We start from the raw sequence: 228,239 nt of genomic DNA, 5'->3' as shown, positions 1-228,239 counted from the left end.
TGAAATAAATGTTTGCATGAATCTTGTACTTCACACATGATCAGTGATAACTAGTGAATCACATTTCTATAGCACTTTCATCCCAAAAGACCGCTTTGAAAACAGTGGGCTCAACCCTCCTCTCGCACCCGTGTAAACCAGTGAAAACAGCTGGGTTAAAGTTGGTGTAAAACTGTGTGAACCAGACTCTGTGTTTACATAAAAATGACTTCTACAATACAGACATCTCTGGGGTGGAGCATGCACCTGTTTAACAGCACATAGCAATGCTGTAGAATAAGAAATAAAGGCAGCCCTACCCAGCTGCAACTGTAGGGGGAATGTTAGCAGGGCAGAATGCAATTACTCAAAATGGGACTTGGTCAGGAAACTAGTGCTAACATCACAACCCTTCAGAAGAGTACCAAGAGACCTTTTATTGGTCAGTAATACACTCAGGCATTGGTCCAGTACTGACTTGAATGAAGATGACCTCTTCTGGAATCACCAACACCATTTCCTTCAACAAATGAGTCTTCCGTAGAGCTCTCCCATTCAACTACAGACCAAATCTAACCCCGCTTAGCTTGTGAGATCTGACAAGGTCATCACCCCCTCCCAGGCTGTGTATACAAAGGACAGAAATGTAAGGTGCAGCATAATACAAGGCAATATTCATTCATGACTTTGTGGAGGGGTTTTCCTTTTGTGAAGGAGAGTGTCATTCTACCAACATGGGGCAGGGAAATCACTGCCACCACAAGCACTCTTCTGGCTGAAGAAAATTGTTAATAACAATGCAGAAAAGGCAGAAGTATTTGAAGAGTATTTCTGTCCTATTGGGAAAGAAGCAGGATGACATCTGTCTCAAATCACATGAGGATGATGAACTACTTTCCAATCCATTAGTAATTAGGGATAAACATTTAAATCTTCAAGCCTAGATAACTGGCGTTAAGAAATTCTATGGCCTGCATTATACAGCAGGTCAGCCTAGACGGTCCCTTCTGGTGTTAAAAAAATAAATAAATCTGTGGGTCAACTCAAAATCTGGAGATATCAGCCAGTCCCCCCCACCCCCAGCCCCTGGAAGATATCTGGCTAAACTCTCTGGAGTAAGGGAAGGGGCTTGTCCTCAGCCTTGGTGCTAATGCAACCTGTGCTTATTTTCCCTCCATTTGATTAACTATTTTGGTTGTGATGTGGACACAGCATTTTTCCTGCTAAGGAGGAGGGGCACTGTCTGCATCTCACATCAATTCACAGTCACTACCTCTATGGGTATGTGTCCACAATGCAATTAAACCCCCTCAGCTGGCCTGTGTCAGCTGACTCGGGCTTGCAGGGCTCAGGCTACGGGGCTATTTAACTGTGGTGAAGACATTTGGGTTCAAGCTGGAGCCTGGGCTCTGAGACCCTCTGGGCTCCAGCCCGAGCCCAAACGTCTGCACCACAATTAAACAGCTCCGTAGCCCGAGCCCTGCGAGCCCGAGACAGCTGACACGGGCCAGCCGATGGCGTTTAGTTGCAGTATAAACATAGCTTATGAGGTGAGGCCCCAGGGGAAGGGAGGGGTCAGAAGGCCCGTAACTAGACAAACTAAAGCGGGGAGTCAATATAGATTTGAATGGGAGGTCTGGAATCACCTGTCAAATCGTGGCATTTTAGTCAAAGACGAGCCAAAGCAAAAGGAGAAAGAAGCCTACCGGCTATTTATTTGAAATTCTACAATAATTTGCAAGTGGCCAATCAAATATCTACAAATATACACAAAACCCCTCATTTAGTTCTCATAAGACACAAAACACAGAACAAATTGTGATTGAAAAACCCAGCATCAGCACTGCTTTGATACGTTTTGGGGTTTAGTTTTTAAAAAGCAGGTTAGCTCCTTCTCCATACACACTATAAGGATGATAAGCTTCCATGCCCACTACTATCCGGCATTCACAAGATTGATAGCTGTGGCTGTACCAATAGTCCTGAGTGCCTGAACAATCTCCCAAGGGCCTGAAGTTCAGGCCAAAGGCCTGTAGTTTGGCAGGTGCATGGGAGAGAGAGTGATTAATCAGATTGGAATCAGGGCTGCAGACCCACAGGACACAGGGTGAAAGGCAGTGATTTCACAGGGGCCTGGAACAAATTGGCAGCATCACAGCACATGGTAGGCAAGAGAGACAGAGACATCATTTCCTAGACACTACTGTGCTAATAAGTGATAGTCACATAAACACCACCCCTATACTGGAAACCTACTGATGGCTATACTTACCTACATGCCTCCAGCTTCCATCCAGGACACACCACACAATCCATTGTCTACGGCCAAGCTCTAAGATACAACCGCATTTGCTCCAGTCCCTCAGACAGAGACAAACACCTACAAGATCTCTATCAAGCATTCTTAAAACTACAATACCCACCTGCTGAAGTGAAAAAACAGATTGACAGAGCCAGAAGAGTACCCAGATGTCACCCTACTACAGGACAGGCCCAACAAAGAAAATAATAGAACGCCACTAGCCGTCACCTTCAGCCCCCAACTAAAACCTCTCCAACGCATCATCAAAGATCTACAGCCTATCCTGAAGGACCATCCCTCACTCTCACAGATCTTGGGAGACAGACCAGTCCTCGCTTACAGACAGCCCCCCAACCTGAAACAAATACTCACCAGCAACCACACACCATACAACATAAAAACTAACCTAGGAACCTATCCTTGCAACAAAGCTCGATGCCAACTCTGTCCGCATATCTATTCAAGTGACACCATCATAGAACCTAATCACATCAGCCACGCCATCAGGGGCTCATTCACCTGCACATCTACCAACGTGATATATGCCATCATGTGCCAGCAATGCCCCTCTGCCATGTACATTGGCCAAACCGGACAGTCTCTATACAAAAGAATAAATGGACACAAATCTGACATCAGGAATTATAACATTCAAAAACCAGTGGGAGAACACTTCAACCTCTCTAACCACTCAGTGACAGACTTGAAGGTGGCAATTTTGCAACAAAAAAACTTCAGCAACAGACTCCAAAGAGAGACTGCTGAACTTGAATTAATATGTAAATTAGATACAATTAACTTAGGTTTGAAACTGGGAATGGTTGGGTCATGACACTAATTGAATCTATTTCCCCATGTTAAGTTCTCCTCACACCTTCTATGGGTCATCTCGATTATCACATCAAAGGTTTTTTTTCTTCTGCTGCTGATAGCTCATCTCAATTGACTGGCCTCTTACAGTTGGTATGGCTACTCCCACCTTTTCATGCTCTCTTTATGTATAAATATCTTCTTGCTGTGTGTTCCATTTTATGCATCCGATGAAGTGGGCTGTAGCCCTCGAAAGCTTATGCTCAAATAAATTTGTTATTCTCTAAGGTGCCACAAGTACTCCTGTTCTTTTTGAGGATACAGACTAATACGGCTGCTACTCTGAAAAGAGACATCATAGAGGCCTGAGCTAGGTGAACACCCTGATGAGGCACAGGGGGTAAGGCTGTAGTCTCACACAGGCTGCTCCCCTGCTTCAGGACCCACAGGATACTGGGGGGAGATTGTGACTTTAGAGAGTTGCCAGCAATCACATTTTTGTTGTGAGACTCATGTTGGGTATTTTGACTTGAAGCCTCTTGTGATGTAGGGATGAACAGGAGCAACCTCACAAAGTTTTGCCCTTTCCCAAAATGGGCACCATTTCCCATACCCCATTAGTGGGCCTGATGCCAGGCTGCTCTTAATTAAGATGGCTACCATTTCCCTACAGCCTGTGCAGGTGGCAGTCAGGTTGACCCTAGAAAAGAGGGCCACCACCTCCTAGTGTCTCCAATGAGACTTAAAGTCAGGCTACATTTTAGCAAAGGTGTGTGCTGTCAGGAGGCAGGGAGGGGCCATGCAAAGAGGAGGTGATTACGGGGCACAGGGAAGGACACTGGCAGGTGGGGTGGGGGTGGAGTAAGTGAATATAGGAGGACAGGACAATCTAGAGAGCTAAGAAGGGAGAGTGGTAGCAGCAGAGGGACTGAGGGGAAAGTAAAGGAGACTGTGGAAGAAGCTAGGGTGACCAGACAGCAAGTGTGAAAAATTGGGATGGGGGTGGGGGGTAATAGGAGCCTATATAAGAAAAAGACCTAAAAATTGGGACTGTCCCTATAAAATCGGGACATCTGATCACCCTAGAAGAAGCAGAGGGCAGGAAGGAACCTGAGATAAAATGGCAAGGGAGGAAAGATGGGGGGGTCACTGGGGGGGATGGATGCAGTGTTGCCATTTTATTGCAAGTCTCATGCTGTTTGGAGTTTTTCCAAAAGCCCCAGCTACTGAGGTCATGTGAATACACCACAGTCTCAGCTTTCATTAAAAAAAAAGGAAGTGTCTAGCCCTCACAAGTGTAGAGAAAACTCAGAAGTGTGAATACAAACAGCACAAAACATAGAAGACAAATAAAAAGAGTCCCACCTTTATTATTTTTAGAAATCTCATTGTCTAAGCCAATCTCACTTGGGGCGAGGGGATTGATTCATTATTTTTGACTGTTTTGGGGCAGGCAATACTGGGATTAGGAAAGTGTGACCAGAGAAAGGTAAGTGATGAGTTCTGAGAACAGAAGTAGGAACGAATGACGTCTCTCCCACCCCGAGATAGAGAGGAGAGAAAGCGAAGTCTCCTTCTTGGAAGGGAAGGGGGTGGGTGGCCAACTTTTCAGGATTGGCCTGGAGTCTCCAGGAATTAAAGATTAATATTTAATTAAATATTATGTCATGCGATGGAACTTCCAGGAATATCTCCAAACAAAATTGGCAACCGTAGTGTGTGTGTGTGTGTGTGTGTGTGTGATGAATTTTAGATTGAATTTTCAACTTGAAATGATCTCATATATGGACTGTGACCAGGCAGCATTGCCAACCCGAAGTGCTCAGACAGATGAAATTGGTTTAAAAATCATGAGATTAAAATAATAAAAATGTTGGTTCTTTTGGTTTCCACATTTTCAAACACCACAATCTTTGAGGCCTGGAAATTTACCTTTTTTTTAAAAAAAAGTGAAAGCTGAGATTCTCTTGTAATCACATAACTCCAGGAGCTGGGATTTTAAGCAAAGCACCGCATATTGGAAGATTCACAATAAAATCTGTGAATTAGCAACACTGGAATAATCAGAAGACAAATACAAAAAATTAATCATTTTTTTTCCCATCTCATACCCATTATTTTTTGAGGGGGAAGGAGGCATCTCATGATGTTTGAGGTAGGTAGTACTGCAGAGTCCTGAGGCAGAGGAGCAGCCCCACAAGATAAAGAGGGTCAAACATACTTGCCTACAATGGAAAATGAAAAGCCTGACAATTTTCCTAAACGCTGATCCCTGAGCTCCCTCCTGCACTCCTTTTTGGATGCTTGCCTACAGGGGAGTTATTCCAGAATAGCTATTCCTGATTAACACCATGTGTGAATGCTCTTAATCCAGAAGGAGTGCCTAACTCCAAATTAGCTTAATCCATTTTGGAGTCACACTTTACCTTATTCCAGATTAATTTTCATGTGTAGACAAACTTTAAAAGGCACAGCACAGAACTCTCAGGCTTCCCAATCCTGGGATGCTCTGAGGACTGGAGAGGCTGGGGGCCTCCTGGAAAGCTGCCCGTCACCTCCTGAATGCTATGCAAAACTGCATGCTACAGTCCTGCCCCTCCCTCTACCAACCCCACACCAACATGACCCCCACACCAGGAGTTGTGAGTGTGCTAGGAAGACGTGTGTAGCTGTCTTCTGCAGTTCCTGCCCTGGGGAAATCCTGCCCTGACTGGAACCAGGAATGTTAGCGTTCCTTTATTCACTCCAGTTCCCTTACTGGGCTAAAGGAGGAGAGAGGTTCTCACCCCTGATTTCTCTCTCCTATTAATGTCTAATAATTGTAATTTTTTTAAATCAGAAAAATAATCTGTCTCTGACTGCATTATGAAAACTGTGGTGCTCCAGGATTCAAGAGCTGTTGTCTTGGCCAGCTCTTCATTCCTCCTCTAATTTATTTGATGCCATGTTCATAAGAGCTTACGAATAAGAACATAAGAAAAGCCATACTGCGTCAGACCAATGGTCCATCTAGCCCAGTCTCCTGTCTTCCGAAAGTGGCCAATGCCAGGTGCTTCAGAAGGAATGAACAAAACAGGCCAATGATCAAGTGATCCATCCCCTGTCGCCCATTCCCAGCTTCCGGTGGTCAGAGACTAGACACCCAGAGAAGGGGTTGCATCCCTGACCATCTTGGCTAATAGCCATTGATGGTTCTATCCTCCATGAACTTATCTAATTATTTTTTGAACCCAGTTATAGTTTTGGCCTTCATAACATCCTCTGGCAACAAGTTCTACAGGTTGACTGCATTGTGTGAAAAAGTTCTTCCTTTGGTTTGTTTTAAACCTGCCATCTATTAACTTCATTGGTTGATCCCTGATTCTCATGTTATGTGAAGGAGTAAATAACACTTTCTCCACACCATTCATGATTTTATAGATCTCTATCTTATTCCCCCTTCAGTCATCTCTTTTCCAAGCTGAAAAGTCCCAGTCTTTTAAATCTCGTCTCGTATAGAAGCTGTTCCATACCCCTAATAATTTTAGTTGACCTTCTCTGTACCTTTTCCATTTCTAATACATCTTTTTTAAGATAGGGCGACCAGAACTATATGCAGTATTTAGGGTGTCAGTGTACCATGGATTTATATAAGGGCATTATGATATTTTCTGTCTTATTATCTACCCCATTTCTAATGGTTCCCAATATTCTGTTTGCTTTTTTGACTCCGGCTGCACATTGAGTGGGTGTTTTCAGAGAACTATCCACAATGACTACAAGATCAGAGGGGTGAAATATTGGAACGGCCTTCCGAGGGAAACGGTGGGGGCGAAGGACCTGTCTGGTTTTAAGATTAAGCTAGATAAGTTTATGGAGAGAATGGTTTAATGGAAAAACATGATTTTAGTCAAAGGAATACTGTGCCATGGCAGGTAAATAGTATAATGGCTAACAAGGGTCAGGCTGGAGACTCTTGCCTACATGCTCGGGGTTTTACTGATCGCCATATTTGGGGTTGGGAAGGAATTTTCCTCCAGGGTAGATTGGCAGAGGCCCTGGAGGTTTTTTGCCTTCCTCCGCAGCATGGGGCAGGGATCGCTAGCAGGAGGATTCTCTGCCAATTGAAGTCTCTAAGCCACAGGATTTGGGGACTTCAACAGCAGAGTCAAGGGAAAGGGTAGGGACGGCTCTGTGGCCTGCATCATGCAGGGGGTCAGACCAGATGATCATAATGGTCCCTTCTGACCTTAAAGTCTATGAGTCTATCTCTTTCTTGAGTAGTAACAGTTAATTTAGACTCCATCATTTTGTATGTATAATTTGGATTATGCTTTCCAATATGCATTACTTTGCATTATGAACATTGAATTGCAGCTTTCAGTTTGTTGCCCAGTCGCCCAGTTTAGTGAGATCCCTTTGTAACTCTTCACAGTCTGCTTTGGATTTAACCATCTTGAGTAATTTTGTATCATCTGCAAATTTTGCCACCTCACCATTTACCCTTTTTCCAGATCATTTATAAATACATTGAACAGCACTGGTCCCAGTACAGATCTCTGGGGGACACTGCTATTTACCTCTCTCCATTCTGAAAACCGACCATTTATTCCTACCTTTTGTTTCCTATCTTTTAACCAGTTACTGATCCAGCAGAGAGCCTTCCCTCTTATCCCATGACTGCTTATTTAAGAGCCTTTGGTGAGGGAAATTGTCAAAGTCTTTCTGAAAGTCCAAGTACACTACAACCCCTGGATCATCTTTGTCGACCCCCTCAAAGATTATAATAGATTGGTGAGGCATGATTTCCCTTTGCAAAAGCCATGTTGACTCTTCCCCAACAAATCATGTTCATCTATGTGTCTGACAATTCTGTTCTTTACTATTGTTTCAACCAGTTTGCCTTGTACTGAAGTTAGACTTACCGTCCTGCAAATGCCAGGATCACCTCTGGAGATTCTATTTAAAAATTGGCATCACATTAGCTATCCTCCACATTAGCTATTGGTATAGAAGCTGATTTAAGTGATAGGTTACATATCACATTAGTAGTTCAGCAATTTCTTAAGTTCCTTCAGAACTCTTGGATGAATATCAGAGAAGGGCATGCCTAGTAGTTAATGTGGGGCAGGGTCCCGCACCAACCAGGGTTCAGAGCCAGGGTCCAGAAGGTCAAGAGCCAAGGGTTATATACCAGGAATCACAGGTATCGGCTTCCAAGTTTCCCCAGGGGCACTCAACCCCCACTCCACCCCAGGTCCTGCCCCATCTCCACCCCTTCACCCAAACCCGCCTCTTCCCGTCCCTGCTCCGCCTCAGACCTGCCCCCACTCCGCCCCTTCCCCTAAACCCTGTAAGATGGAGCACTCACAGAATTGGTGTCTGTGTCAGGAATCATGCTGTGTCAGGAAACCAGGAGGTCAGGACCAGGAGACAAGAGCAGGTAGTACAGGGAGAGGCACCCAAAGCAGGGTGGAGACCAGTTGTACCAGCAAGTTCCTGTTCCTCCTTCTGGCTTAAGTAGGGAGAGTAGGCCAATCAGGAGGCCCAGCATTCTACCAATTGGGACTCAGAGTGGAGCCTCCTAGATGAGCTGGGCTTCAAGGAAAGCCAGGTCTAGCTAATCCCAGCAAGCTAATAAATGGAGGGTTGGAGAGTGATGACCTCCCTGTAGACCTGGGTTCAGGACTTGGGTCATGACACTATAGTTATAAATGCCACAGAAAAGTCCATAAGGAAATTAATAATTCATCTGCAGAGCAATGTTTGAGTGGCGGCAGTAAATAAGGCCTAGGGCCACACCTTGAACAATGCAGAGAAACCAAAATATTGAATAGTTGCTCATTAAGTAAGTACTGTCCATCCTGTGCTGAGATGAGGCAGAGGTCCAATGGAAAAAATAGCATGTAATCATGTAACTAAAGACGCTATCATAAGGCATACACATAAGTGGCTCAACTCAAGGATGCATAGGCAAACTTAATTCTGGCATTTCCTATGTTTTAATTGCTTGACTTTTCAACATGAATAATGTTTTTACTGTAGGTTTTTGTATGTAACATCCCAGGTTTTTAAAAATAGTGAAATGGAAAATCAGAAATGTCATCATGTGGAATCATATTGATACCCACACGGTTTATCAGAAAAACTGGAAGCAGTAAGTCCACAGCACAGATCTTTGCCACTTGAGTTAGCGGTGTCACTGAATGCAGTAGTAGATTGCCATCCCCTATGTAGACCAGCCACCAGAGGTGGATGAGACACACACTTTGCTGTGGGTTACACAGATATTTGCTGGCAGCAGAGGAATGTTGAGATTCAGGAATCCTAGGTTCCATTCTAGGTTCTTGAGAGTAGTATGCTCCAATGAGCACAGACTCTTATGCCCCTGCTTCCCCTAGACCTGACCCCTTCTGCCCTGACCCCACTAGTCTGTTCCTGTCCCAGCCCTGATTCTTCCTCTCCCCTTGATCCACCTCCCATTTTCCTCCTGTTCCCAGCTCGTCATCCTAGTCCCAGTCTTCTCCTTGGAGATCCACTCTTTCCTGACCTTAGCTGCCAGTCCCAGTCTCCTTCTCTGGGCTTCTCATCTCAGTCTCCCCTCATTCTCTTTGCCCCAGTCTCCTTGCCCAACTAGTTCCTGTATCCCACCCCCTGCCCCACAGTGTCCCTCACCCCTTTTCCCCAGTTTCTTATCCAGCCAATCCCAATATCCACCCAAGGCTTCTTGTCCATTCTGTTTCCTCCACTGCACACCTTCCCCAGGGTCTAGCTCCTGCCCTTCTGCATTCCAGACTGGATGCTTCTCCACCACACTGCCTGGGTGCCAGCAGTGAGGGAGCATTGGGACCATAGGAGAGAGAGTTTTTGGGCTCTGAGTTCCTGCGCCTGGTGACACAGCCACCCCCAGCTGCTGTGAGAAGCGATTGCAGGGGAAGTCCTGCTCAGTCTGGCAGCCCTGGGCTGCAGCACGCTCAGTTGCTCTTTGGGGATAGTGCACACACAGTCTGGTTGACACAAGGAGCTTTTAACATGAACAAAACAATGTATTTACCCTTCATCTTGTTCTCTGATATGGCTGAACCATTTTTGCTGAAACTTAAAAAAACCCAACAGTCTGAGGTAGACTCTCAGCATGGAAAATTTCAGTACAAACAGTTAAAGTTTGGTAAAGTTACTAACTACCGAAAATAGGGTCTTATAATGGGAAGTGTCAAGAAACCTTAGCTACTGGCATCGCTACCAGCTCCGCCTGTACTACTTTTCTTAAGACTTGCCTTTCTCTTCCACAGCAGCAGAGCTGTTCCAGTGATGCTCAGTATGGTGAGGATAGTGGTAAGAGCGATGAGAAATTTCCATGTGCCCGGGGAGGGCTCTCTGTACCCTGTGTCTGTGAGGAAGAAGGCAAATGATTCATGGCATGAGTGGAGGTGAGAACCCACTGTTCATTTTTACCCCCAATTTTTCCATTCAATAGCTGTCAGAGGGCTAAAACTCACAAGCAGCTCTGAAGAACATATCTTTTAATATATGTTTTCTTTTAAATCACATCCTGGGTGAAAGTGAAAGGTCCCAAAACGAAGACTGATAGTGAAGGACAGAATCAGGTACAGGTAGGCCCTTGCAAGCTTTCCCAGCGCCTCCAACTTTGCCACTGTACCTCACGCCTGACACTTCACCTTCTGCTGCTCCAGTCCTGAACCCGTCCCCACCCCCTCCACGCACACCCCCCACTCCCACACACAGTTCAGCACAAGACTCTGTGGGAGAAGTAGACTGGGGAAGACACGGGTGGTACAGTGGAGCGCAGGAAACAGGGACATGTGACAGACATGGATAAGCAGAGGGTGGCAAAGCCATGAAAGGGCCTTGAAAGTGAGGGCTAAAAGAATGAGTTTGATATGGTGTAAGACAGGGAGCCAGTGAAGAGCTCCAAAGAGGAGGTCATGTGATCAGAACAGCAGGCAAAGAAGATATTTGCAGTTGCATTTTGTACGGATTAGAGTAAGGTGGCACTCCTAGTCGATATAGCTATGTTGGCAACACTTTGTAGTGTAAACCAGGCCTTCGCCTCTCTGTGCCTCCATTTCCCCATCTGTAAGATGGGGATAATGCTATTTACCTCCTTTGTAAAACACTTTGACATCTGTAGATGAAAAGTGCTACCCAAGTGCTAGGTATTACTAGTTTCTACCTTGTTTTGATGTAAAGAAAAAAAGGGCAAAAAAAAAAAATCACCCCTTTATGGGGAAACTCCAGCCAGATTTTGCCTTTCAAACCTCTTCTTCTGATCTCTCATTGGCTAGGTGAGGCGCAGTCGGAGCTTACCTCTAACAAGGATGAATACCCCATTTCCTTTTTCTGTTGTGCTTTTCCACCTGGCCTCGCAGTAGTAGGTGCCAGTAGCAGGGGGGTTTTCTGATGGCCCAATTGTATATGGGTAATCCTTCTCTGTTGTCTGGTTCATCTGTCCAGTGGGGATTGCTTCAGATACGGAACAATTTTTGATGGTGACTCTCTTGCCTTCTGAGTTCACCCAGTAATAATAGATTGTGAAGGTGGTGTATTCCTTCATGTAGGGGTAGCTGACCAGACACTTCATAGATACATTTTCATTGGCAAAAGAGACCTGGATCAGGGGGGTTTGTTTTACTGAGACCTTCTGTCCTGCAACCTGCCGTCCTAGACAATAGGAGATAATCATTAGCATTACACACACTCGCTCTCTCACTCACACACACACACACAATTAGATGCATTATCATGGGGGTTGCATCCAGCTTTGCCGCATCCAGGATTGGCTATTGTCAGAGACAGGATGATACTGGACTACATGGACCACTGGTATGTTTTGGCAAGGCAATTCCTGTGTGGTCTATAGAGTCCATTAGATAAATATTGTGTGGTTTTAGATACACTTGCAATCCCAGGCTTCCCCTTTTTCTTTGTGAGTTCTTTTCTAAAACTCTAGCATGCTGAAAGGCGGAAGAAGGGAGGAAGTGGACTTATTACTCAGTATCAGAGGGGTAGCCGTGTTAGTCTGAATCTGTAAAAAGCAACAGAGGGTCCTGTGGCACCTTAGAGACTAACAGAAGTATTGGGAGCATAAGCTTTCGTGGGTAAGAACCTCACTTCTTCAGATTCACTTGCATCCGAAGAAGTGAGGTTCTTACCCATGAAAGCTTATGCTCCCAATACTTCTGTTAGTCTCTAAGGTGCCACAGGACCCTCTGTTGCTGATTACTCAGTGTGTGAGAATATGTTATGGCTAACAAAAATGGAAATTAACTCTGGTTTGATGTTTTGTATAACACCTCTAAAATCCCATGCCTCTGTGTCAGTGTGCAAAGGTGTGTGTCAGTGTAACTGTGTATTTGGGTACGTGGGGTGTGAGAGTGAGGAAGGAAATTGCACACACTGTGTATGCCAGTATTGAGACCGTGAAAAATATTAAGAGGATGCAGCTTCAGCACTCAAAACTTTTGCAACTCTAAACAGCAAAGCAAAGGGCGAGTCAGCACATAAGATACAGGAACTATTGGCAGAAATGTGAAGACCTGAAGTAGCCATGCATGATAATATCTCTTTAAGAGAGAGGGGAAATCATTCCCCTGATTGTTGTCAGACAATTGGAAAGATATGTGCATCTGCAATTTACCATGTGGTGATATATAGGAAGTTACAACAGAGGCTGCAGAAGCAAAGAGGAGATGCTGCCTCTAGGTTTGTTCCCTTTTTTGTTTAGCATAAAGAACAAAAAAGCTCAAGGGGAACACCATATATTGTGAAAATGCCAATAGAAAGCCCATTTCACAGGGTATATGCCCCCGTCCCTTTGACATCACAAGTCAAGTTCTAAACACTAGACAACCTTTGATCTGTTTGTGTTAGCACCTGCAATTCCCATCTCAAAGCATTTGACATAATAATGAATAGAGAACAATAGGAGCGGAGGAATGGCAAAAGCATTTTAAAAGTTATCAAAAAATCATCAGAGCTGCTCCAGCCAACTGCTTTTTCTTTCCATTTGCCAGTGGAGCTAATTTTCTGTCACTGAGTGGTCTCTCCCCATTCTCGAGTCTAGGGCATGATCATTCATCATCCTCATCTTCAGTTCACCCTGTATAACAATGCCAAGGTTTACATGAACCTGGCTTTCACACAAAGTGCCACTGTCGCAATGCAGGGCCGATACCAATACCTACCCTCCTGTCAATCCCTGGAGCCATTAGCTTGAGAAGAACTTGCCACAGAGAACCTGAACCATTTAATGTAGGTTACACGGCACTACTTCCATATTCCCCCTCCCTTCTGGATTTTCGTTATGAGTTCTTAAAAGACAGAATGTTTAAAAGACAGAAATAGCAGGAATGTGCAAGTTCCTAGAGGGGGCTCTCTGGAAATTAACAAAAGACACCAGCTGAAAAAATGCCGTGATGTGACCAAATGGAAGCATAAACAAAAGGAACAGAAAGGACTTTTTACCTCCATGCTGAAGGAGCCAGAGAAGAAGGAAGATGGCATTTAGACTGGAGGCCATGATAGGGTCAAAGGCTGTAAGCAAACAACCAGATCTGACACGCCAACAGACGAGAGATGTTTTTGGTCAGGTATCTCCACAACTGAGACGTCGTTTCTCCCTTTCCTTTTGCAAGGGAAGAGGCGGGGAGGCAGCAGGGTGGGAAACACAATGCAACAAGCAGGCTATTCCTGGTAGACACGGCTGCCTTCTGCTTTTCGGCTGGACTCCTCCCTGCCTCTGTGGTTGTTGTAAACTGCTAGGCTGGTGTTACATCAGTCAATTGATGGCCACACTATATATAGCCCTTGGCTCGCTAGGGTTGTGTGTTGGCTGGAGCAGGTGATGGGGAAGCAGAGTGTGCTTTGCATGCTGGATGGGGCACTGGCAATACATAGGAAGGCAGATGTGGCTGTAGATGTACTATGTATTGTCTTTACAGGTAATTTTATTGATTTTGAGGGGTTGCGCTAGTGAGATTTGCTCTTAAGCACCCTTTATTTTACCAACATACTGTGCCCATCCCTGCACAGGTACAAAAAAGAAGGAGTCTCCCTCCCCCCTTGGGCACCTATACAGGGAGCAGGCCCAGTAGCAATCACTACACTCCCCCGAGTACAAAGATTTCTCCAGGGTAGCACTTAGAGCCCTTGACAGATGGGGAGGGGGAGAAAGCAATGACCTAACATACTCTTCAAGGCTGGTGCAGCAGCTGCACTCCTCCAGGGGAGATTTGGTTCAGATTAGCCAGAATGAAGGCCCCTTTCCCCTCACCCCATGAGCTGAAAGGAGCTGCATTGGGCTGGTCTCAGCTGGAAATCACTCTTTAGAGGTCTTACAGCTGAGCAGCAAGGACAATCAAGAGTGGTAACAAGGCTCTTGGGACCCATCTGGTATTTCTCATATGCAGGCATGGATTGGGCAGCACCAGCCCTGTGCAGATGTGGGGTCAGAGTGACACTTGACAGCGTCTGTCCAGCCGGAAGCAAGTCCTGAGATTGTTGGGTTGGGTGGGAGTGTGATACCTCCTCATGGAAAGACTTTGCTGTCCCAGCTGATAAGCAGTGGCTTTCTGTTATCTTTATTCTCATGGTACCCCGCATACCTTTGCATATTCCAGCATTGATGTGTTTCTGGAGGATAGTGTTTGCTGCTTCTGTCTATGATGTGTTTTAACTTTGATCAGCATTTACGGATTTCAGGAATTCAGAGTGATGAGTAAATTAAGTAGAGTGGGTTTGTAGGGTGGCTAGGACAACATCCTTTCACACACACACACACACACACACACACACACACACACACACACACACACACACACACACACACACACACACACCGTCTACAAACAAGTTCTTTGCCACCCTAAATGTGCAGTCCTACAAATATCACTATATGGAATTTTGAAATAAATATATTTATATCTACCATTTCAAAAGAGCTTGCACATGAGAATTATCTGGGGGATTTAGAGGCACTCCAGGCCAGAAATAAATTCCTTGCTGCAATTTGCTATGGTACAGCTTTCTGAAAACAAATGGCTTTGAAATGACTACCAGCAGCTAATAACTGCAAGGTAACACTCTATTCCTTCGAGCACCAGAGGAGCCTGAACCTTTGAATGTTATACTCAAGTTCAATTTGCATCTGGAATTTGGACTGGGCTGTAGCCCTGGAGATTTAAATGTGGGGGGAAGTAGGGGATTCTTGTGCTTTTGTATCAGGACAGTGGTGGGTGTGAGGTTATTCAGTCTGGTTCCCCCTAAAACTCCTGTGGAGCCCACTTAGGAAGGCTCTGCTAACAGAAGATTGTACCCAGACAGCACAATCCAAAACTTGTAAGTGCTGGGTAATGTTGTTACCATCAATGATACGTGAAGCTCTGTAGGTAAGATGCTCTTCAGAGCGTGAGCTGGCCAGCTGTAGTGTGATTAGGAAGCAACCACTCTTCCCCCCAGCCCCTATGGTACAGCATTACTCAGATTGGCCAGCTACATTATGGGTTTGTTTTTCCTCTGAAGCATCAGGTATCGGCCACTTCCTGAGACACAACCCAGGACTGGCCTAAGGGTCCGGACTGATGTGGTGTTGTTTCTGTGCATAGCTCTAATGCAGGGGTAGGCAACCTATGGCACATGTGCCAAAGGCGGCATGCGAGCTGATTTTCAGTGGCACTCACACTGCCCGGGTCCTGGCCACCGGTCCGGGGGCTCTGCATTTTAATTTAATTTTAAATGAAGTTTCTTAAACATTTTAAAAACCTTATTTACTTTACATACAACAATAGTTTAGTTATATATTAGAGACTTATAGAAAGGGACTTTCGTAAAATGTTAAAATGTATTACTGACACGCAAAACCTTAAATTAGAGTGAATAAATGAAGACTTGGCACACCACTTCTGAAAGGTTGCCGACTCCTGCTCTAATGGATCCAGTATTGTTGGAATGACAGGGGCCTGCTGTCCCCACAGTAAAAAAGCATTAGCAGAAAAGCATGTTGTATTGCAGATCAGGGACAACACCTTCTCTGTGCAAGAACTGAGCCCCTTAGAACTGCCTGTTCCTAGCTGAATCTGATGTACATGCACTAGCAAGTACATACACACCTTTCCAGGTGAAGTCTTTTATTCAAGTGATCAGTCAAACACTAGCAAAAGCAGCTCTGCAGAGACCACAACAAAGTCTCTTTATTGCAGTCGCATTTAACACCACAATGAACAGAAGCAACTATTGGTGTAGCGAGGAGAGAGAACAGCTCAACAAGCTTGATTGCAGATTCTGGCTGATAACATTTCAGAGGGCTTTCCAAAACAGCCACAGCCAAGCTTTACTGTAATTTCACAGACCAGCTAGATTCCCCGTCCCTCTAAACCCGGGCTTGAGACCATGCCTGCATCTCAACGCGTTCAGATTATTGTAGACCTTTTCTACACTAGACTTTATTGCTTAAAGCTTTCCTATGGTGGCAGCCATGGTGGACGTGCCAGTATAGACATGGTCCAGGCTACTGCTGGCATTTTTACCACCACGTTATCTAGATCGGCTCTGGGCAGGGTGAGATGACACAGTAAAAACACCAGTGTCCTGTCTACACTAGCACTACCACCAGCAACAATGGCTGCCTACGAAAGGGAGGATGCAGTTCTGTAATCTCCTTAGCTAGCAAAATGAGTCTCTCAGAAATTTCCCAGGCTGGTTCCTTCCGTCTTGATCCACTGAAAAGGCTCCTGGTGCGTGAATCATCATCATGTAGCCTCAGGGGTTCCTTTTCACCACCCTTGCTACAATCCCTCACTCTCACATCATTCCCCCGAGGTTCCCCCAGGACTCTTCCTGGTGTAGCCTGTGTGTGCCAAATGGAGAACTGAACGGTATTTCTCTCACTTCACAGGCGGACATCTTCCAGGGATGGTTCTGTCGGCATTAGCCCCAGAATCCACAAGGATAATGGGAAACATAGAAGGTTGGTGAGCTTTGTTATACTGATGCAGGAGGAAGGTACCTTGACACTACCTCTGTAGCTGCCCTAGAATGATCTACAGGAAACAATTATACAGAGCAGTAATGTGAGGCTGAATATTGTCCATGTGTTTAATGTTTTTGTTCTTGCCCTTCTGTTTGCTTGCCCCAATTAGCTACTCTTCTCTTTAAAAAAATGAAGTTTGACATCTCATTCCCTGTGATCTGGAACATCACCAGTTGGCACAGAGTGTGATCAAACCTTATGCTTCGGGGCGTTAACTGCTCTGCAGGGAGATCAGGAAGGAAAGGTTTCCCCTCCTGTGTTGGAAAGCATTGCATAAATTAGCCAGCTGTATTATGGATTTTTCCTCCCCCTTCCTCTGAAGCATTAGGTAGCGCCTTTGCTGGATGCTGGACTAGATGAACAGTGATCAGTTCTAGGAAGACAATTTAGGAATTTCCATGTAAAAATTACATTGTCCACAATGTAGTCAAATGCGGGGCGCTCGATCAGCTTACGGTCAGTTGTGACCATAAGGAAGTGATGGAAACCTCATGGCATGGGATGTTTAAAACAGAACTGGATAAAACACTGCTCTTATTATCATCATCATTTACCCTAAGGCCCCAAATCAGACAGGGACCCTGTTGTTTAGAGCCCTGTATAAACACACACACACAATCCCTGCCCCAAAGAGGTGACAGTATTATTTGGAACAAGATGCACTGAATAACAAACAGTAAGAGGGAAAGGCGGAAATGAACTAGAGAGAATATTCTTGCATGGCAGAGGCCAGACGAGGCTTTTTGCATCTCTCTGAGTGGTGCACATTGAACCACCAGGTGGTGCCCAATTACAGAACGTGTACTTTTTCCCTTGTGTATCTGTTAGTTTTGGGGGTGGAGGTAGCTGTATAAATCTACTGCCTTCCCCCTTCCTATCTTAGTCACCTCTGCAAAAACATGGTTCATTTAGTCAGTGGTCGCTTTTCTCTAAGCCTCAATATGGTTACATGAACAAAATATGAAATTACACTCTGTAGCATTATAGAAGGTGAGGCCTAGCCAGGGCACTGCAGGGTAGGGTGACCAGATGTCCCAATTTTATGGGGACAGTCCCGGTATTTGGGGCTTTTTTTATATGGTCTCCTATTACCCTCCATTCCAATTTTTCACTCTTGCTATCTGGTCACCCTACTGTAGGGGATGACATTACACACACACACTCTATCCTTAGTTTGTTTATCAAACAGCAAAGATTCCTCACCCAACCCACCTTCAGACCTAGGGGAAAAAACTACAGTTGCCCTTCTCTTTCCTCATGTTATAATGAATCTTGGGGGAATTATTCTTTGTGAGGATAATTCTGCCTCCCGTTTTCTTGTTTTGCAAATGTCGGGGCTAAGGGAGGGGTGGATGAGATGAGATCACACACACACACACACACACACACACATCCCTTTCCAAGGCTATTCAGCCATCTTTCTCTGAAAAGACAAACAGCAGCGTTACAGTCAAACACTTTGTGGTATTGTTCTTACAGCCCAGCCCCTGGCTCCTGGAAACAAGTGATTACATGAGAAGCTCAGTTTTCATTTACAAAAAAAGGATGTTTTTAGCTCTCACGGCTGCAGGAAGAAGATTATAAATGTGATCCAAGCACTTGCACATTAAAGGCTCAGAAACCAGAAGACAAGTAAGAATGCACAGTGCCTTAAAAATCATGAGAGAGTTTTTAGTTTGGTTTGTTTTTTAATTCATGATTTTTTTTTTTTTTTAACATTTTGGGTTGGAAATATTGTAAATAGCAAGAGCAAGACGGAAAGGCTTATGAAGACCGCACTAAAACCAGAGAAACTCCATTGAACCTGCATGCAGCACATGCATTGTAGAGAAAGAGGAGCAGAAATGCCACTTACTATCTGGTATTTACTGCGCTGAGTGCCTTCTCTGTGTAGGTTCTCTGGTGTTTTATGAGACCTCCCTCTGCAAACGAAATAGCACTTCCTATTGGTTTTTAAATTTTGCCTCTTTGGTTCTTTTAATATTATAAACAATTTATATCCTATGTAGTAAATAGAATAGAATTTTTTTCACCTCAGGACAGATTAACATTAAGCTTTTACTTTCACACACGAAAGCATTTTCTATTAATACAATAAAAAGCTTTGTACCTTGCACAGTATCTGGATTTCATGCAAGGTAAAACGCCAAACTCACACAGGTCAAGTGGAGAAAAAAGCTTTTATAAAGTATAGGCTATTCTGATTTCTCTCTCCCTTCCCCTCCTCCCCCAGCTCCCATCATCTTGCTTTGGCAGAATTATACAACCCAGGATGTAAGACGTGACATCTGTATTTTGTATTCTGCAGTCAAAGTTCTATTTGAATTGAATAGTTCTTCCACTTACCAGCACCAGAGCTATAACCCCAGAGAAAAAGAGCACAACTAGAATACACTTAAGGCAAAAAATAATGCTAATGAACTGTAATCAACAATTTAAAGAACAAAAATTTGTACTTCTCAAGCTGTAGATATTACTGCAATGGTTCACACATCAGACAAAACGGGAAATAGAAGAGGAAAAACACTTTTTTCACTCATTCTAGGTCAGGTCTATGCTAGAATTTTTTGCCAGTATAGCAGTATTGGTTAGGGATATGATTTTTATGACATTTTTAAACTGACAAAGCTTTTTAGTGTAGACGAGGCCCTAGCACAAATTCCCCTGGTTGCTATCAAGGCATGGCAGGCAAGGGAAAATAGAAGATCTGCTTTACTGATATGTTTACTTGAAGAAGGAATTGATAGTAAATGCTGATTAAATATTCCTTATTACTCCCAAAGCCCAACCCCATATTTTGGAATTAAGGAAGGATACCAGAGTTACCCAATAGCACTGTGCAAACAACCTATTTCCTTAACTGATAAACTGAGGCCTAGTCTTCACTGGATAGTTACCTGGATTGTATTTAACTCAATTTAGTGATTTAGTATTCTCACATTAATGGCTGAGAGGCCAGTGGGGTGATACTGGGCAGGAAGAGAGGACACACCACAGTGAACTGGATTTTTAAAGGTAACGGGATGTCTAGATATACAGATAAACGCCTAGTGGGATTTTCAAAAGCACCTGGACACCAAATTCCCATTGAAGCCCACGGGGCACCTATCTACATCTTTAGGTTACTATTACCTTGAGAATCTGGCTCTGAGTGAATGGCTGTATGGTCTCCTGGTGGAAGAAGTGTATGTGGCTGAGCAGTGCTGGGTGCGGGGAGGGTGGAGAGATTGATCCTGCAGAGGGCAGACAGAGTTGTATGTATAAACACAAGTTGTCAAAAGGATGCAAGGGAGACAGAGATCCCAATTCTACATTAATGTCTAGCTCTGTGGACACGCTGTATCTCATCTACACAAGAAAGTTGAACTGATTTAACAAATCGCGTTTTCAACCAATTTAGTTAAACTGCTGCAAAGCCCTATGTAAACACACTTATTTTGGCTTAGCTTACACAGATTCCTAATTGATTTAAACTAAATGGAACTAAGATTCCACCCCCCTCTAGACTTTTGCTTAACTAAATCAATATAAAACAACACCTTAAATTAAAATGGTGCAAATTTCTCATCTAGAAGATCCCTAAATCACTTATCTCTGGGTAATCTCATCCGCAAAACACGAATTCAACTACCTGCAGACAACTCACTGATGTAGCTTTCTACTCCACACCTGTCTCCTTCTGTCCAAACTAAAATCTAAGGGTATGTCTACACTACGAAATTAGGTTGAATTTATAGAAGCCAGTTTTATAGATATCAATTTTATACAGTCGATTGTGTGTGTCCCCACATAAAATGCTCTAAGTGCATTAAGTCGACGGACCGCGTCCACAGTACCGAGGCTAGCGTCGACTTCTGGAGCGTTGCACTGTGGGTAGCTATCCCACAGTTCCCGCAGTCTCAGCTGCCCATTGGAATTCTGGGTTGAGATCCCAATGCCTGATGATGCAAAACAGTGTCGTGGGGGGTTCTGGGTACATGTCATCAGGCCCCTCCCCCGCTGTCAGAGCAATGGCAGACAATCGAGTCACGCCTTTTTACCTGGGTTACCTGTGCAGACAACATACCACGGCAAGCATGGAGCCCACTCAGCTCAGCTCACAGTCACCATATGTCATCTGGGTGCCAGCAGATGTGGTACTGCATTGCTACACAGCAGCAGCTAACTGCCTTTTGGCAGTGGATGGTGTATTACGATTGGTATCTGTTGTCATCGTACTCCTCAGTGAGTTCAATCAGAGGCACCCAGGAAAGTTCTTCAGCAGATTCCTCTAAGAAATACTGCACCAAACTTTCCACTCTGGGCATCTGATTCTTGATGATGATGGCTATCAATCGTAGTACATCATTTTCTGCCAAGCACCCAGAAGATGCCGATGGCTATCAGTCATGCTGCACAGTCTGCCGCCAGCTTAAGATGTAAAAAATAGATGGACCAGATTTGTTCTGTATTCATTTGCTTCCCCCTCCCTCCATGAAATCAACGGCCTTCTAAACCCAGGGGTTTGAGTTCAATCTTGGGGGGGGCCATTCTGTGTGACAGTTGTTTGTGTTTCTCCCTGATGCACAGCCACCTTTGTTGATTTTAATTCCCTGTACCTGTACGCCATGTCGTCAGTCACCCCTCCCTCCCTCCCTCCATCAGTTTCGCGCCTTTTTTCAGACGAGACGCCATAGCACTGGGATCATGGAGCCCGCTCAGATCACCATGGCAATTATGAGCACCACGCGCATTATCCTGGAGTATATGCAGAGCCAGGACATGCCAAAGCAAAACCAGGACCAGCCGAGGAGGCGATTGCAGCGCGGCGACGAGAGTGATGAGGAAATTGACATGGACATAGACCTCTCTCAAAGTACAGGCCCCAGCAATGTGCAAATCATGGTGTTATTAGGGCAGGTTCATGGCATGGAATGCTGATTCTGGGCCTGGGAAACAAGCACAGACTGGTGGGACCGCATCATGTTGCAGGTGTGGGACGATTCCCAGTGGCTGCGAAACTTTCGCATGCGTAAGGGCACTTTCATGGAACTTTGTGACTTGCTTTCCCCTGCCCTGAAGCGCCAGAATACCAGGATGAGAGCAGGCCTCACAGTTGAGAAATGAGTGGCGATAGCCCTATGGAAGCTTGCAATGCCAGACAGCTACCGGTCAGTCGGGAATCAATTTGGAGTGGGCAAATCTACTGTGGGGGCTGCTGTGATCCAAGTTGCCAGGGCAATCAAAGACCTGCTGATATCAAGGGTAGTGACTCTGGGAAACGTGCAGGTCATAGTGGATGGCTTTGCTGCAATGAGATTCCCAAACTGTGGTGGGGCGATAGACGGAACCCATATCCCTATCTTGGCACTGGAGCACCAAGTCACCGAGTACATAAACCGCAAGGGGTACTTTTCAATGCTGCTGCAAGCCCACAAGGGATGTTTCACCAACATCAACGGGGGATGGCCGGGAAAGGTACATGATGCTCGCGTCTTCAGGCACTCTGGTCTGTTTCGAAAGCTGGAGGAAGGGACTTTCTTCCCAGACCAGAAAATAACCGTTGGGGATGTTGAAATGCCTATCGTTATCCTTGGGGACCCAGCCTACCCCTTAATACCATGGCTCATGAAGCCGTACACAGGCAGCCTGGACAGTAGTCAGAACCTGTTCAACTATAGGCTGAGCAAGTGCCGAATGGTGGTGGAATGTGCATTTGGATGTTTAAAAGCGCGCTAGCGCAGCATACTGACTCGGATAGACTTCAGCGGAACCAATATCCCCATTGTTATTGCTGCTTGCTGTGCGCTCCACAATATCTGTGAGAATAAGGGGGAGACATTTATGGCGGGGTGGGAGGTTGAGGCAAATCGCCTGGCTGCTGATTACGCGCAGCCAGACCCCAGGGCAGTTAGAAGAGTACAGCAGGGCACGATACGCATCAGAGAAGCTTTGAAAACCAGTTTTGTGACTGGCCAGGCTACAGTGTGAAACTTCTGTTTGTTTCTCCTTGATGAACCCTCCGCCTCCGCTCCCCAGTTCACTCTACTTCCCTGTAAACCAACCACCCCACCCTCCCCTCCCCCTTCGAGCACCGCTTGCAGAGGCAATAAAGTCATTGTTACTTCTCATTCATGCATTCTGTATTAATTCCTCACACAACTAGGGGGATAATTGCCAAGGTAGCCCAGGATGGGTGGGGGAGGAGGGAAAGAAAAGGACACACTGCAGTTTAAAACTTTAAAACTTTAACACTTATTGAAGGCCAGCCTTCCGATGCTCGGGCAATCATCTGGGGTGGAGTGACTGGGTGGCCGGAGGCTCCCCCACCGTGTTCTTGGGCATCTGGGTAATGGAACTTGGGGAGGAGGGCTGTTGGTTACACAGGGGCTGTAGCGGCAGTGTCTGCTCCTGCTGCCTTTCCTGCAGCTCAACCATACCCTGGAGCATATCAGTTTGATGCTCCAGCAGCCGGAGCATCGACTCTTGCCTTCTGTCTGCAAGCTGACGCCACCTATCATCTTCAGCCCGCCACTTGCTCTCTTCAGCCCGCGATTCATCCCGCCACCTCTCCTCTCGTTCATATTGTGCTTTTTTGCACTCTGACATTGACTGCCTCCACGCATTCTGCTGTGCTCTTTCAGCGTGGGAGGACATCTGGAGCTCCATGAACATATCATCCCAAGTCCGCCGTTTTCTCCTTCTAATCTTCGCTAGCCTCTGCGAAGGAGAAACATTTGCAGCTGGTGGAGGAGAAGGGAGAGGTGGTTAAAAAAGACCCATTTTAGAGAACAATGGGTACACTCTTTCACGTTAAATTTTGCTGTTCACATTACACAGCACATGTGCTTTCGTTACAAGGTTGCATTTTTCCTCTTATATTGAGGGCCTGCCGGTTTGGTGTGAGAGATCACTCACGCAGTGCCAGGCAACAGAATTCGGCTTGCAGGCAGCCATGGTAAGCCATAGTCTTGGCTTTTTTAACCTTCATAACATGTAGGAATGGTTTCAAACAGCAGCGCCCTCATTTCCCATATCTAGCACCCATTGGGTTGGCCATTTAAAATGGGTTTACAATGTAAAAGGAGGGGCTGGGGTTTCTGGGTTAACATGCAGCACAAACCCAACTACCCCTCCTCCCCCCCACACCAAATTCTCTGGGATGATCACTTCACCCTTCCCCCCCACCACGTGACTAACAGCGGGGAACATTTCTGTTCAGCCGAGCAGGAACGGGCACCTCTGAATGTCCCCTTAACAAAATCACCCCATTTCAACCAGGTGACCGTGAATGATATCACTCTCCTGAGGATAACAAAGAGAGATAAGGAATGGATGTTGTCTGCATGCCAGCAAACACCGGGACCATACGCTGCCATGCTTTGTTATGCAATGATTCCAGACTACGTGCTACTGGCTTGGTGTGGTAAAGTGTCCTATCATGGCGGACGGAATAAGGCAGCCCTCCCCAGAAACTTTTGCAAAGGCTTTGGGAGTACATGAAGGAGAGCTTTCTGGAGATGTCCCTGGAGGATTTCCGCTCCATCCCCATACACGTTAACAGACTTTTCCAGTAGCTGTACTGGCCGCAATTGCCAGGGCAAATTAATCATTAATCATTAAACACGCTTGCTTTTAAGCATGTGTAATATTTACAAAGATACACTCACCAGGGGTCCCTTGTGTGCCCTCAGGGTCTGGGAGCGCGCCTTGGATGAGTTCGGGGGTTACTGGTTCCAGGTCCAGGGTGATAAGCATATCCTGGCTGTTGGGTTTCTCTGCTTCCTTGCTGTGAGCTATCTTCATTGTCTTCATTATCATCTTCCTCATACCCCGAACCCGCTTCCCTGTTGCGTGTCTCTCCATTGACAGAGTCAAAGCACATGGTTGGGGTAGTGGTGGCTGCACCCCCTAGCATTGCATGCAGCTCCGCGTAGAAGTGGCATGTTTCCGGCTCTGCTCCGGACCTTCCGTTTGCCTCTCTGGCTTTGTGGTAGGCTTGCCTTAGCTCCTTAATTTTCACGTGGCACTGTTGTGCGTCCCTGTTATGGCCTCTGTCCTTCATGGCCTTTGAGACCTTTTCTAATATTTTGCCATTTCGTTTACTGCTACGGAGTTCAGCTAGCACTGATTCATCTCCCTATATGGCGAGCAGATCCCGTACCTCCCGTTCGGTCCATGCTGGAGCTCTTTTGCGATCCTGGGACTCCATCACGGTTACCTGTGCTGATGAGCTCTGCGTGGTCACCTGTGCTCTCCACGCTGGGCAAACAGGAAATGAAATTCAAACGTTCGCGGGGCTTTTCCTGTCTACCTGGTCAGTGCATCTGAGTTGAGAGTGCTGTCCAGAGCGGTCACAATGAAGCACTGTGGGATAGCTCCTGGAGGCCAATAACATCGAATTCCGTCCACACTACTCTAAATCTGACCCGCAAAGGCCGATTTTAGCGCTAATCCCCTCGTCGGAGGTGGAGTAAAGAAACCGGTTTAAAGGGCCCTTTAAGTCGAAAAAAAGGGCTTCGTCATGTGGACGTGTCCAGGCTTAATTCAATTTAACGCTGCTAAAGTTGACCTAAACTCATAGTGTAGACCAGGCCTAAGCCTGTCTCTCTGCCGTCTCCTCATGGATGTCTAGCCATCAGCTCAACCTCAACATGGCTAAAAAAAAGTCCCATAAGCACCTCCCGCCCCAGCCACTACCTCCTTGCTCAGTCACTGTGGACAATACCATCATCCTGCCTGTCAGTAGGGTTGCAACCCTCCAGAATTGTCCAGGAGTCTCCAGGAATTAAAGATTAATCTTTAATTGAAGGTTATGTCATCTGATGAAAGCTCCAGGAATACCTCCAACCAAAATTGGCAACTCTACCTTTCACTCAGGCCCATAACTTGGGCATCATTGACTCAGAGCTCTCTCTGGGCCCTCACAGCTGGGCTATGTGTCTAAATCAGTATTTCTCAAATGTGGCCACATGCAGTCACCAGGGGCTTTTCTTGCAGCCATGACAGCCTCCTGGGCTGTGATTAGAAGGGGTGGAGAGGGCAAAGTAGTGCCTCCTCCTCCTCCCTGGTGCTCCTGGATGCACTGCCTTGGTGTTGGTTGCTGGGGCCACCCTCTGGAGTCACCTGGGGCAAAACGCTGTAGGAGCAGGCAGCCGGTGAGTTCCCCATCTTCCCGGGGTGGTAGGGCTCAGGCTTTGGTCTTCAGCTCATGGGTGTCAGGGCAGCAGGCTTTGGCTGCAGGGCTTAGGCCTCCAGCCCTGAGCACTGGCTGCCTGGCGGCAGGCCCCAGAATCCAGCCCATTGGCTTCAGGCTTCATCCTCTGGCTCCGTCCTCCAGCTGTGGGACTTTGGGCTCTGAGTGCCCATTTCAGGAAGCAGGAGACAAGGGCTGGGAATGGAAGCCAGGTTTTCCAGAAGGCAGTGCCAAGCACTAACCACTAGGCAAGCAGATCAGGCTAGCAAAGGGGATTTTGGCTTTTAGTATCTTCTGGTGTCTAGGAGTAAAAAAGTATCAGAATACAGTGAACAAATATGTCTGAGCTTATCCAATCAAATGAGTCTCTTGAATTTTAAATGGCTGCTATTGTTAGATATAAAATCCAATAGTATTTGAAATAGCAAATACGTGTTGTAGTGAGTGAGACAGAGCGCTTTTTCACACAGAGAAATAGCCTCACCAAGAACGGGTGCATGGAAGGATTGTTGTTCCTTACCAGGATTCAAACCCCTGCCACAATATTTTTATGCATACCAGACTCAATAAAACTTTGGTAAGACTTCACTTTCATTAACCCGTTCTCCCGCAGCCTCACAGCCCCCTATTCAGATCCTCCTCCCATCTCATCTCATCCTTCTACAGCCCCACGAGAACCCTCCTGTCAGCTCATAGCTCTCTGAGGACATCCCTCCTCACCTCCGTCAGTACGTCCTTCATTATCTCTGCCCAGCTGTGGTTTATAAATTGTTTAAATCTTTTCTAGGTACAGATAACGATCACAATTACCCAGAATACAAAAACACAGTCAGCTCAAAGTGTGGTTAGGCTCTGCCCTACTTTCATTGACTTAAGATGAAAATGCTCTGTTTGAGGGGTGGGGGAGGGGGGAGAGACAGAGAAGAAACCCACTTCGAGAAATACAGCTGCATTTGTTCAAACCACATTGCCCTTTCCTGCTGTCCTGCTTTGGACCTGATGTGAATAGAACAAAATGCTTTTCAGATGTGAAACCTGAGACAGAGGCTCAGATTCAGCATAGCACTTAAGCACATACTTAAGTGCTTTTCTGAACAAGGATAGACTTAAGTACTTTTCTGCATCAGGGTCAGAGAGAGTCCCAGATCCTAGAAGGTATTTAAGCACCTAACTTCCAAGGCCAGAATGATTATAAAACATAGCAGGTGCTGCAGATAAGGACTGAGATGCATTGGCAGAGTACCTCCCACAGTGCTTAATATATTAACCCATGTACCCAGTGATGTCTTTCATCATATTAAGTTAGTCAGTGATCATGTCCAGAGAAATGGGATAGGAAAGAGCCCTGGACTTTCCTTGCTGTGACAAAACCCCTCTATGGGAAGCCTGCCTTTAGTTATAGAGGTAGAACGTAGCCGTGTTTGTCCTAAAAACATCGAAGTAATTGTACATCTACACTGCAATGGCTGCATCCTTATAGCATGACACAGCAACAATTTGCAGTGATCAAAAAATCATTATAACTGAAATAAATGTGGGAGACCCTTTTACTTCCCTGCATGGAATAGGCTCACACAGATTAGAACGGATCTGCATGTTTCAGCAGCAAGGATGCTACCCAGATATATATGACCCTAGACTTGAATGTGCAGTTGCTAAACTCCTCAATATTGTATTTTTTTCCAGGACTTTCACCTCTGGAAACTGTAAGGGACAGCTGAGATTTCACATCTCTGGGTCTATGACCTTGCCTAAGATAGGAAATCTTTGCTGAATTCTCTCACCTTTTCAACCCCACCAGTGGTAGCAATGTGGGGGGAATACTAGCATACACAAGATAACAGCCACTTGCACTTAAAGCACAGTGTTGTGTGGCTCTCCTGTGAGCAGGGTTAGACAACCCAGTAGTAAAACAGCAGCAGCATTGTATTTACACTAGTGCTCCCACTGGTAGAGTTGGTAGCAACAATAGTAAATTTCAGGGGAAAAGGTCTATTGTAGTGAAGACCAAGGAGAGACTAAGAGACTACAGTGTGAAATATGATGCACTCATGGATTATATTTATTAACACCATTGACCTAGCTCATACAGCCTAGGAAGTGTGAATGACAGAATACCCAGAAAACACATTAGAAAATTCTGGTAAGAAGTTTTTCATGCTACTGGGAAAATGTTACAGAGAAAGAGAAGAAACAGTAATAATAATGCACTGCAGTTATACTTAGTGCATCTATAGCACCTCGCCTCAGGATTTTAAAGCACATTACTGCTATTATTAGCTTTGGCCCTAATGGATAACATATGAATTATTTGTCTGTGTGGCTTATTTTTAAATAAGGTAACTATATCAACATATAAGTCAGAGACTGCATTAATTTTTGGCATATTCCTGCAAGGTTCAGTGGTGGTGGGAAAACATCTGGGCTTCCTTACTTCCCCATCTCCAGTTCATCCCTTCCTCATGCATGATCCCAAGCCTGCAGAGAGCTCCTCACAAGGTGTGGGGACAAGAGGGATGGTGCCCCCCCACGCCTCCCAGCACACAGATCTATTATTTATTTTTGCTTGGGAGTCCAAGAATCCGGACACTTACAATATGACTGGATTTATGTACAGATCTAAGCAGAGATGGGACATATCCCTAGGACTAAGCTGTAGTATGGTTCACAGTCTGCTGTCAAAACAGCTACCACCTTTCTAGGTGGATACAGTCTTTGATCTAAATGTAGAAGTAAAAAGTGAACCATCTTGTCCATTTAGAAATAATTTTGTGCATCATCAAATTTGTTGGGAAGCCTTCTGCCTTGAGGATCTGCAGCTGAAGGAACTTTAAAGAGATTGACTTGTACAGACAGGTTCATATGCTGCACTTACTGTAAAGAAGTAACCAGCATAGCTGCATAGAAAGTAAAAGCAGAAAATGAAGTTAATTCAAGAACACCTTAGCCCTATCCCCAACTGGTAGATAAGCTCTAGCAGACGAATTCAGCACTAATCATTTCAGAGGTATAAAACAGGACTCAAAGAAAAAGATGAGGGATCTGGTGTGGGTGGATTTACACAATATATGATGACAGAGAGAAGGAATGCATAAAGCTCTTTGGGATCCTTCTGGACGAAACAGGAACATTTTAGTTATATTTCTCATCTGAGAGTGTTAGGTTGGCTTGTTCCTGCTATGGGTCCCAATTCAGCAAAATACTGAAATACATGGGGAGTTTTATTAAAGTCAATGGCGTCACTGATTTGAGTGGAACCCCTTGTATGCTTATGTACCTTACTGAATCAGGGCCATAATGAGATGGATTCAATTCTAACTTATTCTCGTGAATTTTAAGAGACAAATGCAAACACTAAGTGTTTTTTTTATGAAAGGATTTTTATTAATTTTAAAAATATACAAAATATAGTTTATACAAACTGAACTGTTTTCAGCCCAGAGTTCATAACATCACATTCATTAGCTTACATCATAGGAAAGTGTCCTTTCAGATTTAATCCATACAAGAGATAGAGAGAGTGGTCTTATCTTTTAAGTGAATTGGTGCAGGAATCTTCTCTATGCCCAACCAGGTATAGCTCAACCAGTAGCTGTTCTAGCCCCTCCCCCATCCCGCACACTGTACCCCTGCACCACCATGCCTCAGCATTGCTGTTAAGGGCCACCTCTAGGGAAGCTAAGTTTCAGTGGCTCATTCAATTGTTGGCCTTTCCACTGGACTATCAGGAGTGGGGTCGTTAACTGCCATCTGTGATTGTGAGTTGCCTGATGTGTACATAGGCTGGGGGAAAAATTCTGTTCACTTGGACACAGGCAGATAAAATTTCAAAAGCTGGTTGCCTGGTTAGAAAATGGGGTTGTCCAGTTTCCAAGGTGTGGACTTGTTCTCTTGAGTAAGTTATGCTGAAATACTGGTCCTGCTGTGATTGGCTAAAGGCTTTTCTCTGTATTGCACTTGTTCTGTTTTGGAATATTATGCCCAGGTTTCCCACTTCTATTCTCTAGTTTTTAGAGCCTACATTTTCCTTGGGAAAGACACATCCCAATGGACTTTGGAGCCTAAGTCACTTGGGCATTTCTGAAAATGTTACCATGTCCATGTTTTGCTCCTGGTCCTCTCCCACCCTTAAAGCCAGAAGAGAATAGCCTGAGGGGATTGGAAAGCATCTACATGAGACCTATTCATGTATAAATCCATCAATTCCACAAGTGCAATTTGTTATTCATAACAGTGCGAGTGTGGTCTTGTTTTGATTAAATGTATGATGGAAAACCCACTTTCTACCACCACTGTCTTATTGTGAAGTGGGCCTGATCCAAAGATAATTGAAATCAGTGATAGTCCTTCCATTGATTTCAATGAGATCTGGATCAAGCCAAAATCTAAAGTATTGCCACCAAGAACAATATCCTGAAAGGCAGGCGGTTAAAAGCTTTGTTAAAACATGCATGTGCTGTCATTTATTCTGGATCTGATGCATTAGTGCATTTTGAGAGCAAACCACTAACAAGGCATTCTCCTTCTCCTCCACACTTTTGTAAAGCCGTCCAGCTTTACTGTGGCTGACATTAATTAGGCCCATTCTTCTCCCCTCTGACTGGCACAGATCAAAGCTACTGCTCCTGAAGTTACTCAGCCTGCCACCAGCCTCCCTTGTTGTCCTGGTCTAACATATAGGAAACTTGACTCTGTCCCAGGCAATATGATTTTTCCCCAGCCTATGTCCATGCTTGTCTACTAGGAACTAGACCGAAACCCCCACATCTCAGTTCAGAAAACCAGATGGTAACAACTATTGGTCACTACGGACCTGGAGCTGGAATCAAATCAGTGACAGAGGTAAAGGGCTAGGAGTCACATCTGCAATTCTTTTGTGCCATCCAGTTCCTTCCCGTCTGAACAAATTCAAGGGAGGTCACATATGGAACTAAACTATTTAGCTTGAATCAAAATCAGACTTTTCTGACAATAGTGCTACTAGGTGTAGTGGCCCAAAAGCTCAGACAACTCTCCAGAAAGGAATCGTGAGTCAGAATGGCTCTCTTATCTCCCTTTTTTGTCTTTCTTTAGGACACGTATTCTCTCCTTTCCACATCCTCCCTAATCTGTCCCCTCTTCCTGTAAGGCAATTACATGATACAACCAGAAGATTCCATCAGTCTACATATACAAATATAAGTTTCAGAGTAACAGCCGTGTTAGTCTGTATCCGCAAAAAGAAGAACAGGAGTACTTGTGGCACCTTAGAGACTAACAAATTTATTAGAGCATAAGCTTTCGTGGACTATGCATCCGAAGAAGTGGGCTGTAGTCCACGAAAGCTTATGCTCTAATAAATTTGTTAGTCTCTAAGGTGCCACAAGTACTCCTGTTCTTCTATATACAAATATATAACACTAATGGGGTTATACATCCAAGGAATTGGTATATCTGGTGTAAACTAAACTAAACTGAAGAAGTCAGTACAGTTTAGTACCTGAGTTTATCCTGGTAAATTATCAATTCTAGCAAATTACAAGGCAATACTGATGCAAACATACAGTTTTGGTAACATCATCAGAGGTCAAATCTGAGACATTATTGCATGTATAGGGAAAATTATATTTGGAATTCTGATAAAGTAGGGGGGCCATTCAGGAAACCAAACATTCATCATGCCCTAATGCTATGCAATATATGAGATGTGGGGGTTTGTGCACACTCCATGTTTCTAGGTGGAGTTTGATCTGGTGAGGCAGGTTCATAATGAACACAGACCCTTTTCTCAGAGGTAGTGATAACATAAAAGCCATTGGCTGGGGGCTCCCTGCTGCACATGTGCACACTGAGAAGCAACTAACAAATTTCAGCCAAGGACTCTGGGAAAAATACAACATGACTGGTTAAGACACAAGAGCATTATGAAGAGAGCTGGTGAGAGTCAGGTTAGTAATCCCATTAGTTAGGAACTTTCAGTTTCTTATGCTGCACTTGTTGCTTGTTGGGATTAAAACTCGAGCACTTTAAGGCTTGATATACAGAACCTCTTATGAGTCCAATCAACTTTTGACTTTTACCATTAGCAAGAATACATTAAAAATCCATATGTGCGCTTGTATAATTTCCTCAGCAAACCGAGGTGTGCCAGTCAGAGACCTGAACCAACCTCGTTTTCCTATTCCCTGAACAGGGTTTTGAGGGCAGTAGATAACGAGAATACTATAAAGAAATTACAGACCTGCAGACATCCAGAGAGGCACTAGGGTACATGTCAGGAGATGTTTTCTCCTTCTTGAGGTGGGGATGGACAAATCTACATTCAAGGTGTCTTACAGAAATATCTCCCACTGAGTGTCAGCAGCAAAATCCTTCTTAACAGAACATATTTTACAGAGAGAGAGAGAGACACATTTAAACACTCCCACAAGCAAACAATTATGGTTTTACTTACTTAGTCCATATTTTTCCAGAAGTTTTAAAAAGTTTTTCCATAGTCCTGGGCAGGTGGGGGGAGGGAAAGGACCATCTCCAAAACCCTTTACATCCAAATTGCCACAATACTTTTCCATACCATAATTCTCCCAAAATTGGTTTCTTTGTCCCACCCTGTTTTCTGAGAGACCTTTGTCTTTGTATTAATTGGGACAAACATGCATATCATCCTTGTTTTAGAAATTAATAAAACAATACTTAGCACTTATATATTAGTTGTCAATCATAGAGTTCAAACCAATTTCCTATGGGGTGCGCACTAATTAAGCTATTTATAATAGAGGGTGTTAAGCATGTGCTGTGTGGTTTACGTATAAAGCACGAACATTAAAACTAACTAAAAGATCCCCCTATTAGGAGCTAGAGTATTTTATTTATCCTTTAATGTAATTTTCAAATAGAGTAATCGTGACCATTAACAATGGAATGATTCAAGAGCTGTTAGCTACACAACCCAAGGTGCTTATTTTTAGGCCAAATAATTAGATAAGAACAGTTCACAGCTGGGTCAAAGCAATGGAATGAGATGACTCTTCCCTCTGTGTTACACAACCATGGTAAAACAGAGCCATTCCTGAGGACAGCTGTGAACTTTGAAGAAATAAGTCAGTTCCTTTTGCTAGTGCATGGAGTAAATAGAGGAAGGTAGCGAGCATACTTCAGGTGTTGCATTTGCAGTGGGGCAAAGGAGGGGGAGTGAAAGGCCACGTAGGTAGAGAGGACTATGTCCCACCTGTCTTCCAGAGATGGGATGAGTAAGGGAATGCACAGCACAGGGCAGAGCAGGCAGGTGGCATTCATGGTTGAGGAAGGAGCTCAGAGGCAGTGGTTCTGCAGCAATGCACAGAAATAAAGAGTGTCTGAGGCTTCGCCTACAGGCTGGGGACACTGATGAAGTTCAAAATAGCATAAGTATCAGAGGAGTAGCAGTGTTAGTCTGGATCTGTAAAAAGCAGCAGAGAGTCCTGTGGCACCTTGCTGTCACTGACTGCCTCCTGTTGACCCACCTGCCTCTCCATCTACTTTGCCGTCAGTCCCACCTAGGCGGTATGACGGAGAACTTTGGTTGTGCTGTTGAGGAGCTTGTCATGCCAATTTCATTGAATAAGTTTCTTTAAAAAAAATCCTTGTAGGGCCTGAGTCAAGGCCTATTTCTTCTTTTCACTTCGAAGTGGGCAGCAGCCCAGGACTCTCGCCATTTAGAGCTAGTGCCAGAAAAAAAAAATGGCGAGCTATTAATCAGAGGAACACCTTGCCTCTCTGCTGCCTGAGACACTAAAAAGAAAAGAGATGTGCCTCAAAAGGTACCAAGAACATACAGTCTACTTGTCTGCACAGACTTGGTTATTTAACTTTGTATCTGTGCTAATGAGGCAATTTAAGTTGGTTTCTCTTTTAAAAGGAAACTGTTCCGATACAAGTTATGGACCAAATTTTCAAACATTTGCTCTGAAGTTACACACTCACAGTGCCATCTGTGCACAGAAGCATCTGTTTTCATAGGTACATTTTTAGGGACACTGCTTAAATGCTGATGTCACTCAGATGAACCCAATCTTTATAGGACCTTGTTTTCATAATTCTGTCTAATCCCCATGTCCATTCCCACCCTCACCAGCTGTGACATCTATAATGTGTATTCTTTGCATCAGGGCCTTGTATAACTAGCTGTTCTTTGAGGCACCTAGCATACTATTCAATGCCATACAAATACAATATTTAAAATCTAGACCTTATATATTGAGACAGTGTCCTCCTTGTGGTACCTATATTTTTAGATTAATACACTAAAAAAAAAAAAAAAGAAGTGAAATTTACTGTTCCTAACTAATCCTTTTTTTGTTTTTCACTTCACTCAGCATGGCCAGTGAACCTTTGATTTTCATGTACTGGCCCAAAGCTAGTTTGTTTGGTTTTCCAGCACTGCAGGAGAATTATTACTTTTTTTGCAAGCTCCTTTCAAAGACATTTTGAAAACATTTTTATTAGTAGTAACTTTTATAATGCACTTCTCCGTCCCTTTTAGACAAAAACCTAACTTTTTAGAGTGTTCCTTTAGTGATGATCTGCAGGGGGCAGCAGCATACTGCCAGATGACCATATATGCTGGTGCTTTAGACACATCCGCTGATACAATCAATAGCAGAATGGACTCTCCAAACCAAGACTTGGTTGGCTGAAATATAATATTATCCCACTACAGTAAAGCCCAGCTGCCCATAAAAAATGAAGCTATGCAGTCCAGCTTCCAATACAAGCAATGCAGAAGCTGGTGGAACTGTATTATTACACATGCCTGCAACTGTTTCCTACAGTGCAAATATTAGACAGTCATTTCTTGTATTTCTGAAGTGGCATGTTATGTATTTCCATGGTGCAGGGAAGTGAAGGCTGCTGGTTGTGAAATCTTTCTCTCTCTCAACACACACACACACACACACACACACACACACGCATTGCTTTGGTATCAGAGATCAGTGTACAATTCCTGATAACAGCTTGTCAAACTCTTAGAAATTCAACTGGACCTTTCCACGAGGAGAGATTTTTCAGCAAGAAATAGCTTAGGCACTTTGGAATACAGGGAGAACAGGGGTGTGCTGGCAGGACAGGCAATGCCCATGTTTCTGAAGCTTATGCATCACAACTGGAATAAAAAGTGCTGGATTGGGACAGTTCTACTCTGCCACAGGGAGAAGCTACACACCTTTACCTCAGGAGGATATGCTCCCGTAGTCAGCAGGTTTAAGCTATTCCCCACCCCTACCCCAAGGAAAAGTACAATCCAACGGCAGTGGCACATTCAGTTAGCGTGTCACACTCGCTCAGTTTTGTCTGCCACATGTATGCAGCTGTCTCCCTCTCTGTATAGGCAGTGGATTCCAGGTGATATTATGCCTTGTTCCTTTCCACACTGAAAAGTAACTGCCCCTCCCATGTATCTCTTCCAATCTCTAACCTTCCTCCCTTGTCCCATTGTAAGCTCCCAGGCTTTGATGCAAAGTTCCTACAACTTGGGCACAACCCTGCGGTTCCTGCAGAGGGGTTCAGAGAACACCAGGGGGGTTCCCCCCATTTCATCACAGTGGATGGGGTTGGCCTGGGTTCCTGCTACCACCATCTCCAGCAGCCTAACTACACAGTCCGAGAACCAGTCCTTCAGCCAGAAGTAGCCCTCCCGGAAGGAGATCCGGAGGCTGACTGGGCCTGCTGGCATCCGAACACTCACACTGAAGAGGCAGTTCCCCTGAGAGCTGTCCCGCACCAGATAGGTCCCCACCGGCTCCTGCTGTAGCTTGGCGTGTGCTTCACTCACAGATAAGGGACCCCAGTAGAAGCCACTGGCCTGCAGGATATTGAGCGATCGCTCCACTACCTCCCACTCACAGCTGCGGAAGGCCCGGTAATGAGTGGGTAAACTGGATGGAGCAGGAGTGTGGGGAGTTCTCCGATGCTGCCTTTGTGGAGGAGAAAGGTTCTTGTGTGCGTTCAGTAGATCATCCGGCCTCCCTCTGATCATCTCTCAAAGGGCCCATGGATCCCAGAAAGATGTGATCTTTAATACACTTTCTTCTTTGCATCCAGCCTGGGGAAGAGAATGAAAGTGAGGCAGGCAGATAGGAGTTTTAGTGTCTTTCTAATTGGATAAACGAAGTTTCACACAAAGAAAGCTGGGAAGCAAGAACACTACCGGGAGGAAAATGTACACAGAATTTATACAGCTGCACAAATCAGTGATAAAAAAATTGTTTAGTAACTCATATTCTCTCCACCCTGGCTCTCACCTCAGCCAATGCAGGATTATTCCTTATAACAGTCTGCTTACTCTAGTCTTAAATGACTCCAGCAAAGGAGCTTTCACCACATCCTTCAGCAGACTACCTTAATCTAATAAAGCACAGTGCTGGGAATTTCCCAACACATTCCCACAAGTTAGAGAATAATCATAGGCCTGAAGATGGGATCTTTTCTTGGCAGGAAATCATCTTGTTCATTATCATTCAATGGCTGATCAAAGGATTTCTCATATCTGCCTCCACTCTCTTCTTCAAGGACAAATATGGGTATGAAGAAACAGGAGCTGGGAAGGACTGATTCCCACCAATATCCACAAGCCCCTGTAATCAGTGATTCAATTATAGAATTGCTCTCCTCAATGCGACAGAAGAAGGTGAAGCTCTCTGCCCCAGTCCCCAACAATATCTCCCATATCTGATGATCTGTTTAACACTGAGCATGTGGGTCAGAATCACCATGAGTTAGATTTTAATCCTATTTATACAGCTAGGTACTGCTGAAGACCAAGTAGTGATCCTCTCCCTAACCTCAGCCCCTTACCTCGGAGAGTCTCCTGTATCATAGCCTCCTGGATGTTTCTCCCCTGTGCTCCATGAATCCTGTTGAATAATTCCAGACTATATGCTTCTTCCCTAACAAGTTATATCCTGACAATCTATTGCTAATTGTCTGCTTGTTACGCCTTCTGCCTCTGTTCACATGCTGGAATAAGAATACTCCTCTTTCTCACTGTCATGGTCTTTTTCTCTGTTTCTGTGTTCCTACCAGGTTCCCTATATTTAGCAGTGTTGATTCCTGCACCCGGACCCGCTGCTGCAGACATCAATCCAAAGTTATTATAATTATATATTTTTTAATATTATATATACACTGTGTGTGTATATGTGAGTGTGTATATATATACACACACATACACATATATAAACATAAAAACCACAGCCCGAGCCAGAGACTTCTTCTGTATGAGAAGTCTGAGCTGTTACATACCACTTCCCCAGGCGTACGAGTCAGTAACTCACCGCCAAAACCTTGCCCTCAATCCTCTGACGTGCTCCATTAACCCAGTCACTCTCTCTTTTTCTGACAGAAAATGAGGGGGAGAAGGCAAGCATGCGAGCAGACTGAACTGCCCCCAAGCAGGCTATAGACTGGGGAAGAGACATGCTTCAGTTTCCTCTCACTTCACCTACTTATCTCAGGCATACCACAGTACTACAGCAACACAAACCAATGTTCACGTTCCTTCAGTCAAAAGACAGGGATTTTCCATTCCCTCAGACTGGTCAGGCAAGCCAAACCCCAACAGAACCCCCGTGAAGCCTGCTACAGCAGTCACTGTTCTAAAGCTCAGCTAATCACATCACTCAATTTGCTGATTATTTTGAAGCCTCCTTTAATTTATTTAGTTGGGTACTTGTACCAGATTGACTGCTCTGTAGCCTGAAGTCCTCCAGTGGGGGGGAAAGGTATAACACAGGCAGCAGGAGCCATTCTTTCACATGGCCCTGCTAACAGGTCTTACCCCTTACCTAAGAGTGGGCTTTGGAGGAGGGTACAGGAGTTCAGTCTCCATCATCTATTGTCCTTCTGCTGAATCTACCAACAAAGGACTAAGGCCAGTTGTCATGGTGGTTTTAGGGATGTGGACACTGGCCCACTAAGGCCCCATCTTTGCTAGCCTTTTCCCCACTAATGTTTCTCACTGTGGTTAACAATGACACAGCAGCACCACCAGTGGTACTTAACAAAGGGAACTTTTCTAGACATAGAACTGTGACTATACCATCTGATCTCTCATTGGGAAACTTTTACAGTGGCAGAAAGCTTCACTTTCTAGTCATGAAAGCTTGTGAGATACAGAACCTTTAACCCATCACTGGTATAGGACTGAATATTCTCTATCCTGTACCTCAGCTCTGTCATTTTGGGAAGGAAATTCCACTTTCATTGGTGGGGGAGAGGGAGGATAAGGAGAAGTCAGCCACTGGCAGGTTGATTTTTATTTATTTATTTATTAAATAAAGCCAGCTGCTGGAAGCTGCTCCGGAGATTTGGAATGTCAGAGTAAATCCCAGGGGAGATTGATCAGTGGGCAGAAAGCAAATAATACAGTCGAAATTGGATTATAAATGCAATTTATCACAGAACTCACCACCACAGATGAGACAAAGTAAATACACACACACAGTTAAATGGATATACCCAGTCTGTAAAGTGCTTTGAGATCGAAGGTACTATAGAAATGTATTACTACCACAATTTGCTTCGCAGGATGTAGCTACAGCACTGAGTTGAGGAGGCAGGGCCAAAACCTCACTTCTTTCAATTGTGCCCAAATCAAGACCTCCAAATAGCAGTTTAGCCAAGTCAGCTCAGCTATGACATGTGACCTCAAGGGTATAGGTTGTAAAGCAAAGAAAATTGCAGCTTCAGGCATATAGATCTGATTTTTCTGCATTTTTGCATCCAAACTCCCCAAAAGGCTTACCTCTTTTAATTTGCCATCCATCGGGATAAGCTTTTGGACATAAGGCCCAGGAATATCCATTTCCAAGAGTTCCAGCACAGTACTTCCTAACTTTTGCAAAGCCTCAAGCAAGAATAGCTTCTCACCTTGAAAAGTAAGAGAGACGTCAGTCAAACTGGTGAGCAAGTCCATCAGTGAAATACAGTGGGCCCCAAGTTTGCCCACCTTGATCTATATCAGCCCAGACTCATGCTCCGCAGTACATTTCAGATGGTGTGTGACGGAATGTACCCGTGTCCACACCTTACACACGATTGTAATAATCTTTGTACAAAGTATACTTTGTGAGATATCATTTAAAAATTCAATTTTCTGATAAATAACATCATGGCAAAATGCACATAGCAGTGTTATATGTGAAGTTATAAACATAAGCTGAGATCATTACTTAGGCCTGGTCTACACTGGTCTACGTGAATAACGTCGCTGAAGTTGACGTACTTAGATCGACTTACTGTGGTGTCTTCATCGCGGTGAGTCGACTGCTGCCGCTTCCCCATCGACTCTGCCTGCGCCTCTCGCCGAGCTGGAGTACGGGAGTCGACGGCAGAGCGCTCAGGGGTCGATTTATCCCGTCTAGACTAGACGTGATAAATTGATCCCTGCTGGATCAATCACTGCCCGCTGATCCGGCAGGTAGTGTAGACATACCCTAAGACTATGACTAAACTAGCACTTTTGTCAGTATAACTTATGTCACTCAGGGGTGTGAAAAAAACAACACCCCTCTCAGCAACATAAATTACACCTACAGAAGCTCCAGTGCGGCCATCGCTATGCGGCAGGAGACGCTCTCTTGACAACATAGCTACTGCCGCTTGTTGGGGGTGGTTTAATTATGTCAACGGGAGAGTTCTCTCCCACTGGCATAGAGCGGCTAGATAGGAGAGCTTACAGCAGTGCAGCTGCCTCGGTACCGCTGTGCTGCTGTAAGGTCTCTGGTGTAGACATAGCCTAAAAGTATGTTTTCCAGAGAAGACTTGGGAATGGCCAAACCAGTTCCTCAGAGGCAAAGGGCAAGCTGATGCCTCAGCCAGGTGTGAACAAGGCTGACAGACCATTACCCGTGAAGTGGCCATTCTTTGGGCTTGGCTACACTTGCGAGTTACAATGCAATAACGAAGCCCCGGGCGCCCTAGCTTACTACCTGTTCACATTAGCAAGGCACATAGAGCGCTCTGACTCCGCGGCTACAGCGCTGCTGGTATTCTACCTCAGCGAGTGAAATAATGTTTGCTGCACCCCTGCTGGAGCGCTGCGGCGCCAGTGTGGACGAGGTGTTGCATTACTGTTCTCTGATCAGCCTCCGGAAACGTCCCATAATTCCCTTAAGTCAAGTGGCCACTCTTGCCATTGTTTTGTAATCACTGCAGGAATGCGGATATGCCCTTTGAAAGCTCCGTTCCGAGACAAAGCAACCATTACTGTGGAATGCTGTGTGAGAGAGAGAGAGGCGGAGGGGAGAGGGGGGTCTGTTGCTGTCTGAACTTACAAGACAGCATGCTGACATGCTCTCAGCCCCCCCCAAACCCACTCTCTTTCCCCCCACATACCCACAACACACTCCCTGTCACACTCCACCCCACCCCACATTTGAAAAGCACATTGCAGCCACTTGCATGCTGGGATAGCTACCACAATGCACTGCTCTCTGTGGCTGTTGCAAGAGCTGCTAATGTGGCCACGCCAGTGCGCTAGCAGCTGTCAGTGTGGACAGATTGTAGCGCTTTCCCTACTGCACTCTACGAAGGCTGGTTTAACTCAAAACGCTCTACATCTGCAAGTGTAGCCATGCCCTTTGGCAGGAAAAAAGGGTGCAGGGGCAAAAATATCTACGTCTTGGCAAAGAAACAATATGAAGTTCCCTTCCACACAGACTGCCTGTCACCTTGCTCCCAGCTGGAAATGCTTTGAATTTAACATAATTTGTTAAGTTAGGCACCGGTTGCATTTTATCTTAATTTTTCTTGCAACCATTTCTGACTTTTATGCCCTATTGCTTGTACTCACTTAAAATCTCTTCGTAGCTAATTAACTTGTTTTACTGTTTTATCTAATCCAGTGTGTTTGAATTGAAGTGTCTGGGAAACTCCATTTGGGGTAGCAAGCTATGTGTATATTATTCCTATTAAAGGAATAACTGACTTTATATAATTTGTATTGTCCAGAAGGCTAGACAGTACAGGACATACATTTCCAGGAGGATGTCTAGGACCTGTGGGGGTGGGGTCACCTTGCATAACCAAGGTTGGCAAGAGCCCAGCTGTGGCTGGCTGCCTGCTGCACACACAGACACAGCTGGGAGTGACTTGTCTGCTTGAGAGTGTTTGTGAGCAGTCCAAACTGGAGGCAACAGCAGCAAAGCACTGTAAAGGGCACCCCAGGTTAGAAGGCAGGGGTGACACAACTACTCATTAGTCTGGATTGTACCCTGGGTATGTCACTTGGCGACAGTCAATGATAGTTTTATTATCACTGTCTTCAATGCTCTGGCCTGACTAGCAACCCCGCGTACATGGTGGATACCTCCAAAATAGCTCTCGGTCACCCCAGAGGCATCAGGAAGAGCTTTGAAATTGTCATTGTCTTTTGGAATTTAAATAGTGAAAACTGAAAGTGTCTTCAAAACTAATTTTAAAAATTGCTCAGGATCTCAAAGATTATGCTTCCCACAACAACAAGCTCAAGGCGGTGGTTGATACAGTGTCTAACATGAGAAGCATCTTGTCTACATTTGTTCTGTATGTCATTTGAACAGCCCATATTCACTATTGAACCATCTGAATGCAGCCCCAATCAATTTTTATTTGAGCTCTTCTGCCTTGATTCCAACAACCTCTAGAGTGGTCTTTTATTCCTTCTGCTGGCCCAGTTACCAAGGCTGCTATGTCAGCAAAGAGAGCACACGTCCCAAAAGTACAATGTACAATGACTTGTTCAGCTACAGACCTGTTAGTGGATTCATCAATAGGCAGAAAAATAAACCTAGCTTTCTATACATATTTCGGGGGCACTTCCCTAAGACCTTGTCTACACTACAGAGTTTCATTATTTCTATTTAACTGGACTGCTTTGCAATGTTTATAGTCCACGCCATGAAGTGCACCCATAGACGGAAGGTGTATTTAGCTGATTTGTAGTTCTGCCACATGTCCGCACTAGTGCTACACAATCGGTGTAGCTGCAATGATTTCTGGGTATCTATTCCGGAGTTCCCAGAGCAGCTCCAGGCTGAACTCTGGGCAATTCTGAAAGGCCTAAATATATTTGTGGGAGGAGGGGTCACACTCCCACAACCCACTGGGGAAATTCTCTGCTTCCCATGAGGTATCCCATAAGTCCCCTGGAGCACAGCAACCTATTACAAAGTATTTCATGCAATCTGGAGTCCAGTCAGAATGCTGAGCTTGCACTTTTGTATCAGCAGCAAAGGTTATAATTGGATCCCATAAAAGTGTATCATGAGTCATGTAAGATGGCGGCAGTGAGAGGGTGAGGAGTGTTCCAATAGAGAGCCCAAGAGTGAAGCTGTGTATACTTTAATGGTTACCACATACTCTATCCACATTAATGCTAACCTTATTTAAGCTGTTACCACAATACTGTAGTATCTCCTTTGTCCACACCAGCACTAACACACTTGAGACTCAATCAAGGTTGGTTCTGGGGGGAACAAACAAACCTAGGCTGAATAGCACACAGAGAGGTTTGCATATAAATGAAGGTGTTACTGTTATGCCAGCAATGCCCCTCTGCCATATACATTGGCCAAACCGGACAGTCTCTACGAAAAAGAATAAATGGACACAAATCAGACATCAAGAATTATAACATTCAAAAACCAGTTGGAGAACACTTCAATCTCCCTGGCCACTCGATTACAGACCTAAAAGTTGCAATATTACAACAAAAATACTTCAAAAACAGACTCCAACTAGAGACTGCTGAATTGGAATTAATTTGCAAATTGGACACCATTAAATTAGGCTTGAACAAAGACTGGGAGTGGATGGGCCATTACACAAAGTAAAACTATTTCCCCATGCTTATTCCCCTCCCCTCCCCCCGTCCCCCTACAGTTCCTCATATCTCCTTGTCAATTACTGGAAATGGGCCATTTTCATTACCACTACAGTTTTTTTTTCTCTCCTGCTGATAAAAGCTCACCTTAACTGATCACTCTCCTTATAGTGTGTATAGTAACACCCATTGTTTCATGTTCTCTGTGTATATATATATCTTCCTACTGTATTTTCCACTACATGCATCCGAAGAAGTGGGCAGTAGCCCACGAAAGCTTATCCTCAAATAAATTTGTTAGTCTCTAAGGTGCCACAAGTACTCCTGTTCTTTTTGTGATACAGACTAACACGGCTGCTACTCTGAAAGGGTTAACTAGAGTGACCAGATGTCCCGATTGCATAGGTACATAGGTACAGTCCCGATTTTTGGGTCTTTTTCTTATATAGGTTCCTATTACCCTCCACCCCGGTCCCAATTTTTCACACTTGCTGTCTGGTCACTCTAGTATTAACTGCCATCCATTTCTTTAAGACAGTTGCAAATTCTTAGGCCTGTCCTTTCTTTATTGTTCACTCTGTGGATATAAACATAGGTTGATTCAAGAATGAGGCGATTTATTTATTGTTTGTTGATTAAGGCCATTATGATTGGCAAGTTACAGGGTATTTGGAAAAACTCAAAACTGAAATTGCATCTACTGACTGTACAAACCAGTGTTCAGCAAGGAAGCAAATGTATAGCTCTCCTTATATTGCAATCTAGTAACAGAAGCCACATGTAGAGAGAGCGACATTTCCTGCTTCCATGCATTGTATATCAGCAGCAGAACAATCATGTACCGGGAAGGAATCAATTCTACAGGCCTTGCAAAAGGATTGCTCTTATCAGAAAGCTTTTCGTTAAGCTGCTTGGCTCTAGCAGCAACAGCCAGGTTCGTTACAGCCCTGCAACTGCAAAATATCAGAGAGGCCATCGCTCGCCTAAAAGCCAAAACATGTTTTGCAAGAGCTGTAAGTAACCAGTTGCAGTTTAGTACAAACCTGCTCTGGTTTGGTTGTCTAATTTAATTATCACTTGCCTTTCTGGCAAAAATAATTTCCTTTGGACTACTGAACTCTGGCCTACAGCTTGGAATTATTTTTCTCCCTCTTAAAAAATTAAACAGTTTTGCAGCAGCCATATTGGCTGATGCTAAGTTTAGGAGACTTTAACAGCTGCTATTTAGCCTACTCGAGCCTGACTAAAAAACTGAATTGTTGCTTGCCTTTCTGGCTAACATGCCTGCCTTTGCTGGTCGTTGGCCAGCTGTAGTATTGTCAAAATCATGATTTTATCTTGTGATGCAAGAAGCTCCAACCTTCACACAAATCTCAGCCCTGCCTGGAGGAAAACCCCTCTGACTGGCTGTCTGTCCCACCTCCGGGGGAAGAGCAACTGGTAGAGATGCTGCAGGAAGAAAATAGCTCTTCCCCCTCCTCTTGGGAGCACGGGGACGTTTTTGGGTGGGGGGGGGGGCGAAGCAGCTGACACCATTCTCACTGGAGAGAAGGGAGGAGAAGGAGGAAGCAGAAACAACCCAGAAGCTCAGGGTGACTTGGCTCCCCCTCTCTCCATTGAAAAATGTGTCAGCTTCTTCCTCTTCCCATCTCCCTCTGCAACATCAGGCCTGGGAAGGGGGGGGGGGGGAGAATAAGCCCTGGATCTGCCTCTGCCCTTCCCTTCCCCCCCCCCCCCCCCGGGATTCCATTGTAGCCTCTCCCACCCCCCAGGCCTGGTAGAGGGGGTGAAGAGCCACTGGAGATGCAGGAGAAGCAGAGGTGCACTGAGGGGTAAGGGGCAGATGTGGGACGGGGTGGTTTGTCATTAATTGATGAGCTGGAGGATGGATAGATGCAGGGTGGGAGGGCACAGAATTAATTAACATTTTGGGGAGAAGTTGGCTGCCTCCTGATACAGAGTTTACAGTAGACCTCTCATAGGACGGCCCAAAAACACTTTATAAATCTGGAAGAGTTGCCAATTGTGTGTGTCTGTCTGTCATATTTACAGCCACCACAGACCAGATGAGAACACTAACAGACAACACACTCAGACTGAGTCTGAGACATGTTCAGCAGTGCATTTTTCCTTGGTCTCATCCCATCCCCAGTGCAGTACTTTTATGAATAACATCATTTACGTCCATTCACCTGCCTTCTGACTGCCACACTCTCCTCAGCCCCTTCTCCTTCCCTTTTCCCTGATGCAGCTCAATCCTCTTTGCTCCAACCCCACACAGGCACCGTCCCCATCTCACTGGGGCTCAGTTGCTGCTGTGCCAGGTTGAGACCACAGAAATAACTTCTGGAGAAGTAACAGGCTGTCAGTGGTTTCAGCGTGGTGAGACAACTGGCCCATTGATCAGAAAAAGGATATTGAGGGAATGGTGCTGAAGGTAACCAGTCATAACGGATAGTTTCAACTACCCAGGTACAAAACTGGTCAAGTGTTACAATGGGAAAGGTTTAGAGAAATTTTCTTGACACTGAAATGGTTGCTTCTTGGAACAGTTAGTCCTACAAGCACACAGGAAGAGAGGATATCCTTAACGTACTCCTAAGTAACCCACAGGAGTTGATTGAAGAGGAAACAATAGTTAGGCCCCTAAGTAACAGTGATCACAATATAATTAAGGTCAATATCCTCAAAGGAGGAATCGTATAAAAAAATTGCATTGACACACTAAGCATTAGAAAGGGGGATTCCTGCCCACCTGCCCTCTCCATGAAACGGAAGCTAGAAAAAAAGCCCTGAAAGTGAAAGTCACCACTGAGGTTACTTAAGCAACCCTAATACAGTCACAAAAGTATGCAATCCCCTAAACAAATAAGGAAGCAAGAAGGGAACCAAAATGGCTAACAGGCAAGGTTCAAGAGGCCATTCAAGCCAAACAGGTATTATTTGCATTGTGGTAGCACCTAAGAGCCCCAGTCACTGATCAGGACCCCACAATGTGAGGCAATGTACTAAACATGCAACAAAAAGATGGCTCCTACCCGAATGTGCTCACAATGTAAGTAATCTTTAAGAAGATGGCATCTAACCCTAGTGAAGCAAATAAACTACAGAAGCCAATATGTGCATTGAGGTTAGGGTGGCTATGATGAGGTTGGGTCAGCAAATAGTAAAGATGTATATAAAAACAAGAGTGTTTTCCATAGATCAGAAGCAGGAAACTTGTGAGAAAATAATCAGGACTAGTAGACTACTATGGTAGTAAGTAAAAGGCACAATTAAGGAGAATAAGGACATTGCTGAAAAGCTAAATGCATCAGTCTTCACTATCAAGGATGTAAAAGAGATACCTCCTCCAGATCTATTATTTTCCAGTTATTAAGATTAGGCACTATCAGACATTAAGGTATCAAGAGAGGAGATGCTGAGACAAACGGATAAAAAAAACAAGTCATGAGGACCAGATGGTCTACGGCAGTTAGCCTCATGCCACAAGGTTCCATATTGTTTAATATATTTATTAATTATCTGGAAAAGCAGGTGAACAGTGAGGTGGCAAACAGTGCAGATGACAAAATTACTTAGGTTAGTTAAAACCATAGACGAGAAGAACTTCAGAAGGATCAAGCAAAGCTAGGTAAATTGGCGACACAAGATCAGATTAAATTCAGTGTTGATAAATACAAGGTAATGCATGTTTGTAGGAAAACTTTGAACTACTCATACAACTTATAAGATTCTAAATTAATTGTACTAACTCAGGAAAGATCTGGACAACACTGTAGACATGGGATGGGCAAACTTTTGGGCCTGAGGGCCACATCTGGGTATGGAAATTGTTTGGCAGGCCATGAATGCTCACAAAATTGGGGGTTGGGGTGCGGGAGGGGATGAAGGCTCCAGCTGGGGGTGTGGGCTCTGGGGCCAGAAATGAGGAGTTCAGGGTGTGGGAGGAGGCTGCGGGCTGGGGTAGGGAGTTGGGATGGAGGGGTGGGAGGGTGAGGGCTCCGGCTGGGGATGTGGGCTCTGGGATGGGACAGGGGATGAGGGGTTGGGGGTGCAGGAAAGTGCTCTTGGCTGGGACCGAGGGGTTCGGAGGGCAGGAGGGGGATTAGGGCTGGGGCAGGGGGTTGGGGCGCTGGAGGGGGTCAGAGGTGCAGGCTCTGACAGGCGGCTCTGTGCACTGCCCTGTCTGCAGGTGCCACCCCTGCAGCTCCCATTGGTTGTGGTTCCCGGCCAATGGGAGCTGCGGGGGTGGCACTTGGGGTGGAGGCAGTGTGCAGAGCCCCCTGGCTACCCCTACGCTTAGGAGCCAGAGGGGGGATATGTCGCTGCTTCCGGGAGCCCCAGCACAGGCGGAGCAGAGCAAGCCCCCCGCCCCGCTCCTCAGTGGGAGCCTGAGGGCTGGATTAAAACGTCTGAAGGGCTGGATGTGGCTCCTGGGCCGTAGTTTGCCCATCCCTGCTGTAGACAGCTCAATGAAAAAAGCGTCTGCTTGATGTGCAGAGGCAATCAGAAAAGCAAACAAAAATGCTAGGATGCATAATAAATGGAATGGAAAATAAAAATGAGGACGTAATGACATTAAGAAAGTCAATAATATGCTCTCACCTCTCACCTGGAATACTATGTTCAGTTCTGGTAAAAAATGGATACAGAGGGGTGGAGGGGGTTTCAGAGACCAGGGATGAAGGGGCACAGAAAAACTTCCATAAGAAGAGGGACAGAAAAGACTAGCACTGTTTAGAAGAGATAGGTGAGAAGAGGCATGAAGGAAATATCAAGACAATGAAGGTATAAAATCAATCAGACAGTTCTTTGTATACGCTCTCATAAAACAACAAGAAGAGGACAGTCAATGAAGTTGAAAGGTAAACTTAAAATTGACAGAAGAACTACTCTCCCCATGCATACTTTATTTTTGGTGCAGTCCCCAACATTCTCATTTTGTCATTGCCTGTCCTGCACAAACTCTATTCAATACCCATCAGTCTGTGAAGACTTCATAAAGCACACCTCACTATACCAATCCATAAGGCCAATATGAGGGTAACAAATATTTTATTGGTCAGTTTATGCCCTGGTTTAATAGTATTTAGCTGTATGTAAGTTCAGAAGTTTTAAAATCAAGTGATTTTAAAGTAGAGCGGACTAGAGACTCCACAGTGAGTCATTTTTAAGTGTCACTTTTAAGCAACCATCACGTAAACATTCAACTTCCCATAAGAATTCCAATGTGCTCTGATAATGATCACAAACATACGTTTCCTGTGCAAAGTTAAGAAAGTGAATACAGGACTTATAAAGGATCCGTTATGTCAATCTCAATTACGGAGCTGCTACTGAATAGCTCTATATCAATAACTTAGACTACTTTTCTTCATACTATCGCAAAAGAAAAGTTATGTACCATTCTACAGTGAATCAATTGTTACAAACAAAAAGACAATCATACCTCTCCAACATTTTGAGAGGCAGCACTTACTTTGGTCCTGTTGTACATTACATTCCACACAAATCTTGTGTCTCATCACTTACTTTCAAAAGTTGCTTACAACAAAAATAATCATGGCGCAGATGTTATTGATGTCATTTACATTAAAAGGATAAATCCCACAGTACTTTCAGTTTCTTGCATTTATATATTTGTGTCCTCCTCACTTTGGTTCTGGGTCACACATTGTCTCCTGTATGTGGGCCTTGGAAGGCTGAGAAATATGCACAAAATTACTAGATAAGTGACTTAGTCCAAAGCTGGAGCTAGAACACTGTTCCTTTAGTGCCAAAAACACAGACTTCTACCATTTGAGAATAAGGGAAAAATCTCTGTTACACTGATGAATAGGAGAAGCATTACTGCTCTCTCCAAAAGTGTAAGAGCACACATACACACTATGGCCCAGTCCTGCAACTGCATCCTCAAGGGCAGATCCATGCACCCGTGTTGAACCCCACTGACTTCAGTGAGACTCCATGCACGTGGAAGCATCCCCCTATGCAGTTCAAACTGCAAGAACAATTACAATTAAATATAATCTGAGTACGTTTGCTTAATTATAATCTATTTTCTTCAACTATAGGTGGGACATAAGTTTTCAATATAATTTAATTATGGGGAAAGTATGACAGAGTAGTAACAAGCTGTTTTTGAGTTAGAGGATCACAAAGTGTTGGACAAGTCAAAATTTGAGATCAGGTTTGCAGAAAAGCCTTCAGAGTAAACCTGGTAATTTTTGATCTAACCCAATTTTGCTAACAAAAATTCTAGGGGAGCTAATACAAAGCTAACGGAACCTGGTTGCAACCTTAACCATGGAAAGTTGATCCTCTATATAGTACATTACATATGTTTTTGAGTATGAGAGAGCATAAGAGAACTGTTCGGGGGAGGGCAGGAAGGGGGAACACAGAAAATGAGCGTTACCAAAATACCTTGAGAGTAGTTCTTGGAAATGTGCAGTCTGCAAATTTGTATCAGACTTCATTTCCTGTGAAGTGCACACTGACTTTTTCATCTCTCCACCAAAGGAAAGGAAAATGAACACGCTTTAAAGGGGCTGCTGTGCACTCTCCAAAGACAACACAGCAAATTTTGCCATTAAATAACACACCCAAAAATTGACATCTTTTGCTCATTTAAGCTAGTTTACAAGAACTGAACTATTATGATTCTGATACAGAACAACTGGATATAACCTAAGATTCAAAGTAGTATTGATTATACCTTCTTAAACCTTTCCCTTCTGGAGACTTGGGTTCAAATACTGAGTTTGGTCATGGATGTCACTTATTTTTGGACACTTATTCATAATACAAAATAAACAGGGACCAGTTGTGCCAGACATCTTTGCTTTAAGAAAGGCCCAAAACTGAATTAATAGATGGGTCTGATCAGAAATAAGGCAGAATCATACAAATGTAGGGCTGGAAGGGAGCTCGAGAGATAATCTAGTCCAGCCCCCACACCAAGGCTGGGGCAAGTAAACCGTCCTAGACCATCCTTGACAGCTGTTTGTCTAATCTGTGCTTAAATACCTCCAATTACAGGGATTCCACATCCTCCCTTGTTCCAGTTCTAACAATAAGGATAGTTAAGCAAGTTTTTCCTAACATCTAACCTAAATTTCTTTTGTTGCAAATGAAGCAGATTACTTCTTATCCTACCTTTCATGGACATGAAGAACAATTGACCACCATCCTCGACAACACTCTGCAACCACATTAAGGGCTGTTATCAGGTCCCCCTGGGGTCTTCTTTCTCAAGACCAAACATACTGGCTTTTTTTTAATCTTTGCTCATAGGTCAGATTTTCTAAACCTTTTATCATTTTTGTTGCTCTCCTCTGGACTCTTTCCAGTTTGTCCACATCTTTCTTAAAGGATCATGACCAAAACTGGACACACACTCCACCTGTGACCTCATCGGTGCTGAATAGAGCAGAACAAATGCCACCCGTATCTTACATCTGACACTCCTGTTAATACACCCCAGAATCATATTAGCCATTTTTGCACCTGCATCACATTGTGGATCATGTTTAATTTGTGATCCACTATAACCCCTAGTCCTTTGCAGCAGTACTACCACCTAGCCAGTTATTCCCCATTTTGTAGTTGTGTATTTTATTTTTTCTGTCTAAGTGTGCTACCTTCAACTTTTTCCACTTGTTAATTTCAGACCAATTCTCTAATTCAGCGGTTCTCAAACTATGGGTCGGGACCCCACAGTGGGTCAGGTCCCTGTTTTAATGGGGTCACCAAGGCTGGCTTAGACTTGCTGGGGCCTGGGGCTGAAGCCTGAACTCCACCGTGTGGGGCCAAAGCTGAAGCCCAAGGGCTTCAGCCCTGGGCAGCAAGGCTCAGGTTACAGGCCTCCAGCCCGGGGCTGAAGCCCTTGGGATTTGGATTTGGCCCCCACTGCCTGCAGCGGTGGGGCTTGGGTGGGTCAGGCTTCGGTCTTCCTTCCTGGAGTCGTGTAGTAATTTTTGTTGTCAGAAGGGACTTGCGGTGCAATTAAGTTTGATAACTCCTGCTCTATTTTGTCACGGTCATTTTGAATTCTAATCTGTCCTCCAAAGTGCTTGGTGTCATCTGCAAATTTTATAAGCATACTTTCCATTCCATTATCCAAGTCATTAATGAAAACATTGAAAAGTACCAGACCCAAGACTGACTCCCGTGGGACCACACTAGATATGCCCTCCCAGTTCAACAGTGAACCACTGATAACTACTATTTGAGTATGGTCTTTCAACCATTTGTGTACCCACTTTATAGTACTTTCATCTAGACCACATTCTCATGAGCAAACTAGGGCAATATCATGTGGGACTGTGTCAAAAGCCTTACTAAAATCAAGATACATCATGTCTACTGCTTCCTCACTATCCACTAGGCCAGTAATCCCATCAAAGGAGGAAATGAGGTTGGTTTGGCATGATTTGTTCTTGACTATTGGCTATTATTTATCACCCTATTATCTTCTAAGGCTCAGATTTTTTAAGACATTTAGGCATTGCAACACCTATCTGATTTAGGATCCTCAATATCATTTTAAAAGGGACGTAGGCACTTAAATCCCATTGACAGTTGAAATCCTTTTTGAAAATTAGATTTAGGCTCCTAAATCAGTTAGGTGTTGCAATGCTGAATACAACAATGCCTAAATACCTTTAAAAATCTGGGCCTAGGTGCTTACAAGTTGATTGGTTAATAATTTGTTCCATTATATTTCCAGGTATCAAAGTTAGGCTGACTGGTCTATAATTCCTTAGGTCCTCTTAGTTCCCTTTTTTAAAGATCGGTACTATGTTTGCCCTTCTCCCTTCTCTGGGACCTCCCCTGTCCTCCCTGAATTCTCAAAAATAATTGCTAATGGTTCCGAGATTGCTTCAGCGAGGTCCTTAAGTACCCTAGCATGAATTTCATCAGGCCCTGCTGACTTGAATACATCTAACTTATCTAAATATTCTTTAACCTGTTCTTTTCCTATTCTGGCTTGTGTTCCTTCCCCCTTGTTAATATTAATTGTGCTAAGCATCTGGTCACAATTAACCTTTTTAGTGAAAACGGAAGCAAAATAGGAATTAAATACCTCAGACTTCTTGATGTCATGAGTTATTAGCTCTTCTTCCCTGCTAACTAGTGGACTTAGGACAGGTCTACACTACAAACTTGCATCGACGTAGCTGCTGTAGCACTCCTGGTGAAGACACTTTAAGCCGACAGGAGAGAGCTCTCCCATTGGATTAATAAATCCACTTCTGTGAAAGGCGGTAGCTTCTTTCACTGAGACACGCTGTCTACATGGGAGGGTTAAGGTCAGTATACCTATCGCTCAGGGGTGTGGATTTTTCACATCCCTGAGCAACATAGTTATATTGAAGTGTGTAGTGTAGACTTGGCCTTAACCTTTCCTTTGTCTTTCTTTCACTCCTAATGTATTTGTAGAACCTCCTCTGAATGTCCTTTATGTCCCTTGCGGTTTGTTCCTTAGGTCTGGTCTACACTACGGGGTTAGGTCGACATAAGTTGCCTTGCATCAACCTAGCTGTGGAAATGTCTTCACATAAATTTGGCTCCCACAGACATAATCACCTCTCTGCACTGATTTAGTAACACCATCTTCCCAAGTGGCGTAGAGTCATGGTAGATGTAATTATGTCGATGCTGTGTCAGTGTAGACACTGTGCTGCTTACATCAACTGTTACTGGCTTTCAGGAGCTATCCCACAATGCCCCACACTGACAATACAATCAACACACGCGCTCCTGGTGAGGACACACACCGCTGACAGAAGGAGCCAAGCGTGCACATACACGAGCGATTTAATAACTGTGGTAGGTGTATGCTGATGTAAGTTAAATCGACATAATTTTGTAGTGTAGACATGGCCTTAGTCTTTCCGATTTTGTCTCAACATGCTTGTGCTATTCTTTTGAACTCATCCGTAGCAATCGGTCTGTGTTTCTATTTTTTGTAGGATACATTTTTGATTTCCAGGCAATTAAAGAGTTCCTGATGGAGCCATATTGGCTTCTTACTATTCTTCCTGTCTTTCCTTTGCATTGAGATAATTTGCTGTAGTGCCTTTAATATTGCCTCCTTGAGACACTGCCAATTCTCCTTTACTCCTTAGTAGTACAGTAGTAGCAATAGTAGGGATGCTGCATGTCAGCAGTGATGTACATGGGCAGATTGGTAGTAGGAACCAATATTCTAGCTTTAACTTATGCCTTTAGTCACATGCATTCATGTATCAAATGAATATATAATTTCAGCATGGTCTTGTAAGTAAATATTCATTTATAAAAATACTTCTTATACAGCAGAAGTGTCTAACATCTGATATTTGTGGCCCGCATGACATATTCAGATTCCACACAATCTAAGCTTTCATTTAAAAAAATACATTTCCAGCCCTCATGGTTTACAAACACTAACCAAGTGTAACTGAAGCAAAGCTGTCTGTTAAGTCTGCAGAGCTCCGGAAATAATGGTTGACAAAATGTGACCTCCTTAATTAATCCAACTGAGGTAATGATCTTGAAGTCTAATGATTACATTTAATATTAGCAATATCTATTTTATTGCTAACCAAGATGAGATGGGAATGGGTGAGAAAAAAGAATGGGTGAGAGAGGGAGTGTGTGGTAGTGGGGGGAACTGGGAGTTACTGGTGGGAAAGAAATGCAGATAGAAGAAAGGTGGAGACACACAGAGAAAGAAAAATGGAAAAGGAGAGAAACATAAGGCAGAAATAGTGGCATAAAGGTGGGAATATTTTCTGTAATATTGCAGCCACATTCAGTATCAATGAGATAACTAACATTTCAGTTACAAGCTATATTCTACCTTAGATCTTTGTGCAAAAATCCCATTGACACCTGCAAGAAATTCCCAGTGGATTAAGGATGGTCCATACTCCTACATGTAGGCTCCAATCCATAATTTAGAAATAGAATTTGGCTCTCTCCAAAAATGAGTTTGACAACTCTGTTACAGAAGCATAGATATGTACATTTGGAGGTTTGCATGAGATCAACTTTTTTTTTGGTGGGGACAGAGGCGCGGTTGTTCTTTCATGTCTGCTTTTCAAGACACAAAGGTTCAATAGTTGTGACATAGGCTTCTGTGCCTTGGGAGAAGGCTGCAGTTTATGCATTGCTTTTAGTACAGCCTAAAATTACTCTTGAGGGAATTCTGCACCACTGCATGTGTGCAGAATTCATGTCCCCTGCAGATTTCTTTGCTTCCCAGCAGAAAAATGACTTTCTGACAGGGAAGCTGCAAGAGCAGTCACACACTACTCCTTAGCAGCGCAGGTACATCACTTCAGGCACCTGGAGCAGCCGGTGGAGAGGTAAATCACCACGAGGCTGGGGACAACCCAGCCAATGGCTCCTACCCTAAGCTGGGATCAACTGCTAGTCCCGGCTGGGCTGGAGGCAGGAGAGGATAGGACTTCCTCTTCCCCTTCAAGGAATAGCTGGGGCTGTGTCAGACTCACCCCCAGAAACCTCCCCTAGGAAGTTCAGCACCCTCCCGTGCTTCCTGCCCCCATCGCTCCTCAGCTGTGGGGCAAGGGGTCACTGTATGAGGAGCTGCTCCCCCATTCATCCAACCCCCGTGCATCTGGACCTCCCATACATAGGCTAGGTCTACACTACCCGCCTGAATCGGCGGGTAGAAATCAATCTCTCGGGGATCGAATTATTGCGTCTCATCGGGACGCGACAATCGATCCCCGAACCGACGCTCTTACTCCACCAGCGGAGGTGGGAGTAAGCGCTGTCGACAGGGAGCCGCGGAGGTCGATTTTGCCACCGTCCTCACAGCGGGGTAAGTCGGCTCCGATAGGTCGAATTCAGCTACGCTATTCGCGTAGCTGAATTTGCGTATCTTAAATCGACCCCCCCCGTAGTGAAGACCTGCCCTCAGACACTCCCGCTAAGCCTCACCCCGTACACCCAGAAACCCCCTAACCCTCCATACCCAAATCCCACCCCACTGAACCTCAACTCCTGCATCTAGAGCCCCCCTGCACTCAGCCCCCTGCCTCTGGACCCCCACCCCTGCACCCAGACCACCCCCCACTGAGCTCCCTGCACTCAAACCCCCACCCTGATGCCCCAGCCTCTGCACCACCCTGAATCCCCACATCCAGACCCCCACACCACTGACTCCCAACTAGCTGCATCCAGACTCCCACCCCATCAAGCCCCACTCCTCCAGCACCCAGACCCCCCCACTGACTCCCCCATGCCCAGACCCCTCTGCTGAGCCCCTGCCACCTTCACCTGGAAGCCTCTGCAGAGTCCCATTGCCCCTGCACCTGGAACCCCCCCCCTCCAATGAGCCTCTGTGCATCCAGATCCCCCCACACCTACACCCCCCACCAAGCTGCCTGCACCCAGATTTTCCCACACAGAATCCTCTCACCCCCACACCTGGATCCCCCCACCCTGAGCTCCTCCACACTTGGATCCTGCCTGGTTGAGCCTGCCTGCCCCACATCTGGTGCACCTGGCGCAGAGGGGCAGGTCCAGGCCTTGTGTCAGGGTCGGGTGCAGCCTCACTCAGGTGTCCCAGGGCTGCGGGGGAGGGGGGGGAAGGGGGGCTCAGAGTGATCTCCCACCTTCGTGCAGCCAGTGGCCTATGCTCCCCACTGCCATGCTGGATCCTCTACATTTATTTATTCACATATAAAACTTGCAGAATTTTAAAATATTGTGCGCAGAATTTTTAGGCACAGACTTTTTAATTTTTTGGTGCAGAATGCCCTCAGGAGTATTACATGAAAGATTGCATATATATTCAAATCAACAATATTTAAGGTCAGTTATGGATGAGCCAGGTTATATAATCATATCGCTAGCACAGTGACGAGCAACATAAAAATGAATCAGTGCCTATTGATCTGGAGAAGGCCAAAACAATACTTAAAAATTATTCCTGAAGCCAAATATCCAATTGATGAAGACAATTAACAAAAACAGAAACACTTATAAATACAGGTTTCAGAGTAACAGCCGTGTTAGTCTTTATCCGCAAAAAGAAGAACAGGAGTACTTGTGGCACCTTAGAGACTAACAAATTTATTAGAGCATAAGCTTTCGTGGACTACAGCCCACTTCTTCGGATGCATATAGAATGGTAGTCCACGAAAGCTTATGCTCTAATAAATTTGTTAGTCTCTAAGGTGCCACAAGTACTCCTGTTCTTCTTTTTACTTATAAATACAGTTTGGCTTAATCCACAATGGCTATCCCAGGGGTTGGCAACATTTGGCACGTGGCTCGCCAGGGTAAGCACCCTGGCGGGCCGGGCCAGTTTATTTACCTGCTGACGCGGCAGGTTCGGCTGATCGCGGCCCCCACTGGCCGCGGTTCGCCGTCTCAGGCCAATGGGGGTGGCGGGAAGCCGCAGCCAGCACATCCCTCACCTGCGCTGCTTCTCGACGCCCCCATTGGCCCAGGACGGCGAACAGGGGCCGTGATCGGCCGAACCTGCCGCGTCAGCAGGTAAATAAACTGGCCCGGCCCGCCAGGGTACTTACCCTGGCGAGCTGCATGCCAAACGTTGCTGACCCCTGGGCTAGCCAAATCTTATTAGAACTTAGTTCAACCCAGACCAAGTTTATACTTTAATGTTTGCCCCACAAAACATTTAACACACATGCTTAACTTTAAACATACATACAGTCCCTTTGACCTCAAAAAGATTAAACATGCTTAAAGCATGCGTGCTAAGTGTTTGCAGGATCCAGGCTACAACCAGAATTGTTTTGGTAATGTAGACAGGACTGTGTCCTCTCTTCTGACAGACTGGCATTAAAGGGGAAGTGTCAGAAAACTGTAGTTATATTTGATCTCATCACATCTCAGGAGCTAAACAGGGTTGGACATGGTCAATATGTGATTAGGTTTTCCTTTAAATTCCCCAGAGTGCTGCAAGGAGTGAAATTGGCAATGCAATAAATTATGCTGTTCCCTTTAAATTAGTAATGAACTAATAATCCCAGAATGGTAGTGGGCTGAATTGGCAACCATAAAAATTCAAAAATCACAAGTCAAACACTCTCCAAAAATCACGAGACTGGCTTTTAAATCATGAGTTTTTATTTATAAAAAATAATAAATGTTGGATTCTTTTCATTTGTCTTCAGAGTGCATCCAGGTCCTGTTTTCAAGCTTTTCTTTGAACCAGGGCTTTTTTATTTATGTATTTATTTTTAGATAAAAGCTGAGATTCTCAAGTCTGAGTTCTTGGAAACATTTGATTAAGTAAAAAATAAATATAGTGAAATTCACAATAAAAGTGCAAGGAGGGTGACAATAGAGTAAGGAATCCGGTATTGCTTATAAGTGCCACTTTTCATATAAACTATAGAAACAAGGTATTGGTTATGACACCTTTTTGCAACATCATCAGCCCTGGTGTTCTAAGCAAATTCCAATTTAAAATTACAATCTGCCTTTATATAGGAAGAATTTCCAGTTGGCAAATTATTCAAGTCCTACAACATTGTGTACTGTTATATTACACTTGCTATTCCAGAGGTGAATGCATCTCCATGCCAACAAAAATGATCCTGATATTTAAAATTTGTAAAGTTGGTAAAATATTTTATATTCTTTGGATGAAAGCCAATTCTCAATATTTTATTTCTGAGTCTTCTGATATTTGATATTTTTCTTATAGCCACAGCTCCTGCATTTGAATGATTTTCTCAGTTTTCTTTTTTCTTAATTAAATTTCTAGCCCTTGTGGTTCTGGAGGAAGCTTGAAAATGTGACCTGATTATTAATTATTATTATTATTAAATGTGCCCATTATTGTTTGAAAAATCTCATTATTTTTAGAGGTCTGACTCATGATTTCTTGACTGCGTGGTGTTGGCAATGCTGTTATACCAATTATTCTGGTTCTCTACCAACCCACACCAAAAAACACGCATTAATTGAAGCATTTTCTAATTTTCAAATCTAGTTCCAATCAACAAATTCACACCAATTTTAAATATCTTTAGTTTAGAATAAAATCAAACTGCTGCTTTACTGAGAAACAAAAAATAAACCAAACCAAAATCAGTAGCCACCTATAGTAGCAGTAACCGTAGCAGCACCTACCACCTGTGTTCTAGCCATGTAGCAACAAACAAGAGGACTCTCCAAGTGAGCTAACAAAACTGACAGCTAGAATTTGGGACAGAGCAAGTGGTGACATAAGATAATAAAACAGCTTTTAAGAGGCTGCCTTTATCTTCCCCTTTCTTTTCTTTTCTTTTTTTTTTTAAAGAAAATTCAGTGCTGGTTAAAGATGACGGATTGGATTCTTATGTCTCCACCAGCGCTGGTACCTTCAGACCAAAGCTGCAGCATCAGGATGGTTGAGTGGCTGCAGCTGGCATTGCCAGTGCCTGTGCTAACTTGCTCTCCAGGGCTGCCCATCTAACAACTAGCGCTAAATTGTTTCAGCAGAGAAGCTGGGGGGAAGCCCATTGTGTGGCATCCATCTTTTGCCAGGTTGGCGACCTCAGTGACTCAAGCCCGTTTAAATCAAGAAGGGATAACAGCAGAGAGCACATCTTTCCCGGGGAAGAAGAGGGGAAACCCTTCCACTTTCCAGGTTGCCGCAGTCCAGATGGACTCAAAGGAGCGAACCTCTGAGGACTAGCCCCGATGCTGATCCGGCCGCGGAGGCTAGGACCTGCCAGCGATCTACGCTCTTTGTGATTAGCTACTTCGGACGCCGTCCGCTGCAGCGTGGGGCTCTGCTCCTAGATGGATTTGCAGGCTGGAGAAGGAGTTTTGTTTGCTGGGGGATCAAGGCAGAAGGCGGCTGCTAACTGACTTTAACTTTAGGACAATCGGTGCAACTTTCCAGGCGGAGAAGCAGCACTGGACCCTGGAGTTCAGCCCAGAGTTTGTCTCTCCACCCCAAGGAGCCGGGTTTCCTCCACAATCTCCCGCTAACTCAATGAAGCGCCCACCTCCCAAAACTCCTCTCTCCTCCCCCTCTCGAAGAGAACCCCCCTTCGAGCCACTTGAAAGTAACAAAGGAGGCTTTGCGTTACTTACTGGAGGCGGGGGCCAGCCCGTGCACTTGGGCCAGGGATGCACGCCAAGTCCTCCTGCTAGCTCGCCCGGGCCGGGAGGAGGGATGGGGGCTAGGGCACTTCGGGTTTGCAAACAAGGGAAGAAGATGCTCTCTCCAGGACAAGAGGCGGAGGGGGTCCGGCCCTCTCTCCCGCCCCCGTTTCCTAAGTAGGTCCCAAATAGTTGCTCAGGTGCAAAAGTGCGGCTGGAAACCCCCCCAAGGAGCACCTCAGAGCCGAGCTCTTCTAGCAAAGTTGCTCTGAGCGCAGAGGGGAGAGAGGCAGGAACGCGGGGCTGAGTCACGGGAAGGCGGCGGCGGCAGCTGCTTGGCGCGTCCCGCCTGCTGCGGGGGGGGGGGGGGCGCAGAGCGAGACTCCCAACAGCTGCAGCAGCCTCCTAGGGCTGCCCGGCGCGCGCCAGCCTCCCCCGCACGCGCGCCTGCCTCGGGTACCGGCAGCTGGGTCGCGCGCCTGCAGCGCCTGGCGCGCAGCCCTTCGCTTTCGTTGGTTCCAAGGAGGCCGCGCGCACTAAGGGACCGCCGGCAAGTGCCAGCCCCGCTCACAAACGAAAAAGCCCCCCTGCGCTGGGGAGAGGGGATCCCCTTTCGGCTCTGCTGCCCGCCCGCGCCAAGCAGCACAGCCGCAGCGGGGGAAAGGCAGGAGCGAGGGGGAGGCTGCGGGGTGACTGACCCCTGCCCTTCCTGCTCAGTGGGGTGAGCCGGGGCTCGCTGCAGAGGCCAAGCCCTGGACAGACGCTGGCCCCGCTGCTAGGATCGCAGACAGTTATCCCCCCTCCAGAGACTCCTAGGAGGGGGCCAAAATAGATGCCACCTGCCGTGGCCGGGAGCCCAGCACCCTCCAGCCATCCTCCTTTCACCGAGACCCAGCTATCCTACAGCATTTAACCGCGGGGCAATTAGTGGGTGCCTTGTGGTTGCAGATAGTGGGGGCTCAGGAGCACACAGAGGGAATGGTGACCCCTGACCACCTCATGCTTGGTAGCCCGGCATCCTGACCCCAGGCCTGCTCTACACCCAAACTTGGGCTGCCCTACACCACTGCTCAGGGCTGCGGAACATTTCACACCCTCAGCACCGTAGTTCCGTCGACCCAACCCCCGCAGCCAGGTCGATGGAAGAATTATTCCGTATGGCCTGTCGAGGGGGTGGATTTAGTACAGCGATGAAAAAACCGCATCTGTCGCTGTAGTAAGCATCTACACTGCAGCGCTACAGCTGTGCCACTGTATTGCTTTTAGTGTAGACATACCCCAACTCAACAAAGGACACTCTCTGCCCTCTATCTCAACAGTGTCCATGCAAAGGATCCTGTGCTGTGATACAGATGTATGATTTTGAATATAACACTGTGAGGTAGTGCCAATAAACTTTGCCCTCTATTTTGCATAGTTATTTCAGTTAAATATTGGTGGCCCCCTACACACAGAGCTGCTGTGATATCAGCTCTACTTGAGCATTGGCCTGCTAAACCCAGGGTTGTGAGTTCAATCCTTGTGTGGGCCATTTAGAGATATGGGACAAAAATCTGTCTGGGGATTGGTCCTGCTTTGAGCAGGGGGTTGGACTAGATGACCTCCTGAGGTCCCTTCCAACCCTGATATTCTATGATACTTGTTGCCTTTCCAGAAAGAAAATGAGGGCAAACTATACCAGGCACAATGGTGGGTTTGGGGAGAGGCTGTCCCTTCATTTCTCTTTCATCACCATCATGGCAAATCCCAGAGGGATGTGGCCTCCTTTTGTGTCCTGTGCCATCCCCCTCCCCCATTGGTCTCTAGCTATGTCCTTAAGGTGGTCTGGATGGCTATTCAAACACAACAAGGAGTCTGGTGGCACCTTAAAGACTAACAGATTTATTTGGGCATAAGCTTTCGTGAGTAAAAACCTCACTTCTTCGGATGCATAGAGTGAAAGTTACAGATGCAGGCATTTCAGTTTATGTCCATCACTGGCAAACTTATTGCACCCCTGAACATCTGGTGTCCACATGAGTCAGTCTCCTGCATGTTGGTGGCAAATGTAGGATTGGAACCTGGAACGTTTGAGTATTGTCTTAAAGAGCTAAAGCTGTTCTCATCAACTGATTGAAAAGCCTGAACATTGAGACCTTTGCTTTATCTGAAGTGCACTAGCCAGGAAGCAGTGAAAAGACAATTGAGGCCTGTACATTCTTGTTCTTGGGCTTCCCTAATGGATTGCTCCAGCAAGGGGTGGCCATTGTACTTTCACCCAGTGCCCCATGGGCATTGTAGGGTTGGTGGGTGATTAATGAGCAACTTATCAGTGCCCAATTCTGTATCGGCCATGGCCATCTTACCATGATCACAGTACATGGTAACACCAACACCTAGGCCAATGATCAATGATGCAGCTGCAGTTAATTTTTACTAGCAACTGGGTAGGAAAGGATAATGACACCTGGGCATGGACACTCAGGAAGTTTGATATCAGGCAGAAGAACAGGAACAGACAGCGATTGCTCGAATTTGCAGCTGCCAGTTTAATGGTGATTGCTGATTTGCTCTTCTGCCATCCAAAGATTCACAAGCAGACCTTGTACAGCTCCTGTGGTTTCACTCTTTCTTCTCTGGGTTTCTCCAAATTCAGCTCTTCCTTTGGCCAGTCACTGTGGTGTCCTATGGTTGCATTTCACTAACAATTTGCTCTTGGTCTGAAGTGAGGCCATTGGCAGAGCTGTGTGGAATCTAGACCATTATAAGAGTGGGTGCTGTAGGTAACCGTTACAGTGCACTGACAGAGCAAGCCCCCCCCCCAAAAGTTTGTTTTTTTCCCCCCGGAGAGAAACAAACACTAAAAAGAGTGGGGAAAAAACCCAGAGACAACCCACAAATATTTTATAACATTAAACATAAACAGCATACCATGTGATTCATTTCATAAATGTATATTCCTCAAAAATAAAAAGGCACGTTATTTCTGTCTCAGCAAGGTTGAAATAGTGTGCTGAACACCAGCCATTAGCAGTTTAAGATGACTGCACCTTAAGAAGTTCTCATCTTTTTCATGTGAATTTTATTTGTCTGCGCAAATAGGAGAGACTTGCTTGTCATAGTTTTCTCTGCATTCTTGGGTGGTATCTTCAGAAAGTTGGGCACAGTATTCTGTGCTTTCCAAATGCAAAATTGAAGAGTGGTCAAGAGGAGAGTTTTTCCTCTGTGGATAGTTGTAGCCATTACTTGGTGATTTCTCATATTATACTAGCCACCCTGCATTAACGTTAATGATGATTCTTCTAATTCTTCCTTTAAGTTTTCCTCTATTTCTTTACTTGCAACATCTAGCAGTGAATCTCACTTTCTTACCACTACTGCAGCTCACTCATTCTAGCGCTGAGCTCACCACCACATAAAAGCTGCAACTGGGACACCCTGCAGCAGCCTACCTCGTAAGCAATAAAGGCCCATCAGACATATCACATCTGTGTTCTGACTCCATTTGCTCCACACATTTCGAAAAACTGGCCATAATCTACAAGGACCATAATGTGTTGGGGTCTGAATACCTCAGAGATTACCTCGTTATATGCTCTCCAGTGGGATGCTACAGCTGGAGGGACCCAGAATAAGACTCTCAGGTGTAGGGGACAGAGCATTCTTAGCACTGGATCCACTGTTATGGAACCCTTTTCTTGTCATAGGAGAGTTGACTGAGACCAAGCCTGACTGTCCAAACTGAAATGTAAGATTCACTTTTAAAGTATTCCCCAAGTAATAATTTACTTAAAAGAAAAAGAAAAAGAGGGACACTAACCAAACAACACTCCCTGAAACCAGGAGACCATGTTCGAGATGTGTACTTTTTACAGAACTCTTTTCAGTGCTTAGGTACCAAGGTGAAAGGCACCTTGGAAATAAAATAGATAAGCAGACAGGCCCTTGTCTCCACCATGTGTGACCCCTTTTAACTCCAGCCCAACACTGCACCTCTGGAGAATGCACATGCATCCTGAGAGTAAGGTATTCTGGGATGTTCAGGGTAGCGATGAAAAGCTGCTGAGGCAAAAGGGTTAGTTCAACAAAAACTGGGCCTGCATCATCATTTATTTTCAATAATAAAATAGCTTCTCCAAGACACCAAACCAAGAACATACCATTCCATTGCATGCTGCAGGTTTGGGGAATTAATTCCCCCTATCCCTGAAACATTCTAAAATACAATACAAGAAAAATATATCCTCCCCAGGAGATTCCTTAGGTCTTAGGTCCAAAGGGTTTTATCTGAAATCAGACTGCTGATTGCAATAGCTCTAAATGCACTGTGTTTTTGGCTGAGCAAAGTGAAGTCCTACATTCAAGTTGCATAGAGATCTGGGCATGTGGGGGAAGGGTGGAATGGGGGTCACAGAGCCCCTGATGTGTGGTAAAGGGAGAAATGGGGTGGAAGTGGGGAATAGGGAGGCACACAGAGGTGAATAAAGGGAACCTGGGGGTCATGGGAGAAGAAATGGGGAAGCAATGGGGGAAATGGGAGGCACACAGAGCCCCGGACACGGAGAAGGGAAAATGTGGGACAATGGAATGGGTGCAGGGGGATGTGGGGAATACACAGAGCCTCTGGCATGTGGCAGAAGGGGACATGGAGGAATAGGGAGGCACAGAGAACCGCTGCCATGGGGGAGGGGAATGGGGAGTTGCAGGGAGTCACTGAAATAGACAGGGGTGGAAGAGTGGCACAGGCAGCTTGCAGGAGGTGGAATGGAGGGATACAAGGAGCCCCTGGTGAATGCAATGAGCTCGGCCTATCCAAACTAGGAAATGTGTGACTGCCCCCCACAAACCCCAGTGTTAAGAAGACAGCTTAGGTCCTTTTTCCAGTAAGATACCCGCCCCTACAGGGTCCCCTCTCTAATGCTGCCTTGCACAACCTCCTTTGAGGGATGCTCACAGTTCAAAGAATGAAGCATCAGGAAAACAAGAAGACAAATCTTTGTGGCTGCAAGCAAATTGAGGCTGAATTAGTTCTACTCTTGCAGGAAACGCTGGCACATTTCATTGGCCCCTTTCAGTGAAGCTGCAGTCTGGCCCCACCCCTCCCACTCCAGGAGTAGGTCACTTCTCAGTAACAAAAAGAGACATGCTTTCCAGGAAAGTGAACGCTGCTTGCATGCCGCCCACAGTGCAGTGACCCAGGGAGGGACGCAAGAAACATGTTGTGCACTTCCATTCTCACACTGCAAGCATTGGGCAAGAGGCTGAGTCTGTCTATGAATGTAAGACAGTGCTGAAAAGCATCATAGGGCATCCAGGATCACGTATAAGGGGGGTTAGGAAGAAGGAGAAACATTAAGGGGCTGTACAACAGGTAATGGGGGAGGCTGCTCTTCTAAAGGCTCCCACATGGCAAGCACTACCAATTCACCTCACTTCTGTCCTGCAATAACCCCTGCTAGTCCACTCTTCCTGCTAGTCCCAGCACACAGCTCTGCCAAGGCATCTCAACACTTTCCTAGAACACCCCCTGCTTTTCCAGTCTGGGCCCCATGCATGTATATGGGGCTCCTTTAATGGATCTCAGTCCTGATCTGCAGCACCCCCTTCCATATGGAATGGCAGACAGTGAGGACTTGTCTTCACTGAAGGGTGAGCTCGAAGTAGAACTCACGTGTTGCCCCTAACTGGACTCCCATCCACACACACATTGTCTAGCTCGAGTTAAATGCAGTAGCGTAGCTGTGGGGGTGCACATTTTCCAAAAGTGGCGCCTTAGTTAGGGGTTACCATGAGTGAGGGAAAGCGGGCGGGCCCTGGGGAAGAACAGAGGCATGCAGGGATGTCAGCCTAGGGGCAGCCGGCGCTCAACCTGGAGCGCAGATACTCCCCCAAACTGCCCTGCTGCCCAAAGGGCTCGGACCCGCTAAGAGCTGCGTTCCTGGCCAGCCATGAGGGGTCAGAACCCCTGAGCAGAGCCGGGCCCTGTAACCCCGATCCAGGCTGTAACCCCCTCTGTTCCCTGCACACACACGGGGCTGGAACTGGGGGGGGGGCTGCCGCACCCCAGGCTTGAAGGGGGGCACAGCATGGCCGCAGCGTGGCCGGAGGAGCCATGGGGGGGGCAGCACGGCCGGGGGGGCAGCACGGCATGGCTAGAGGAGCCATGGGGGGGGGGGGGGCGCGACGTGGCGCGACCGGAGGAGGAGCCAAGGGGGTGTGGCCAGAGGAGGAGCCAAAGGGGGGGCGCCTTTTTAATGTTTGCTCCCCCTGCTCTTAGAACCTGGCTACGCCACTGGTTAAATGGTGCTTTAAACTCAAACTAGCTGGCTTGCCAGGGGATATATTTTGAAGCTCAAGTGTTCCTGACACCCAAACTAGTGATGCAGTAATAGGACTCAGCCAATCTGTGCTGCTAATCCAATTGCTCTGTGCTGCCGGGTGTTATTTTGCACCATGGCCATTTTCAAGATAGGGTAACTTGAGTGTGGGTAACTCGAGCTGACTCTGCAGTGAAGACATAGCCTGAGAGAGCTACCAAAGTGGGTACTGGCTGGAGCTGTGTACATCTTGTGGACTGCAGTTCACATGAATTTCAATGAATAGATTTTCTCGTGTGAACTGGATTATCTAAGCCTCACACCCCTCATCAGACAGTCACCCAGGAATCAATGCCCCTTTTAGAGATATAGTTTTAAACAAGAGAGGATTAAAATCTGTGGGGAGGTTCTCAGTCCTATGTTATACAGGTCAGATAAATGATCTGGTCCCTTCTGGCCTGGGAATCTATGTGGTCTTCCATTTAAGGACTTTTACATGACATACAGACACAGTCACTCAGAGGAGTGCTACGCAAGTCTAATCAGGGCCTTTTATATAATGTGACATAATTCCTCATTTTTGAAATATACCCACATGATTTTTTTAAAATGAAAGTTTAGATTCTGGAGCACAGTTAAGTCTCTTTCCCTGTTAATTGCAAAAAAATGAAACTAAGATGATCTAGTGATATATGTCTGAGTTTGCAAACAGCCTGAAACACTAGCTCAGAAATGTTAACTGCTCCAGCTCCATAAACAAGCTGTTAATTTTAAAACCTAGTGATAACTATTTAAATGTCAATATTGTTAACTATTTCACTTCTGATCGTTTTAGCAGAAATGTCAGACTAATATGCTTAGTTGTTGTTACTGGAGGTAGTGACAGATATTTGGGGAGGGCACAGTGTGACACCCTGAGGTTTTTATTATTATTATTTATATTGGGGCCAGGCAGGCTCCCAGACAACCACAAAACAAAGGAGGCACAAAGCTGGCATAAAGACACCTTTGCCTCCACCTTCATTCCTGTGCTGAGTGGAGCTTGATTAGAATGCAAAATTGGGGCCTTATTTTTTTGGTTTAAGTTCCAGACTGAATTAGACCCAAAGTGCTTTACACAAAGAGAATCATGCAGCCCTAATAATTCTCCCAGAAGAATCACAGAAGAAAACCACCAAAAAATTCACAAGGTGCATTTTATATTTATTAATGTATCTTAACCCAAATTAATTAACAAAATATACTAAAGGAAAATAGTGTCACCAAAATGTTCTTACATGTCAAAGACTATATAAAACCAGGTAATTCCCACTCTTCCCTAACTGCTTCTGTTCTACAGCAAAATTTCTGAAAACAGTTTCTACATTTTGGTTTATGCTAAAATAGCTGGTTGATAGAGGGAAACAAAATATGTGGACAGGCACTCGAGTTTCTTAAGTGGCAGACAAAGGAATTGCATGCAGGCTTCAAAAAATATTCACAAGTTTTAAGTGGAATACAGTACAGATCAGTTTTCCATGCGAGTTGCATAGGCATTGTACACCATAAGTGTATAGCAATAAGCCTACCATCACACTCAATCTTCAACATGAAGTAAATAGATTGACTTCAGCACAAGCCAAATTTGCTTTTTTTATACTCAAACATACCGGGACTCGGGGGAGAGAGCAGGGAAAATTCTCGCACACAGATTAAAAGTGAGAGGTCAAAGGTTCCGAATAGTATCAAGCAAATCAGAACAAGGGCAGGTTATTACTAACCCACAAAGAGATCAATGATCAGTTTTTGAAATTGTACCAGGCTCTTTACAATAATGATTTACCACCTGACCCAGAAGAACTGAATAATTTTGTTAAAACTCTTAACCTCCCACAAATCTCAGAAGAACAGCAGGCCAGTCTGGCCTTTCCCTTGCAATCAGAGGGAATAATCAAGGCCATGGAGAAAATGAGTCCAGGCAAGACCCTGAGCCCTGATGGCCTATTGATAGACTTCAATCAAAGTCTCAAAGAAATTCTGGTCCCTAAGCTGTTCTACATTTACAAAGATGCCTTAAAGAAATGGATGTTACCTCCAATTATGAGGGAAGCCTTAAATTACTGTGCTACTTAAACTGGGTAATAGCTACAGACTGATCTCTTTAGTCAATACTGATATAAAAACATTTTCAAAAATATTGGCTCAGAGGCTTGAAAAGGTAACAAGTTATGCGGTTCACCCCAGTCAACAGGGCCGGTGCAAGGAAGTTTCGCGCCCTAGGCGAAACTTCCACCTTGCGCCCACCCAGCCCTGCGGCAGCTCCCCACCCCTGCTCCACCCTGAGGTGCCCCCCTCCCCTGCGGCAGCTCCCCCCCCGCCCTGAGGCGCCCCCTCTGTGGCAGCTCCCCCTCCCCTCCCGAGGCACCCCCTCCGCGGCAGCTCCCCACACCCAGGCCTGGGGATCTGTGCGGCAGCTCTGACCCAGGGGTTCCCCTGGGCTGCCAGCGGCGCGCTGACCCAGGGAACCCCTGGGCTGCCGGCGGCACGCTGACCCGGGGAACTCCTGGGCTGCCGGCGGCGCACGGACCCAGGGGTTCCCCTGGGCTGCCGGCGGCGTGCTGACCCAGGGGTTCCCCTGGGCTGCCGGCGGCGCGCTGACCAGGGAAACACCTGGGCTGCCAGCGGCAGCTCAGACTCCGACTCCCTCTCCCTCCCAGCGCAGCGGCCGCTGTTAAAAAAAAAAATGGGGGCACTGCTTTTTGGCGCCCCCAAATCTTGGCGCCCTAGGCAACCGCCTAGTTGGCCTAAATGGTACCACCGGCCCTGCCAGTCAAGTGTCATTTATTAAAAGAAAGGCATGGTTCAGATAACACGTCAGTTGTTTAATGTTATGGCATTCCACCAACATTCTAGAAATTTCCATGCAATAATTTCACTCAATGCAAAGAAAGCCTTATCTAACAATATCTGTTTCTTACCCTGGATAAATTTGGGTTGAGGAAATCCTTTATTTCATGGACTCAGGTGTTAACATCCAATCCCACCTCCCCTATCCTAACAAATAGTACAATATCTCCCATCTTTGATCTGTTTTGTAGAACTAGATAGGAATGCCCTCTCCCCATTCCTGTTCAATGTAGCATTAGAACCACTTGCACTACTAATTAGAGAACACAAAGATATTCAAGGGATCAAATCAGGGAGTCAGGAGACAAAAATCCTTCTACATGCAGATGACATCCTCCTATTTAATAAAAATCCAGATCAATCTATTCTGAATATCCTCCCAACAATGGATAACTTTGGTAAATTCTCTGGCTACAAGATAAATTGTGATACATCAGAAGCAATGAAGATCTCATTGGATCTAGTTGGAAATGGCTTTCCTATAGGGATATTTAGATGGTAACAGACAAATCTCAGATATCTTGGCATCTTGTTCCTTAAGGAAATTAAGAACTTAGTCAAGGTTAACTTAGCCCCATTAATCAGAAAATGATTTAAACAGATGGAAGGCACTACCCCTCTCCCTTCGGGGAAAAACAAAATGAATGCCCTTCCCATGATCTTTTGTATTCTAAATTCCCTTCCCATCCATATTCCTCCCTTTTATTTTACTGAAATTGACAATATGTTCAGGTCTTTATTGTGGGGTGCTGGTAACAAGCCCAGAACATCCTTACAAAAATTACAGCCCTCTGTCAATACAGGTGGGTTAAAAGTTCCCAACTTCAAACTTTACCACCAGGCTATAATTTTTAACCAAGCGGCACAGTGGCTTGTTCCCTCATGCTGGAGCCATGGATTGAATCCAGCTGGAAGCAGAATTGGTTGCTCCTTTACCCCTCTCCCAAACGCTGCACTCAGATTACTACAGATTCCCTAAAGAACAATTTCCAGTTATTGTGACAGCCAAAAATATTTGTGGTACAATGACTACTAAATTTAAAGACCACCCCCCTTCTACATATCAAAGCCTCTATCTAGGGATAACTTGAAATTCTGTATATCAGGCAACCCCATCATTTGGCCAGATAGGATTAGGAAAGGGATTTTGACCATCAGGGATTTTGACCATCAAATTTATGGCTTACATTGTCCAACTCCTGCTGGCACTTCCTGGGCTGGTCAGGGGGAAAAAAAATCACATTCTACCTCTTGCTCCCTCTTTGTCATCCTTACTCAATCTCCCAGCCCCATTACTTCCATTCCTAGTCTGCCCCAGACCCCCTACCTCCTGGTCCAGGGCTGGTGTCCTAGCCCATCTTGCACGAGGGCTGAGAAACCCACTCAGTCTCCCCAGAACTGTGGGCCAAGGCAGGCCCTTGTCCACCGCAACATGCAGTCGAGCTTTCCAACCCCACACCTCCGGCTCAACTTCTGCAGTCGGATAGATGCGGGTCTCAATATAAATACAGAGATATGTACTGGGAGGTGTCAGTGCAGACTATTCAACCTCCCCTGGTCTTCGTGAACCAGAGTACACCTGCAACCTGAGTCTATGAGTCCCTTAACTACCGTTCCTCTCACCCTAACTGCTACTACACAAAGCAGAGCCCTCTGATTCTTGGAGCAGATGCCCACTGCTTGGGCCCACTGTAGTAACAGTTGAGGTAGTAACATTCCATAATCGGGCAATTTTTGATTAATATGCCCAGACTGACCACACCTGGAGCAAACCACAGGGCCCCATGATCTGCTCCCACTAGTATTTCCAGTAGACCGCAGAGCTCCCTGGGTCCTTTGTAGGTGCTGTGCACCCCCCACCCCCATGTTTAGGACACTCGGGGTCTTTCCCCCTTCAGGACTTCCCTGGGTCACCCCTGGTGAACTCCCCTTGGTTTACCATACTGCCCTGGCCGCTCGTCTCCTTCGGCCTCAAAGAAGGCTTCAGCTCGCTCCATGGCTTCCTCCCCAAGGCCGGCTGGAAGTGCCCCACCCAGCTCTGCAACCCCGGTTAGAATCTTTAGGAACTGTTCCAGGACAATCTGATCCAGAACTTTCTCCATTGAACTGGTCTCTGGGCAGAGCCCCCACGTCGTGAGGTCCTGTGGTTTTTGGGCTACTACCCGCGGTCGTGCCCCTTGCAGGAATGGTTCTATCTGGATCCTGTGGCTATAAGCCCTCGGAGTCGGCCCTAAACGGTCTAAGATGGCTACCTTCACCACTGGGTAGGAGCCCGCCTGCTCGTCGCTCACTGCCTGGTAAGCTACCTATGCCTTGCCTGTCAGGAGCGGTGCTATGCCGGCCACCCAACCCCAAGTCGAATCCTCTCAGTCTGCTGCCTTTACCACCAGGAAAGCCCTGGGGTCATTCTCTGGTCTGAGCTTTGCCAGGCCCAGAGCCAACTGGCCCCCAGTCCCATCACCAACTGCATTACCAGGTGTGACATGGCCCAACTGCTTCTGTATCCACACCTGCTGTTTGGAGTGGACTTCTTGCCAGTGGGCCCCCTGCTGTTTCTGTTGATTCTCCTTCAACTGCATCAGCAGGGCCTGGGTCAGCTGCTGCTGCTGCCCTGCCACTAACAGAAAGATCACCTCCTCCATCTTTCCCCTTAGTCTAGGCGTGGGCTGGGATCCCACTTCTAGTACCATGGGTCACAGGCGGCCACCACTGCCCAACTCCAAGCATGCACTGCCAGGCCCAGTCTCACGGGGTTTATTATTCCTTTATAACAAAGGTTAGCAAACAAGCAGAATGCCATCTTAATTCAAAACCAAACACCATAGCCACATCCCTTCCACGAAGACCTGCCCCCCACTCACAACATTCCCCCTCCCTCAGTTGTTTGCTCTCCCACACCCTCACTCACTTTCACTGGGCTGGGGCAGGGGGTTGAGGTGCGGGAGGGGGTGAGGGCTCTGGCTGGGGGTGAGGACTCAGGGTAGGGCCATAAATGAGGGGTTGAGGGTGCGGGAGGGGGCTCTGGGCTGTGGCAAGGGGTTGGAGTGCAGGGGGTGAGGGCTCCATCTGGGGGTGCAGGCTGTGGGGAGGGGCTGGGGATGAGGGGTTTGGGCTGCAGGATGGGGCTTCAGGCTGGAGGGTGGGGCAGAGGGGTTCACGGTGTGAGAGGGGGTGTGAGCTGGGGCAGGAGGTTGGGGTGCAGCAGGGTGAGGGCTCCATCTGGGGGTGCAGGCTCTGAGGTGGGGCCAGGGATGAGGGGCAGGAGGAGGCTCTGGGTTAGGGGAGGTTCAGGGCTATGGAAGGGGGTTGGGGCATGGGCTTACCTCGGGCAGCTCCCAGTCAGCGGTGCGGCAGGGCTAAGGCAGGCCCCCTGCATGTCCTGGCTCTGTGCTGCGCCCTGGAAGTGGCCAGCAGGTCTGGCTCCTAGGGGGAGGCGTGGCAGGTGGCTCTGCACACTGCTCTTACCCATGGGCACTGCCCCCGCAGTTCCCATTGGCCGCAGTTCCCAGCCACTGGGAGTGCAGAGCCAGTGGTGGGGGCAGCATGCGGAGCCCCATGCCCCCTCCCCCGCTGCCTAGGAGCCGGACCTGCTGGCCACTTCTGGGGCGCAGTGCGGATCCAGGACAGGTAGGGACTAGCCTGCCTTAGTTCCACAGCACCACCGACCGGACTTTTTAGGGCACAGTTGGCGGTGCTGACCGGAGCTGCCAGGGTCCCTTTTTGACCAGGTGTTCCGGTTGAAAACCGGACACCTGGGGTATGTCTACACTATGAAGTTAGGTCGAATTTATAGAAGTCGATTTTTAGGAAGCGATTTTATACAGTCGACTGTGTGTGTCCCCACTAAGCGCATTAAGTTGGCGGAGTGCGTCCACAGTACCGTGGCTAGCATCGACTTTCGGAGCGTTACACTGTGGGTAGTTATCCCACAGTTTCTGCAGTCTCTGCTGCCCATTGGAATTCTGGATTGAGCTCCCAATGCCTGATGGGGCAAAAACATTGTCACAGGTGGTTTTGGGTACATGTCGTCAGTTGCCCCTCCGTCCATGAAAACAACCGCAGACAATCGTTTCGCGCCTTTTTTCCGTGCAGACGCCATACTGCTTTCAACAGACGGTGCAGTAGGACTGCTAACGGTCATCATCCAACCACCGCTTCCTCTGCAACTCTGCTCTCCTGGTGCCATGAATCCATCTCGCAAGTCCTCTCATTGTTCGGTATAAATATCTATTCTCGTGGCATCCGTCGTCATCCACCGCTTCCGCTGCAACTCTGCTCTCCTGCAGACGCCATGCCACGGCAAACATGGAGCCCACTCAGCTCACTGCTGCTGTTGTGAGCATTGTAAACACCTCGTGCATTATCCTACAGTATGTGCAAAACCCGAACCTGCAAAAGCAGATGAGGAGGCGACGCCAGCGCGGTGATGAGAGTGATGAGGACATGGACACAGACTTCTCTCAAAGCATGGGCCCCGGCAATTTGGACATCATGGTGGTAATGGGGCAGGTTCATGCCATGGAACGCCGATTCTGGGCCCAGGAAACAAGCACAGACTGGTGGGACCGCATAGTGTTGCAGGTCTGGGATGATTCCCAGTGGTTGTGAAACTTTTGCATGCGTAAGGGCACTTTCATGGAACTTTGTGACTTGCTTTCCCCTGCCCTGAAGCGCAAGAATACCAAGATGAGAGCAGCTGTCACAGTTGAGAAGCGAGTGGGGATAGCCCTGTGGAAGCTTGCAACGCCAGACAGCTACCGGTCAGTTGGGAATCAATTTGGAGTGGGCAAATCTACTGTGGGGGCTGCTGTGATCCAAGTAGCCAACGCAATCACTGAGCTGCTGCTATCAAGGGTAGTAGTGACTCTGGGAAATGTGCAGGTCATAGTGGATGGCTTTGCTGCAATGGGATTCCCTAACTGTGGTGGGGCGATAAACGGAACGCATATCTCTATCTTGGCACCGGACCACCTTGGCAGCCAGTACATAAACCGCAAGGGGTACTTTTCAATGGTGCTACAAGCACTGGTGGATCACACGGGACGTTTCACCGACATCAACGTGGGATGGCCGGGAAAGGTACATGACGCTCGCATCTTCAGGAACTTTGGTCTGTTTGAACAGCTGCAGGAAGGGACTTACTTCCCAGACCAGAAAATAACCGTTGGGGATGTTGAAATGCCTATAGTTATCCTTGGGGACCCAGCCTACTCCTTAATGCCATGGCTCATGAAGCCATACACAGGCAGCCTGGACAGTAGTAAGGAGCAACTATAGGCTGAGCAAGTGCGGAATGCTGGTAGAATGTGCATTTGGACATTTAAAAGCTGGCGCAGTTTACTGACTCGGTTAGACCTCGGTGAAACCAATATTCCAATTGTTATTGCCGCTTGCTGTGCGCTCCACAATATCTGTGAGAGTAAGGGGGAGACATTTATGGCGGGGTGGGAGGTCGAGGCAAATCGCCTGGTCGCTGATTACGCGCAGCCAGACACCAGGGTGGTTAGAAGACACACCAGGGCGCGCTGCGCATCAGAGAAGCTTTGAAAACCAGTTTCATGACTGGCCAGGCTATGGTGTGAAAGTTCTGTTTGTTTCTCCTTGATGAAAACCGCACCCTTGCTTCACTCTACTTCCCCGTAAGCCAACCGCCCTCCCCGCTTCGATCACCACCTGCAGAGGCAATAAAGTCATTATTGTTTCAAAATCATGCATTCTTTATTAATTCATCACACAAATAGGGGGATAACTGCCAAGGTAGCCCGGGAGGGGTGGTGGAGGAGGGAAGCACCAGGTGGGGTGGTGGATGAGGGGAGGAGGGAAGGACAAGGCCACACTGCACTTCAAAACTTATTGAATGCCATCCTTCCATTGCTTGGGCAGTCCTCTGGGGTGGAGTGGTTGGGTGCCCGGAGCGCCCCCGCCCCCCGTTCTTGGGCATCTGGGTGAGGAGGCTATGGAACTTGGGGAGGAGGGCAGGCGGTTACACAGGGGCAGCATCAATGGTCTGTGCTCCTGCTGCCTTTCCTGCAGCTCCACCAGATGCCGGAGCATATCAGTTTGATCCACCCAGTAGCCTCAGCATTGCATCCTGCCTCCTCTCATCACGCTGCCGCCACCTCTCATCTTGCTCCCTCCACCTCTCATCTTGCTCCCGCCACCTCTTATCTCGCTCGTCCCTCCTGCCCTCACATTCATTTTCTGCTTTCCTGGACTCTGCATTCTGCTGAGCTCTTTCAGTGTGGGAGACTGCATGAGCTCAGAGAACATTTCATTGCAAGTGTGGTTTTTTTTGCCTTCTCATCTGCGCTAGCCTCTGGGACGGAGATGATAAGGGGAACGTTGAAACATTTGCAGCTGTGGGAGGAAAAAAAGGAAGAGTAGTATTTTAAAAGACACATTTTAGAGAACAATGGGTAGACTCTCTCACGGTGAACCAAGCTGTTAACATTACATAGCACATGTGCTTTCGGTACAAGGTCGCATTTTGCCTCTTATATTGAGGGCCTGGCAGTTTGGTGTGGGAGATCATACACGCAGGGCCGGGCAACAGAATTCGGCTTGCAGGCAGCCATGGTAAGCCACAGTCTTTCAGCTTCTTCAACCTTCATAACATGTGGTAATGGTTTCAAACAGCAGCGCCTCCTTTCCCATACCAAGCACCCGTTGGGTTAGCCATTTAAAAGGAGGGGCTGTACTGGCTGCGAATGCATCCCAAGTCTTCAGGGCAAATTAATCATTAAACACTCTTGCTTTTAAACCATGTATTATATTTACAAAGGTACACTCACCAGAGGTACCTTCACTGGCTTCATGGTCCGTGAACCTGCCTTGGGAGGGTTAGAAGGGTATTGGCTCCAGGGTGATAAACAGTTCCTGGCTGTCGGGGAGAATGGTTTCTCCGCTTGTGTGCTGTGCACTATCCTCATCCTCCTCCACTTTCTTATCTTCCTCGTCCCCAATATCCTCATCCCTGTTGCATGAGACTCCCCCCTTGCAGGTGTCCACGGACAGGGGTGGGGTAGTGGTAGGGCATGTCTGGGGCTTTGCCTCTTTGTTTTTTTGGTAGGCTTGCCTGAACTCCTTAATTTTCACGCGACACTGCTGCGGGTCCCTGTTGTAGCCTCTGTCCATCATGCCCTTGGAGATTTTTTCAAATATTTTGGCATTTTGACTTTTGGAACGGAGTTCGGATAGCAAGGATTCGTCTCCCCAGACAGTGATCAGATCCAGTATCTCACATTCAGTCCATCCTGGAGCTCTTTTGCGATTCTGGGACTGCATGATCACCTGTGCTGATGAACTCGCCATGCTGGCCAAATAGGAAATGAAATTCAAAAGTTCCCAGGGCTTTTGCTGTGTACCTGGCTAGTGCATCTGAGTTGGAAGTGCTGTCTAGAGCGGTCACAGTGGAGCACTCTGAAATAGCTCCTGGAGGCCAATACCATTGAATTGCGTCCACATTACCCCAAATTTGACCCGGCGATGTCGATTTCAGCGCTAATCCCCTTGTCAGGGAAGGATTACAGAAATCGATTTTAAGAGTCCTTTAAATCGACAAAAATGGCTTCGTCGTGTGGATAGGTGCAGGGTTAAATTGATCTAACGCTGCTAAATTCGACCTAAACTCGTAGTGTAGACCAGGGCCTGGTAGGGTGACCAGATAGCAAATGTGGGAAATCGGGACGGGGGGCGGAGGCGGGGGTGGGGGGGGGGGGGGAGAATAGGAGCCCATATAAAAAAAAGCCCCAAATATCGGGACTGTCCCTATAAAATCGGGACATCTGGTCGCCCTAGGGCCTGGTCACCCTAAGGAAGCTTATGTCGACCTAACCGTGTAGCGTAGACCATGCCACAGTCTCCTGCTGTCAAAGTGCAGAAATTTCTGAGCGGTGAAGCTGCAGGTCTCATCTGTGTCCAGGAGGGGGTGCTGCAGGCTAGGCAGTCCTTTGGCTGTAATTGTGCTTATAGTCACCAGCGGTTGCCGCTCCTTGGAGATGGGGAGGGGAACTCTCCTGGAAAGAGTTTAAAATCAGAACACACCCATACACATACAGTGGTGCTGTAAGCACAGCACAGGAAGCAGAGATACTAAGCCCGTGTATTCACAAGAGGGATAATTACAGAGAAAAGGTGGATGAGGTAATATCCTTTACTGGACTAACTTCTGTTGGTGAGAGGGACAAGCTTCCAAGCTTACACAGAGCTCTTATTCATCAACAAAAGTTGGTCTAATAAAAGATATTACCTCACCCCCGTGTCTCTCTAATATCATGGAGCTGACACAGCTGCAACAACACTGAATAAAAGGGATCATATTACTTTTGCAAATGCAAGGGGGTCTTATTACTGGTGCCCGGGGTTAAATTCTTGTTTGGGTGATGATTGTCTCCCCTGAAGCTGACACTGGCTACAGCATTCTTCTTCATGTCCTATTTTACACTGTTGCCTAGTGCAGTGGTTTCCAAACTTGTTCTGACACTTGTGCAGGGAAAGCCCCTTGCGGGCCGGTTTGTTTACCTGCCGCGTCTGCAGGTTCGGCCGATCGCGGCTCGCAGTGGCCGTGGTTCGCTGCTCCAGGCTAATGGGAGCTGCTGGAAGCGGCAGCCAGCACATCCCTTGGCCCGCGCTGCTTCCAGCAGCTCCCGTTGGCCTGGAGCAGCGAACCACGGCCAGTGGGAGCCACGATCGGCCGAACCTGCGGATGCGGCAGGTAAACAAACCGGCTCAGCCCGCCAGGGGCTTTCCCTGCATAAGCGGTGGAACACGATTGGGAATCACTGGCCTAGTCTTTGCTGCATGCTGTTAAAGAGCAGCTGAATACACCAGAGCAGCAGTGGCTGCATTTCAGCAGTGGAAGAAACACTCCCTTTCTAGGCAGTGCACAGATAAGCAGGCTCCCTTCAGCACGGACAGTGCTACAGAAGTGTAAGGTACGGTTATCATCACTACTGCTGGATATCAGTTTTAAAAGGGCACCACCCCACCACCATCCTTAAGTTGTGTACAGGAATGAGGCTACAGAGGAGAGCTGGAGAAGGGGCAGTATTAGGTCCCTTTAAGCGTTGCAGCCACAGGGGGAGGACCTTCTCTGTAGTTCCGGCTGCAGCTACTAGGAAGTGGCTGTCCGAGTCCTCCCCTCCTGCTCTCTGCGTTGAGCCGACTCAGGGCTGAGTCTGTGCAGCTGCTTGTGGCTAGACGCAGCCGTGTGGACTCCTGGAGGTATGTGAACAGCCGCTGCACAGGTGCCCTCCTGCCTTTTGATCTCCTTTCCCCTTGGTGTGGTTCTTACCTAGCTTCCTCCTTTTAGAAATCTCCCCTTTGTACTGACCGAGTGAGGCTAGTGCTGGGGAGGGTGTCAGAGCGAAATCCTGGCTTGTAGTTTCTGGGATAAGTACGGGCTGGGTAGGTAGCAATGGTGTTTCCCACTGTGCCTCAGCCCAGGGGGACCACAGCTAAGGGGTCAGTTCATTCTCCTTGGTGCTCTCAGTCCTTGGTCTGTTTGCTGAGGCTGCAAAGGCAGGGGCCAGGTGGGCAGGATGCTGAGTTTTGGTATTTGGACTCATCCTGCTGGGAATCAGACCAGACCTACCAAAGAGCTTTTGTGAAGCAAGTTAGGATGACTTTGGCCTAATCTGCATTAGAAAAGGTTTGCCGCTACTATAGCTATGCCAGCAAACCCTCCTCCCACAGCCCTAGCTTAGTATTGATGAGAGTTCTTTTGCCAGGAGAGTGTATGGCACTAATGAAATCAGCTCTCCGGTAAAGTCACTTTCTGCCACTATCACTGATTCTGGCTTTTGGTGGAATAGAAATGTTGTGAAAAAAATCCCACCTCTAACTGACATTGCTAGCCAACCAGGGGCTGGAATTGGACCAACCCCTAGTGCAGAGAGGCTGTGTGTCCCTTGTCTCAAGCTGCCTGGCTTCTTGAAACTTAAGGGCCATGTCCACAGTGAGGATAAACTGGCATATTTGCTTTATACCAGCAAAAGTTCCGGCCTTAAGTGTCTTACTCTAGGGGCAGTTCTACACTAGGGACTTCTGTCAGCACAGCTGTTAGTCAGGGGTGTGAAGAGTTGTGATCTGACACAGCTGGGTTGGGCGAAATCCCTAGGGTAGGTGCAGCTATGCCAGCAAAGCTGTGCCTTTCCCAGTATAGCTCGTTTCGCTCATGGGGGTAATTTTATTATACCGGTAACGGCCTTGCCAGTATAGCTACTCCCACACTAGGAGCGCTTTGCTGGTACAGTGTGTCGGTAACCCTATACCAGTAAGCTTTCCTTCTCCTCGCAAGAATATTATAGAACATTTTTTTTGCTGGTAAGTGAGGCTGAACCACTCTCTGACTTCTCAGACTGAAGATATGTCTACACTATGGAGACTATGCCAATGTAACTACGTCGGCATAGCCTACTAGCGCAGACGCAGCCTACACTGACAGAAGGAGTTTTTCCATCACTGTAGGAACACCACCTCCCTGGATGACATTAGCTCCATTGACAGAGGCCATCCTCTGTCAGCGTAGCTGCGTCTGTCCTGGGGGTTTTGTCGGTATAGCTGTGTTGGTTGGGCTGCGGTTTTTCCATACCCCCTGACCAGTGTAGCTATGCCAATATAACTTTTTTGTGTGGGGCCTGAGCTAAGCCTAAAAGTCCTGGGCTTCTCACGCAAGAGCAACCTCTGCTCTGATATGCTCTTGAATGGGTGGAAAGAGCAGAAAGCCTCTGTCTTCCCAGCGCATGCATAGAGCCAGGATGAGGTGGCAGCAATGGGGGGAGCAACAATGATTGTGGGATCCTGAGAGCAGAGGTAATAGAACCTCTGAAATTAATGGAGATTACCATGCTGAGTCAGGTAATCTGGTCCCATATCCTATCTTTGACTGGCCAATACCAGCCTTGGCTCTGTCAATACCCCTCGATCCTTACAGGCGCTACTCCCTGTTATTCTATTTGTGGGATTTTTTCATGCAGCAGCTCTGACATCTCTCATGATCTGCAGCATCTCCTGCCATTCTGCAGAAGCAGCTGATAGAATTCAATTAGATGAGGCTTCATTGGCATGCCAAGCTATACAGGTATTGCCAAGCATCCTACATTGTGCCCAGGGGTGTGATAATTTTGCCATGTGGGGGGAGGGAGGATCTATGGTAGAGGAGCCGCTGGTGGATGATGAATAGGGAGCTGTTTCCTTGGAGATGCTAATAAACACTGTGTAAGAGGAGGAGTGTCTTCTGTGACAAGGTCCATGAGAGAGGTGGACCAGACTCTGGCAATCTGGCATCAGGTTACAGAGTGACTATAGTGCTGAAGGAGAAAGGTCAGGGTCTGCCTCCCCTTGCTTACTGTTTCTAGTAGACTGTGTTCCGCTTTTCTTCTAAGGCTCCAGGAGATAGAAAACGAGATGCCCTCGCTGCTGAAATGGTCTTCTCTGCCAGTGGCAGGTTGGTGTCTGTGTTGCTAACCAAGGGGAATCTGCTGCTGAGATACAGGTTTGAGTCCCACTCTGGATCTTTTGTGCCTGTGGCCAGCTGGGTTAGCAGGTGCTGCGGAGCCAGGAGAGGATTGAGAGAGGGGAATTCCTTCTGTTGCTTTATTGTGAAAGCCCTCCCCTTCCTGGCAGTTAAGGAGCATCACTGGCATGTTGCCCTGGAAGGTGCAGTCAGTCGTGCTAATGGTGCTAGCTACCAGAGAGGGCAGCTGCTAGTGACCTAGGGGTGGGGAAATCCCAAAGGAAAGGTCTCTGGGGGTCAGAACTTACCAGAAAGAAACCCCAAAACATCTCAACAAATAACCTCTGTGATTAAAGGGGGTAAGATCCTGGGTCCAGCTCATGACTCACTAGACAGCTGGTGAAACTGGGGGAGCTGGGATGTGGGAGGAAGAGGAGGGACATGATTGCAAGGCTGTACATGGGCAAGGACTAGTGAGAGGCCAGGAGGAGGTGGGTCAGGCCCAGGGTTGGGGGTGGCAAACAGTTACTACATAAGCACAGGCTGGAGTTTGCTAGGTGATTCACAGCTGGCACCTGTGTAGCCCTCTACCTGTTCTGAGCACTATGTGATGACTCTCACAGCACCCAAACTGAGCAATGAGGCTGCAGTGTTCGGGTGAGGTAATTTGCTGATGTATGTTGTATTTCAGGCATGGTCTCGGAGTTAAAGTTCCCAGTTCCTTGGGGCCACATTGCAGCCAAGGCCTGGGGATCCCCGCAAGGCCGTCCTGTGCTCTGCTTGCATGGCTGGCTGGACAATGCCAACACCTTCAACAGACTCATCCCATTGCTCCCTAAAGGTGGGGCAGATCTGTTATGGTAGAGCCTCTGGTTTGCTGCTGCGGGGAGGGAGGCTGCTCTGTGACTTACTGTCGCCCCTGCCTCTCTTTCAGATTACTATTACATGGCAATGGATTTTGGGGGCCACGGCCTGTCATCCCACCGGCCTGCGGGCTTTCCTTACCACTTCCTGGACTACGTGAGTGAGATCCGCAGGGTGACAGCAGGTGAGCAGGCTGGGAGGACTCGCAAGGCAGGGAACTTTGTGTTCCTGACTCCACAGCCAGACAGGACTCCTCTCACACCCCTGCCTTCCCCATGACCAGTTATCCTCTGCTTCCTCCTGGCCTCACTGTGATCCATCCTCTGGATAGCCCTCTAGGCCAGACTCCTCCTTGACTTTGGCTTTAGCCAGACTGAGCCCCTTCAAAGAGCCCTTCATCCAGAAAGTGCGCTAGGTGCAGAGGGGGGATAATGCTGCTTACCTGGGCTCCAGGCACCATGGGACCCCAGTCAGGAGCTGAGCCTTGACCACAGCAGGAGCCAGACCCCTCAGGAATCCAGGTGCAAGCACAAGAGGTCCCTTCTCCAAAGCTGCAGTTCCACCAGCACCCAGGAACAGCGTTCTGCACCCACAGCCTGGATGAAGAGCCCAGTTTTTGACACTTTTTCCAGAGCGAGAAACATGAAACCATGTGATAGAAATAAAACCCCGTAAAAGCAGCAGTTACTGACCTGCTGATGTGTCCAATGGATCTGTGTGCTGCCAGGCTCACTCCTTCTTACCAACCAGCCCCCAGACTTCAACGGTCTGCGCTCTGCTCCCCCACTCAGACCAGTGTTAGAAGAGTCTCTAAATTCTTCCTGTCGAACCTTTCTCTGTGACTCGCCAGTGGGTGCATGGAGTTAGTTTTTGTGTTTGACAACAGGGTCAGCCATAAACAAAAGCAGATGTGACCAGGACTCTGCAAATCCTCCACACCACCTGGTCTGATTTCCTGCCTGGTAGTGAAACTGGAAAAGCAGCTGTCCGCTGCTCAGTACCACCATCCATCTCCCCAGAGCCGAAGGAGAACACTCCCCTTTCTTTTGAAGTGCTGCAGTGCAAACCCTGTCTTGAAGATGCCAGGGCACATTTATAGGAGCAGGATGTACGGGGCTGCAACTTCCAGGCTGATTTCCACAAACCTAAAGGGCTGTTATGAAAATGTATCGTGATTTAGGAGCCTGGCATGCTGCATTATGCCACGCGTTTTCACTAAGAGTAATAACAGTCCTTCCCCAGGACCATGGCCCCGTCTGCCCTATGAATTCCCTATGAATGCCTGTCGTTCCCTATGAATGCTCCACAGCAGAGCATTCAGAGGCTCGTCTTTCCTACAGTGCAGAATGCAGCCAGGCTCCTTTGTCTGACTGATGGGCCCAAGGACTTGCCCTGAATGGGAACGGCTGTGACAGGTGAGATCTATGAGCCAGAGGGAACTGCCTGGTACCAGCTCACAGGCAGTAAGAAGCTGAGGCAGGAGGAGGTTGGTCCCTGTAAACCTGGCCTACTAATCCATCCTATTTCCTGACTAGGAAGCAAAACATCAGTGAAGGCTCTTTAGGTCCCTGTGTGTAGGGAAGGGATGAGTGGCAACACATCGCTGCTGTGTATTTAATCCAGTGTTTTATCTGTTGCTTTTTAGCCTTGAAGTGGAGTCGATTTACTCTAATGGGCCACAGTTTGGGTAAGTGACACTTGTCCCAGTGGCAGTTTGACGCCAGCAAACATTGGTGAATGATTAACTTGCATCATTTTCTTTTGGGAGAGAATAGACTGCAGTATGTTCTCTTAAACTGCCAAGCACCCCACCCACTTGATGCAATTATGTGGCCCACACCCCATTCGAATTACACACAATCATCTAAGCACTCCTTTAAAAAGAACTAAATGTCTCGGCCTCTTGAGTACAAGAAAAATAGTCCAAATGCAAAGTGGGTTTCAATCAACGCAGTGCTATCTTCCTGAGTTGGCAGAGAGCCTGAAACAATGGCTCTGTAAGATGTAACCTCCCAGAACCCTCTTACTGATCTCATCAGGACATTAACTTTAAATCCTAAGGATGACACTTTACATATCACAAACTCTTTAGATGTTCATTACTTTGTCAGATGGGATGGGAGAGGGGGTGGGTATGAAGTCCATGGGGGAATTGAGACATGCTGCAGGAAAGGAATGGCTCCCTGTCCTCCCTCCCTCTCGCTTTTGCTCTGGAGAAAGAAGGGGAGATAGGAAGGGAGGGAGAAAGGAGAACAGGAAAGGGAAGGAACACAGAGGAAAGCATGGAGGCCTAAAGGTGACAGTATTCTCCCCCTGAGTGAAACTGAATGTAACTAGCAGGACTTCCTGTTATCCTCACTGTTATTGCATACAGTCCATATTCTATCCTTGATTGCCATCGGTGGGAGAAATGTTGTGAATTGAGGGGATCAAGTACCCCTAAACTTATCCCTTGGGCCATGGACCATAATTAAAAATGTTCCTCTCCCTGGTGGGTTTGATGCCCCAGATCTGATCTATCCCATCTGTGACCACATCTCCCTGTTCCCAAAGCACTGTACCATTTTTGCTGGCAGCTCCCCACTAGCCTGGGCTTCCTGCTGAGGCAGACTGGGTGTGGTGTCTGAAGGGAGCTCCCCCACAGCCAGTATCCCTGCCCTATTTCCTACAGTGCCCCCTGCTGGGAGACGCACTGACCTGTGGGATTCAAACCTCAGGTGAGATTGTTGCCTCCTTGTCAAGTGAGCACTTCTAGGCCACCCCACCAATACTCCCCAGCATCCTCCTGGTAGCTGTCACTCTGGGGAAGGGTGTTGCCCTGTACTGTGTTCACTGTATATAAGCCAAGTGTCCTCCTCTCTCTCACAGGTGGGAGTGTCGCAGGAATGGTGAGTACAGCAGCCTTTATTCATGCGGTTGACCCAGATGGAAGGGGGATGGCCCCTATAGGTTGGGGGAATTAAGGGGCAGCCTGCATGGGACAGAAACAAATTTGTGTCTAAGATGAGAGGAAGCCCCTCCCGATACAGGACGCTTAAGAGAATTGTGTACGTTCTGGGCCAGCTAAGAACATGACCCTTCTCTGTTCCTCCCTCTCACAATATTTCTGTCTCTTTCCAGTTCTCCTGCATTTTCCCTGAGATGGTAGATAAGCTGATCCTGGTGGAATCTTATGGCTTCTTCCCAGCTCCTCAGGTTAGATTTTTCCCTTTGGCAGACACAGAAGAGAGAGGTGACAGGGTAAAGAAAAACCCCTTGGAAGGCTCATTCCTTGTACTGCCACTAGGGGAGCAGGTTTCTCAGTGGTCTTTCCTTCTGGAGGGCATGGGCTCATTTCCAATTGCAGCAGGTAAAGGAACAAGAAGTTGAGAGACGTAAGATAACTAGAACTCTTCCCGTCTCTTCCCCAGGCACAGTGCTGGTCAGAACAGATCTAAATGAGCAATAAATGTCTGGAGCCGCCTGGGGCTTCAGGAGTTCATAGTGAAGAAACAATGCCCTTGTTTATTATTCGTAATCATGTTCCTTAGGGTAGTAACTAAGGGCCAACCAGAAATGGGGCCCCATTGTGCTAGGCACTGGACAAACACAGTAGCAGACCATCCCAGGCCTGGATGACTCAGGGAACTGATGATGGGGCATGAAGACTTTCATTTCTAGTTCAGTGGTTCCAATCTTATCACAGATAAAGTATTGCCAACCCCAAATGTTCAAAAATCATGAGTCACCAAAAACCATGAGGTTGGCTTTAGAATCATGAGATGATGTAAAATAATAGATTTGGTGTTTTTTATTCGCCTTCTGCTTTCTGAGCTTTTTGGCTGCACGGGGGGGGGTCACATTTTGAAGCTTTCTCCACAGCCACAAGAGCTAGAAACTTATTTTTTCTTTAAGAACAAAGACTGAAATCTTCACATAGCCACTTGGCTCCAGGAGCTGGGGCTTTAAGGAAAGCAAGAATTATCACGAGACTCTTGATAAAACTGTGAGAGTTGGCAACACTTTTGAAACATAGCCTTTCTCTGGGTATGTCTATAGTACAGAGCCTATGTCAGCACAGCCACTTAGTGTAGGCGTAGCGTACGCCAACGGGAGTTTTTCTTTCCAAGTAGGAACACCAGTTCTCTGACAACATTAGCTATGTTGAGAGAAGCCCTCTTCCATCGACATAGTTGCATCCACACTGGGAGGTTTGTTGGCATAGCTATGCTAATCAGGGGTGTGGTCTTTTTCACACCCCGACTGACGTAGCTTTGCCAACATCATTTTTAAGCGAAGACCAAGCCTCTGCAAACACAATCACTTGCATGCTCAAATTTCACAGTCACTTGTGCCAGGGCAGAACTTGCTTGTTCCAAACCCATTTGGACACAACAGTGAAGTGCAGGTTAATCACAAATGGGTGATCTAAAGGTGTAAATTCTCCACTTGTCTATACATGCACAAAGTTGTACAGATGAGGACTATTCTGAGACCCTTTGACAATGTCACCTTAGGGCCATTCCTTTCATGTAAGTCACCAAAATAGTCATCAGAAAGGATTTGGTGGATCTCATTCCAGTTCCTAGTGGGACAGGCGTACACCCCACACCAATGACCATCACCACTAATTGGCTATCTTGTTGGCAGGGTCAGGACAAAGGCCCGGGATTAGGTAGGCAAAGGAAGCTGAACTCCCCTCTTCCCTCTAGAGATGGGCCATCCAAGTCAGAGGTGAGATATTAAAGAACTTGTAGTATTTTGTTTGTAAGAGTAGTGGTGTCCTTGGCAATACTTTGTCCTCCCTTGATTACCACCTCCACTACTGTGTGGTGCTGCCATTCACCCCACCCCAGCATCCATGGTTTTTGTTCAGATGAGCTGTACGTAGTTGGTAAAGTGCTTTGAGATCCTTGAGGGTGAAAGGTGCTATAGAAACATACAATCACTTCTGTTGCTCGCATCTCTGATTTCTAGGAAGGTGACGCATGGCTGAACTCTAAGAGGAAGGTGATTGAACGTCTCCTGAGTCTGGAGGAGAACAAGCACCAGCCCCCTAAAATACGCAGCCCCCAAGAAGCGCTGCAGAGGTGCGTGTACCCCCCATCTTTGGTCTCTGTGGGAGATGGTGCCACCTCTGCCCTCGCAGAGCTCTTGCAGTAGGTGGGTGTTCTCCTGGACAGAATTAGTGGGGGCAAGAACCATGAGGTGCAGCTAACCCCTTCGTCCTTTCCCCTCCCTTCAGAATCAGCAATTCATTTTCTTCCAGAATCTGAGCAGGGGCTTGTTCCCCATTGCCAGCCCCCTGCCTCCTGTGGGGCTGGAATATGTTGGCTAATGTACAAGAACTGAACTAGTTAAGTCTTCTCCCTCCCACCCCCTCTCTCTATCATCTTCTCTGTTGATGCCTTCCACCCCCCACTTCTCCAAAACCACATGCTGTGTCTTCCCCAGGCTATTACAAGCCAACAGCCACCTGACAGAGGAGAGTGGGAGGATCTTACTACAGCGAGGAGCGACTGAGGTGCCGGGAGGTGAGGTGCCTCAGCTGCTCGGGGAAGTGATGGCCAGCTGGCTACAGAGCCATGCTGACTATGGGCTTAAAGGCATGGGGAGTGCCACCTGCTCCCTGGCTTAGGCCCAAGGCCTGGGGCAGCCTGGGTGTGAAGAGCCCCTGAGATCTGAATGAGTGACTACATTTGGAGGGTGGAGCCAGGGCCGGTGCTACCATTAAGGCGAACTAGGCGGTTGCCTAGGGTGCCAAGATTTGGGGGTGCCAAAAAGCGGTGCTCCCAATTCCCCCACCCCGCGGCAGCTCCCCACTCCCCCGGTTCGGGGAACCGTGCGGCAGCTCCCCACCCCAGCTTACCTCTGCTCCGCCTCCTCCCCGAGCACGCCGCCCCTGCTCTAATTCTCCTCCCCTCCCAGGCTTGCAGCGCCAAACAGCTGATTGGCGCCGCAAGCCTGGGAGGCGGGAGAAGTGGAGCAGCAATAGCATGCTTGAGGAGGGGGCATAGCAGAGGTGAGCTGGGGTGGGGAGCTGCCACATGGCTCCCCGGGCCGAGGGGGTGGGGGAGCTGCCGCGGGGGGGGCGGGAGGGGAGCTGCTGCAGGGGGGTGGGGGGAGCTGCCGCAGTGCTGTGGGGGCACGCAAGGTGGAAGTTTCACCTAGGGCACGAAACTTCCTTGCACCGGCCCTGGGTGGAGCTTCCTGTACCCGACATCTGAGGTCCAAGCCCACCTTTCCCCTCAGGCCAAGGGGCTTAATTCATTTAACACTTGAGTAAAAAGAAGAAATCCCCAATCCATCATTCCTCCCCTTCCCCCAAGATGACCCTGGGGTAGCTAAAAAGCAGAGGGGGAGCTGGAACCCCAGTGTGAATTCCCACCCTGTAGGGTGTAAATAACTCTTTCTCCTTTCTTTCCAGGCCTGGTGTATAACAGAGACATGAGAGCCCTTACGGTGAGTACTGACGTTCTTCCCTGCCCCTTACTGTGACAGGGCCCTTTGCTGAGAGGGAAGAAACCTTCCTGTTTTAGGTCACATCACATCTGGGTTCCATTTCCCACCACCCTAAAGCCCAGGCCATAGGTGCTGGAACTAGGGGTGCGGTTTCCAGGGTTTACAGTTTGGTTCAATGGCTCTCAGCTCCCCCACTATACAAATTGCTCCAGCGCCCCTGCCCCAGGCTTGTTCAGAGCTTTCCCCCCCAGTCTTAAGTTATATAAATGGCAGAGCTTCCTCTGGGAGACTGTTTTACACTCTAATAGGTTGAATGTGCTATACAGCTTTGAAACCCCACTGCAGTTAATGGGATTTCATAAGCAGAGCAAGTTGGACCCTTTCAGATCATCCTGAACAAGTCCTCTCCCTCCCTATCCTAAGTCCTGGGAGAGTGGGAGGATGCTTAGGGGCAGCTTTTCAGCTTGTTTTCCCTTCTGTGGGGTTGCCTTGGAAGAAGAGTGGGGGCAGGAGTTGGGGTGATCAGATATCCTACACCTTGTCTGACTGTCCTACCTTTCAACAAGTCAGGTCTGCCCTACACTACAGACCTACATCGGAGTAACTACGTCACTCAGGGGTGTGAAAACTCCACATCCCTGAGCAACGCAGTTATGCTGAGCTAACCCCCCGCATAGACAGTGCTGCTTCTCCCGCTGACGTAGCTCCTGCCTCTCAGGAGATGGATTAACTAAACCGATGAGAGCTCTCTCCCGTCAGCGTAGAGTGTCTTCATCAAAGCGCTGACGCAGCATTTTAAGTGTAGACTTTCCCTCAGTCCTCATTTTGTCTGTCCTAAGGTAGGGACCCAAGCAAGAGATTCAGTCAGCCTTCTTTTAGGAAAGGCTTTCTAAAAACTTTCTCCACTAACAACTTTGTGTGAATGGGGTAACTTTAGTCACGCGATCTCTGAGTCGCTCTTGGGCCTAGGTAGCCTTGTGTGTCAGACACTCACTAGAAATGCTCAGAACTGAGACCGTTCTCATTCTTGAACGTATTACAGCACTTGGCTTTGATGTACTGGTGTTATTGCAATTTTGAAACCCTAGTTGGTAGAAAGAGGTGCCTTGTTTCATAGCTCCAGACACCTTGTTGCCCTAACAAGATCACAAGGGTTTTTCACTTATCACGGTGGGCCTGCAACTTGGATAGAGATAGCTGGGCTAGCTTTAATCCAGCTAGCGCAGCAGAAAAACAGCAGTGAGAGACGGCAGCATGGACCCCAGCATGGGCTAGGGTGCGAGTACATACCTAGGGTCCAGACAGGCTTGTACAGCCTGTGCCACTGTGTCGCCACATCTTCACTGCATTTTTAGCCATGCTAGCTAGATTAAAGCTAGTGTGCATGTCTGTATGTGCTCTGCAATCACCCCTGTGATTGCAGTGTAGACCTACATTGCAAAACCCTGCTGCACTGATAAGTCCTACCCAGGCCCCAGCATAGCCAATAGGATGTTGTGTCAAATACCAGATTCCAGGCCAAACAGTGAATGCATTGCCCCCCAATCCCTCCCCCCTGGAATTTCTGTGGATGTCTGTATCTCCATTTGTCTTTGCATCTGCAGCACAATCAAGACTCCCTGACTCTGGAGCAGTGTGTGAGCTTCTTGAACAAAATCCAGGCCAGTGTCCTAATGATCATGTGAGTGATGCACAAGCATAGCCAATACCTACCGTCCACCCCTTTCCATGTGCCCATGCCCAGGATGGGTGGTGCACTGGAGGGCAGGTGTGAATAAAAACCCTTTCCATGTGTGGAAGGTAGAGTTAAGGATTTAATACTGATAGGAATTAAATAAGCTTGGTGTATAACTGCTCCATGACACACAGCCAAACACAAACAAAGCTAGACCCCTGCTCAGCTTTTGACAGGGCGGTAGTGCCACTTCCATGAGCAAGTCCCATTCCCCTTCCACGGGTTCCTTCACCTAACCTATGGCAGGTGTGTGTTCACCTACCGAAAAGTGCACGGACACAGGTTCTCTCTTGCTTGCTGCTCCCTCATAACTAAGGCTACGTTTTAGTCACGGGTATTTTTAGTAAAAGTCATGGACAGGTCTCTGGGAGTAAACAAAAATTCACAGCCTGTGATCTGTCCATAACTTTTACTATATACCCCTAACTAAAACTTGGGCCTGGGGGCCTCTGGGAGGGAAGGGGGTCTGGAGGCTCCATGGGTGCTGGGGAAGGTGGCCTAGGACCCCCGCTGGTGCTGGGGTGGGGGGCGGGCGGGCAGCTGTACACAGCCCGGGTCCCCTGATAGTGGTGGGGGGTAGGTTGGCGGGGCTCACAGGCTCCCTACCCAGCTCCACGTGTCCCTGCATCTCCTAGGCAGCGGAGGGGCCAGGGGGCTCCGTGCGCTGCTCCCACCACAAGTGCCAGCTGCGCAGCTCCCATTGGTCGGGAACCGCAGCCAATGGGAGCTGTGGGGGCAGGGCCTGCAGGCAGGGGCAGCGCGCAGAGCCCCCTGGTCCCTCTGCTTAGGAGCTGCAGGGCCATGCCAGTGGGAGCCAGGGAGCCTCCGACCCTGAGGTAAGTGCCCCCCACACCTCCCAACCCCCTACCCCTACCCCCCTCCCACACACCCAAACTGCTGCTGCTGGCCCAGGGGCTGTGAGCACCAGCTATTGCAGAAGTCACGAAAAGTTACGGAATCCAGAAGAAGCTGAGTCAAGGAGCCCTTCACAACTGGCTAGCACTGCTGGATGCTCAGGGAGGAAGAGTCTCTAGGCTGGCAGAGAGAACCCCCAGTGCAGTATTCATGCTTCTTCTGATCATCTACCCCATGGGAAGCCTCCACTCCCCAGCCCATGCAAGGGGCTGCCACCATCCCTCCTGTTAAAGGTGGATTTTCTTATCCTTTGTCCCCAGGCTCAGGCTTTCTTCCCTTTCTGCAGGATTCTCCCCCCTTTCTTGGAGACTCCTGCTCACTGGGTCTTTCAAACCTTGTATCTGTGGACTTGTGTGCACAGGCTCTGAAGGGGTCACTAATGTGTGCCCTATGCTGTAACCTTTGTTACCCTGCTCAGAAATGAAAGAGAGGGAGAGAAATACTTGTAGTGGAGCTCTCATGGTGGAAAGACACATTGTATAACATTTCTCAATTCCTGTTGAGTGTGTTTCACTCCCACCTGCTGCTCGCTTGCTCCTCCTCTCAATCCAACCCAACCCAACTCCCAATTCACCCTGGCACCGCATGAGTGGGCTGGAATAACAGTGGGAGAAGCCTGATTCTAAAAGAGCAGGTGCGTATGTGAAATGATCAAAGATTCTAAAATGGTGAGTAGGAGAGCTGCTTTCTGGAGTCTGCCTTTAACAAGAAAAATAAGCACACAGCTCTTGTCCAGTCTGGATTGCATGCATCCTAGAGCATTATGGCAATGAACTATCAAATTTACTCTAGGTACTACCGTAATATAAATAATATTTTCAGAATAGTAGGGAAAAAGGTTTTTTCTCTCTTTTCTTATCCTTCTACAGGATCTCTTTCATAGGGGGAGGAGGCACTAAACACGGCAAGGCAGACACAAAGTCGGGGTCGTTTAAGTTAAATAACACTATTGGGCCCTACACTAATAGCAATAAGCCACTCCCAGATGTGTATGAGAGAAGGGTGGCAGTGCATTTCTCAGGTTTAGGTCACACACACAGACACCTAAGGCTAGTGCAATAACCTGCTAGGGTGCCCCCATGATGGCTTATTGCTGTGATCAGTGGTAATATCTCACAAGGGAGGCTTTTGGAGAGAAGCTGGTGTTAAATTAAACTCAGATATAGAACAGGTGGCAAACAGCACATTGAAGACCTAGCACTGCTCCCCATGAAGTGTATGCAGAGATATTCATGTCACTGGGAGCCCAACTGGGCCCTAAGTGTATAGATCATACTGTACCAACTAATAGGGAGGGAGGATGAGGCAACTCAAGGAGGAGACACTAAGGAGTTAGCTCAGAAGTGGATCTCATTGTAATAATACCTACCTCTTTTGTAAAGCACTCTTCATCAGTAGATCTTAAATGCTTTACGAAGGAACTTAGTATTATAATATCGAGAAACCTGTGAGGGTCTTTAAAACTCTGCCTTTAACTACTTCTCATTGTCTAATTCTCTCTCCACCAGTGATGCTAGCCTGGCTTACCCATTTCTCCACTCCTCCCAGAGTTGGAAAACCCATCCCCAAAACTAATCTAAAACCATTACCACTGCCTCCCCCAAAGCCCTTCTCAACTGCCCATTTTTGTCACAGCTCCTCCAAGAAGAGGCAGCGGGGCATAAATTGATGATCATTTAAATAAGGCAAAACAAGTAAATTATAAACATTATATTCCCCTGCTCACTTCTGTATGTTGCTCCTCTCCTTAAAGGACAAGATCTTCAGGGCTGATGTCATGTCCACTTAACCTGTCTCTAATCTTGATTGGGACCTTAGAGCACCTCTATAAAATATAAAATAAAACCCCACTATAAGTTGAGGGGAAAATGGAGGAGGAGAAACTAACTGCAGAGCTGGCTTAGCCTCCATCTGTAACAGAAATAGAACCCTGGGCACTTTTACTTTAGGAGAACATGTTCTTAAGTGTCTAGCTGTTTCTTCTGGATCCAGTCAGGGCCGGCTCCAGCTTTTTTGCCGCCCCAAGCGGCGAAGGAGAGGGGGAAAAAAAAAAAAGTAAAACCTGATTGAGCTGCTGCTGAACTGTCTCCGAAGAGGAAGAGTGAAGGACCCGCCGCCCCTTTCTATTGGCTGCCCCAGGCATCTACTTCCTTTGCTGGTGCCTGGAGCCAGCCCTGGAGCCAGTAGAAACAAAGATTTTCTGGTTTCAGAGTAGCAGGCGTGTTAGTCTGTATCCGCAAAAAGAAGAACAGGAGTACTTGTGGCACCTTAGAGACTAATAAACTTATTAGAGCATAAGCTTTTGTGGACTACAGCCCACTTCTTCGGATGCATATAGAATGGAACATATATTGAGGAGATATATATACACACATACAGAGAGCATAAACAGGTGGGAGTTGTCTTACCAACTCTGAGAGGCCAATTAATTAAGAGAAAAAAAACTTTTGAAGTGATAATCAAGATAGCCCAGTACAGACAGTTTGATAAGAAGTGTGAGCATACTTACAAGGGGAGATAGATTCAATGTTTGTAATGGCTCAGCCATTCCCAGTCCTTATTCAAACCGGAGTTGATTGTGTCTAGTTTGCATATCAATTCCAGCTCAGCAGTCTCTCGTTGGAGTCTGTTTTTGAAGTTTTTCTGTTGTAATATAGCCACCCGCAGGTCTGTCACTGAATGACCAGACAGGTTAAAGTGTTCTCCCACTGGTTTTTGAGTATTTTGATTCCTGATGTCAGATTTGTGTCCTCTCAGAGTTGGTAAGACAACTCCCACCTGTTTATGCTCTCTGTATGTGTGTATATATATCTCCTCAATATATGTTCCATTCTATATGCATCCGAAGAAGTGGGCTGTAGTCCACGAAAGCTTATGCTCTAATAAATTTGTTAGTCTCTAAGGTGCCACAAGTACTCCTGTTCTTCTTTTTAAAGATTTTCTGGAGACATCTTGAAAATGTGGGGAGGGAGAGGACTTGTAATCTCACATTGCACCACCGTGTGGAAGAAATGCAGTGTTACAGCCTCCCATAGAAGTTAAAATTGGGAAACTGCAAAATACACCTCTACCCCAATATAACGTGACCCGATATAACACAAATTTGAATATAACGTGGTAAAGCGGTGCTCCGGGGGGATGGGGCTGTGCATTCCGGTGGATCAAAGCAAGTTCGATATAACGCGGTTTCACCTATAACGCGGTAAGATTTTTTGTTATATCGGGGTAGAGCTGTACTTGTTTGTGGGGTTTGTTTTGTTCTCTCTGATTTGTCTGTTTTAGCATTTCCTGAGTGGCTGCTCTTGTAGCCCCTTGTGCCCTACTGCCCAGAGGAGGCTAATGCCAGGGATTGTTTAATGGCTAAAACCAAACATGTACATGCACAAAGGGGGAGGAGAGAAAGCCACCAGGGAGAGATGGAGGGGTTGGTTGGGTGAAAGCACCAATGAAGCTGGTTTTCAGACCGTAAGCAAAGCTGTCCTGGCCTGGGCTCTCCTAAGAACTTGACCTTCACAGAACTGAGCCCTGGGAAGGATAATTTCCTGAGCTTATGCACCATGATCAATCCACTCTTTCAGCAGGGGCTTTGATAGATAATGGACCCCTGAGTTTGGTCCTTCCTCCTCTCACTCAACTACGTGAGTCTAACCCTTGGTGTCCACAACACAGTCATATAGTCCAGTCCCAGCCTACACATATGTGACTGTGGAAAGCAAGATGAGCTAGTTCAATTTCTCTATCTGTGTCTGGTCTCACCTCTCAGGGAAGGAGAGCAGCTAAGATCTGTGGAGATGAGGCCCAAGTCGCACTGTGTGTTGCATGGAACTTTGTGATTGTTTTCTAGAGCACAGGATGGAATTTTTAATCCTGAAGCTGAAAACATGAGCCAGAACTTTGTGAAGCCCTTGCGGGAAGCATTCCAGTCCAACCTGAAGGTGAGAGCAAGCACCAGCCAGACATGCCCAGTCACTGCGGGTTTGTGCACAAAGGGAAATAGCATTCTGTGTGGAGTCAGACACTCTTATTCCAAAATAAGCATCCACCTGGGGAGTTCTACTGGACTAGCTTTAGTGCCTTAAGTTCACACCCTTCATCATTCTGGTTGTCTCCTTTATTTGGAGCATTAGACTGCTCCACTTAGCAACTGCTAGGCCAAGTCCTTCTCCACTTCCAGTTATCCCCACCCTCACCAGCAGCCTGATGCCTCAAATGAAGGAGATCCCCTGCCCCCTTCAGAGGGTGTGTCAGACAATCTGCCACTCTAGGCACTACATCAGTGCTCTGCCTACCCCGCGTTTACAATTCCTTAACAGAGGCAGAGCCAGGTTTGAACAATTTTTGATGAGGCCAATGGGGCAAAGCCCCCAGCAGGGGCATAAGGGGCAGAGCCTCCCCCATGCTGGGGACTTGTGGAGGGGTAGAGGGGGAAGCCCCCATGTAGGCACAAAAATTGAAAATAAGGCACAAGGAAAAGTCTGGTCCACACGTATTGGATAAAACTGTAGGGCTAAGTCTGGCTACAGCCCTGGCTTGGGTGGGTGGGGTATGGAAAATGGGGACAGGATCCCAGAGGGGGCAGGGGTATCTGGGGTTGGAGTAGGACACCAGGGATAGAGAGGAACAGGAGACTAGGACAGGAGGGGCAGGCTGGGGGTGCCATATACCTGCCACTGGGGGGCCCCTCATTCTCTGGCTCATCCAGGGGGAGACCACCAGGGACTAAGCTGAGCCCTCCAACTACATGGTCCCTGCCTCATGTGCTAATGTGCCCAGGGTGCCAGTGACGTGCATTAACAGTTTGTTAATGCGCTTTGATCTAGTCCTCTTTGAAACCAGACTAGATCAAAGCACTTTAAGGAACCATTAATGGATGCAGGATCCACACAGACAGCCCACACGGCAGCAGCTAGTGTGGGGCAGAGTACGCCCCAGGGTGCCATGAATCTGCTGCCCTCGTCAGCTGCCTTGTTTGCCTGTCCCTACTGCAGCCTCTGCCCCCATGCTCAGTACTGCTCATTTCAGAAGACGTCTGCTTGCCCATCTCAGTAGATCTTTTTACAACTTTGCAGGATGAGATGAGATTATGCTTATTTTAATTTGCATGTCTACAGCATCTGCTAATGAAGCAATCCCTCTCTTCAAGAAAAATAGTTAGCTCCAGCATTTAGCTTGATTTCTTCCTGTTGCAGTGAGTTCCACAGGCTAACTACAGACTGCATGGAGAAGTATTTCCTCCAGTTCACATCTCCCTGTGTTCTCTCCCTCTAGCACTACCAGTTTGCTGAGGTGACTGGGAATCATTTTGTCCACCTGAATGAGCCTGAAGTAGTGGCTGGGCTCATCAACATCTTCCTGAAAAGGGACCAGAGCTCCAAAGCCAGGCTGTAGCCTGGATTCCTGCATCAGGGCTTGGCTACCAGCTTTCCAGGGCAGACAGCAGCAGAGACAAAAGAGGACAAGGAGCTTAATAGCCTGGCATGTGAGACGAGACAGCACCGTTACCTGGCTGGGCCCTGAAGTTTTGCTCATTACATGATTTTCATCCCTCTCTTGAGCCCAGTGGCTTGGAATGGCAAAAGAACCTGTCTCAGCAAACAGGCACAGAGGACTCTCCGCAAGGAAGAGCTGAGCAAATTGTTTTGTGTTCAAATGGAGACGGGGAGGAGTCCCACCTCATACCTCCACTTCACGTGTTACAACAGCAGCTTCTGGATTTAAGGTCCACTTCCCTGTTAAACCTGGTGCAGTTTCATCAGCAGGAAGCAAACCCCCTTGCTTCGGTTTGGTGATGTGCTGCCTTGGAAAGGACTGGGAGGGGTAAGCTAGGCACTTCCCCACCAATACTGACAGCTTATAATAGATATGGTGTTTATATATACACATGAGAAGTGAGTTCTTTGATACTGTATGACACTCCACCTCTCTTCACTCTGTACCTGCCTCCTATAACAATTCTGCATCTCATTTTCTTGAGCATTTTAGGCAGGAGTGACATGAATTTATTCTAGCATCAGCTGCACTCACAGCCAGTGGGTGCATAGTGCAGGTTCTGCTCCTTAGCAGGTTACAGGAGACTCTGCTGAGGGGAGCGGGTAGGGAGAGAATACCAAGACTAATTGAGTTCCATGAATCAATGTTCATGCAGATCCAAGACACCAGAGCACTTCTTGTCTCGGGAACGACTGCAAAAGCAACATCCATTCCAGCCTGACAGGGCAGCTACTGCAGCTTGCCCTTTCCCAGAAGGCAGGTGTCAGGGGCATCCAAGGAGAGTACAGCATTTGAGCAAAAAGCCACAATTGGTATTAGGAGGGGAGTAGAGGGTGGCATTGCTTGAGGGAGACAGACAACCCTGTAGGAACACCCAGAGCTTCACAGTTAGACCATGAACAGCAGCCATCGTGACACATTTTCTAGTTTCTACTCAAAGCTGAGTGATCAGTTGGCTTGTAAAGGACACCAGAGGCAATCAAAAGAGGTCACACTCTTCCCATGCGCTAAACCAGCAACAGCCTAGCTGCCATCACTGTAATAAAGGGGGCCGCTTACTCCAAAAGAGAGCTGGACTCTTAAAACAGATCCACGCTTAGAGAGAAGGGAGGTGAGAGGCTTGTAGGGAGAATCATGGGCCTGCGGGGGCTCCCTCCCCCAGCCAAAGCTCTACAGACAGGCCCCCTCGAGCACCACCCCTGCAGTCAGAAACACAGGACACAGACACTGCCTTCCTGTGAATTTACTGAAACAGAGGATAAGCCAGAGTAGCTCAGTGCCCTAAAGGCAACAAGCAGGAGGCCCATGGTGGACTCTAGTGCGCCGCGTCCCTGACAGCAGGGAGGGAAGCATGAACGCCTGCCTTGTGAGCCTGCAAGCACCAGCACAGCTCTCTGAAAAACTGCCGCAGGGCAAGGCCTCAGGGGGACAGTAGCATTCTCCCCTCCTTCCACAGGGCCTCACTTCTTCTCTTGGGAGGAGGGGGGAGGCTCACCGCAGCAGGCACTATACTAGCTTGGCCTGGATTAGGGCAGAAGCTCTGCCCAGCACACACTGCATATAGTAATCCCACCCTGTTATCTACTCAAGCAGGCATGCAGAGAGCTGGTAGCTGAGGGCTGACAAGGGCAATAAGGCAGTACATAGGAAACAGGGGCAGTTTATTTACAATTCACGTACAGTGGACTTCTATTGCCTTTGATTCAGCAGCAGCCTTTCTGCGGTTGTCCAGGAATGGGGGTGGGTCTCGTCCCTTGCTGGGGGATCTGGTTTAAGACGGGTGTCCAGAGGAGACAGTGCAGTAAGATAAAAGGTGAGGCTGGTTACAGGAGGATCCCATCCCACTCAGCACAGGAGGAGCTGCAGCCTGTGAACAGCACGAGTCATGCTAATGGGAGTCTCTGTGCTGGGCTCGCTGCCACTAGAGACATGTTCAGCACACGAAGAGCTCCATCCGACCCTCCACTTGTAACCACTGGGGATTTCTCATTTAGGGCCCAGGTTACAGCAGAGGGAACAAATCGGTGTCACTATACAGACAGAGCCCGCTGAGGGGCCTCTAGGAAGTGAACTTCTCAACGCGCCCTCCTGCGGAAACATCCAAGGACGTGGCAGCGCCCAGAGTGGCTCAGTATGGCCGGAACTTGCGCTGGGCCCGCATCAGCACAATTCTCTGCTTGTCCTCCTCAAACTTCTTTCTCAGCTGGGCTATGTCTGAAAAGACAAAGAGGGGGGTTGGGTATGGCCACGTTACCAAGAGCAGCAGATTTACCTTGCTCGAGAGCTTTGTACCCTGGCGGCTCTCAAAAGCTCTTTACTGACTGGGAAGCAAGTTCAATCCCAGCACAAGCAGGCTCAACAGCCACTCAAGTTAAGTGGTGCAATTCCCACTGCATCAGTGCTGAATTTAGTGCTGCATACATAGGGACTCACATGTCTACCACTGCGCTGCAGTTCCATCTGGGGTGGAACATGACGCTGTTAACTTTTACACAGCTGCCTGTATGCAGCCAGTGAAAATTATATTCACTGGGAATTCAAGAGGAACTGAGAGAACACAGCCACCGAAACAGGAATTTGGAAAGGACACGGGGGCTAACAAGAGACTGATTTGATCCCATGCCAATGAGAACAAGACAGCAAGGATCTCATGATCCTGCACCATTCAGATAGCAACCCAAGCTCCCCACAGCACTCTGCTGGGTATTGCTTCTGCACTAACTCAGAAGGGGAAAATGCGACCATCTGAATCAACACCACTTCTCTAGGTTTTCCGCAAAGGTCTCCCATCCAAATACTGACCAGAACCAACCCCGTTTAGCTGCCAAGATCTGACAGGATCGCAGCCTGAAGTGGTGCAGCTGGCTGTCCTGCAGCTGTGCCTGGAATTCACAAGAGCAGTGGTGGCCACTCTCACCTGTCACAGTGTTGATGACAAATAACCTGGACTGGTGGGGTGTTCAGACTGTGATACTGGGGAACAAGGAGATAGTCACCCCCTGCCTACACAACTCACTTTCTCTCTTGGTCTCTCGATGCTGCCAGGCGTAGAAGTTGAGCAGCTCCTTGCGTGCTCTTTTTCGCTTCTCCCTCTCCAGCACCCGCAAACTGGCAGCCTCTGTCCGGGGGAGTCCTGGCCTTCGGCCTTTCCGTGTCACCTTCACCCAACCCTCCTCATCTGGAATACCCTCCTCCTCCTCCGCTTTGGCTTCTTCCTAGATGAGGAGGATGACGGAGAAAATGTAGCTTAATCCAAACCGGTCATGAGCCGACTGGTTCCATTCCACAACAGCTTCCTGAGGCTGTCACCCAGCAAACACCTCCCTCACACCCCAAGGGCACGGAGAATCCCAGCACCTGCTGCTCTGCCATGCGAGAAGGCCCAGGGCAGTGTTCTGAGGGAGCTGTAGAATTGTGATATAAAGTCGCTGAGGATGTGGGCATCCAAGAGCTGGTGTGTTTGTGGTAACTATACCACAGCTTGTGGGGAGGGTAATGGAACCTGGTCAGATCTAGTGCCTGTGCACTGCCTGCCAGCAACTGGGAGACGGCAACCCTGGGCCCAAACAGGAGGCCTTGCCCAGCCAGCCACCCCGATAAAGAGCGCGGACAAACTGACAGCATGTGAAATACTGGAAGACTCTGGCATTCCTGCTGCTGCGCAGAGCTGCTCTGTCCAACAGGAACAGGACAGTCAGCAGACAATCCCCAAGGACTTGCTAGGCGCAGAGAATCCCCTAAGAAAGCACATGCCTGGTTTATCTCATCAGCCCTTCCTACCTCTGCTATTTTCTTATCATAGGTTTGCATGAAGGTGTCCACTTCAGCCTTCAGCTCTGCCGGATCCACCACTGAAGCTGCATAACTGGCGATCCACTCTGAGACAAGAAGGGAAAAGGTCAGCGGCTGCCTCTGCAGTGAGCCTACCCCCAACAAGATACCTCAATGCAGCCCTGGACAGAACAACTCTAGGGACCAGAGAGGTGGTCAGTCTCCATGTCATCACTCCAGGCCCTGCCTGCTAAGATGGCCAGCAAGGGAACCAGTGAGTGACAGATGTGGCCACAGTGGTTCATGGGACCCAGGCACCTTTCTCAGCATGATCTGAGCTGATGCCTGCCAGCTCCTTTCACACAGGCCAATGAACATCTGTGTGATGAGAATAGCAGATAGCCACTCATGTCTAGGGAGAATCCAGTGTCAGAGCAGAGTGGCTCCATGCCCCACCACACAAGCCAGCCAGAGCCCTAAACATTTAGAGTTCAAATTTAACATCCTCTGCTGTGAGGACCTAGCATCTCCTTACAATGCATCACATCCTTCTAAACCTAAAGCAAGGATGTCAGCATCAGCAGGAGGAGATGCCAAACCACAGGAAATCCTGGCTCTGCCATGGACTGCGCTCCCAGCTGGATAGTTCACTGATGTCAGTAAAACACACCGTGATCTTTCAATGCCTGGTACCACAGGAATGGGGACTAGTCTCATTCTCAGTTATAAGCAAGTCAAGGCCAACTCCCCCAAACCAGAGAAGATACTGAAAGATTATGGATAAGGGCCACACAACCATTTGAGTGACCAAGGCACCATACAGCGGTGACAACTGCAACTCCCTTGTGGACCTCCCCACCCCTTCCAGAGCAGCTGGTTATGGAGCCTGTGATCAGGAACTAGGTCCTTCCACTAGTGTGAGAAGCTCCATGTGGGGTGAGCGAGGAATAAAAGGAATGCAGAACAAAAGGAGAGGGGACAGGGGAAATGCTGGACTCAACGTGGGGCACATGAGAATCACTGTTGAGGGGTGATTGACACACAACCTGGATGGCACTGTTATGGCGTGGGGGATAGCCAGGATGAGACACCTCTCTGATACACCCTCCCCCCAACAAGTCTGGAGAGCACAAGGTGACTTACTGCGGATACCGGTTTTCACAGGGTGACTCTCCGAAGAGATCACCAGGGGGCCCTGCAGCGATAGGGACTTGGCTGCCTGTACCCCAGCCGGATTCTTAAACACCACGTAAGCCACTCGGAATCCCTAGGGAAAAGGCAGCGCATTGGTATAGTCAGTGACCAATCAGCTCCCTCAGAACAAGCAGTACCACAGAACGAGCAGCTTTATTAGAGAACTACGGCTGCAGCCAGCACTGGGGTTGCCAGGAGAGAGTTAAAAAAATTGAAGAATCCCTCAGGAGGCCTCTTTGCCCACCAACACCTCAGGTTTCTTCCCGTCCTAGCTCCTACAGCAGGGGTAGGCAACCTTTCAGAAGTGGTGTGCCGAGTCTTCATTTATTCACTCTAATTTAAGATTTCGCGTGCCGGTCATACAGTCTAACGTTTTTAGAAGGTCTCTTTCTATAATTCTATAATATATAACTAAACTATTGTTGTATGTAAAGTAAACAAGGTTTTCAAAATGTTTAAGAAGCGTCAATTAAATTAAAATGCTGATCTTACGCCGCCAGCCTGCTCAGCTCGCTGCCAGCCTGGGGTTCTGTTCACCTAGGCCGGCAGTGGGTTAAGCAGGGCCTATGGCCGGGACCCCAGACCTCGGGGGTGGGGGGGGGGGGGGGAGAGTTCAGGGGTCAGGGCAGAGGGCTGGGGTTCAGAGCAGAAGGCTGGGGTGGAGTTCAGGGATCAGGGCAGAGGGCTGGGATGTGGGGGGGGTGTAGGGCAGAGGGCTGGGGGTGTGGGGGGTTCAGGGCAGAGGGGAGTGGGGGGGTTCAAGGGTCAGGGCAGAGGGCTGGGAGTAGGGGGGGTGCAGGGCAGAAGGCTGAATGTGTGGGGGGCGTTCAGGGCAGAGGCTGTGGGGGTGCAGGGCAGAAGGCTGGGTGTGTGTTGGGGTGGGTGGGGTTCAGGGCAGAGGGCTGGAAGTATGGGGGGTGCAGGGCAGAAGGCTGAGTGTGTGGGGGGGGTGCAGGGCAGAAGGCTGGAGGTATGGGGGGTGCAGGGCAGAAGGCTGAGTGTGTGGGGGGTGCAGGGCAGAAGGCTGTGGGGGTGCAGGGCAGAAGGCTGGGTGTGTGTTGGGGTGGGTGGGGTTCGGGGCAGAGGGCTGGAAGTATGGGGGGTGCAGGGCAGAAGGCTGAGTGTGGGGGGGTTCAGGGCAGAGGGCTGGGTGCGTGTTGGGGTGTGGGGGGTTCAGGGCAGAGGGGAGTGGGGGGGTTCAAGGGTCAGGGCAGAGGGCTGGGGGTAGGGGGGGTGCAGGGCAGAAGGCTGAGTGTGGGGGGGGGTTCAGGGCGGAAGGATGGGGCTGTGGGGGTGCAGGGCAGAAGGCTGGGTGTGTGTTGGGGTGGGGGGTTCAGGGCAGAGGGCTGGAAGGATGGGGGGTGCAGGGCAGAAGGCTGGGATGCTCGGTGAGCGGCTCATGGCAGGGGGCTGGAAGGGATATGCCCTGTTCCACCCCCTTCCCCCAGGCTCCGTCCCTACCTCTCTCTGCCTGCTCTACGGAGGTGTGTGCACACTGCCGCTCTTCCCCCTCCCCCTCACTAGGGCCATCAGCTGATTGGCGCAGGGACGGAGAGGAGAAGGGGCAGGAAAGCACCACGCCAGAGGAAGAAGAGGGGGAGGGGGGAAGCTTGGCTGCTGCAGAACCAAGCTTCTGCCTGCTGCCCCCGCAGGGGACAGCGATGGGCCAGGGGGTGGGGAGAGGACTGAGTGGGGGCAGGACCGCGGCAGGGAGCTGCGTGCCACTCAGAATCGGCTCACATGCCGTGTTTGGCACGCATGCCATAGGTTGCCGACCCCTGGTATATACAAAGAGAGAGCACCCCCAAAACGTTTATATAGATCAGGGGTCGGCAACCTTTCAGAAGTGCTGTGCCAAGTCTTCATTTATTCACTCTAATTTAAGGTTTGGCGTGCCGGTCATACATTTTAACGTTTTTAGAAGGTCTCTTTCTATAAGTCTATAATATATAACTAAACTATTGTTGTATGTTAAGTAAATAAGGTTTTCAAAATGTTTAAGAAGCTTCATTTAAAATTAAATTAAAATGCAGAGCCCCCCGGACCGGTGGCCAGGACCTGGGCAGTGTGAGTGCCACTGAAAATCAGCTCGCGTGCCACCTTCGGCACGTGTGCCATAGGTTGCCTATCCCTGTCCTACAGCATGCCCCCTTTCCCTCTGCTCTTCTCAGAGTCTCCCTGAGCTTTACCGTAACTGTCTTGAGATTGAAGAATTTGGACTTGGGTGCCTCTGGTTTCTCTCGTGGCCCCGGTTTTTCACACACATTCACAGACTGGACAGACGAGCAGCAGGAAAACAGCCTGGACAGACATGCCTTAATACAAGGGAGAGAGAGAAAAGTGACCAGGGCTCACCTGTGTGCCCTCCCCTTGGGAGACGGGGGCTACAGCCTGCTGTAGATACCCTGTTTCCCCCCTACTTCCAAAGATTCCACACTGCAGCCATCACCATCCTCCCAGCTGAGAATGGTTTATAACCCTCTCCCTGTACTCATCTGCAGCCGTCAATGCTGAATGACAAGGAAGCCCTCTGCCATTCCCCTCACATGCAGAGTTTGATGCCTCACAATGCTTCCTGCAACTGGTGGATCAAGGAGCAAGACATCCTCGCCTGGGTCCTCCATCTGGTAGCGCACCTACCACGAGGGAGCCAGATTTAGCCTCTCAGCCCACAGGGGAGTGTCCACACTCAAATTTTGTACCTGTTTTCAAATTGTGGTGCAATTACTCTGGGATAAATTATAGTGAGCAGAGGGCTCATGTGTTTTCATCGCTGTTAGGAGATTTTCAGAACACAGTGCCAAGAACGCCTGAGCTGTGTCTGCATCAGCTTGTACTTCTGTGTAGCTGCATCATGGCCTAAAAACATGCACAAACTTTTGAAGCACAAACACATTTTAGGAGTGAGACTGGAATGAAGATCAAACCCGGCTCCTATGAAGCCCCGCTAATCCTTTGGTCAGTGAGATGGTTTATCAGTTGTACCTTCAAAAGCAATGATATCCTACAATTCTGGGCTAACTGAACAAACTTACACCAGTTTCCTTGTGGGACTGGTGTAACAGAGTCCCTAGACTTCTGCCTTGTAGGACCAATAAGCTTCAGAAGCACTGCAGCTCCCTGGAGGTTAAGGAGGTTGTGTGGGCAAATCTGTGGCAACTCCCCAAGGTTATTGGATATGTCACAAGATGGGAGGAGCACCAGGCAAATTTACCTTTCTTACAGGCAAGAAGGAAGACATGGGCTTCAGTGATCCCCCCTGTAACTTGTAACAAGGACAAAGGGTGATTTTACAAAACTCGTTAGCTAGTCAAGGTGAACTTTTGGCTCCACACTATGGTTGTCTGACTAGCTAACGTGGGTTTAAAGGTATTAAACTGCATCTACACTAGATCCCAAGTGGTATTTCAAGTGGGGTTAGCTAACAAACAAGACACATTTTTCCTTATTCTAGACAAAACCTCAGAGGGAAGCACGGCCTTTGCTGAGTCATCGTCACCCTCTTCCTGCACCACTGTTTGGTCCGTGCAGCTCTCCCATACAAGTACTAACATACAGTAACTCCTCACTTAACGTTGTAGTTATGTTCCTGAAAAATGCTACTTTAAGCGAAACGATGTTAAGCGAGTCCAATTTCCGCATAAGAATTAATGTAAGGGGGGGAGGGGTTTAGATTCCAGGGAAATAAATATACACACACTCAGTCTATAGACACACACACACACACACACACACACACACACACAAAGTATTAAACAATTTAATACCGTACACAGCAATGATGATTGTGAAACTTGGTTAAGGTGAAGTCAGAGGGTGGGGTATTTCCCAGGGAATGCCCTACTGCTAAATTATGAACTAGCATTCGACTGAGCCCTCAAGGGTTAACACATTGCTGTTAATGTAGCCTCACACTCTACAAGGCAGCACAAACGGAGGGAGGAGACACAGTAAACACATGGCAGTGGCTGCAAACATTCCCTGCGGAAACTGAACCCACGCTATCCCACTGGAGCGCACCACTCTCTCCACTTTCCAAAGTGCTGGTGGGGGGGAAGTGGTGTGTGTGTGTGTGTGTGTGTGTGAGTGTGTGAGTGTGAGGCATGCATTGCCCCTTTAAATACGCTGACCCCACTCTAAGTACACTGCCTTTTTAAGTAAATTAGCAAGTTGAGACAGCAGCTGCTGTCAGCAAGCTTCCTCTGTCTCGAACCCTGTTGTGTGTCCCCCGGCTCTGTGGAGATGGGGTACAGGAACGGGGGGCAGGGGGACACCCTGACATTAACACCTCTCTTCCCCCCGCCCCGCACAGCAAGCAGGAGGCTCTCGGGAGCAGCTCCAAGGCAGAGGGCAGGAGCAGCACACAGCAGCGGGGGGGGAGGGGGAAGGAAAGCTCAAGTGCTCGGCAATCAATAGCCTGCTGGGCAGCTGCCGCACAGGGAACTTAGGGGAGCTGATAGGGGGCTGCCAGTCCACCCTGGTTCCAAGCCCCCACCAGCTAGTTCCAACGGGCTGCTCTTCCTGCAACCAGTGGACAAAGCAAGTGGCTGCTAAACATTATAAGGGAGCATTGCGCAACTTTAAATGAGCATGTTCCCTAACTGATCAGCGATGTAACAATGAAACAACTATAATCAGCGCGATGTTAAGTGAGGAGTTACTGTACTTGTTACAGCATCACTCTCTGCTCTTCTGGTTATGCTCCAGCCCCCAATAAAAAGACCACATTCACATATTTCTTTCAATACTTCTTTCAGCCCAACAAATAGGGTTGCCAATCCTCCAGGATTGTCCTGGAGTTTCCAGGAATTAAAGGTTATGTCATGTGATGACATCTCCAGGAATCTGTCCAACCAAAGTTGGCAACCCTACCAACAACTCACCTTTGTGCAATACGGGGGGATATTAAGGACAAAGAGAGTACGGTTTGGAGGGTGGGTAGTATCGGTGCCTTCTCGGACTTTGTGCTCCTTCACATACAGGTAGTGAGGTGACTGTTGCTTCTCAGAAAGCTTAACTGGAATGGCTAAAAGGGACAATTTTTAAAGAGACGTAGCAATTTAAAGCAACTGACTTCAGCAGAGCATCAAGTCCCAGAAAACATTTTAGGAGGCAACACCATCAGTTGCTGACTTCATTGCCTAATCAGGTTCTACCTGTCTCCCATAAATAAATCTCCGGATCTCCCCCAACACCCACTGGCCCTGACAACTCAGGAAAGTGTGTCAAGGTACAAAGTGCTTTACTCACAACCAGAGAGCCTAGAAATCCATTTGCCGTGGAAAAAGACGGAATTTGCATTTTTACAGAGACTCTTTACATTTTACATTTTGTGAAAAAATAAAAACATATATTAACTAAATTGTACTGAAAGTACCAGTATCACTTATTCCACAGGTTCTCAAACTGAGGGTGGGTGGGGTGCGTGTAAAAGGAATGTATTCTGGAGGGGAGGAGAGCATGAAAAGCTGCTGGCGGCAGCGCTGCCTTCAGAGCTGGGTGCTTGGCCAGCAGCCACCACTCTCTAGCCACCCAGCTCCGTAGACAGAGTGGAGAGCAGCAGCTGCTGGCCTGGCACCCAGCAAGCCTATTCATTTTATTATAACAACTGATGGTACCGATAGGCTTCAAGCTTGTTTAAAAATTGTAAATATATCAGTAAAACATTGTGTTCAACTGATACCTCCTGTACATAATGTGGCTAGGGAAAATTAAGTTCAGCATTTCATTTTAATCATAGGGAAAAAAACCACAGACTTTTATGTAAAAAGCGACAGGGTCCGGTGGCACCTTATAGACTAACAGAGGTATTGGAGCATAAGCTTGTGTGGCTCCAATACGTCTGTTATTCTATAAGGTGCCACGGGACTCTGTCGCTTTTTACAGATCCAGACTTACACAGCTACTCCTCTGATACTTGATGGACTTTAATGTTTTTTTATGCAAGATTTTTTTTTTGGGGGGGGGGGGTCATCACAGAAAACGGGGATCCCTGCTCATGGCACTGGAGCTTCTGGGCGTGCTGCGGCACAGGCCGGGGAGGCTGCCGCGGGATCGGTGCCCTGCCACACGGGAGATGCAGGCAGGCGCTCGGCTCGGGGCAGGACAGCAGCGTGCGGAGCAACCAGCGCCCGACCCAGACAGCGGCAACGGGAGCGTGTGGGGAGGGCCGGGCTTGATCAGCCCCTGTGGATACACTGGGGGCGGCGGGGAACCCCGGGATTTCGGGCTAGAGGTTCCCCCCTTTAAACCCGTGCCCCGTCCCCGCCCCAGCTGGTTACCTGTGTAGCCCGCCGGTGCCCCGGCCTCCGCCGTAGTCACATGCTTCCTCTTGGCGGCCGCCATCTTAATTTCCCGGTCGGTGACGTCAGCTCAGCAGCCGGGACGCCGAGGCGCGCAGGGGACGCCGGGAGCTGTTGTTCCTTCGCGGGCCGCGGTTTGCGGCGTCCCCTTCGCGCTGGGGGCGCTGGCGTCACGCAGTGATTGGGTAGGGGGCGGGGCTTCAGATGAACGGCGAGGTTCGGGGCGCAGCGAGTTAGTCCGTGTGCTCCCTCCCCCCGCAGGGTGCGCGCGCAGCCAGGGTGCTGGTAACACAGGCGCGGCTAGGGGCCCGGGGGCGTCAGGCGCTGCCCTGTCGCAGGGATGGCTTCTGCCTGCGCCGGACTGGGTGGAGTCAGAGCGTGCACAGGGGGGTTCGGGTAAATACAGGGCCCTCACCCCCACCCCCAATACTTCCTAGAGGCCTGGCTACAGCGCTTCTGACTGCGCCCTGGAGGTGGGTGCGCATGGGCTCCTGCCGCACATCGCCTCATCCACCCTGTTCCAGTGATTGCATTGGCATGGCCCTTTCTCTAGAGCAATTTCCATTCTGGGGCAATTTCTTCAGGGGATTTTGCTACTTCGGAGAACGCCGCTGAGACCCACAGCAATCCTGCCATAGCCAAGTATTAACACTGCTTTACAGACGGGGAAATTAAGGCAGAAGGATAAGCACTGTACCCAAAGTTGCTAGGAAAGCTGTGACAGTTTGGAAGACACTAAAGCTCTAGGTGTAGGCAGCACAGCATGTTCCTTCCCTTCTGTTTCTAAGATGTTAGTTTTATTTAAAAAACAAAATTCTCATTGGTGAAAGGAGGTAAATGTAAAGCCCTGGAGTCTAAAAGCACCTCTCTATCCCCAGAACAGGTGCAGCACAGCCACACGTAACAAATTCTTTCCAAATCACTCTTCCTCTGTCTTCCCCACTACTGTCCACATGCTTCAATTCCCACAGTGAAGTGCACTGCAACCCTAGGGGTGAGAGAAATTGTATCTGTTACCTATCATTGCTGACAGTTGTGATATGGGTGGGCCTCTGGAAACTAGACTTGAACAACCAGTTCATTTCACACAAACCACTGCTTTTAAGTCTCTGTCATCAGAAGATACAAAATCACTAAGGTGGCAGAATGCTTAAAGACAATAAAAAAGATGGAATCCTATGAAATGAGCAGCTGACTCTAATGCTCTGCCCCATTCTCGCACTCTCTTTAACATGAGCATGCCAGCTCCCGTGGAACAAATTGTTTTCTTTAAAAGACAGATTTTTTCAGCTGACCGAGTTAAAGCTCTTTCAACCATTTTAACTTCTGCTCGCTGCAGGTATGAGAGCTCTTCGGAGAGGTAGGGATGAGCTGTGATAGGAAGTCTAAAGCAGTTGGGTAGATTCTCTAAGTTAGCAAGATTAACAGAATAGGCTGATGCAGTAAGGATGGCAAGATTTGGTTTATTTAAATTATGAATAAAAATGGATATGGATAAATGATTGAAAACTTTGTAGACATCATGGGAAACGTGACCTTCATTAGCTTTAAAGTCTCAGGAACGACCAAGGTCAAGCTCCCCCACTGCTTCGCCTTTACAGGTAACACATAAATGCACTTTTTTTTGGTAACTTACTAATTATTTTAGAGTTCTACAAATAAGGTCTGTTAGTAGAACTCACCTTTGACCCAGGCTCTCCATTACAGTATATGTATAATCCGAACATTCTCAATGGTCAGCCTTGAGCTTCTGGGCTGTAGGGGAATAGAAGTGTGCCATGGCCTTCTAAATAAATCTCCATATCAGTTAAATTATCCCAGGTTTGACGTATGATCACAATGTTAATAATGTGACCATTCTTAATAAACCTCTTCCTTAAACAAATATCATTAATGCATGTCTACATTCACATCATCCTAACAGTAAAGGAACTTCCTATGCCAAAAATATGGAGATTAGTGACCCACCTAGTCCTGTATCCTTTCTCCAGCTGTGGCCAAGGCTTAGTGTATAAAACCAGAAAGCTCCTTGTTAACTGCATAATAAACTACTATGGAGAACATTTTTAGACAGAGACACCAGAATGCACCATGCCTTTCTGCCTTCGGAACTAACTGTGGATCAACAGGGAAACAGTCCCCTAAAAGGATTAGTGTTACTGCAGGTTTGTGTTCATGGAGCAGTACTAATAGTAGTGACAAACCCTTTTGGAGCCTTGAGGCTGCATTTTTATCAGGAAGATAAACCTTGAAAGCTTGTCACCATGTAGGTTCTGTTTACATGCTTGCTAAGTGGTCAGTGGCAGTTCTAGGGCTTGTTGCTCCACACAGTCCTGATGGTCTTAGCCAGGCTGAAGACCACCATGTTTCTTGTCAAATGGGAAAAGGAAGGTAAGCATCCACGTAAAGAGGCTTTGCAATGCAGACAACTCAAGTCTCCTGTCCTAAGGAGGCCATGATGGGCTGGGTAAATACACCACAGAACATATGGATGTTTAAAAATAAGGATGCAGCACAGGAATTCTTGTGATTCTTATCAAACACACACACTCCACCACTTGGAAGGTCAGCGGCCTTATAGACATTTCCTCTGTCCTGATAGAAATATTATTACTGGGAGAAAAGGGGACAGACAAAAGTTTTCCGAGGCAGGCAGGACAGTTGTGCTACTGTGTAAGGTTCCCAAGTTCTTGTTGCCTTATTTATATTGCAGTAGCACTAAAAGACCTTACTCAGGTTCAGGGCCCATTGGGCTCGGTGCTGTCCCTGCTCCAAAAAGACTACTGTGTAAATGAATACTGGAACAGATTTTCCCCTCCACTGTTACAACTGTTGTAGACCTCCATGAAGTTAGAATTGCCAAAAGGGTCAGACAGTGCATAGTTAGGATCTACTCTTTAATTAAATGTTTGTTGTGAGCTTAGTGCTCCTGAAAGATACCTAAAAGACCTGTAAACTGAAGGCCTCTCTCAGAACAGGTACGGAGGAGACAGCAGCAACGCAAGTTTCTCCACATCATCTCACCAATATATTTCAACCCTGAGGGTTGTTCAGTCTCAAAGCTCCATTCATTCTTTTGCCTTCAAGCTGCCAATAATGTGGACTGACAGTGTCCATTTTGTTAGTGTGACTACCTAGCTACTAAAAATTAGACCAAGACAACCAATCTCATTTCACATCATAGGACAGCAGCCAGCTATCACTATCAGCTGGTAATAATTCTGATGACATAGTGAGCTGGGCTGAACTTCAGCACCAAAGTTGTAAGGCTTTGTCATATTAGTACCAATTGCCTGAGTTGAGCCAGGATTGCACTCTCCTCCCACTGCCCCACCTTGTGCTTAACTATGTATGGCATTCACTGAACCAACATTACTGATTTGAGACTTCCCAACTTCTTTCTACCACTGAAGCAGTAGGCTTGATTCAAAGTTCAACTGACCTGGCCTCTGTCAATTTCCTCAGTGTCTTAAGAAGTTTAGAATCCAATCTCTGTATAACAAACATTTATTCTGAAACAGATAATACATAGTCTTCTCCCACCCCTAACACTCCCTTCTCCCACCCCCTTTTATTAAAACACAGATGTCTGACGGGTGATCTAAAAGAGGAACAATTGGTGTCTTAAACCCTTCCCCCACACACTTGCAGTTCACAAGAAGCATCCCCGATAACTGCAGTTATTTTCCAGATACGAGTACTCAGAAAAGCAAGTTCTGTTGAGTTCTCAGTTCTTTCCATGGCTACGAGTGATATGGCATGAGAGAGGAATGGTTTGTAGCCGCCGGACAGAACAAAGAGTTTGCACAAAACAAGAGTGCAAAAGAAACAGGGTCCACCAAGAAATGGAGTCTGAATCTACAATGGTACTGGACAGAGTTCACTAAAGAATGTCAGCAGTGCTGACTAGAATTGGTTAGTTTCATAGCTGGAAGGATCAAGTTCAAACTTCAGCCAGATTTTGGGGTGGTTTTCACTTCCCTCTTTTCTCATAATACAATTGAAACTAATAGAGTTAGAGCTACCTGGATTTCCCAGTTTTCACTGGGTTAATGCTATGCTAACAATGGGAGCACGGCAAGTGCCACCTAGTGGCCAATGGCTCATCACAAACAAACAGTCCCTCCTTGGAAGGTACATTCTTGTGGCTCTATCTGGGGCTTGCTTGGTTTCCATGCTCTCCTCTCTGCTGTATCCCTTACACTGGTTTCCCAACAGCTATCCCTCTGAGGTCATGAAGTGCCTCTACCATCCTTCCAGCCCATGTACATGAGCAGCTGTTCTGCATAGCAGCCAAGCATAGCTCACGTGGAGCCCTTTTACAATTGATACTACTTCAGAGCAGGTGGACAAGAGGATTATTTCCTACATATTAGTACATGACTTACTCCCCAACCCACTCCTCTCCATAAAATTGGACTGGAGATGCTAGAAGGACTTCCCAGTCCCCACCCCACCCACTAAAAAAGCTCATGTCCCTACATGGACAGCAGGGATTGGGAGAACATGATATGATTCAACCTAATTGGAAGGGAAACACTCGATTTCTAGTGTTTCTGGTCAAAGTCCCTGCTCTCACATGAAGTTAGTCCAGAAAGAGGAAGGAAAGGGCAGATCACCCTGGGGTACCCTAAGGAGCGGATATATTCACGTTACACAGAAGCCTGAGCTATTTTCTCCCCCGCAGTGTGTTACTGAATGTTGAACTTCATCAGGACAATAGCAGAGGCTTAACTGTGACAGCAGATTAGATGCGGTATGTCTGCACTTGTGCATATATCCTCCCCACAGCCCAAACTCTTCCATCAGCTGATAAACAGGGGAGCTGGATTCTTCTCAGTGCCTCCAAGTGTCACAGCTGCTGATCAGCAAAGCATCTAACAGCCAGGCAGAAGTTGTATCCTACCAGGTGCACGTGAGATAAAACTGTCAAAATGCTACTTGCTTCCGAGCATCACACCTGGCTCCACCCCAAATGCAGCAGTTTTAAAAATTAAATCTGGTATCAAGCGATAATAACAGAGGGGCTTCACCTTTTGGTCAGAGGTTGTTAGCCGGAGGACAAGAGGTTCTGTTTATCATTCCTCTTCCCTCAAAGTCTCTAGGTGCACTTTTAATAGCTGGCCACAAGGGGGCGTGGAGCAAAAGAGGGAGTTACATGGGTCTATGCTTGGTAATATATCTCACTGGCAGAAGGGGGAGGTTATTCTCTTGGAAAAATGTGGAAGAAAACTCCAACTATGAAAACAGAAAATACACACATGAGAGGGAACACTACTGTACAGGAAGGTAGCGATCATAGAAAACAAAAAACACAAGGTGGGCAAACACAGTAACACCTGCGCTCCCACGTGATTCTCCCCATTCCATGCCTTCAGCAAGTTTTCCAGTCCACTGCTCGCCTCCACTCTTCTCTTCTCAGAGTTTGATTTTGAATTCTGTGGGCTGCACAGAGACAGAGGCCGCCGAGGATTTGAAGAGCGCCTTCAAAATGGTGTCAGGGTCCACCTCAGCTGGCGGATTTGAGGAGGCAGCTGCACTCAACCGCCGTGGTTCTACTTCCTTCTTCACAGAGGGGGTGTCGCTTAATCGACTGCATGATGAAAAACAGACACAATAGTTAACCTCACATTACAATAAGTCTAGGGCAGCCTCAGAAGCTACTGTTCCCCCTCCAAGACATTGGTGCGTGGCTTAAGACATGCTTTCGGCCGTGGAAGGGTTCTGGTCCCAGCCTCTCATTCCTGAGCCAGCAGGGGCTAGGGATGCTATGGAAACAGACTACAGCACACTCAACTCAGGTGCATGTGAAGGGAACGCTGGCACTGATGGGCTGTGGAAGGAGTCCCATCTTGTTTTCCTTGAGTGGAAAGGCAGCGGCTGCAACCCAGCGCTAGGTGCAGCTGAAGGGGTGTAGGTGAGAAAGGGCTACCGAGGATTTTCTTGTGAGAAGATTTTACCATGGAAAAATTTTCCTCCTGCACCTCACCTCAAAAAGTCCTCCCCAAAACAGAACCTGCGAATTCTTTTGACTCTTCCACCCTGAACACTTACAGCAAGATTGGCTGATCTGATGTGATGACATTCCCGTTCATGTGAAGGTTGCACTTCATTGGCTGCCCTAAAAAAACCCAAAAACCAAAGTTCATATCCCCAGCAAGGCAAGACCCCAGAAGTATTACACTGACGTGCAGACAGAGGTGAGCGGACGCAGCCCCACACATTGGGGAATTGTGGGGAGCCATTAGAGACAGCAGCTTCACTCTTGAGTCATGGCAAAGTCAGAGCACTTGCAAGCAGCAGCGGAGCTAGCGTAAGAGCTTAATGCAATTACAACACTCTAGCACCGGCATAACAGCTGGCTGAGCAATTACAGAGTAGGCTTCAATGGTTTAGCAAAGATGCAGGAGAATCTCTGGTTCTGAGCTACTTGCACCTTAAGTGACTTTGCTCGCTAGGATAAAGTTACAAGAGCCATCAATCCTCAAGCTCAAGGGCAAAGAGCAAGTGAATAACCATCTAGAGTCAACAATGAATTTCCATCTACAATAATACATCAGTAAATTGTATTAGCTGAATCACTGTACTATTCGAAATCCGTACAGAGACTGATATTCATTTTTGCATATTTCAGAATTGCTTTGGATGTGCCTTGAGGCCTTTGCAAAAAACAGGGGTTCGTTATACTGCACAAGCAGGGACACTATGCCTTCCTGTGAAGTGTCCACCATTGGCTGGGGTCAGAGACAGGATACTGGATTAGATGCACCAATAGTTTTATCTGGTGGGGAGAATTTTGTGTTTTTAACTTCAGCGGAAGCCAGATGCAACCTTTGAGCTAGACCTCTCCCCTAGGGAAATAGATTTTGAAAACAACGCTGATGGACAGTGGAGATACTCAACTACCTACATAAAACCTGTAGCATTGAACCCCAGCCCCCTTTGTCCAGCTCTCAGTAGCATTCCCTGACACACACTCTCCTTGAGCAGCACAAGAAGACTCTGAATTACCGTCTGAAATCTGCACCGAGCTGGAAAGCTTTTGATTGATTCATGCACCCCACCTTCAACTCCAGCCTCAAACTTACCATCTAAGCATCTGTTGTTGTATTTCTTATATGCTGTGATGGCATCTTCCTTCTTCACAAAAACCACTTCAGCCACTCCAGGGTGCACGAGACGGGCCCGCTTTAGAGCGCCACACACACAGAACAGCTCCTGAGGACAGACAGCAGGTCATGGCTGTGGTTGCTGTCAGTGCCACATTAGAGTTACTGCTTTGATCTGATGGTCTTACCATGGTGGGCAAGGCTCAGAAAGAGGGCCCCCACATCCACAGTTGAGTAGTTCAAGACTCTGGGAGTGAAATAGCTAGCAATCTAGAGATACCTACTATGATATAAGTCAGTGGTGGGCAACCTGCGACCCATCAGGGTAATCTGATTGTGGGACGCGAGACATTTTGCTGATGTTGACCGTCCACAGGCACGGCCCCCTGAAGCTCCCAGTGGCTGCGGTTTGTCGTTCCTGGCCAATGGGAGCTGCAGGAAGCATTAGACCGCTGGGATGTGCTGGCTGCCGCTTCCCGCAACTCCCATTGGCCGGGGATGGCAAAAGCGACCACTGGGAGCTGCGGGGGGCTGTGTCTGCGGATGGTCAATGTCAGCAAAATGTCTCGGGGCCCGTAATCAGATTACTCTAATGGGCTGCAGGTTGCCCACCATTGGTATAAGTACTTGGTGTCTGATAGATTGATTACTAACACTACTGCAGGATGAAGCGTTCAAGGTTACTTTAGTCGTACCATAGGAAATAACTGAAAGAATTCATAGCATAGGAAATAACTGGAGTTAAACCCAATAACCCCCCTCTGTCTAACTGAAAGAGAAAGGAAGGTTTTTCCAAAGTGGGATTAAAAGGATTGCCACGTTTTTCATTTCTGAAAGGAACATGAATTAAAATTCTAATCGGCTGGGGGCCTATGTTTAGTGCTCAGGGGCTGGGAGCACAAGGGAGGCTTATTATGTGGAAGTGCTGTGGAGGTTTTGGGTGTGGAGGGTGGGCAGTAGAAGGGTGAGAACAATGCCATGTATCCCTTGATATCAACTCCTCCAGCCAACTAGAGATGGTCTCAATGCACCCTAAAAGGGATTTTTCTTCAGCATAAAGGTTAAGAAGTGGAAGGTAGGGAACTCTCAGAACTCTTCCAAAAACCAAAAACAAATGCCAACCCCTGCACCAACACAAAATGTGGTTAGTGCAATCAAATCTATGGAGAGGGACATGGGGGAAATTCTAGCCACAAAGAGCTCAGCAATAAATGGCACTCACAACAATGTCTTCCTCTGTGACTCTGAGGTGCAGATTGTTCACAGTCATCTTTGTACCTTCCAAAGGGCTGAACACCGGCTGCCAACACAAAGAAGAGCATATCATATGCAGAAGGACAGAGTAAAAGACATCAGAGAAGACATCATGGCAGAGAAAGCATGAATAAACTGAAGCAAACAGGGCCCTAGGGAAGGCAAATGGGAGAAGGGAGAGGGGAGAAAACGATGTTGAGAAACTAAGACGGTACTAAGCTCCCTCAAACCCAGCCCAACTGATCTTTGCAGATAAAGCCCATCTTTCCTGCTGATAGGTCTCTGAAGTAATTTTTCCATCTCAACCCCAAGTGTGACAATTAGTTTAGCCCTGCACATGTAAACAGTCAGTTAAATCCCACTGGTCCCTGAAGTCACCATTGGTGTCGAAGTAACCACCCATTTCTTATCTTTTATCCTAGTAACATGGATTTTGCCAGGACTTCTGGGGGACAGAAAATTCAACAAAAGCATCAAGATGGGAAGCCCACACGTTCCCTCTTCTTACTGTTTAGCAATAAATGAGGATTCATAGACAGATTCAGCTTTAAAATGCCTGGAAGTGGGTTCTAATCACCTAGATTGGCTTGACCCTCTAAGTAACAAATCCCATGTTGAGGGTGTGGGAGGGAGACATCGAGGCGAGCTCTCCCTCCAGCCCATCTAGACAGATTTTAGAGGTGTGGAGGGTCTCCAATAGAAGGCAGACCCCTTATCCTGTACTCACCTCAACAGGTGCTGGTTCTTTTGGTGGTTCCTCCTTGGTCACCAAGGTCCGGGACATGTTTGTCAGGGCCTTTGTCCGAATGGGAGAAAGAGGTGCTGGGGGGGCTGTATAGGTGTCATTCTGGACCACTTTGGTGAGGGGGACCGTCTTGGAAAGAGAGAACTTATTGCCACTCAGTCCAGCCTAAACAAAGGGTGAATAACAGCATCCTTGAAAGATGTAACCTTCTCAATCAGAAACCCCTTTTCAGGCAGCAATAGCCATGGAGAGTTACCAACACACACTGAGTTGCTGTCACACTCTCCCAGTCCGACGACTTTAGGTGCTACTGGAGACTCTCAGCAGCTCCATCCCTGGCTGGGGAAAATAAGCTAAAGCACTTAGGGATGCATTTAGAATAAAAGACAGTCGTCACCACTCCTTGCAGACAAGCACTGTTAAAAGGTACTTGTTTTCACATTGCATTAGTAAAGCTCAGTTAAGAAGGATTTTCATTTTACATCATTCATCCTGAAGATCCCAAAGCATTTTTCAAACTGCCTGCAGAGATCACTCATCCATTAAGATTCAACTATCTATGGGCTAGAATGCAGTGGCCATTCTTCTCCAGAAACACTAACCTAGTATCACAGGAAGAGATATGAAGAATAACATCTCCAGTTGCAAGCTGCTTGGGGAGTTTTAGGTCAGCAGAATATAATGATCATGCTTGGAATGTGGTCAGTGTATTGGAACTAACATCTCTACTCTTGCAAAAAAACATCCAGGAATTGTTAATGACCTCAAGTGGTCAGGAGCTCAGTTTTAAATCTTAGTCAGATGCTGGCAACTCCAGGAGTTAAGTGGCATTGATTCAGCACTGACTTAGATGGACCAAACCAGATTGTGTGCGCCAGGACAGCCACATCTATTTGCCTGCTTTTCCACCCTCCCCCAGATGGTTGGTGCCTGCTGATAGGCAGCCAGCTGCAATTTTGCAATGCAAGAGGATCTCTCTCTCTAGTTGTCCAGTCTGGGATCAGTGGGACCAGAAAGTTTCCACTACTCGCATGCTCAGGCAATGATGAGCCAGGTTCAAGGAACTATTCCCCACAAGGGGAAGACAGCCAAAAGCCAACATGCAGGAATCTCCTACCAGTGACGGTAAGCAGTCATTCTGGCTGCAAAAGGCTTGTAACACTGTATGGAGCCCAAAGGGGACTCCTTTGACCTGTAAGGTAAAGCTGGAAGCACAGGCATGAAGGGAAGGGAGGGGCTGAGGGCAAACACATTCCAAGGGGATCTTTTACATACTTTAAAAGAACATAAGCCCTGTAAAGCTGCAGCCTGCGTGTCCACCCAAGGTGAGCATGGTGTGGTGGGGACTGTTGAGACACTCCCTTACCGCGTTGTGCAGGAAGCTGTTCGTGGTGGTGATTTTCATCTGTTTGCTAGGAAGGGGAGATACGCTTTCATCATCATCTTCCATGTCATACAGGCCCTAAAGACAAACAGCAAGCAAACAATAGTCTCACAAGGGCGTGGTTTTACTTTAGATGGCACCTTGCCCATCACCTTCCTCTCCCCATCTCCAGTCTTCTGAGGAACAGACCTGCTCACTGTCAGAGAGATGGTAGCAACAACCCCTCTCTGTGCCTTGCTACTGCCCTCACAACTCAGTGACAAAGAGCTGAGGTTGGATAAATCTGATTCAAAAAGCAAGTGAACACAAGAATGCCCTCGCACTGTGACCTCTTCCTCAGGGATGCCACAGCAAAGAGAGTTCTCCAGAAATACTGCAGCTACACAGAGATTTCTGAATCCCTAGATATTATGTGGACTCATGGACAACATTAATACAGTGAACAGTTAGTGCCTGCTGTTCCTTAGCATCCTGCCAGCTATCAGCCTAAAGCATATGTACATGACTTTTTGGTAAGCAGATGGCTGCCAAATGCATAAAAGTCCAAAATTCCTTTTGAATAAACTGCATTCTTCAACACGCTAGATGCCTGTCCAGTCCCAGAAAACACTGTGCTGAGGAGGTCGACATACTTTGTTGCTGAATGAACAATTCATTTCCAAGCTTCGTTAGATGCTTTGAATCCCTACGCTCAACACTATGGGGAACTCCCAAATACTTTCATACATTGTAGCCAATATTGTTTTTAAGGGGAAGCATAAATGCATATGGTTGTTTCCAAAACACAAAGCCAAGATACCTGCCCAAAGCGCTTATAATTTAACTCAAACACAAAGATATATGGTATATCTTGACTTTAGTAAAGCTTTTGATACTGTCTCGCATGACCTTCTCATAAACAAACTAGGGAAATGCAACCTAGATAGAGCTACTATAAGGTGGGTGCAAAACCGTTCCCAGAGAGTAGTTATTAGTGGTTCATAGTCATACTGGAAGGGCATAACAAGTGGGGTCCCACAGGGATCAGTTCTGGGTCTGGTTCTGTTCAATATCTTCACCAATGATTTAGATAATGGCATACAGAGTACACTTATAAAGTTTGCAAGCTGGGAGGGGTTGCAAGTGCATTGGAGGATAGGATTAAAATTCAAAATGATATGGACAAACTGGAGAAATGGTCTGAAGTACATAGGATGAAATTCAATAAGGACAAATGCAAAGTACTCCATTTAGGAAGGAACAATCAGTTGCACACATACAAAATGGGAAATGACTGCGTAGGAAGTACTGCGGAAAGGGATCTGGGGGTCATAGTGGATCACAAGCTAATTATGAGTCAATAGTGTAACGCTGTTGCAAAAGAAGTGAACACCATTCTGGGATGTATTAGCAGGAATGTTATAAGCAAGACACAAGAAAAAGACGGTTACTCACCGTTGTAACTGTTGTTCTTCGAGATGTGTTGCTCATATCCATTCCATTAGGTGTGCGCGCGCCGCGTGCACGATCGTCGGAAGATTTTTACCCTAGCAACACCGGCGGGTCGGCTGTGGAGCCCCCTAGAGTGGCGCCTTCATGGCGCTGAATATATACCCCAGCCGACCCGGCGCCCCCTCAGTTCCTTCTTGCCGGCTACTCCGACAGTGGGGACGGGGGGCGGGTTTGGAATGGATATGAGCAACACATCTCGAAGAACAACAGTTACAACGGTGAGTAACCGTCTTTTCTTCTTCGAGTGCTTGCTCATATCCATTCCATTAGGTGACTCCCAAGCCCAACTTAGGTGGTGGGGTCGGAGTGAGACATTGCTGTGTGCAAAACCGCTGATCCGAAAGCAGCATCGTCTCTGGACTGCTCCACTAGTGCATAGTGAGCTGTAAATGTGTGGACTGATGACCAAACCGCTGCTCTACAAATGTCCTGAATCGGAACTTGTGCCAGGAAAGCCGTCGAGGAAGCCTGGGCCCTCGTGGAGTGAGCGGTGAGGTGCGGTGCTGAGACACCTGCCAGGTCATAGCAAGTCCGGATGCAAGACGTAATCCAGGAGGATAGGCGTTGTGAGGAGACCGGTGAGCCTTTCATTCGGTCGGCCACTGCAACGAAGAGTTGCGTCGTCTTTCTAAAGTGCTTTGTGCGGTCAATATAGAAGGCCAGGGCCCTTCGTACGTCCAGGGAATGCAAACGTTGATCCTGGCGAGTGGCATGTGGTTTGGGATGAAAGACCGGGAGAAAGATGTCCTGGTTGATATGAAAGGGAGAAACCACCTTAGGGAGAAAGGCAGGATGTGGACGAAGCTGCACTTTATCCTTATGGAAAACTGTATAAGGGGGCTCGGATGTAAGCGCCCTGAGTTCAGAAACGCGCCTTGCTGAGGTGATGGCTACAAGGAAGGCTGTCTTCCAGGATAGGTACAAAAGAGAACAGGTGGCCAGTGGCTCGAATGGAGGACCTGTGAGCTTGGAGAGAACCAGGTTGAGGTCCCACGTCTGAACGGGCTGACGTTGTTGTGGGTACATCCGGTCTAAGCCCTTGAGGAATCTAACGACCATCGGGTTAGAGAATACCGAGGACGCGAGTTCCCCTGGGTGAAAGGCCGATATAGCGGCCAGGTGAACTCTAATTGAAGATATCGCCAACCCCTGCTGTTTTAGGGAGAGGAGATATTCCAAAATAAGGGGAATGGGTGCCTGCAACGGGGATGTGGCTCTTTGTTCGCACCAACAGGAGAACCGCTTCCATTTGGCCAGGTACGTGGTCCGTGTTGAGGGCTTCCTACTGCTCAGTAGAATCTGTTGTACAGAGTGCGAGCATTGCTGCTCTGCCTGGGTGAACCATGGAGCAGCCACGCCGTGAGGTGGAGTGATTGGAGGTCGGGGTGACGCAACCGGCCGTGGTCCTGAGAGATGAGATCCGGATCCAACGGAAGCGGGATCGGTGTCTGAACCGAGAGCTCCAACAGTGTGGTGTACCAATGTTGTCTTGGCCACGCAGGAGCGATCAGAATTACCTGTGCCTGGTCTCTGCGCAGTTTGAGCAGTACCTTGTGGACCAGAGGAAACGGAGGGAAGGCATAAAACAGGTGGTCTTTCCAGGGAAGCAGAAAGGCGTCCGAGAGGGAGCCCGGAGCTCGACCTTGTAGGGAGCAGAACACGTGGCACTTCCTGTTGTCTCGAGATGCAAACAGGTCTATCTGGGGAAACCCCCACCTCTGGAAGATGGAATGTATAATGTCCGGACGGATAGACCACTCGTGCGTTTGGAAGGACCTGCTGAGTCGGTCCGCTAGAGTGTTCTGGACTCCAGGGAGGAACGATGCCGTGAGATGGATTGAGTGGGCGATGCAGAAGTCCCACAGGCGAATGGCCTCTTGGCATAGAATTGACGAACGTGCTCCTCCTTGCTTGTTGATGTAGAACATGGCCGTGGTGTTGTCGATGAGAACTAACACACAGCGGCCACGTAGGAGATTGAGGAATGCCTGGCACGCCAGGCGTACCGCCATCAGTTCCCGAACATTGATGTGTAGGGCTAACTGGGATGCAGTCCACAGGCCCTGGGTATGGTGTTCGTTGAGATGGGCGCCTCACCCCAGAGATGACGCGTCTGTGACCAGGTGCAGGGAGGGTTGTGGGGCGTGAAATGGCATCCCCTCGCAGACTACAGTGTGATCTAGCCACCAGGTGAGGGAGGCCAGGACCGAGTCCGGGACCGTGACCACCATGTTCAGGCTGTCCCGATGTGGACGGTATATTGATGACACCCAGGTTTGAAGCGGGCAAAGTCGAAGTCTGGCATGCCTGGTTACGTACGTGCAGGAAGCCATGTGACCCAGCAGGGTAAGGCACGACCTCACCGTGGTAGTTGGGAAGGCCTTGAGCCCTTGAATGAGGTTCGTGATGGTGCCAAATCGGTTGTCTGGCAGGATGGCTTGTGCACGTCTGGAGTCTAGAACTGCGCCGATGAATTCTATTCTCTGGGTAGGTTCTAGAGTGGATTTGTCCTTGTTGAGTAGGATGCCCAACTTGTTGAATGTGTGCACTATTCTGTGGACGTGAGCGTGAACTTGCTCCTTGGTGCGACCGCGCACCAGCCAGTCGTCTAGGTACGGGAACACCTGTATCCCTTGCCGACGAAGGTACGCTGCCACGACAGCCATACATTTCGTGAACACCCTTGGGGCCGAGGATAGGCCGAAGGGAAGGACTGTAAATTGGTAGTGCACCGTGTTTACCACGAATCGCAGGAAGCGTCTGTGAGGTGGGTAAATTGAGATGTGAAAGTATGCGTCTTTCATGTCGAGGGCGGCGAACCAGTCTCCAGGATCGAGGGAAGGGATAATGGCCCCCAAAGAGACCATGCGGAACTTCAACTTTACTACGAATTTGTTGAGTCCGCGCAAGTCCAAGATGGGCCGCAGACCTCCTTTGGACTTGGGGATCAGGAAGTAACGGGAATAAAATCCCCTGCCCCTTAAGTCTATCGGAACCTCCTCTATGGCCCCCATGGCCAGGAGCGTAGAAACCTCCTGTATAAGAAGTTGCTCGTGAGAAGGGTCCCTGAAGAGGGACGGGGAAAGGGGGTGGGAGGGGGGGATAGAAGAAAACTGGATAGCGTATCCCCTCTCCACCGTGCGGAGGACCCAACGGTCCGAAGTTATAAGGGACCAAGCACGGTGGAAGTGGGAGAGGCGATCCCGAAAGGAGGGAGCTGGATCCTGGGGGATGACTGGGGCGCCGTCCTCGACCGCACCTTCAAAAGTTCTGTCTAGGACCTGAAGGTGGTCTTGGTGGCCCTTGGTTCTGACCGGGTTGAGGGCCAGCCCATCTTCTCCTACCACCTCGCCCTCGCCTTCTGGCAGGGTCCTGTCTCTGACGAGGTGGAGGGGGGTAAAAACGTTGAGGCTGCGGCCTAAATGGTCTGCGCTGGGGACCCGCAACATGCATCCCCAAGGAGCGCATGATTGTCCTGGAGTCTTTGAGGCTCTGCAATCGAGAGTCCGTCTTCTCCGAGAACAGCCCCTGTCCTTCAAAGGGCAAATCCTGTAGGGTCTGCTGTAATTCAGGGGGCAAACCCGAAACTTGGAGCCAGGAGGTCCTGCGCATAGCGATACCTGCGGCCAGGGTCCTTGCGGCTGAGTCCGCTATGTCCAGGGAGGCCTGTAAGGAGGTCCGAGCCACCTTCTTACCCTCCTCAACCATGGCTCCAAACTCTTCCCTGGACTCTTGGGGAATCAACTCCTTAAACTTCCCCATAGAGTTCCAGGAGTTGAAATTGTAGCGGCTCAGTAGCGCCTGTTGATTCGCCGCTCTAAGTTGTAGCCCTCCGGCTGAGTAAACCTTACGGCCAAACAGATCAAGCCGCTTAGCCTCTTTTGATTTTGGCGCTGCAGCCTGCTGGCCGTGGCGCTCTCGTGCATTCACTGATTCCACCACCAGTGAACACGGTTGGGGGTGTGTGTACAAGTACCCATAGTCCTTAGATGGGACAAAGTATTTCCTTTCCACCCCTCTCGCTGTAGGTGGAATGGAGGCAGGAGTCTGCCATATCGTATCCGCGTTCGTTTGGATCGTGCGGATCAAGGGTAACGCCACCCTCGATGGGGCATCCGATCCAAGGATATTCACGATCGGGTCGTGCACCTCCACTATCTCCTCCGTCTGCAGGTCCATATTACGGGCCATCCTGCGCAGGAGATCCTGGTGAGCCCGAAGATCTATCGGAGGGGGACCCGTGCATGAAGTGCCCGCCACTGCCTCATCCGGAGAGGAGGAGGAGGACGCCTCCGGTGGTAGTGGATCCAAGGGGGGGTCCCGGTCCCCCTGGTCTTGGGTCGGAGCGTCACCTGCACTTGGGTCCACGGTGTCGGGTGGTGTGGACACAGAAGCCTCCATGCCTCCAGGCGGAGGCCGAGAGATGGTGGATTCTGGGGCCCTTCTGACCGAGTGACCCGAGCGAGAGGTCGATGGTAATGAAGCCCCTTGCTCCTGGTGATACGCCCACGGGGTCCAAAACGACCAGTGAGATGGTCCATGAGAGTGGTCCTCTGCCCTCTCCTGCCAATGGCCCAAGTCTCGTTCCTCGGCCTGCCCCTGAGGGGGGTATGCCGATCTCGACAGGTCCTCCGAGGAGCGAGACGCCGATCTTGACGGCCATGGCGGTGCCGCGAAAGATGAAACGATCCCCGTGGTCTGCGGTGCCGCACGGTGCCGGTCCGGAGATGATCTATCTCTGTGCGGTGCCGGCGATCGGTGCCGGGACCGCGACCGGTGCCGATGACCTCGTCGGTGCCGGGAGTCAGATCTGGACCTCGACGAGGACCTAGAGTATGCCCGGTGCCGGGAGCGGCCTCTCGACGTCGAGCGTCGAGCGTGGCGGTGCCGAGAACTACGTCTCGACGTTGATCGGTGCCGACGATCATAGCGGTGCCGAGACGTAGACCGGTGCCGCGACGAAGATCTTGGCCGCGAGTACGACCGGTGCCGAGACGATATTCGGTGCCGGGACTGCGAGCGGCGTGGGGACCTGCTTCGGGACCTGGATCGGCGCCGAGGTTCCAGCCCTTGTGATGGAGGGCGCATCAAGGCAGGTTTCCCTCTTGACTGTACCGGGCGAGTCAACGGTACAGTCGGTGCCGGTGGTTGAGGCGGTGCCGGCTCCGTGAGAGCTATCAAGTCTCTCGCCGCCGCGAAGGTCTCTGGAGTCGACGGGAGACACTGTATCACCGCCGGCCTCGGTGGAGACGCTATTTGTACCGGACTCGACGGCCTCGGCGCCGGAGTCGACGGTGCTGGAGGCGCCTGTTTCCGTTGCTCCACCGGCGGACGCGGCTCTACCCCCGGCACTGGGGGAGCCGGCGTCTTCGGCACGGACGTCCCCGTCTTATGGGCTTTTTTATGCCCTGGGGATAATGACCGGCGCCGCGGCACTTGCTGTGTTTGCGGTGCCGACGAGGTCCGGTGCCGGGGAGGCTTGTCTGACGCCACTCGCGTGGTCGTCATAGCCGGTGCCGCCGGGGCACTGCGCACCGAAGTGCTAGGCGTCGGAGTCTGGCCCGTGGAAGGAGTGTCTGGGCTAAGTGCCGCCTCCATTAGGAGTTGCCTGAGCCGAAAGTCCCGCTCCTTCTTGGTTCTTGGTTTGAAGGCCTTACAGATCTTGCATTTGTCTGTTTGGTGGGACTCTCCCAGGCACTTCAAACAGGAGTCGTGCGGGTCGCTCGTTGGCATAGGCTTAGCGCAGGAGGCGCACTGCTTGAAGCCGGGAGCGTTGGGCATGAGCCCGGGCCCGCGGCCGGGGGAGAAAGGGGGAGACGACCCCCTTAACCCCCTGAACTACAATAACAACTATAACAACTTTAAAACTATTTAACTATAAACACTAGAACTACAACTATAACTATAACTTTGAATGACTAAGTAAGCTAGGGAGAGTGGAGGACAGCTATGCCGCGCTCCACAGTTCCAACGACCGTCAGGGGCGGTAAGAAGGAACTGAGGGGGCGCCGGGTCGGCTGGGGTATATATTCAGCGCCATGAAGGCGCCACTCTAGGGGGCTCCACAGCCGACCCGCCGGTGTTGCTAGGGTAAAAATCTTCCGACGATCGTGCACGCGGCGCGCGCACACCTAATGGAATGGATATGAGCAAGCACTCGAAGAAGAATAATTCTTCTGCTCTACTCTGGGCTGATTAGGCCTCAACTGGAGTATTGTGTCCAGTTCTGGGCGCCACATTTTAGGAAGGCTGTGGACAAACTGGAGAGAGTCCAAAGAGCAACAAAAATTATTAAAGGTCTAGAAAACATGACCTATGAGGGAAGATTGAAAAAACTGGGTTTGTTTAGTCTGGAAAAGAGAAGGCTGAGAGGGGACACAATAACAGTTTTCCAGTACATAAAAGGTTGTTACAAGGAGGAGGAAGAAAAATGGGCTTAAATTGCAGCAAGGGAAGTTTAGGTTGGACATTAGGAAAAACTTCCCATCAGGGTGGTTAAGCACGGGAATAAATTGCCCAGGGAAGTTGTGGAGTCTCCATCATTGGAGATTTTTAAGATCAGGTTAGACCTGTCAGAAATGGTCTAGATAATACTTAGTCCTGCCATGAGTGCAGGGGACTGGACTAGATAACTTCTCGAGGTCCCTTCCAGTTCTGTGATTCTATACTCAGGAAAACAGTTCACAAAGTGTAGAGATCGGTGAAGAAAGGATCTGCAAAAGAAGTGGGTTTAAGGAGGACACAAGTTCTGGTTGGGCACAGGAAATAGGAGTCTGTTCCAAGCATAAGGTGCAGTAATGAAGAAAGCATGAAGGCAAGAGATGCAGCAGGACTATAAGAAGAGGGATGGTTGGATGAAATGAGAGCAGAAGTGTTGGTAGGGATGGAGTTGTGAGGAACACTGAGGATGAGGACAAGGGGCTTGTATCTGATGTGGATGGAAAGAGAAAGTTGGTGGAATGCAGCAACATTGCCAGAAGAAAGGAAGAAAGAATTGTTCTAAGCAATGGCATTCTGGGCGTAAATTAAGAGGTAAGACCAAAGAAGGCCAGAGAGAAGTTAATTACACTAATCAAGGCAAGAGATGACCAAGCCGTGAAAAAGGTTTTACCATAGCTATGAAGAGGAAAAAATAGATTTGAGAGATATTGTAGAGGAAAACCCCAAAAGAAACAAGAGCCTGGTTACAGAAGAAGAGAGAGAAAAGCATCCAAGGTGATGAGAATGTTACAAGTCTGGCTGGCGCTAAAGCTTTCAAATGCAAATATGGTAAAGAAAGTGACAGTACAGAGTGCCAGATGTCTCCCTCAGACTTCCAGAGGAGGTGTGCTCAGTTAATGAACACAGGAACTACCAGGCTAAATCACAACGCTGGTCAACCTGATCCAGCATCCTGCCTCATCAGGGACTAGTATTCAGAACTTCTGAGAAAGGTGAACCCCTCACATAACACACCCGGTCATTTATGAACAAATCACAATCCCGATCCAGCCTAGCAGGCTGGATGTTGGACAAGATGGACCAACTGCATGATCTGGTGCAATATTACCAATGATTTTATCACAACAGTCTGGAGGGAAGGGAGACAGGAAAGGATTCTGCAAAGAAATTTTAAAATTCAGAAAGGCAAAAGTTGGAAATACCACCCTGTGTTCTCAGAACTGTCATGTACGATAGCTACAATATAAAAGGCTCCTTTTATTTGACCTCTCCTCCTCCTACCTTCTTTACAAGAACACACAAGAGTCAAGCAGTGAAAGAACTTTCAAATTCCTCCCTTTCCAAGGTACTGGAACCCAGAGGAAAATGAAAGATGCCCCGTCACATTTACTAATCCTTGGGGAAAACACATAATAACAAGTGGATAATACCAATACTGCCAGTGAATGGAACTCACCTGTCTCTGTGTGTGGTTGTTCACTACATTGATCCTCATTCCTGCAGGATGAGAGTGTCCTGGGGCTGCAGCCTTCTGCTGTGATATCAGAGGAAAGAAACAGCCAAAGTATTAACACCAGAATCTGCCATTGGCAATCTCAAAACAGGGCAGCCATTTGTTCATTCCAAGAATACTTGAACAAGACTCTCACCCCTGCTCTCCTATACACCATGGCACGACATGGTAGGAGGTCGACACAAAGCCTCAGTCAGAAGGCACGGAAGAGACAGAATAATGCAGAATCCATTTTTTTTCCTGTAGTAAGTGATCAGCATGATACACCAGCCCAAAACAACAAAGGAATTAAGAGCTAAGGCCTAGGTAGAGGATTTATAACTGCCAATTATGTGAGCTTTGGCTCAAGATTAGTGGGAGATGAATTTAAAACCTACAAGGCTAAGATCAGACTTGTGCATATACAAATATTAAATACAGCTAAGTGACAGGATCTGCAGACTGCCCTTCTTTGGTGCTGTGGGGAGCAACTGTGCATATAACCACATTTTATGGTACTGCCCAGAAGCCTACACCCTAAGGATCAAAGTAATTCAAAAGTTCTGTTCTATATCAAGCATGAACTTAGCCCTGTTCTAGTATGAAGTTTTGCTTGAATCTAATGCTGCACAAGATGGTACAGCCGGTCCTTTCAGCAGTCTGACCAGTTACCCTGCGTGACTGGAATAAACCCAGGGGCTACAACTTCACCATTCCATAACTGAAGGTTCCTTTTCTGGAATATTGGGTATCTTAACAGTTTAGCAGCCATCTTTGAGAGCAGTATGTAACTTGCCCGGGACAATGGAGCTAATACTCCCTTTGCAAAAGTAGCATGGGAACTTTTAATAATCACAACCAGGCAGAGCCTGTTTTGCATTTCTAGAAGGCAGCATCTCCCGCAGCACAGCTCCCTCTAGCTCTATACTCTGACACTGATTCAGATTCAGAGAGAACGTCTTCCTTACTAAACCACCACCACCACTTCCTGCAGCACCCCGAGGTTTCCTTAGAGGCCTCTCATTCAGGTAATGATCAAGCTCAATCTTCCATTCATTTCGGAGATCTGACAAGCTTGCATCCCAAGGCAACATGGCTGTCTGCCTGATGGGACCAGGACAGTTTAGTTTGTGGGTTGTGAGCAGGGACATTTGCAAACAGCTGGGAATTTTGGCAAAACCTGTGAAGAATCTTAGACCATGTGTAGGATTTCCTCTGTGGTGTTAGTTATGTGATTTCATGTTCAGTTTTTAACTCTACTATGCACAATTCCAGCAGTTCTCAAACTGTGGGTCGGGACCCCAAAGTGGGTTGCAATCCCATTTTAATGGGGGTCACCAGGGCCAACATTAGACTTGCTGGGACCCAGGGCTGAAGCTGAAGTCTGAGCTCCCCCCCACAAGGGGCAGCGGGGCTCGGGCTCCACCCCTCCCACTCCTGAGGTCATGTAGTAATTTTGTTGTCATAAGCGGGTCGCGGTGCAATGAAGTTTGAGAAGCCCTGCACTACTCCTTAGTCAGCTCTGTAGGGCAAGAGGAGTCAGTCATAAATATCAGTAAGGTCATTAAAGTAGACAAAGTAGACCAAGGTTTCAGAAGCCACTTAAATCTTATAGTGTGCACTGCAAGAGTCTAATGCCTCACAGCTGAGAGCTCTGTACACAACCCTTTACCTTAACTGTCAAGGATTGCTGTAAGTGTCAACTATTTGAATAATCAAAGACTATGGGAAGCTTTACTGTACTGTGATTAATGCATCACACTACCATGTGAGAGAGCCAGCCTCTATCCTTTGGTCCAGTCTCTCACTCCCCAGGCTGGCAAGGACTGGGAACTCTACAGAGGTAATATGCAATTTCTCTGGTCTTTCTGAGGAAGGAGCATGTTAGGATGCTCTGAAGCAAAACCTGTAGATGAGGAAAGAGCTAGATCAATGGGCTCCAAAGAGAGTCTTATTCAGTCCTCCAAATTCAAGGGGGAAATGGCTTTTCCTAGCAGACATGGGAAGCAGCTGATCAGGTAAGAGATTCAGCAAAAGGTTTTGGTAGTTTTGGTGCTCGTCCTGAGGAGGAGGACAGTTTAGCAGACAGAAGGGGTCAGGATCAGGTTGTAAGTGCCTGTTATCATGTGCGGTGGTTTGCTGCTCTCTCCCAGCTCCTTTCCTTTTACTTGTCCAGCATCCTCTCTTCCTTTACAGTGACATCGGGGTCTACTCACTGCACTAAGTGCACGTGTAGTTCATTGCGGAGCCTGGCAGGTGATAAGTGGCACTAGGGTCCAGCAAGGTTAGCTGAGATTCAAGTTACCTGAGGGCAGTGGTGGATTACCACACAGGCCCACAGAGCCTGTGCCCAGGAGCCCCGGCCAATGTGAGAGCTCCTGCAGGAGCACTGCAACTCTGGCCCTGCCCCCTGCTTCTCCTCTCCCTCCAGGGTCCTGCCACCCTGCTCCTCCTCTTTCCCGAGGCCCCGCCCGCTGGCCAGGCTGGCAGCCAGAGCCCGGTGAGCATATTCCCCCTTGCCTCCCTGTGCGGGGCTGGCCCGGGCCCTGCTGCTCACCCCCAAGCACCGCCATTCTCCCCCCTCGCCCCCCGCACTCCCTTTTTGGCAAAACTGGCCATTTATCCCATTTACTCTTGACAACTGATGATCAGTTGGCAAGAAAAAAATGGGACAAATGCCCAGTTTTGCCAAAAAAAAACTCAGGACATCTGGGGCAGGTCTTAAAGATGGGATTGTCCCAGCCAAATTGGGATGTATGGTCACCCTAGGCTGTACAAAGAGCCACCCAGGGAGCCTGGGCAGTTTTGGGGAGTCCTGGACTCTTCATTTATCTTGGGCAGGGGGATCAGGACTCCCCACAACTTCCAGCCAGGCCACAGGGCCTTGGAGGGGACAGGGAGGAGCATGAGGCAGGGCCCCTTAGCAGGGAGGAGCATGGGGGGCCCAAATGTTCTTTGTGCCCAGAGCCCCAATAAATCTTAATCCACCTCTGACTGAGGGTGGATGGGAAAGGTTGTACCCATGGCAAGGGGGTAAAGTCAGAGTTCAGTGAGCAGAGGAAAGATGGCAGGCCAATCAGTTGGTTATATTGAAACTGGGACAAAATCTGAGTTTTATAATTTGTCAAGTAACTAGGCCACTTCCTGAAAACGAGAACTTTCCTGCTAAAACAGATCATCATCAGCTTGTGCTGGAAAAGGGCTGGAATAGAAGAGTAGATGGGGGAAACGAAGACAAAAAATGTAGATATCTGTTATAAATGCAAATAACTGCATATTCTAACTTGTAATCTTATTCTTGCGGAGAGTCCTAGCCAATTAACAGAATATCCAACCACGCTGTCCAGATGGGTGTTTTGCTATGATGATCAGCAGTGTAGGAGTTAATGACGATACCTATATTTTCCTCAGATTTTTTTCTGGGCAAGATGGGGGTGCTTCATACCTCTCAGTGCTACTACTTCAGTCTGTCTGAAGACTCAGAACGCTGCCTTGGTCACATGTAGAAGGTTTTATTGGCAACTAGAAGGACCAGAATAACTGTTGATTACATGAAAGCTCAGATTTTGCAGAAAACACTCTGAATACCAAAAATCCACAGACAGCATAAAACCAGGCATGCCTATTTCAGTGTCTGGGTTAAAATTCATCACTATGGTTCCCGCACTCCTCCTCTGTGATAATTTGGATTCATCTATCCAACCGGTATCATTGTAACTGGCCTGTCATAGCACAGATGGTGGGGATTGAGTGATAGGATAGCAGTGACTACCTACCTGAATTGTTTTGGTGATCTTCATGGCTGGGGTCACTGTACCCACGGCTGGACTTATAATTGCAGCAGTAGGAGCACTCCTTTTCAAGCTGATCTTCTCTCTGGCATCTATCACTTTGGTCACCTTCTCAGCAGGCACACTCTGCTGCTTGCGGGAATTCAGCATTTCCCGGGCATCCTGCACTTTCCCTTTGATTTTGAACCGAGCATCTTTCTGAAGCAGTTTCTCCCGAGCATCTTTAACTCCCAGTTTGTGTCGGGCATCAGTGAGGCCAATCTTTTGCCGGGCATCAAACGTCCGTTGGAAGCTGATGGTTGGCGTCGGTCTACTTAGAAGAGTTTGCTGAATCCCAATTCGAGATCGAATGCCTCCAAATACTGGTCTGCTGTTCAGTCTGGAAAAAGAAATTTCAGGCTGATAAAGTGGGTTGTAACATTAATGGAAGCATTTCTGCTGGTGCAAACAAAACCCTGTATTCCCAAACACAACCACACGTATGCACGTGCATATTCAGAACAGCAGCAGAGTGATATTCCAATAGTCTATTTAATCTAAGGTCCGAGGTGTTTTATAAGCTGATTTATAAACTCTCTGTCTCGCTATATATATATATAGATATATGATATGCAAAAGGCAAAACAACAAGATTTTTAAAAATGGGTTCCTAAGTCCATACTTAAGCAGCTATAAATGCTGAACATACAGCAGCTCCCATCAAAGTCCTTATGACTTCAAGGGTTATTTATTTTGGGGGAACCATGCAAGGATCAAAAGGACAGGAACAGCTTTCCATGCTTTTGGATTCAGCTTGTCCTTCAACATGTTCTTTGAAACACAATATGCCTGGTAGAAAAACAAAATTAACCTGTACTGACATCTTTTCAAGAATTCCTGTCAGACAGACACAAGTTATGTTTTCTTGAAATGCATGATCCTCGGATTTTAGGATGTGTGAGTGGTTTACGCCATTCTCACTTCAATTCACCCAATTCCAGTAGTAGCATCTGAGCAGAATTATACAGACTGCTATCTACTTAATGCTGTTGAAATCAGTCAGGATTCTCTGTATTGAGGATTAAGTTAAATCAGTGTTTTCAAGAGAGCAAGGGTTAAAAAAAAAAAAAAAAAAAGTAAGTGGTATGATGACTGTCACTTTTCTGTAGAGAATCACTCCTGAAGTAACTGAATGATGCCCTAATACAGGAGAAACCAGTAACCACATCACTCCATATAACTCTGTTCCTGTTATTACAAATTCTACTTAACAGCTTGATTGTGACAAATAACATAAGAGTTATATCACCTTCATAATGTTTGAGTGGGCAAGCAGATTTTACGCCTAGACTTTTGAATTTTCATGACAATCTTGCAAGCCTCTGTTAAACAGTGTTATACAGTAATACAAATGTATTCTGCTTGCCAAATACTAAGTAAGGCATATTAGCCGGATCAGAGAGCTTACAAGCTACGTCAGACACCATGAACAAGAAATACACAAGGCACAAATGTTCAAGTAAGGGATGCTGTTGACAGATTACTGCTGAGCAAATGAAGGTTGTAAGGATTCCTGTTAAGAAGAGTTTTGAAAGAGAGAGGAAGTGCTTGGTGTGATAAACTGCATAAGACTGTTCCAAGCATGCAGGAAAGCATGAATGAAGGGACAAAGCCAAGGCCTTGGCTAGACTAGGATTTAAAAGTGTGTTAAAATGTACTAGCCAAGTAGTTCCTAATCTTTTGAGGCTCAGGATCCATTTGTAAATGTTTATGACCTGTCACAACCCAGTAAATAGTCTGGGGGTGGAGGTCCTGGGGTGGTTTTAGTCAGATCCTGCCCGGGGGGGTTGGGTCCTGCCCAGCACTCACCCCACAGTGGCAGTTCCTGTGCTGTGGGGCTGGCTGGGTTTGGCTCTCCGCTCCAGGCATTGCAACTTCTGGGGTTACAGTGCTGCTCAGGTTTGGTCCTGCCCCCGGGACTGGACCAAATTTGTGAGTGGAGTTCTGACCTGGCTCATAGGGTTACAGTGTGGCTCACTCAGATTTGGACTGTTGAGGCTCCCGTCATCATGACAGCGGGGCCCTGGGACCCCAGAGGTTGTAGTGCCTGGTGCAGGGAGGCGAGCCCAGCCAGCCCTGTGGGACAGGAGCTGCCACGCGACCCTTTGAAACATTCTCGCAACCCAACCCATGGGTTGAGAAATGCTGCACTAGTCAATATGCGTAAGCTAACCTGTTTTAGAAGATGATGCTAGACAAAACAGTGTAGACTTCAACTCATCCACCTTAGCACATGTTCAAGTCTAATCTCTCCCCAAACTAAAGCTACGGAAGTAGATTGGATTGCCTAGGAAGAGCACAGAGAGAGAAGAGAAGCATGGACAGGGCCTTGAGGGGCATCAAGTGTCTGAGGCAACAAGGAAGGCCAAAAGCTGCCACAGGAGAAGGTAGCTGGGCAGGAAAATCAAGACGGCACCTAGGCCTTGTCTACACTAGATATATACTTGCTATGCTAAGAATCATTCTCACCTCTTAACTACCTTACAACAGTTCACATCCACAAGTCCGCTGAATAGTTTTGCGAGTGTGATATCAACTGTACGAAGGAGACTATGATTTTTCAGATCTAAATTTCTGTTAATCTGAGTATCAGAGGGGTAGCCGTGTTAGTCTGGATCTGTAAAAAGCAACAAAGAGTCCTGTGGCACCTTAAAGACTAACAGATGTATTGGAACATGCGTCTGACAAAGTGGGCATTCACCCACGAAAGCTCATGCTCCAATACATCTGTTGGTCTTTAAGGTGCCACAGGACTCTTTGTTGCTGTTTAGTCTGAATCATTTCAGCCTGAACTCCTGCCAGTGTGGGTGCGGACTAGCCCAAATGTTTAAACTAGTCCTTCCATGTCCCACTGCTTCTGGGAGCTGTGCCGGGAACTGCAGGTAGGGTACCCAAGAACACAGAAAATATGAGGTCCTACACATAAAGCAGTGTATGCTGGCGTGGCTTCAGGGCAAACCTGCAATAGTTACTGAATCCTTTCAGCATGGCTAGTGTAGACTTGCTGAACCCTTTATACTTAGCCTGGTTCAGTTCTCCAGTGTAGACAAAGCCGCAGTGGGGGAGGCCGAGAGAAGAGGAAAACAGCGGATCAGCTGTCTCGGGAGGCAGCAGGGGGATAAAAGCCCCAAGCAAAGCCCTTTGCCCTGGCAGGGAGGGGGCTTGCGCAGGCGGAGGCAGGAAGCTGGAGAGCTTAGGGGAGCACTGGGAAAGGGCAGGGCACCCCAAAGCGCCCCGTGGCAGCGCCGCCGATCGCCCGAGGGCACAGCGGCCCCCGCGCTAGGGGCTCAGTGGCCCCCATGGCACTGCCAGGCTGCCGGCCCCAGACGGGAGAGGCCGGTTCCGCACGCGCGGGGAGGGGGGGACGGCTGCACCCCGGGGGGGGGGGCGGGGAAGAAGCCGCCGCCCCCCAGCTGCCCCCCCGCCCCGAATCTCCACCCCCCCTCCGGCTCTGACTGACAACAAGGCCAGCCAATTAGCAACTAGATAGGGGTCCCAGGGGACAGCGACTCAGCCAATGGGAAGTCGGGGGTGTGAGGAGGAGGCGGGCGGTTTTGGAACAGGCCCGGGGCCGGGGCGATAGTGGGGCTCGGGGTCCCGCCGGTGACTCCCCGCCCCGGCGCGCTGCGTCCCGGCTCCCGGCCGCTCACCTCCCCTTCACAGTCACGCCGCGCTTCCGGATGAGCTCGTCCAGCGACAGGTCCGCCATCTTGTCGCGGGGCCCAGAGACAAGACGCAGCGAGCGAGGCCCGGACATGAGACTAAACTGCTTCCGCTTCCCCGCCCAGCTCCGCGCGGCAACGGCGCTGCGTCGCGCGACCCCTGCCGGGCGCGCGCGCTGCAAAGAGGACGAGAAGGAAAGGCGCGCGGTTCCCACGATCCTGTGCGGCCAAAGACTCTCATTTACATACGCGACGACGGTTACCCTGGTCGATTTCTACCCCGAAAACATCGCTCACGCTGAAAAGAGACACTGGTGGAAGCATCAGGAGGGTCTAGGACTGCGGCCTGGCTTGACCTGGATTCGGGGTGGAACTGCCGCCTTGCTCACCCTGACTCCTGTAGCATCCGCCTCGGCTCCCCTCTCCGGCCGCTGCAGTTTTTCGGTATGCCTTAAACTTATGAGTAAGGAAAATAACGATCCGGGGTGACGCCCGGGTCCTCACTGCTAATGTGAGAAGAATTTTTGCGCGGGTACAGGTCGCCCCCAGGGTGACTCGCCTACTTAGTGAGATGCCCGGGTGCCGTGATCTGCCCGATCCCACCCACCTGCTGATGTTGCAAAGACAAAGGAGTTGCGTGTCCGCCCTGCAGGGGCTGTTCCGTGCACCGATGCTTTGCTGGGTGATAGAGCTCGGTGCGGGGCACAGGCCTGCAAGAGCTGAAACAGCTTTGCGATCCGGGCGCTTTCCAGCCGTTGGGCCAGCGAAACGAACTCATTATCTCAATCCTTCGTATTCGGACACGGACCCCTGCGGGGGCTACACTGGCAAAATTTTGCAACGCTAAAAGAAAAACATGAACAGATCCGTCCCGTTTTATACGTGAACGCCAGTGTTGTGTGATTCTCATGAAACAGATTAATGAGCAAAGCAGGGGAAGATCTTTGCCTGCCAGTTAAAAATGTTTCAGATCCATCTGCCTTCTCCCGGGACTGAACTTCAGACCAAGAGGAATTAGTGGGAAACGTATAATATAATGAAATCTATATCCCAGTCTATCAAATACCACAAACAATATGCTAACAAAATACTAAACTCAGCCCTAGCATTTTCAGTCTATTCATCAATAACCTACAGACCCTATTAGTGCAAACTCAGGGCTCCCACAGAAAGAAAGAAAGAAAGAAAGAAGGGGGGGAGGGGGAAATCAGATCTGTGTGACGGGGTGCTGGAACAATTTGTATGGGGGGGGGAGGCTGAGAGGAATTGAACCAAATTGTAAACCCACTATATAATGGAAACCACATCAAGCCAGGGGTTGTGGCAACACCCTTAGTTCCAGCACCTATGCTGTGTGGATTTTTTGGTCGTACAATGTGTCTAGGCAAGCCAGGCTACAATAAGTTACAGCAGCTAGAAAGCTACTGCAAAACATTAATGGATGCAATATAAACTTTTAAATATTTTTGAGGAAGTTGTGGGGGAGAGGAACCACTCACAATCAGACAAAAAAGGAGATAACTGTGCAAAGCATAAATGTAAATCCAAAGTCTGCAAGCTTTTACTGTAAATCTAGGAGACATTGCATTTCCAATGACATATGATCTTTCACTCCTAAGTGTCTTGGAAAAACTTCAGAGGGTCCTGTGGCACCTTTGAGACTAACAGAAGTATTGGGAGCATAAGCTTTGGTGGGTAAGAACCTCACTTCTTCAGATACAAGTAATGGAAATCTCCAGAGGCAGGTATAAATCAGTGTGGAGATAACGAGGTTAGTTCAATCAGGGAGGGTGAGGTGCTCTGCTAGCAGTTGAGGTGTGAACACCAAGGGAGGAGAAACTGCTTCTGTAGTTGGATAGCCATTCACAGTCTTTGTTTAATCCTGATCTGATGGTGTCAAATTTGCAAATGAACTGGAGCTCAACAGTTTCTCTTTGGAGTCTGGTCCTGAAGTTTTTTTGCTGTAAGATGGCTACCTTTACATCTGCTATTGTGTGGCCAGGGAGGTTGAAGTGTTCTCCTACAGGTTTTTGTATATTGCCATTCCTGATATCTGACTTGTGTCCATTTATCCTCTTGCGTAGTGACTGTCCAGTTTGGCCAATGTACATAGCAGAGGGGCATTGCTGGCATATGATGGCATATATAACATTGGTGGACATGCAGGTGAATGAGCCGGTGATATTGTAGCTGATCCGGTTAGGTCCTGTGATGGTGTTGCTGGTGTAGATATGTGGGCAGAGTTGGCATCAAGGTTTGTTGCATGGGTTGGTTCCTGAGTTAGAGTTGTTATGGTGCGGTGCGTGGTTGCTGGTGAGAATATGCTTAAGGTTTGGCCGGTTGTCTGTTCCACTGTAGATTTACAGTAAAAGCTTGCAGACTTTGGATTTACATTTATGCTTTGCACAGTTATCTCCTTTTTTGTCTGATTGTGAGTGGTTCCTCTCCCCGGTGGTTCCTCTCATCCAAACCCCCAGTCTCCTGGATCCAGCACCCCATACCCCCTCCTGCACCCCAACACTCTGCCCCAGCCCGGAGCCCCCTCCCTGCACCCAAACTCCCTCCCATTGCTTGTACCCCTCACCCCCTCCTGAACCCCAAACCCCTGCCCCAGGCTCAGCCCGGAGCCCCCTCTCACACTGCAAACTCCCCCAGCCCAGAGCCTGCATCCCCTCCCGAACTCCAACCTCCTGCCCCAACCCCTTGAAAGTGAGTGGGGGGGGGGAATGGAGTGAGCAGGGTGGGGCTTCGGAGAAGGGGCGGGGCCTTGGGGAAGGGGCAGGGTAGATCCTGGGTTGCCATTAAATTCAAAAAGTGATCTTGGGCCTAAAAAGGTTGTAGACCACTGGCTTAGAGCGTCTTTACAAGAAGTGCTACAGCAGCACAGCTGCATTGGTGCAGCTGCAGTGATTAAAGTTTCCAGTCTGGACCTGCCCTTAGTAAACTGGGTGCAAGCAAACAATATGTATTTCAATAAGGCCAAATGTTAAGGCATGCAGCTCGGAACAAAGAATACAGGCCATACTTAAAGGATGGGAAACTCTATTCTGGAAAACAGTGATTCTGAAAAAGACTTGGGGATTGTGGTGGATAACCAGCTGAACATAAACTGCCAGTGCAACACTGTGGCCAAAAAGGCTAAGGCGATCCTTGGACAAATAAACAGGGGAATCTGGAGTAGTGCAGAGGTTATTTTACCTCTGTATTTGACGCTGGTGCAACCACTACTGGAATAGTGGGTCCAGTTTAGGTGCCCACAATTCAAGAAGCATGTTGAAAAATTGAAGCAGGTTCAGAGAAGAGCCACAAGAAAGATGAGAGGACTGGAAAATATGCGAAAGATTTGAGGAGCTCAATCTATTTATTTATCAAAGAGAAGGTTAAGAGATGATTTGATCACAGACTATAATGAGGAACAGAAATGTGATAATGGGGTCTTCAAGATCCAATGGCTGGAAGTTGAAGCTAGATAAGTTCAGACTAGAAATGAGGTGCAAATATTTAACAGTGAGGATAATTAACCATTGGAACAACTTACCAAGGGTCATGGCGGATTCTTCATCACTGGCATAACTACTGGAACTTGAGGTGGAGGGGGTGCTGCCACACCTCCGGCTTGAAGTGATTTTCTTCATATGCAGGGTTTGCAGTTTGGTTCAATGGCTCTACAAATTGTCCCAGCATCCCTGATCACTGGAAATTTTTAAATCAAGATTGGATATGTTATAAAAGATATGCTCTAGTTCAAACAGCAATTAATTCAGGGAAGTCCTATGCTCTGTGTTATCCAGGTAGTCAAACTAGCTAATCACAATGGTACAAGTGATAGCAAAATAGTCAGCATGGTAGGATAAATATGAAATTAAAGAATTAGTGTTAGCTTAAGTTTGGTTAAGTATATATATGTTTTGTTAAAAAGGGCCCTGACTACCAACTAGAAGGAAAGCCTTGAAAATAGTAAATTATAAGGCCAGAAGGAATGAAGTCTGGCGGCTGTCTGATTCAAAGAATAACTGATGAGATAAGGGGAAGTTTCTAAAAAGAAGGCCTCTGACCAGTAGGCATGAGTGCACATGGTTTTAAATAAAACAAAAATAATCTGTCTTAAAATGAGCCAACACAACCTTTCCTATGTTAAAGCCTCTGTGAGCCAAGGTGCAATGGGAAAACTGTAGGGATGTAAGAAGGAGGGGAGGAAAGGCCTGGGGAAGAAAGCAGGTTGTAGTTTTTAGCTGCATTAAGACTGGAAATAAGAGTGAACTGTCTCAAATTGGTCTTTAGATGAAGTCGGTAATTGAAAATGACATCACTTGCTTGTTAAAGAGTATAAAAAGTAAAGTCTTAAATGGTTCATTGCAAATCCCTGCCTGACCACATTGGAGCTGACCAATATGGGTCTGAGCACCTCTGGGCTTAGCCTGTTTGTAAGTATCTTGAGCAAATGCTTATAAATGTTTTGTTACTGTTTGGATGTAGTCAATTGCTTATTAGTTAGGCTTTTTAGGCATGTCTAGAGAAATTGTATAAGTACCATGTGGCCTTTGGATTTTATAAAGGAATTTATGGTTAAAAGTGTCTTTGGTGGTTTCCCATATTAATACTTTCAAATGTCATTAATAATTCCAACATAGGGTTTATAGCCTATCTGCAATTCTAGCTGCAGCCACTAGAGGGGAACATGCTAAGACACTATGGACAAGTCACCGCTGTAGTTTAGTGTAACATTTAGCTATGTTAGGGAAAAGGCTCAACCCCATTTGAGCAGGTCTGGGAGTCTAGCCAGTAGAAGACAGTGCTGCCACGCTGGAGGACAGACACACACATATTAATGAAGCATATTTCGTAAACATATATGAGAGACAAGGTGGGTGAGGGCATATCTTTTATTGGACCAACGTTTGTTGGTGAAAGAGACAAACTTCTGAGCCACACAGAAACTGCAATAGTAACAGAGGGTCCTGTGGCACCTTTGAGACTTGCATCTGAAGAAGTGAGGTTCTTACCCACGAAAGCTTTTGCTCCCAGTACTTCTGTTAGTCTCAAAGGTGCCACAGGACCCTCTGTTGCTTTTACAGATTCAGACTAACACGGCTACCCCTCTGATACTAGAAACTGCAATAAACATATATGTGTTTTTGTTTCAAAAATTGGTACTGCTGGGATAGGAGAGTTGTAGCTGTATTGTTCCCTGTATGTGCAGTTGAACTGTTTCTTCTCTTCTTCTTTTGCACATGATTTGTATTTTATATGGATCTTTCCGTGTGGTATTTAAAAAGTCAAGGTATTTTTAAAAAAGTAATAATGAGTATTACCCTGTAGTATCACGACGTAGTGAGAGGAATTCTTTATCCTTCCTGGCGATGACCATTCTACATCCTGAACCATGAATATTGCTCATAGCCCTTCCGTGTATCTATTGAGACGTCTTTTGTCTGCTCCTAGAGAGAGAAAAATGTCAGTCAGCTTCAGGGGTTCTCAAACTTCATTGCACCGCAATCCCCTTCTGACCACAAAAATTACTACATGACCTCAGAAGGGGGGACCGAAGCCTGAGTCACTTGAGCCTCACTGCCCTGGGTGAGAGGGACCAAAGCCCAGGGCCATCCCTAGGGGACTGTGGAGCCTGGGGCGGCAGTGACAAATCCGTCACTTCTGGGACTGACTGCGCCAGCCAATCACACAGGCCTGCAGAGCTCCCCATAGCGTGGGGCCCGGAGTGGTTGCCCCAATTCGCCGTACCCAAGGGATAGCTCTGCCAAAACTAAAGCCCAAAGGCTTCAGCCCCAGGCAGGAGGCCTATAACCTGAGCCCTGCCACCTAGGGCTGAAACCCTCAGGCTTCAGCTTCAGCCCCAGGTGGTGCAGCTCAGGCTTTGGCCCCAGGCTCTAGCAAGTCTAAGCCAGCCCTGTAAAATGCCCTGGCTGAGGCTGTGGGTGGTCAGGTGTCCACTCTTTCCAGTATCCAGAAGGAAGTGAGTGCATAGTCAAGCTTGCTCACTCACGGATTTGTTTCTGGAGGAGGAGCAAGAAGCACACACATAACTCTCAATGGAGGCCCCACTGCCCTCCCAGGTTTGCTCGCTATGTTATGAACTGGGTGAAAGGATTCCTCTATAGAGTCTATACTCTACAAAATGCTTTTAGAGCCTTTACAACAAGGTGGTTGATGTAAGACATGCATGACGACCCGTGCCTGCCAATAGTGTGGGGGGGGGGGGCAGAGTGAGGGCAGCTGGCTTCAGCAGTGTTACTGAGTATGCTCGAGTCAGTGTGAGCATGCACAGTACAAGCCAAGCAGCAAATAGGAGGGGGCACATGACCCCGCATGCCTCCTCCCCCCATGTGTCGCCTCATGGTCCATGGGAATAGTCATGCATTAGGTGAACCAAATGACTTAACAGTTCCTACGTATTGCTTAATTTCTATTGTTTTATTATTCAATCTCATTTCAGCTATGAACCAAGGCTGTTTTTGAACCCATGTGTCCAGTGTTTAATAGTCTAGGGGCATGAATCCATGTCAGGCAAAATGATTCCATTAAACCCATGGTTCTCCACCAGGGGCACATATACCCCTGGGGATACGCAGAGGTCTTCCAGGGGGTGCATCAACTCATCTAGATATTTGCCTAGTTTTATAACAGGCTACATAAAAAGCATTAGCAAAGTCAGTATAAACTAAATTTCATACAGACAATGGCTTGTTTATACTGCTCTATAGTCTATACACTGAAATGTAAGTACGATATTTATATTCCAGTGGATTTATTTTACAATTATATGGTAAAAATGAGAAAGTCAGAAATGTTTCAGTAATAGTGTAGCTGTGACACTTTTGTATTTTTATGTCTGATTTTGTAAGCTTTTAAGTGAGGTGCAGCTTGGAGGTACACAAGATCAATCAGATTCTTAAAAGGGGTACAGCAGCCTGGAAAGGCTGAGAGCCACTGAGCTAAACGATCAGCTGAGAAACAGCTGAAAAAAGGAAAGGCCTTTGGAAGGATTCGATAGTTGCCAGAGACACTGACAGCACGTCTCACTATTTAATGGTCTAAGTACATGCTTAAAGTTAAGCACATGCATAAGCACACTTCTCAAGTAGGAATGTTGTCCAAAGTGTTGTCAAGCCCACTCTAAAATGATTCAAGTCATGGGTAAGAAGACGATTTAGTCACAGAGGTCATGGACGTCACACGTTCCATGACTTTACTAGACGTCCGTGACAAGCCCTGTACATTTCAGTACTGGGCGAGTGGCCTAAAACTCCTCCAATTTTTTAATTTTATTTTTCTCCCACTGAACAGGGTCCCACTTCAATGTTAACTTGCAAGTATACTTAAAAGGTTCAGCAAAGAAATTGCTGTACATAGATGGTTTGACATACCAGGATACAATCCAGACTAATGAGTAGTTGTGCCACCCCTGTCCTCTAATCTGAGGTGCCCTTTATGGTGCTTTGCTGCTGGAGGCTCCAGCCTGGACTGCTCATAAACAGTCCCCAGAGTGCAAGTCACTCCCAGCTATGTCTGTGTATGTGCTGCAGCCAGCCAGCCAGCCACACCTGGGCTCTGACCCCAATACACTCCCAGTCTTAGATTTCTCTCCTCCCCCCCAGAAATGTCCTTTGCTGCCCAGCTCTCTCCTGGAAAGTACACATTTCTATAAAGCCCAATATTTCTTTAATAGAAATAATATGCACACAACTTGTCTCCCCAAATGGAGACGCAAACACTTCAATTTAAACACGTTAGATTGGATAAAGAAAATGAAACAAGCTTATTAACTACAAAGAGATTGATTTTAAGTGAGTACACGTAATGAGTCATCCAAGTCAGAAATGGTTACAAGAAAATAAAGTTAACACACTACTGGTGCCTAACTTAAAAAAACCCGATATCAGCTTCAAGCAAAATTTCTCACCTTATGCTTTCAGCAGGCTTACTGACCAAACTTTTTAGGTCAAGACACCTTCTCCCAGAGTTCAATGAATGATTCCTTTGCCATTTCCGGTGCTGTGAATGTGATGGGCAAGGACGCGGGGGAGGTACCTTGGGGTATTTGTCCCTCCTTTTTATAGTGTCAGTGCCCCTCTTGAAAAAATATTTCCAGCTGAGATTCAGGAGACAAAGAATCTAAATGGAAGGATGTCCCCTGCTGTTTATTCTTCACCTGTTTGAGCTTCCTTTGTCTCTCCTTCCTACTTGATGGCTAGTTACAGCTTAAATGCAAATTAAGCAGAGCACACATTCCTTTGTTTGAGACAGAACTGCTTGCCAATATCTGTTTGAAACATGTGTTAATAACACCATGCAGTGGAATCTTATAACTTCATAAACAGTGTTGCCACACATTTTATCAGGACAATATTGACCAGCAAATTATGAGTTTTCAAATGACAACTCACAAGGAATATTTTGTACAAAGATTATTACAATAGTGTGTGGGGTATGGACACAGGGGTGCATTCTGTCACAGATGGAAAGTGGAGTATTTTACTCATTCTGAGGCTTTCTGTCTACAGAATATACTCTTTCGAAGTTGGAAGAAGAGAGACAAAAACATGCAGAAATTTTCACTAATTTGTGACCAGAAGCTCAGAAGACCTCCCTATTGTTTTGTCTGGCTGAGCTGAGGTTGGGAGGCCTTTCCCCAGCTAGAAAGTTTAATTTGTAAAAATGCAGTAAGCACCTCTGATCTCTTCTTGGACTCAGCTTCCTTACTTGGGGAGGAAAGATAGTGGGAGCTCCCATGAGAAATAAGGTGTGACCTGAGGCAGCTCTCACTGGAAATGCCAAGGACAGGGCAGGCTGCAAAAAAGAGAGAGATACTCCCAAGACTGGTGGGTAACACTGAAGTTAAACTCCCCAACCAGTCACAAATGGTGATTCTGCTCCGTACACTGGTTATCAAGAAGCAAAAAAAAAAAAACCACACAGCCCCGTTTATTGCATTCCAGTTCTCTGGCTCCCAGTCAGCACATAGATCCAGTACAGTACGTTATTTTAACACTCTGCTCACATATACAAAATGTTCTTCTGACCCCAAAGGGCCAGCCACGTTACAGTATAGGTTCTAGGGTTACCATACGTCCTCTTTTTCCCGGACATGTCCGGCTTTTCGGCAGTCAAACCCCCGTCCGGGGGGAATTGCCAAAAAGCCGAACATGTCCGGGAAAATGGCGGCTCTGCTCCTCCCCGACTCTTCGGCTCTGTTTAAGAGCCAGGCTGCCCGAGCGCTACCGGCTTCGGGCAGCCCCCCGTGCCTCCGGACCCTGCACCGCCGGAGCCAGGGAGGAGAAGTGCCCGGCTGGGGGCGCAGTGTCCGGAGGCACGGGGGTTGCCCGAAGCCGGTAGCGCTTGGGCAGCCCGGCTCTTAAACAGAGCCGAAGAGTCGGGGAGGAGCAGAGCCGCCGCGGCTGGAGGCTCTGCTCCTCTTCGGCTCTGTTTAAGAGCTGGGCTGCCCGAGCACTACCGGCTTCGGGCAGTCCCCGTGCCTCCGGACACTGTGCCGCCGGAGCCTGGGAGGGGAAGTGCCTGGCTGGGGGCGCAGGGTCCGGAGGCATAGGGATGGCCCAAAGCCCGAGCGCTACCGGCTTCATGGTTTGCCGGGCAGCCTCCAGACCCTGCGCCCCCAGCTGGGCGCTTCCCCTCCCGGGCTCCAGCTGCGCTGGGGAAGCGCCGGCCGGGGGCGCACGGTCTGGGGGCTGCCCGGCAAACCCTGAAGCCGGTAGCGCTGGGGCAGCCCTTTCCCCCTGGCTGGGAGTGGGAGGGAGGAGGGGGCGGAGTTAGGGCGGGGAATGGGCGGAGTTGGGGCAGGGCTGGGGGGTGGGGAAATGGGCGGGGCCAGGGCCCGTGGAGGGTCCTCTTTTTTTATTTATTAGATATGGTAACCCTAGGTTTGACTCTTAACAAAAATACCACGCTACAAGCCAATCCTTTAGTGCAGGGGTAGGCAACCTATGGCACGCGTGCTGAAGGCGGCACGCGAGCAGATTTTCAGTGGCACTCACACTGCCTGGATCCTGGCCACCAGTCCGGGGGGCTCTGCATTTTAATTTAATTTTAAATGAAACATCTTAAACATTTTAAAAACCATATTTACTTTACATACAACAATCGTTTAGTTATATATTATAGACTTATAGAAAGAGACCTTCTAAAAATGTTAAAATGTATTACTGGCATGCAAAACCTTAAATTAAAATAAATGAAGACTTGGCACACCACTTCTGAAAGGTTGCCAACCCCTGCTTTAGTGTCTAAAACTAAAGGTTTATTATAAAGAAAAAAGAAAGAACAAGAAGAGAGCTGTTAAATGGTAAAGCAGTCACATACAAACAAAGATTCAAAGTCCATGTATCAGGTTCATTGCAGTATTGGTGAGTTTGCTGGCTTGAAAGTCCCTCTGGAACACATCCAAAGCACGGATGGGTAATTCAGTCCTTTGTTCGGAGCTTCAGTTTGTAGACAAGTTACTTCAGAGGTGGGAAGCAGGACTGAAGACAAAATGGAAAAGATGCAGCTGCCTTTTTATGCTGCCTTTGCCATGTGGCCTGTACTTTCTTTGTCCCAAACACAAACTTATAGCACATGGGTGTAGTAAGATGAGGCCCTGAAACATAAGCCTTGTATCAGAGTCCGGTATGAAGTCTGAGGCCCAAACTAAAGTAATGGTCAAGACTTTGCTAACATAAAGCAAAGTTAAGCTGTGAGCCAGAGGCAGGCCCTGCTCACAGCAGTTGGCAAGAAAAAGGCTGCTAATTGCACGTATACACATATCTAAAATGGTGACAGGTTTCAGTGGTAGCCGTGTTAGTCTGCCAGCAATGCCCCTCTGCCATGTACATTGGCCAAACCGGACAGTCTCTATGCAAAAGAATAAATGGACACAAATCTGACATCAGGAATCATAACATTAAAAAACCAGTAGGAGAACATTTCAATCTCTCTGGTCACTCAATAACAGACCTCAAAGTGGCAATTCTTCAACAAAAAAACTTCAAAAACAGACTCCAACGTGAAGCTGCAGAACTAGAATTAATTGCAAACTAGATACCATCAGATTAGGCCTGAATGGGAGTGGTTGGGTCATTACAAAACCTAAACTTAATTTCCCCAATACTAATTTCTCCCTACTGTTACTCACACCTTCTTGTCAACTGTCTGTAATGGGCCATTCTCTTACCACTTCAAAAGTTATTTCTCCTCCCTTGGTATCCTGCTGTTAATTGATTTATCTGGTTAGACTGACTTAACACTTGGTAAAGCACCCCACATCCTTTCATGTATTTATACCTGCTCCTGTATCTTTTACTTCATACATCTGATGAAGTAGGTTCTAGCACACTGTGACAATGCGGTTCTGGCGGAACCCAACTGAGAGTGCCAACTCAGGACAAATTGCTAAAACAGGGCAGTTACAGCCCAAGGCCGGGGTTTTTCCACCTCTAAGGCAAACCAAACCAGCCAGACTAAGACTTCGGTCTCACCCAACTGGCTAACCGCAAGTCTCACAAGCAATCTCCTTAGACGCTCCAGTTTCCCAGTATTACCACCAGTGCCACACGTTATGGGGACAAATGGTTATAAAAACCAATACCCCAGTAAAAGAAAAAGGTTCTCCTGATCCCAAAGGACCAAGCCCCAGACCCAGGTCAATATACAAGTCAGACCTTACCCACAAATCACGCTACTGCCAATCCTTTAGAATCTAAAATCTAAAGGTTTATTCATAAAAGGGAAAAGATAGAGATGAGAATTAGAATTGGTTAAATGGAATCAATTACATACAGTAATGGCACAGTTCTTGGTTCAGGCTTGCAGCAGCGATGGAATAAACTGCAGGTTCAAATCAAGTCTCTGGAATACATCCCCCGCTGGGATGGGTCATTCAGTCCTTTGTTCAGAGCTTCAGTTTGTAGCAAAGTCCCTCCAGAGGTAAGAAGCAAGATTGAAGACCAGATGGAGATCAGGCATCAGCCTTATATAGTCTTTTCCAGGTGTAAGAACACCTCTTTGTTCTTACTGTCGAAAATTACAGCAAAATGGAGTCTGGAGTCACATGGGCCAGTCCCTGCATACTTTGCTGAGGTACAAGGCGTATCTGCCTTCTCTCAATGGGTCCATTGTATAGCTGATGGTCCTTAATGGGCCATCAAGCAGGCTAGGCAGAGCTAATCTCAGCTTGTCTGGGATGTCACCCAGAAGCATAGCATAAGTTTGCCATACAGACAGTATAGAGCCAATATTCATAACTTCAACTACAAAACTGATACATACATATAGACAGCACAATCATAACCAGTAAACCATAACCTTGTCCTAGACACCCCATTTGACCCCCTTTATACAAGATTTGGGTGCCACTACCGGACCTTGGTTGCAACGATGATCTATATGGTCCCAGTTTATGTCAATAACGTCACACACACGAAAGCTTATGCCCAAATAAACTTGTTAGTCTCTAAGGTGCCACAAGGACTCCTCGTTTGTTTGTTTTTTACATATCTAAAAGGTATCAAGTACTAATAGGATGAACATGTGCCAGGATGGCACCAGAACATCCTGGTACGAACACATTCCACAGAGATAATGAGGAACAGGCTGACCCCTCCAAAAGGCAGGGTCAAAAGGCTAACATGATGTATAGAATTGTTTGTTCGAACCAACATGTACCAGGAGAGAGGCAGCACCTTAACACGTCGAGGGGTACCTCAATGCATCAGGAGTGATGTGTAATTTGTTTGTACCTGTGTATAAGACTGCATCCCCGAGTGACTATCTTTGTCTGGCCTAGGGAGCAGTGGTAAGTCTCACCATTGACTGAACCAGTCGATTTTCAGGGGGCACAAATTCATAGTATGTCCTGTAGAAACTATTACTGTGCTTCATTTGACAATAAACCTGGCTGGGTGCCTTTGTACCTTATCCGGAGTCTGTGGTCATTGGGGGTTCTCTCGGGGTCTGCTGTGTCAGCTACCTGTGCAGAGCCGGGGCAGCACAGAGAGGGAACACATGCATACAGCCGACTGTTATCAGCATTGAACAGAGCAGAGCACCACACCGGTGACATCTGACAACAATAGGCATGGAAAAGCCTTAGAGTTCTCTATCCACAGGCATGCCCCTACATGTCTTGCTGACTCATAAGGTGTAGCCCCTGCCTTCTCTCAATGGTTTAATTGTAAACTTGATTGCCTTTGATATGCCATCAAGCAGGCTGGATAATGCTGATGCCAATCTGTCTGGGAATGTCACCCAGAAGCACTGCACAAGTTTGAAATACAGATATATCACACATATTTGTAATTCACAATACAAAGATGATACAAACATATAAACAAGATTATCATACTTAGGGCCCTACCAAATTCACAGTCCATTTTGGTTAATTTCACAGTCACAGGATTTTAAAAATAATAAATTTCATGATTTCAGATATTTAAATCTGAAATTTCACGGTGTTGTAACTGTAGGGATCTTGACCCAAAAGGGGAAGCGGGGGCATCACAAAATTATTATAAGGGGGTTGTGATATTGCCACCCTGACTTCTGTGCTGCTGCTGGCAGCAGTGCTGCCTTCAGAGATGGGTGATCGGATAGTGGCAGCTGCTGGCCAGGAGCCCAGCTCTGAAGGCAGCACCACTGCCAGCAGCAGCGCAGAAGTAAGGATGGCATAGTATGATATTGCCACCCTTACTTCTGTGCTGCTGCCTGCAGACCTGAGCCCTTGGCCAGCAGCCACCACTCTCTGGCCACCCATTGCCACCCTTACTTCTGCACTGCTACTGGTGGTGCTGCCTTCAGAACTGGGTGCCTGGCCAGCAGCCGCCACTTTCTGGCCACCCAGCTCTGAAGGTAGCACAGAAGTAAGGGTGGCAATACCATGACCCCCTTACAATAACCTTGCAACCCCTCATGACCCCCTTTTGGGTTGGGACTCCCAGCTTGAGAAATGTTGGTCTCCCCAGTGAAATCTATATAGTATAGGGTAAAAGTACACAAAAGACCAGATTTCATGGGGCAGACCAGATTTCATGGTTCATGACGCGTTTTTCATGGCTGTGAATTTGGTAGGGTCCTAATCATACTTGGCAAAACATAACATTTTCACTGATACCTTATGTGGCATATCTGGTAAGATTCCTTGCAATTTTATAATATTGTTATCAATAATATCATTAAATGTCTCACATATTCCATACAGTGTCACACCTGGTAAATAAACAAGATGGCACCAAAGAAAATACCAGACTCCATCAATTTCTGCTTCCAAGTGGAACATCCCCAGAGCCTCAGACTTGGATTAGCAGCTTGTGTCGAAAAAGAGCACTAGGGTGAGCATTCAGCCAGCCTGAGAACCAAATACAATTTGCACACACTGTTTGCGTTTGCATGCTAGGGTGTGCCAGTCCCCTAATGGTCTGGCACTACCCTACCAGGCATGTCGGGAGCTCCCTTTCCTCAGTGTCAGAGAGCCTTGGAAGGGGTAGAACTTGCTCTTTTCCTTGGTCCGTCGCTAGTCTCCTCACTGGAGACCCTCCAGGTCTCTCATACACTGAGGAAAGGGAGCTGTTTTTTTTTGTTCCTGCCTTCATTCCCCCCAATGCATTGCTACACCAACTTCAAATTCCCATAGATCTTCTCTAGGCCTACCTTAGAGGTCCGGTAAGCACAATCTGCATTTTTTGATCCCACAAAATTTGCACCATCATAAATTGCCACAGCAAACATTAGCACTTGGATGATCACCTGATCTGTAGATGAAATTAGGTTGTTAGTCACCTGCAATTCATTGGCCTTCTGAAAATATAGGCTGTTCTGGCCTTGCCTTTTGTATGAAATTCCCTGTCATGGAACACCCAATCATGGAACTTATATAATATACATACATACAGTGCTGTTACGCCATCTCTGTCTACATAGCAGTCCCAAGCAACCTTCATTGCACAGTTGACTGAATTTACAAAGAAAGACAAAGATACATTTGTCAATGCAGCGAACACCTCAATTCTCATTAACATCTGGAGACATTTGCCTAATTCTCCATGCAATTAAGTTGATTTTAGCATGAACTAACCATACTGACATATTTCTTCCCTGTATAGCATGCAATAACTACCCAGAACATTATTTCTTCCCTGTTTCCTGTGCTCAGGAGAGTGATAAAAATCAATGAGATAGAGATGGCAAAATCAGTTCTTGTTAAGATGGACAGCTGGAGCCAAGATTTCCTGCAAGAGGTAGAGAAGATGGGGGAAAAAGTAATCTCTTTTTCTCTAGAAACTTTTGGCAGAGAATCAGCTGGATAAGGAGAGACAAGTCTAGTAAGTCATTTAGGGCCAAACATTTAAAGGTATTAAAGTGCCTAAAGATGCAGATAGGTGCTTAGAGGGCATCTTGGAGATGCTTTTGGAAATCCCACTATGGCCCAGATCCTCAAAGGCATTTAGGTGACTAACTCCAATTGAAAGCAAAGTAGGTTCAGCACCTAAATATTGTTGAGGATCTGGCCTAGGTGCCACTCTGGATCTTTAAGCACCTTTAAAAATCTGGTCCTTTGTCCCTCACCTCACACTGTAGCCGGCTTGGGTTCAATATCCCTGAACCAGCCATGTTAGGTACATAAAGAGTTTTGAATACTTCCACCCTCTGTCCTGAATAGTCCCATCACCGCTCCTTTGGCTGCTTATTTAAGTGCTTGCTCAATATTTGCTTCATCAGAAGCCACATTTGTATTTCAGCTTCTCTGCCCTTGAGAAACAGACTGACATCTCCAAACTGAGCATGAAAGCAAATACAGGAGAAGGGCAGGAAGAAAGGACAGACAAGAAAAGAACACGGGGCTCAAGGAGCCTGGTCCCTTATTGCATCTCCACCCCTTGCTTTGTCTCTTTGCCCTTAAATCATCTTCTCTTCCCCTGTCACCATGGCTAATTAAAATGCGTTAGGGTCAGATTGTTTCCGGCCCTTACATGAGTGGGGGGGGGGGTCAGAAGGAGCATATTTAAGGGTCTGGCACAACTGTAGTCCCTGCAAATGGGGGAGCATTCCCTCCATATTCCTCAGGGATGCACAGAAAGAAGGGCTGAAGCAGTGTCATGGCCCCATTCCCTCCTCTGCACCCTTTGGCCATGCAGGCTGGGGTTTGCTGCAGCCCCTGAAAGGGTGTAGAAGTAGGTGCATTTCACCTGCACACCATTACTCCTGGGGAAATTCTGAGCATCTGCGGAAGCACAGAATTCTTCTGTCCCGAATAATTTTGTATTTTCCCACCTAAAATACATTTTGCCCAAGAAATGCTGCATTTCCACCTTTTTCCCACCAGAGGCCGCTATGGCACCAGAACAGCCGGCTGCATCAATGCACCCAGCTGTTCTGGTGCCACAGCGGCCTCTGGTGGGCAAAATGCGAAACTGCAGTACTTCTGAGGCAGAATGTATTTTCTGTGTGGAAAAAAAAATTCTATGCCCAGTTCTGCAGAATTCCCCCAGGAGTAGAAATTCATCACAGCACCCTGCCCGCAGAGCCAGGTTTGGACAGAGTGGGCCACACAGGGCTGCTGGAGGGTCAACCAGGGTCTGCATGGGGTAGGCTTCCCAACTCCCTAACAATCCCATTCCCCACCAAAAAACCTTCTCCCACCCAACACCCTCCAAGTTCACTCCTAGGCTCCTTTCCCCTCCCTCAGCTCCTCCATTACCCCTGACTCCCCCAAGCCTTTGCACTAGCTCTGATAGGTGCAGGAAATATAGTTCTGTATTTTAATTTAAATGAATTACTCAAAGTTCTGGATTAACATGCCTAGAAAGGAAGCTATTTGTCAAAAAATATATATATACCAGAATCTTTTTTTCTTTATTGCTCTGTATTGTTACAGACATACTTGCTGACAGCTATTTTGAAATAAATTACCAAAATAATTGAAACTGGCATGATTATATTGTGTTATTTTGACAAATAAAATATGCAGAATTTTCAAATATTGTGGTGCAGAATTCCCCCAGGAGTAACACCATGGAGGTCAGGGCCTGGCTACACAAATGTGTTTGGCACTGCAGTAGCTACACAGATGTAGCTACTGGTATTGCCACCAGGGTAATCTATACTGGGGTAAGTCACTTTTTACAACACATCTGTGCTAGGGAGATTGCGCAGGGTGAAGTCAAGTCTCTGTGAGAATGAACACTTCCATACAAGGCTTTCAAAATGGTGGCTGCAGCTGCCAAGTCCTAGAATAACTAAGTGCAGTTCACAAAAACCAAGTCTTGTCTGATACAAGTGCCATACCTACAACACATGCCTCAGTCAGACATGTTCCCTGCCCATTTGTTCCTTTTGCTCAGACCTAGCTATTTATCACTTTCTCACATTTCTATCTAGTTAGTCTCACTTTCTGGCTGGCAAGTTCTAGCCCAGCATTTCCAGCATTGCAGGAGAAGGGTTAAAGTTAAAGAAGACACTTGATCTTTGATATCTAACATAATAGAAACACATCTATTTGTAATGCAGTTTAAAAGCAGTTTGAAGCAATGAGATTTGCCTATCCTAAATTAACTGACTGTGTCTCTAACATTTAGTACAACTTCTCTGGTTTGCAGCTTTCTTTCTTTCTTTTTCTTTTTCATAAAGGTGCAAAATGTTCTCTTTTCTGCTTTCCTGCAAAGCATGCTGGGTCACCATATAGGTAAGAACTGATTTAGTTTTAGTACTGTATGGAAAAGTCCGAAAGAATTTAATAAGGATGGAAACCCATAAAGTTTAATAGAAAATTACTTTGAAAAACCTAAAAATTGCAATAGAGAATGAGATCTCTCCTATAAAAAATGTAGAGATAGAGTATCTTTAACTAGCAATTCAATACATTTTTCTTTCCATAAGAGAGAGACATTTATGCAAATCATTGTTTGCTGAAATGGCTTATGTTTGAATATTGTTCACTGGCTACCCCAGGGGAAAATAAGCACTTGAAAGAGGTATCCAAGCATTTAACCAGAATCCAGATGGTGATTTTGAAAGTGAAAACATTCTAGAAGGAGATTAATGTTATGATCAAAGGACTACAAAAGAGACATGAGATGACAGAGATGTTGTTTCTTGGTCTGTCAAAGTATAAAACAGAATTCTCTGAAGGTGTGGCATCTGCTGAAAAGGTAATGAGTCCCGTGCACAGTAGCAAGGCACACTTGGGCTCTGATTCTGGGCTGCTATGTGCAGGGCCGGCTCCAGGCACCAGCTTGGCAAGCAGGTGCTTGGGGCGGCCACTCCGGAGAGGGGCGGCAGGTCCAGCTATTCGGCAGCAATTCGGTGGACGGTCCCTCACTCCCATTCGGAGTGAAGGACCTTCCGCCGAATTGCCGCCGCAGATCGCGATTGCGGCTTTTTTTTTTTTTTTTTTTGGCTGCTTGGGGCCAAAAACCCTGGAGCTGGCCCTGGCTATGTGGCTCCTTTACACTGCTCCTGCAGAACAAAGAGGATGAAAACCAACCAGATTTTCCCACTGGGGAATCTGCTTCCACCAACCCAATGTAAGAAGGCCTGCTAGTAACATAAGGCCTGCAGAATGGGCCTTTACTGCTTTCCATTGGCAACCCCAAGTTTAGTATTGTGCCAAGGGGAGGGAAGAGGCATGTGGGGAGAGGGAGTGGCTATGGCTGGAGAACTCATGGCTGGTGTGGAGAAAGTAAATAAGTGTTATTTATTCCTTCTCATAACACAAGAACTAAGGGTCACCAAATGAAATTAATAGGCAGCAGGTTTAAAACAAACAAAAGGAAGTATTTTTTCACACAACGCACAGTCAACCTGTGGAACTCTTTGCCAGAGGATGTTGTAAAGGCCAAGACTATAACAGGGTTCAAAAAAGAACTAGATAAGTTCACGGAGGATAAGGTCCATCAATGGCTATTATCCAGGATGGGCAGGGCTAGTGTTCCTAGCCTCTGTTTGCCAGAAGCTGGGAATGGGCAACAGGGGATGGATCCCTTGATGATTACCCGTTCTGTTTATTCCCTCTGGGGCACCTGGCGTTGGCCACTGTCAGAAGACAGGATACTGCGCTAGATAGACCTTTGGTCTCACCCAGTATAGACATTCTTATATTCTTATGTTATGTTGAGCTTCTGAATGTTCCTTGGGGATAGCTGCTGCCAGGACATAAGTTAGGGCAGCCTTTGGAGCTGCTCTTGCTTATGCTGGGGACTGAACTGGTTCCTGGCAGCCCCAGAATCCAGGGTGTGTAAAATGGCATTAAGTCACCTTTGTCCCCTACTCCATATTGTGGGCTATGCCAATCTCACTATGGCTGCAGCCTGATATCTGAGCCAGTATCTCTGTTATGTCTGGTCATCAATATAGACATTTTTGCAAACCTATACTAGGAATGGATGGACGAGTTCAGATATAATAGGCACCTACTTGGACCAAAACAAGAACCATGTTGAGATTTAGAAAAAGTTTGGCGGACTTATTCTCTTTCCACCTGGAACTTCCAGGCAGGACCAAAATGGAAAGCCCTCATATACCATGAACAAAGATGTTCTTGCTGGTATTTCTCACCTCTCAGAAGCCAGAAGTACTGGAAGTCACATGATAAAATCAGTTCTCCCGAGTTTTCCAACTCATTTTAGCACAGGTTTGGAGTAGCATTTAAATGCCAAAGTATTTATCTGGATCTCTTGTCTTTCTAAGTATTACCCATTTCACTTTCTGTTGATCAGGGCTGTTGGCAGCTCTGATCAGGTTAGGCACACCCTGCATTCTTTACACTGACTGGCTGCAAAGCAGGACCTGGACTTTAATTTGGCCCGGATAGTTTTTTAAAGATTTTAGGTCAGCTCACTAGCTGGTGTAAATCATTGTTGCTCCATTACATCAGTGGAGCTGCAACAATTGACAACAGCTGGGGATCTGGGTTCTTAGTGGTACAGAACCTGGCCAGATTCAAGATCTCAATCTGGAGCCTTCTTCTCTGGGATATATTTATATTCTGAAGTCACCAGCTTTTCAGGGATCTCTCCACTACAGACCAGGTGATGGGCATTTGGGTCCTCACTTAGGTGATCTGGAAGTCACTCCTCCTTGAGATTTGTTTTAGCCCCTCCCTGACTATTTTTAAATTACACTAAAATGTGTAGCACTTTGGGGGAGAGGTGCTTTATAAATACGAATAGTCACTGTGTTATTATTTTGACTGATCGAATAGAAATGAACAATGTAACTTGGATTAACCTTCAGCCTCTTTATTTTCATTTTATGTTTTATTAACCAAGGCATGTTACACCATATTAAATAGTACATTATGTTGGCTTAGAAATTGTACTCTTGTCCTGTTTTATAATTCTAAGCTGAGATGCTAGATAATTTGTTTGAAGATGGGTATCTTGGGGAGTCCAAAGTTAGATGCAGAAGTGAATAGGTCAGTTTGAGTGGATAATATTGTGTCCATGTTTGGCATTCCAGGAGCAGAAAGGTGTGACAGGGTGAATAGAAATGAGCAACCAAACCATAATAGCCATCTGTTCTCACCATCTTCCAGGCGCCGCAGTAGACATGGTGTTTGTTATAGCAGTTTGCAGGTCAGTTTGTCCATGCCTATCTCCATCCAGATTTAAATCTTGGGTCTTTCCCATCCCACTGTTTCCTTGCCCATTCAGATCTGGATTGTATCTTCTGTAAGCTGCATGTCTACTGGCAAGCATTTTGACAAGGAGCTGGATGGTGTATTTCAGTTCCTGGAAGTGGATGTTGAAGAATTTCCCCCGGAGAGCGTGCAGAGAAGCTGAGCACCCACTGAGGAATATTAAGAGGGAATCCGATCGTTTGCCAGTCCTTCAGTAACAAGACAAACAAGTGAGACTGGTCACTTTAATCTAATCCCTTGCATTGGATTTCATAGACTGTCTTCCCAAGCCAGATCTCCAAGCTTATTAGCACATGCTGAGAAGCCTGCATAGGAGGGAGAGCATTGGGGGGGGGGGCGGGGGGAGGGAAAGAGGACTCTCTGACTTAATTGTCTGATTGGAGCAGATAGATGATTTTTTCAGGCCCTTTATCATTACCCTTCATTGTAAGTCCAGTGCTTAAATGATCTGGGGCCCAGTCCTGCTGTACATAGTTGGGCGAAACTACTACTGAGGTCAATACAAGTTTTGCCTGAGAAAGGATTGCTGGATCAGGGCCATTCATTTGTAGTTATTGATGGAAGGGCAGGAATGCAACATTTTAGTCCCAGTGGTCTTAACCAGAAACAAGCAATCCAATGTCTTCTATGCAGATGATGCTACCAAATAAAAGAACCAGGCCTCCTACTGTGTGTAGCGTTTGTGTAACTGAAGGGGCTGATCTGTTGCAAAAGCCTAGGACTGTGAATCACCATGTTATTCCCCCATCCCCCGCTTCCAGTGAGAGGGAAACTTGCTTGTGCTTTGCTGGGTGTCAGCTCCTTAATACCAATAGCCTTTTAGCCACCCAAATCTTGAAGGTTAGCAATCGGTGCACCCCAGTTCCCAAGCCCTTTTGAGGCATTCCCCTGCAGTGTGCAGCACCTTATCCACTGAACACTCACAGAAATACCAGGGCTGCTGTCCTCAAAAGGACAGTGCACATACCAACTTGAATGATTTATCTCAGGATTACTGTTTTGCTTAACACCACAGCACTTAGATATATTTATAGTAAAAACAAGACTAAGCATGTTAACAAAGAACAGAGATTCAAGAATTGAAATGATTAGTGAGTAAGGCTAATGGAAACAGAATGGTTACATATACAAGAAAATTAATACATGCTTTCTAGAGACTCAACTTAACTTCACAAGCCAAACCCCTTTCTAAAGAAGTTTATTTTACCCAAAGCCTTTTCTGCAGTGTTTCAGCCAAGGTTGGTTGAGATCCTGTTTTCACAAATGTAAACCACTCTTCATTTACTTCCTAGGTGCAGGATAAAAGGGTATCTTTTTGTCTTCTCCCTATACCACCCTAAGTTCATTGTCTCTAGTCAGGGGCAGTATCACTCCCCCATCACTTGTTTTTTCCAGTGTGCTCTTCTCTATTGACTTCACATGGCTCTGTTGACTTCCTGTGTAGATGGGGATTCCATTGTGTTAGCTTACAATCTTAATTTACATTTTGGCAGAGAGAGACACATTATCTCCTGTCTGGAAGAAAAGTTGCTTCTCTCTTTGGTTGGTGACTCATACCTTGATACCGAATCTAAACATATTTCCAGTACAGGCACATAACCCCTCATATAATATCTGTACATACATTTCACAACCCTATTAATGACCAGTGCGACCCTGGTTTTAATTTGAGACCTCTCATGGCATTGTTTATGAATAACTACTATGAAAGCTGTGTGCAAGCTTGTCAAGCCTGTTAGGATTTGCTGCTATGAAGCAGTGAACCTTTCGCCGGCAGGCACCAGTGGTCTCTGTGTCACATCCCCTTCCAGAGTATATGCTACAAGAGCTAAAACCTGGGCATTTCCTGAATAAAAAAAGACACAAACTGGAAGGCTGCTGTTTCATTATTTTTTTTTTATTGTTTTATAACACAGAGGTATAATTGAATTCCAAACAGCCATTCCATTTAATCATAGATTACAGCTTTCTTATATACTAGTCTCCCACATGCCAGCACGGGCCACAGAAAGTTTAATGGCATCCCATCCTCCACGTTTTTATTGTCCACATGCTGTATGCAAGAGATTGGGATTCTTTCCTCTGTGGGCCACACAGCTTTAATGGGCGGGTTCTGAAGAAGCAACAAACAGTAAATTTTGTAGCACTCTGCTGTGAAATGTACAAGCGGCTGAAACTTCTGTAGATCAGGAGAAAGTGAAGGCTGAAAATAAAGTGAGGACAGTGAGTATCGTAGGGGTTTTGCAATGTTGTTATGCTAATTGTTAAGCAGATTCTACCACCATCCTTTGACTCAGTTTGCAGCTTATAAATATGGAGTAACTAACATCAGTAATGGAATTCATAAGCCAGAACACATCCAGGGATCTTTTATTTAGTTCTGATCTCCCCATCAGGAGAAGTTCTAGGTTATGGGACTAAGTGTGCCAGAGGCCTGACAAAATTCCTGGGTGCCTTTTCTCCCACATATCCAAACAAAGCCTTTCAGGAGACCAGAGAAACCAGAGATTTTTGAAATGTCCAAACTGCAGGCTGACCACACAGCTCCATTGCAGCCCTGATAGCCCTGATAGACATTTACCACAAGAAACCGGACAGAGTCTGGTTTTATAGAACTGGAATATAGGTATTGAAATCAGGGTTCCACCCACTTACTGTTGTCCCAGTTTCACATAGCACAACGTAATGTATGCCCAGCTCTCATGGCCCAGCATAGAAGCCAGATGCACATTCTCTATAGCCTCTTCTGGCCGATGGAAGGTGTGGCATCAATAGGGTGTGAAGGGAGGAGCATCTAGAGCACCTCAGCCAGAGGCGTTACTACCATGTGCAGCTACACTACAAACTTACTTTGGCATTTTAACTACATCCCTGAGGGGGTGTGAAAAATCCACATCCCTGGGCAACGTAGTTATACCAACCTACCCCCCCTGGTAGTCAGCACTAGGTCAACAGGAGGGCTTCTCCCATCAACATAGCTACTGCCTCTCGTAGAGGTGGATTTCTTCTGTCGGCGTAGTAGCATCTTCACTGAAGCACTACAGTTGCACCGCTGCAGTGTTTTATGTGTAGACCTGCCCTTTAAGGGGGGCGGAAAGAGGAGTAAAAGGGAGGGGCTGGACAGGAAAATTCTTGGGGTTTGGCGAATCCCACCCCCATGATAGAAGTGGACGATAAAGCACAGAACTCAGTGGTGTATCTTTTAATACCATGAGTTTCACAGACATGTTTGGAAATGGAACCCCTTTCGCAGGCTTGGTATTTACTCACCCTACTCTTGGCTTGGAAAAAGTCTTCTCCATAGTTAAAATAGAGATTTTTAAGGTGATTCTTTATCTCTCTTGCCAGCCCAGGGGGCAGCTACAAACCAAACAAAGAACAAAACAGCCTGACTTAGCTGATATGAAATGGGAATAATCCAATTCCTGGTTATTGGCCCAACAGTGATTTGGAAACTTCCATCTCCCAGGGTTTGGGCAAATGCCCAGACTGGGACATGGGGTTGGAAGGAGGTTTCTAACTCTTGTAAGTGCATTCCGGGCAGTCCATGACAGGATTAGTGTATCTCAGTCATGTGACCTACCACACTACATATGACTCAGCCACTCTCCTGTCACACCAATTACAAATATAAAGGAATCACAGTTTTCCCCTCTACTCTGCCTGTCCTGCACAGCTCACAATTTAGCTCAGGTTATTTCCATTGTAGCACCTGTCTATGTTAGGGCTTCCAGCCAGGGCCGGCTCTAGGCACCAGCAAACCAAGCACGTGCTTGGGACGGCACATTTTCAAGGGCGGCATTCTGGCCATCTTTTGCTGTTGTTGTTGTTTGTTGTTGTTGTTGCTTCCAGCGGCAAAAGCCTGGAGCCAGCCCTGGCAGCAGCAGCGTGCCATGCGCTGAGGCCACTGTGGTTCGTGTCGGGGAGCAGCGCCTGCACCTTGTGGCTGGGCCAGGCAGGCTTCGAGTGGGGGACACTCGGGCTGGGGGCCGCCCGCGGGGCGCACGGCACCGCCTGCAGGTGCCACAGGGTGGCCACCCCCCAGCGCCGCAGCCAGGGCTGGGCAAAGTGGCCCAAGCTGCCCAGGGACTGCAGCAGGGCAGCCAGAAGCAGCAGCGGGGCCATAGAGGGCAGGGCGCTGCCGTGCGGGGTCTGGGGCGGCAGGGGGTGCGAGTGGGGGAGGGCACTGGTGGGGGGGAGAGAGCCAGGGCCTGGGTGGGGGGCAGCCAAAAATTTTTTTGCTTGGGGCAGCAAAAAACCAAAAGCCGGCCCTGCTTCCAGCATCACTCACACAGTTGGTGCTGAACCAGGGTTAGCAACTGTGGGACATTTGAGATATTTCCCTTGTGTGAATAAGGCTGTAGAGAGGTGGCAGATCTAAGCAGGTTACCCAGCTTCCCGCTGCTACCCAAGTCCTACTGCGCTATGATGTTAAATACCTGTTTGTTGTCAAAGAGGCTTGTGGGTTTCTTCGAAACTGGAATCTCAAGGAGTTCAAAAATTCGCTCCAGTCTTTGTGACAGCTCTTCTTCACATATGGAAAACACAGCCTGCGGTGCAAAGATAACAACAGAGCACTGTAAATATTGATGAGGATAAAGAGTCATGGTGCAGTACGTACAAGACTTAAATCTCATCTTCAGTAGAAAGGTCATTTGACCGTAACATCCCTCAATCAGTAGAAATGCACCTTGAATCCATGTGCAAAAATGCTTCAGGTGGCTGTCAGGGATTGAAGTTACCTCTGTAATAGCTAGAGGTTAATCAATTAAGTGAGTGCCAGTGTGGGTACCTCCCACTGCACAATTGGTGCAGACATTTCTGACAGCAGTCACTCCATTTCTATGCACCTGTGCTGTCCTCTTAATGTACAGTGGTGATTTTTTCCCCAATACACTCAGTCTTGAAGCAATAATTAGAAATCAAAACTAGATCTCCTATGTGGCACAGCACAAGGAATCAGAAGGAAACCAGACAAAATGCTGCAACACTCTCAGATGATGCCTAGTTGGAGTGAGAAATGGCAACAAGGAATTGAACCTGCTCTTCTGAATGCCAGGACTGTGCAGCACCATTAGGTTGATCTCCATGGCATTCCATAGGCCATGCTGGGCTGGAAACTAAGAGTTAACAACGTAGTAGCTGACCCTTTTGTGACACTTCCCAGGGTTACCCAGGGTTGTGAGGCACCTCGCTACCACCTGTCCTTAGCATGAGGAAGTCTTTTCTCTACCTGCTGTGTGCCAGCTCCCCGACTCGCCCAGACTTTGGCAACACAAGCCCTGCTTTCCAGGCTTCCGCAGGCCTCGCTTCTCTGTACAGGTTAGCAAGAGGCACCCAGCAACTCCTGAGTCCTCCGCGCATCCCCCTGGAGCATCCAGCCTCTAATTCATTTAACACTCTTAGAACGCTCAGATTCTCTGCTCCCAGGACACACCAGCTTACTAGAGTCAACTCAGGATCACCACTCCGCTTAACACACAGCACTGTCCAGGCTTAATTCGGTTTAACGCTGCTAAAGTCGACCTAAACCCGTAGTGTAGACCAGGCCTTAGATACATGGATAGTGAAACAAGAATACGTTTTTTTTTAATCAAAACACAGAGATTCAAATGATAGTAAGTAACAATACTGGAAACAAATAGTTACATATAAACCATAACATGCTTGTTACAGCTAAACTAAACTCACAAAGTATTCCCCTGTCTCTTACAGGAGAGCTTACTCCCAGTCTTTTCCCCAGTATTTTCAACCAGGATGGCTGAGATCCCCCTTTCATAAGATCAATCCAGCTGGAAACTTGTCTTCACAGACTGAAGGATGCCAGAGCATCCCCCCAGATATACCAGGCCAGACCTTTGAACTTCACCTGAAAACAGGGCTCCCTCGGCTGTTTATCTCTTACAGTTAATTTCCTTCTGAAGTTTCTGGAAACTCTTAATGAACATTTGACTCAGTATGGGAATAGAATTTTATTGTAAGGCACACAATGGCCCACCAGAGAGATAAGTATCTCTCTCCTCCTGTCTGGACAGTTTGTCTCATGGTGTGCTACATTTCAGTGACCTGCCTTCAACCACCAGTCCTACAGAGCCTAATTTTCAGCAGATACACTTAATTCTATACATGCCTTTTACAATGATTATGATGTCATGTGTGACACAAGCTTTCATTAGAGACTATACATGGCATTCTTTTGATGAACCTAGGGGATCCCCATACCCTATGCCCTCTGTCAGTTGGCATCAAGAGGTGCTTAGAACACGTCTAGTTTCCTGCTTGATCATGCAAGTACTAAACGCCAGGTCATTAGACTGGCTTGTATAGTGCTATTATTTTTTCAAGACTTTATACATTTGAGTTCTAGGATATGAATAGGAACAAACCTTAATTATGGTGCTACCTTTTTCATATGTCATTGGGAAGGCAGAGCCACTTGCAGCACATTTGGCTTTCTCCCATTCATGTGTCCTGAGCTTGTTGTACATTTCCAGCACATCTGCTTCTTGACAAGGGTCATTCAGGTTCTCAGAGAATTTATGGCTTCTCATTGCATTGGCCAAGACAGGCGCCAATCCAGGGCTAAAAGCGGAGTTAAAAAGTTAATTTTAAAATGGAAGAGCCAGATACAAAGGAGAAACATCAAGAATAAAGGGATATTCATAAAGGATAACTAATAATAATCTGGAAATACTTTATGAATTGCCATATAATTCATAAGACACAGCCTCCACTCTGTACTTCCCAACCCTAAACTGATATCTGCCTGACCAGGGAGCATCCGGGTGTGCCAGATTCTGTCTGGAAAAGTATCACTCTCACAGTGATATTCCACAAGTGGCAGCTAGCATGATCTAAACAGCACTTGGATTTTGTCTTGAGAGCTTGCCTCTTTCATCAGCACTTGGGTACTGGGACAGACACGGAGCTGCCATAGTCGCCCATCTCACTGTAGCCAGTAGTACACATACCTCATGGAGGCTGAGAATTTGGGGAGGGGACACTTGGGCTGCCAAGGTGGCATAGAGGGGTTACAGCATTGGGAGAAGGATCAGGCTCTTTGTAGAAGGATAAGCTCTGGAGGCAATATTTACAAATCCCCTACTTTTGCTCTAAGCCTCTTTTTCCTTTCTTCAGCGTTTCACATTCTTCCTCCTTCTGATGAAACTTTTCTGCGCTGATAATTCTGAAAAGCTCCATGAAACAGTTTCATGGACAAAATAAATATCACCAACCAGCCAATGATGCATAGGACACTCCCATTCCAGAAGTTATAAGACAGTCCCAGCTTCTCACCCATCTATTCTGCAAGCCCAGCTCACAGTACAGTTATTGTCCCAGATGTATTTATGGCCTTGCAATGATGTGATGTTGCTGCCGCCAAATGGGTCTTATTACATTGTGGATTTCTTGTTTCACAGGTTGAATACACAAGGCACTTGATGGGATTCATTTAGATACTGCAGGGATTCGCTAGCCCAGATATTTATACTTAGGAGGAAGGTAATGTGTGTTACAAACGATGGTCTGATCCAGCAGCCACTGAAGTCAATATCAAAATTCCCATTGACTTTGATAAGAGCTGGTTCAGTCCAATGTGTCAAAACCTTGGGTAATAAACATCTTTTGATGGACAAACAACATTGCTTGATCCTAACTCGCAAAAATCACCTTTTCCCTGAGCACAGACATGTGTGCTGCTGTCTTCATGCACCTTCATGAAGTTTGTTCACAAGGTTGTGTTTGTAGAGTCCCAACAAGTTCACAGGTGACAAATGTACTAGTCGGATGGGAGGAGGGTGAGTGGTTCTAGATGAAGAGGCAATTCACAGAATAGTAACAAAAATACACACTACTCACTTCTGAGCGAAGCACTGACTATTGTTGGTGGCCTCCTGCGATCTGGAACCACAGCAATCAGTCTCACTTGCTGCTTCCTGACTAGAGATGGGACAAACAACATTGAATAAAAAATGCAGATGGGAATAAACCAAAACCCAGAAAACTGAACTTTGGAGAAGTTCAGATCCAGATCCAGATCTGGCCTTTGCAGCTAGCCTACTGTACTTGGTTGAACAAAGTCTCTGAATCCAACTTGGTCTGAATTTGGGGGGAAATTTGGATCTAGTTCCAATCTCTGTATCATGGATCACTTTCTGTTAACAACCTGAACCTTTGTCCTACATCAACCAAGTCTTGAGTTGACAAAATTCTAAGAAAAACCTTTCAGCTTTGAAAAAGATTGATTAGCTATTTTCCTTATCCTGGCTGCCTCTGTATTTCCTTTTTGTAGCTGGGATTGGAAGCTCCAAAATACCATGGAGAGAGGCTGCTGTCATTGTAATGCCATCCTCACCAAGCCCAGAAGTTGCAGGAAATCTCACACTAAAGCCTGTTCTTATCCAATTTCCAGCCCAGTTATATGGGATTCAGATAAGGCTAAAGAAGATCCTTACTTGTGTGTGTTTATTGGAACCAACCTTTGCTGGATTTGCTCATCACTATTCTTGGTCTTTTCGGAGGATTCATTTTGGCATTTTATGCTTGTGAATTGCATCTCTAGGGTACTGCCTCTCTTCTCTCCCCCACAGTTCACCCCTTTCCACACTCACCATAATCCCAGCTGCCACCCTTCCTTTAGGAGCTTGTCAATGCCACCCCTTAAATAGCTGTTAAGAGGTCACTGCTAAGTAATGCAAGAGTCTCCCTTTCCTCTAGGATCAGAGTATGCTATCATGGCAGCTGCACTCACAGTCTTGCCAAGTATAAGTTTACCACCCGCCCTTTCTATATCAGGAAGGGTGGGTTTATCCTGTGTCCCGCTGATGCACAAGGGGGTATTACCTATTCAGAAAACTATTTGGGATGGAGCTAAAATTCATCATATTGTTTCACAACATGACATGATTTCAAGATGAAAATCACACAGCATAATAAAACTGTGGGGTTACATCACACTGTCAGATTTGCATTGCAAGACAAACTGAAATTGGTGGCAGCCTTGGGACCTGACCATGGAGAGCGATCCAAGCCGGAGAAATGGAGCTAGTCCAATCACTAGGCATGTTGATATTTTAGTATCAACACCCACAAGCGAGAAGAAAGCCCAGTTGGAAATGTACAAGACTTCTTTGATATGGTAGATACTTGAGAAAGAATCACAATATTTTTCACTGTCATTGAGGCCTGACCCTCCCCCCTTACCTGAGCCGTTCTTGCAAAACCTCTAGTCGTTTCTCTGCGCCTTCAAATCGAGCATTCATTTCCCTTCCGTCAGGCAAAGAATGATGCAAGGGGATTAGAGTTAATAAAATATCCATAAAAGTAATAACATCTGCAAAAGCTGAAGCCCCTCCCAAAATTCTTAGTCAGCCCTTCAGCAAAAAAACGAAACAGACAAGACTCATATGGCTAAAAACATATCTGCTCAGCTGGGTGGCCATGGCCCTGCCCTGCCATGTGGGAGACCTGTGATGATCTTAGCCACCCTCTCTCTAGGAGTCAGCGCCAAGCAATAGTGCCCAGGCACAGCACGGAGCCTCTGGAGACAAGGAGGACCGCACATTGTCTCTCTAGCCAAAGAAGGGGCCAGCATCTCAATAAAAGGCAAGGAGGGCAAATTACAAGAACGGTGTGAACCTCAGAGATCCATTAGGAACATGAACACTTGTTTGGCCTCAAGGGTAGGGGTCTAAAATGGAATATAATTTCAGATCACTAAACTTACCTGAGTTTGTCTTCCACATATTTCACCCGCTGTTCCATCTTGGTTCCATCCAAATCTGTGAGTTCATCCTGTGGAGCTTCACTTTCACCTCTGGATGGCACAGAGCTATTGAAGATGACCGATAACTCATTAGAAGTCTTTCCAACATAACAGTGACACCACCGACACCACCTTCTACCCAGTAAACCCGAACCCTCACAGAAAAAAGAGGAAATTAATAAAATCTAAAAATATCAAAACAAAAAACCCTGCCCCGAGCAGATGTTTTACCCCAAAAAGCGTGACGTGCCAGTGTCTCCGTGAAATCCACTCAAGACTTCACTATTGCTACTGATTTTATGTAGAAGGCGCTTAGTACTACCGTGATGGGAGACAGTATAAAACCCTAAAACAGCCAGATGGCAATTATTTCTAGGGCAGGATGAACTGGGCAAGATAAAATAAGAACTCACCACAGAAAACTTAAACTGAATCTAAAACCATTTCAGAGGTTGGGGGAAAAAATCTAGCCAGCTATTTTGCTTAAACCAGTCTTCAATTTTTTAAGACACATCTATTTTAGAGAGCGTCAAGAAAAGAGAAAGACGGAAATAGGTTGTAGCATTCTAAAGACATTTTTCAGTTTCATGGATGCTTCTGTGTTTCCCAGTTCTTCCTAGGACCAGAAATGCCAAATACTGTTCTGGAGAGATTTCCAGCTCAGTTTTGTAGGTTCAGGATATTCCTGCAATTCAGTTAATGACCGAGTAAGGATCTGACCCCCTGCCACAGAACCCCAGTGTCAGATAAAGGATGAGGGAGCCCGGGGCCATTGGTAACTGCACGTCTGTAATTCTCTTCTAGGGCTGGTTCATGAACTACTGTCTAATATTAACGGAAGGAGCAGTTCTCTGGCTCTTCACTGGGTGTCATTGCTGTTGAAAACCTCTCTTTTAAAACTGAAACAGGATCCAAACTGTGCAGCTTGAACTTGCTCCATCTGTACAATGATCGGACCCAAAACTCCAGATCCAAGTACCCCCAAATGTAAGGAAAGTCCAGCTTTGGAGCTGAACTCTACAGCTCTGCTCAATCAATAGTTAAGACTTACTGCACAAACACATACTGGTCAAGCTTTTGCAGCTGAGCATGGGATGATTCAGGATGCATGTGTGCGTGACTGCGGGTGAACTCAAATGAGCAGAAAAGGTCAAGTTCAGCAGTGATCAGTGAAAAAGCAAACCCTGTTCTCCCCTTGCAGTATGTGCAGGAACAATCATTTTGGTGTGAAACTACTTTAAACAAAAATGGCAATTTTCTAACTGGTACAAAATCAAAGCACTTTAAGATTTCATTCAGGGGGAGGGGAGGGGACGTGCAGAATTTTGTCATTTTTGGTTGCAAATATCTGTGGTCTTCATCCTGGATTGAAATTTGCAAATGCTAGGGTTAAAAATAATAATGATGCAGTCTCTGACTGCAAACACTGACAACAGGAAGAACACTGCATGAGAGCTTCACAGCCATTTTAAAACAGAAACTTAGAGCTCTTATTAAACATGCTGTGATTACCCACTGAGTTCCAATTGCCCAGCATACCTGTTGGTCTCTTCTGAAGCCTCTGTTCTGTGATCCAACTCCTTGCACTGTGAAACCTCTGGCTGAGCTGTGCCTGGGTTAGATAAAGCGCTTTGCTCCATGCTTCTATTAAAATAGCAAATGTCTCTTCCAAACTTTCCACGCTGAATGCTAAACTAATTTCTTTGACTTCGCTTTCTTATGATAGTCTATTTGTACAGTGTTCCCCTTCGCCCACTCACACTCCCCTGACCTATAAGCAATTTAATGCAGCTCTCCTGCAGGCTGAAAAAGAGACTATTGTTGCTATTTATAGTTTTAAATATGTGGGAGGTGTTTAAATGTGTTGATGGTATCCAGAGAAGTGGACAGACAATCTCTTTGCAAAACCAGAGTAGAAGGCCAAGAGATTTGCTGCTCTGGCAGTGGGAGCTTGCGTTTGGACACGATTCAATTTCTATAGAAGTAAATAGGTGTCTTCACAGTAGAACTGGGTGAAAAATGGGATTTTTGGCTTGTGGGCAATTTCACAATTAAAAAAAAAGTTCCAGTTCAAAATGAAAATGTAAATCTTGAACATTTTCAGCAAATTGAAAATTCAAAAATAAATCAGCAAAAAGTAAGTCTCATTTTGGCTTGATTGAAATGTTTTGTTTCCATAAAAAAGAAATGTTTTATTTTGATTTGAGCTGTTACATTTAAAAATAAAATTTAATGAAAATTTGAAACAAAGTTGTTTCCAACTAAACTATCAAAAATCTTTGGTCAGAAAAATATTGAAACAGTCCATTTGGCAATTTTCAGCTTGACTTAAAAAATTCAAAATGAAAAACGTGGCAAAATTGACATGTATTTGCAAATGTTTGGCTGTTGCCAATTTTTTTTGTGTTTATTGCCCCCAAAAAGTTGCCTGTGAAAATTCGCTCAGCTCTACGTACAACGCCCCTCCTCAGTCTCACCCACCAACAGAAGCAAGCCAACAAACACAAGGCCTAGAGGCTGATCGAGCTTTTTCTCCTACATCCAGGAAGGAAGAGAAAGGTTTTTTTATTGCTATTTCTAGTTTAAAATACTCAGGAGACACTCAGATACTATGGCAACAGGGGCTAGATAAGTAGTGGACTACACAGAGTCTAGTTGTAATGCTAGAGAAGTGGGCAGCCAAGAGGTTCTGGTGATCTGGCAGCAGGAGGTTGGAGAAACATTAAATCCAAAATAAATCCTGATCTGGGCTCAGAATCTGTCCTAATCTCAGCCATCAACAGTTATGGGCCTATTTTGGGGATAATTGATTTAGGACCTGATCCAACTCCCATTTAAGTCAGTGCAAATCTTCACACTGCCATCAATGTGAGCTGAATTGGAACCTTACAGGCTTTGCCAGCCGTGACACTTATAGAGTCTAATGAAGTAAAAACATTAGTGTTTAATACTGTTTGTTTTTTTGATTTTCTGGGTAACCCTGAGCCGGGCTTGTGACGAAGTGGGACTGTTCTTAATGTTTCCTCTGAAACTGTAGGGGTGCCTCAGTTTCCCCTATGCATTTCTTAGGTATCTAGATGGGGGGGATCAGGCACTCTGTCTCCTGGCAACTAATGGCCTGGGCCCCTCCTCTGCAAAGATGCCAACTAAAGGTGTTGGAGAACAAAGAGAGCAGGTGACCTCCTGGCCCGGGAAAGAGACAAAGGCCAGAGAGGAGGGGCTGGAGAGTTTCCGTTTGGAGCTGGCTGGGGACATGGAGTGAGTGCAGACGTGGGTGTCTGGCTCACTGCCCCCCAATATGGACCTGGCTGAGGGGTCCTGTTCTCTGTACCTACAAGCTCTGTTTTAGACAGTGTTCCTGTCATCTAATAAACCTCTATTTTACTGGCTGGCTAAGAGTCACATCTGGATGCGAAGTTGGGGTGCAGGACCCTCTGGCTTCCCCAGGACCCCGCCTGGGCGAACTCGATGGGGGAAGTGCACAGAGAGGCAGAGAATGCTGAATGCTCCAAGGGCAGACCCAGGAAGGTGGAAGCCGTGTGAGCTTCTTGCCCTGAAGACAGTCTGCTCACAGAGAGGAGACTTCACCAAAGTCCTGACCGGCTGTGTAGGGAGCAGTTCCAGAGCATCGCCTGGGAACTCCATGACAGGGCTGCTGAGTGTTTTAGCCATCACTGGTAAATTGCTAAATCTTCACATTGCTGGGGTGTGGCCAGGACTGGATTAACCCTTTGTGGGCCCCTTCCAAGTGTGGGCCTGGTGCCACAGTGCCACTGGAGCCATTGTAAATCCAGTACTGACCATGAGGGACTTTTGGAAAACTAGCAGATTGCTACAGCTCTGCTGTCACTTTTGACTTACAAAATTTGACTCACTTATTAATGTTTTTTACCTGCTTTAACTTCTCATTTATTTTTCTTAGCTGATAAATCTTTAGCTAGATTACTAGAGAATTGGCTGCCAGCATTGTTTTTGGTAACATCTAGAGTAGCAATTGGTCTAGGGTAAGCAACTGATTTTTGGGATTGGGAGTAACCTAATGTGATGTGATATTTAGCATAGTGACCATTATCACAAAGTCCAGTTTATCTGGGTGGCAAGATAGGCTAGAGAGTCTAAGGGGACTGGCTGTGACTCCATGGTAAGACTAATATAGTGATCCAGGAATTCATAAAAAGCAACAGAGGGTCCTGTGGCACCTTTGAGACTAACAGAAGTACTGGGAGCATAAGCTTTCGTGGGTAAGAACCTCACTTCTTCAGATGCAAGTAATGGAAATCTCCAGAGGCAGGTATATATCAGTGTGGAGATAACGAGGTTAGTTCAATCAGGGAGGATGAGGCCCTCTTCTAGCAGTTGAGGTGTGAAAACCAAGGGAGGAGAAACTGTTTCTGTAGTTGGCTAGCCATTCACACCCTTTGTTTAATCCTGAGCTGATGGTGTCAAATTTGCAAATGAACTGAAGTTCAGCAGTTTCTCTTTGGAGTCTGGTCCTGAAGTTTTTTTGCTGCAGGATGGCTACCTTAATATCTGCTATTGTGTGGCCAGGGAGGTTGAAGTGTTCTCCTACAGGTTTTTGTATCTTGCGATTCCTAATATATGACTTGTGTCCATTTATCCTTTTATGTAGGGATTGTCCAGTTTGGCCGATGTACATAGCAGAGGGGCATTGCTGGCACATAATGGCGTATATTACATTGGTGAACGTGCAGGTGAATGAACCAGTGATATTGTGGCTGATCTGGTTAGTTCCTGTGATGGTGTTGCTGGTGTAAATATGTGGGCAGAGTTGGCATCGAGATTTGTTGCATGGATTGGCTCCTGAGTTAGAGTTACTATGGTGCAGTGTGTGGTTGCTGGTTACTTAAGGTTGGCGGGTTGTCTGGGAGGCAGGGAAGTCCTTTTGGGACAAAACCCATCCTGATTGGTAGAGGGTGGTGGGAGGAGTTCTTAGAGGGGTCACACGACCCACTTCCGGATGGATCACCCCCACCCTGGAAGTCACCCTGATTGGTCAAATCTCCTCTTGGGGCGGTCCTATTGGGACGAAACCTATCCTGATTGGTAGAGGGCAGTGGGAGGAGTTATTAGAGGGGTCACATGAGACACCTTGCTTCTGGTCATGTGGCCGCCTTGACCTCAGAAGTAATACCCCATGGGGCAGGACTTCCAGTGATAGGTGGGAGGGCTTAAGGGGTCACGGGACAGGGCTTAAGGGGTCAAGGGGCGGGGTTAGGGTTTGATTGATGGTAGGGCCCTTATACTATGGGGGGCACTAGGGCCCTGCAGCGGCAGTTGATGCCGGGAGCCGGCAGAGTGGAGCACAGCAAGGAGCTGCAGGGGGCAGCCACCGGCTTGTGTCAGGGACACTCAAGACTGGGGGAGGCACATGGGGGCAGCAGGCGGGGCCAGGGGAGAGACCTGGCCCCAAACATTGGTGGACCCAGGCCCCTGGGCCCTGAATATTGCTGGAGCCCGGGCACCATGGGCCCATATAACTCACCACCCCTGACAGATGCCTCATGGAGGCTGAGAATCTGGGGAAGGGATACTTCAGCTGCCAAAGTAGCAAAGAGGGATTATAGCGTTGGGAGAAGGATCAGGCTCTTTGTAGAAAGATAAGCTCTGGAGGAAATATTTACAAATCCCCTACTTTTGCTCCAAGACTTTTCTGTTCCATCAGCTTGTCACATTCTTCCTCCTTCTGATGAAACTCTTCTGTGCTGACCATTCTGGAAGGCTCCCTGAAACAGATTCATGGACAAAATAAATATCACCAACCAGCCAATGATGCACAAGGCAAGACTAGGGTTAGCCACCCATTCCAGAATCAAGTTATTAGACAATCCCAACTTCTCACCCATCTATTCTGCAAGCCCAGCTCACAGGACAGTTATTGTCCCAGCTGTATTTATGGCCTTGCAATGCTGTGATGCTGCTGCCACCTCACGTGATGTTGTTGAATTGTGGTAAGAGGATGCAATGTTGTCGTACAATGATGTAACGTCATGACATGATTATTTGTCTCACAAGGCACAAGATAGGATTCATTTAGATCAGGGGTCTCGAAGTCCTGGCCATGGGCCATCTGCAGCCCAAAAACCTCTCCACTGCAGGCCGCAGCTCCAATTGGCTGGGGGAGAGGGACAGACATACCATCACTAGTCGCCTGGCAGAGTCAGCCATGGAGGCAGCATCATTAGTTGCCGGGCAGAGTCAGCCATGGAGGCAGTGTCGCTTTTTTCCACAATGAATATAAACAAGTCAAAATTCCGAACGCAGCTATCTGATGCACACCTTGCTGCAATCCTGAAGGTTTCAACTGCTCAGTCACTGAGGCCAAACATCAACAAACTGACAGAACTGAAGCATTGCCAGGTGTCTGGCAAACACTAAAAACTCTCTGGCAGGCGAAGAATTGTATAAAGTTGTATGACAGTTTTATTATTTCTAAGAAATTCGAAATAAAAAAATAGAATATAAACGTTTTCTTTTCTGAACACCATCTTCAGTGACATTATTGGCCCGCTGAGAGGATTTGGGGACTGGCACTGGCCCTAAGATAAATTGAGTTTGAGACCCCTGATTTAGATACCGCAGGGATTCGCTAGCCCGGATATGTAAGAGAAAGGTAATGTGTGTTACAAACTATGGTCTGATCCAGCACCCACTGATGTCAACTTCAAAACTCCCATTGACTTTGTTAGGAGCAGGTTCAGCACATCTTTTGATGGACAAGCAACACTGCTTGTTCCTCTCTCCTGACAATCCCCTTTCCCTGAGTACTAAAGTATGGGCTGCTGTCTTCATGCACCTTCATGGATTTCGTTCAAAAGGTTGTGTTTGTAGACTCCAAACAAGATGTACTAGACCGGTGATTCTCAAACTGTGGGTCAGGACCCCAAAGTGGGTTGTGACCCAATTTTAATGGGGTCCTCAGGGCTGGCTTAGACTTTCTGGGGACCAGAGCCAAAGCCCAAGCCCAAGAGCTTCAGGCCTGGGCGGCAGGGCTCAGGTTACAGGCCCCCTGCCTGGGGCTGAAGTCCTTGGGCTTTGGCTTTTGCTCCCCAGCCTGGGGTGGGGGGGGGCTTTGACTTTGCGTCTCCTCCCCCTCCCCCCCCCCAAGGTGGCGGGGCTTGGGCGGGCTCAGGCCCCCATCCTGGGGTCCTGTAGTAATTTTTGTTGTCAGAAGGGGGTCGTGGTGCAGTGAAGTTTGAGAAATCCTGTACTAGACACATGGGAGGAGGGTGAAGAGGCAATTCACAGAATAGCAACAAAAATACACAATACTCACTTCTGAGCAAAGCACTGACTCTTGCTGGTGGCCTTCTGCGATCTGGAACAACATGAATCAATCCTGCTTGCTGCTTCCTGACTAGAGATAGGACAAACCAAGTTGAATAAAAAACAGATGGGAACAAACCAAAACCCAGAAACCTGAACTTTGGTCCAGATCTGGCCTTTGCAGATAGCCTACTGTACTTGGTTGAATAAAATCTCCGCATCCAACTTGAGGGGCGCCTTTTCAGATTTTGGTAGGGGTGTATGTGTGTGTGTGGGGGCAACTTTAACAGCAATTCCAGGGGCTACTTTGGCACCTGAAAACTCTATTTTTATTTTATTTTATTTTTTTTGCAAATAACTTAGAAATTAGCTGACAGGAGCATTGTATCTAGTTCCTATATAAAGAAAGAAAAATAAAAAAATATTAGACCCACTCAGCTGTAATACTAACAGTGATTGACTGTCAAGTCACTTAAGGGGCACTGGTTAGGTTTAAAATTGTAATGTATATTCTTACTTTGTTACTAACTCTTGAATGCAACAATTGAAATAATTGTAGAAAAATCTAGATTACTTTCTATCACTTTTTTGCAGTTCACCAAATTTGGAATAGATCATTTAACTTTTGGAAACATTCTACTAGGGCAAGGCCTCATGAGTTTATACTGCACTTTCCTGGGGCTCTAGGGGTATTACCCCACTACAAATAATAGACTAGAAACTGACAAACAGGAGTGAAACTGACACTTTCAAGTCACTTTCATAGTATTGCCAAACTCAAATGCTCAAAAATCATGAAGCAGGCTCACCAAAAATCATGAGATTGGCTTTAAAATAATGAGATTATGTAAATATAATAGATATGGTGTTCTTTTTATTTGCCTTCTACTTTTTGAGGCTTTTAGGGTGGAAAGGGGTCACATTTTGAAGCTTTCTCCACAGCAACGAGGGCTAGAAACTTCAGTTTTCTTTAAGAATGAAGGCTGAAATCATCACATATCCACTTGACTCCAGGAGCTGGGGCTTTAAGGAAAGCAATAATTATCATGAGACTTGTGACAAAATCATGAGAGTTGGCAGGGGCGTCTCTATGTTTTTTGCTGCCCCAAGCATGGCAGTCAGGTGGCCTTTGGCAGCATGCCTGCAGGCGGTCCGCTGGTCACGCGGATTCGGCGGCATTTCTGTGGGTGATCTGCCAGTCCCGCACCTTTGGCGTGCCTGCTGCCGAATTGCCGCTGAAGCCGCAGGACCGGCGGACCTCCCACAGGCATGTCACTGAAGGCTGCCTGACTGCCGCCCTCACAGCGACCGACAGTCCGCTCCCCCATTTTTGTTGCCCTTTTCTGAACCTTTTCCAATTCCAATATATCTTTTTTGAGATGGGGTGACATCTGCACACAGCATTCAAGATGTAGGCATACCATGGATTTGTATAGAGGCAATATGAAATAGTCTGTCTTGTTATCTATCCCTTTCTTAATGATTCCCAGCATTCTGTTAGCTTTTGTGACTGCTGCTGTACATGGAGTGGATGTTTTCAGAGAACTATCCACAATGATTCCAAGACAGGGCCACCAGAGGATTCAGGGGGCCTGGGGCAAAGCGGGGGAGCTGCAGCCAGGCCCGGCTTTAAGCACCACAGGGCCCGATTCGAAGGAGCTGCCGCTGAAGTCCCGCTGCTGTCTTCGGCGGCAGCTCAATCGCTGCCGTGGAGGAAGGTCCCTCCGCCGAAATGCCACCAAAGACAGCGGCAACGATTGAGCTGCTGCTGCCGACAGTGCCGGGACTTCGGCGGCAGCTCAATTGGCTGCCAGTGCCTTCGGCGGCACTTCGGTGGAGGGACCTTCCTCCGCGGCAGCGATTGAGCTGCCGCCGAAGACAGCAGCGGGACTTCAGCGGCAGCTCCTTCGAATCGGGCCCTGTGGTGCTTAAAGCCGGCCCCTGCAAAATTGAAAATCAGGCCTCTTAGCTGCGTAACTGTGCACTGCGTTGCCTAATTTTAGGCACCCAAGTTTGAAAGTTTTGGCCCTGGGCATTTATCACTCTGTGGTGTAGCTTCCCATCAGTAAAATGTGGAGAATATTTACCTCAGAGGGGTATTTGAGGAGCACTTTGGAATGCTTGGATGAAGCCTTTGGATTGTTCAGGAGGCTGCAATCAGAGTACAAACTATTATATACTTTCCTCTTGTAACCTCAGACACTGTCCAGATTCTTAGGAGGCAACTGAGTTGTGAGGCTGTATGTAATATGGAAGACCATTTATAATATTAGTGATACCAATATTATAAAATTGCAAGGAATCTGACCAGATATGCCATGTAAGATATCTGTGAAAATATTATGATTTGCCAAGTATGATAGTATTGTTTATATGTTTGTATCACCTGTGTATTGTGAGTTATAGATACATATGGTATAGCTGTATTTCAAACTTGTGCTGTGCATCTAGGTGACGCCCCCAGACAGATTGGTATCACCAGTCCTCAGCCTAGTCGATGGCCCATCAAGGGTCATCAACTGTACAATGAACCCATTGAAAGGAACCAGAGAATATACCTCACGAGTCAGCAGGGCATGTGGTATGCCTGTGGACAGAGAACTCGAAGGCTTCCATGCCATGTGCTGCGCAGCTTATGTTTGGGACAAAAGAAGTACAGCCCACATGGCAAAAGACTATAAAAGGCAGCTACATCATTTCCATTTTGTCTTCATTCCTGCTTCTTACCTCTGGAGTAACTTTTCTACAAACTGAAGCTCTGAACAAAGGACTGAATGAACCATCTAAGCTGTGGATGTGTTCCAGAGCGACTTTCAAGCCAGCAAACTCACCAATATTGCTAAGAACCTGATATACGGACTTTGAAGTCTGTGTATGTATCTGAGTCCTTTATCATTTAACAACTCTCTTCTTGTTCTTTCTTTTTTCTTTATAATAAACCTTTAGTTTTAGACATTAAAGGATTGGCTGGCAGCGTGGTATTTGGGGAAAGATGCAAACTAATATTGGCCTGGTAATGTGACTGACCCTTTGGGGTCAGAACAATATTTTGTATTAGTGAGCAGAGTTTTTAAGTAACTTCTCACTGTACTGGACGTATGTGCTGACTGTGAGTCAGAGAACTGGAATGCAATAAGGGGGCTGTGATTTCTTTTTTTGCTTCTTGATAACCAGTGTGGGGGATCAGGAACACAGTTTGTGACTGGTTGGGGAGTTTAACATCAGTGTTACCCACCAGTCTTGGGAGCATCTCTCTCCTTTTTGCAGCCTGCCCTGACCTTGGCATTTCCAGTGAGGGCTGCCCTAGGCCCCACAGGTCACATGAGTGTTGCTGATTGCACTGGAGGGAGGACCTAGAATTAATCAGAATTTTGTTCTTAATAAGGTTGATATGATTGAATACATTTGATTTAATTATTTAAAAACCACAACACACATCGAACTTGGGCTGACTTGCCACTCTGGTATAAATGGTGCTTAACGATGGTCAATTTATTACTCTCAAACACAGAGCTAAACTGATAGCACAATCTGGGGATCAGAAAGACCCTAGCATACATTGGCAGGGTCTCTGGAGCATTGGTGGGATATTGCCTTTTAGGATCAGGGAGGTGAGGCTGGGCTGGTGAGAGGGAAGATTTTCTCTCTCTCCAAAACACACACACACACACACACACACACTCTCTCTCTCTCTCTCTTATTCCCCCATCCCCCTTTTTTCCCCTCTGTATGCACTCTGCTCCCCGCCCACCCTATCTAATCTGGGGATCAAGAAGAGGGGCAGAAATAGGGGACCAAATGTTACAGATAGTGGAAGGGTTAGTGAAACCTAGCACTTCATCAGAGCAGCTAGGCTGGGATGGGCGGACAGGAGCTGAGGCTGCATTTCTATTGGGCTCCAATCACCCTTTGACATTTACAACTGGTCATTTATGTATACTCAGCCTTTGATCTCTGTGGTCCTGGTGAGTTTAGTGAGTCCTGGAACTCAAGGTTTATATTTCCATATCCTGCATTTCCCTTTCCTCATTCTTGATTAGTAAGGATATTTTCATGTAAACAGGGTACTTGCTCCTAACTAGGGTGACCAGATAGCAACTGTGAAAAAACGGGACAGAGGGTGGGGGGTAATAGGTGCCTATATAAGAAAAAGTCCCAAAAAATGGGACTGTCCCTTTAAAAACAGGACATCTGCTCACCCTACTCCTAACAGCTCATCTTTATTGACTCCTGCTGCTTATTCTCTAGCAGAAGGCATGATCCTGGTTATTGTAGAGATATTGTGACAATGTGACTTCCAACTGTGGAGAACAAGCAGCAGATAATTTAAAAATGGAGATTCTGTTTTCACACAAATGACACTTGGAAGTAATCCGGGATGATAAGTACCTACAATTTGAGACATGCAGGAGCAAAAGTATTTCTAAGAAAAATGTTTTCCATGAGATATCTGGAGATGTTTAATACACTATTTGTAAATCCTACACTCTCCTGTCTTCCCCTCTCCAAAGCTAAATTACAAGAGCTAATACCCAGGCATTTGCTGGATAAAAAAAGACACATACCACCAGGCTGCAGATTTACTTGCTTTTTATTGCTTTTTGACACAGGGGTATAATTTGACTCCAAACAGCCATGACTTTTAATCATAGATTACACCCTTTCTAATTACCTTTCCCCCACAGGTCAGCACTGGCCACAGAAAGGTTATTGGCATACAACTTTTTATCTCTTTATTGTCCACATGCTCCATGAAATCTGTGGGAATTCTATTTGCGGGCCACACAGGTTTAATGGGCGGGTTCTGAAGAAGCAACAAACAGTAAATTTTGTAGCACTCTGCTGTGAACTTTACAAGTGGCTGAAACTTCTGTAGATCAGGAGAAAGAACAGGCTGAAAATCAAGCGAGGACAGTGATTATTATCTTATGTGCTCTGCGATGTAATGATAATTATTAAGCAGACTCTACCACCACTCGTTGACTCACTTTGCTGCTTCTAAATATGGACTAATATCAGTAACTGAATTCCTAACCCAGAATTGATGGTAGTGGGAAAGGCATGTCTGAGGATCCTTTATTTTCTCTGATCTCCCATCCAGAGAAGTTGTAGGTTCCGGGGCCTGGTAGAATTCCAGTATCCACGGGCTGCCTTTGATCCCCATATCCAAACAGAGCTTTGCAGGTGACAGGAGAAAGAGGAGCTGCAAAGTGATGAAGCAGCTCCATTGCAGCCCATATAGACTTTTACCACAAGAAACAGGACAGAGTCTGGTCTTGTAGAGTTGGAATATGGTTATTGAAACTTGGGTTCCACCCACTTACTGTTTTCCCAATTCCACATAACACAAGGTAGCATATGTCCACCTCTCATGACCCAACATGGAAACCAGATATAGACACTCTATGAGTCCCTTCTGACTGAGGTAAGGAGTGGTATCAGTGGGGTGTGAAGGGAGGAGCATCCAGAGCTCCTCAGCCAGAGGGGTTTCCACAATGTCAGCTTTGAGGGGGGCGGAAAGAGGAGTAAAAGGCGGGGGCTGGACAGGAAAATTCTTGGAGTTTGGTGAATCCCACCCCCATCGTAGAAGTGGATGATACAGCACAGAATTCAATGGTGTGTCTTTTAATACCATGAGTTTCACAGAAATGTGTGGAAATGGAACCCCTTTCCCAGGCTTGGTATTTACTCACCCAAATCTTGGCTTGGTAAATGTCTTGTCCATATTTAAAATAGAGATTTTTAAGGTGATTCTTTATATCTCTTGTCAGCTCAGGGGGCAGCTACAAACCAAACAAAGAACAGCCCGAGTTAGCCGATATGAAATGGGAATAATCCAATTCCCGATTATAGGCCTTGTTCAGAGAGACAAATATTTCCAAACAGTGATTTGGAAACTTCCAGCTCCAAAGGTTTGGGCAAATGCCCAGACTGGGACATAGGGTTGGAAGGAGATTTCTAACTCTTGTATGTGCATTCCAGTCAGTCAATGACAGGATTATTCTCTCTCAGTCATGTGACCTACTGTCACAGTCACAGTAAAATTGTCCCCCATGGGATCCCCTGGGTAAGCACCAGCATTGTATATTGCTAACGCATATGCATGGGAAAGGATTTTGGGAGAGCTTCAAGGTGTGAGTGTGGAGCGAAAGATTCCTTTGCAGATTGCGAGAGGCCGAAGGGGGAGAAAGGAACGGGTTAACTCGATGATCCAGCTAGGTCCGCAGATAAGAAGTTGACTCCAGCCGCCCAAGGCCAATGCACACAAGCAAACTCTCTGAAGCCAAGAAAGATGGGAGTCTGAATTCCAACCCTGACCAGCCGTGAGAAAAGAGAAGTAAGCTGAACAAGACTGCAGGGGATTGCAAAAACTAATGAGACGGTGAAGGCCAGTGAGGGGGAAAACAACAGTTTCGCGTCCCTGAAGCCGGTGTGTTTTGGGAAGGCTAAGGAAGCCACACAAAGCCGGTTTGGACTGGTACAAAGAGCATGGGGGACAGAGGTCCCTAAACAAAACGCCCCCAGAAGAACCCAGGGCTTAAAAATCCTCTCAAAAGCCAAAGCAAGTTGGAGATCAACAGCACTCACCACTGTTATTTTATAAATAAAGCTTTAAAACGTAGTCACTTGGTGTGCTCCTTCATCTCCTCCTCTAACAATCCTGCGGCCTCAGCCTGATAACCTGATGCCTCAGGCAGATTGGTAACATGAATCTGTCACACTACCACACTACATACGACTCAGCCTGATTCTCCTGTCATACCATAAAGGAATCACAGTTCTCCCTTCTACTCTGCCTGTCCCGCTCAGGTTATTTCCATTGTAGCTGCCTGTCTACGTTAGGGCTTCCAGCATCGCTCACACTGGTGGAGCTGAACCAGTTTTAGCAACTGTGGGACATTTGAGATATTTCCCTTGTGTGAATAAGACTGTAAGTGGTGGCAGATCTAAACAGGTTACCCAGCTTCCCGCTGCAACCCAAGTCCTACTGCGCTATGATGTTAAATACCTGTTGGCTGTCAAAGAGGCTTGTGGTTTCCTTTGAAACTGGAATCTCAAGGAGTTCAAAAATTCGCTCCAGTCTTTGTGACAGCTCTTCTTCACATATGGAAAACACAGCCTGGGGTGCAAAGATAATAACAGATCACTGTTAATAATGAAGAGGACCAAACTAGAAGCACGGTACGGTACATGAGAGACATATGACTCATGCAATAGAGAGGTCAATCGACTGTGACATCCCTCAACTGACAGAAATGCACTTTGTACTCCTGGGGGAATTCTGCACCAAACGATTAAAAAATTCTGCACACAGTATTTGAAAATTCTGCAAAATTCTGCATATTTTATTTGTCAAAATAAAACAATATAATCATGCCAGTTTCAATTTTGGTAATTTATTTAAAAATATCTGTCAGCGAGTATGTCTGTAACAATTTTTTTTTGACAAATAGATTCCTTACCAAGCATATTAATGCAGAACTTTGAGTACTTCATTTAAATTTCAATACAGAACTGTATTTCCTGCACCTGTCAGAAGTAGTGCAAAGGCTTGGGGGAGTCAGGGATAATGGAGGCACTGAGGAAGGGGAAAGGAGCCTAGGAGTGAACCTGGAGGGTGTTAGGTATGGGTGGGAGAAGGTTCTTTTTTGGGGGGGTAGGATTGTTAGAGAGTTGGGAAGTCTCCCCCATGCAAAGCCTGGCTGACCCCAAGCCTCTCCAATTCAGTCAGGCACATCTGCCCCTGTCCCCGCACCTGCTATCCCCATCGGTCTCTGCAGCCCCCTGTTCCCATCCCCAGGCTCAATGTTATCACCCTACTATAGCACCTGAGGCCATAACCCAGTCTGTCCCCCCAACTAGCCATTCTGAACCCCAGTCTGTGACACACACCCCCCCCCCCCCCCCAGCAGCCCTGTGTTTCCCGCTCTGTCCAAATCTGGCTCCATGGGCAGGTGTTGTGATGAACTTCTACTCCTGAAGGAATTCTGCAGCACTGGGCATAGAATTCCCCCCCCCCCAACAGAAAATACATTCTGCCCCAGAAGCGCTGCAGTTCCATCTTTTGCAGCTGGCTGTTCTGGCACCACAGCAGCCTCTGGTGGGCGAAAGGCAGAACTGCAGCACTTCTGGGGCAGAATGTATTTTATGTGGGAAAAAACAAAATTATGCAGGACAGAAGAATTCTGCATGTCCACAGATGCACAGAATTCCCTCAGGAATAACCTTGAATCTGCGTGCAAAAATGCTTCAGTCAGTTGTCAGGGACTGAAGAATCTCAGTAATCTCTAGATAAAGCCTCAATTAAGTGAATGCTAGTGTGGGCACCGCCCACTGGACAATCAGTGCAGACATTTCTGACAGCAGTCACTCCATTTGTGTGCACCTGTGCTGTCCTCTTAATTGTACAGTGCTGATTCTTCCCCAATACACTCAGCCTTGAAGCAATAATTAGAAATCAAAGCTAAATCTCCTATGTGGCATGGCCGAGCGCTAGTCACAAGGAAACCAGACAAGATGCTGCGACACTCTCAACTGATGCCTAGCTGGAGTGAGAAATGGCAACGAGGAATTGAACAGGCTCATCTGAATGCCAGGCTTGTTCAGCACCATTAGGTTGGTCTCCATGGCATTCCATAGCTCTTATTTTTCAGCCCAGCATGGCCTAACAACTGAGTAGCTGACCCTAGTGTGAGACTTCCAAGGGTTACCCAGGGTTGTGAGACACCTCACTACCACTGGCCCTTAGCGTGAGGAAGTCTTGTCTGAGCCTGCTATGCATCAGCTCCCCGACTCCCCCAGACTCTGGCAACACAAGCGCTGCTTTCCAGGCCTCCGCAGGCCTCGCTTCTCTGTACAGATTAGCAAGAGGCACCCAGCAACTTCTGAGTCCTCCACGTGTCACCCTGGAGCATCCAATCTCTAATTCACTGAACACTTATAGAAGAGGAAATTACTCACCTTGTGTAGTAATGATGGTTCTTCAAGATGTGTATCTGTATAGGTGTTCCACTGTAGGTGTATCTGAGTCCCTGCACCTCTAATCTGAGATTTTAGGTAGCAGTGTCCATTCAGTGCACACATGTGCTCTCCCTACCTCATGCTCTGCCTTGAGGCTAATCTTCCCTGGGCAAAAACTCCGAAGTAGAGGGGAGGAGAGAGGGTCATGGAGCATCCATAGGGACACACATCTCGAAAAACTATTGTTACTGCACAAGGTGAGTAACTTCCTCTTCTTCTTTGAATAGTGTTCCTATGGGTGCTCCACAGTAGGTGACTCCACAGCAATATGCCCCATGGAGGGCTGGGGCTTTGGAGTGGAGGCTGTTACTGATGATAGCACTGAGGTGCTGAAAAAGAGTCCTCACGAAAGCATAGGCAGAGACCCAGGTTGCCACCCTACAGATTTCTGAGATGGGGACATCTTTAGCAAACACAACCGAAGTAGAAATGGATCTTGTGGCATGCGTGTGGATCCCTGATGGAGGCAGCAGGTTATGTAACGTTCACAGTAACAGTGGTTAATGCAACTGGAGACCCATTTGGAGTCTTTGAGGTAGTATTGTGGAGCCCTTGGATCTTTCAGTGAATTAAAGGAAGAGTTTGGAAGACTTCCTCAAGTCCTTAGTCCTGTCCAAATACAATGCCAGGGCTCTCCTAACATCCAGCATGTGTAGTGTTGCCTCCCTCTTGGCACAATATGGTTTTGGAAAAAATATGGGGAGGTTCATATGAAAGAAGGCTATGTTGGGGAGGAACTTGGGGTGTGGCCTCAAGATGACTTGGTCTTTAAAACATCACTACTTCCCCCATCCTTCATGCTGAGGTCATGGCCACTAGAAATGCCATCTTCATGCATAGGTGTAACAGCGAGCAAGTGGCCATAGGCTTGAAGGGTGGTCTAGTCAAGGTTCTCAGAACTAGATTGAAGTTCCAGGTTGGAGTGGGTGGTCTGATGTGTGGAAAGAGGTTTCCCATGCCCTTAAGAAATCTGCATGTCGTTGGGTGGGCAAATACTGAGCATCCATCCACTTGATGGTGGAAAGCCATTATGGCTGCTAGATGTATTTTATATTCTAGAATTCAAAAGGTGTGAGCTCTCAGCTCATTTAGTCTAGGATCAAAGGGAAGGAGGAAGATGTTGGGTCCACTTGTTTGGAATCTTACAAAATTTGGAATTGTTTCCATTTTTGAAGGTAAGTATGACAAGTCACCGATCTCCTACTACATAGTAACACCTCTTTCACCTCCTCAGAGCATTCACTCTCTAAGTGTTGAAACCAAGAAGAAGCCGAGCCTGGAGCTGAAGGATCAGTAAGTTTGATTCTTCCATTGTTTTGAGAGAGAAGGTGAGGAATGGGATGAAGAGAAATAGGAGGACATACTTCCAACTGTGCAAGGTATGGGTACCAAACTTGTCTCGGACGGGGGAGTAGGGTAATCAGTATAACTTTTGCTTTCTCTTGCCATTCTTTAACAGGAACTTGGACATCAGAGGGAATGGGAGAAAGGCCTACAATAGTTCCCTGCCCCATGGGAAGAAGAAAGCATCCCCCAGGGACTGTTTCTCTAGTCTAACCTTCAAACAGTAGCAGAGACATTTCTTGCTCTGGTAAGTAGCAAACAGATCTATTGTCAGGGTCCCCCATAGGTTGAATATGTTGTGAAGCACTGCTGGGTTCATTTCCCATTTGTGATTGTGTGAGAAATTCCAGCTGAGACTGTCAGCTGTCACATTATGTATTCTTGGTACATGAGTGGCTGAAAGGAGCACATTGTGGTGGATGCACCGGTTCCAAAGTTTCAGTGCTTCCGTGCAAAGGGAGGGTGATCTGGCGCCCCCTTGGCAATTTATGTAAAAAATGTCGGTCATACTACCCGTCATGACTTTCGTATCCCTGATGAATGGGAGAAAGTGTGCGCTGTCATTTCTGACAGCTCTTAATTCTAAAAGATTAATATGGAGAACTGCTTCTGTGGGAAACCACTTGCCCTGGACTTTGCTGTCATTTAGGTGGGCTCCCCAGCCTATTAGAGAGGTGTCTGTTCTTAGAATCAGCGTTAGTGTGGGTTCTGCAAACGGAATACCTACATAGACATTGTATGGTTCTTTCCACCAGTCCAGGGAGTATTTGACCCTAGAGGGCATCGACAGCAGCTTGTTCAGCCCGTCCTTGTTCAGAGAGTAGACAGATCTGAGCCACATCTGCAAACATCTCAGGAATAACCAATTGTGTGGAGTCACAAAGGTGCATGCCATCATATGCCTGAGAAGCTGGAGGCAATTCCTGGTGTATAGATTCCCAGGGAGCATAGTCTGGTCCTAGAGTCCTTAAAGAGATGGAGTAATGCATCTGTCTTTTCAGCAAAGAGTTTGGGCCCTTCAATGGGAGGTCCTTGACCATTGTCTGCGCTTCCTTTGACAACCCTGAAAGGTGCAACCAGGATGTCCGCCTCATTACCACTGCCATTGAGAGTGAGTGGGCCGCTGTGTCCAGTGTGGTCTGTAGCGTTATTCTTGCTACTACCTGGCCCTCCTTGGTGATGGCCTGAAATTGCTCCTTTTGTGCTTCTGGCAAGTGGCCAATAAAGGAGTTGAGTTTTCCATAATTCATGTCGTCATAATTAACTATTACGTCCTGGTATTTTGAGATCCTGAACAGTAAGGTCACAGACAAGTATGCCTTCTGTCCAAATAGGTCTAGCATCTTCCAATCTCTATTATAACGGGTCAACTTGGTATAATGTTGCTTTCCCTGTGCATTAACCACATCCATGACTATAGAGTTAGGTTGAGGGTGCATGAAGAGAAAGTCTGCTTCTTTAGGGGGAATATAATACTTTTTGTCAGCCCTATTGCATGTTGGTGCAATGGAGGCTGGTGTCTGCCAGATGACCTTGGCAGGGTACATTAGCGCCTCGTTGATTGGGAGGGTGGTTTTCGAAGAGGAGGAAATGTGCAGTATGTCTAACAATTTATAGTTAGAGTCTTTCACCTCCTCCAGGAGAATTTGTAGTGCATCCACCACCCTCTTAGTGAGGTTTTGGAAGAGCTTACAGTCATTGGCAAGTGATGGAGGATGGGGCATTACTGCCTCATTTGGTAAGAAGATGTTTGCTGTAGCATAATTTCCATCTCTAGTCTAGCCTCCTCCTCCTTGAAAGTTTCTTCCTCAGGTTCCGGGGATCTGGACACTAAAGCCGTAGGGGAACATCTAGTGGACTCTCTATTGGAGACACTTGATAAGGTCACTCGAAAAATGGAGCTCCTGTGGTACCACTGATGGGCTTGGTACTGTCAGGCAATGCCCAGTGCTGACTCACTGGTACTGATGGCTTACTATTGGCGGTGTGCTCCGAGGAGAGCTGCTTCTTCGGTGCCTTTCCCTTCGGGTCTTTAGGCACTAAGGAAGAGCTCAGAAATCTCAGGGACCCCACTGTATGAGTGCCGTGCTTCGGAGCCATCAGTGCCAAGGTGGGCAAACACAAGGGGGATCTCCTCTGGCAGGTCAAGGGGTTGCCTAGAGGGCTTGCAGACCATTTACTGGAAGCTTTGCGGGGGGAGTCAGTCAACTTTCTCCACGCTTCCACCTCCCTGGAGGTTGAAGGGTTTGGGGATGATCTTCATCCTGGAGAGGATTCAGGACAGGGGTCAGATGCCAGCCTAAGAGCACCTTGCATGAGGAGAAGTTCTAACTTCAGCTCCTGGTTCTTTCGGAATCTGGTCTTTAGTTGTTGGCAGAAGATGCACTTCTAGGGAATATGTGCCTCTCCAAGGCACTGGACACAATGAGTGTGTCCGTCTGTCACTGGGATTGCCTCCCTGCAGGAGAGACATCTCTTTAAGCCAGGGGAACACGGGGGTGATCCCACAGCAAAAGTCGGGAGGAAAACGATTGAAAGAAAAAAGGTGGTTTTTTTTCAATCAAAAAACCAGAAGCTCTAAGGGCACTACAAAAGAAAAGGAAACTCTACAAATCACTATGAACTCTAACTGTCCACTACCAATATAAAGGAAGTTAAGCAGTCAACGGACTGCTATGTTGCCCTGAATTTGAGGGGTGTGTACGCCCCAGAATGTGATCAAGCTAATAGCAATCATATTATGTGCATTCAGCCAACATGAAATAATAAAATTGAACACCACGTAGTTACAGGTTAATTTAAAAACAGGCTTTTAGAGGCAAGATCAAATCTAGCTGCAGTTCCTGCTAATCAGAATGGGAGGAGGGCAGAGAAAAGTAAATAACTGAGACTGAAAGAAGATAAGTGGATGGAAGACCTTGAGTCTGGCCACCTTTGATATAGAAGTTTATTGAAAGTTAGGAAACGTGATGATCCAGTAGGGGGTCATTATGATTTGTGTTTTGTAGAAGTTAATTTATAAAAAGGATTAGCTATAGAGTGTACTTTGGAGCAGTCCTATGAACCCATCTTAAGAGATGTTTTTCCTGACACCTTTACTCCCCGGCAGGGAGGTGACTGGCCATCGCTGAACCGCCATTAATTACTCAATAAGGTCTCAAAATTTAGGTAAATATCAGGGATGTCCTAAACCTATTGCTTACGTCGGTGTGTGCTTAAATCTAATAAACTGCACTTTTAGCTAGAGCATACGCACTTGTATTAATTATTTATCAGACAGAATCGCTGTGTTCCCATTGATTTATTCCTGACACCACCTAGAGTGAAAGAGTTGCCACTGCTGTGGGTTCTGAAAACCCTGGGTAACAGCCACACGTTCCGTTCAAGGACAAAGGCGATTGACAGGGAATTGAGGGTGCTTTGCCTGTACAATGCTATTTAGCCTTGAAGCAGACCATGTGGGAGGGAGAGTGTATGTGGCCAAATGGACACTGCTACTTAAAATCTCTGATTAGAGGCGCAGGGGCGCAGATACACCTAAAGTGAAGCTCCCACAGGGACACTACTCAAAGAACCCGATTCTCTGCTGCCAGAGGAATAGTACACACCAGCTTACTAGATTTAACTCAGGATCACCACTCCACTTAACACACAGCGCTTAGATATACTGATTGTGAAAGAAGAATACATTTTTTATCAAATCACAGAGATTCACAAGACAGTTAGTAAGAATATTGGAAACAAATAGTTACATAGAAAACAAAATCATAACATGCTTGCTAGAGCCTAAATTAAACTCAAAAGATATTCCCCCGTCTCTTACAGAAGAGCTTACTTCAAGTCCTTTTCTCAGCGTTTTCAACCAGGATGGCTGAGATAAGATCAAGCCCTCTGGGAACTTGTCTTCACTGATTGAAGGATACCAGAGCATCTCTCTACACCTCCCAGATATACCAGGCCAGACCTTTGATCTTCACCTGAAAACAGGGCTCCCTCGGCTGTTTATCTCTTACAGTTAATTTCCTTCTGAAGTTTCTGGAAACTCTTAATAAACATTTGACTCAGTATGGGAATAGAATTTTATTGTAAGGCACACAATGGCCCACCAGAGAGATAAGTATCTTTCGCCTCCTGTCTGGACAGTTTGTCTCATGGTGTGCTACATTTCAGTGACCTGCCTTCAACCACCAGTCCTACAGAGCCTAATTTTCAGCAGATACACTTAACTCTATACATTCCTTTTACAATGATTATGATGTCTTGTGTGACACAGGCTTTCATTAGAGATCATACATGGCATTCTTTTGATGAACCTAGGGGATCCCCATACCCCTATGCCCTCTGTCAGTTGGCATCAAGAGGTGCTTAGGACACGTCTAGTTTCCTGCTTGATCATGCAAGTACTAAATGCCAGGTCATTAGACTGGCTTGTACGGTGCTATTATTTTTTCAAGACTTTTTACATTTGAGTTCTAGGATATGAATAGGAACAAACCTCAATTATGGTGCTACCTTTTTCGTATGTCATTGGGAAGGCAGAGCCACTTGCAGCACATCTGGCTTTCTCCCATTCATGTGTCCTGAGCCTGTCATACATCCCCAGCACAGCTGATAATGGACAGGGGTCATTCAGGTTCTCAGAGCACGTATGGCTTCCCATTGCATTGGCCAAGACACGGTTCAATCTAGGGCCAAAAGGGGATTAAAAATACATTTTAAAATGAAAGAGCCAGATTCAAAGGACACACACCAAGACTAATGGGCTTTAAATTCATAAAAGGATAATTAATAATAATCCAGAAATACTTTATGAATTGGCATGTAATTCACAAGACACAGCCTCCACTCTGTACTTCCCAACCCCAAACTGATCTCCGCCTGACCAGGGAGCATCCAGGTGTGCCAGATTCTGTCTGGAAAAGTATCACTCTCACAGCGATATTCCACAAGTAGCAATTAGCATGATTTAAACAGCACTTGGGTTTCTCCGTGGGCACTTGCCTCTTTCATCTGCACTTGGATACTGGGACAGAGCTGCCATAGTTCCCCATCTTACAGTAGCCAATAGTACACATGCCCCATGGAGGCTGAGAATCTGGGGAGGGGACACTTTGGCTGCCAAGGTGGCATAGAGGCGTTACAGTGTTGGGAGAAGGATGAGGGTCTTTGTAGAAAGATAAGCTCTGGAGGAAATATTCACAAATACCCTACTTTTGCTCCAAGGCTCTTTTCTCTTCTTTCAGCTTTTTACACTCCTCCTCCTTCTGACGAAACTCTTCTGCACTGACCATTTCGGAAAGCTCCCTGAAACAGATTCATGGACAAAATAAATATCGCCAACCATCAAAAGATGCACAAGGCAAGACTAGGGTTATCCATCCATTCCAGAAGTTATGAGACAGTCACAGCTTCTCACCAGTCTATTCTGCAAGCCCAGCTCACAGGACAGTTATTGTCCCAGCTGTATTTATGGCCTTGCAATGATGTGATGCTGCTGCCACCTCACATGATGTTGTTGCATTGTGGTAAGAGGATGCAATGTTGTCGTACAATAATGTAATGCCATGACATGATTATTTGTCTCACAAGGCACAAAATGGGATTGATTCAGATAATGCAGGGATTCACTAGCCCAGATATGTAGCAGAAAGGTAATGTGTATTACAAACTACAGTCTGATCCAGCACCCACTGATGTCAATGTCAAAACTCCTGTTGACTTTGATAAGAGCAGGTTCGGGTCCCGTGTGTCAAAACCTTGGGTAATAAACATCATCTGATGGACAAGCAACACTGCTTGTTCCTCTCTCCTGGCAATCCCCTTTCCCTGAGCACTGACGTGTGGCCTGCTGTCTTCATGCACTTTCATGGATTTTGTTCACAAGGTTGTGTTTGTAGAGTCCCAACAAATTCAAAGATGACAGATGTCCTAGACAGATGGGAGGAAGGTCACAGGCCCCAGGAGAAGAGGCAATTCACAGAATAGCAACAAAGATAAACAATACTCACGTCTGTGTGGAGCTCTCACTCTTGTTGGTGGCCTCCAGCGATCTGAAACTACGGGAATCAATCCTGCTTGCTGCTTCCTGACTAGAGATGAGACAAACCAAGTTGAATAAAAGAAATGCAGATGGGAATAACCCAGAAATAGGGCCGGCTCCAGCATTTCTGCCGCCCCAAGCAAAAAAAAAGCCGCGATCGCAATCACGACCGGCGGCGGCAATTGGGGGGAAAAAAAAAGCCGCGATCGGCGGCGGCAGTTTGGCGGCAGGTCCTTCGCTCCTAGAGGGAGTGAGGGCCCTGCCGCTCCCGAATTGCTGCAGGTGCCGCCCCTCTCCCTTGGCCGCCCCAAGCACCTGCTTGTTAAGCTGGTGCCTGGAGCCAGCCCTGCCTAGAAACCCAGAAAGTTGAACTTTGGAGAAGTTCAGATCTAGATCTGGCCTTTGCAACTAGCCTACTGTATGTGGTTGAACAAAATCTCTGGATCCAACTTGATCTGAATTTGGGGGGAAATTTGGATTTAACTCCAACGTCTGTATCATGGAACACTTTCTGTTAATAACCTGAAACTTTGTCCTACATCAACCAAGTCTTGGGTTTGACAAAATTCTAAGAAAAACCTTTCAGATTTGAAAAAGATTGATTAGCTATTTCCAATCCCCTCCCCTTATCCTGGCTGCCTCTGTATTTCCTTCTTCTAGCTGGGATTGGAAGCTCCAAAATGCTGTGGAGAGAAGCTGCTGTCATTGTAATGCCATCCTGACCAGGCATAGAAGTTGCAGGAAATCTCCCATCACAGCCTATTCTCACAGAATTTCCAACCCAGTTATTTGGGGTTCAGATAAGGCTCAAAAAACATCATTACTTTTGAGTGTTTATTGGCACCAACCTGTTTGAAATTTGTTCATCGCTATTCTTGAACTTTTAGGAGGATTCATTGCATCTTTAGGGTACCTCCTCTCTTCTCTCCCCCACAGTTCACCCCTTCCACCTTCACCAGAATCCCAGCTGCCACCCTTCCCTTTAGGAGCTTGTCCAAGACACCCCTTAATTAACTGTTAGGAGGTCACTGTATACAAGATTCTCCCTTCCCTGTAGCCTCAAGAGCAGTGTATGGTACAATGGCAGCTGCACTCACAGTGCCTGCCAAATATAGGTTTACTACCTGCCCTTACTGTATCAGGCTGGGTGGCTTTATCCTCTGTCCTGCTGATGCACAAGGGGGTATTACTTATTTAGAAAATTCTTTGGAATGGAAATAAAAGTCATCCTATTGCCTCACACCCATGACATGATTTCAAGATGCCAATCACATGGCATAATAAGGCTGTGGTGTTACATCACACTGTCAGATTTGCCCTTCAAGACTAATTGAAATTGGTGGCAGCCTCTGGACCTGACCCTCCAGCGTCAAACACTCCCTGGACTTATGGAAAGAACCATACAACACTGTGTAGGCATACCATTCACACAACCCCCACTGACGGAGAGAGATGCCAAGCCAGAGAAATGGAGCTAGTCCAATCACTAGGCATGTTGATATTTTAGTATCAACACCCACAAGCACTGTGTAAACTTGGTGAGAAAACCACACTGGGAAATTTTCAAGACTTCTTTGGAATGGTAGATATTTCAGAAAGAATCACAATATTTTTCACTATCATTGAGGCCTGAACCTCCCCACTTACCTGAGGCTTTCTTCCAAAAACTGTAGGCGTTTCTCCATACCTTCAAATCGAGCATTCATTTCACTTCTGTCAGGCAGAGAATAATGCAAAGTGATTAGAATTAATAAAATATCCATAAAAGTAGTAATATGTGCAAAAGCTAAAGCCCCACCCAAAATTATTAGTCAGCCCTTCCAAAAAAATCTAAACAGCCAAGACTTATATGGTTAAAAATATATCTGCTTGGCTTGGTGGCTTAGAGATCACTGCTCTGCCCTGCCCTGTGGGAGACCTGTGACAATCTTAGCCACCCTCTCTCTGTCTCTGTCTCTAGGAGTCAGCACCAAGCAATGGTGCCCAGGCAGAGCACTGAGTCTCTGGAGACAAGGAGGGCCGCACATTGTCCGTCTAGCCAAAGAAGGGGCCGGCATCTCCATAAAAAGCAAGGAGGGCAAATGACAAGAATGGTGCAAACCTCAGGGATCCATTAGGAACATGAACACTTGTTTGGAGGCCCCAAGGGTAGGGGTCTAAAATGGAATATAATTTCAGATCACCAAACTTACCTGAGTTGGTCTTCCACATATTTCACCCACTGTTCCATCTCGGTTCCATCCAAATTAGTGTTCTTGTCTTGTGGAGCCTCACTTTCACCTCTGTGGGGCACAGATGTATCGGGGATGACAGATAACTCATTAGAAGCGTTCCCAATGCAAGAGTGGCAACACCAACACCACCTTCTACCCAGTAAACCCGAACCCTCACAGAAAAAAAGAGGAAATTAATAATATCTAAAAAAACAAAACCAAAAAAACCCTACTCAAAGCAAAGTCACCCCAGCATGAGAAGTGCCAGAGTCTCCATGAAATCCAGTCGAGACTTCCCTTTTGCTACTGATTTTTATGTGGAAAGTGCTCAGATACTACGATGATGGGTTGCAGGATAAAACCTTAAAATAGACAGGTTAACGATGGCAATAATCACTGGGGCAGGATGAACTGGGCAAGATAAAATAAGAACTCACCACTCAAAACTCAAACTGAATTGAAAACCATTTCAGAGTTATGAAAAAAATCTGCCTAGCTATTTTGCTTAAAGCAGTTTTTTCTTTTCTTTTTTTTTTTAAAGACACTTTTATTTTGTAGAATCCCACTTAGGGAAGGAGAAAGGAGGAAATAGGTTGTAACATTATAAAGATATTTTTCAGTGTCATGGATGCTTCTCTGTTTCCTGGTTCTTCCTAGGACCAGAAATGCCAAATATTGTTCTGGAGAGATTTCCAGCTCAGGTTTATAGGTGCAAGATGTTCCTGCAATTCAGTTAATGACTGAGCAAGGATCTGACACCCATCTCCCCCATATAAAGCATGAGGGAGCCAGGGGCCAGTGGCAACCACAAGTCTATAATTCTCTTCTCAGGTTCAGAGATGAAACAAAACACAAGGATGAAACCAATGATAACCTTCAGTGAGACTGTAGCTTCAACACCACCACTGGCCCATGAACTGCTGTTTAACATTAACGGAAGGAGCAGTTCTCTGGCTCTTCACTGGGTGTCACTGCTGTTGAAAACCTCTCTTTTAAAACTGAAACAGGCTCCATCGTACAATGATCGGAGCCAAAACTCCAGATCCAAATACCCCCAAATTTTAGGGGAAGTCCAGCTTTGGAGCTGAACTGTGCAGCTTCACGCCATCCATAGTTAAGACTTACTGCACAAACACATACTGGCCAAGCTTTTGCAGCTGAGCATGTGATGATTCAGGATGCATGTGTGCGTGACTGCGGGTGAACTCAAATGAGGAGAAAAGGTCAAGTTCAGCAGTGGTCAGTAAAAAGCAAACCCTGTTCTCCCCTCGCCGTATGTGTGGGAACCATCATTTTGCAGTGAAACCACGTTAAACAAAAATGGCAATTTTCCAAATGGGGCAAAATCAAGGTACGTTAAGGTTTCATACAGGAAGAGGGCAGGGGAAGTGCAGAATCTTGTCATTTTGGTTTCAAATCTGTGTTCTTCATCCCGGATTGAAATGTACAAATATTAGCAAACAAAAACATGCGGTCTCTGGCTGCAAACCCTGAGAGCAGGAAGAACTCTGCATGCAAGTTTCACAAGTATTTTTAAACAGAAAATTAGAGCTCCTATTAAACATGATATGATTACCCACTGAGTTCCCATTACCCAACATACCTGCAGGTCTTTTTTGAAGCTCTAGTTCTGTCACCTAGCTTCTTGCAATGTGAAATAACTAGCCGAGCTCCGCCAGGCTTACGGGAAGTGCTTCGCTCCATGCGTCTATTAAAATAGCAGATGTCTCTTCCAAACAGGAGGGGACCGAAGGGAGGTGGGATAAGTGGAAGTGGATCCACAGGAGTGTGGGGAAGAGCTCCAAGTATCAAGCACTTTCTTGCTTGCACAAACAAGCAGGAAAAGCAGCCCTAACTAGGGGATTGGTGCTTTCAAGTTCCGTTGTAGCTCAAAACCACAATAGAGTTAGGCCAACCCCTGCTTGGAGAATTTATTCAGAGAGCCCTGGCTCCCCACCCCACCCCCCACATCAGAGTCTGCAGTGACCACCCAGCCAATTGAAAAGGAGGGGCAGGGTTTCATACTGCAGAGTTAACTGTAAAACTGTTTCACTTTAAGTAGTCTGTTCTAACAAGCTGTGTAGGAGTCTCTCCCTCTCTCAAGTTCATGATCATGGCAAGCAAGTCCTTGTTCATTGTTGCCATTGATTTCGGCACGTCTTACAGTGGCTACTGCTTTTCTCTTGCGACACACACGGATCAAATCCGGCAGATGTTCTGGGGACAGGCGCACGGGCTCATGACTGTGAAGACCCCAACGTGCATCCTCTTCAATGAAAAGCGTGAGTTTAAGAAGTTTGGCTATGATGCCGTCATGAAGTACAACACGCTCCCCTCCAGTGAAGCTCACAAATGGTACTACTTCCACAACTTCAAGATGAAGCTGTACAACAAGGTAAATGCAATCTCTAGGTAAGAGCAGCCAATTCAGAAAAGAGCAGGGAACGTGCTTAATAAGGTTGTCACATTTCTAAGGGCCAGTAACCAGACCACTGAGACGCCACACCCTGCCTTGCCTCTTCCCCCAAAGGCCCAGCCCTGTCTCTTCCCCCAAGACTCCACCCCTTCACCATCTCTTCCTGAAGCCCCTGCACACCCTGTTCCACCATGAGCCGCCTGGCCCTGGAGGCAGCAGCTGCTGCTGCGCTACCTTCTTCCTTCCACGTAGAGTTGCCAAAGATCCAAAATAACAGCCATCAGGGCTTGTCAAATGGCACCTCGACACACAAGCTGGCACTCAGACACACAAGCCGAAACCTGGACTGTCCAGATGAAAACCGAACGGGTGGCAACCCTAGTGCTTAATGGGCTGGAGGGATTGATTTATGAGGGAGGATTAAGAAACGTGTGTAGGTTGGTTAAAGCAGTGGTTCTCAACCAGGAGTACACACATACCCTTTGGGGTACGCAGAGGTCTTCCAGGGGGGTACATCAACTCATCTAGATATTTGCCTAGTTTTACAACAGGCTACATAAAAAGCACTAGTGAAGTCAGAACAAACTGAAATTTGATACAGCCAATGGCTTGTTTATAGTGCTCTGTCATACACGGAAATGTAAGTACAAGATTTGTATTCCACTCGATTTTGTAATTATGTGGTAAAAATGAAAAAGAAAGATTTGTCAGTAACAGTGCGGCTGTGACACTTGTTTATTTTTATGTCTGATTTTATAAGCAAGTAGATTTTAAGTGAGGTGGAACTTGGGGGTACACAAGAGAAATCAGACTCCTGAAAGGGGTACAGTGGTCTGGAAAGATTGAGAGCCACTAGGTTAAGGATAACTTAATAAACTACCTAGAAGTATCTGTGAAGACCAAGGAGGGAGGAGAATTGCTTAAGGTGGCTCAAGGGCTAAACCTAAAGCCTGGTCTGTACTAGGAAATTGAGTCATCACTGAAACATTTGCAGCCGGTCCCCTTCTGAGCTAGTATTGAAAATATTTAAATGCTAATGTAGACAGGACACGGACATTTTCAACATCATATCTGAAAATAATGACTGAGACTTACCAACAGTATTGCCCTTATATAAATCCATGGTACGCCCACATCTCGAATACTGCGTACAGATGTGGTCTCCTCATCTCAAAAAAGATATACTGGCATTAGAAAAGGTTCAGAGAAGGGAAACGAAAATGATTAGGGGTTTGGATGGGTCCCATATGAGGAGAGATTAAAGAGGCTAGGACTTTTCAGCTTGGAAAAGAGGAGACTAAGGGAGAATATGATAGAGGTATATAAAATCATGAGTGATGTGGAGAAAGTGGATAAGGAAAAGTTATTTACTTGTTCCCATAATATAAGAACTAAGGGCCACCAAATGAAATTAATGGGCAGCAGGTTTAAAACAAATAAAAGGAAGTTCTTCTTCACATAGCGCACAGTCGACCTGTGGAACTCCTTGCCTGAGGAGGTTGTGAAGGCTAGGACTATAACAGGGTTTAAAAGAGAACTACCCTGTTTCCCCAAAAATAAGACAGTGTCTTATATTAATTTTTGCTCCCAAAGATGCGCTAGGTCTTATTTTCAGGGGATGTCTTATTTTTCAGAAATGAAAAATGCCTTATTATCGGTGGATGCCTTATTATCGGGGAGGTCTTATTATCGGGGGGATGCCTTATATTACAACGAGAGGCAAAACTGTAAGTAGGCCTTATTTTCGGAGGATGTCTTATTTTCGGGGAAACAGGGTAGATGAATTCATGGAGGTTAAATCCATTAATGGCTATTAGCCAGGATGGGTGAGGAATGGTGTCCCTGTTTGTCAGAGGGTGGAGATGGATGGCAGGAGAGAGATCACTTGATCATTACCTGTTAGGTTCATTCCCTCTGGGACACCTGGCATTGGCCACTGTTGGTAGACAGGATACTGGGATGGATGGACCTTTGGTCTGACCCAGTATGGCCATTCTTATGTTCCTATGTTCTTAACAGTTATTGTGAAAACAGGCCTATACTGCAGTGTTCAATTTTTTTTATTATTATTTTTTTTAAGTATGAAGAATGGGTGAGAACTGAAGCCACGGAAGAGAGACATGGATTTTTGCTGAATCCCTTGTGTCTCTGCACATGTGCTGAGAACAGGGCAGGGCAATTTAGGTAGAAGGACTCAGAGACACCTAGAGAAGAGGCAGTTACTAGACATGCTCAGTAGCTGATTCGGAAGCTGTACAGAAAGTTTCCGCTAAGGACAAGCAGATTCCACACATTCACCACAGGAAAACTGAGCCAAGAAACCGAGCTCAAAGGAAAGAGATTACAAATATGGGAGGCAAATCTGGGGATTCAGCAGCTAACGATGCAGAACCTAGAGCTGTGTCTGCTGTGAAGGCTGTATCGCAATACCTGCACCTCTTAGATATGGGCTATAGATTCCTCCTCTTACTAGAAATTCAGACAGTTAGCTATTGACTCAGAGACTGGAACTGCTGCTGGCTTTAAGGAGCTTTAGAATATCCTCAGGTCCCAAGAGTTTGGAGGGGAATGGAAAGGAGGCCATTTTCCTCAGGTTTTGCAGAATCCAAGTGACAAAACATGTACATTAAAAGGCCACACCAGAGAGCCTGAGAAATTATCTCTGTGTAGGGTGACCAGACAGCAAGTGTGAAAAATCGGGACAGGGGGTGGGGGGTAATAGGAGCCTATATAAGAAAAAGACCCAAAAATCGGGACTGTCCCTATAAAATTGGGACATCTGGTCACCCTAACTCTGTGAGAAGATTAGAGGTGAATGTGTTTGTATGTGTGCGCCAAAGTATAAAAGGGTATACAAAAGGCATACTGTCTGTTAAAACCTGGCACTGAATTGTATGTATGTAACAACAGCAAAGTGGGAAAGCCTGTATAAAGAACACCAATAGGTTTACTGCCTAACAGTTTTGTTTAAGATGTTATTCAAAAATATGCATAATACAGGTTGCAAATGTTTGTGTATGTATTAAATGTGTGTTCACTAAGAAATAACTTGTATGCTGATTCTTTTTCAGGCTGACTGGCAGCTGTTAAGGTGCTATTCTCTTGCAGTGGGCTTTGGGAATTTTGTGGGTGTGTATAAAAGTTGTGTAAAGTTGCCTTCAGTAATTCAAGAGCATAAGTACCAACCTCAGAACAGACTGTCAGGAATCAGGGTATAAACCCCAAACTGGCTGCGAGTTCTACACTTCCATTTCACCAGCCTATTTTAACTAACACACCAGTCAGCCAGACTGATTCAGCTGTGTGTTTGTCAGTGTTCAGTTGAGACATGGGGACCTTGGCATGAGCTGGCACCTGGTCTGCCAGCGTCACAGTTTGGTTCAGGGGAAATAGTTTGCTCAAATAGCCACATTAATATTCGACTTATGAAGTCATTCACAGATTTGAGGCAGCTGACAGTCATGGGCCTTTTGAGCAACTGCACCTCCTAGAGTGCAGTGATCTATGCTCCACAGAGTTATTCTGCCTGCTTCTTAGCCTGGTCTACACTACGAGTTTAGGTCGAATTTAGCAGAGTTAGATCGATTTAACCCTGCACCCGTCCACACAACGAAGCCATTTTTGTCGACTTAAAGGGCTCTTAAAATCGATTCTATACTCCTCCCCAACGAGGGGATTAGTGCTGAAATCGACATTGCCGGGTTGAATTTGGGGTAGTGTGGACGCAATTCGACAGTATTGGCCTCCGGGAGCTATCCCAGAGTGCTCCATTGTGACCACTCTGGACAGCACTCTCAACTCAGATGCACTGGCCAGGTAGACAGGAAAAACCCCAGAAACTTTTGAATTTAATTTCCTGTTTGACCAGCGAGGCGAGTGATCAGCACAGATGACCATGGAGTCCCAGAATCGCAAAACAGCTACAGCATGGACCAAATGGGAGGTCCTGGATCTGATCGCTGTTTGGGGAGACGAATTCGTGCTATCAGAACTCCGTTCCAAAAGACAAAATGCCAAAATATTTGAAAAAATCTCCAAAGGCATGATGGACAGAGGCTACAACAGGGCCCTGCAGTAGTGCCGCATGAAAATTAAGGAGCTCAGGCAAGCCTACCAAAATAACAAAGAGGCAAACGGCCGCACTGGGTCACAGCCCCAGACATGCTGCTTCTATGATGAGCTGCATGCAATTCCAGGAGGGGCCCCCTACCACTACCCTCCCCCCCCCCCCGTCCGTGGACACCTGCAAGGGGGGAGTCTCATGCAACAGGGATGAGGATTTGGGAGACGAGAAAGATGAGGAGGTAGAGGAGGATGAGGATAGCGCACAGCACGCAAGCGGAGAAACCATTCTCCCCGACAGCCAGGAACTGTTTATCACCCTGGAGCCAATACCATCCCAACCCTCCCAAGGCGGGCTCACGGACCATGAAGGCGGAGAAGGCCCCTCTGGTGAGTGTACCTTTGTAAATATAATACATGGTTTAAAAGCAAGCGTGTTTAATGATTAATTTGCCCTGAAGACTTGGGATGCATTTGCGGCCAGTACAGCCCCTCCTTTTAAATGGCCAACCCAACGGGTGCTTGGTACGGGAAAGGAGGACACTACTGTTTGAAACCATTCCCACGTTATGAAGGTTGAAGAAGCTGAAAGACTGTGGCTTACCATGGCTGCCTGCAAGCCAAATTCTGTTGCCCGGCCCTGCGTGTGTGATCTCTCACACCAAACCGGCAGGCCCTCAATATAAGAGGCAAAATGCGACCTTGTACCGAAAGCACATATGCTATGTAATGTTAACAGATTGGTTCACCATGAAAGAGTCTACCCATTGTTCTCTAAAATGTGTTTTTTTAAATACTACTGTCCCTTTTTTCCTCCTGGAGCTGCAAATGTTTCAACGCTACCCCTATCATCTCCGTCCTAGAGGCTAGCGCAGATTAGAAGACAAAAAAACACACTCACGATGAAATGTTCTCTGAGCTCATGCAGTCCTCCCGCACTGAAAGAGCTCAGCAGAATGCATGGAGGCAAACAATGTCAGAGTCCAGGAAAGCAGAAAATGAACGTGAGGACAGGAGGGACGAATGGGATGAGAGGTGGCGGGAGCAAGATGAGAGATGGCAGCAGCGCGATGAGTGGAGGCAGGATGCAATGCTGAGGCTACTGGGGGATCAAACTGATATGCTCCAGCGTCTGGTGGAGCTGCAGGAAAGGCTGCAGGAGCACAGACTGCCGCTGCTCCCCCTGTGTACCGCCCACCCTCCTCCCCAAGTTCCATAGCTTCCTCACCCAGACGCCCAAGAATGCGGGGGGAAGGGGCCCTCTGGGCACCCAACCACTCCACCCCAGAGGACTGCCCAAGCAACAGAAGGCTGGCATTCAATAAGTTTTGAAGTGCAATGTGGCCTTGTCCTTCCCTCCTCCCCTCATACACCACCCCTCCCGGTGCACCCCTTCCAGGCTCCTTTGGCAGTTATCCCCCTATTTGTGTGATGAATTAATAAAGAATGCATGATTTTGAAACAATAATGACTTTATTGCCTCTGCAAGCGGTGATTGAAGGGGGGGAGGGTGGTTGGCTTACAGGGAAATAGAGTGAACCAAGGGGGCGGGTTTTCATCAAGGAGAAACAAACAGAACTGTCATACCGTAGCCTGGCCAGTAATGAAACTGGTTTTCAAAGCTTCTCTGATGAGCGTCCTGCTGTGCTCTTCTAATCACCCTGGTGTCTGGCTGTGCGTAATCAGCAGCCAGGCGATTTGCCTCAACCTCCCACCCCACCATAAACGTCTTCCCCTTACTCGCACAGATATTGTGGAGCACACAACAAGCGGCAATAACAATTGGAATATTGCTTTCGCTGAAGTCTAACCGAGTCAGTAAACTGCGCCAGCTTTTAAATGTCCAAATGCACATTCTACCACCATTCCGCACTTGCTCAGCCTATAGTTCAACAGCTCCTTACTACTGTCCAGGGTGCCTGTGTACGGCTTCATGAGCCATGGCATTAAGGGGTAGGCTGGGTCCCCAAGGATAACTATAGGCATTTCAACGTCCCCAACAGTTATTTTCTGGTCTGGGAAGTAAGTTCCTTCCTGCAGCTGTTCAAACAGACCAGAGTTCCTGAAGATGCGAGCGTCATGTACCTTTCCCGGCCATCCCATGTTGATGTCGGTGAAACGTCCCTTTGATCGCGCTGTTGTTGCCTCCTCACCTGCTTTTGCATGTTCTGGTTCTGCGCATACTGCAGGATAATGCGCGAGGTGTTTACAATGCTCACAACAGCAGCGGTGAGCTTAGCGGGCTCCATGTCTGCCGTGGTATGGCTTCTGCAGGAGAGCAGGAGAGCAGGGTTGCAGCGGAAGCGGTGGATGATGATGGATGGCACGAGAATAGATATTTATACTGAACGACGAGAGGTCCTGTGAGGTGGATTCATGGCACCAGGAGAGCAGGAGAGCAGAGTTGCAGCGGAAGTGGTGGAGGACAACGGTTAGCACTGCGCACATTTCCCGAGGAAGAACACATGTTCCTGGGAGCCCGACAGATAACATGGAGAAATTCGCTATTGAGACACGAGCGGGAGAGCAGAGTTGCAGTGGAAGCGGTGGATGACGACAGGATGCCACGAGAATAGATATTTATAAAGAACAACGAGAGGTCCTGCAACGTGTATTCATGGCACCAGGAGAGCAAGAGAGCAGAGTTGCAGCGAAAGCGGTGGTTGGATGACGACGGTTAGCAGTCCTACTGCACCATCTGCTGAAAGCAGTATGGCGTCTGCACGGAAAAAAGGAGCGAAACGATTGTCTGCCGTTGCTCTCACGGAGGGAGGGGCGACTGATGACATCTACCCAAAACCACCCACGACAATGTTTTTGCCCCATTAGGCAGTGGGAGCTCAACCCAGAATTCCATTGGGCAGCAGAGACTGCGGGAACTGTGGGATAGCTACCCACAGTGCAATGCCCCGACAGTTGACGCTAGCCATGGTACTGTGGACACACTCCGCCGACTTAATGCACTTAGTGGGGACACACACAATCGACTGTATAAAATCGCTTCCTAAAAATCGACTTCTATAAGTTCGACCTAATTTCGTAGTGTAGACATACCTTAGATTGTAACATCTTTGGGGCAGGGACCATCATTTTGTTCTGTTTGCACAGTACTGAGCACAAAGGGACCCTGGTCCATGACAACGGCTCCTAGGGCGCTATTGTACCCCACTGATGAGTGTGATACAGGTCCTCCTCTGCACTAATCCCCAGAAGCTGAGTGCTTATAGTCCCAGTTACAGAGAAGTTGTTCTTGTGCTTTTGGCTCTGGAGGTCCCCAGTTTAATTCTCGGTGTGTTGGCCGAGCTGGCAGCAGGGAGGGGAGCCTGTAACACACCCAGCAGTGGGTTACGCTACCACAATACAAATAAAAATAATTCATTGTTTTTTCTCACTTCTAGAAAATCACTTCCAACATGGAACTGGAAGCAGATAATGGAAAGAAGTTTCCAGCCCTAAAAGTATTCTCAGAAAGTCTGCGATACATGAAGGACCATGCTCTGAATACCATACGGGACACCTCATACCAAACTGTCTATGACACTGAGGATGTCACCTGGGTCATCACTGTTCCAGCCATATGGGATGCTTCTGCCAGGCAGTTCATGCGACTGGCCGCTAAAGAGGTAAAATGAGTAATAGCCTGATCGCCTCTGAGATTCTCTCTGGAATTTTCACTGCACAACAGTGCAGAAGAATTGTTCAACATTTAAACAAACCTTATTTTAAAACTTGCTCTACCATGGAGTGGGTTGGGGTTGTCAAAGTTAGACTCAGGACTCATAGTTTGTCAGACCACTCTGTTTTATTAGCACAGCGCTCTGCTAATACATTCAGATAATGTGAGCCCCCATGCAAGAGTCAAACAGTCTTATTTATACAGATAAAAGGGTGCGAACTAAACAAAGGGAGAGAGAGAGCAAAATTGTAAAATTTGCAAGGGCACAATATGCATATCCTGCTTCCTTATTAACTCTTACTGATTTAAGGCTAATGCTTCACCAATTGCCCTTAAGTGGGGCAATTCATTAAGCAGTTAATGTCTGCTTTCCTGCCCCCCTGGCTTGCAGCATTTCTACTTAAAGGTACATACAGCATTCTTTAATTCATTCTATTTCTTTAATATAATTCATTTCACTTTCACAGGGTTGAGGATTTTTTTCTACATCCGGTGTTCTCAAGCTGGAGGTCACAGCTGTTCTGCCCTCTCTATACTGCTAAATTAGAGGGGGATCCTGACTAGATCTTGCCTAGACTGGAGAAGTGTTACAGTACAGAAAAGGTTGAGGACCACTATTTTGCTTGCTACACATTACTACAAGAAGTGACTAAATTATCTATTGGCTGAGAGGCTTCTGTGAATGAGAATAGCATCTGCAGTGAGAGTAGCTGGAACAGAAATGACAGGGGCTAGGGATCCTCATGTGTCATGGCATACACTAATGCCATGGAATCAGATAGAAATTCCCCTCCTAGCTTACACACAGTTATAGTATCACACATAAATTGTCCATGAGCGTGGAGTGGCGGTTTCACCTCCCTCTGACTCATCTGGCTTCAGTCACAGCTGAGAACAGATGAGATGGAACAGACCATTATTCCTGATAGGCCATCCCAACATTCCTGGGATTAGAAGAACCTGGCCAACATACTGTGCTCATGGTACATCCCAGAAGTGGGAAGCCAGGATCCTGTCACCACTCCTGTTCTGATCACTTTCTCTTCTGATTTTAGGCAGGATTCATCAGTGACATGTTTTCTGAGAAGCTCATCATTGCCTTAGAACCAGAGGCTGCCTCAGTCTGGTGCAAGCAGCTCCCACGAGAAGGGTTTGTGGCAGAGGGTGGTGATAGACAAAAGTTTGAAGAGTCACCTGGGACCCAGTACGTCGTCGTTGATTGTGGAGGTAACTTTCCTCCTTAAACAGGTATAATCTCTGCTACACGCAGAGTTTGTCTATTCAGCAGCCACAGACCCGTCTGGCATAGAGAGCAAGGGACTGAGCTCTATACTGAACTCTGATCCCCCAGGCTGTGCTTGCTCTGGGTTCTTTAATTTTCACCTGAAAGAGCAGACACCTGAGGTTTTGTCTACATCGGGGGAGAGGTTAGTCTGTACTAAGTTGAGGATTGAAAAAGCCTGATACATGACGCAAACCCCTGCAGCGCACTAACTCCCCACTTACAGCACATTCTGGAGTCCTCTTTCAAAGTGTACTAAGTCGGATGCAAATTGAGTTGGTTCGATCCACAGCTCTGGGGTCAAGTAGACAAGATGTCCCCTCCGCTGTTTAAAAACTGATGCAGAGCCAGGATCAGCCCATTTGCTCCTGGATCCAAATATATCGGCATTGCTGCAATATTAGTCCAGCAGCCTTACAACATGCTTCAAGCAGCCATGGTGAGATCCTCGATCTCATCATCATCTGGGGAGAAGTGATGGTGCAGGCAGCTCTTGTGGCCAGCTATCACATAAGAATCGGTCCGAGGAGATCTCAAAACACATGGCTGAAAAGGGTCACAACTGCATGCCTGGCAGTGCTGTACAAAAAGCAAACGACTAAGAAAAATGTACAGAGGAACTGAGGATGGCAGAAGAAAGTCTGGCACTGCCCATTTGACCTGTCCATTTTAGGAGGAGCTGGACAGGATTTTTAGTTGGCTCGCCACTGCAGAAAGGGGGATGAAAGGAGAGCCCCTTTAAGGGCCTGATCCAAACCCCATTGAAGTCAATAGGATTCTGTTGTCTTCAATTGACTTTGATCAGATCCTAGCAGTACAAGTTGCTGCCATCAGAGCCACATCACTCCATTGTATCACCAATGGATACACACCCATTTCCTGTTGTGTAGCTTGAATCCATAACCTCCTGCTGTAGGAGCAAGAGTGCTGCCACACAGCTTCTTTAGTTTCTTGCTGTTGTTTTGTGTAACATGTGAACTTAGTGCTGATGACAGACTGACATCCCTGGGAGACAGAAGCCTGTGTTTCTCACAGAACAAATTCTGTATGGGCAGCGGTGGTGCAAGCTTCCTACAGACAACCTATGCTCAGCATTGTGCCCCAACTTGGCCAGAGAAAGTGGATATCACAAGATGTCAGTTTTCACACCTATTCAGTTCTGACATCTCAGCAGACTACCCAGAAGGGACATAGCATCAACTGGGTACTAGACTGAGACCTACCAACTCATTTCCTACAGGCCACTGAACTTCCAGCAGATAGCAACCACTTCCTCTCCGGGGGTGGCTTCACCCGTCTCGCCGACTGGCGGTTCATTCACCGTGCCCGGCTCAACTGCGTCCCGCTCAACGGAGCCGTCCGCCCCGGGAACCGAGACAAGCGTTGCAGGAAGTGCGGCTACCCCAACGAGACCCTTCCCCACGTCCTGTGCAGCTGCAAACCCCACTCCAGAGCCTGGCAGCTGCGCCACAACGCCATCCAGAACCGCCTGGTGAAAGCCATTGCACCACGCCTAGGGGAGATCTCCTTGAACTGCACCATCGCCGGTACTGACAGCCAGCTACGACCTGACGTGGTCGTCACCGACGAGGCCCAGAAAAAGATAATTCTCGTCGATGTCACGGTCTCCTTTGAGAACAGGACCCCATCATTTCGCGAAGCCCATGCTCGTAAGCTGGAAAAGTACGCCCCCTGGCTGACACCCTGAGAGCGAAGGACTATGAGGTGCAGATGGACGCCCTGATTGTCGGAGCCCTGGGCACCTGGGACCCCTGCAACGAGCGTGTGCTGCGGACCTGCGGGATCGGTCAACGCTACGCACGTCTCATGCGGCGCCTCATGGTCTCAGACGCCATCCGATGGTCCAGGGACATCTACATCAAGCACATCACCGGCCACCGACAGTACCAGGCGGCGTGAGCAAGAGTGACATCGTTCTCCCACTATGAGAAAGAGACCAAGTGACCTTCTCCGTTGGATCATATAAACTGGAACCATAAACTCCCTGAACATTAAATCTCACCAAATGAGGGTCAATCCATCCTCATCATCATATCCACTCATTATTATCCACACCCGAACATAGCCACTTTATGAACTTCATACCCTCATATCTCAATGTCTGTACTTTGACCCATCAACCTTTTACCCCCAATCGGGGATATTGCAGATTATGTATTCCTCATGCCACTTTATCTTAAACCAAACTTTGCACCCTCGATAATCTGTATGTTATTCCCTGATAACCAGAAACTTCTATGCTCAAACTCTGTTCACTATTTTTTTCTTTAACATCATCTTAATAAAATTTTTAAATCTTGTAGCTATTAACAATTTTGGGCTGAGTTTGAGTAAACTATTTATTAGACACTAACAAGGTGCTTGGTATTGTATCAACTCACCTAGATATTTGCCTAGTTTTACAACAGGCTACATAAAAAGCACAAGCGAAGTCGGTACAAACTAAAATTTCATACAAACAAAATGAGAAAGGAAGCAATTTTGCAGCAACAATGTGCTGTGACACTTTTGTATTTTTATGTCTGATTTTGTAAGCAAGTAATTTTTAAGTGAGATGAAACTTTGGCTATGTAAGACAAATCAGCCTCTTGAAAGGGGTACAGTAGTCTGGAAAGGTTGAGAACCACTGCTGCATAGCATGCAGAAATTAAGGCTATGTCTACACTAGGGACCTTACAGTGGCACAGCTGTACCACTACAACTGTGCTGTTGTAAGGTCTCTCGTGTAGCCGCTCTTTGGGCAGGAGAGAGCTCTCCTGCAGGTATAATTAAACCTAGGGTGACCAGACAGCAAGTGTGAAAAATCGGGACGGGGGTGGGGGGTAATAGGAGCCTATATAAAAAAAAGCCCCAAATATCAGGACTGTCCCTATACAATCGGGACATCTGGTCACCCTAATTAAACCACCCCCAACAAGCGGTATTAGCTATGATAGCAGAAGAGCCTCTCCTGCCGACATAACGCTGTCCACACCAGCACTTTTGCCAGTGAAACTTATGTCAATCGGGGGGAGGTTTTTTTCACACCCCTGACTGACAAAAATTATACCAACAAAAGTGGTAGTGTAGACAAAGTCTAAGAATCCTTGAGCATGGAAAGATTATAAGGTAAAGAATGGGCAGCTCTGTATCCCAATTTGCAGAGCACATTTGCCAAGTGTGAGATTTTTTTACTTTTGTAAAGCTATGGACTCTTTAGAAAGCAGCCTTTTATTCAGCTAAAGTGAAGGCAATAACTTGCTTTTAAAAATTAACTAATTGTACTCATTTTGGGGTGCTTAGGTGGTACCATAGACATCACAGTACATGAAATCCAAGAGAACAAATCCCTGAAAGAGTTACATAAGGCATCAGGAGGAGGATGGGGAGGCAACACAGTGGATGAAAACTTCAAAATGTTCCTGAAGGAGATCTTCCAAGATGGAGTATGGGAGGAATATGCACAGAATCACCCAACGGAATGCCATCAAATGATGTACAACTTTGGCCTTCAGAAATGCTCTTCCAGCAGAGACGAGGTCTACATACATTGCTACCACAACCTAACAAAAGTGGCAGAACGCAAGCAAAAAGACATCTCCCTCTTCTTCAAGGGTGTGGAGGGAGCTCTGTGGTGCAATGGGACTATCATGATTACATATGAAAAAATGAAGAGCTTTTTTGCCTACAGTGTCAGACAAACCATTGGCACCTTGCAGGAAATCCTCAGCAAGCCTGAGATGGCCGAGGTCCAATATATTTTACTGGTTGGGGGCTTTGCTTCCAGCATTATCCTGAGGGAGGAGATCTATCAGACCTTTAGGGAGAGGTACCATATCCTGTGTCCACTGGAAGCTCAGGCAGCTATTGCAAAGGGAGCCATTTTGTTTGGGAACAATTCACAAATTGTTGCCTCGAGAATCAGTGCTCTGACATATGGAGTAAAGGTATCTAGGGCATTTGATATTGCTGTCCATGATATACAGAAAAAGAGAGTCTCAAAAGCTGATAATTATGTATATTGCACAGATCTCTTCAATAAGTTGGTGGGAATTGGGGATTTGGTAGAGGTAGATGAGGTTGCCAGTTATACTTTCACTCCCATAGAACCAGATCAGACAAGTGCGATTTTTAGTTTCTATTGCACAGAAAAGAAGGATGCAAAGTACGTAGATGAGGAAGGGCTGAAAAAGCTCGGCTCCTGTACTGTGCCAACACCAAACACAGAGCTGGGGAGAAACCGCCAACTGAGACTGGATATTAAATTTGGGCTAACGGAATTTAAAGCCACAGGTACTGATGTCACGTCTGGTGAAAGTCGGACGGTTATGATAGATTTTTTAACAGTGTAAAGATTCCACAGTTCAAGGACATTTAAGAAGAGCATCAGACTTGGATGATCCAAGGGACTATAGGGCTCAATTAGGAGAACGTATGAGCTGTCACAGTGGAATAGCCAAGCAGACCATACAGTCCAGTAACTCACTTCCTGCCACACTAGAACAAACCAGTAGTCTGTCTAGTCTGATAATCCTGCCTCTTTGCAGACTAGTCACCCATTTAGTCTGCTATTCTGCTATCTGCCATTCATGATTGGACCAATACAATTTGTCTAGTTCAGTATTCTGCCCCCTCCCATGCTAGATTAGCCAATGGTGCAATAGCTAGTTCGGCATCCTGCATGCTACACTACTGGATCTGAACACAGTGGTCCAGATAGTCCAGTATAATTATCTATATCCCACTAGATCGGATTTATCGCCATCTAGCCTGGTATCCTGTTTGCTGCCAGACCAGGCCAATGATCTCTCCAGTCCAGTCTTTTTCCTGCAGCTGTATTTTCTTATGCTATTATCTTTTCAGACCTCATTTTCTAAAGACTAAGTTTAATTCTGCTTGCTGTGATTTTACTGTATTATGAAAAATATTCAAATATATTATTGTATTTTTTTTAAAGATCAGAGAAAGTGTAAACATGTAATATTTTGCAACAGTGAAATTATGTTAAAGCCATCATAGAATCGTAGGACTGGAAGGGATCTTGAGGTGTCATCTAGACCAGTCCCTTGTACTCCTGGCAGGACTAAGTATTATCTTGAATTAAATATCCTAAGTACTAACTAAATATAGGTATATTCAGCAGGTTGAAAGACAGAAAACAAACTCTGAACCATCGTACAAAATGTTATGAATTTTGGGGTTTTTAGATATGAAATTGTGAGCGTGTGGTGATAATTTAACTATATAATTTAAGCAAATTGGCATCATTAATTGAATAGATATTCATGGGCAGATTGTACCACACAGCCCTGAATAATAATAATGCTGAAAACCCCCCTTTGGGGAACTAGCAGTCTCTGTTTAGGGGAGTACATTGACTCAACTGGCTCAGGCTCCTCCATGCACAGGCCAAGCAGTCTGGCTCTAACTAATCTGGTTACTAAGAAAGAGCTACAAGGCTCTGATCCTGCTGTCTGATCTGTGTGAGAAGACCCCTACACCACTTTACTTTAATAGGGCTTTGCATGGACAGAAGGCTCTGCCTACACAGATCCGTTGTAGAATCAGGGCCTAATTGACTATTACTGAGATCCTGTAGTGTACATTTCTATGCTCTTAGAAGTGAAAATTACCATGTGAAAATACAAACTGTTACCTGGGTTTATACAATGTATTAGAATTAGATCTTGGGATATTTTACATTAGATTTCTGTCCTCTGCCCTAGAGTGAGCACTTTAGTTTTACTAGCTGCCCCTGCACATTAAAAGTGGCATTCGGACAGATCCATTATGGCCTTTTTTCACTACCTTATCCGGTTTCATTCTCCCAACTGCTGAACACTTCCTCAGCCTTCCCCAATGACAAGTGCCCCGGGGCCGGTGAGTTAAGAGTTACACAGAAATATAAAATTGAATATGAAAATGTCAAATAAAAAAAATGTAACACAAAATGGGCAACTTCACCCCCTCTGTGATATTGTGACTTGGGTAGGGCCTCAGATAGCGACAGTAATGTAAAATGGAGAGACCCTCGGGACCCTGTCCTTCCCTCAATGTCTAAAACACATATGGACAGAACAAAGATTTTCATGACCAAACTGACTGACTTGCAGTGCCTACCACTGTAGCAAACCCTACACAAATGACATGAAATTACCCATGCTGGGAACATCAGTTAAAAACACTGCTGCTGTTGCCACAACCAATATTTGCATCTAGCTAGTAAGCCTGTCACAATGGGCTCTGGCAGAGTCACTCCAAAAGCATTTAAAACAGCTTTCTTTTTCTCTTCCCAAATTGGTTAGAGATGATTTATCACAACTAGAAAGTGAAAGCAGACAGTTCCCGTAACATAGGGTTGCTTCAGTTAACTGTAAACAGCATCAAAAATGCACTAGGTGCTTTGCTGCCAACTGTCAGAGAATCAGAGAGGGGAAAAAACATGGTTATTTAAGCCCATTCCTAGCCAATACTACATTGCTCCTTGTGGTTTATCTCCCCAATATTTTTCCAGTCCAGTTTCAAATAACCCAAGTGATGTAGAAGACTATTTCACAATCTGCTAAATCTCACTGTTAGGAAACAATGGCTTACATTCAGCAGAAATTATCCTTTGCTCAATTTCCTCAACACACATGCTGTTAGGTAAAGAAACAGAAGTGAAAGTTTTTATTTCTCAGAAACCCACGATGGGTGGGGAGGGAAGTCAGCAACAAATAGGATGCGTCTCTATAATTAAGCAAGAAACACTTACTGGCTATTCAGTTTTACACCCCTTGAGTGCCAGGCTCCCAGCACTTTTCTCTTTTAACCACTGGGGACTCCATTAGCTATCCAAGGTACTACAAGGGGCTGGTTGCCTTTCAGTAGATATAAGTTCCCTCTACATGTCAGGGTGAGGGATCTCAGGAACAGGGCCGGCTCCAGGCACCAGCAAAGGAAGCAGGTGCTTGGGGCGGCCAATGGAAAGGGGCGGCACGTCCGGGTCTTTGTTGGCAATTCGGCAGCGGGTCCGTGAGTCCCTCTCAGAGCGAAGGACCCGCCGCCGAAGTGCCGCCGAAGAATGAAGCAGCGTGGCTGAGCTGCTGCCAAAGTGCTGCAGATCGGGGCTTTATTTTATTTATTTATTTGTTTATTTATTTATCGCAGCTTTGCCGCTTGGGGCGGCAAAAACGCTGGAGCCAGCCCTGCTCAGGAAAGAAGGGAAAGTTCCAAATGTGCCAGTTCCTGTGTGTGTCATACCAATTATAGGTTTCTTTTCTGTGATTGTCCAGAAGAGGGCAGCAACAGGGATCAGTATTTCCCTCTCACTGGAGAGTCCACAGATGCAAACCAGTTATCTAACCATGAGAGATCATCCAGGAAGCTAACTGCCTTCTCAGTGCTCCCACTCCTTTACTGGCGTGGGAGTGAGGGAACTGAATTTAGATGCCCCATTACACCCACAGGAAGAAGGCCTGGCTGGCCTTCCTATAGCTTAGTGTTACTCATGGGAATTGCCACACCAGAACAAGCCAATGGCCCAGTGAAGTCCAGTATCCCTTCTCAGACAATAATTAACATATGCTACTTCAGAGGAACGTGCAATAAGGTGTCCATAATGCACTTATTCTATATTGTGATAGATTGGGGGGGGGGGTGGAGAGATATTCTCCTGATCCCAGTTGATCAATGCTACCATAAAACATGATGAGCACCAACACGGTTAAGTGTCATCCTAGCTAGAGTAATGGCAGAAGTTATTCTTATTCATAAATGTGTCTAGCCTCTATGAGATACCATTGTCTCAGAATTCTCTGCTTCTGACCTCCCAGTAGTATAGGGTTGCCAGGTGTCTGGTTTTCGTCCGGATCACCCGGTCAAAAAGGGACCCTGGTGGCTCCGGTCAGCACAGCTGACTGGGCCGTTAAAAGTCCAGTTGGTGGCACAGCAGGTCTAAGGCAGGCTCCCTGCCTCCCGTGGTTCTGCACAGCTCCCAGAAGCAACGGCATGTCCCCCCTCTGGCTCCTAGGCATAGGCACAGCTGGGGGCTCTGCGCACTGCCCCTGCCCCAAACACCAGCTCCGCAGCTCCCATTGGCCGGGAACCACAGCCAATGGGAGCTGCAGGGGTGGTGCCTGCAGACAAGGCAGCACGCAGAGCCATCTGGCCACGCCTCCGCATAGGAACTGGAGGGAGGACATGCCGCTGCTTCCAGAAGCTCCCAGAGGTAAGTGCCACCCAGATCATGACCCCCTCCCATGCCCCAACCCTGATCCCCCTCCCACCCTCCAAACCCCTCGGTCCCAACCCAGAGCACCCTCCAACACCCCAAACCCCTCAACCCCAGCCCCACCTCAGAGTCTGCATCCCCAGCTGGAGCCCTCACCCCCCCCCCCGCACCCTGATCCCCTGCCCTGATCCCCTTCCCACCCTCCAAACCCCTTGGTCCCAGCCCGGACCCCTCTCGTGCACCCCAAATCCCTCATCCCTGGCCCCATACCAGCTTGCATCCCCAGCCCTGACCCCAACCCCCTGCCCCAGCCTGGAGTCCCCTCCCACACTCTGAACTCCTCAGCCCCAGCCCAGAACCCCCTCCTGCACCCCAAATCCCTCAGCCCTGGCCCCACACCAGAGGCTGCACCCCCAGCTGCAGCCCAACCCCCCCCGCACCCCAACACCCTGCCCCAGCCCAGGGCCGCCTCCCATACTCCAAACCCCTCAGCTCCACCCCCCAACCTGGAGCCCCCTCCTGCACCCCAAACCCCTCATCCCCTCACCCCCTCCCGCATCCCAACCCACTGCCTCAGCCCAGAGCCCCCTCCCACACCCTGAACTCATTTCTGGCCCCACCCTGGAGCCCTCACCCCCAGCTAGAGTCCCTCACCCCAACCCCCTGAGCCAGCCCAGTGAAAATAAGCGAGTGAGTGAGGGTGGGGAGAGAGAACGACAGAGGGAGGGGAGGATGGAGTGAGCGGGGATGGCCTCAGAGAAGGGGTGGGGCCTTGGAGGAAGGGCGGGGCGGGGGGCAGGGCAAGGGTGTTCGGTTTTGTGCGAGTAGAAAGTTGGCAACCCTACAGTAGTACCTCTCACTCCCCACCATGGGGAGCCATAACACTAACAGGGACTGCTCACTTGGATAATTTTAGTATCATTAAGAGGGCAGCTGAAGAGCACCTGAGACAAGCAGCACAGGTTGCCTCTGATCTGCCCATGACTCTCATTCAATATAAAGTGATACAAATTGAAGAGGGAATTACAAGGGAAAAGTTAACCTGGCCGCTTTAAAGGTTTGCCAAGCCAGCTTCAGGCAAACACTTCCAACCAGGATCAACATAAGGAAAAAGCCTGTTTGTTAGGACAAGACAAAGGGCAGGTGGCATTCTGAAGTCTGGCCATGGGAGGCAGGTGCGGGGTGAGATCTTTATTTGGAAATAAGGTGCAAAGCTGGGCTGGGAAACAACTATTCTCCTTAGAAAGACTTTTTAAATTGTGCAGGAAAATCAAAAATAGTTTGTCCAAAGCAATAAATAGAATAGAATGGATTGAAGAGACATATAAAGGATGTTTCAGCAGAGGTGGTGATAATCTCTTCAGAACATCAGCATCTAATATCTTTGTGGGAGGTGTCATGTCTGACAGTACAATTAGGGCTCCATGTCTGTCACGGAGGTTGTGGAAGTCACAGATTCCATGACTTTCCCATAACCTCCGTGACTTCTGCAGTAGCCAGTGTGGCTGACCCCAGAGCAGCCCAAGCAGTTGGCTCGGGGGACCGCCTGAGCAGTGGCCAGTGTGGCTGGCCCAGGGTACCGCCCGACCAACCACTGCTCTGGCAGCCCTCAGCAGCTGGTGCCACTGCCCCCCCCCAGAAGCAGCCCCCACAGGATGCTCCCTGCCCTGCAGCAGCAGTCCCCGGGGCGCACCCCACAGCAGCGGCCACCCCAAGATTTGGTCAGGGGTATTTATAGTAAAGTCATGAACAGGTCACGGGCTGTGAATTTTTGTTTATTGCCCATGACTTGTCCATGACTTTTACTAAAAATACCCGTGACTAAATCGTAGCCTTAATTATAATATATAGACTAATGCTTTAGAAATTAAAAGGACCACTGACTGTAACTAGGAGGCCTGAGGGAAAAGGGAAAAGACTGCAATCTAAGGAACCAAGATTTGTCTCGGACATGCTGCCTACAAAAAGGGGATAGAGAAGAACAGGACAAGCTGGAGAAAAGAGAATGTACTCTCAAAGCAATGGGTATTGTTACTGCGGGGTACCTGTCTAGATGAACTGTTGCAGAGTTTCAGGCTAAATGTATTATGCATTCACCACTGTTGTGGCCTGCCCCACTGGAAGAAGTTACCTGGGACTGAGTGCTGCTCCCTGGGTCTCCCCTCCCCTAGAGGTGATCACATCTAGATAGGACAGTCCAAGTTCTAAGCAGGAGAAAAACTTAGTACTTCTAGTGTGAAGAAAATACAGAAAGCTGAGAACAGGGCATCTCACGACATGAAAGAACATTCCACTTGAAAGTAAATTCTAGCTCCATGCCCTGTGCAGGTCTAATTCTTTAACATAAGGAAAATGAAGGTTCCCATTCTCTTCTTTAGGAGTCCTCCCTCTCAGAGCACCTTGAAAAAGAAAACCTCTCTGTAATCAGGAAGGATTGTGGTCCTAAAGACCCTCACTGCACCTTCACTTGGTAGTTCTCCCATTCCCAGCTCCTAACAGGACATTATAGCTCTAAGGCATGGGAGGCCCCAACACCTCATGTCATCTTAACATTACTCCTCCCTTCGAGCTTCTGTGACTACTTGCTGGTCTGTGTCGGTCAGAATTTCCCTGACCCAATTTTGCAGTTACCTTCAAAGACCTATTTGTGTAGAAATTCCAACAACACAGCTGCTCCCCCACAACCGTCAGGAGCTTTCCTGAAATCCAGGACATTTTGCTGAGGATTTAGTACAAGAAAACAGAAGTCCCCATTCTTAAGGCTCTACCTCAATCTGTTCTTTGTTGGAGCTGGGAACAGGAGGGGGCTTTCACTTTCAATGGAGTCATTTGAGAATCTACAGTGTGCTGGAGCCCTCCCTCATTACTTACCCAACACAACTGTATCCCCTCCCATCCTTTAGACGTAGACCCCCTCCCCATATCCACTATACACACAGCCTCTAGATCCACTTATCTGTACCCCCATACAGACACAAAGCACACCCCATTCCTCTCTGTACAGAAACACAACTCCTGTCTACACACACCTCCCAGACATCACACACAGATCCCCACTCCTACACACACCAACTCCCTTTGCCTTGTGCACAAATTTCCACACATGCTCCCTTCCACACCATACACACATACCACCAGAGAGATTTGCAGGACAGAGGTGGTCTTCACCTCACAGTGTAGCTGACATCCGCTGATATAGACGGACAAGTCTGGAGTAGTGCTGAAGTGACCTTTGCTCCATCCCCCTCCAATGAAATTGAGCTGGCATGAATTTACCAGGCAGGTGCTGAAGATGCCTTGCAGCCGGGCTGAGATGGAGGAAGACTCTTGGAAAGTGCAACATGTGAAGCCAAGGAGCCCCAGAGCTGTGCTGATGATGCCCTGGTTCATTGCTTGGTTAAGCACCTTTACTTTGTCTCTGTTGGTATTACTAATGCATCCATCACTGCAGTATCTAGACCTGTCGACACCAAGGCTGCTGGCTGTGTGTTTGGAACTACTGTTTCTTTTTATGCGCCAGATCCATGTCACTGTATTACACCAGACACACTGAAACACTTTGCTTGCTATCATGGTAGGATCAGTTCCTTTCCTCCCGTTAAATCATCCCTTATACATGGGATTTTGTCCCTCATTTGAATAGCTCCAGAAACACTGTTTTCTCCACCTCCTGCCGCAGGGTTTTTGTGTCCTGAACTTTTCTTCATTAAAAAAATTCTCCTAGAGTTTAACCTGAATTACCCATGCAGCAGCTTAAGCCCCTTTGCTTCCTATTCTTCCCTAAGTGACTAATAAGAATAATTAGCCTCTGTTCTCTTTCTACCACCTCTTGTTAGGTTTCTATCAGACACTTGTCTGTCTCTCCCTTGGTTGTCTTCCCCTTACCCTGAGCAGGTTGCACTGTACTGTGCTCATCAGTTTTTTTTTTCCTTCAAACCTCTTAGGGAGCCATGTGAGGAGGATCATAACTGTAAACCAGCAGGATTAGGGTAAGGAAAGGAAAGAAACACATACGCTCTGGCTCTTCAGTGCTGTTGATTTCCTATTGTGCTAGAATTACATGGCCCATTTTGGGTGCAGTGAGCTCAGGCAGTGGTGGCCTGAACGTCTAAGGATGTGCCTTCGAAGATAGAACTAAAGTCATAAATGAAAAGGGTCAGGTAATCCCAGCCTAGGCTCCAGCAGATGTTTTGCCAATACTGCCGTCCTACAACATGGTAGAACATAATTCTATATTTGCTCAGTTCAGGAGCCACCAAGAACTGGTATAGCAGGAGAGTTCGAAGATGAGGTGGAAGTGTATTGAGGGGCAGGCCTGGAAAAGCAGCGTTCCTGCAAGGCAGGACTAAGATGAATTACTAGAGCTGAGTGAGGGATCTGAGCACTGGAACAGCAGAAGTGCTGGAAAGTCAGGACTGTGGTGAACTGTGGTGCCTAGGATAGCAGTAGCCCTCTCTGATTAAACAAACAGAAGCAGCAAAGGGCTCCAGAGCTCTGTGTACAACCCTCCCACTGATATGGATGGTCATCACCATAAAAACCATTCAAAGGAGGATGTGACAGGTTGGATCACAGAAACCCTCTTGGGAGCTGCCAGTTGATGTGCCAAGACACCCTCTGCCCCTGCTTTCCCACTGCCAGCTCAGGACTCCAGCACCCTGTCTTGCTGAGCCAGACACTCCCGTCTGCTCCAACAAAGACCCAGGGTCTGAATTACTTGCCCCAAAGCTGCAGGTTTACCTGAAAGCAGGTAACAGAAGTGTTCCTGTCTTTAACACTCAGATGCCCAACTCCCAATGGGGTCTAAACCCAAATAAATCCATTTTACCCTGTATAAAGCTTATACAGGGTAAACTCATAAATTGTTCGCCCTCTATAACACTGATAGAGAGAGATGCACAGTTGTTTGTTCCCCCAGGTATTAATACATACTCTGAGTTAATTAATAAGTAAAAAGTGATTTTATTAAATACAGAAAGTAGGATTTAAGTGGTTCCAAGTAGTAACAGAACAAAGTAAGTTACCATGCAAAATAAAATAAAATATGTAAATCTATGTCTGATCAAACTGAATACAGATAAGATGCTCACCAGTTCCAGAATGCTCCCTTTTACAGACTAATCTCCTTTTAGCCTGGGTCCAGCAATCATTCTCACCCCTTGCAGTCACTTCCCTTTGTTCCAGTTTCTTCCAAGTATCCTGGGGGATAGAGAGACTCTCTCTTTAGCCAGCTGAAGACAAAATGGAGGGGTCTTCCAGGGGTTTAAATAGACTTTCTCTTGTGGATGGAAACCCTCTCCTCATTCCTATGCAAAGTCCAGCTCCAAGATGGAGTTTAGGAGTCACCTGGGCAAGTCACATGTCCATGCATGACTGAGTTCCTTACCAGCCAAGCCACATTCCTGGGAAAGCCCAGATGTGTATTGGTGTCTCCAAGTTCATGGTTGGCTTAAGTGTTTCCGGACTGGGCACTTGCTGAGAATAGTCTTTTCTCAGGAAGCTGACCAACTTAGCCTACTTAGAATCAAACAAGTATGCAGCCAATATTCATAACTTTGAATACAAAAGTGATACATGCATACAAATAGGATTAATAGATTCAATAGATCATAACCTTTACAGAGATATGTTACATGGCAGATGTAGTATAAAACACGTTCTAGTTATGTTATATATACACATTCATATGCATATTTCCATAAAGCCTTATGGGAGGTACCGTCACAGAGGTGAAGCAGCATAGGCAAAAAAAATGTTCACACCAGGACTACAGAGACTCTGTATCCCTTAAATTGGAGGGCTGGGGCTGGGAAAGGCCAAGATTGGGAGCTGGCTCTGATGGCCAGATTAGTAGAGTTTGATTCAGATGCCAGTTCTCAGCAATGGATGAGTTGAGAAAAATCCCCTCCTTGTCAAAGTAGCCAGCATGGAATGATCAAACCACAAAGAACTATAAAAGCATCTTGGCTACATCCCCGATGACATAGGGAGGTCACTGCTCTGACAGTGACAGACACTGTGGAGTGGAGTTGGCAGGTCAGCGATACACTAGAAAGGGATCAGCGTAGGTTCACTGACACTCTGTGAAGAACGTGGGAGATCTCTATTATTCATTGATAGTATGCCTACCTCTGTCTATTTGATTGCTACCATGCTGTCTGCTGTATGGGTGCAAAGTTAACTCAGTCCTGGGTGGTTTCTGCAGGTCTGCAGATAGCCCAATCACCGACACTTATTACAGGTATCGGTGCCTTTGCAGGTTTTCCCCCACCAGGCTCTGCTCAGCAGGCTCGTTAGTAACCCCAAGTGGTGGTGGTGATGGTGAGAATCCGAGTGGGAAAAAGGAAACAAAGCTAGGAAGGAGTTAAAAGCTTGAGCCCTGAAGCTGAGAGTGTCCAAAGGAGGAATTACTGCTGGGGAGACGCTGACCCTCCTCTCATGGCTCCCTAAGTGTGGGGGGAAATGCTAAGCATTATGTGGGTGTAGGCCTTCTTGCAGGCCTTTTTCTCCCTGATTGCTACATTCCTATGGATAAATAAATACTTTGTTTTGAAGAAGCTGTTGGGTGTCGCTGTTTTCACCTAGTGTTCATGGCTCCTGAAGGGAAGTCTATAGCAGGGGCCAAACCCAACTGGACTGTCTGAGGAAACATGGTTGGTAACAGATGTGCTGTAGCCTGGAGACCCAGTCTAAAGATGGGTGAATCTCAGGATTCCACTCAGAGACAGCCAGGTGCTGGGCCCGTCACTTGGAAAAGTGGCCACAAAGATACTGAGTGAGGGGTCAAAGGTATAAAATTTACCCTGCCACTGTGATACCCACAGCAGTGTGGGGGTGTCTTTATGGAAGAAAACGGACACACTGCCATGGCTGAAAAGCCATTGGATAGGCCAGCTCAAACCCCATTCTTGCCCACTGAAACCCCAACCCCTCTTCTCCCTCCCCTCCCTTCAAAGCAAGACCTCTTCTGTGTACTGTGGTCCCCTGCCTTCACAGTGAGAATGCTATCCCTCCCTCTCCACATGGTAACCTCCTTTCCTGATTAGAGGTGATTAGACAGCACTAAAACCTGCAGAAATGTGACTGACTGAAGTGGAAACAAAGCACCCATTCAAAAGCCCTTAAATCCCTAGGGCAGTATATAGAGAGCTCTGAAACAGAGAGCAGGAGCACAAATCACACTACCTGCAACTCCCTACCCTTCCTCTTTCATCTCACTGCACTCTGATCTCAACATGGCATTCTCTGAAGCAGAAGTGCAGAGGGCTCGTGGGGCTTGGGAGAAGATGTATGCCAATGCTGAAGACAATGGGACAACTGTGCTGGTCAGGTAAAGAAAGATCCCATTTCATTGCTAGCCAAGCGGGGGAGGAAAGGAGACCGAGAACTACATGCTAGGAACTTGTTCTGGTGCACTTCGCACAATTCCTTGTCTTGAAACGTTATTAGCTATAAAACCGCACCTCAGTGGGAAACAGATGAGACAAAAGAGGTTCAGAGAAATAAAAGAGGAGTGTGAAGAAATGGGTTGGAAAAGATGAAAGAAATTAGAACTATTTCACTTGAAAAGAAGAGAGATAACTGAGGTATATACAATAACGAACAGTATAAAAGAGAAGGCCAGCTAGCCAGATACTCCTCTTCACTCTGTCCCATAAGCAGCTAACAATGGGACAGACAAAGCAGAAAGTTAACTGACTTTCCTTAGGGTACATCTACACTACAGGGGGGAGTCGATTTAAGATACGCAAATTCAGCTACGTGAATAGCGTAGCTGAATTCGGCGTATCGCAGCCGACTTACCCCGTTGTGAGGACGGCGGCAAAATCAACTTCTGCCGCTTTCTGTCGGCGGCGCTTACTACCACCTCCGCTGGTGGAGTAAGAGCGCCGATTCGGGGATCGATTGTCGCGTCCCGATGGGACGCGATAAATCGATCCCCGAGAGGTCGATTTCTACCCACCGATTCAGGCGGGTAGTATAGACCTAGCCTAAGTCCACATACTAGTCTATGATAGAACCAGGAACAGAAACCAGATCCAATGTCCCTCTAAACTCCTTTAATGAGTTGTTTACTTCTATGTCCTCAAAACTTCTCTTTCAATTCTCCTTGACCCTTTCCAATCTAGCTTTCACCTATTTCATTCCACAGAAATTGCTCTCACTACTGACCTCCTCTTAAATAACTAATAGCTTTGTTTCTAGTCTCATTCTCCTTGGATCTTTTCCTCTAGAATTTTAACACTGGCTTCCCGTCTTCTTCCCAAAAATTCAAACGTCTTCTCTTCATCTTCAAAGCACCCAATAATTCAGCTGGCATTTACATCTCTGCCTTTACCCACTCGTATAACCCTGCCACGGATCTGCCCAAGTGTGACTCCTTACCATTTCTGGTGTCTCTTTCAATCACTCCTTCCTCCTCTGACACCACTCCGAATGCCTGCATCAGTCTCAGTAAATGTACATAAAGCTCTTTCCCTCTCCATCCTAGAATACCGTAAAGTACAACTAAGGTTAGAAAAGAGATAATTTTTAAAATGGTGCTGTCTCATTCAACAGATCTGTTCCCTGTGGTATTTACTGTAAAAGATTTAGCCGTTTTTATTACTGTTAGCTCTACTGAACCAACACAGCTCATGGAGAATGAACTGGATTCTATTCCTTTCCATGCACTATCTGCACAATTGGTGACTAACATCTGATTGCAGATGTTTTTTTGTTTTTACTGGCGATGATGCCCAAGCCAGGAGTCCTGGCTTTAGTATCAGATCCTGGGCTACACCTGCAGGTCTGGAAGTTTTGGGAAAATAAAAAAACATCTTTACCTATTAAATGATATGATAGTCACAAACCTAGAACCTAGAACCACACAAGGCCATTTTTAGAGTCACTTCTCATGTATATAGCTACACTCTGAACCTCAGCTAGTCTGTGCGGCATTTCAATTACAATGTCCACCTTCCACTCCATTTCTATATTTCATTGCTCTGTAGTGGATTAACTTGTACCCCTTTAAACCATAAGCCCTTCTGCCCAGGGAATCTTAGTTGGCACTTTCTATAGCCAGACTAAAGAAATTATTAGTTTGGTCCAGTGAGGGAAATATTGTGTTTTTACATGATTTGCCAAGGTGCCGCTAAACTTTGGATGGGACTATACAAAGAAGCCTCATGTCCTTCACAGGTAACTTCAGCCTAAACCATCTTTTGTGTGAATGATGCCAGTGGTACCTAACACTTAACCATCTGAAGGCAGGCAGCAAACTGCAGTCTGGGCCTTCCCTGAATAAAGAGTTGGCTAACAAAGCCTATGCTAGGGGTATTTAAATAAGGGGAAGAGCCTACCAGTTGGATTCTCTGTTTACATCTTCTGGGGCTCTCGCAACATCCTTGGTGGGTCTGAATTCTCAATTTCCAGTGGATTTCAGCTTTTATTTGTTTTATAAATCATCCACTTAAGTGGGCAAACTGAACAAGGTAGGATTTTAATCCAGGTACAGGTGGTGAATGTGCTTCCTGGCCTCACACTCTGGAGGCATTTTCTTTTACATACTTTTGTTAAATGATGAGTGAAACTAGCGAGGAAGAGAAGACGACAGGTAGGCTGTGAGCATTTGGTGTTAGCAAGCATCATTGTGGTCACTGGGTTTCTGGCTGGCAGCAGCCTGAGCAAGTTTTAAAGTTTAATTAACAAGAAAAAATCCTGGAGGTGGATGAGTGGAGGGAATGGCAGACTACTACAGGATAGTGGTCTGGAGTTAGCAGGGATCTCCTTTTGACTTGCTAGGAAAGAAGGGAATGAAGGCCAGAGAAAGCCAGAGCTGACACAGAAAAGGGAGCAAGTGAGGACTATAGTTAGGGAGTGAAGTCAGGGAAGTACATGAGACGAGGTCTTGAACATGAAGCTACACCAGTGTCAATGCCTCAGTGCTCAGTTCATGAGGGAAAAAAAAGTCTCTCAACTGTCTTGTATTTCTCTCCCATTTCTTCTCCAAACCCATTGCAGAATGTTTACAGAACATCCAGACACCAAGTCCTACTTCACCCACTTTAAAGGGATGGGTACAGCTGAAGAGATGGAACAGTCAGATCAGGTCAGGAGTCATGGCAAGAGGGTCCTCACCACCATCAATGACTTGGTCCAACACCTCGACAGCACTGATGCTTTCCTTGGGATAGTGAACCCACTTGGCAAGAAACATGCCATGCAGCTCAAGGTTGACCCCAAGAACTTTAGGGTGAGTCAGCTGACTTCTCCCCTCAAACGTACCAACATGTAATGGAATGCACATCTTTTCTGTGAGACAGAACAGGTGTCAATCGGCTTCGATGATGCTTATGCATTTGGGGCTGCAGAAAGGCCATAATTAGAATTGACAAATGTGCTGCCAGTAGTGTCCATTCCCCCATCCCTACATCCCCTTGTATCACATTACCCAGGCTTGTAATATAGTACTATATAGAATGTACATAGAAATTTTAACCTTCAAAGCATTCTGGTAGCATTAATTAAATCTCGAGATTTGCCTAGGAAGTAGGTTAGTATTGTAATGACATTACATATATATTTAAGAAGAGATAAAGACCCTCATTGTTTCAGAGTATAAGACACCTAGTAAATGAGGAGGATTAGGAGAAAGCTTACCTTACAGGCAGGCTAATCCATAATGGTTCAGTACATGGTTTCTTGCACCATATGCTGAAACATCTAGGACCGTGTCTACACTAGAGAGCTTACAGTGGCACAGCTGTACAATGCAGTTGCGCCGCTGCAAGATCACTCATCTAGCCACTCTATGCCGATGGGAGCGAGCTCTCCTGTCAGCATAATAAAATCACCTCCACAAGCAGCGATAGCTATATCAGTGGGAGAAGTTCTCAATATAGCGCTGTCCACACTCGTGCGTCTCTTGGTCTAATGTATGTTTCTCAGAGGTCTGTTTTTTCACACCCCTGAGCGACATAAATTATACTGACCAAAGAGGTAGTGTAGACATGGCCTAATACTGGTCACAGACAGGATAATGGACTAGATGGACCACTGATTTACTCATGCTCTTATGACTACGTATATAAGTGTGGCCAAAATCAATCCATCGGATATGGGATAGATTTACACAAACAACGGTAATGGTGTAGAGTGGGTTTTCCACCACAGCTCATTTTCATTACCCATTTCCAGTTCTGAATGCCACACACATTGCAGAGCTGTTTCTGTGTGCCTTTCCCTTCGCCAAAAAGAGTCAGACAACTTTTTTCTTATTAGGAGGAACCCAACTGACAAACAGCAATTCTTATTCACAGATAGAATGGAGGGAGTTCACATGGTCTACTTCTTTCCCTCCCACCCTCCCTTCTCCTTTAGATAATCTGTGACATTATCTTGCAACTGATGGAGGAGAAATATGGTGGAGACTGCAAGGCTTCCTTTGAGAAGGTGACCAACGAAATCTGCACTCGTCTGAACAATGCCTACAAAGAAGCTGGCTGGTGAGGAAGTGCCATCTCTGGGCTCCTAAAACCTCTCACCAGCACCAAGACCCAGCACTGAATCACTGACTTTGAATTTCCAGCCACAGTTGAAAGTGAAGAAGAAACAAGAAAAGCTAACAACATGAATATAGGAACGTAAATATATATATAGGAAAATAAAAACATATATATCAAAGGCAACCAACAAATCTTAATGCACTTTGCACCTAGAGATGCCCCAGTTTAATGCTTCTGTCAATATGTATGTAAGTTAGCAATAATCTTGAAAGCCCATGTAATACATTTTAAGGTAGCTACTTCTGGGTGGAAGACTTATCACTTCACCTGCTACTAGAATAGAAAGGAACCAACTTCCCTATCAACTTCCATCTTTCCATCCCTTGAGTGATGGAGCAGTATTCCCTTTCAGAGCATCTCATCCTCTGGTCAGCAACCTGAAGGGGTCATTTTTGGAGTGACATGAGAGGTGCTTCTTTCTCCAACTGCCCTGCTGGTGAAATACTGAGTGGAAGGCTCCAGGTGTGAGAGCAATTAACTACCGAGAAACCATGAGGGAAGTCACCAGACTGGCTTGTGCAAGGATGGTGAGATTTCCAGAAGTATGGGGTGATAGTCATCATCAGGCCAAACAAGGCCACTCACCCCTTCACGGTGGTAAACGAAGGCAGACCTCAAAGTACAGGCCTTAGCAGCAGAGTTTAACACTTAATCTGTCCACTAGAGGGCAGTGGTATCACATGTAAACAGTGCCTTAAAATTAATCCAGTTGAGTCTTTTGTCAGCTGAGTGAGGCCTGGCAGGTTTGACTTTGGTGTAAATTCCCCCATAGTCCTTCCCCTCTTCCTTGTCAGCGTTCCTGTTCCATCACGATGCCTCAGCCTCTCTTCAGCAGTAAATGACCCAGTGTCTGCTTGATTGTTTCTCCTTGTACTTAAAGGAAGTGGTGAAATCATTAGTTACTCTATTTAACAGCATGTGTCCTTCTGCTTAAGTGTAACTGCAGATATCACCTGATTGTAATAAACAGAATTAAAGAAAGCGAATGTCTCCCCTCACTTGTAAAACCAGAGCGGAATGTTTCATAACACAGAGGCCCTGTCAAGGGAGTGGGTAGTCAGTTGTGGATCCTGGTTATAAATGCACTATTACTGGTAGTTGTGTGGCATTTATATTAACCCATCTAAGATGCAATTCCCAGGCACCTAACAAATCTACAGTGCTTGGCCTCCTAAAGTGGTGGAAGGGGAGCTTCTATCTTGTCCAGGGGCGCAACCATGGGATAAAAACAAACGTTTAAAACAAAACAAAACCAGAACTTGACATTTCTCCCACATTCCTCCGTTTCGTTCGCAGATCGCATCCACTCAGCAGTAGACTCTGAACTCCCAACATCCAGAAGCTAAACTGCTCCTGGAGAATGAGGACTGACTAGATTGTCTTTGCTTCAGGGCCCTGCCCACTGAATCCATGTATATTCTCGGCACTCCCACACCTAAAGTGAGTTACTCAGGAGACAGGAGAGTGATGAAGTGTTTTTTTCAGAGATCAGGATCATTCCAGTTCTCGCACCTAGCATGAACACACTTGATTATTTACGCTTCAGATCAAAATGGAAGTGAGTAGGATTTTAAGATAACTCTGGGAAGGGGAAACAAAGGAAGTAACCAAGCTTTAGGGCACCTGGAGACTGGAAGAACTTGGTGACAGGATGCTTGCAGCTGGGCAGGCTGCAGGGGCTGGGAAGGGTAAGAGAGGGTTAGGATGCTTGTCTGTGGGTAGAAAACAAGAAAGAGCATCAGGCATTTTTGTGGGGGTCAGATTATAAGCAAGTGTGCTCCACTGCAGTCTTAAGTGTTAGAGGGAAGGAGCAAAACTTGTGAAAACTATTTATGGTCCCAAATGCATCACAGAAGTACACACAGAGCCAAGTTATTACATGTTGAAACATTATAAATAAATTCCTCCTTTATTTACGTGCTACAGCCCAAGTGAAGGGTTCTATTTTCTCCCAGGGCGAAATAAGAGATACAGTCCCTCATACACCTGACGTAGACAGATACAGATGCACAAAAGGGACTGGTATTTGAAAGCGGTGGTTTGGGTTTTGAGATTCTTGTCATCTCACCTGCTGCTGCTGTTGCACTGGGAGGGGAGCAGAAGAAGAGTGTACAAAGATGACAATTTTCACTCCATCTTGGAGTGCCACAGTGTCCTTAAAATCACTGATCATTAGGTCTGATACCCACACAATAAACCGTGTGTAATGAACCAGAGAACGATACAACAGCCCATACCCAACAGAAAGAACACCCTGTAATTGTAAATTTAATGAAAACATACTGAGAAGAGCCTAGGAGCTAGTGAGGAGAATTAATAAGGATGTCCTATGAGCTGTAAGAAGTTATAGAAGAGCATGGAGCTGGTCAGAGTGGCAGTTAGTGAAATCACAAAGCATTTGGGGAAGCATCTATAACAGGGGTCTCAAAATCCCGGCCCATAGGCCATCTGCGGCCTGAGAACCTCCCCACTGCAGCCCACGGAGGAGAGATCCATGCAGCCACGCTGCCGGCTCTGTCTGCTGCAGGTGCCATCCCCTGCAGCTCCCATTGGCTGGGGGAGAGGGACAGAGATACCATCACTAGTCAGCAGGCAGAGTCAGCCATGGAGGCAGCATCATTAGTTGCCGGGCAGAGTCAGCATCACTTTTTTCCACAATGAATATAAACAAGTCAAAATCCCGAACACAACTATCTGCTGCATACCTTGCTGCAATCCTGAAGGTTTCAGCTGCTCAGTCACTGAGGCCAAACATCAACAAACTGACAGAACTGAAGCGTTTTCAGGTGTCTGGCAAACACTAAAAACTCTCTGGCAGGTGAAGAATTGTATAAAGTTGTATGACAGTTTATTATTTCTAAAAAAAGTCGAAATAAAAAATACAATATAAACATTTTCTTTTCTGAACACCATCTTCAGTGACATTATTGGCCCGCTGAGAGGATTTGAGGACTGGCACTGGCCCTAAGGTAAATTGAGTTTGAGACCCTTGATCTATAAGAATGAGAGCTGGTCAGAGAGAAACTTGCTGTCAGGTGTGAAGGCAGAAGTAATGAATCTGTACTAGCCCATGGTAAACAAGTGAGAACTGATGCAGCAACCAAGCGCTAGTGCAGGGGTCGGCAACCTTTCAGAAGTGGTGTGCCGAGTCTTCATTTATTCACTCTAATTTAAGGTTTCACATGCCAGTCATACATTTTAACGTTTTTAGAAATCTATAATATGTAACTAAACTATTGTTGTATGTAAAGTAAATAAGGTTTTTAAAATGTTTAAGAAGCTTCATTTAAAATTAAATTAAAATGCAGAGCCCCCCAGACCGGTGGCCAGGACCCAGGCAGTGTGAGTGCCACTGAAAATCAGCTTGCGTGCCGCCTTTCGCACACGTGGCATAGGTTGCCTACCCCTGCGCTAGTGAATGCCACACCAGAAATGATGTTCAGAAACTCCAAGGAAGTATGCGCCAGAACCATGCTGCCAGCAGAGAAAAGAAAATCAACAGCCCCCCGTGATTCAGTTCCAATCCCTGCCTTTTTGTCTCAACTTACCTACCAAGTTTGATAAAGCTTTAATTACCACACCTTTAAAAAAGCTTGCAATGAAAATAGATAGTGACTGACAGTTTGTTCAAGTGGAGAATGCAGGTTTGTAGTCCGCAAGCCAACTTCATTTGAACAGATGTGCTGGAGCCCAGCAAACAGTCCCAGTTTAATGGCTTTATTTTGTTGTGTTGACTTCAATATTCTGAGCATTGGGTATCACTCTGTATGCCCTTGTGAGGCAGCAGAAGCCGATCAGGATCCCTTTCATGGTTGCCAGGGGTGAGCAAGCCACCAGCCTTGGACATCAAGCCCAATGTCACACTAAGCTGGCCAGCAGGAGCTATTCAGATAAGCAGCTCATACTGTTTCTTCCCCCTAAGAATCACCTGTCTAAGGCAGCTTGGTTCCATTACACCTTGTAGAGAAGGGAGGGAGGGTAGTTATTTGTAGGGTGCATCCATGCAGTCTCCCTACCGGCTAGAGTTTAGGTGATCCCAGCTCTGAAGGAGAGGAAGAATGGCCTTGTAGCTAAGGCACTGATAATCAGATTTAGGTTGTACTCCTGTCTCTACCACAATCTTCCTGTTAGTCTGGGAGCATGTGTAATTCCGTGGGCAAGTGAATGATAGAAAGGGAAGGGAGATGTCATTTGAGTCGTAAAAGTCTACAGAATCAAGAAATGGTGTCAACCCTCTGTGGCATGGTGGTAACTGAATCTTTGAGGAGTACCACCACGAAGGACCTAATAAAATACAACGCTCAGTGGTGTCACCAGTTCCCTTCTGTGCACTTGGTTCAGATGAAGCCCTAGAACATGAAAACAGAGCAATGAAAGTCATTGGGGAGTATCACAGCATCCAAATAGTCTTTCCCAATTTTTCCTGACAACCCCATCACATTTCCAAAAGAACATTGAGCATGGCTGGGATGACATCCCTAGAAGTAACCAAGCACAATCTAAACTCATTAGATACTGTTAAATGCCAAGAAGGGGCAATTTTAAAACTACAGGATGAGCTTGCTCGCACCGGCAACCCATTCACATATAAGGGACCAAAGCTCATTAATATGACGAAAGCAGTCATTAGTGAAGATGTCAGTCGAATGGATACTTTGGGTCATGACTTGCATGAAGCCTTCACAACCCAAATAATTATCCTAGGTTCTGTCAATCTATGGGCTCAAATCAAGAGCAGACTAAAACTGTGTGTGACATGTCATTCCATATTCTTTATGAAAATATGCTTCTGATATGAATATGACATAACTGAGATACACTTTATGAAAGATGGCTCATGTGAGATATCATTGGAAAGGTTATGATTTACTGAATGCGATTATCCAATTTGTATGCCTGTATCATTTTTGTATCTGAAGTTAGGAATATTGACTATGTATCTGTATTTCAGCTATGCTATTTGGGTGACACCCACTGCTAACACTTCAGATACAACAATGGAAAAGCCAGACGGGGAAGATGGCCCATCAGCAAGGACAATAGTCTGTGAAAAGCTTGGCCTTCCTGTGTACGCTTCATACTGCCCCTAACTCATGGACACTGTAATCCTAGAGAGTCAGGTGGTCATGTCACCTGACACTAAAACATTACCTGGGACTTCTTGTAACTTTCCACTGTAAGGGAAGGAGGGGTCAAACTAGGAAATAAAGGACTCCCGCCTTAGGCAAATCCTATTTAAGGGCAGGGAGTGAGGTAATCCTGGTCATCAATTCTCCCCTGCTACCCCACCCAAGTTGACTGCTGGAAACAACTAAGACTGAACGGGGGAAAGACCCAGGCCCCGGCTGGAAGGGCATCTGGCCTGTGAAGAAAATTATTAGAACCACATTTAGGGTGAGAACTCACATGTAACCAGTTCCTTTAGTGTATTAAGCTTAGGTTGCATGCTCTGTTTTATTTTCTTAGTAATCTGCCTTGTTCTGTCTGCTACCTCCTTAACTACTTAAAATACACCTGTTATAGTTAATAAATTTATTTCTGTTTTATAATACAACCCAGTTTATGTGATTTAGAATGGGGGGGGCGAGAAATTGTGCATACCCTCTTCCACATTGAGCGAAGAGGCGAATATATCTGAGTCTGTACTCCAAGGGAGGTGGACATCTGAGTGCTGGAGCAAGTCCCTTAAACTGAGTCTTCCCAGAGCTGATCTGCAGTTGGGTGTGGCCCTGTCTGTGTGTGTGTGTGTTACAGGAGGTTTTAAGAGCCTGGCTCAGCAAGACAGGGTGAAGGGGGCCCATGCTGGCAGAACAGGTAGACTCAGTGATATCTCAGCAAATCAGGTGACTTCCCAAGGGGTCCAACCCATCACACTTGCTCAAATGGAAAGAAAGTCAGAGTGAAGGTGGAAGGGACTATCACAGAGAAAACCACAAACAGGTCACTGCTCATTTCCTGGTCATGTCCAGATCTTGGCATGATGTTGATCTATGTGAGATTTTGAGAAAGTATGAGTCCTCTGTGGTACCATGATTGATGTTCATATGTGATGGAACAATCATATGTGCCAAGCGAAAAGCAAGCTAATGCACAGCTTGTATGGTCTTCCTAAGACAGGACCAAATGACAATGTGATCGATACCTTTTGCCAGAAGGGGCCTTTCAACATAGCAATCATGGATGGTATGGCTGAGGCGCCAGCTCTTGACAAACAAGAAACTATTAAACACCTGCCAAGATTTGGCTGAACACTTCATTATGAGGCTACAGAGAAAATAATGGATCTGTGACGAAGTCCACCTTGTGTTTGCAATGTATGCAGAGGAAACCATTAAAATATTATCAGAAAGAAGAGACTCCATGGTATTGCACCTGTCCAATACTAAATCATTGACTCCACAAATATCTCCAAAGTCTCAGTGAAGAAGCGACTATCTCATAGGCACACAAAGGACAAGTTAAATGGATGCTTTGCAGGAAAAATGCTCCAGCATGTAAAGAATTGCTCACAGAATTTCATAGTCACATGGCACAATGAAGCTGCTGCCTCGCACTGTTCAGTGGAATTTCTTTGTAGTCATGAGGAGGCTGACCAATGATCTTGCATGCCATAAATGCCACAGGGAGACTATTAAACTCAACATTTTTGCGCTAGATGCAAATGTTCTAGTGCTTTCTGTGAGATGCTACCCAAGACTTTCACCGGATTCTGGTTTTGTGCCTGCTGGGGAACAGAATTACTGTACATCCATCAGAGATGTGTTCCTATCACTCAGGCC

General features: G+C 46.8%; 9 protein-coding genes and 1 non-coding gene across 15 annotated transcripts in view; 4 read left to right on the top strand and 6 right to left on the bottom strand.

Annotated features, from left to right (window-relative positions):
- The window catches only part of NFAM1 (NFAT activating protein with ITAM motif 1), a 23,332-nt gene extending 9,560 nt beyond the window's left edge, over window positions 1-13,772 (bottom strand). Inside the window, exons 1-3 of the mRNA XM_054016278.1 lie at window positions 13,556-13,772; window positions 11,399-11,752; window positions 10,348-10,460 (exon numbers count right to left, since the gene is read on the bottom strand). Coding sequence (XP_053872253.1) covers window positions 10,348-10,460; window positions 11,399-11,752; window positions 13,556-13,610 — 522 coding nt within the window. The 5' untranslated portion in view covers window positions 13,611-13,772. The remainder of the gene's footprint in view (window positions 1-10,347; window positions 10,461-11,398; window positions 11,753-13,555) is intronic.
- A 17,863-nt stretch (window positions 13,773-31,635) lies between these two features.
- Window positions 31,636-59,495, bottom strand: LOC128830401 (suppressor of cytokine signaling 1-like). The gene is made up of 3 exons (XM_054016221.1): window positions 59,192-59,495; window positions 39,053-39,177; window positions 31,636-36,352 (listed from the first exon to the last, which is right to left on the bottom strand). Exon 3 carries the CDS (start codon window positions 36,284-36,286, stop codon window positions 35,774-35,776), a length of 513 nt encoding a protein of 170 aa, XP_053872196.1. The 5' UTR covers window positions 36,287-36,352; window positions 39,053-39,177; window positions 59,192-59,495; the 3' UTR covers window positions 31,636-35,773.
- Window positions 59,496-77,511: 18,016 nt separating this feature from the next.
- SERHL2 (serine hydrolase like 2) lies at window positions 77,512-95,668 on the top strand. 3 transcript variants are annotated; one of them, XM_054030293.1, is made up of 14 exons: window positions 77,512-77,604; window positions 79,767-79,828; window positions 80,529-80,678; window positions 80,772-80,885; window positions 82,347-82,388; window positions 83,570-83,589; window positions 83,822-83,896; window positions 85,331-85,414; window positions 85,658-85,770; window positions 86,135-86,214; window positions 87,108-87,142; window positions 88,747-88,823; window positions 93,637-93,727; window positions 95,061-95,668. In XM_054030293.1, exons 2-14 carry the CDS (start codon window positions 79,789-79,791, stop codon window positions 95,178-95,180), a joined length of 1,041 nt encoding a protein of 346 aa, XP_053886268.1. In that variant the 5' UTR covers window positions 77,512-77,604; window positions 79,767-79,788; the 3' UTR covers window positions 95,181-95,668. The 3 variants fall into 3 exon arrangements, with proteins under 3 accessions (XP_053886268.1, XP_053886285.1, XP_053886277.1); XM_054030310.1 differs by lacking the exon at window positions 85,331-85,414; XM_054030302.1 differs by lacking the exon at window positions 77,512-77,604 and having other exon boundaries at window positions 79,787-79,876.
- A 1,258-nt stretch (window positions 95,669-96,926) lies between these two features.
- RRP7A (ribosomal RNA processing 7 homolog A) lies at window positions 96,927-106,743 on the bottom strand. Of its 2 annotated transcripts, XM_054030322.1 has the most exons (8): window positions 106,529-106,743; window positions 105,131-105,273; window positions 102,815-102,883; window positions 102,437-102,562; window positions 100,197-100,320; window positions 99,063-99,160; window positions 98,299-98,497; window positions 96,927-97,496 (listed from the first exon to the last, which is right to left on the bottom strand). In XM_054030322.1, the coding sequence occupies exons 1-8, from the start codon at window positions 106,590-106,592 to the stop codon at window positions 97,411-97,413; spliced, it is 909 nt and encodes a 302-aa protein (XP_053886297.1). In that variant the 5' UTR covers window positions 106,593-106,743; the 3' UTR covers window positions 96,927-97,410. The 2 variants fall into 2 exon arrangements, with proteins under 2 accessions (XP_053886297.1, XP_053886304.1); XM_054030329.1 differs by lacking the exon at window positions 102,815-102,883 and having other exon boundaries at window positions 106,529-106,734.
- Window positions 106,744-107,996: 1,253 nt separating this feature from the next.
- POLDIP3 (DNA polymerase delta interacting protein 3) lies at window positions 107,997-134,140 on the bottom strand. Its single transcript, XM_054030242.1, has 9 exons — window positions 133,946-134,140; window positions 130,242-130,635; window positions 126,430-126,507; window positions 117,024-117,119; window positions 115,640-115,822; window positions 114,881-114,958; window positions 113,638-113,767; window positions 112,604-112,670; window positions 107,997-112,142 (listed from the first exon to the last, which is right to left on the bottom strand). The coding sequence occupies exons 1-9, from the start codon at window positions 134,050-134,052 to the stop codon at window positions 111,968-111,970; spliced, it is 1,308 nt and encodes a 435-aa protein (XP_053886217.1). The 5' UTR covers window positions 134,053-134,140; the 3' UTR covers window positions 107,997-111,967.
- Window positions 134,141-134,327: 187 nt separating this feature from the next.
- On the top strand, window positions 134,328-207,589 carry LOC128838209 (heat shock 70 kDa protein 12A-like). 2 transcript variants are annotated; one of them, XM_054030229.1, is made up of 6 exons: window positions 134,328-134,401; window positions 182,126-182,257; window positions 192,430-192,658; window positions 200,140-200,364; window positions 201,473-201,644; window positions 205,003-207,589. In XM_054030229.1, exons 3-6 carry the CDS (start codon window positions 192,476-192,478, stop codon window positions 206,049-206,051), a joined length of 1,629 nt encoding a protein of 542 aa, XP_053886204.1. In that variant the 5' UTR covers window positions 134,328-134,401; window positions 182,126-182,257; window positions 192,430-192,475; the 3' UTR covers window positions 206,052-207,589. The 2 variants fall into 2 exon arrangements, with proteins under 2 accessions (XP_053886204.1, XP_053886195.1); XM_054030220.1 differs by lacking the exons at window positions 134,328-134,401; window positions 182,126-182,257 and having other exon boundaries at window positions 192,351-192,658.
- Window positions 134,404-134,553, top strand: LOC128830710 (U12 minor spliceosomal RNA). The gene has a single exon (XR_008443660.1). It is a non-coding gene; the product is annotated as a U12 minor spliceosomal RNA (small nuclear RNA).
- Window positions 156,478-166,189, bottom strand: LOC128838238 (uncharacterized). Its single transcript, XM_054030269.1, has 8 exons — window positions 165,901-166,189; window positions 164,323-164,427; window positions 163,800-163,862; window positions 162,456-162,536; window positions 160,982-161,177; window positions 159,035-159,145; window positions 157,866-157,955; window positions 156,478-156,798 (listed from the first exon to the last, which is right to left on the bottom strand). Exons 1-8 carry the CDS (start codon window positions 165,999-166,001, stop codon window positions 156,544-156,546), a joined length of 1,002 nt encoding a protein of 333 aa, XP_053886244.1. The 5' UTR covers window positions 166,002-166,189; the 3' UTR covers window positions 156,478-156,543.
- On the bottom strand, window positions 176,221-192,176 carry LOC128838224 (uncharacterized). 2 transcript variants are annotated; one of them, XM_054030252.1, is made up of 9 exons: window positions 191,867-192,176; window positions 190,243-190,332; window positions 189,698-189,763; window positions 188,019-188,099; window positions 187,222-187,314; window positions 186,506-186,695; window positions 178,655-178,765; window positions 177,339-177,428; window positions 176,221-176,539 (listed from the first exon to the last, which is right to left on the bottom strand). In XM_054030252.1, exons 1-9 carry the CDS (start codon window positions 191,965-191,967, stop codon window positions 176,288-176,290), a joined length of 1,074 nt encoding a protein of 357 aa, XP_053886227.1. In that variant the 5' UTR covers window positions 191,968-192,176; the 3' UTR covers window positions 176,221-176,287. The 2 variants fall into 2 exon arrangements, with proteins under 2 accessions (XP_053886227.1, XP_053886235.1); XM_054030260.1 differs by lacking the exons at window positions 176,221-176,539; window positions 177,339-177,428 and having other exon boundaries at window positions 178,663-178,765; window positions 186,523-186,695.
- A 9,516-nt stretch (window positions 207,590-217,105) lies between the features above and the next one.
- LOC128838244 (cytoglobin-1-like) lies at window positions 217,106-222,441 on the top strand. Its single transcript, XM_054030282.1, has 3 exons — window positions 217,106-217,241; window positions 219,917-220,148; window positions 221,276-222,441. The coding sequence occupies exons 1-3, from the start codon at window positions 217,147-217,149 to the stop codon at window positions 221,402-221,404; spliced, it is 456 nt and encodes a 151-aa protein (XP_053886257.1). The 5' UTR covers window positions 217,106-217,146; the 3' UTR covers window positions 221,405-222,441.
- The last annotated feature ends 5,798 nt before the right edge of the window (window positions 222,442-228,239 follow it).

The sequence above is a fragment of the Malaclemys terrapin genome, chromosome 1, assembly GCF_027887155.1.
Source record: "Malaclemys terrapin pileata isolate rMalTer1 chromosome 1, rMalTer1.hap1, whole genome shotgun sequence".
NCBI lineage: Eukaryota > Metazoa > Chordata > Testudines > Emydidae > Malaclemys > Malaclemys terrapin.
The sequence above is the reverse complement of the archived record's forward strand: the minus strand, read 5'-3'. Positions and strand labels throughout refer to the sequence as shown.

What these genes read in the sequence shown, in the direction of transcription:
- RRP7A (XM_054030322.1), bottom strand. Translation starts at nt 106,592, where the DNA reads ATGGCGGCCGCCAAGAGGAAGCATGTGACTACGGCGGAGGCCGGGGCA. An exon ending in TCAATCTCAAGACAGTTACG is followed by an intron (nt 100,321 to 102,436) that starts GTAAAGCTCAGG and finishes CCTTTTCCCTAG; the next exon opens with GGATTCCGAGTGGCTTACGT. An exon ending in TGTGAAAACCGGTATCCGCA is followed by an intron (nt 99,161 to 100,196) that starts GTAAGTCACCTT and finishes TTCTTGTCTCAG; the next exon opens with AGTGGATCGCCAGTTATGCA.
- LOC128838238 (XM_054030269.1), bottom strand. Translation starts at nt 166,001, where the DNA reads ATGGAGCAAAGCGCTTTATCTAACCCAGGCACAGCTCAGCCAGAGGTT. An exon ending in GCTTCAGAAGAGACCAACAG is followed by an intron (nt 164,428 to 165,900) that starts GTATGCTGGGCA and finishes CATCTTCAATAG; the next exon opens with CTCTGTGCCATCCAGAGGTG. An exon ending in GTTTTGCAAGAACGGCTCAG is followed by an intron (nt 162,537 to 163,799) that starts GTAAGGGGGGAG and finishes TCCCATCTCTAG; the next exon opens with TCAGGAAGCAGCAAGTGAGA.
- LOC128838244 (XM_054030282.1), top strand. Translation starts at nt 217,147, where the DNA reads ATGGCATTCTCTGAAGCAGAAGTGCAGAGGGCTCGTGGGGCTTGGGAG. An exon ending in GGGACAACTGTGCTGGTCAG is followed by an intron (nt 217,242 to 219,916) that starts GTAAAGAAAGAT and finishes AACCCATTGCAG; the next exon opens with AATGTTTACAGAACATCCAG. An exon ending in TTGACCCCAAGAACTTTAGG is followed by an intron (nt 220,149 to 221,275) that starts GTGAGTCAGCTG and finishes CTTCTCCTTTAG; the next exon opens with ATAATCTGTGACATTATCTT.
- LOC128838224 (XM_054030252.1), bottom strand. Translation starts at nt 191,967, where the DNA reads ATGGAGCGAAGCACTTCCCGTAAGCCTGGCGGAGCTCGGCTAGTTATT. An exon ending in TTTTTGGAAGAAAGCCTCAG is followed by an intron (nt 188,100 to 189,697) that starts GTAAGTGGGGAG and finishes TCTCATCTCTAG; the next exon opens with TCAGGAAGCAGCAAGCAGGA. An exon ending in AGTGAGAGCTCCACACAGAC is followed by an intron (nt 187,315 to 188,018) that starts GTGAGTATTGTT and finishes AATCTGTTTCAG; the next exon opens with GGAGCTTTCCGAAATGGTCA.
- SERHL2 (XM_054030293.1), top strand. Translation starts at nt 79,789, where the DNA reads ATGCCCTCGCTGCTGAAATGGTCTTCTCTGCCAGTGGCAG. An exon ending in GTCTTCTCTGCCAGTGGCAG is followed by an intron (nt 79,829 to 80,528) that starts GTTGGTGTCTGT and finishes GTTGTATTTCAG; the next exon opens with GCATGGTCTCGGAGTTAAAG. An exon ending in GCCAGTGTCCTAATGATCAT is followed by an intron (nt 88,824 to 93,636) that starts GTGAGTGATGCA and finishes ATTGTTTTCTAG; the next exon opens with AGCACAGGATGGAATTTTTA.
- POLDIP3 (XM_054030242.1), bottom strand. Translation starts at nt 134,052, where the DNA reads ATGTCCGGGCCTCGCTCGCTGCGTCTTGTCTCTGGGCCCCGCGACAAG. An exon ending in AGATCACCAAAACAATTCAG is followed by an intron (nt 126,508 to 130,241) that starts GTAGGTAGTCAC and finishes CTGATATCACAG; the next exon opens with CAGAAGGCTGCAGCCCCAGG. An exon ending in ACAGCTTCCTGCACAACGCG is followed by an intron (nt 115,823 to 117,023) that starts GTAAGGGAGTGT and finishes CCCTTTGTTTAG; the next exon opens with GCTGGACTGAGTGGCAATAA.
- LOC128838209 (XM_054030220.1), top strand. Translation starts at nt 192,371, where the DNA reads ATGATCATGGCAAGCAAGTCCTTGTTCATTGTTGCCATTGATTTCGGC. An exon ending in TGCGACTGGCCGCTAAAGAG is followed by an intron (nt 200,365 to 201,472) that starts GTAAAATGAGTA and finishes TTCTGATTTTAG; the next exon opens with GCAGGATTCATCAGTGACAT. An exon ending in CGTCGTCGTTGATTGTGGAG is followed by an intron (nt 201,645 to 205,002) that starts GTAACTTTCCTC and finishes TGGGGTGCTTAG; the next exon opens with GTGGTACCATAGACATCACA.
- LOC128830401 (XM_054016221.1), bottom strand. Translation starts at nt 36,286, where the DNA reads ATGATCAGAGGGAGGCCGGATGATCTACTGAACGCACACAAGAACCTT.